Source organism: Rhinoraja longicauda, chromosome 10, assembly GCF_053455715.1.
Source record: "Rhinoraja longicauda isolate Sanriku21f chromosome 10, sRhiLon1.1, whole genome shotgun sequence".
Taxonomy (NCBI): domain Eukaryota; kingdom Metazoa; phylum Chordata; class Chondrichthyes; order Rajiformes; family Arhynchobatidae; genus Rhinoraja; species Rhinoraja longicauda.
Genome location: NC_135962.1, coordinates 42,731,991 through 43,015,014, shown reverse-complemented (window position 1 = coordinate 43,015,014; position 283,024 = coordinate 42,731,991). Strand labels below are relative to the sequence as shown.

General features: G+C 43.0%; 1 protein-coding gene across 1 annotated transcript; it reads right to left on the bottom strand.

The window, feature by feature from the left end:
- Positions 1 to 88,777: 88,777 nt before the first annotated feature.
- On the bottom strand, positions 88,778 to 274,687 carry prkcha (protein kinase C, eta, a). Its single transcript, XM_078406761.1, has 14 exons — positions 273,554 to 274,687; positions 207,776 to 207,839; positions 170,379 to 170,553; positions 169,144 to 169,178; positions 166,210 to 166,292; positions 162,045 to 162,174; positions 159,505 to 159,644; positions 155,768 to 155,914; positions 154,683 to 154,856; positions 129,954 to 130,108; positions 113,177 to 113,315; positions 109,409 to 109,597; positions 90,937 to 91,083; positions 88,778 to 89,568 (listed from the first exon to the last, which is right to left on the bottom strand). The coding sequence occupies exons 1-14, from the start codon at positions 273,896 to 273,898 to the stop codon at positions 89,422 to 89,424; spliced, it is 2,070 nt and encodes a 689-aa protein (XP_078262887.1). The 5' UTR covers positions 273,899 to 274,687; the 3' UTR covers positions 88,778 to 89,421.
- Between the last annotated feature and the right edge of the window lie 8,337 nt (positions 274,688 to 283,024).

Sequence of the window (283,024 nt, the reverse complement as noted above, 5' to 3'; positions counted from 1 at the left end):
CGTTGAAATTACGGAATTGAGAAATGTGAGGCAATGCATTTGGAAAGGCAAACAAGATTAGTGGCCTTGTTGATGGCAAGATGGAAGGAAGTGCAGAGATTCAGAGGGATTTTGGAATGCATATGTGCAATCCTGAAGGTAGTAGGATGTTAGATTTATACTTCATTGACAAGACATGCAAAAGGTAAGGGAGATCATGCGGTTACATCAATCAGGCCATATTTAGCATTCTGGTTGTATCTTCACTAAGGAAGATACAACCAATCTCCCAGATGTTCTAATGGCCAGAGATCCTAGGGTGACGGAGGAACTGAAGGAAATCCACATTAGGCAGGAAATGGTGTTGGGTAGACTGATGGGACTGAAGGCTGATAAATCCCCAGGGCCTGATGGTCTGCATCCCAGAGTACTTAAGGAGGTGGCGCTAGAAATTGTGGACGCATTGGTGATCATTTTCCAATGTTCTATAGATTCAGGATCAGTTCCTGTGGATTGGAAGGTAGCTAATGTTGTCCCACTTTTTAAGAAAGGAGGGAGAGAGAAAACGGGAAATTATAGACCAGTTAGTCTGACATCAGTGGTGGGGAAGATGCTGGAGTCAATTATAAAAGACGAAATTGCGGAGCATTTGGATCGCAGTAACAGGATCGTTCCGAGTCAGCATGGATTTACGAAGGGGAAATCATGCTTGACTAATCTTCTGGAATTCTTTGAGGATGTAACTAGGAAAATTGACAGGGGAGAGCCGGTGGATGTGGTGTACCTTGACTTTCAGAAAGCCTTTGACAAGGTTCCATATAGGAGATTAGTGGGCAAAATTAGAGCACATGGTATTGGAGGTAGGGTACTGACATGGATAGAAAATTGGTTGACAGACAGAAAGCAAAGAGTGGGGATAAATGGGTCCCTTTCAGAATGGCAGGCAGTAACTAGTGGGGTACCGCAAGGCTCGGTGCTGGGACCGCAGCTATTTACAATATACATTAATGACTTGGATGAAGGGATTAAAAGTACCATTAGCAAATTTGCAGATGATACAAAGCTGGGTGGTAGTGTGAACTGTGAGGAAGATGCTATGAGGTTGCAGGGTGACTTGGACAGGTTGTGTGAGTGGGCAGATGCATGGCAGATGCAGTTTAATGTGGATAAGTGTGAGGTTATCCACTTTGGTGGTACGAATAGGAAGGCAGAGTATTATCTGAATGGTGTCAAGTTAGGAACAGGGTACGTACAACGAGATCTGGGTGTCCTAGTGCATCAGCCACTGAAAGGAAGCATGCAGGTACAGCAGGCAGTGAAGAAAGCCAATGGAATGTTGGCCTTCATAACAAGAGGAGTTGAGTATAGGAGCAAAGAGGTCCTTCTGCAGTTGTACAGGGCCCTAGTGAGACCGCACCTGGAGTACTGTGTCCAGTTTTGGTCTCCAAATTTGAGGAAGGATATTCTTGCTATTGAGGGCGTGCAGCGTAGGTTTACTAGGTTAATTCCCGGAATGGCGGGACTATCATATGTTGAAAGACTGGAGCGACTAGGCTTGTATACACTGGAATTTAGAAGGATGAGAGGAGATCTTATCGAAATGTATAAGATTATTAAGGGGTTGGACACGTTAGAGGCAGGAAACATGTTCCCAATGTTGGGGGAGTCCAGAACAAGGGGCCACAGTTTAAGAATAAGGGGTAGGCCATTTAGAACTGAGATGAGGAAAAACTTTTTCAGTCAGAGAGTTGTGAATCTGTGGAATTCTCTGCCTCAGAAGGCAGTGGAGGCCAATTCTCTGAATACATTCAAGAGAGAGCTAGATAGAGCTCTTAAGGATAGCGGAGTCAGGGGGTATGGGGAGAAGGCAGGAACGGGGTACTGATTGAGAATGATCAGCCATGATCACATTGGATGGCGGTGCTGGCTCCATGGGCCGAATGAAAAATACCTTATTCCATAAGATCAAAAGTGATAGGAGCAGAATTAGGCCATTCGGCTCATATAACATAACAACACTTTATTGTCATTCGGCACAACACCGAACGAAATTTCAGCAGTCACAAAACACAGCAAAAAGAAAAAAACACAGGACACCCGACCCCAACACAAACATCCATCACAGTGACTCCAAACACCCCCTCACTGTGATGGAGGCAACAAAACTTCCCCTCTCTTCCCCCCGCACCCACGGACAGGCAGCTCGACCCCTACCGAGGCAACCGACACGCACAGCCCCCGCAAGAGGATGGAAGGCCCCGCGGCCGAGCCGCCCCGGGCACCGAAACGTCCTGCGGCCGCACCGGGCGATGTTAAGTCCAGCGGCCGAGCCGCCCCGGGCACCGAAACGTCCCGCGGCCGAGCCGCACCGGGCGATGTTAAGTCCCGCAGCCGAGCCGCGCCAGGCACTGAAACGTCCCGCAGCCGAGCCGCACCGGGCACTGAAACGTCCCGCGGCCGAGCCGCACCGGGCGATGTTAAGTCCAGCGGCCGAGCCGCACCGGGCACTGAAACGTCCCGCGGCCGAGCCGCGCTGGCGATGTTAAGTCCAGCGGCCAAGCCGCGCCGGGCACCGAAACGTCCCGCGGCCGAGCCGCACCGGGCACTGAAACGTCCCGCGGCCGAGCCGCGCTGGCGATGTTAAGTCCAGCGGCCGAGCCGCGCCGGGCACTGAAACGTCCCGCGGCCGCACCGGGCGATGTTAAGTCCAGCGGCCGAGCCGCACCGGGCACTGAAACGTCCCGCGGCCGAGCCGCGCCGGCGATGTTAAGTCCCGCAGCCGAGCCGCGCCGGCGATGGAAGGCCCCGCGGGCGAGCTGCGCCCCGGGGAAGAGACCTAATAAAAGAAAGGTTTCCCCCGCCCCACCCCACTCCCACACCCCACCCCCCCCTACCACACATACACAGCCAAAAACAGAAACAAAAACCATCCCAACACCGACACAAACAAAAAAAAAGAAAAAAGACAAACAGACTGCCAGAGAGCCGCAGCCGTTAGGCGCAGCCAACTCCTCATCAAATCTACTCTGCCATTCAATCATGGCAGATCTATCTCTCCCTCCTATCCCCATTCTCCTGCCTTCTCCCCATAACCTCTGACACCTGTACTAATCAAGAATCTATCTATCTCTGCCTTAAATATATCCACTGACTAGGCCTCCACAGCCTTCTGTGGCAAAACATTCCACAGATTCACCACCCTCTGGCCAAATAAATTCCTCCTCATCTTCCTAAAAGACCATCCTTTAATTCTGTGGCTATTACCTCTAGTCCTAGACTCTCCACTAGTGGAAACATCCTCTCTACATCCACTCTATTCAAGCCTTTCACTATTCTGTACGTTTCAATGAGGTGCCCCCTCATTCTTCTAAACTCCAGCCAGTATTGGCCCAGTGCCGTCAAACACTCATCATATGTTAACCTACTCATTCCTGGGATCATTCTTGTAAACCTCCTCTGGAACCTCTCCAGAGCCAGCACATCCTTCCTCAGATATGGTGCCCAAAATTGCTCAAAATATTCCAAATGTGACCTGACTAGCACCTTACAGAGCCTCAGCATTTCATCCCTGTTTTTGTATACAAGCCCTCTCGAAATAAATGCTAGCATTGCGTTTGCTTTCTTTACCAGTGATTCGACTTGCAGATTAACTTCCAAGTCCCTTTGCACCTCCGATTTCTGGATTCTCTCCCCATTTAGAAAATAATCTACGCCTTTATTCCTACTACTAAAATGCATGATTCCACACTTTGCTACACTATATTCCATCTGCCACTTCTCTGCCCACTTTCCCAACTTATCCAAGTCTTCTACAGAATCCCTGCTTTCTTTACACTACCTGCCCCTTCACCTAGTTTCCTAGCAGAGATGTCAGTAAATGAGGGACATAAGTGTAATAAATTAATTGATAGACAAATTAAAGGAGTGCTGAGGAAAAATATTTTGCTCAGTGACTGGTGGGACACAGACAGATTTCATTGTGCTAAACAGCGGTTGAAACAGAAACCCTTGCCATATTTTAACAATCCTTAACCTGTGATCAAGGTGATCAAACTGTGGGATTAACCTGGAGTCCATTTTAATTTATGTATAATTTATGTTTTTACTGTTGTCTGAATAGGTGTGCCCGTGATGCTGCTTGCATCTTGCTGCAAGCAAGATTTTCATTGTACCTGTACCTCACTTGTTTATTATGCATATGACAATAAACTCAACTTGACATGTTTCTGTGATCATATAGGATGGCATGGTTAGCACCGTTCAAAAAGGTTTAAGAGGTAATCTGAGTCTTTTTAAGAACCTGAAGCCAGCTGTGCAGAGGTATAGAAACACCTTGAGTATAGAAGTTGGGAGGTCATGTTGTAGTTGTATAAAACGTTGTTGAGACCACATTAAGAGTACTGTGTTCAGTTCTGGGCATCATGTTTTCGGAATTTTTTTGTCAATCTTGAAAGGGTTCAGAGAAGATTTACGAGGATGTTGCCAGGACTAGAGGGTCTGAGCTATAGGGAGAGTTTGAGTAGGTTGGGTCTCTATTCCTTGGAGCACAGGAGGTGCTCAGGGGGTGTATAAAATCATGAGGAACAAATCAGGTAGATGCATAGAATCTCATGCCTAGAGTAGGGGAATCGAGGACCAGAGGACATAGATTCAAGGTGAAGGGGAAAGATTTAATAGGAATCTGAAGGGTAACCTTTTCACACAAAGGGTGGTAGGTGTATGGAACAAGCTGCCAAAGGAAGCAGTTGAGGTGAGACTATCCCAATGTTTAAGAAACAGTTAGTCAGGTACATGAATAGGACAAGTTTGGAGGGATATGGACCAAACGCAGGCAGATGGGACTAGTGTAGCTGGGACATGTTGGCTGGTGTGGGTAAGTTGGGCCGAAGGGCCTGTTTCCACACTGTGTCACTATGACTCTCTGACCTTTCAAGTCAGTGCAGATAAAAAATGAACATGGCATTCTTATTTTGTGACTTCCAATCACTCTTATTTCCTATTTTTCCTTTTGGATTTGTCTGATGGTTTAAATACTGAATGCACATTCATGGTGCTTGAAGACGAGAAGTTAAAGACACACTGGACAAGCCAAGACGAGTATTCTGATCTTCCAAGTGCAGCATGTCAGGAGTTAGTACAAGCCCAGGCCAGTGGCAGGCCAACCTGTAAATTTGAAATCACGTAACAAGCTGATTACAATTGAATGATATAATGTTTGAAGTTAAAGAAACTCTGGCACAGGCCACAAACCGTGTGTCCTGTTTAATTCAGCATGCACAATAATGAAATGTAGGAGGACAGGGGATTAAAAATGAATAATTTTAAAAGCAGTTTTATTTACCTGCACTATGCCAATATTCTGAACATCTGTCAGTGATGGCAGCTTTGCCTCACTTTCCATGAAATCCTGTGCTGTCTATACACTCCCATTTTCAACCAGATCTAGTGGCCATTGACACCATCTCCCCAACATCAACAAAAAGTTAACTATTTAAGCAAGAAACATAAGTTGAAAGGGGAAATGGTGCAACAGCCTAATTGGCTTCCATGGCCATTCATTTAAAATTATGGACGATCCAGTGCCTTGAAATCTCCTTCTCAATCAGTATTTATCAATTACTTACTTATTTTAACAATGTAGAATCTGTCAAGTCCCTGGCAATCTGAGTAGAGGTATCCTATCAATCCCATTCTGATTTTCTTGTGACCCTTTTCTCCTCTCGCATGCCCATCTATTCCCCATTGATTCCTTTTACCATTTACCTGAACGACTATAATTTACAGTGGCCAGTTAATCTAACTGCACATCTCTGAGATGCGGGAAGAAACCAGAGCCTGGAGAAATGTAGGCTCCACATGCACACCTCTAGGTCAGGATAAAATCTTGGTCCCTGGAGATGTGAAGCCCAGGGTCCAAAAACTGTTTTGATCTTAGTTTTGGATCAAAACAACAACCTCAGCATTGAGGATTTCAAAGATTTACAGCTCTCTGTACAGAGAGGTTCCTCCTCAACTCAGCTCAAATGGCTACCATCTTAGCCTCAGACAATGACCCTAGTTCCATAGTCCCCAGAGGGAGGAATAAACCATTCGACATTGGCCTCTGCTAATTTCTCTTAGAATCAAAATAATCACTTTTTATTGTTTTAAACTGCAATCAGTTAATATCAAACTTCCTGTCTTTTCCCCCCATCATAACAATCAATCTTGCTGCATTCACATTGAAGACACACGTCATTCCTCAAGTTCAGAGACCAAAAACTACACACAGTATTCCAAATGTACTCACCCAAGGCCTACACAATCTCAGCAAGATTGTTAAAACATTTTCCACTCCATTTCCTTTACGTTGGAGAGTGACAAAGGATTTAAAATAAGATTAATGACTTGACTTGCTAAACTCTTTTGAAATTTCAAAGATGGACAAAAAATGGAGTAACTCAGCAGGACACTAGCATCTCTGGAGAGTAGGAATAGGTGACGTTTCAGGTTGAGACCCTTCTTCGGACCCGAGATTCACCCATTCCTTCTCTCCAAAGATGCTGCCTGTCCTGCTGAGTTGCTCCAGCATTCTGTGTCTATCTTCAGTTTAAACGAGCATGTGCAATTCCTTCCTTCACATTTATTGAAAGCTCTTTTTCCTAATGATTTGTAACCAACTTTGAACAAATTGTAGCCCATACAAAATAAAGGACATGCGATGGTGCATGAAAATCTAAAAACTGCAGATGCTGGAAATATGAAATAAAAATTAAAAATACTGGAAACTCTCAGTATCTTCAACTTCAACTATTTTTCTCTTTTCACGGATACTGTCTGATTTACTGGATTTTTCCAGCATTTTCTGTTTTATAACCATCGAGGAACTCGCACTCAGGTAGAGACTGATGTCGGGAAGTTCCAAAGTCGCAGGAGGTTTGACTAGCCCCGAACTGGGGTCAGATCGCCCGGCGCGGGGAACTGAGATCCCCCCGATGCAGGAGCTTGATCGCCCCGATGTGTGGGCCCCAACCGCTGGCTGCGGTAGCCAAGATTGCCCTAACAACGGAAGGCTCGAGGCCCCGACCGCGGGAGAACAAAAAAGGGTTAAGATTAATTTTTTTCTTCGCCTTCCATCACAGTGGGGGATGTGGAGGAGTCACTGTGGTGGATATTTATGTTAAAATGTATTTTGTGTGTTTTGTTGCTTTTTATTGGTATAACTGTATGGCAAATCAAATTCCATACAGAACATACTTGGCTAATAAAGTATGATTATGATAGCATGAAATGGTACCATCTTGAAAATTGTAAAACTGGACTTAGATTTCTGTTTAAAACTGTCTGGTGCCTTTGGCCATTATTCATGGTGCTGGTACTTCATTTAATTGAAGGAATGATCAATAATCTTTGCATGTGACAAGATAGTTAGATTGACGAGTATATTGATATTTCGCTATCCTGAGGTTCATTAGATTAATTCAATAACCAAGGATTTTCAACTGCAATCATGATCTGTGGTTCTTGCTTCACTGGTTCATATCCTTCAGGCTCGTTCAATGAAAACCATGGAACAGATTGATTTCAGTGCGCAGAATGATGGAAACAACCCAAGGTCCTTCTCTCAGTCAAGTCGAGGTTGCTACCATATGCACAAGTATGGCGAGATACAGGTACAATGAAAAGCTTGCTTGCGTAGCATCACAGGTATACTCAGACAAAACACTAAACAAATTCTACATAACACAGTGACAAGAAAAAAAGACAATATGAAAACAAGACATTATTGCAACAACACAATCAGAAACAAGTTCATGGCAATGTAACAGGTGGTTTGTTGAGGAGATAGGATTAAGATAGGATCAAGAATCTCTTCCCAATGATTCATTTGGCAGATAATAGTGTCTAATGGGAACAACACAAGTCATATTTTAGGGTATGAATTTTTGAGCAATAATCTATTGTGGTTTTAATGGATTTTGCTACATTCCATTTTTTTCCCCCTAGGAGTTTGGAGAAGTCCCTGTACACATGATTACCAGAAGATGATGAAACCCAGTTTTTAGATAATTATATAATTTTGTCCATGCAGTGTGCTTGGCAAGCGGTATTGCTTTTGGGACTAAATTTTTTGTTTTAATTTATGGGTTTGTCAGTCAGGATTACCCTACATGTTTTATAATTATCCTGTGGCGGCTCCCGAGGGTCGGGCCATACCACTCACGACCCCTCGGCACGGGAATGGGTCGAGCCAAGGAGGCGGACTTCGGCCGGGAGTATAAAGGTCAAGGACCGCATGACTCTCATTCCCTTTTGGAGTTCCAGAGATACAGTAAACACGCTTTTGTTAACCTTGCCTACTTGTCGTTCTTTTGGCCTACTTGGCCCACTACACTGGTGACCCCAATTTCATGACCAATAGGGAATTAATTTGCATTTGGTTTTGAATGTTTGAGCTTTTAGAATTATTGTGAACCAGTTAAAAATAAGTAGTTTGTATTGGAACTGAAATGCAAAAATTCATTCATCTTCAGTCAAATTAAAAACATTGCGACATATACACTGGAATTTAGAAGGATGAGGGAGGATCTTATTGAAACAAAGAAGATAATTAGGGGATTGGACACATTAGAGGCAGGAAACATGTTCCCAATGTTGGGGGAGTCCAGAACAAGGGGCCACAGTTTAAGAATAAGGGGTAGGCCATTTATCATATCATATCATATCATATATATACAGCCGGAAACAGGCCTTTTCGGCCCTCCAAGTCCGTGCCGCCCAGCGATCCCCGTACATTAACACTATCCTACACCCACTAGGGACAATTTTTTACATTTACCCAGCCAGAACGGAGATGTGGAAGCACTTTTTCAGTCAGAGAGTGGTGAAGGTGTGGAATTCTCTGCCTCAGAAGGCAGTGGAGGTCAGTTCGTTGGATGCTTTCAAGAGAGAGCTGGATAGAGCTCTTAAGGATAGCGGAGTGAGGGGGTATGGGGAGAAGGCAGGAACGGGGTACTGATTGAGAGTGATCAGCCATGATCGCATTGAATGGCGGTGCTGGCTCGAAGGGCTGAATGGCCTACTCCTGCACCTATTGTCTATTGTCTATACCAGGAAGACATCAAATAGGTTGGTCCCACCCTGCCCACAAGGTTCTGAGATAGAGTGTAACTAAATACTGATCAAGAAATTAAAGGTTTAATCTTAGTAAGTGTGTGCCAGTGACAAAGACACCCTGAATATACTTGAACTGGGCCTGGGTGGGGAAATTTGTAATAAAAAAATCATTTCCGTAAGTGATTAATATCCTGATTTTCTAACAGGAATTGGCAAGAAATGTTTGCCCAAGGCTTACTGCTCTAGTTTACACTTCAACAATGGCAATATCAAACACAGCTGTACTCTAGCAAATATACATTGAACATGTTTTTTTTTAAATGCATAGTGGACCACTTTCAGGTATCTTATTGGTAAATTTCAACAATAAAACAGTCCCATTCATATAGAGACTAATGTAGAAAAAGCATCTTAAAGTGCCTTAGAATATTGTTTTTAAACAAGAAGCTAAACAGCATATGGACATATTAGCCCTTCCTGACCAGTACCCAGTTACTCTCTATTTCTGAAGCTTGTTGAAATGGCAACCTATTTGATGTCTTCCCTTTGCATTCTTTTTCATTTTTAGAAGATGAAGAATTTTTGCATTTCAATTCCGATAAAAGCTATTTATTTTTAACTGGTTCACAATAACACAGATAGCTGAAAAGTTCATATTAGGGTGGAGAATCAAAAGATTAGGCAAAGCACAGACTGCTGGAGGAACTCAGTGGGTCAGGCAACATATGTGGAGGAAATTGGCAGGTGACCTTTCAGGTTGTTACTCTTTTTTTAGACTAGGACATAAGGGTACCTACCTGTTAATTCCATTCACAGATGTTGCCTGATCCAAGTTCCTCCAGTGCATTGTGTTTTGGTCTAGATTGCAACATCTGCAATTCCTTGTGAGTCAATGAAAAACATGGATAGGTTTTAAGGTGTTTCTTAAAGGAATGATTAGAGATAGGGAGGGTGAAGACTTTTAGGAGGGAATTCCAGAGCATACGACATGAGGAAAGTGTCTCAGTTTGAAATAGATAAAGTATAGAACCAGTGTGGGATAATATCACAGCTTCATTTGAAAACCAGAATGGACATTTTAAAATTCAGCAATTGTTCAATGGTATACGTTAACAAGCTCAGAAATGACGGAGACTTCATACAATAAGATGCAGGCAGTAGAACTTTGGGTGGCCTCAAGATTATGTTAATTAAAATGGGGAAGTCAAGAGCTAATGAAGGCATGAGGGTGGATTTCGGTGACAGGGTGGGTTGTAGTGCCAAAGGACAACTAAGAGAGGTGGAGGAACAGCCAGTCTAACCGAGTTGGTAATAATAGGACAATAATATATTCAAGCTTCAAGATGTAGAAAAATATTCGGTAGTATGCTTCATGTTTGAATACGTTGTGTTAATTTGTTCATCTGACCCTCCTTGTATAAAAGCTTGCATCAAGTTACTGAGTCATCGGACCCAGTAAAACCATATGTGATGCAAGAACATTTCAGGGAAGTCACAACTGCAGAAAGTTACTTGACGTATGTGAAGGAAAAGAGAATGTTGTTAAAGACACATTATCCGTTTATTGTCTTTTTGCCAAAAGAATTGCTCAATCCAGTTACTGCCTGTTGATATATTACGCAATGGTATCTTTATCCTCAATTGGCTCTCTGAACTAACTCATAATTACAAAACCCAGATTTTTGAAATGCTTTTGAAGAAGTTTTCAACATTGGGGGATCGAGGTATCTAAAACAAGAGGACATTTATTTAAGGTGAGAGGAGCAAGTTTTAATATGAACCTAAAGCAACTATTTCACTCAGAAGGTGGTTGGTAAATGGAATGAGCCTCCAGAGAACGTAGTTGTGGCAGATACTGTAACAGCATTTAAAAGACATAGGGACAGATACATGGCTCATATCTTCTCACCAGCTCGGTAAGAAAATCTATATCCAAACTACTTCTTGAGTGCAAATACTTGTCAGAAGGTTTAACACAATGCTAAAGAAGAGCACTATCAGATCTACAAAATCTTCAATGAAATTTTGGGCCGGACTGCTTCATGGACTCGTGGCCTACCAGGAATTGCTGTCTCTGGACGTGGGAGGAGGGACCAAACATGGAAAATAGGTGCAGAGGTAGGCCAGTTGGCCCTTCCAGCCAGCACCGCCATTGAATATAACCATGGCTGATCATCCAAAATCAGTACCCCATTCCTGCTTTACCTCCATATCCCTTGATTATGTTAGCCCTAAGAGCTAAATCTAACTCTTGAAAACATCCAGTGAATTGGCCTCCACTGCCTTCTATGGCAGAGAATTCCACAGATTCACAACTCTGGGTGAAAACGTTTTTTCTCATCTCAGTCCTAAATGGCCTACCACTTATTCTTAAACTGTAACCCCTGGTTGTGGACTCCCCCAACATCGGGAATATTTTTCCTGCATCTAGCCTGTCCAAACCCTCAAGAATTTTATATGTTTCTATAAATCCCGTCTCATCCTTCTAAATTCCAGTGCTCCTTTACTCAAATCCTCGCACTATGAACTGGCCCACCACACTATAGAGTAGTCATGACTTGGCATTTCACAAGAGACTCCAACCCCTCAATGGCTTGAGACTCTTTGTCGGCTGGCCAGCTGTATTTGAAACTCTAATAGTTATGGATCTTTAAAGAATATTTAAATAGTTCTAAGTAACTAGAAAAGGGCTGGAAAAATACATTAAAATAATAATTAAATGCTTTAAAAGAAAATAAAAGTAAACCAAGAGCTTACCAGCACTTATGCTTCTCCATGGGGTTACCCAATCCATTGAAATGAATGGAGTCAGTGTTTATTACCAAGCTGAGAGGCTGATGCCATGTGACCCAGCCCCTCTCTCTTCAGCACATCACTGCTGTACTAGTGTGATCATTCATGCCTCAAACAGCAGAGGGAATTCCCAGTTCCTACCCCCCACCCCCACACCACAATGGAATTGTGCAGCTCAATACAGGCCATCAAACTGAGCCTGCTCTTTCAGGTGTATTCCACAGCCAGGTTTTACGAGAGTTAACTGGTATCGTCTGAATTTCTTCCCCTACACCCCTCACCTCTCCATATTAGCTATCTCGCCTCCACTCTACTACACCATCCTCAACTATGACCTTTTATGGACTGCGTTTGTTTGTACAAAGGACTATTGGATTTTTTACACAAGTCTTGTGGTTTTCATGGTTTCTTTTGTTTATTATATGTCATCCATGTGTGTTGTGTTTAGATACAGATGTGTGTTATGCTGCTATGCTGTTGCAAGTGGGAATTGTTCCATTGTCAGTACATATGACACTTAACATTCTTGACACTTTCTCAGTCCTGATGAAGGGTCTTGATCCAAAGTATTGACTGTCCATTTTCCTCCACAGATGCTGCCTGACTACAGAGTTCCTCCAGCAGTTTATTTTATGCACCCAATTCCAGCATCTGCAGCCTTTTGTGCATCTGATATTCTAGCTATTATTTATCTCACAATGACAAAAAAACAGATGATTTAATCATTATCAGATTAGTATATGTGCTGGCTTCCCGTGCATAAATTGATTCCCATGTTTCCCACTTCGCAAGAGTGACTGTACTTCAATATTATCTGACGATATAATTAAATAATAAAAATGAAATGCAGTTGCTGGTTTATGCCAAAGATAGACACAAAGTGCTGGAGTAATTCAGCGGGTCAGACAGCATCTCTGTAGAGCATGGATAGGTGACGTTTCGAGTTGGGACCTTACTACAATCTGAAGCGTCACGATCTGAAAAGTCACTAACTATGTTCTCCAAAGGTATTGCCTGACCCGCTGAGTTACTCCAGCATTTTGTGTCTATCTTTGTCTGATGATAGTTTGATTTAAAAAAACTCTTACTTTGCTGCAACTTTCACTGGTCAACATTAGAGTTTGGTTTCCTGTGGCCTGCTGCTAGCGAGCACAAACTTGAAAATTGTGTTCCTCTTTGAGCTGTTTTGAACTACTTGACATCAGCTGGGTGGTACAGTGTCGCAGCGGTAGAATTGCTGCCTTACAGCGCCAGAGACCTGGGTTCGATCCCGACTACAAGTGCTGTCTGCACGGAGTTTGTACGTTCTCCCTGTGAACTGTGTGGGTTTTCTCTGGTTTTGTAGGTTAATAGGCTTTGGTAAATTGTCCCTAGTTTGTAGGATTGTGTGAGGGTACGGGGATCGCTGGTCAGCGCGGACTCGGTGGGCCGAAGAGCATGTTTCCACGCTGTATGTCTAAACTAAAAAAAAAAACTAAAATCAGGCAACATTGGAAAAAGAATGTGTAGGAAAAAGACACAAAAAGCTGGAGTAACTCAGCAGGCCAGACAGCATGTCTGGAGAAAAGGAATAGGTGATGTTTCAGGTTGGGCACGTTTTCAGACTGAGAGTCAGGGGAGAGGGAACCAAGAGATATGAAAAGGTATATAGAACAAATTAATGAAAAATATACAAAAATACAAAAAGTGAAACTCAGCAGGATGACAGTGAAACTAGTACTGCGACTAGGGTGGGGGAAGGACGGAGAGAGAGGGGAATGCAAGGGTTACTTGATTTTAGAGGAATCAATACTCATACCTCTGGGTTGTAAGCTGCCCAAGCAAAATACGAGGTGCTGTTCCTCCACTTTACGTTTGGCCTCACACTGACAGTGGAGGAGAAAAAGAAAAAGAGAATAAGGCAGTCTGAAGAAGGGTTCGACCTGAAATGTCAGCCATTCCTTCCCTCCAGAGATGCTGCCTGTCCCATTGAGTTACACCAGCTTTTTGTGTCTATCTTAGGAGAAAAAGAATAACAGACTTATGGGAAAATTAATTAGAATCTGCCTAAGCTTTGTACATACAAATCCTCAAAAAGAATGGCTTGGAATTTTATGCTGTTAGCACGGAATGTAGAAAACGTGACTAAATTCTGACGTCAATGTTATTTTGTTTAGAAAGATATTTTATCTCTGAGGAATTTGCAAATGCAGCTGTCGTTTTTAGCATATATCAAAGGAGGTTTTATGGTCAACAGCACTTGCCGTTTGGCTAGTAATAAAATCAGCCCATGCCCATGATGATTTTGCTAAAAATACGTGTTGCTCTTATCCAGTTTCTGATCCTGAGTGGCAGATTTCACGGAGCTTCTATTGGTGTGCGAGCAAAACAGTAAACATTGAACCTCTGCAATTAATCAGATTAAAGACCTTCGCTGTCGTGCAGAACCCAAATAAAAAAATAAAAAATCGGAAATAGAAACTATATTTCAATGATGCACTAGAAGTAAGACTGAGATTAGGAAATTTGGATAGGGTTTATGAAAGATAAAAGGCCAATAGTAAAAGTAATGAAAACCTACAAAAACTGTCATCTATTTGAATTGATTAATTGAAAAATGCAGCATGGAAAGAGACCCTTTCGCCCAAGGAGTGGACAATGACCCATTCACAGTAGTTCCATGTTATCCCAACTTTGCATCCACTCCCTACACACTTGGGGCGATTCACATAGCCCAATTAATCTACAAACCCACACGTCTTTGGGATGTGGTAGGAAGCTGGAGCACCTGAAGGAAACTCGCGTGGTCACAGGGAGAACATGCAAAGCCCTCAAAGACAGCAGCAGTACAGGATCAAACCCAGGTTTCTAGCTATGTAGGCCGCAGCTCTACCAGCTGCACCACCGTGCCCCTCCCCACCTCCCCAGCTGAAGGATTAACAGTCTACATTTGTAACTCTTAAAATCAGAAATGATGATTGAGATCACTGTTAAAAACTCACTTCCACTAGCCCTGAATTGTCTGTATTTAGTTTCATAATTAATGTTAAAATAGGTCATGTATACTGTGATTTCACCACCAGCAACCCAACACCATTACTTGCCAGCCTGCAATGGTTCAATAGTGCTTTTATTGTCACATGTGCAAAGTGCTGACACAGTGAAAATCTTTTTCTTGTAAACAGTCCAGTAGAGTAGTGCTATTCCCCCGATCCTCGATTTAGCAAGTGTACCAAAGTAGTGTACCAAGTCCGCATGCAAGAGGCACCATTTTCAAAGTTAATGCTCAAGTTCTTCTGAGTGATGCCTGCTCCAGGCAAGTCCCAGGCCTCAAACCATCTCCTTCCTTGGATATCGCGTCCCTCTCCTCGACGATCCACTTTTGTTTCCTGGGGATACCTTCCGCAGCCTACAGGTGGGCGTGGTAGGCCAGACCTTGCCTCCCGCTCCTCTCCTACCAGTCTCGCTCCTGGCCTGTCGTCTTCATCACCAGCTCCCTCCTCCCAGTCTCTGGTCTTTGGGGGAAGAGCAGGGGCTGGGCTCGGCGGATTCCATCTTCCAGGCAGGGTCCAACGAGAAGGGACCGGCTCAGTGGGCTCCTCCCAAAGCTCCAATCGGCCAGTTCAGCAGCGGGGTCGGGCTCGGCTGACTCCCCCTGTAGCTGGGATCCGTCAGTCCGGGTCTTGAGATCAGCCGCTCAAGGGCCGCGGCCTCCTGGGAGCCTTCAGCCACGCCCAACAATTAGTACTGCATGCTGCATGTCCAACATCTAATACTGGATGAGTATTAATTTCCAGCAACCGTACATGGCAAGACCAAAAGCATTGCAAAATACTATTCTGCAGGCATCTCCCCAACAACTATCTGACACAAAAACAAACTCTTTTCAAACTTGATGTCACATTTGTTCCCAAGATAAGCATCAGACCTCATATCTAACAATCTTTCAGGCTGTTTATATTCAGCTTAGTAACATTGCTGTTTCCTCCCACACTCATCTTCCACATTACCATCATTGATGCACGTGCAGCTTTTATTTCACAGCATTGTTTGGTTGTCTTGGGGAAAGTGGGCAAAGTGCAAAGTGATGCTCTTTGGGAAGTTAAATCAGGACACGATACGCACAGTGAATGAAAGGCTACGGGGAGTTTTGTAGAACATAAGAGATCTAGGTGTACAAGTACAGTGTTTCCTGAAATCAGTCACACAGGTAGACAGGGTGATGAAGAAGTGGTGTGACATAATTGCTTTCACTGGCACGACATGGAGTACAAGAGCCAGGACATAATGTTACAGATGTACAGACTGCACTGGGAACATGGTGTGCATTTCAAGATGCCATACTTTAGGAAGTATGTGATTAAACTAGAGAAGGTGCAGGAAAGATTCACAGGAATGTTACAAAGATTGTAGGGCTTAAGTTATAAGGAGAAACTAGATAGGCTCCGACTGTTTTCCCTGGAGTAAAGGAGGCTAAGGGTTGACCTTTGTTAAATAAGAGATTTATAAAATAATGAGTGCGTACTTGAGATGGTCTTAGTCTTTTCCCCAGGGTAGCAGAGTCTAAAAGGGTTAGAGTGATATGGGTCAATACAGTCAAATGGAACAAGCTGATGAAGGCACTTTGTTCAGCATGGATGGGTTGGGCTGAAAGGCCTGTTTCAATGATGGATAACTTTATGACTCCCTCATTCTGCCTTTTATAACTTGATGTGACCACAAACATTTTGCTGGGGTTCCGACTCATACCAACTCCAAAGATGTGCAGGTTTGTAGGTTAATTGGCCGAGTTATCCCTAGTGCGTGGGATAGAACTAGGGTACGAGGTGATCGTTGGTCAGCGCAGACTCAGTGAGCTTGTTTTCATATTGTATCTCTAAGCTAAACCAAACCAAACGAAGACATGTTCACCTATCATTCATTTCCCCGTCAGCCTATTTGGTTCCCGGTTAATCAACTCTAATTTTAAAATTTCCATCCTTGTTTCCAGATCTTTCCATTGCCTCATCCTCCCTCTCTCTACACATATACCAAACCTGACATATATACATTTTCACAATCTCCTGCTTTCTCAAATTTAATTGTACAACACTGGTAGCTTTGCCATCAGTTGCCAAAGCTCTGGAATTCCTTCCTTAAATCTCTTTTCCTCGCTACCTTTCTTTCCTGCGACACATTACTCCTCAAAGCATTTGGATTTCTGCCTCAGTATCTCCATATATGGCTCCATTTAAAATTTTGTTTGTTAACTCTCACTCACTTCCGAGACTCCTTATGACATTTTACAATGAACCAAATAACTCCAAGCCTCTGCTGCTGTTTATGATGAAAAGGCAACCTTCTCTCCGAGATGTCCCCCTTCCTTGGAAAACATGGATCCCCACTGCTGTTGTAGATGGATTTCTCATCCGAGTGTATTCTATGTCCTGAAGTTCTGCTCTCGCTCCCCCTCCCTCCAGATGGAACAAGGATAGAGATACCCTACTCCTCACCTTTCACCCAACCAGCCTCTGTATCTATCATATCATTCTCCGACATTGCTGCCACCTCCAATGTGATCCCACCACCAGTCATATCTTCCCATCCTTACCCCTTTCCACCTCCCACAAAGACCGCTAACTCAGCAACTCCGTGGCTCCCTCACCCCTTCTCACCCAAACCACCCCTTCATCAGCTATTTTTCCCTGCATCACAGAAGATGTAACAACTGTTCCTATACCTCCTCCCTCACATCCATCCAGGGACACCATCAGTCCTTTCAGGTGGAGGACAGAGGTTCACGTACACCTCCTCGAATCTCATCTACTGCATACAGTATTCCCGATGTGGCCTCCTTTACATCGGCGAGATCAAGAGTAGACTTGCCGACTGTTTTGCCGAAGATTTGCGCTCAGTCCGCCAAGGCCAACTGGATCTCGTGATTGCCAACCATTGTAACTCCTCGTTCCATTTTTATACTCGTCTTTCAGTCCTGGGCCTCCTCCATTGCCAGAGTGAGACCACACACAAACTGGAGGAACATCTCCTCATATTCCACTTGGGTAGCTTATGACCCAACAGTATGAACATCGAATTCTCCAATGTTAGTTTGCCCCCCTCTCTTCCCTGTGCCCCATTTGGACTCCCACCCATTTCTCCCCTCCCCGTCCCCCTACATTCCTTCCTCTTGCTTCATAATTCACAACTCTTTTATCCTTATCTCACATCTTTTGTCCTTTCACCTCTGACCTTTGTCTAACCATCTGCCTATCAAACCACCCCCCTCACCTGTATCTATTTATCATTGGCGGGCTTTGTCCTGTCCCACTTCTCTTCCAGCTTTCTTTTGTCCTCCCACCACAATCAGTCTGACAAAAGGTCCAAATCTAAAACATCAACTATACATGTTCTCCAGAGGTACTGTCTGACCCGTTGAGTTACTCTGGCATTTTGTAAACCAGCATCTACAGTTCCTTGTTTCAACCTTCCATTTATTCTTGGTTGCGTCCTTCCATTTAGTCTGGCTTCTTGTTTCAGCATACAAACAAATCTGCTATCTTCTTTAGTTTTACCAACCCAAAACTTGCATGGACCTTGAACCACAGTCTACCTTGAATTATCAGTTGCACATCAGTTTTACCCCAGTTGAGGAGACGATGCAAAGGGTGCACCATCTAGTGGGCCACCTTGAAGTTGCAATTCCACCATTTACATTTGGGACTCGGGTCTATGATTGGGTTTGAGAAAAGCGAAAAGGAATGACCTGCTCTTTGCCAATATTTAAAAATATTTTACCTAGAGTAGGGGAATCAAGAACCAGGGGACATTGGATGAAGGTAAGAAAGGAAAGATTTAAAAGGAACATGAGGTAACCATTTTCACACATAGGGTTGTGGGTAGATGGAACAAGCCGCCAGAGGAGGTAGTTGAGACTGGTACCATAACAACTTTTAAAAGACATTTGGATAGCTACATGGATGGGAAAGGTTTTGCAGGATATGGGTTAAGTGTGGGCAAGTGGACTAATGTAGATAGAGCATTTTGGTCAGCATGCGCAAGTTGGGCCGAAGGACCTACTTCTGCAATGTTTGACTCTAAGACTGCTTGATTTGTATATCTTCCTTCTTGTGAATTGAACTAAGCAAGTGAACTAAGCAAATTGGAATTAAAAATTGGCAGACAAATGTTTAATTGCGCAATGGGAGGTAGTACAGGGACTTGAACAATGGGAAGCATTTCAGGTGTGGTCTATGCACTTTGGGACAGATGATAAATGGAAAACAATTAAAGCTTGTGCTCCCCAGATGGGCAAAGATGTAGCAAGCAGATTCTAAGGATTACTCTAGTTCGAATCAAGTTACGCTTCTTTCCTTGTTTAACACAATATTTTGTTGAGAATGTTTCTGAATGTATAAAGATGTAACATTAAGAAAGGATTCTAGGGTGAAAACATATTAAAATTGATAGAGGATTGGTTAAAGGACAGAAAAATGAGAAATGGACCATTTTTCTCACTGGGAGACAGTTCCGAATGAAGTGCCAAAAGGCTTAAGTCATGAGCTATTCAATTTATATATTCCGATTAAAAGTTTTTATCACTCAAAACATTAACTATGTCTCTCCCTCCACACATGTTCTCTGACTTAATGAATATTGCCATCATTTTCTATTTAATTTCAATTTTCTGACATCTGCAGCATTTTATTTTTACACCGTTTATATTAATGGTGGAGGTGAAAAGACAATGTACATCATACCCAAGCTTGGGATGCTAACTGAACTAAAGGATAAGAGGGTTCAGATGGTGTGGGACAGAGTTGGGTAATTCATTGTATTTGTCTACGGTGGTTATGGGAGATTTGAATATGCAGGTAGACTGGGAAAATCCGGTTGGTATTGGACCCCAAGAAAGGCTGTTTGTGGAGTGCCTCCAAGATGGATTCTTAGAGCAGCTTGTACTGGAGCCTACCATGGAGAAGGTAATTCTGGATTTAGTGTTGTGTAATGAACCGCATTTGATAAGGGAACTCAAGGTCAAGGAACCATTAGGAGGTGGTGACCATAATATGTTTTAATCTGCAATTTGAGAGGGAGAAGGTAAAATCAGAAGTGTCAGTATTGCAGTTGAACAAAGGGGACTATGGAGGCATGAGGGAGGAGCTGGCCAAAGTTGACTGGAAAGGGACCCTAGCAGGGATGATGGTGGAACAGCAATGGCAGGAGTTTCTGGGAATAATCCAGAAGATGCAGGATCATTTCATTCCAAAGAGGAAGAAAGATTCTAAAGGGAGTAAGAGGTGACTGTGGCTGACGAGGGAAGTCAAGGATAGTATAAAACTAAAAGAGAAGACGTATAACATTGCAAAGATGAATGGGAAGCCAGAGGATTGGGAAACTTTTAAAGAACAACAGAAGGTAACTAAAAAGGCAATATGGGGAGAAAAGATGAAGTACGAAGGTAAGCTTGCCAAAAATATGGAGGATAGTAAATGTTTCTTTAGGTATGTGGAGGAAAAGATTAGTTGACAAATGTGAGTCCCTTGAAGACAGAAACAGGTGAATGTATTATGGGGAACAAGGAAATGGCAAATGAGTTGAACAGGTACTTTGGTTCTGTCTTCACTAAGGAAGACACAACAATCTCCCAGATGTACCAGGGGACAGTGGATCTAGGATGACAGAGGAACTTAAGGAAATTCACATTAGTTAAGAAATGGGGTTGGGTAGACCGATGGAACCGAAGGCTGATAAATCCCCAGGGCCTGATGGTCTGCATCCCAGGATACTCAAGGAGGTGGCTCTAGAAGTCATGGATGCATTGATGATCATTTTCCAATGTTCTATAGATTCTGGATCAGTTCCTGTGGATTGGAGGGTAGCTAATGTTATCCCACTTTTTAAGAAAGGAGGGAGAGAGAAATCAGGGGATTATAGACCAGTTAGCCTGACATCAGTGTTGGGGAAGATGCTGGAGTCAATCATTAAAGATGTAATAGCAGCGCATTTGGATAGCAGTAACAGGATAGCAGTAACAAGTCAGCATGGATTTACGAAGGGGAAATCTTGCTTGACTAATCTCCTGGAATTTTTTGAGGATGTAAAAGGGATAAGGGAGAGCCAGTGGATGTAGTTTATCTGGACTTTCAGAAAGCTTTTGATAAGGTCCCACACAGGAGATTAGTGGGCAAAATTAGAGCACATGATATTGGGGGTAGGGTATTGACATGGATAGAAAATTGGTTGGCAGACAGGGAGCAAAGAGTGGGAATTAACGGGTCTCTTTCAGAATGGCTGGCAGTGAATGACTAGTGGGGTAACGCAAGCCTCGGTGCTGGAACCGCAGCTATTTACAGTATATATTAAAAGTAACATTAGCAAATTTGCAGAAGAGACAAAGCTGGGTGGCAGTGTGAACTGTGAAGAGGATGCTATGAGAATGCAAGGTGACTTGGATAGGTTAGGCGAGTGGGCAGATGCAGTAGAATGTGGATAAATGTGAGGTTATCCACGTGGCAAGAACAAGGTGGCAGATTATTATCTGAATGGTGTCAGATTAGGAAAAGGGGAAGTGCAACGAGACCTGGGTGTCCTTGTACATCAGTCACTGAAAGTAAGCATGCAGTTATAGCAGACAGTGAAGAAAGCTAATGGCATGTTGGCCTTCATAATGAGAGGATTTGAGTACAGGAGCAAAGAGGTCCTTCTGCAGTTGTACAGGGCCCTGGTGAGACCACACCTGAAGTATTGTGTGCAGTTTTGGTCTCCTAATTTGAGGAATTCTCTGCCTCAGAAGGCAGTGGAGGTCGATTCATTGGATGCATTCAAAAGAGAGTTAGATAGAGCTCTTAGGGCTAGCGGAATCAAGGGATATGGGGAGAAGGCAGGAACGGGGTACTGATTGTGGATGATCAGCCATGATCACATTGAATGGTGGTGCTGGCTCGAAGGGCCAAATGACCTACTCCTGCACCCATTTTCTGTTTCTATGTTTCTGCTGTGGACTGTTGGAGTGCTAATTTACCAGCAGTTAGCCCGCAGAGAGAGTCAGAAGGGGAGATGGCTACACATAGTTAAACAACACATGTCAAGTCAAGTCAAGTCAATTTTATTTGTATAGCACATTTAAAAACAACCCACGTTGACCAAAGTGCTGTACATCTGATTAGGTACTAAGGAAAAAAATGAAACATACAGTAGCACGCAAACAGTTTACAGCGCCTCCTCAATGAGCCTCAAACGCTAGGGAGTAGAAATAGGTTTTGAGCCTGGACTTAAAGGAGTCGATGGAGGGGGCAGTTCTGATGGGGTGAGGGATGCTGTTCCACAGTCTAGGAGCTGCAACCGCAAAAGCGCGGTCACCCCTGAGCTTAAGCCTAGACCGCGGGATAGTGAGTAGCCCCAAGTCGGCCGACCTGAGGGACCTGGAGTTAGAGAGGGGGGTTAGAAGATTTTTGATGTAGGGGGGGGAATGTCCATTTAAGGCTTTATACGTGAATAGGAGGAGCTTGAAGTTGATTCTGTACCGTACAGGGAGCCAGTGGAAAGAGGCCAGAATCGGGGTGATGTGGTCCCTTTTACGGGTACCCGTCAGGAGTCTCGCTGCGGCGTTTTGGACCAGTTGCAGGCGGGACAGGGAAGATTGGCTGATCCCAGTGTATAGGGAGTTGCAGTAGTCTAGGCGGGAGGAAATGAAAGCATGAATGATTTTTTCTGTGTCGTCGAATTGGAGGAAAGGTTTGATTTTAGCTATGGTTCGAAGTTGGAAGAAGCTGGCTTTTACCACAGCGTTGACTTGCTTATCAAATTTTAATGCAGAGTCAAATATCATGCCGAGGTTTTTGACATGCAGTTTGACTAGGCAGGATAGACTTCCAAGACTGCCTGTTATCGATTTGATGGAGTCGGGGGGGCCGAATAGGATGACCTCAGACTTGCTCTCATTTAATTGGAGGAAGTTCTGTGCCATCCAACATTTTATGTCCTCATGGCAGTGTAAGAGGCTGTTTAAATTTGACTGGTTGTTGGGTTTCAGGGGGAGGTAAAGCTGAGTGTCATCGGCATAGCAGTGGAAAGAAATGCCGTGCCTTTGAATGATTTGGCCAAGGGGGAGCATGTATAGAGAGAAGAGAATGGGGCCTAGGATGGAGCCTTGTGGAACTCCGCAGGAGAGGCTAGCTGGAGCAGAGGAATAACTGCCTATGTTGATGGCGAAACTCCTATCTTTGAGGTACAAAGCGAACCAGCTCAGGGCAGTGCCATCAATGCCAACCGCGTACCGGAGACGGTCACATACTGCTGTCTTCCTCCCCATGTTACTCTAACAATAGTTTGAAACATTGGTGGAGGTAAAATTTACCATAATTGGATATCACAAACATGTTTTATTACAATTTAAATGTTTGCAGTTGGATAAAACCGCAGAGTAATCAAATGGAAATGATTGAGCTTGTGCCACATGTTGAAGGGTCAAAAAATGAGTTTGGTTCTCATATGAAAAAATGTGTGCAGTCGTTTGTGGCAAATTATATCGAAGATAACAAAAAGGTGAATATATTATTTGCCTCTTTGGGCTCTACAGATTTTGGACTTTTTAAAAACACAGAAGCACCAAAAAGATTGGTGGCTTTATCCTACGTGTCCGAGAGGAGACACTGTCAAACTCCAACTAATTCACATTACAGAATATTTCAGACGGCATTGTCCACACCCAGATGAAGGGGAGGCTGTGCCGGTGTCAATATTACAATAAAGTGTCAGGCATGCTGATCTTCATTCGTTCCCAGATGATCGGGTCCCAGATGATCGTCCGTGATCTCCAATGAGTATCTTATTACAGACAGCTGTTGTCAAAAGAGGATTTGGCTTTGAGTGGAGATGGAATTTATCCCCAGATGGTAGAAAATTCAGCGAACGCAAACTGAGTTTCTATGTCACTTATGCCGGAGCACACATACAAGGAGGTCATGATATGCCTCTCACAGCATGTACACACCTCTTCTCATGTTCTGGTTGTGAGAGAGATTAGAGTTTCCCAAGGAACAGAGACATCAGTTAGATCCTGCCTCTGGTGGAAATAGTGGGAAATAGCCCTGCACTATCAGGGAGAAGTTAATGAAACTGATGAAAAGTATTCATTCTGTCATGCCTTGAAATAATTCATTGTTAATCCTGATGGAACATTCATGGTTCCAGTTCCATTGTTAGTTATCAACATTAAAATTTCATAAGGATTCTGTTTTTTTGAACCCTGTGCTTTGATACATAATATAATTCTACAGATATAGATAGCCCAGAAATGTATTTCCAAAAAATTGCTTTTTCAAAATTTCAGATAATTTAAATCTTGTATTTTATTGCAAAACCCAAAAGGAACTGTTCATATTCTCTCTTGTCAAGTTATATTCTAAAGGTTAGCACAGTGACCCAGCAGGTAGTGCTGCTGCCTCACAGCGGCAGAGACCAGGGTCCTGACTTCAGATGCTTTCTGTGTGGGATTTCCACATTCTCTGAGTGACTGCATGGGTTTCCTCAGGGTCTGCCAGTTTCCTCCCACATTCGAAACATATGCAGGTTGGAAGGTTAATTGTCCTCACTAAAATTGCCCCTGGAGTATAGGGAGTGTATGTGAAAGTTGGATAAGATAGAACAGGTGTGAATGGCTAATCAATGGTCAGCACGGACTTGGTGGGCTGAAGGTTCTGTTTCCATGCTACATCTTTCAAACAATCAATCGACTTTAGTTTTTAGTTTAGTTGAGTTTAGAGTTACAGCCGGGAAACAGGTGTGGCCCACTGAGTCCACACCAACCATCGATCCTCACACACTAACACTATCCTACACGCACTAGGGACAATTTTCAGATATACCAAGCCAATTAACCTACAAACCTATACGTCTTTGGAGTGCGGGAGGAAACCAAAGTTCTCGGAGAAAACCCATGCGGTCACGGGGAGAACGTACGAGCTCCGTACAGACAGCACCCGTAGCCAGGATCGAACCCGGGTCTCTGGCACTGTAGCTCAGCGTTGCAAGGAACAACATTAACGATCCACTTGAGAAAAAAATAATTGCAAACAAATACATCAAGTTTGAGTCGGGTCTAAGTGAAAGGTTATAATACAGTTATTTGGCCCTTGCTCCCTTCTCCCTTCATGTGCTTACTCTTAAGACTATACAAAATGAGGAGAAAGACACAAAGCTGGAGTAACTCAGCGGGACAGGCAGCATCTCTGGAGAGAAGGAATGGGTGACATTTCGGGTCGAGACCCTTTTTAGTCTGAAGAAGGGTCTCGACCCAAAACGTCACCCATTCCCTCTCTCCAGAGATGTTCACTTAGACTCGACTCACAACTTGATGTATTTGTTTGCAATTATTTTTTCTCAAGTGGATCGTTAATGTTGTTCCTTGCAATGCTACGTGGATGTTTCCTAATTCAATAGGATCGCCAGGGCTGTGTGTCTTGTTTTGAAGAACAAAAGGGAACTCCATCACTAACATCTGCTTGCCAAGTCATCAAATACTGATGTATGTTGCAAGCCCCCTGCAATTCTGCCAACCATCCACAGCATTGACCAGTCTCAGAGTGTGGGGTAAATCAGTTAGTTCTGAGATTAGAAGAAACGTCTTCATGTTGTGGGTGAACTATCTACAATGAACCCATGCGAAGAGAGAAGATTGAACTTTATTGCCTTCCATCACAGTGAGGAATCCACTGTGGTGGATGTTTATGTTAACTTTTATATTGTGTGTCTTGTTGCTTTTAAAAAAAAGTATGGTAAATCGAATATCACTGTACCTTAATTGATACATGTGACAATAAAAGACCTTGAATGTTAACCCTATAACATTAAATCCTGCATATTTACCCATCAGAATGTGACAACATTAAATCTAGATTTTGGATATTTCTATTTGAAATGTAATGGTGGGTGCAGGAGTGGTGGGGGTAGCTGCTGCTGGTGGGATAGGTGACTATGTATTGCCGATGGGACAATAGCACAGATGGCTCGAGCAGCTTAGCATTCATCCCATTCATTAAATTGATCTATTTCTGGGACCGGTCACTTAATTTAGAAACATCAGCAGATTAAAAAGAGAGGCTTTAAAGAGTATTCGATAATGTTTATGTTCCTTTACATCTCAGCTAGTGTTACAGATCTCAATGACCAAACAGAGGTGAAGGTAAAGTTTAGAGTAGACAATCTTTCATTATAAATTAAGAGGGTGCTGTAGAAATGTGTACTCTGTTGCAATGTCAGCAATACAGTACGGTGTGCAAACATTTTATGACTGCTAGGCGACACAGTTCCAGTTAGAATTTTTATGGTGTGAGCAAGTTTTCCTACATTATTGCTCATTGTGAGTCATAGCTTTTATTATAGCAAGCTGACGTGTCTAAGCCATGTGTCAATAAAACGTACTGATATGTTTGAACGATGTTTATGGTCTTTCTCACGTGTTGTAAAATACTGAAGATAAATCTGCCCCCACATCTCTTCCAGTGCCCGATATTCATGGGCAGATTTAGATGTGTTGTTATGGAACCTGTCTTGTTCCAGATTCGAACCAGGCCAAATGTTATTTGGTTTTGGACTTGCTTTTGGAATCGTCTATTAAATTTCACCAATGATACATGCCTTCCAGACCCCATCATTCTTTCTACAACAGATTTGGACTCATTTCTGAGCAACAAATAAATAAGCAAGGTCATGTTGATCTGTCCATTTAATTTAATGTTTTATGTAGGAACATAGAACAATACATCACAGGAATGGACTCTTCAGCCCACGATGTCTGTGCTGAATGTAATGCCTGGACTAACTCTTACCTGCCTGCACATTATCCATTTCCCTCCATTCCATGCACAACCACATATCTATCAATTATCTCTTAAATCCCACTATCTCTTAAACTCCACCTCCACCCCTTCTGCACATTCCAGATGCTCAGCACATCCTGTGTTTAAAAACTTGTCCTGGTCATCTTTTAAAAATGTTTCACTCTTATTTTAAGCCAAGCCCTCTAGTATTTGATACTTTCACCCTGGGGAATAAGGTTCTGACCATCTACCCTATCGATTCCTCGCAAAAAAATGTATATGCTTCTATCAGATTTCTCTTCAACCTCCAGAAAAAAGAATCCATCTATTCGGCCTCTCGCTACAGCTAATACCTCCTAATCAAAGTATAATTCGGGTAAAACTCCTCTACACCCTTTCCAAAGCTTCAACATCCTGTAATTGAGCAACCAGAACTACATGCAATACTTCAAACATAGCCAAACCAAAGTTATATCATTATTTCTTGACTCTTATACACAATGGCCTGAACAATGAATACAAGGATACCATGTGCCTTCTTTACCACTTTGTCTACGTGAATTCAACTATTTCAAAAGTCAGTGTTTAGGATCAGGGCTACACTTTTAGCACATGAGAGGACCGTACAGTAGTTCACCAGTGGAATAACATCCATCATTATACCACTGGTCCCTAATGTGGAAATTGCATCAGAATTACAAGAGTGATCCATCATCAGCAATGCTCTGTCCTAATTAGTACATTTGGCATAGAAATAGATGCAGGCACAATTTACTCTGGGTTAAATCAATTATTAATTGCAGATATCAGCACAATGTGATCAAATTCCTAAGAAAGAGTGTTAACTGACAATGTTATGTCAGCCAATGAAGTGGCAAAGTGGAGAGTCTGGGGCTCACAGTAATCAGTCCAATATACAGTCACTTTAGTCAGTCTGGTGAAAAAGGAGGCAGACAAAATATTACAATAACTTTTTCCAATAGAAGCAGTGTAATTTCTCCACAATATTTAAGTATGGAAAATAATGACATAAATTATATGAAAGAGTTAATGATGGTCATTTATAGCTCAGAAGTCCTCATTGATAACTCACTCTGGTGGCGAGACCACTGTCATTATATGCAGCTATTCTGTGGTCAGAAGAAACATCCAGGTCTTTACTGGAAACTGCTATTAATAATTTCCATCTACACCAACTCCTTTGACATACTCCAAAGACGTACAGGTATGTAGGTTAATTGGCTGGGTAAATGTAAAAATTGTCCCTAGTGGGTGTAGGATAGTGTTAATGTACGGGGATCGCTGGGCGGCACGGACTTGGTGGGCCGAAAAGGCCTGTTTCCGGCTGTATATATATGATGATGATGATGATGATGACATTGCTCAGCAGCTTCGTAACTGGTTGTTTGAAAACTCCACAGCAGAGAAAGCAACTTTGCCTTTAAGGATTAATTCCTCCAGGGACCTCCCAGATATGTGCAGAGAATGTGGATGAACTGTTCTTTTCCTACCATAATTGGCTCACCAATCCAATCCAAAAGAGAACCAGGACTTGGCACGGATTGTAGAAGGGTTTCGACCCGAAATGTCACCTATTCCTTTTCCCCAGGGACACTGAGTCACTCCAGCACTTTGTGTCTATCACGGGACATGTCATGGTCCATATTAGGCTTCCCTTCATCCAAGGGAATGGGAAGCAAGCTCACAGACACTGATCTTCTCTTCCGTCCTCCATCATCGCCATCTTGGCCAACATAATTGATGAAGCACTTTGTATTGCAACTATACTATGTCTTAAACTTTGGAACATCATTTCTCCCACACAAACCTCTCGAACTCTGGCTTCCTTTTAAAACTGTCTGTAAAACCTCCTCTGATAATCAACTAAACAAAAATCTCTAGTACTATATACATGGAACCAGTGATGGAAATGGGGGGGGGGGGGGGGGGGGTACGCAGGGGGATGGCGTTCCCCTAGCTTTCAATTTCCAGCTCGGGTTTAATGAGTACTGCAGAAAGATTCGAGTCGTTTATCACTTTATTCAACTCAGAAGAAAACGATTTGTTAACTGCCACTGTTAGCACTTGTTAACAGCCAGTAGTTAACAGGTAGTAGTTATACAATGTGTCATCAATACATCGATCCACATTCCTCAGTAAATGTAATTGTGTTTTGACCATGTATTAATGACACCGCATTCCTTTGAATAAAATTCAAGGGAAAATTTCTTAAACTCGCTGTCAGGGCTACCGGACCGCGAGCACGGGCTCAAGTAAAGTCATATTATTTTATTATTCCACATTATTTTATTTGCCGCTCTGCCACTGTGCCTCTCTGCCGCTGTGCCTCAATTGTTTCAGTTAAATTAGAATGGATGGAGAGAAAATTAAATAAGTAGTACCAATAGTTTTTTCCAGCCTATGTGGTGAATATTTTATTGTGGGTGGTTTTATTTAGCAAAACAATAGTGCAAGCGGAAATATTTTATTATATATCACTATCAAATTTTATTATATATCACTATCAAATCACTATCAAATCAAATATCTATAAATTTCAGACTTGTGTACCCCCGTGAAAATGAGCATACTGAGATACTTTGAAAGACAGCGTCTTCAGATCGATGAAGAAATAAATGATAATGAAAACACTCAGCCAGAAAAGAAGGCAAAATTACTTGAAAATGATAATGTAACAGATGCAGCTGTTTCGCCTGATGCTGCATGAGAAGACATTTCAAAAGATATTGAAAAATGTGATCTTCCAGACTGTTGGACACAAGAAATGTACTTAAACAAAAAGAAAGAATATCCCTGGCTAATTGTTAAAAACAGAAAACTAGGATGTAGTGTATGCAGCAAGTGTCATCTTGGACTTGAACGAACACAAGGAATTCATTTGTCTCATGAGTGGTGCAGTGTTAATGTAGTAGGAGTGAGTGATGACAAAGCAAAACAGTTAATGAGTTTAAGAAAACGATTTTTAAGCACAAAAATAGTGAAGCTCATATCAGATGCCAAAAAATCAATAAAACAGCTGAAAAAAAGCAATCGAAAATGTAGTGTATATGTCACTGAAAAAGGATGAAGCAAAAACAGGTTGAGTTTTTAGAACTGTATATAATATTGTACACAAAGGTAAGCCCTACACAGATATGTCTTCTGATATTGAACTGCAAGAAAGAAACGGCATTAACTTAAGGTACATTCTACACTCTCGTAAGTCATGTGCAGATGTTTCTCACCACATAGGGAACCAGATGCGAAAGACAGTGGTGGGAAATATAATTTCAAAACAATCTAAAATGTCTATTATGATTGATGAATCTACTACTATTAATGGGAAAACTGTTCTAGTAGTCTGCTTGAGAGCAGCAGTCGGTGAATCTTCCCAACCTATATCATTCTATTTTGACTAAGAACATATGAAACGGTGCAAATGCAAAATCTATATATGATGGGCTTCTAAGTTGCTTACAAAGAGGTGGTTTTTCACTACAGTACCTAAAAGAAAATGTGATATCACTTGTAACTGATGGTGCATCAGTAATGTTAAGACGAAATGCGACTTCCGGTGGCGTTATGGACTGAACAAGTCGCACGTCAACTAGCTCCGTGAACATTTCGATTTAGGAAGAGAGGAACGGGACGGGCCCGTTGCAACTTACCGGCAATTTTCAACGAAGGGTGGGGGACGTCATCAGATCGCGACTTTTAAAAGTAAATGTCGACAAGTCGCACCCCCCCGTTAAAAACCGTTAAAAAAGGAACGGGTAAAACAAGACCCGTGGAAGAAGAAGAACCAAGCCAGATGGAAGCCTCTGCTACAGCTCAAACCTCAGCATCGGGTCAGGAAGAAACTGCCAAACGAACAACCCGGAATCCACAGCCTAAAATAAATTGGATTGGAAGAATTTCGCAGCGTTGTGGGTGAGGAGCTTTCAGATATGAAGTCTCAAGTGGTAAATATGACAGTTGAATTACAAGAGATGAAAGCTGAATTAGTTTCCCTTAAAGGAATGAAGGGGGAAATACTATCTACTATTAAGGATCAGTTGGATAAATCAAAGGCTGAAATGTGTGTAATTATGAATGAACACATGGAGGAAGTAACCTCCAAGTTACAAAAGTTGGACTCTGATTTTTCTGGTAAGCTGAACCACATCACGGCGTCAATAGAACAACATGATGAGGCTTTAGGTGAGTTGGAAACTTTAGCCGAGACGAGTGCTGAAACTACAAAAGTAGTATTGTCGGAGACTCAGCGTCTTTCTGATTTATTGATGAGATTAACCGAAAAATGGACTGACTTAGAGGGTCATTCAAAACGACAAAATTTAAGAATCCTTGGAGTTAAAGAAGGCAAAGAAAAAGATAAAAACCTTCGTGATTTTACTGCTGAGTTATTACAAGAAGTTTTGAAAATGGATTCAAAGCCCTTGCTGGATCGAGCCCATAGAGCACTGAGAGCACGGCCAGGTGCTAATGCGCCTCCAAGACATTTGATTCTGAGGGTGCATAATGCTCACGTTTTAGAAGATATGCTGTCAAGAATTGCTAGTAACAGAGCTTTATCATTCCGAGGCGATGAGATTCGCATCTTCAGAGATTACCCCTTTGAGGTGGTTAAGAAAAGAGCACTGTTTAATGAGACAAGATCTATTCTCAAGAAGATCCCAGCGCTCAGATTTGGTATGTTGTATCCAGCAAAACTCCGAGTGACCTACAATCAAAATGAATCCTTTTTTACTGACCATAATAAAGCACTGGAATTTGCTCGGGAGATCGAAAGGTCGCTGAAGGCTTGATTATGATTTCACGGCTATCTTAATTGGCAGACATCTAATTGGACTTTAAAAATATTAAAATTCAAAGATTTAAGTTTAGTGTATATACTATACGTATATTAACCGTAACTAATAATTATTAATTAAAAAACATATATATTCTTATTAATCATTACTAATAAGAAGTATAAGTAATATTTGATTTATCTAAACCTTACTTTGAATACTTAATTAATACACTTTAGATAGAAAAATCGATTTATTATAGACTAATTAGTTTCGGGCCTGCCCCGTTTATCTCTCTTTTTAAAAAAAACAACAAAAAAAAACAATAACTGTGTTAAAAAACGGAGCTAGTATCAATTTTTTTTTTACATCTCACGGAAGTCCTTAGATTTTTTCCCACCTTAGGGTGGCTAACACTAACTGCACTAATTGTAGTTGTAGTTTTAGTTGTCTCTTCTTTTTTCCTGCACTCTTTTAACCTTTTATATATTGATTTTTTTTTTAGATTTAACTTTTATTATCATGTCATTTTTCAGAAATTATATACTTTTGGGAGATATTTCCGGGAGACACTCTACGCTGTACAAAAGATCATCCACCCCTCATTCAAGAAAAATGTTGTAGCCCGGGTGCCAGACCATTTGCTTTATTATAGACCATTTATCGGTTAAGATGCAAGATTCTATTAGGAAAACAGGGGTTAAAGGTATTACATTTTGTAGTTGGAATGTCAAGGGTGTTAATGAACCAATTAAAAGAGGTAAAGTACTTTCACATTTAAAATCTATTGATGCAGACATAATGTTCCTTCAGGAAACTCATCTAAAAAATGTAGCACATAATAGACTGAAAGGCAAATGGATTGATAAAGTATTTCACTCATCGTTTCCCTTTAAATCAAGAGGTGTTGCTATTTTAATTCGTAAGGGTATACCATTTATAAATACTTCCTCTATAGTCGACACTGAAGGTAGATATGTTATATTAGTGGGAGAACTATATTCTACAAAATTGATATTGGTGAATGTCTACGCACCAAATTTTGATAATCCGTTATTTTTAAAAAATATATTTAATACCATTCCAGAATTTGGACAATATAACTTGATAATTGGAGGAGATTTAAATTGTACATTAGATCCTTATTTGGATAGATCTTCAACTCAAAGGAAAACAAAATCCAAGTCGTGTGAATTATTAAACTCTTATATAAATAGTGCAAATATAAAAGATGTTTGGAGGATTGATAATCCTTCAGGCCGAGAGTATTCATTTTATTCACCTGTGCATAAAACTTATTCAAGAATTGATTATTTCTTGGTGGACTCCAAACTTATTCCTCATACGTATAATTCAAAATATCATAATATTATTATATCCGATCATGCCCCTTTAACATTTAGGGTAAAACTCCAAGGAGTAACGGGGAAACAGACTAATTGGAGATTTAATCCGCAAATCTTAAATGAAAAAGCATGTTATGACTATCTTAAATCGCAATTTGAGATTTTTTTAAATGCAAATGACCTTCCTGAAACACCTGCGTCCCTGCTTTGGGAAACATTTAAAGCGTTTGTGAGAGGATGTATTATTGCTTTTCAAGCGTCTCAAAACAAGAAGAACCGAGCTGAACAGAATGACCTGGAAAGTCAGATAAGACAGTTAGACATAACAAATGCCATCGCTCCCTCTATTGAAATACATAATAAAATTGCAGTTCTCAAATATAAGTTAAATTATATCCTTTCAGCTCATATTTTAAGGCTTTTTCAATATACTAAACAAAAACATTTTGAATTTGGAGATAAACCACAGAAATTGCTAGCACGTCAACTCCGTAAATTAGAAGATGATTCTACAATTCATAAAATTAGATCAGAAAATGGAGATTTGCTTAAACTACCTAAGGATATTAATCAGAGATTTTTGCAATTTTATCAGTCATTATATTCATCAAAAATAACAGATACTTCTGCGCAGATGCAAAAGTTTTTGCAGGAATGTAACCTTCCTGGTTTGAATGTGAGTGATAGAAATTTACTGGGCGCAGAAATAACTATGAAAGACGTTGAAGAGACTATTAAATCCATTAAAAATGGGAAGACTCCTGGCCCTGATGGCTTAAATAATGAATTTTATAAAAAATTCAGTGGTTTGATCTCTCCACGTTTGCAAACTGTATATAGTCACGCCTTTAAACAACAGAGATTGCCACAAACTCTGACTGAATCAACAATAATCCTCATTCCTAAAAAAGATAAGGATTCTGAAGACCCTGGTTCGTATAGGGCGATAGCTCTTTTAAATACTGATCAGAAGATATTAGCGAAAATCTTAGCTCAGAGATTAAGTCTAGTTATAGACAAATTGATACACCCCGATCAATCAGGCTTTATAGCCAAACGATATTCATTTTTCAACTTGAGACGTTTGTTTAATATAATTTATTCAAATAGACTATTAAATGAAGATTTAGCAATCATCTCGCTAGATGCTGGAAAAGCATTTGATCAAGTAGAATGGCCCTATCTTTTCTCAGTGATGGAAAAATTTCAACTAGGTGAAAATTTTTGTGCATGGGTGAAACTTTTATATACATCCCCAACAGCTAGAATATTAACTAATCAAATGCTGTCATCTAAATTTCATTTAGCTAGGGGTTGTAGACAAGGATGTCCACTATCACCACTTTTATTTGCCCTTATTATAGAACCACTTGCTGAGAGTATTAGATCAAATTCAGATATTTATGGCTACAACACTAAACATACAACCAATAAAATTTATTTATATGCGGATGATGTATTAATATATATTACAAAGCCAGAAATTAGCATTCCGAATTTATTAAATCTCATAACTCAATTTGGTTCATTTTCAGGTTATAGAATTAACTGGTATAAAAGTGAAATTATGCCAATAATGGAGCATAATCCGGCCATACTTCAACAATTTCCTTTTAAAATTGCCTATGAAAAGTTTAAATATCTTGGAATTTACGTGACTAGGAAATATACTTCTTTATTTAAATCAAATTTTCCTCCTTTACTTGCTAAATTACACAGAAATATCCAATTTTGGAAAACACTTCCTATATCATTAGTTGGTCGTAGTAATGCTATAAAGATGATCTTTCTTCCACAGCTACTATACTTATTTCAAGCAATTCCGATCTACCTTCCAAAAAAGTTTTTTTTTTAAATTGATTCAATTGTTACTAATTTTATTTGGGACTACAAGACTCATAGAATAAATAAAAGACACTTATGTAAGTCTAAAATTAATGGAGGAATTGCTTTACCTAACTTTTTATTTTATTATTGGGCGGTTAATATTAAAAATATAACCTGCTGGTTGGATGATTCTGATCAACAACCGGATTGGTTAAAGATGGAGAAAGAGGATTGTTTACCATTCGATATTGGTGCGATCCTCTTAGCTCCAATAAATTTAAATAAAAAAACATATGGAGGTAATCCCATTATACATAGTGTTATCCGTACCTGGAAACAATTAAAGCTTACGTTAAAATTGAGTAAATTATCTGTTTTCCTTCCTATTGCGAATAATCCTTCTTTTAAACCGTCTGTCTTAGATAGAGGCTTTGCTCAATGGAAAAGTTATGGAATCAAAAGGGTGGGAGATCTTTATCATAAGGGAACTTTTCTTTCGTTTCAGGAGTTACAGCAGAAGTACGGATTACATGTTAATAATTATTTTAGATATTTACAACTTAGAGATTATGTAAAATCACACATGCAAGAATATAAGTTTAGAGGTCCAGAAACACTTGATGTATGCCTGAATCGACATTATAACTCAAATAAATTAATATCTTTTATTTACAATATTCTCCTTGACATTGACATTCCGTCATCAGAATCTTATAGACGAGCATGGGAGGACGAATTGAATCAATTTATAATGCAAGATATATGGGATGAAAGTTTACAACATATACATCAATGTTCATTGAATACTAGACATTCCTTAATACAATTTAAAATAATACATAGATTACATTATTCGAAGACGAAATTAAATAGGATTTTTCCTAGTATCTCTCCTATGTGTGATAAATGTCAATTTCAAGAAGCTAATTTAACTCATATTTTCGTAACTTGTATAAAAATGCAAAACTTCTGGTTGGAGATTTTTAAAATAGTTTCTAAAGTCATTAATAAAAAATTAGATATGGACCCAAAATTAATTATATTAGGATTATCAGAACATACTACAAATTTTACAGTAAGTCAGGTACATTTTCTTGATTACAGTCTAATAACTGCGAAAAAACTAATACTTAAATTTTGGAAAAAACCAATAACCCCCACAATTAAAATGTGGACTATGGAAATGACAGAGACCCTGCATTTGGAAAAAATAAGGTTTGCCTTAATCGACAAACCTGAGTTATTTTTAAAAATATGGTCTCCATTTATTGAATTTTTAGAAAAGTAAATGGGTTTGGCACAGGACTAAAATTAAAAAAAATTAAATAAAAAGTTGAAACTTGAGTTGGGGGTTGGATGTACAGCTGTGGTTTTTGTCTCCCGGATCTACTCCCGTTAATTTTTATTGTTAGATCCTTTTTTTTTTTTAACCCTCTTACTCTCTCTCCCCAAGTTTATAGTTTTATATTTTTATTTTTACTTTCTCTCTTCAAAAATTTAAAAATTGAAGCTATGTAAGAACTTTGTAACAAATGTGTTTTTTCTTATTTCGATTTGTACATATGCTTTTCAAAAATAAAATATTTTTAAAAAAAATTAAAAAAAAAAAAAAATGTTAAGACGAAACGCAGGGGTTGCAAAACTACTTCTTGATGATTTCCCTAATGCAACTGTTTGGCACTGTGCCAGTCACAGGCTTGAACTCAGTGTAGGTGATGCTATAAATGAAGTTGCAGGTTTAAATCATTTTCAGATATTTTGTGATAAATTGTATTCCTTATATCATAGGTCTCCTAAGAATCAGGATGAGTTAACTGCATGTGCTGAGGCTCTTCACTGTCAACTGTTGAAAATTGGTCGTGTTTTCAGTGCGAGATGGTTGCTTCATCTTACCGAACTACAAAGGCAATGTGGCAGTCTTATAAAGCTATTTGGGAGCATTTTGGAAAAGCACACTGTGATGCTTCAAGATCTAGCGCAGAGAGAGCAAAGTACGAGGGGCTGAAAAAAGTATTAGAGTCATCAGCTTTCGTAAATAATTTGGGCTTGTTGATGGACAGTTTGCTAGAGTTGTCTGAACTGTCACTTGAAATGCAGAACCGAAATTGTAAAGCACATGAGGAAATTAAACGAACTATCAAGGTTCTTGAATGTCAAATAGAGAAGCCAGGAAAATTTTATACTCAAGTGGAGAAAGCAACAAGCCAGATGATATTTAATGGAATAATTTTGAGAGCTGGCAAAGTACCTACTATCCATAGACAACAGTTTTTGAGGAGTTTGGTCAATAATATGAAATCCAGGCTGCTTGGATCTACAACAGCTTCCAATGATAAATGTAAAAAGTTAATTAACAAGTCAACGTGCAAGACTTCAAACTGATCATCTCTCAACTCTTCTATTTATTAAGTTGGTGGGACCTCCTCTATCAAAATTCAACCCCGAAGAATATGTGAGGACATGGCTTCTTAGTGGCAGAAGGCTTGCTGAAGAAACGGCATGCAGAAAGAAAGAGGAGGTGACAGAAAAAAATGGAGATTATATACCATTATGGAACATTTTGTAATGTAAACAGAGAGAGAGAGAGATGCCAGAAAGCAGCTATGACATATAATACACAACAAACTATATTATAAATACACAATAAACAAGTTATGCATTCTTGTACTCTTACATGGGTATGACCGCACATAAAAAAATCCCCTTCCCCACTCCTTCCTTCCCAACCTCAGCCTCATAGACCTTAGAGTACCCCTAGTTCCTAAAACCCATTTCCATGACTACATGGAACATCAATTCTCTCTTTTGACCCTGCAAAGTATTTTCAGCATTAATAAGCATTACTATGAATACACAGTAATATCAATGCCAATACCATGTCCAGCACAGGTTTTTTTTAAGTGGATGCAGGAAATATAATGAAACATTAAACTTATTGACAGAAAGATTTGGCTTCATGCCATACGAGGGTGGGTAGAAGGGGCATTTCAGTGGAATAACCACACAAGAGTTTCGTTCAAAAGTTGTCTGCAAGTTAAGTAACCTCAGATGACTCACATGGGTTTACATCAGGTCAGAGTCCCAATGCGCTTCCCCAGCTGTGGAAGTGTTTTTGCCAAAAGCTTCAGTAACATATTTTGAGATGAATAAAATGGTCTCAACAAATTCAGGCAAATCTGAACTACCAAAGAGTAATGTCTCTGCAATCTCAAAAGACAAAGTAAGTATTTGCATTTTTCATTTCCATTCTGTCAAGGAGTGTTAAACCGCTCTCATATCTGTGAACTGTTTGCGTGCTACTGTATGTTTCATTTTTTTTCCATTGGAACCTAATCAGATGTACAGTACTTTGGTCAACGTGGGTTGTTTTTAAATGTGCTATACAAATAAAATTGACTTGACTTGACTTGATATCTGGCACAACCCAGTTTTGACTCAAGATTAAGCAAATATGGAGGTGGTTTAGATTTACATGACTTTTCTGGTAACTTGACTGTGAGCCCAACTTACTGACATTACATCAGCGCTCTTTCATTGCCAGCTAACAGAAGAAGTGTTATTAATTTGGGACTTGTATTTCGCCAATCTCATTTTGATGTTGCATAAGATCCTATTATTATGAGGCCTCAACTCTTGCTTCAGACCCCAGCAAATACACACCATTTAGATAACGTGCTTTTTCAATTTTTCCACCACAAAATGGATGATTTCACATTTCCCCATTTACAAGATCTTCTCCAATTCACTTTTAGTTTAGTTTAGAGATACAGCTCGGAAACAGGCCCTTCGCTCTACCAAGTCCGTGCTGACTAGCGATCGCTGTACACTAGCACAAGAACTACACAGAACTAGGGACAATTCAAAATCTTTACTTAAGCTAATTAACCTACAAATCTGTAAGTCTTTGGAGTGCGGAAGGAAACTAGAGCACCTGGGAAAACTCACGCAGTAACCTGGAGAACGATCAAGTCCCATACAGAAAGCAGAATCGAACCCGGGTCTCTGGCACTGTAAGGCAGCAACTCTACCGCTGCGCCACCGTTGCGCCTTAACCTATGTTGCCTTCACAGCTTACTCAATATGGTCATATTGTCAATTTGATTGATAAGGTAAGATTGTGGGGCATTTTGACAGGATGGATGTGAAGGGAATATTTTCTCTTATGGTCAGGAGAAAGTTAAAATCCGCTACTATGATAATCCTATTAGTCTTGTAGCTGTCCGCAATCTCCCTTCCTCCAATTCCCATTGACTCTTTGGGGGCCTTTGGGACAATCCAAAAAGGTGATCATCCTTTGTAAACATTTCTTAGCTCCACCCACATAGCCTTGCTGGAGGATCCTACAGTAATGTCATCTCAGACTGCTACCATGACATTTTCCTTCAACAGGGCAAGACCTTCGGAGTGAAAGTTATCTGGGGAAGGGTTGTAGACTAGAAGGATCGAGGAGTACAAGTACATAGTTCCCTGAAAGTGGTATCGCAAGTAGATAGGATCTTGGAGAGGCTTTGTTACACTGGCCTTCATCAGTCTGGTTATAGAATATAGACGTTGGAAGGTTATATTACAGATGTACAAGAATTTGGTGAAAGTTCACTTGGAGAACTGTAACTGTTCACACTGTAATAAGAAAGATCCCATTGAGCTGAAAATAGAGCAGAAAAGATTTACAGCAATGTTCCTCTACCGCCACCCCTCCTCCTCCAGGGCAGAAGAACCAAAGATTTTAGATTTAAGCTAAGAGGGGAAATATTTATTGGGAGCCCAAGACAACTTTTTCCACACAGAGGGTGATGAATGAATGGAATGATCTGCCAGATGTAGTTGAAGCACGTACAATAACAACATTTAAAAGACATTTGGATAGGTACATGGATAGGATTGTTTCAGAGGGGTATGGGCCAGACCCAAGCAAATGGGACAAGCATCTTGGTCAGCAAAGTTGAATTGGGCTGAAGGGCCTGCTCTGTGCTGTGTGACTATGACTCAATGACTCTGTAGTCACACAATATTCTGGATTCTGTTTTCTTTCTCCTTTGCATTAACTGTTAGACTCGTGTACAGTACAATTTGTCTGGATAGAATGGAAATGAACGTTTTTCATTGGAGCTTGTCGCACAGGACATTAATAAACCAATACCAATAGGAAGAATGTGGAGGCATTGGGGAAGACGCACAAGAGATTTATCAAGTTGTTGCCTGGATTGATGTATATTAGCTGATGGAGAAGTCGTACAAGTTGAATTGAATCTGAAGCTTCGGAGACTGAAGAAACAACCTGAGAGAAGTGTATGCCTTTCATAATTTTATAGTCAGAGTAAGGTAGTCCATCTTTTGTTGAAATGTCAAATATTGGAGGGAGTAGGTTTAAGGTGAGGGTGTGAAAGTCTAAAGGAGATATGCAAGGCAAGTTTTTTTTTAAAGAGAGAGTGATAGATGCCTGGAACGTGGTGCCAGAGGAGGTGATAGAAGCAAATATAATAGCAATTTAGACAGAACGGGCAGGGAAGATAAGGATAAGGATCATGTGCAGGTAGATGAGATTAGTTCAGGGTGGGTGTAGACATGTTGGGCCAAAGGTGTTCTTTCCTCTGCTGTACTATTCATAGGTCTATGACTTTGTTCCAGGACTGGCCAACTTCCAGATATATGGTTTTGAGACAAAAGGCACTCCCCGGGTGAATATCCATGTCTGTTAATATTTAATAACTGAACACATGGTAATTGCTGCCAAGGAACTGCTCAAGCACAGAGGGATTAATTTTGCCAGGGTGAGATCTCAATTCCTCAGAAGAGAATTAATATTGTGGATTGTTTTATAAAAAGGATTATCAAGTTAAAATGTAAATAACCATAGAAATAATGGATTCCAAAATAATTGCGGCTTAAAAATCACACAGCTCAACAATAAAAGATCAACAGTAGTTTATAAGACATTTTGCCTTTAAATTTAGATTAAATCTGGAAAAAGATTTCTGATGACATAATTGCAAATTCTTTTTTGAGTGCATGACATTTTTAAAAACTAATTATGCAATTAGGATACATTAAGAGTTTACACACCTGTTGGAAGTTATGAAAGACAAAATGCTGGAGGTAGCATCTCTGGAGAGAAGGAATGGGTGGCGTTTCAGGTCGAGACTCTTCTCCTGCTGAGTTCCTCCAGCATTTTGTGTCTATCTTCCGTTTAAACCAACATCTGCAGTTCCTTCCTACACATTTCATCTGCTGGATATTATGAATACATATAGACATGTTTGATATTTAGAGATATTTTTTTCATGAATCTTGTGGCCATTCTCTATATGTTTATAAACTATAGCCATTGTCATCTAAACCTACAGTTTAGCTCCACCAATGCTTGACCCGTAAAATTAACTCTTCTGGTTTTCTTGTATACAAGCTTATATCATAGTGAAATAATTACTTTCTTTCCCCTGTTGTTATTTAGGCCAATGAGCCTTAATGTTGTCTTTTATAAAATGTTGCCTCGTCATTGATGTTCGGTCCAAGTGGCTGAATACAGGTGCTATGGATGTTCCACAAAAATGCATCATCAGCCCCTTACTATACTCCCTATACATTCACAACTATGCAGCAAAATTCTACTCTAACTCCATTTATAAATTTGCAGATGACACCACTGCAGTGGGTCAGATCTTGAACAACAATGAGACAGAGTATAGAAAGGAGATAGAGCGCTTAGCAACATGGTTTCAAGATAACAACCTCTTCCTCAACGTCAGCAAGATGAAGGAGCTGATCATTGACTTCTGGGAACACGGACTGGTTTGACGACTGCTTTGCCTAAGATCACAAGAAATTAGAGAGAGCTGTGGATGCAGCCCAGTCGATCACACAAACACGCTTCCCTACCCCAATCACTTTCAGGAATGCAGTCAACATAATCAAGGACCACATATAACCCTTTTCTCCCTTCAAGCAGAGGATACAAAAGCTGGAAACCACCTACCGCTAGATTCAGGAGCAGCATCTTCCCTGCAGTTATCAGCTACTTAACCACCCTCCCATGAGCCAAGGGTATAATCCTGATCTCCCAACCTCTCTCATTCTGGCTATGTTAAAAACAAAAACAGATTCCAGCAACTGCAGTTTTTTGTGTCTCCATAAAAGAGAGGGGGAGAGCTTTTTGAAGAGAAAAAAATTACTAAATTGAGAGATAAAAGAGAAATGCTGGAGAAAGCATAAATAGGCTTTTAAAGTGTCAGCTTTGGTGCAATGGACTGCATTGCCACTTTGCTTGAGTTTTCTATGATATATGTCACATGTTAAGAGGCCTGTTCCCATACAAACAGCAAGAAGCACCCCATGGCCTGAGCTGAGAACCAAAATAAGAAACTAATATGATCTTTATCAGGTAACATGGGAAAAGCTCCTGTTTGCTATGTAACTAACATTATAGTTTAGAAGCCCTTCAGCCCAATTTGTCAATGTTGACCAAGATGCCCCATCTACATTAGTCCCATCTGCCCCCGAATGAATCTGAATCTGAATGACCTTTATTGTCATTCAAAATGAATTGAACGAAAATCATTTGTCACGCAACCACAACAGTACAGAGTAAAAGACACAAGACACACAATTTTAACACAAACATCCATCACAGTGACTCCTCCAGACACCCCTTCACTGTGATGGAAGGAAAGAAAATTTCTTCTCTCCTCCCCCATCCTTCTCCCACGGACAGATAGTTCGACTTCTGCCGAGGCGACAGAGGCTCCCGACTCGTGCAGCCCCCGCAAGGCGATGGAAGGTTCCGCGAAATGGCACAAAACCTTCCAAACCTTTCCTATTCCTTTTAAATCTTTCACCTGTCCAGATGTCTGTTAAATGCTATAAAAATACCTGTCTCAACTACCGCCTCTGGCAACCAATTCCATATACCCACCACCCTCTGTGTGAATAGGTTACCCGTTAGGTTCCTATTAAATCATTCCCCTTTCATCTTCGACCCATGTCCTCTGGTTCTTGATTCCCCTAATCTGGGTAAAAGGCTCTGCATTCACCCTAACTATTAAAAATAAAAATAAAAATGCTATAATTTAAAGTGCTTGTGAATTCTAATGTGTAGTAAACAGAGTACACTGGTGGAAGAATTATGATTCAATGTGGCTGAAACTATCTATAGCAACTCAGAATTTTGCCATTAAACCTAATAGCGGCTGCAATTAAATTGATATATTTGAGATTAAATAGTCTCACATAAAGTATTTCCTTTATACTGTTAATGAAACATAAATGAAGGTCGTCACTTTAGCAAGTGATACAAGGGAGTTTTTAAATGACAGGGAAAGATTCTGTGAGCAAAAAAGTTGAAATATCAGGCAAAAAGAAAGAGGAAGTGAGTAATATTCTGAGAATGGGAACAGCAGAGACGAGGTTAATGACGACATAGCATTTGTTCAGCGTCTAAGCATTGTGGTGAGCTGATTTAGAAACTTTATACGTGCAACATATTGTTGTTAGCAAATTGGCTAATGAGAAAATGCAAGTGAACAGCTATCCAATTGCTAACTTATTTAACATGTGAAACACTATCTGCTCCTCACAACTAGTCTCATGTCTCTTATAGTTTACAGTCTTGTTGATTTATTCATGCGAGTCCTATTGAATATTTTGAACTGATTACTGATGCATGTTTATCATGTTTATTGCAATCTATGACGCAATTTCAAAATTTTGAGTTTATTTGTGAGGTTACAGTGAGAGGGACTTAACACCTAGATGACAGTAGCCAAGTAAAAATGCTTATTTAAAAAATATTTACTGTTTCGATCTGGTGCAACTAACTAACCTTCCAAAATCTGAGACATAGGAGTTGATTGCACCACATGGTGAATTGCAGATGGAGGATTGCATATGGATTGGAATGGGATGCAATGACCTGGATAACCAATTCACCAATGTCTGATTTAGCTTAGTTTAGAGATGCAGTGCGGAAGCAGGCCCTTCGGCCCGCCCGCTGTGTCCATGCCAACCAGCAATCCTCGCACACCAACACTATCATACACACACTAGGGACAATTTACCATTTTATCAAAGCCAATTAACCTACAAACCTGTACGTCTTTTGAGCATGGGCGAAAAACAGACCACCTAGAGAAAACCCATGCAGGTCACGGGGAGAATGTACAAACTTTGTACAGACAGCGCCCACAGTCTGGATCAAACCCAGGTCTCTGGCTCTGTAAGGCAGGAACTCTACCGCTATGCCACCCTGATATTTGGCAATTAAAATGAACCACACAAGAAAACATAATCAGCCCTCAGGACTAACTTGTGTTGAGTTCATAAATAGCCCTAAGGTTTACCTCTGCCGATGGAGACTCAGTAAGAACAACGTAACATTTAAATGGAAGTATATTGCTAATTTTAATGCTATTGGATGTGATTGGGCTTTGATCAAGGAACCATTTGACTCACTCCATGAGGAGGCAAGGAATAGGAGCAAGAACAGGCCATATAACAGCATGTCTGCTCTTGATAAAATCATGATGATCCAATAGCTCAGCTTAACTTTTCTCTCTAAACCCTGATCCCTCTTTAGTACAAAAATCTATTCCAACTTTGAATACATTTAATGATCCAGGTAATTAATGACAGAATTAATGGGATGTGGAATAACATAGAACTAGTTGAATGAGTGATCAATTGTCACCATGGACTTGGTGGGCCAAAGGGGCTGTTTCTATGCTGTATCTTTCAATCAATTTCCACTTAAATAAATTTTTGGAGGCTTTACTTCAGAGGCAGTGTGCCTTCAGAGGCAGCTTTACTTCAGAGGCAGTGTGCCTTCAGAGGCAGCTTTACTTCAGAGGCAGTGTGCCTTCAGAGGCAGCTTTACTTCAGAGGCAGTGTGCCTTCAGAGGCAGCTTTACTTCAGAGGCAGTGTGCCTTCAGAGGCAGTGTGCCTTCAGAGGCACTTCACTAGCAGTATATTTTAACACAAGGGTTAGAGTAACCCAATTATGATGAATGCCCTTCGACTCAAAGTTAACTCTTGTTTATCTTCCCACAGATGAAGTCTGACCCACTGAGCATTTCCAGAGTTTTCTGTTTTTATTTTAGGTCGATCGAAGTCTGGTATCAGTTGGCAGCATTGATGATTCACTGCAAACCAAGAGTTGATCTTTGCCATCTTATTTTGTTTTAGTATTTAGGAAGTATTTCTACATAAAACATGATTCTTATAATACAACACAAGATGAACTTAACCCCGAGTGGAAAATCAAAAACCTGCAGCCTCTGAAAATCTACATTTAAAAAGGTAAAAAATGCTGAAAAAACTCAGTAGGGCAGGCAGGATGTATAGAAAGCAAAGAGAAAAGAAAGCTGGGTTACATTTCAGGTTTCAGTCCTTATTAAAAAAAAAAATGTCTTTGATCAGAAATGTTAAATATTTATTTTTCCACAGATTCTGCCCGGTCTGCTGAGTGTTAGAAATGTTAGCAACAAGGAGGAACTCAGAATGCATTTGAATTAGCTTCCAAAAGCAAATATTATGGAGGCAAGTAGGAAACTAGTTATTCTGGATCAGATACTGGGCAATGAGTCAAGTTTACTAAATGATCTCCTGGGAAGTTGTAATTATGGCCTGATTGAAAATTGGCACTCAGTTTAACGGCGAGAACTGGATCTGAAACAGTAGTGTTAAATTAAAATAAGGAGAATTATTGGGGACCGAGGATTGAGTTGGATAGAGTGGACTAAGCAAATAGGTGGGCATTTAATACTGTAGACAAGAGAGTGGCAGACATTTAGGAAATGAACATGGAGTGAAAATTATGCACAGTTCTCTTCTCCTGCTATTGGAAGGATGTCATTAATGGAAAGGATGCAAAAAAAAAAAAAAGATGGTACTGGTCTGTAAGGAATGAGTTGAAAGGAGAGGCTGGATAGGTTAGGACTTCTTTTTCCTAGAGTGTAGGATGCTGAGGGGTGACCTTAAAGGTTTATAAAAATAGATAAGATGAACAGCGACACTATTTTCCTCAGGGTAGGGGCGTTTCAAACTGGAGGACATAGGTTTAAGGTGAGAGGGGAAGATTTAGAAGAAGAGTCTCGACTCGAAACATCACCCATTCCTTCCATCCAGAGATGCTGCCTGTCCCGCTGAGTTACTCCAGTACTTTGTCTATCCTCAATGGACCCAAGTGGCAGCATCTTCTCACTGAAAGAGGCTTGTATATGGAACGAGCTGCACAGGAAATGGTAAAGACAGATACAATTACGAGATTTAAAACACTTGAACAGGTATATGGATAGGGAAGGTTTGGAGGGATATGGGACAGGCACAGGCATGTGGAACTATTTTGGTTAAGCAACTCAGTGGCATGGGTCAAATTGGGCCAAAGGCCCTATTCTCTATGAAGGAGGAAGAGGTTAAAAAGGAAGAGGTTAAAATTAATATAGGCCCCTTTTGAGAAGGGGTTGGAGGAAATAGCTACGGGTAACAAGGAAAGAGCAATTGAGTTAAACCGATCAGACTTTATGATGGAAGAGTCTCAGTGATATCAAAAATATGGAATCACTATCACCATGGCATTAGTCAAGTCAAATTTATTTGTCACATACACATACACGATGTGCAGTGAAATGAAAGTGACAATGCCTGCAGGTTGTGCACAAAAAGAATTACAGTTACAGCATATAAATAAAGTTAATAAGTTACTATTAGTGTCGACAAAAATTTAGTCTCTGGGGTTATAAAAGTTGACAGTCCTGATGGCCTGTGGGAAGAAGCTCCGTCTCATCCTCTCCGTTTTCACAGCGTGACAGCGGAGGCGTTTGCCTGATCGTAGCATCTGGAACAGTCCGTTACTGGGGTGGCAGGGGTCCCTCATGATCTTGCTTGCTCTGGATCTGCACCTCCTGATGTATAGGTCCTGCAGGGGGACGAGTGTAGTTCCCATGGTGCGTTCTGCCGAACGCACTACTCTCTGCAGGGCCATCCTGCCCTGGGCAGAGCTGTTCCCAAACCAGACTGTAATGTTGCCGGACAGGATGCTCTCTACAGCCCCAGAGTAGAAGCAATGAAGGATCCTCAGAGACACTCTGAATTTCCTCAGTTGTCTAAGGTGGTAAAGGCGCTGCTTAGCCTTACCCACCAGTGTGGCAATGTGCGTTGCCCACGTCAGATCCTCTGCGATGCGGACTCCCAAGTATTTAAAACTGCTCACCCTATCCACAATAGACCCATTTATCTCCAGTGGCGTGTACGTCCTTGGATGTTTAGTATCAGGCAAACAATGAGGAGAAAAGCTGTTAAGTCCTCTGGTCCCAAAACATCCTAGAATCTTAAAAGTAGTTGAGACAGTGGTAACATTGGTTGTTATGTTCCACAAATCCTTAGGTGAGCGGTACTGAGGAATTGGAGAATTGTCTCTATGATACGAGTATTCAGAGTGTGGGAGGGAAGGGAAAAAAACACCAAAAAAACTGGTAACCATTGACCAGTTAGCTCAACATCTATTATTGGACAAATGTTAGAATCAATCATGGAGGAACATTTAGAAGATCATGGTAGACACATCCTCCAAATGCTGGAGTAACTCAGCGGGACAGAAGATCATAATCTGATCAAGCAGAATCAGGAAGGCTTCAAGAAGGGGAAATTATATCTTGCACTTAAAGTTCTTTGAGGAAGTATTGGTCAGAGTGGATAGAGGTGAAGTGTTTCTTGCAAGATATTTTGATTTTCAAAAAGTGATCAGCAAGATGCAACACCAATGGTTGCTTCACAAGATGAAGCGGCACGGGCGGCACGGTAGCGCAGCGGTAGAGTTGCTGCTTTACAGCGAGTGCAGCGCCGGAGACTCAGGTTCAATCCTGACTACGGGTGCTGCACTGTAAGGATTTTGTACGTTCTCCCCGTGACCTGCGTGGATTTTCTCCGAGATCTTCGGTTTCCTCCCACACTCCAAAGACGTACAGGTATGTAGGTTAATTGGCTGGGTAAATGTAAAAATTGTCCCTAGTGGTGTAGGATAGTGTTAATGTGCGGGGATCGCTGGGCAGCACGGACTTGGTGGGCCGAAAAGGCCTGTTTCCGGCTGTATATATATGATATGATATGATAAGATGGGAGCTAAATAGTAATATATTAACGTGGATAGAGAGTTGGCCAAGGAGCAGGAAGCAGTGAGTGAGGTTAAGGAGGTTATTTCCAGGTTGGTATCTGTAACCAGGCTGGGTGCTGCAAGTGAAGCTGCTTACAATATATACAAACAACTTAAAGGAAGGAAACCAATATTATGCTGCCAGTTTTGAGCATTCTTATTCTTCTAAAAGGGCACGGCTGTGGAAGCAGCTGGGAATTGTTACGAAAGTGAGCTAAAAACAAATGGCTAGAAATTTGCGTGAGAGTGAGGAAGTGCTGTAGGGGAAAACCCTCAACACCATATCTGCCATATATTTTATCAGATTGAAACACATAATAATGAATCATTATAGTCACACGCGCTGAGATGCATTGAAAAACTTTGTACAAATCGTACCATGCATTAGTACAATCAAACCATACACTAGTGCAAAAGAGAAAGGAAACAGTAAAGAATTTTGTGTTATTTGTTATAGAGAAAGTGCAGATTTTAAAAATGGGCCGCAGCAATGTAGATTGGGAATCTATCCTTGCACAATTATTTTTTACTGTATAGGAAAGAGTCATCGTAATTCTGCAATAAATCATCTCATACAGAGTACACATGACATTTTGCATTTTGAACAATGGATAGCGTGCATTTCTTTTGTAATCTGAACCCAAAGGGGGAAGAAATCTCAATTTGTCCTGTTGATCAATATTGTGGAGACAAGACTTTTTATTGAGGTCTTCCCTGAACCACCCTTCTGCCGTTATGAATATTTTAAGTTCTAATCCTCTTCAAAGCATGGTTAGCCTCAAATGTTCATAGCAACAAGACTATAATTGGCTGATGCTGAATCAATGGCTCTGCACAAGATTCTCATCCCCCCCCCAGTCAATTTCACCATAATCACTGTTTACCAGAATACTTTAATTTTTATTTCAATTTAATGATATAATTCAAATAAAAAATAACTATTTTGAGTTATATTTGAGACAAGAGCTAAATATTTCACATAATGCAAGTCTAATTCTTCCAGACATGTAAATAATCCATCTCTTCATACTTTAGGGCAAAGGGCCATGTACCCCCAGACTCCACAGACACCCAGCCAAGGAGGTTTGTGCTGTTTTATTCGATCATTCATTACATTGCCTCCAAGAATTATCAACAGCTTCCTAACAACTTACAGAACTGGACTTGGCAATTCCGAGCAGGATGCATGCAAGTCATGTGTCAACTTTTATCCTGAACTGTGGAAGGAAATGTGTGTGGCCTGGGGAATGCAGATAGTCCTCAATCACCAATTCAATTTATTTTTAATCCAGTCCTTTGTAAAATGTCTGGTTTGAGCAAATAACAACCATCAAATGAAATAGAGCTGTTGGTAATGCTAAATGTTGACAACACAATTAGTTAATAATGAGAAATGGCCAACAGGCAATTCCAAGAAAACAAAATTCTATTTAACTTTACTGCAGATATGCAAGTTTTATTTCATGACGTGCCTGGGTTGTGACTGCTTGCTAAAATGTTAATAATCCCAACATCAAGTCTCCCACTTTCAGGTCCAAAATATTTGTACCAAGAGGGGTAGCCAACCTTCTCCAGGAAGGTGGGACGTCAAGTTATATATTTGATAATATTGGCACATTCCAACTTAGCAATATCTTTTTTTAATTTTTTTTAAAAAAAGAGAGCTGCTGGAGGAACTCAATAGTCAGACAGCTTCTGTGGATGGAAATGGACTGACATCATTGTGGGTCAGGACTCTTCATGTGGACCCAAAACCTTGAGCGTCCTTTTCCCTCTGCTGATGCTGCTTGGCCCGTCGAGTTCCTCCAGCAGCTCATTATGCACCAGACTCCAACATCTGCATTCTCTTTTCTCTCCATTAGCAACTTTTATTGTGAGTAACTGGGTTTCTCAGGCCTCAAAATCCCAACAACAGAAGAGTCAGGGACATCTTCAGATAGAAGGCCAACGGCATCACAGCATGGCCTCTGTCGCAGAAAGTTTAGATATACTTCCCCAGCTCCAAAACACCCTGCAATCTGAATCCACCACACAGCTCCCATCCTACAAAGGCTCCCAACATCACTGGCTGAAATTCACATCTCCCCAGTCTGGTGGTTATGGTTTGAATCTACCCAGTGCATAGACTACTTGTTTGGCTGGAAGTCATAGAAACATAGAAACATAGAAAATAGGTGCAGGAGTAGGCCATTCGGCCCTTCGAGCCTGCACCGCCATTCAATATGATCATGGCTGATCATCCAGCTCAGTAACCTGTACCTGCCTTCTCTCCATACCTCCTGATCCCTTTAGCAAAAAGGGCCAAATCTAACTCCCTCTTAAATATAGCCAATGAACTGGCCTCAACTACCTTCTGTGGCAGAGAATTCCACAGACTCACTACTCTCTGTGTGAAGAAATGTTTTCTCATCTCGATCCTAAAAGACTTCCTCCTTATCCTTAAGCTGTGACCCCTGGTTCTGGACTCCCCCAACATCGGGAACAATCTTCCCGCATCTAGCCTCTCCAACTCCTTAAGAATTTTATATGTTTCTATAAGATCCCCCCTCAGTCTTCTAAATTCCAGCGAGTACAAGCCTAGTCTATCCAGTCTTTCTTCATATGAAAGTCCCGCCATCCCAGGGATCAATCTAGTGAACCTTCTCTGTACTCCCTCTAAGGCAAGAACGTCTTTCCTCAGAAAGTCCAGTCTTTCAGTCAAGCAGGTTGTTGGGAAGGAAATCTTTCAGGGAATACTCCACTCTAGACTAGCACGATGGCACAGCTGGTAGAGCAGCTGCCTCACACTGCCAGAGACTCTGAGTTAATCCTGACCTCGGGTGCTGCCTGTGTGGAGTTTACACGTTCTCTCTGTGACTGCATGGGTTTTCTCCAAGTACTCTGGCTTCTTCCCACATCCCAAAGACAAGCAGGTTAATTGGCCTCTGTAAATTGCCCCTAATGTTTAGAGAGTGGATGGGATAACATAGAACTAGTGTGAATGATGATTAATGGTCGGCATGGTTTCAGTGCACCAACATGCCATATTGGCACCAACACCAACATTCAGTTTACATGCCATATCTCTAAACTAAACACTAACCCTCACCAATATTTCAATGGTGCATCACATACTATTATCCTCTATACACTGTGGTTTATGTTCTCGAAGTATAGATTGTTTATGCCCATCTCAACAACTTCCCTAACCAATTGCCACAGCATTACCTTACTGCCAAAATTACAAGCAATTTTCTTCTGTACCACTGCAAATGACAGGTTGCTACAGTTCTGCCTTGCTTCCTGTGTGTAAATGATAGATCTCTTCCTGATTGCATGGGTTGTGGCTGCAACACGTTATATCTTGATGATGTGGCCATCATCATCGACTTTCAACGCGAAGAATGGCAGATGCCATTCAACATCTTGCAAATTTGAGCAGCAACATTGGAACCTTTCTTTCTACCCATCCTGCTGTGTGGCTGGTGTCATCCCCAGTCACCAATGTTTTACAGTGGGGCCAATAATTGACTTACTCTCAGCCATGTTTAGTTTAGTGATACAGATTGGAAACAGGCTCTTCAGCCCACCAAGTCCGTGCTAACCTGGGATCACCCATACACTAGTTTGATCCTACACATTGGCAACAATCACAAAAGGCAATTAACCTACAAACCTGCATGTCTTTGTAATGTGGGAAGAAACTGAAGCACCTGGAGTAAACCCACACGCAGTCACAGGGAGAACATACAATAGGAACCAGAGTCAGGAGCGAACCCGGGTCTCTGGCACTGTAAAGCAGCAACTCGACCGCTGTGCCACTGTGCAGCACTTGTAGAAGCCCTGACTCACAAATTCCAAAAATAAACAGAATTCCTTATTCTGCGAGGAAATACTTTCACAGAGGTTTGAGAGATTACAGCAATCTGAATGTAACAGTTGTTGCCAGCATAACCGTCCCTCCTCACTTTACCCCTCCTGATACAAGCCAAGCCTGTACATGTTCAAACCCATCCCACAAGTCAATACACCAAGAGTCCACAGGACACGAGGTCAGGTGACTGACCAAGACCCCCTTTTCTTGACTGCAGTATTTTTGTGGCTGCAAGATCATACACCTTGAAGATAAAACACCACTGCCCAAAAGAACAGGAACCAGTTTCTGCTTTTGATCCAAAATGAAGTTGTGTACTGCTTACGCAAACGGTACTTTAGCTATATTCCCCTTTTTAAAGAGTTCAAGATTGTTTAATTTGTTATGTATTGGAACTAGAACAATGACATTCTAACTTGCTGCAGCTTCACAGGGATATTAAAGCACAACAAGTAAATATACATTAACTTATCTGATATTCCAGGTAAACAAGACCATGATAGTGCAAGCCAAAGTACTTAGTGCAACCTTGGTCATGCAAAATCCATAGTAGTTCAGTGCTGGGGAAGGCTTGTGGTTAGAGTAATGCAGGGTGGTACAAGAGCCTGATGGTTAATGAAAAGAAGCTGTTATTGAACCTGAGGCACTGATTCAGCCTCCTGTTCCTTCTTCTGACGGCAACAGTGAGATGAAAGAGCGGCCAGGGTAGTGTTCCTGACAGTTAGCGGTTTGATATCACCTTAAATTTCCATTGTAATAATTTGAAATTACATTACAGGTGATTGAACAATTTCAGTTCTTGGTCAGCGGTGGAGAGCATTAGCAACTTCACGTTCTTGGGTGTTAACATCTTGAATCGTCTGTCCTGGGTCCAACACTTTTGATGGAATTGTGAAGGCGGCATACCAGTGCTCCTACATTCTTATAAATTTAAAAAGCACGTAACCAAACTTAGAAACATAGAAAATAGGTGCAGGAGAAGGCCATTCGAACCAGCATCGCCAATCAATATGATCATGGCTGATCATCCAGAATCAGTACCCCGCTCCTGCTTTTCCCCCCATATCCCTTGATTCTGTTAGCCCTTAGAGCTATATCTAACTCTCTCTTGAATACATCCAGTGAATTGGCCTCCACCGCCTTCTGTGGCAGAGAATTCCACAGGTTCACAACTCTCTGGCTGAAAAAGGTTTTTCCTCATCGCAGTCCTTATTCTTAAACTGTGACCCTTTTTTCTGGACTCCCTCAACATGGGGAACATTTTTCCTACATCTAGCCTGTCCAATCCCTTAAGAATTTTATGTTTCTAAGCTCCCCTCTCATCCTTCTAAATTCCAGTGAATATAAGCCCAGTTGATCCATTCTTTTATCGTATGTCAGTCCCGCCTTCCCAGGAATTAACCTGGTGAACCTACGCTGCACTCCCTCAATAGCAAGAATGTCCTTCCTCAAATTAGGAGACCAAAATTGCACACAATACTCCTGGTGCGGTCTCCTTGTTCATATACTCAAATCCTCTCGCTATGAAGGCCAACATGCCATTAGCTTTCTTCACTGCCTGATGTACCTGCATGCTTACTTTGTGACTGATGTACAAGCACAACCAGGTCTTGTTGCACCTCCCATTTTTCTCATCCAACACCATTTAGATAATAACGATGCATTGTAGAAAGTAGCCAGACTGGTTGACCTGGTATGCAACTTCAACACAAAGGAATGCAAGAGGCTACAGAGAGTAGTGTTCTCAGCCCAATCCATCACAGACATAGCCATCCCCACCATCAAAACCGTTTATACGAGGTGCTGTCTTAAGAGACTCTTAGGAAGGCGGCATCCATTATTAAAGATGCCACTATCAGAACCATGCCCTCTTCTTGCTGCTATCAACCAGACAGGAGGTATGAGGTTTAAGGTCTCAATCACCAGATATAGGAACAGCCATTTTCCTGCAACCATTACATTCTTGAACCAACCTGAACAACCCTAAGGAAGATACAAAATGCTGGAGTAACTCGGCAGGGCAGGCAACATCCCTGGAGAGAAGGAATGGGTGACGTTTTGGGTCGAGACCCTTCTTCAGACACTAATCCTACCTCAGCAACAGACCACCTCTTTCACCACCGTGGATTGTTTACCAATTGTGTTTTGCACTAATGTCTTTTTTGGCACATGGTCTTTTTCTTTTCACTGTCTTGTAGCATTTGTGTAAATTGGTATATGTTTTTCTTTGTTGTCCGAGTCTACGTGCCTGTGCTGCTGCTGTGGACAAGCCTTCCATTTTAGCTTAACTTAGCTTGGGGAAAAAAGACTCAGCGGGTCAGGCAGCATCTCTGGAGAAAATGGATAGATGATGTTTCGGGTCAGGACCCTTCTTCAGACTCAAGAATTCAGCTAAGTTAATTTAGCTTGACTTACTTCAATAAAATTTCAGGCAACATGACAATTCAATTCTCCCAACACCTGCAGTTTTAATTTAGTTTAGAGATAAAGAGCGGAATCAGGGCCTTCGGCCCACCGAGTCCGCACCTACCAGCAATCCCCGCACATTAACCCATCCTACACGCACTACCTACCAAGCCAATTAACCTACAAACCTGTACATCTTGAGTGTGGGAGGAAACCGAAGATCTCGGAGAAAACACACACGGTCACAGGGAGAACATACAAATTCCGTACAGACAGCAACTGTAGTCGGGATAGAAACTGGGTCTCTGGCGCTGTAAGCAGTGCAAAGGCAGCAACTCTATTGCTGAGTCATTGTGCCGCACTTCTGTTGTTGAGCTGACCCCATATTGATACGAAATACTCTGCAATTTTATGTCAGTGCAGTTGTATTGCAAAGACAGTGCCAGCTCCTTTATCAGTAAGTAATATTGACCCATGCCAACTGCAGGGCTGAGAAGCCAGTGTGAAAATGAGCTGCCATCTTGCTGCATCATTGTGGGGCTATGCCTCAATTTTGAGCGGGGAGGAGAAAAAGACCACCCGGTTTCTCTGCCTCAAGTCAAACCTGAAGTGCAGTTTCCTTGTACAAAGCAAGTGTTAAATTGTTGCACTCACTCTGTTTGCACGAGGGAATAAAATGAAGTGAGCTCCCTTTAAATAAAATAAAAAATCATGTAATCTTCCTTGTGCAATAACCCGAGAGATGTTTCTGATATTTCCAGTGCCAGCCTGGAAGCAGCCAGTTCTATACAACTTAATAGTCACTGGCCATGCCGTCCAGTGCCTGCTTTGAGACAGCACTGGCTGGCAAATCTCATCGAAGAACCTTGTTGCAACAAACAAAAAAAATTAGTGAGCCTTTCAAGCAATGGTGGAAAGCATGAACAACTTCTAAGTTGAAGCAAGTGTCAGAGGAAATCAACCAGTAGCTAACTGCAAGCAGTTTTTGATCTTTTTAAATAACTAGACCAAGTGGACCTGTTGGGCCCAAACCTCTCCTGCATTGGTGCAGCACCCTCTCCTCCCTGTCCTCCCTACTCCTCTCCCCCTCCACCCCCCTTATCCTCCCTCCTCCCTCCCTCCCTCCCTAGGAGATAGATTTAAACTTTAAAATGTGAATAACTTAAAAAATATAACACCGATTTCAATGAAACCTCTTCCATTAGCACCAAAGGGTCGACGGTGAGCAAGGTGGGCCTAAACTTGTCATGCTATTGTGTACCGTTTTGGCTGTAGTTCAGGACCAAACAAACAAACAAGAGTTTTAGTATATAAATGGGAGTGGTGATGGATTAGGGGCAAGGGCCCTGTGTGCTGATTAGTGCCAGTTCAGCTGTACATGGTTAAAGGAAGTATTGACTGAAGTGTTCAGTTCCAAAATTATAGCAATGGCTTTAAATTACCATCGACTTTCTAAACTGCCTGGTCTTTGGACTTTTGGGGATTTGAGCCCTTCATTTAGATAGCACCTGGTGCACTTCTAAACAGAATCGCGCACCACTAATATACTTTCATACGCTTGTTGAACCCAACAATGGGAAGATACAGCATCCAATTTTTGACCTCCCTACTCTCAGTAAAAATGCAATGCAGGGAAATTAAGGGATAAATCAATTGATGATCTACAGTAAACCACTAAAAATGTAGCAGTTTTAACAGAGTACCAGATTGGCTAACTGCCTGGAATGACTATATAAAATCTATGATGGATCTGGGTGGGTTAGTGCCCTATGAAATAGAAGCATACATTGTGGAAACAGGAGCTTCACCCTACCATGTCTACACTAGCCATAAAACATCCCATTTGCACTAATTCACTACATTAATCCCCACATCCCAGGTCAAAATTAAACCAGGGTCTCTGGTCATGAAGCACCACTCGACCTGCTTTGCCACTGCGCTGCCTTATAATCACGAGTTTGATTACAGTTTAATTCTTTGCTCTTAGCTCTGGAAAGAAGGCATCCTGAAAATAGGTCAGCCCCAACAGCAGATGGGCACAGCCTGGAGCAGCCAGAAGCAAGGCACAGCTCTAAACAAAGACTTCATTATCCGGCAGCCAAAACGACAGCAGACTGAAAAGCAACAGAACAGATGAGAGAATGTGCTCTTGTAGGCAGTGGAGCAGGGTTTCGGGCCAAGCATGCACCAGGTCAGCTTCCAAACTGACACAATCATGGTTATGCTTGCGGGAAGTTTGCCCTTTCTCAGTAAAAACTTTTTCCCAGTACACACAAAAATGTGTATTATCAGTCAATGCACTCCAGTCAATTGCTCCCTTGACTCATAGAGAAGAGTGAAGAGTAGTGGGGTGTACATAGACCTAACAAATTCAAAGGGAACTTGGCACGATGATTGATTTTTGGCTTGTTCAACAAGCTGTTTGACTCCTGGAGCCAATAAAAATCTCAACTTCAGCCAAAGATCAGCTTCCCCAGCTTCCTTACCACATATGGTTCCATCTGAGCAATATTGTCACAGGCAAGATTTTTTTTGCATTGGACACACTTTACACTTCATTTTGTAATGCATTGCTTACTCCCAAAGCTATGATATTAATATTTTTTAAATTTTGCTTGGGTTGGGGATATTATTGGAGTTTAAATTTTTTAAGAGTTTCTCACTTGCACATAGTCATTTTAACTGGAGAGATTGTGGGCTGGTATACATTAATACCACAAACATGAAGAACGTTGATAAAAACAGCTTGGGTTCATCTAAATCTTGCTCTGTGGACTCCTGCACCTGATTACCGAGGTATCATGTGGAAATAACCAAGTAGTAGGAAGATGTTCAGGAAGGAACTGCAGATGCTGGCTGAAACTGACGATCATCACCCATTCCTTTTCCGCAGAGATGCTGTCTGGCCCGCTGAGTTACTCCAGCTTTGTGTGTCTTTTTCCTACACATTTTTCTGGGTGTTGGAAAAGCTTTAAAATGTCATCCCTGACTTTAGCGGGAGCACATTTTTCACATTTGTTTCACACGTTCACAGATGTGGTGGAATGGGTGCGGAAAAACATTTTGCCAGCTGCCAGGGGTCATCATTTAGTGAGATTTTCCACCTGCCCCAGCCTCAGAGCTGGGTTTGAGCTGCGCTGCCACAGTTATGAAAGCAAAATTGGTTGTTTCGTTACCTTCCGACTTGCACATCACCGTATTCATTTCCTTCTTTTGGTCAAGTAACATTTCTAGCCGGGTTTTACACGCTTGCATGCACTTCCACAGAGATAACGGAGCCATTCAGTAGTGTTACCTCAGACTACATTCTCAGATTGCACAAACAATCTTATCTCTATTGAGGGAGTGCTTCAACTCAATAAAACTGCAATTATCTGGTAACTGCCTTAACTCTGCTAAGGATGAATGAATGAATAAGTTGATTGGCCAAGTATGTGCATATACAAGGAATGTGCCTTGGTGCTCCATTCACAAATGACAACACAAACATAGTTAACAATTAAGAATAAAACATAAACACATCAAAACAATAAGGATACAAAGGATACACAAGCCAATGATTCACCCTCCACTCAATTACAGGTCTGTTAACAGTTGGCCATTTCATTACCAGGTGGGTTCTGATTTTTTTACTGTGCATCTGGTGAACACTTTTGCATTTCATTTGAGGACTTCCTGATGTGCTACAAATATCTGCCCACGTGTCCAGACAAACATAACAAACATACAGTAGAATCTTAGCTGCTCCAGTTAATCTTGCACAATCAGTTCTTTATATCGTGTAACATCCCCATTCTTTACGTATGGTATTTGACTGGGTAGGGTGTCAGTGTTTGTTTCATGGTGTGTTTTCTCACTTAGAATCCTGGTCACACAGTGGAAGAACAAGCTCCCCCACCCACTATATTCATGTCAACCTTCGAGTACACATCAACATTACTTTATTTTCCAGAACTGTGCCTTCAGTGCTGTGGCATTTCAAGAGCTCATCTAAATGCTTAGTAATTATGAGAATACCTGACTCAGGCGGTGCATTCCGGTTTTCAACTATCCTCTGGCAGTCTCTCATTACCAAGGTATTCAGGGCAATATTCTGGTGCATTTCCTGCACACACACACACTCTAGTATAAGCGTATCCTTGCTGCATCCAGCAATTAGGACATTACATAGTTCACCAGCTGCAGCCCAAGCAATGTTTCACATCGTTGCATCATAGCTTTCCTGTTCTTGTATTGCATGTTAATGAGGGCAATCAGGACTTTCATCGCCCTGCGTGGCTCGGCCGCAGCACTTTCCATCGCCCGGTGGGGGCTCAGGACTTTCATCGGCCTGCTCGGCTCGGCCCTGGGACTTACCATCGCCCGGTGGGGGCTCAGGACCTTCATCGGCCTGCTCGGCTCAGCCCTGGGACTTTCCATCGCCCGGTGGGGGCTCAGGACTTTCATCGGCCTGCTCGGCTCGGCCCTGGGACTTACCATCGCCCGGTGGGGGCTCAGGACCTTCATTGGCCTGCTCGGCTCGGCCCTGGGACTTTCCGTCGCCCGGTGGGGGCTTCAAAAAGTTGGGAGCCTCGATCACCTCGTGGCACCACGGGAGAAGAATGAGGAGGAGATAAGACTTTGCCTTCCATCACAGTGAGGGTATGCCTAGAGCAATCACTGTGATGGCTGTTTTGTGTAAAAAATTGTATCTGTGTGTCTTGTGCTTTTTAATGTCTGCTGCCGGACCCTGACGTGAGAGGACGCTGGCGTTGAGTATTCGCCGCTTTTCCGTCAGGATAGTTTGTCTGTTTGTTTCTATGTTAATTGTATTTGTAAAGCGCTTTGAGCATGTGATAAGGCGCTATATAAAATAAATGGATTATTATTATTATTATTAATTATGTCCCAGGCTTTATCTAACTGTGCTGCTTCAGGGATCCAAAGGCATGTGCACCAAGATCCCTCTACTTCCCATTTCTTCCCAGGATCTTGTGTATATCCTAGTCTTATTAGCAATTCCAAAATATATCACTTCATATTTTTCAGGACTAATCTGCCCACTATTGCAATTCATGAAGCTCATACCACAACCAAAGTTGAGATTTTAGATTTAGATTTAGAGATACAGCGCGGAAACAGGCCCTTCGACCCACCGAGTCCGCGCCGCCCAGCGATCCCCGCACACTAACACTATCCTACACACACTAGGGACAATTTTTACATTTACCCAGTCAATTAACCTACATACCTGTACGTCTTTGGAGTGTGGGAGGAAACCGAAGATCTCGGAGAAAACTCACGCAGGTCACGGGGGGAACATACAAACTCCGTACTGACGGCGCCCGTAGTCAGGATCGAACCCGAGTCTCCGGCGCTGCATTTGCTGTAAGGCAGCAACTCTACCGCTGCGCCACCGTGCCGCCCTAGTTCTCACTATAAATAACTCTGACTTCCATGCCATATAATCAACCCACGAATCGAACTTCTTCCATTATGTGCTGCTTGACAAACAGCAAAGGCCGCAGCTCTGACCCCATAGCACACCACTCACAGGCTCACAACAGGAAAAAGAACAATTAGCGTCATTGGAGACCCTCGGGCTATCCTTGATCGGACTTTACCTTACACTAACCGTTATTAAGGTTATTCCCTTTATCATGTATCTGTACACTGTGGATGGCTCTATTGTAATCATGCATTGTCTTTCTGTTGACTGGTTAGCATGCAAAAGCTTTTCACTGTACATGCGACAATAAACTAAACTCAGTCACCAAGCAAATCTCAGATCCAATTTACCAAATTGCTCTGCATTCCATGGGGTCTTATTTTTGGACCACTCTTCGAAGTGGGATATTGTCAGTCCTTGAACTCGGTCAACCACACTGCTCTCTGTCACATGCTCAATCACCTCCATGAAACACTAATCAGACAAGACCTCCCCCTATATAGTCTTGCTGACTATTCTTGATTACTCTTCAGTTGAAGCAACAGGGATTGATCCTGTTCCCTCAAACTTTTCCAATAATTTCCCTTGCTGTTGCAATCAACCAGCTTGCTCTTTCTCAGCCCACATCCATGTCTTATCTTTGTTTTTCTGGCATGTGCGTATACATTCAGTTTCATTTACCGTCACTTCTGACACCATGCCTCAGAGTCTTTCTCTAATATATTGAAGAACAGCTGACGTCAAGCTATTTTAAATGCAACAACTTAGAGACACAGAAAAGAGTCACATAGCAGAGTCTAGGACCAGAAGGCCTAGCCTCAGAATAAAGGGACACACCTTAAAAATGAAAGCAAGGAGGAATTTCCTTAGCCAGAGGGTGGCAAATCTGTGGGATTCATTGCCACAGTCAGCTGTGGAAGGCAAGTCATTGGGTATTTTTAAAGCGGAGATTGACAGGTTCTTGATTAGTAAGGACACCAAAGGTTACAGAGAGAAGGCAGGAGCATGGGGTTGAGAGGGTAAAATAGATCAACCATGATCAAATGGCAGAGCAAACTCGATGGGCTGAATGGCCTATTTCTGCTCTCATGTCTTATGATCTTATGAAGCACAGAGCTCAGAATGTTTTTCTTTCCAAAACAATGTTGTATGCCGAAATAAAGCAGTTTGGACACCATGTCTCAGGAGTTTAGAAGAATATGACATGATTGAAGAATTTGTTTCTGAAGTAGTTTCCCCAATGGACAAGATTCAGTTCAGGAGCAGAGTCTCAGGACAAGGGGTCAGCCACCAAAACTGACTTCTTTGCTCAGAGAGCTATTGATACACACAATTAAATATATTCAGCAGCCAAAATAAAACATTGGATTATAGTGGGATCTAGGGTCGTGGAGGTTGGGCAGCAAGGTGGGCAAAAGTCAGATGAGCCATGAACATTGAATGACAGTGCAGGGTCCAGGAGCTGCGATGTCCCCCTCTGCACACATTTCTATGTTCTTATGACTTCACTTCCTGGTGGATTCAGTCCTGTGGAGTGAATCACTTTTTGACGTGGCAAGGAGATTGGAGAGAGGTGTTTTCTTTCATTGCTAGTATGTGGACACCAAGAAATGCCATAAAAGGAAATTATATTGAACTGCCATTCTACAAGGCAATTATGTGGTCCAAACAATATTACATCTTAATTTGATTTTGCTGGAAGCCAGACCGAGTCAATGTTTGAAGAACAAAATAAGTTTGAGCTTTGCACAGGAGTGGCTTTCCTTGGCCATATAAATGTCAAAGATCTTTCTCAGTACAACATCGCCACAAATACCACCCCTCTTAACACAGGAGCACTGGAAAAGGATGAGAAAAGTCTCTCCAGCTCCAAAAGCCACAAAGCCTCCTAGGAGTGGCAGTAGAAACAGGTAGCGCAGCGGTAGAGTTGCTGCTTTACAGCGAATGCAGCGCCGGAGACGCAGGTTCGATCCTGACTACGGGTGCTGCACTGTAAGGAGTTTGTACGTTCTCCCCGTGACCTGCGTGGGTTTTCTCCGAGATCTTCGGTTTCCTCCCACACTCCAAAGACGTACAGGTATGTAGGTTAATTGGCTGGGTAAATGTAAAAATTGTCCCTAGTGGGTGTAGGATAGTGTTAATGTACGGGGATCACTGGGCGGCACGGACTTGGAGGGCCGAAAAGGCCTGTTTCCGGCTGTAGATATATGATATGATATGATATGATAGATTGTAGAACAGCAAAGAATAAACTGTGACTTTTATTGCAAAAAAATGGTCAGAAAAAGCAAACACTAGAAACAAAATTTTAACAATTCAAATAGAAGGTATCACAAAATGCTGGAGTAACTCAGCGGGTCAGGCAACATCTCTGGACAGAAGGAATGGGTGATGTTTTGGGTCGAGACCCTTCTTCAGACTCTGAAGAAGGGTCTCGACCCGAAACATCACCCATTCCTTCTCTCCAGAGATGCTGCCTGACCCGCTGAGTTACTCCAGCATTTTGTGATACCTTCGACTTGTACCAGCATCTGCAGTTATTTTCCTACACAATTCAAATAGAGATTTGAGAACCCGAGATGTTCTCTTTGCTCTAAAACCCTTCAGCGTGTAAAAGGTATAAAGTATGAGCGTTTAAAATGTATAAAGCCGAGTCAGCATGGATTTACGAAGGGGAAATCATGCTTGACTAATCTTCTGGAATTTTTTTTGAGGATGTAACTAGGAAAACAGACAAGGGAGAGCCAGTGGATGTAATGTACCTTGACTTTCAGAAAGCCTTTGATAAGGTCCCACACAGGAGATTAGTGGGCAAAATTAGAGCACATGGTATTGGGGGTACGGTACTGACATGGATAGAAAATTGGTTGGCTGACAGGAAACAAAGAGTAGGGATTAACGGGTCCCTTTCAGAATGGCAGGCAGTGACTAGTGGGGTACCGCAAAGCTCGGTGCTGGGACCTCAGCTATTTACAATATACATTAATGATCTAGATGAAGGGATTAAAAGTAACATTAGCAAATTTGCAGATGACACAAAGCTGGGTGGCAGTGTGAACTGTGAGGAAGATGCTATGAGGATGCAGGGTGACTTGGACAGGTTGGGTGAGTGGGCAGATGCAGTTTCATTTGGATAAATGTGAGGTTATCCACTCTGATGGCAAGAACAGAAAGGCAGATTATTATCTGAATTGTGTCAAGTTAGGAAAAGGGGAAGTACAATGAGATCTGGATGTCCTTGTTCATCAATCACTAAAAGTAAGCATGCAGGTACAGCAGGCAGTGAAGAAAGCTAATGGCATGTTGGCCTTCATAACAAGAGTTGAGTATAGGAGCAGAAGTCCTTCTGCAGTTGTATAGGGTGCTGGTGAGACCACACCTGGAGTATTGTGTGCAGTTTGTGTGCAGCGTAGGTTCACGAGGTCAATTCCCGGGATGTCAGGACTGTCATATGTTGAAAGAATGGAGCGACTGGGCTTGTACACGCTGGAATTTAGAAGGATGAGAGGGGATCTTACTGAAACATAAGATTAAGGGATTGGACATGCTAGAAGCAGGAAACAAGTTTCCGATGTTGGGGGAGTCCAGAATCGGGGGCCACAGTTTAAGAATAAGGGATACGCCATTTAAAACGGAGATGAGGAAAAGCTTTTTCACCCAGAGAGTTGTGAATCTGTGGAATTCTCTGCCTCAGAAGGCTGTGGAGGCCAATTCTCCGGATGCTTTCAAGAGAGAGTTAGATAGAGCTCTGAAAGATAGCGGAGTCAAGGGATATGGGGCAAAGGTAGGAACGGGGTACTGATTGTGGATGATCGGCCATGATCACATTGAATGGGACGCTGGCTCGAATGGCCTACTCCTGCACCTATTGTCTATAGATCAGAAGACAAGGAACCGCAGATGCTGGGGTTTGGTACAAAAAACCCACAAAATGGTGCAGAGGAACTCAGTGGGTTAGGAAGCATCTGTGGAGGGAACAGAGTAGTTGACATTGCGATAGAAAAAATTGTCAACTCCCCTTTGCCTCCAGAGTTTGCCTGACCCACAGTTCATCTCGCACTCATTTTAGCAAGTGAAATGTTTCCAAAAATAACAGAATATAAAATATATACAAATCAAAAATTGTGCAAAAACTCTTCATACATTTTCAGTGTCTGCACATTAAATTAGGTTATGCTCAGTAGTGTTCATAGTTCATAAGTTATAGCGACAGAATTAGGCCATTAAGACTAAAGACTATAGGCCATTAAGACTTAAGACTACTCCACCATTCAATCATGGCTGATCTACCTTTCCCTCTCAACCCTATTCAAGCCTTCTCCCCATAACCCCTGACACCTGTACTAATCAAGAATCTATCAATCTCTGCCTTAAAAATATTCATTAACGACAGGCTTGTGTGGCAATGAATTCCACAGATTCACCCACACTCTGACTAAAGAAATTCCTCTTTATCTCCTTTCTAAATGCAAGTTCTTTTATTCTGAGGCAATGGCCTCTGGACCTAGACCATTCACACTTGTGGAAACATCCTCTCCACATCCACTCTATCCAGGCTTTCTCTATTTGTTATGTTTCATACTCAACTTTAAACAAAACAGCCTCTAAATCAGAACAGGGAAAGGCACAAAACGCTGGAATAAATAAGCAGACCTTGCAGCAACCTTGGAGAACATGGATAGGTGAAGTTTCAAGTTGGGACCCTTCTTCAGAACGCTGGCTTGGCCTTGGACAAGCAGGGTGGAGATAATGACACCCACCTTCTCTTCACCCGAGAACTCTGGTGACTTTATCTCCAAAGATGTACACATCTTAACCCAGTCATCTGCCAGCCTACCTGCAGGAGGTGGCAGGTTGATGCTGGACAAGGGCAGAAGAATGGCAGATGTCACCACTACAGCGAGCAGTACAATGGCACGGATCCTGTTTTAGATGATCTAGGCCAGGCATTTAAACTAATGGGAATCAGCCTGACAGCATGTGAAGGCCACATTCACAGATTTGAGCCCATGCGGTTTGCACAACAAACCTCGTTGGTTCCTGTCAGCAAAAATGTGCTTCACTTCCCACAGTCTGGAACCAAGAGGCTTGAGGTAGAGCAGCATTTTCCAGATTACCTGCTGCCTCTCATCTCATCACACAAAGCATTACCAAGTCCAGACGACACCTACATCACCAATCCAGTGCCACAAGAGGACAACGGGCCTTTAAGACCAAGGCAAGACTCAGTATTTCTAAGAATTGGTACTTGAAACCTACAAGATAGGGCCAGAAACAGGGTGACTGTGTACTGCCTCAGAAGAAAACTATTCAATCATTCCACTCTTATGTGTGCTGGCACTTCTGTATAGTGTGACTTTATGGGATTTAATGCAAAACAAAGCATTTCGATGTATCTAGGTTCATGTGACAATAAAGCTGCTAAAATAAACCAAACAATAAAACTGCTGGTGCTGGAAATCTGCAATAACATAAAAGCTGGAAATATTCAGCTCATGCAGCATTTACAGAGCAACAGAGTTACTGTTTCAGGGTAATGACTTTCCATCAGACTTTTCTAAAAACAGCTGCTCAAACTGAAAGGTTAACCTTTTCATCCTCCACCAGGTGCTGTCCGACCAGATGAGTAGTTTCACAATTTCCTCCATGACACTTCCTGTCCTCAGATGGTGCTCAGGTCTGTGAAACCCCCCCTTTGGATCTCCTCCATGGCTTTCCCTGCAATCGGCCTCCCGGCTCCAGCTTAATGATTGCCGAAACGATGAGCTACAGATACTGACTGCCTCACATTCTCTGCTGTATGCCATTTACTGCAGCCTTCCAAACTGTAAACCAAGCAAGTAGTGTTGCAATCCCAACCAGGAAACTTATCAGATTCTGCACTACCTTCCTCTCTTATCCCACTCCTCGTCAAGTCAAGTCAAGTCAAGTTTATTGGTCACATACACATAAATGGGCAGTGAAATGAAAGATTACCCACTGTTCAACAACAAGAGCAATAAAAATAAGCAATAACACACACAATCAAACAAAAAGAAAGTTCCATCACAGTGAGTCTCCTCCAGTCACCTCCTCACTGTGATGGAAGGCCAGAATGTATTTTCTCTTCCCCTGCCGTCTTCTACCGCGGTCAGGCTGTTGTAGTTGCCACGTTCCAGGCCGCGCCGGACGGTGAAAAGTCCGCGGCGGGCCGACCCAAGCCCCGCGACACGGGGCGGGCGAAGACACTGCCGCTGCCGGAGCTCCCGGTGTCGGCCTCCACCCAGGGCAGGGGCTGCGAGCTTCCGACGTCCACGCGGCCGGAGCCTCCACAGGCGAGTCCCAGGTGGAGGCCGCCAGCTCCAGGTGCATGGCCGGTGGTAGGCCGCAGCAGGAACGGAGACACCACCCAGAACAAAAGGTTGCGTCTCCGTTTGGAAGAGACAACTTTACATTTACAGTTCCCCCCCCCCCATAAACCCCCCAAAAACTACATCACATTTACAGTACAATCAAGACAAAAAATCAACATAAAAACACAAAGACAGACAGACTGCAGGTACTCCGCAACTGCTAGGGCTGATCCCCAACCAACACTCTTCCTGCTGACTTTGATCCTCCAGGTTGTTCTTTCCTTCACCTTTATCCCATTCCACTCCACAATCTTATGAACCGTCTTTCCCTCTTCCTCCCACCACAGTTAAAACCATAAGCTCTCCTCCTCCCTCACCCAGTGTCACTGACATGATTAAATCCTCCCCATTTCATGACAAATGAACCTTCTAGATATTGTATCTCAGTACTGGAGCAAGACCACCTCCAGTGAGTATTATCAATGTACCTACTTCATAATCCTGCCACAAAACATCAATGAAATGTTTATAGACAAATGCTGGAGTAACTTAGTGGGACTGGCAGCACCTCTGGAGAGAAGGAATGGAGAGAGAAGGAATGGAGAGAGAGAAAGAAGAAATTTCTTCTTCTGAAATGCTTATGTTACACCCTCAAACCTTTCTTCCCTCGGCCTCTTCCTTCACTCTCGAGTGGAGAGGTTGGATAAATGCAAATTGTTTTCTTTGGAGTGTCAGAGGCACCCTGAAAGTATGTAAAATTAGGAGAGGCATAGACAGAGGAGAAAGCCACAGCATTTATCCCAAGGTGGAAATTGTAAATACCAGTGGGCATGAGGTTTAAGTGGGTGGTGAGGGGCAGGGAGTTTAAAGGAGTTTTTGATAGAAAGTTTTTCTATTTAAATATCAAGCATGGTAGTTGCCTGGAATACTCTGCCAGTGGAAGTAGTGGAAGCAGATACGATAGGATTTTTAAAGAGACCATTAGATTGGCACCAGAACAAACAAACAACTACATGCAGGAAGACAGGTTAGTTTAATTGCGTGCTATGATCAACACAGACATTTTGGGTTGTTTTTGTGCATTACTCTATGGTTTACATTCCTACCTCGTTTAAACACTTTTTAACAGATGCCCATATATTTGTCTCTCTTTTGATTGTAGTTTTATTTCTCTCCAAGATCCCTTCAGAATTACACAGGACGAGAAAACCCTCATTATCCCATAAGTTACTCAGAGCATTCATTGTTTCCCAGTCCATTTGGCCAAGCTAGTCTGGACCAAGACTAAAGCAAACACCTCTGATTAAAAACAAAGTTCAGCTCAACACTGTTTTAACCAGCCGACAGTGGGGGAAGAGGTGTCAATTTTAAGGGAAATTACAATCATAAAGTTAACATTCAAAAGTTAGACACAGTGAATTTTTATTTTGACAAATGTATCAAAATATTTCAAATAATATCAATCAAGGGATTTAAGTATTTCAAGACATTATATTAGGACATTATAAATACTTATCAGCTCACACCAAGATTATTACCTCAAACGTGAGCAGCCACAGGGTTTTCAATGACCTGCGGAGAGATCTGACCAGAACAAGCTACCTCTCACACAGTTCCTTCAGCAACAGATTTGGTGCAAATTAGTAACAAGGCTGGTGTTACTGATCCCTGATCAGAACTTAATTGGTTACAATTGTTCATGATGGGGAATAAAAAAAAAAATTGGCAATCTCCTTCCTGATTTTCACTGAGCAAAATGTCGACTATAGGTGTCTGTGTGTTGATATGTAAGAGCATGATTAATGTCTACTACAAAGCCCCATGACTGGTATTATTCATCAGTGGTCATGTTTTATATTGGCCCTTCCAGTCAAGGTATAAAAATACCTCATAAAAGCAAAAGTCAGGAAGACACACCTTTCACACCCTCAAGACATGGCAAATTGCTTTACAGCCAATTAAGTTCCCTTTGAAGTGTAGGCACTGTCACAATCAACAGTTTCAGGAGACGAGGTGTAAAATTCAGGGGCTTCAAGAATAATTTGAGTGATAGCCTGTGGATTGTCTCACGTGAATGTGTTAAAGTAAATCGGTTACTGCGATAAGGCCACTATAAGCACAGCTGGTTTGTGTACTTTTTCTACTCCTGTTGATAAAACTTCAAAAGACATGTTGATAACTCCCCTTATCTCTCTATTCTCCTGAAAAGCAGAACAAATCAGGATGAGAATTTGATTCAGATGAATTTATAGTCATATTCATCAGGTTGCAATTAAATTCCTTGTTCGCAGACGGCTCCGAGAGAAAACTATACACATGGCAATGATATAGATTCAGCAATAAATACAATGATATATGCCAAAACTGATGCAAAAATGATGCAAAACAGCAGAATGGTGCAAAGATAGTAGTGCAACCTGAATCTGAGTTATTTGTTACTCTAACTACCTGCCAATCAAGAAACAAAGAGCTGCAGATGCTGGTTAATACACAACAGGAGACCCAAAAAGCTGGAGTAACTCAGCGGGACATGCAGCATCTCTGGAGAGAGGTAGTGGGTGATGTTTCGGGTCAAGACCAAAGATATTAGAGGAGCAAGATGAAACACCGTCAAAATCGCTTATACTGAAGTGTAGTAACCAATGGAGCGGGACGTCCGCCATTTTAGTTCGCTATGCCTCTCGCAGTGTAATCAGTTTTGGGGGAAACAGTATGTGTGATGATACCATAAAAATGCAGAATATATCTCATCTATCAACTCACAGATTTTTGTTATTTTTCTTTTTAAATGTTTCTACAAGTTTCTACCTACTAAAATGGCACCATGACGTACTACGGTGTTTAGGGTCGAGTGGTCTTGTTCTGCTCCATTAGCTTTGGTCAAGACCCTTCTTCAGCCTGTCAAAAATCACCCTCATCTCTGTCAACCTGCCACGCTTTGTCCTGCATCCCGCCTTTTCCAGCTGTCTTCCCCCATCCCCCGACAATCAGTCTGAAGAAGGGTCTCGACCCGAAATGTCACCTATCCGTATTCTCCAGATATGCTGCCTGGCCTGCTAAGTTACCCCAACACTTTGTGTCCTTTGGTAGACACAAAAAGCTGGAGTAACTCAACAGGACAGGCAGCATCTCTGGAGAGAAGGAATGGGTGACGTTTGGGGTCGAGACCCTTCTTCAGACTAGTCAGGGGAGAGGAAAACCAGAGATATAGACAATGAAGTAGAAAGATACAGAACAAACAAATGAATGAAAGATATGCAAAAAAGTAATGATGATAAATGAAACAGGCCATTGTTAACTGTTTGCTAGGTGAGAATGGGAACCTGGTGTGACTTGGGTGGGGGAGGGATGGAGAGAGAGGGAATACAGGGGTTACATGAGGTTAGTGAAATCAATATTCATACTTGTCATTTTAACTTCCAATATTAACATGTACATTACTCCTGATGTACAGATCCTATTGTTCCCTGAGAGATTACTGGGCAATAGGTAAAGTGGTGAATGCCTCAATCGATTGCTGAAATGCCCTTAACTTAATGCCCTTACCTTAGAGAGATACCTGATGGGATCTTCTTATCGAGTCCACATCACAAGATTAGATATTGTTGAGCCAGAGTTGAACACACTTCTCGGCATCTTCATTGTAGGCAGTGAGATCAGCAGCTGTGCATTGGTTTTCCAGTTGAGGGCATTTCAGCAGGTGTTCCATTGTTTGTGGTTCAATACCACATTCGCAGGTGACATCATTGGAGTTACATCCCCACTTGTTTCGAGGCACCTTGGTCTGCCAACACCAGTTCTCAATCGATTGAGGCATTTCCATCTGGCCCAACTTGTGTCTGCACCAGGAGGGAGTTGGTCACTTGCCGTTAGTCCCATGTTAGTTGAGGGAGGTGGAGTGGATATTCTATCGTCCCATGTGGAGACCCATTGCTTCACTTGTTGTAATGCCAGCCTCAGGAGGAGTCACACAGTTACGAAAACTTTTCCTCGACTTTAGACTGCTCGGAAATGGTGTCTGCCGAACATTGGATGTGGTTCATCAGTTATCTGCCGCTGGTGCTCCTTCGTGCTGGCTCCTGCTCTTCTGATGTCTGGCGGGGCTATACCTGCGAGGAGGTAGAGGCTGTCAGTACCTGTTGGGTTGGGACAACCTGGAACAAGTCTATAGGAAGCATTGAGAGCTGGGTCCAGCTTCTTGGCATGGGTGGATCTTTCCCATACTGGGCATGCATACTCAGCAGTAGAATAGCAGAGGCCTAAGGTGGTGGAACGTAGGCTCTGTGGGCTAGCAACCCATCTTGTGTTGGTCAGCTTACTAACAACATTGTTGCGTGTGCTCACTTTCGCCTTTGTCTTCTCAATATGGGTCTTGAAGGTAAGACATCGGACAAGTGTTACACCAAAGTAAACTGGATGCTCACAGTATCATATCATATCATATCATATATATACAGCCGGAAACAGGCCTTTTCGGCCCACCAAGTCCGTGCCGCCCAGTGATCCCCGTACATTAACACTATCCTACACCCACTAGGGACAATTTTTTACATTTACCCAGCCAATTAACCTACAAACCTGTACGTCTTTGGAGTGTGGGAGGAAACCGAAGATCTCGGAGAAAACCCACGCAGGTCACGGGGAGAACATACAAACTCCTTACAGTACAGCACCCGTAGTCAGGATCGAACCTGAGTCTCCGGCGCTGCATTCGCTGTAAAGCAGCAACTCTACCGCTGCGCTACCCAGTACTCCAATGTTGTTTCAGACCAGGAGTTGTTCCATCCCTTGATGGGGTGATGAGGTATGATTCTTTGACTCTGTGGCTCTGCTGAAGTAATGCATTCATAACTTGATGGCTCAGCCCTAGAAGTTTCTTTCATTCACTAATGAATCTGGGTTCGAGGCCAATTCTCACCAAACATTGACCTACAAAATTTTCAGTCTTTTATCGCAGCTGTCAAAATTACAAAGATGAATTTATCCTCACGAGTCCACACCTTCATACGTGAAATGAGATAGCGAATTAGAAGCAAACTTCAAAAATCTATACATTACTTGCACTGAAAGGTAGCCTATCAAATAACTACTCTGAGAATTTGTCAGGCATTAATACCTTCAATATCCTGGGAGATTTTTTTGTGCAGTCTGTAATCCATTATGAGATTTGCAGGAAGATGATTTAATAAACCAGTAACTCTCTTTGATTACACAAAGGAGTGTGTTTTTTTCCGCTGCACTAATATTGATGTCATTAATTTATTGAATTTTTGTTTATAATATCTTATCTATTTGAAAAAAACACACAAAGCGCTGGTACAGCTCAGCGGGTCAGGCAGCATCTCCGCAGAGCATAGATAGGTGATATGTGTAGGAAGGAACTGCAGATGCCGGTTTACATTGAAGATAGACACAAAATGCTCAGGCAGCATTTCTGGAGAAACATAAGTGATGTTTCGAGTTGGGGCCCTTCTTCACACTGATTGTGGTGGGGGAGGGACAAAGCTGGAAGAGGGGAGGGGCAGAAGAAAGCCTAGCAAGAACGCCAGTCTGAAGAAAGGTCATGACTCGAAACATCACCCATTCCTTCTCTCCTGACATGCTGTCTGACCCGCTGAGTTACTCCAGCATTATGTGATCCTAGCAGAACATTAGGTGGATATAGGTGAGGGGGGCAGTTTGATAGGCAGATGGTTGGACAAAGGCCTGAGATGATAAGATAAAATGTGTGAGCTAAGGACAGAAGAGCTATGAATTGTGAAGCCAGAAAAAGGAATAGAGCTGGAAGGGCTAAGGAAGGGGAGAAATGGGTGTGACTAAGGTGGGGCACAGGAAATGGGTGGGGAAGGAAAAAAAATAAATTGTGAATTGAGTCAAGAGTTAATATACCAATTAACTCTTGACTTAACTCTTCATCTGTGTTTAAACCTATTTGTTACTCATCTCAGTTTTCAGTGCACTTCAATGACCACCAGAAGATGCACATCAGAGCTGTAAATATTTACTGGTAACATATGAACACAAAGGACATTGATAGTGGAATTAATAGGAGACTTTAGGAGAGATCCCCCTCCCCTCCCCCCATTCACCATCAACAACACCACAGTCACATCTGTGGAGTCATTTAAGTTCCTTGGAACCATGATCTCCAAGGACCATAAATGGGAGGCCAACATCGACTCCACAGTCAAAAAGGCCCAACAGAGGATGTACTTCCTGCGGCAGCTGAGGAAACACAATCTGCCACAGGTAATGATGGTCCAATTCTATACTGCCATCATAGAGTCTGTCCTCATCTTCTCCATCATGGTCTGGGTTAGCTCAGCCACCATGCACGATATCTGGAGGCTGCAGCGAATTGTTCGATCAGCCAAGAAGGTTGTTGGCTGCAACCTTCCCCCCATCGATGAACTGTACACTGCAAGGGCCAGGAAGCGAGCGGGCAAGATCATCTCTGACCCCTCTCACCCTGGCCACAAACTCTTTGAAGCACTTCCCTCTGGAAGGCAACTCCAGACTGTCAAAGCCACCACAGCTAGGCATAAAAACAACTTTTTTTCCGTGAGCATTAGCTCTACTCAATAACCAAAAGTCTGTGGTCTCTTTTTGCTCTAGTATTTTATTTCATTCACATGTTTAAACTATAATGTTTTATTCTTAACGTTTTAATGTTTTATGTTTTATTCTTAATTGTTTACTGTATGTCATGTTGTTACTTGTGAGCAGAGCACCAAGGCAAATTTCCTTGTATGTGTACATACTTGGCCAATAAACTTATTCAATTTCCAGCAGGAGATTGTTGCCAACAGGGATGATTGGATCAGTCAGGAGGGCTTGATCTTGTTAATCACCTTCACAGGGCTCATGGGACTGTAGGGTGTACTCCTATCCTTGCCACCCCTGAGATAGCTAGATCTGAGGTTGGGAAAGAAGTTGGGTCAGGTGGATTAAAGGTCTGTGAGAGAACTCAAACGTAAGAGTGATCATCATTTCATAAATGTAGATTAGCAATGGAGAAGGACAAGGAAAAATATGAGGTAGACATTCTAAACTTGAAGAAAGCTAACTTCAATGGAATGAGAGGGAATTCTTCAAAGGAGGACCAGGCTAAACGTAATATACTGAGGGGCAAGGTGAAGAAGATAAGAATAGGACTGAGAGAATATGAGACTGTGGGAATACAATGAAAGTTTACAAAAAATTGACGTCAAAAATCTTCTAATGTTCTGTGAGCAGTAAGTACTTCATCGTAGGGTGGATGGGACTAAGCTTGGCAGGTAAGCTGATACAGGTGAGTTTGGACAATGGCTGGAGATAAAAAGATAGAAGGTGTGAGACAAAGGGTTGAAGAGTTGCCAATTATGAATCTGGGGAAAGGAATGTAGTTGGAAAGGGAGGGGAAGGAAGAAATAGGGGTGTCCAGGTGGGGCACAGAGGAGAGGGGTAGAAAAGTAGGGGGCAGGATTATATGGGGGAAGGAGGGAGAGGGTTATGTATTTACCTAAAATTGGAACGTTCAATGTTTCTTACCATTGGGTTGTAAGCTACCCAACCAGAATATGAGGTGTCATTTCTCCTGTTCGAGTGTGGCCTCACTCTGGCAATGGAGGAGGCCCGGGACAGAAAGGTCAATGTGAGAATTGGAAGTGGAGTTGAAATGGATAACAACCAGGAGATCCAGCAGGCCTTGGCAGACTGAACATGTGTTCAGCAAAACGGTCGATTTTGCAGTCGTATTTGTCTTTTTCAAACAATAAAAACAGAATACTGCAGAGGAGTATTGAACTTTTTTTAAGGTTTTGGATTCAGCCAAATCCAAATGTTTACAAGTATGTCAAGTGTCGAGTGTTTTGTTTTATTGTCAGATGTTCAAAAATGGAACAATAAAATTCTTACTTGCAAACTGAAGAGTGTAATTATTGTGGGAACAATGTTCCTTCTGTGAACTACATTAAGACACCCACCACATTTGTCTTTGCATTTTGCAATCAATCCGGGCAAATGACTTGTCCACAGAAGCGTATGGTAGGGATAGTTAAGCAGGTTGTTTTGGCTTGACCTTGCCCCACTTGTCTGGTCACATTTCATGCGTCAAACTAGCTCACGTTATCTTGTTTGCCTCGGTGCATTTACACCTAATATTGGAATCCAAGCTCCAAAGGAATGCATTTACGATGCAGCCAGCACCATTCCCTGCGTGCCTGCCAGTCACACACAGTCCCGTGGCTGTTCTCGCCCTGTTGAAATCAAGGCTGGGTACTTTTTTAACTCTCAGTTTAACTCTCAAGATCTCAAAGCTCTGACGTTTATTATCTCAACAACAAGTTCGTAAAAACAATACAATACTGGACACGGCAATCCACAAATAATCGTAGTTACCAGAAAAATAAAGACCAGGCATTATCTCTGGAGAAGCAACAGATACAATTTCAGATTGAAGACTTTGCAATAATTCTCTCGGTGCAGACACTGCCTGATTTGGGGAATATTTCCAACATGCTCTTATTACAAATCTATACACTGTAAATGGCTCGACTGTAATCATGTATTGTCTTTCTGCTGACTGGATAGAACGCAACAAAAGCTTTTCACTGTACCTAACCCTGTACACGTGACATTAAACTAAACCAAACTGAACTGAAGGTAAATAACCTGTTGGTCCTCTCAGAGGACAAAGCAATACATTCGGGAGCTTTGACAAGTGTAATAAAACTTTTACAGCACCAGGGATTAGAGATCATCCCAAAGAAGGCACATTATATCTGTAGCTCTGGTCTTTGAATGTCTTTTCAGCCATCATACAGATATTTTATAGTCTGATGCATGATTGGAAATAGCAGACAAAAATAGAGTGGTGTAGCTGAAAATGTCAGCGTCACCTGTACAAGGTCAAAGGGTGCAAAATGAAGTGTGCAGATTGAAGAAGTGGCCTTGGCCTTGTGAAATGTAACCAGTCCGGTTTTATAGTCAAAACAATAATAGATTTATTCACACCAAAGCCTTCCAGTCATCAGTGAAGTGATGAGTCAGGAACATGTTTACGATGGAGCTGATTGAAGGATATGTGCTGATTAGGGCACTGAGAGAATTCATTCATCTTCTTTGAACAGCACTGCAGTACTTTTATGCATACTGGGTGACTGACAAATTTTAACATTGGACCAGTAAGATTGTACCTTTGAGAGCATCGTGGAGGCTCAGCATGACTAGGCATGTAGAGGGGGTATATACAGTGCACTCCATAATGTTTGGGACAAAGACTAATCATATATTTATTTGCCTCTGTACTCCACAATTTGAGATTTGTAATAGAAAAAAAAATCACATGTAGTTAAAGTACACATTGTCAGAGTGTTTCTGATCTGTCGGGCAGGTGTTTGTGGATTTTTCTTTATTATAGAGAGTATTCTTCTATCATCAGCTGTGGAGGTCTTCCTTGGCCTGCCAGTCCCTTTGCGATTAGTAAGCTCACCAGTGCTCTCTTTCTTGTTAATGATGTTCCAAACAGTTGATTTTGGTAAGCCAAAAGTTTGGCTGATGTCTCTAACAGTTTTATTCTTGTTTCTCAGTCTCATAATGGCTTCTTTGACTTTCATTGGCACAACTTTGGTCCTCATGTTGCTGTACCGCAATAAAAGTTTCCAAAGGGGGGGGGGGTTGAGGGGGGGGGGCAGAGAGAGAGAGGGGGAGAGAGAGAGAGAGGGGAGAGAGAGAGAGAGAGAGAGAGAGAGAGAGAGAGAGAGAGAGAGAGAGAGAGAGAGAGAGAGAGAGAGAGAGAGAGAGAGAGAGAGAGAGAGAGAGAGAGAGAGAGAGAGAGAGAGAGAGAGAGAGAGAGAGAGAGAGAGAGAGAGAGAGAGAGAGAGAGAGAGAGTCTAATACTATGTTCTTCTCCATTAGACGAGCGATCTGTTCACCCGTGGCTTCTCGTGCCCATGCAAGAGAGCAGATGCAGCTGTTTGGAGAGGTCAGCTCTTCCTATGCCCATTGAGAGCCGTAAGCATCTCACAAATGGCTTCATCAAGGTTCTAAGTAATAGGAGTAGACTTAGTCCATACGGCCCATTAAGTCCACTCCGCCATTCAATCATGGCTGATCTATCTCTCCCTCCTAACCCCATTCTCCTATCTTCTCCCACATAACTCTTGACACCTTGTTGTTGAATGAGGGCTGTGATCAGTTCATGTGCGACTTGACTTCTATCAAGTGTGAGTTGAGCATCCCTCAGCTCTAGGTGGATGTCAAGTGCTCCATGGTGGCATATTGCTGTTCTCCGAGAGCTTCAGGCTGCTCCTGTGTGGGAGATGTAGGGACATAGGGATTGGCCAGGTAATAGAACCCTCGGATTGGATTACGGTCATGGGTTAAGGAAGCGCGGGGTATTTAAATGCTTGGCGCCAAACCAGATTAGAGATTAGATTATTAAGTAAAGTAGTGTTTGTCCAGGAAGAAGTCAGTCGCGTTTGTTACGGGTTTTGATACTAATAAAGGATTCCAATAAAACCACTCGTCTGGACTCACTACATTGGTGACCTCGAACGTAGGAAGAAAGCAGCAGCATGTCGCAGGCGGGAGCGAGCGCGGGCGAAGTCCATCTACCGCCGTTCTGGGCCCATCAGCCGCACCTGTGGTTTGTGCAGGCAGAGTCACAGTTCCATCTCAAGAAGGTGGAGGAAGACCAGGAGAAGTACCATCATGTGGTGAGCTGTCTGCAGGCGGAGGTGGCTGCGCGGGTCAGCCGATACCTGACCAGTCCACCCCAAACGGAGCAGTACGTGGGGCTTAAGAAGCTCCTGCTGCGGACCTTCGGCTGGGCCCAGAGCCAGCGGGCTCTGAAGCTCCTCCATTTGCCAGACCTGGGGCAGCGGCTGCCGTCGGAGCTGATGTCCGAGATGCTGGCGTTGGCGGGCGACCATCAGCCATGTATGATGTTTGAGGCGGCCTTCCGGGAGAAGCTACCTGGGGACGTCAGGTTGGTGTTGGCGGACGTCCCTTTTGCAGAGCCGGTAGCGTTCGCCGAGAAGGCAGACACGCTGGTGAGGGAACGCAACGCCCGAGACGGCTCCGTTAACCGGGTCTCGAGGCCAAGCGGCAGTCGGGAGTGCGGCCGGGAGAGCGACGCATCGGCCGCTATTGCGCAGCCGGCCCGCCAAGAGAGGGCGGCGGCGCCTGTTCATTGGCAGCGGGCTCGACCAACAGAGCCGGATAGGCGTCGCTGGTGCTCTTTCCATCGGCGGTGGGGCAGCGACGCCCGAAGCTGTAGATCCCCGTGTTCGTTTCCGGGAAACGCCGGGGCCGATCGACTGTAGAGGCAGTCTCGGTTGGCCGTAACCACCGCCTCTACGCTACGGATCAGACTACCGGGATCGTTTTCCTGGTGGATACGGGAGCGGTTGTAAGTATTGTGCCCCCCTATGACTGTGAAGTTCGAGTGGGGGAAAAGGGCCCGCCCCTAATTGCAGTGAATGGTAGCACCATCCGTACGTACGGTAAAAGGACCATGTCCTTGTCCTTCGAGTCCAGGACTTACCGTTGGGAATTCATCGTTGCGGATGTGGGCCAGGCCATATTGGGGGCAGATTTCCTATGGGCGTTTTCCTTGGTCGCAGACGTCCGAGGGAGGGGCCTACAACCCTTGGCTGATGTACGGCCTCGGGATACTGGGCCAGAGGCTTCTACAAGCGCCGCCCCACCCAGCCTAGTCATCCAGTCCATCACCACGGCTCCCGGTCAGTTCGATGCGGTCCTGGCCGACTTCCCGCAGCTTCTCGTCCAGCGTTTTGATTCACCTTCGGAGAAGCACGGGGTCGTCCATTTCATTCCAACCGAAGGGCCGCCGGTTTTTGCCCGGGCACGGCGCCTTCCACCCGACAAGCTGGCCAGGGCGCGAGAGGAGTTCCTAAACTTGGAGAGGTTGGGAATCATTCGGCCTTCAAGTAGTCCGTGGGCATCCCCTTTGCACATGGTTTCCAAAGCATCTGGGGGGTGGAGACCATGTGGTGACTTCCGTCGACTCAACGCGGCAACACGGCCGGACCGCTACCCGATTCCACACATTCAGGACTTTTCAGCTAGCCTGGAGGGGGCTACAATATTTTCAAAAATTGATTTGGTGCGGGGATACCATCAGATCCCGGTCCACCCGCCGGATATTCCGAAAACAGCGACCATCACCCCGTTCGGACTGTTTGAGTGGTTGCGAATGCCTTTCGGCCTTAAAAATGCAGCTCAGGCATTCCAGCGTCTGATGGACCGGGTGGGTCAAGGGTTGCCGTTCGTCTTTATTTATTTAGACGATATATTGATTGCCAGCCGTTCGGACCAGGAGCACTTGGTCCACCTCCGCACCGTGTTCCAGAGGCTGCAAGACCATGGCCTGATTCTCCATCCGGACAAGTGCCAATTCGGCCTGTCCGCGGTGGATTTTTTGGGTCATCGGGTTACTCCGGCCGGTGCCACTCCCTTACCAGCTAAGGTGGACGCGGTCCGCTCTTTCCCCCGCCCGACTACCATCAAGGGCTTGCAGGAATTTGTGGGCATGGTCAATTTTTATCATCGGTTCGTGCCTGCAGCAGCTCGGGTTATGCGTCCCCTTTTTCAGTGTCTCGCAGGTAACCCCGCGGAGTTGGTATGGTCCGTAGCTGCGGAGACGGCTTTTGTTGCGGTCAAACAGGCCCTCGCCAATGCCACCATGCTGGTGCACCCGCGCTCCTCCGCCCCCACAGCTCTGACGGTGGACGCCTCAGACGTGGCAGTGGGTGGGGTTTTGGAGCAGCAGGTTGACGGTGAGTGGCAGCCTCTTGCGTTTTTCAGCAGGCAGCTCTCTCGGGCGGAGCTCAAGTACAGTGCGTTCGATAGGGAGCTCCTGGCCCTGTATTTAGCAGTCCGGCACTTCCGCTACTTTTTAGAAGGCCGTTCTTTCGTGGCCTACACGGATCACAAACCTTTGACATTCGCTTTTGCTAAGGTTTCTGATCCGTGGTCGGCTCGCCAGCAGCGGCACCTAACCCTCATTTCGGAGTTCACGACCGATGTCCGTCATATTGCGGGTAGGTTGAATGCCGTTGCTGATGCCCTGTCCCGGCCGGCCATTCCCTCCGTAGCCGTGGTTGGTGACCATGTGGATTTCCAGGAGCTAGCGGAGGCTCAGCGCCTGGAAGGAACTGCCGCGGTGTACGCCTCCACAACCTCGGGACTGCGTTTAGAACAGGTGGCGTGTGGCCCCACAGGTATCAAGTTGTGGTGCGATGTTACTCTCCCACGTCCTCGCCCGGTGGTGCCGGCCGCTCTGCGGCGTAAGGTTTTTGAGGCAATTCATGGCCTGGCACATCCGTCCATCAGGGCGACTTCAGCCATGGTGGCCGACCGGTTTGTCTGGCATGGCCTGCGGAAGCAGGTGGCAGCCTGGGCACGCGCCTGCATTCCGTGCCAGACCTCCAAAGTCCATCGTCATGTCCAGCCCCCGCACCAGACATTTGAGGTTCCCCCCGCCCGTTTTTTCCACATCCATGTGGATTTGGTGGGTCCATTGCCCTATTCTAGGGGTTACACTCATCTACTGACGGTGGTTGATCGGTTCACTCGTTGGCCGGAGGCGCTCCCGTTGTCGGACACCTCGGCGGCCTCCTGTGCACGGGCCCTGGCGTTGCATTGGGTGGCTCGTTTCGGAGTCCCGGCTATTATTACCACAGATCGGGGAGCCCAGTTCACCTCGTGTCTCTGGGCCGCGCTGGCGCAGCTGTATGGTGCTCGATTACAGCAGACCACCGCCTATCATCCCCAAGCCAACGGGATGGTTGAGCGTTTCCATCGGCAGCTGAAGGCGTCCCTCTGTGCTCGCCTGACTGGCTACGATTGGGCTGACCAGCTGCCTTGGGTCCTCCTCGGCATCCGTACGGCCCCGCGGGCGGAACTGGGCACATCTTCGGCCGAGCTCGTCTACGGTTCGCCCCTGCGGGTGCCGGGCGATATTCTCCCTTCCATTCCCGCCTTGCCGCCATCCGTCACGTCAGTCTTGGGCTCCCTCCGGGAACGGGTGGGTTCTCTGGCTCCAGTCCCCACCTCTAGTCACGGAAGCACAGCAGTTCACGTTCCTTCGGAATTGCGGAGCTGTGATTTCGTGTTTCTTCGGAAAGATTGCCACCGTCCCCCTCTGCAGCCGGTTTACCAGGGCCCGTTCCAGGTGCTCAAAAGAGGGACTGTAACCTTCACCTTGCAGGTAGGAAATCGTCAGGAGCTGGTTTCAGTGTCCCGTCTCAAGCCGGCCCATTTAGACCAGGACCTCCCCGTGTCGGTGGCTCAGCCGCCGCGCCGGGGCCGGCCTGTGGCTGCTCGACTGGTCCCGTCAGCGGCGCCCAGTTTACCACCTTTTGGGCCTCCGCCGCCTATGGTTGGTCCCGGGCTGCCATTGTTTATCAAGTGCCCCACGTCACCGGCACCCGCCGCTCCGGTGAACCTCCCATCGCCTCCAGCGGCGGCGTCCCCCCCGCCTCCTGTCACACTGGGGGTATCGGTTTCCCCTATCCGTACACGTTCTGGGCGGGAGGTTCGACCGCCCGTGAGGTATGGTTTCGAGGGTTCTGGGGGGGGTCATGTAGGGACATAGGGATTGGCCAGGTAATAGAACCCTCGGATTGGATTACGGTCATGGGTTAAGGAAGCGCGGGGTATTTAAATGCTTGGCGCCAAACCAGATTAGAGATTAGATTATTAAGTAAAGTAGTGTTTGTCCAGGAAGAAGTCAGTCGCGTTTGTTACGGGTTTTGATACTAATAAAGGATTCCAATAAAACCACTCGTCTGGACTCACTACAGAGAAACCAAACGTCTTGCAGGATCAGCAGTGCAGCTGGCAGAGTTGCTGCCTCACAGAGCCAAAGACCCGGGTTTGACCCTGACCCTGACCCTGACCCTGACCTCGGGTGCTGTCTGTGTTGAGTTTGCAACTTCTCCCTATGACTGGACGGGCTTCCTCAAGGGGTTCGGTTTCCTCCCACATCCCACATTGTGGATTAATTGGCCTCTGTAAAATTGTCCCTAATGTGCAGGGAGTCGAAGAGAGAGTGGGATAACACAGAACTAGTGTGAACAGGTGATCGATCGATGGTCAGCGTGGGCTCGGGGGGCCAAAGGTTAGGAAGGAACTGCAGATGCTGGTTTACGCTGAAGATGAACACAAAATGCTAGAGCAACTCAGCAGGACAGGCGGCATCTCTGGACAGAAGGAATGGGTAACGTTTCGGGTCGAGACCCTTCTTCAGACTCGCTGAGTTACTCCATCATTTTGTGTCTATCTGTCCATTTAGTTTCTATCTTCAGTGGGCCTCGGGCCAGTTTTCATGCTGTGTCTTTCAATCAATCAGGGTGTAACTGCATAGTTATTACACAATTTCAAGTAGCTTCTACCTGTGCACCCTTCACCTGAACCAGTGAGGTGTGAATGGATTTTCAATGAGATCTTGCAAAGAAGTGGACATGGTTTTCGGGAGGAGGTCTCCTAGTTGTTCACAGCTTTACATGAGAGCATTCATGTCCTTCCTATAGTGGTGGCCAGAATGGCACACATCACTCCAAAGCAGTCAAAGGAATGTTGTTTTGGCTAAACAGTGTGGAATGTGAGAACTGGGAAGTTTTAAATTCAAGGCCTCAAACAATATTAGTAAAGCAGGAAACTAAAGTTGTTCAGCAGAAGACTTATTGCCTCAAGGATATCATGAAAAGTAGTGCAGTCATGATAAGGTATTTGAAGGAAGCACTTATCATCATCATCATATCATATATATACAGCGCACTTAGACCCATTTACGGGGGATGGTAAACATACAATAAAATCAGAGGGGTAGAAGTGTAAGAGTAATAAAAGAGTAACTAAGAGTAATAAAAAGATACATTCAAATGTGAGTTCACAGGACCTCATAGATTGGGAATGAATGTTCAAAACTATTTCACTCTAAGCCAAGGGGACATTTTTAGAAGAGTAACGAGGAACCTGAGAAATAAAAGCTTCTCCAAACTAGTAAACTCAAAATAAGCGAATGTGGCTGCAAATGGATTAACAAACAAATCCAGAGTGTGATTAAAAAAGAAGCTAAAAGAATCTTGCTGTGTTGTAGACTACAGTGTAACTTGAGATATACACAAGGTGCTGGAGTAACACAGTGGGTTGGGACTCTTCCTCAGATGGGAGAAGGCATTGCTTGATCAAGTCTTAGGAAACTGGGAAGGGCAAGTGGCTGAAGTGTTTATGGATGAGCCTTTTGCAACCAGTGACCACTGTTCTATTCGCTTTAAGAACATAGAAACATGGAAAATAGTTGCAGAAGGAGGCCATTTGGCCCTTCGAGCCAGCACCACCATTCATTGTGATCATGGCTGATCATCTACAATCAGTAACCTGTGCCTGCCTTCTCCCCATACCCCTTGATTCCGCTAGCCCCTAGAGCTTTATCTAACTCTCTTTTAAATTCATCCAGTGAATTGGCCTCTACTGCCTTCTGTGGCAGAGAATTCCACAAATTCACAACTCTGGGTGAAAAAGTTTTTTCTTATCTTAGTTTTAAATGGCTTCCCCTTTATTCTTAGACTGTGGCCCCTGGTTCTGGAACATTATGGACAAAGATGGGGCAGGCCCTACGAGTTAATATTCTTGTTTTTCTTTACTTTCATTCATTTGTTCTTTCTACCTTTTTATACCTCTAGTTTCCCTATCCTCTGATTCTCAGAGACACTGAAGAAGGGTCTTGACTCGAAACATCACCTATTCCTTTTCTCCCGAGATGTTCCCTGACCCACTGAGTTATTCCTGCACTTTGTGTCGATCTTCAGTTGAAATTCTAAATTGGGGCAAAGCCAACTTTGATGGTATTAGACAGGAACACACTCAAATCGATTGGAGCAGATTGATTGCAGGAAAAAGAACATCCAGAATGTAGGATGCTTTTAAAAGTGTGGTGACTAGAGTTTAGGGTATGCATGTTCATGTTGGAGTGAAAGGCAAGACAGGTGGCATAAAGAAGCTTGGAGGGTGTGACATCAAGGCTCTAGTCAAGGAAAATGAGAAATGGGACAGGTATAGGCAGCTGGAATCAAGTGCATCCTTGGAGGAGTTTTGGCAACTGAAGTTAATGCTAAAGAAGGAAATCAGGAAGGCAAAATGGGGGAAAGGGAATAGCTTTGGCAGACAATATTACAGAAAATTCAAAGATTTTATTGTACAGGGGAAAAGGGTAACTAGAGAAGGAATAAAAGTGGTCAGCAATCATCCCTGTGGAGCCGCAGCAGATAGGCAAGGTCCTCCATGAGTATTTCTCGGGTTTTACTGTGGAGAAAGGCATGAAGACTAGGGAACTGGGGGCATTTAATGGAAGTGTCTTGATGGCAATCAGGTCGAGGAGGTGCTGAATGTCCTAATATGTCTGAAGGTAGACAAATCTCCCAGGCCTGAGCAGATATATCTGAAGACACTGTGGGAAGCTGGAGGATAAATTGCAGGTGCCCTGGCTGAGATATATGAGTCATCATTAAGTATAGGTGAGGCATCATAAGACTGGAAGGTGACAAATGTAGTGCCTCTATTTAAGAAGGACTGCAAAGAGAAGCCTGGAAATTATCGGCCAGTGAACCTATCATCTGGGTCTAATAGATGATGATGAATTCGAGTATAGGAGAGAAATCGATTGACTGACCAAATGGTTCCGGAACAATAACCTTTCTCTCAACGTCAGTAAAACCAAGGAACTAATTGTTGACGATGGAAGAGGAAGGTAGAGGAATCACACACCTGTCTTCATCGACAGGACCGATGGTGGAGAGAGTCAAAAACTTCAAATTCCAGGCCGTGCATATCTCTGAAGATCTGTCCTGGCCCCTCTACTTCCTTAGAAGACTGAGGATGTTTGGTATGTCAACGAATACTTTCTCGGACCTCTACGGGTGTAGAGAGCATATTGACTGGTTACATCATGGCCTGGTTCGTCAACTCGAATACTCAGGAACAGAGAAGATTGCAAAAAGTGGTGAACACTGCCCAGTGCATCATGGGTACTGACCCTCCCCCCACCATCGAAGGGAACTCCAGGAGACGCTGCCTCAAAAAGGCAACCAGCATCATTAGAGACCCACACCACCCTGGCCACACACTCATTTCACCCCTGCCACCGGGAAGAAGGTATAGGAGCCTGAAAACGGTAACATCCAGGTTTAGGAGCAGCATCTTCCCTACAACCATCAAGCTATTAAACACTGCCAGAGAAGGTAGCTGAGGCAGAAACCATAACATTTAAAGAACATTTGGACAAGTACATGGATAGAAAAGATTTAGAGGAATTTGGGCCAAACATGGGCAGGTGGGACTAATGTATATGAGGCACCTTGTTTGGCATGGGTAAGCTGAGCCAAAGGGCCTGTTTCCATGCTGTAAGACTCTATGACTCTAGGGCCTCTTATTCAATCATGGAAGCAAAGACCCTGGAACCATCCAATAAATAGTTGAATGTGGCAGATTGGAGGGAGGGATATTAGATCAAACTGGAGAGATGAAACAAATTAGGTCAAATGGCTAATTATATGTGTTATTATTTAGTGATCTTGGCAAGTCTGCTTTGATACCCTCATAAACCACTTTATAAATTTAATCACTTAATTCTCCAATAATCCTCCAAGAATATTATTTAAAGCATGTGTTTTCCAGTTTCTTCATTTCAGTCCAAAACCCTAACTGTAGTAAAATTCCCCACTTGCAAGGCAAATAGAAGAGAGACAATTACACTCCTGTCTCATAGTCATTTCTTAAAACAAGGTTGATGTATTTCCCACACTAAGATCTCCTCCCTCTTGGTCGTCTATTCCCAGCTCCAGCCCCTTCCATCCCCTCCATCCAGACTTCTATCTGTAAACCAGTTTTGAATCCATATCATCAAGTCACTGTTAATCCCGCACTGTTAATCTTCTGGAGCAGCCTACTATGGGAGAGTTTATCAAATGCCTAACTAAAATTCGTGTAGACAATCGCCACTGCCCTACTCTCATTGATCACTTTCATCACGCCCTCAAAAGACTCAATCAAATTAGTAAACTGCTCCAGCAGTTTGTAGCCTCTTGTGTCTCTGTTTCCCACAGCGTGTTCAGTGATTTCTCATCAGAAGAATTGTTAGAAATTGAAGCCAAAATCTTCACTGCATTTGAATTCATAACCAACAAATAAAGTTACCTTTCTCCCTCCCAACTATCTTATTGGTGTAAATAAAGAACCAATTTACTTTTGAGATTTTCATGGTAAACAATTTCAACATTTTTGTGCGATGCAAAGAATATTGGCCAAAATTGTGCGTCTCTTGATCTTCACACACGTACAAAAATGACAGGGTGAACTGTGGTTTATCTAAGAACTTAGAACATAGAAAAATCCTAGCAAAGAAGTTGGCCCAGAAAGTCTGTGCCGAACAAGATAAACTAATTTTGCCTGCACATGATCCATATCTCTCCATTCCCTGCACATCCATGTGCCTATCATAAAAGCCTATTAAACGCCACTATTGTATCTGACCACCATCTCTGGCAGTGTGTTCCAGGCACCCATCACCTCTGTGTGAAAAACCTGCCTGCACATCTCCTTTAAACTTTGCCCCTCTCACCTTAAAGCTATTACCTCTAGTCCTTGATCCTGAGAAAAAGGTTCTGACTGTCAATAAAATGCCTCTTATAATTTTACATAAATATTTCTATCAGGTCTCCCTTCGACTTTCAGTGTTCCCCAAGAGAAAACAGTTCAAGTTTTGTCCAACCTCTCAGAAATTCAAAATCACACAAATCCATATTGGCCACCTGTTCTGAGTGCCATAATCTACTTGCCCTATGCTGATTCGACATGCCAAAACATGGGTAAAAATGTAGTAATGAAAAGGATTAAAATCAACTTTTCTTTAAATACATGATTGAGTAAAAGTAAAAGTAACTAGGAACTACTGACTAAAATGATGGTTGGCATCACCTTATTAGAATGACATTAAAAAATGCAGATGGTTATTTAAGCAGGTTTATTAATATAGTTTAATGCTTTGGTCTTACATTAGGATTAACGGGATTTAAAATATTTGTTTTCCATCTGAGCATTTGTTACTGGCAAAGCTGTCACCCTGGAAGCTTGGAAATAGGAACTTTATTTTACCAATTAATTCCTGTAATTGCTCAATACTGACTAATTGTATTTGTTTTTATATGTTTCATAATACTTTCAAAATTCTCAAATGAGGGACATGTACGATATTGATTGATGACATTGGATCAATATTATGTCTCAACACCATTTTAATGAAGGAATTAACCTGGTTATTTTAATTGTGTTAACGATGATGCTAAAATAGCTAACAGATAAATATTGGATTCATCTGCTTCTGTTTGCAGAAGGTTAATTCTTCATATCAGTTTTCAGATAGGGGTGGATGTAGATAAGATAACATTTTTACTTTAATGATACATTTGCATTTTAGAGTTCTACTGGAAAATACAGCTAATATTTGAGTAATGTGAGACATGACTTGCGTCAGCTTTAGCATGAATGGAAAGCGAAAGGCAACCTGGTTTGAAACTTACCTTTTCCCTCAATAGTGTTCCTCCATTTCCCGCATGGGTTGGTTGTAGTTTCACTAACGAGAGATTGATTGCAAGAGGGAATCAACAACTCGATCAGCATTGTACCCACCATGATGGTGGCAGATAACCTCCTGGGAACTTGGTCATTATTTATCTTACAATTCCAGTTCACTAAATGGGAAGGTGAACAATCAAAAGCTACAATTAATGTTATATGTTGTTACTGGTTTATAAATCTTTGAGTGCTTCTCACTCTTGGATGTTTTTGAATCTGTCAAGGTACCACACTCAAATCTTTTAGACCACTTTTGACTTACCAGCAACTTCTTTGTAACCACATTGATAGCAATGAACTGATGATTCATTTCCAATGAATTATACGTGTCAGTAACTATGGTTTCATTTTTCAAAGTTGACTACACTTTTATTATACTTAAGGTGGACTATACTTTAATATATTTTGTGGATGAGGAAAAACATTTCTTCCTCCGGTATTACTTCATGGGTGACTTGTATGGTGAAATAGCAAACTTAAGTGCTGCCTACCAGCCAAGATGAAAATGAAGTACGAGGGGAAGCTGGCCAAGAATATAAAGAAGGACAGTAAAAGCTTCTTTAGGGATGTTAAGAGAAAAAGATTAGTAAAGACAAATGTTGGTCCCTTGTAGGCAGAAACGGGTGAAATTATTATGGGGAACAAGGAAATGGCAGAAGGGTTGAACAGGTACTTTGGATCAGTCTTCACTAAGGAAGACACAAACAATCTACCAGAGGACAGAGGATCTAGCAAGACAGAGGAACTGAAAGAAATTTGCATTAGGTGAGAAATAGTATTGGGTGGACTGATGGAACTGAAAGCTGATAAATCCCCAGGGCCTGATGGTCTGCATCCCAGGGTACTCAAGGAGGTGGCTCTAGAAATTGTGGACGCATTGGTGATCATTTTCCAATGTTTAACAGATTTAGGATCAGTTCCTGTGGATTGGAGGGTAGCTAATGTTATCCCTCTTTTCAAGAAAGGAGCGAGAGAGAAAACGGGGAATTATAGATCAGTTAGTCTGACATCAGTGGTGAGGAAGGTGCTGGAGTCAATTATTAAAGAGGTAATAACGGCACCTTTGGATAGCAGTAAAATGATTGATTTATGAAGGAGAAATCCTGCTTGACTAATCTTCTGGAATTTTTTGAGGATGTGACAAGTAAAATGGATGAAGGAGAGCCAGTGGATGTAGTGTATCTAGACTTTCAGAAAGCATTTGATAAGGTACCACATGGGAGGTTGGTGAGCAAGATTAGAGCACAGGGTATTGGGGGTAGGATATTGACATGGATAGAGAATTGGTTGGCAGACAGGAAGCAAAGAGTAGGAATAAACGGGTCCTTTTCAGATTGGCAGGCATTGGCGAGTGGAGTGCTGCAAGGCTTGGGTCTGGGGCCGCAACAATTTACAATATATATTAATGATTTGGATGATGGAATTAGAAGTAACACTAGCAAGTTTGCAGATGACACAATGCTGGGTGGCAGTGTGAACTGCAAAGAGGATGTTAGGAGGTTGCAGGGTGACTTGGACAGGTTGAGTGAGTGGGTAAATGCATGGCAGATGCAGTATAATGTAGATAAATGTGAGGTTATCCACTTTGGCGGCAAAAACAAGGAAGCAGATTATTATTTCAATGGTGTCAGATTAGGTAAAGGGGAAGTGTAACGAGACCTGGGTGTCCTTGTACAGCAGTCACTGAAAGTAAGCGTGCAGGTACAGCAGGCAGTGATTAGTGTGGATGGCCATACGGATTGGCATGGATGTGATGAGCCAAAGGGCTTGTTTGCGTGCTGTACAACTCTATGAATCTCTGATAATGAGATCTGCTGTTTTTTGCTATGGTTTCTTAAAGTCTCAATATTTTATTATATGTTCCAAGCAGCTCAAGGGCATAGCTAGAAGAACTGTCAGAGACTCGGTCTGAAGAAGTGTCTCGACCCGAAACCTCACCCATTCCTTCTCTCCTGAGATGCTGCCTGATCTGCTGAGTTACTCCAGCATTTTGTGAAATAAATACCTTCGATTTGTACCAGCATCTGCAGTTATTTTCTTACACAGAGAGACTCAGGATCAATCCTGACTTAGTGTGCAATCTATGTGGAGTTTACGTACTTTCTCTATGACTGGGTAGATTTCCCCCATGTTTTTCATCCCAAAGCTCTCCGGGTTGATGGGTTGATTGTTGCTCCTAGTGGGGAGTTGATGAGAATATGTGGAGAATAATAAAGTGGGATATGTGTTGGAATAGTATAAATGGGTAGATGATGGTTGGTGTAAACTTGGTAGGCTGAAAGGCCCATTTCTGTCCTCCTATCTGAATCATATAACTTCAAGATCTGTCGCATTTTACCCTTTATAAACACAATATATGCATTCCTTTTAACATTTATTTGCCAACAGCTATAACTTACATACACAAAAAAGTTCATACTCTTCATTCCACAGCTAAATTCCTCCACAGTGCATCAAAATCTTATGTCTACTTCAAGCAGTCAGCAGAATACAATGCAGGATGTACCTCCCCACCCATGCATGACCCCAGTAAATGAACATGACCCCATTAACTGAAGATATCCTTCTATGTCATAAGGAAATATGAGACAAAGAATCAAATATATTTTATGGAGTGTAGAACTGCTTACTATTAACAAATGTCAGATTCTGTTGATAGGTTTACGGCTAAATACCTAAACAGCTAAGTGCAAACGAAGGATGCATAAATTAATGATCCATTGTAACAATACTTATTTGTAAATGATTGCTTCATGATGACCCTCAGTTCCGTTATTCAAAAGACTGGTTGGTAGAAAGATAATGGAGAATGAGTCAAAAGCCACTCAGTTTCACAAAGTTGCACAAACAAAAAATTAATATAAACAGCATGCCAGTTCTCATTTCAGTAACAATAATTGATACTGTCTGTATAATCTTCCTGTCCCACCAATCCATTTGCTTGGGGTGGACTTTGTGATACTGGTACTTGTCAGGTCTCTAGAACTGTCCCCTGACTGATGAATTCATATTTCATGCACATGCATCTTCAGCAACAAAAGAAAATCCTTTGAATTCATCTTGATTGATCATACGGACAAGAGCCTCATCAATTGGTGTCAGTACAGGACTCTCTGCAGTGAAGTCTCGATCAAAGTTGTTTACATCCCTGTTTGTTTTCTGAAGGGAAAGAAAAATATGATATAAGGCAACTGATCATCTGTGCTGTCCGTAACCTTTTTTTAAGATGGAGATTGGAAGTCTCCAGTGATTCTTACAAATTTCTACAGGTGCACCTTAGAAAGCTTCTCATTCTCACCGATCAAACAGCTAACAATGGGCTGTTTCCTTTATCGTCGTTACTTTTTTGCATATCTTTCATTCATTTGTTCTATACTGTATCTCTCTACATCACCGTCTATATCTCTCGTTTCCTTTTCCCCTGACTCTCTGTCTGAAGAAAGGTCTCGACCCGAAACATCATGCATTCCTTCTCTCCAGAGATGCTGCTTGTCCTGCTGAGTTACTCCAGCATTTTGTGTCTACCTTCAATAAGACATATTTTAGTCTATGCTAGGCGAACATGTCCTTAACTCCTTTCATTCGTTTTCTTTTCATTGAGTAAAACCTTCAGGAAAGCTGCATAGAAATGGTCAATAAACATATAATCTTGTTCAGAATTAGTGTTGAATGAGAACTGAGGATGCTTTATTTAACTTACAGTGCTTACAGTGATGAAAGTTCTGGCTTCAACGTGGGTGAAATGGGATGGCTCTGCTGACAGAGGTGAAATAATCACCTACAGATAGCTCTCATTCCTTTTCCGAGTGGCAGAGGTGGAGAAGCAGCATTAGTAGCTCCTACTATGCGTGTCTGAGACAGCCAGGCACACAAGCTCAGTCTTTCATAGCTGGTGGCTTTAGTTAACATGGTTATAGGCTGTTCAGATTTTCCCAGATCTGAAACTTTGAAATCTCCATGCATCGTAATATAAACTAGACACATTCCACAGCACGAAGTGCCAAACCAAACAAAACTGGTTCTATCTGTAGTGGATCAGAGAAAAATAATGGCAGAGTGATGGTCTGTGGTATAATACAGAAATTCAGACATCCATTTATGGGGAAGCAATACACTGTATGTGCATCTGTCCTACATCTTGGCCAGGCAACGTTCCAAAAGCAGAAGTTTTACTGCCTGGAAACACCTTGGCATTTTAAGAAATCCTGCCAATGTCCTTGTGTAGACGCAAAATAGATAAAATGAAGTAGGACAGGATTGTATCATTTTTAAATTCACTCCAGTAAGATTTATACTGTTGCCTCAACAGAGAAAGTACACACTGCAAATTTTCTGAGCCTTCTGGCAAAACGTATCAAGTGCAGTTATGCTCACTTCAGTACAAAATGTGTACCCTGTCAGATGCAGGAGGTAGGAGAGAAGTATTGTGAAGGATCTGTGTGTTATTGTTCTCCCACAACCAAAAGTTGCAGCATTTTGATGGTAATCTTAAAGGACAAACTTCCTAATTTCAGTATGAAAACTTACAATCCTGGGTTTGAAAGGCGGCTCGACTTTTCGTTGTTCAAGCAGTTCCCAATCGATTCCTTGAAAGAAGGGGTGGTCCAAAATCGCCTGCTCCCCACCTTGTGCTGAGACACATCCCAGCCGCTTGCTTGGATTTTTTATCATGAACTGGTGAAGAAAGAATAAAACTGTTACACTTTGATCTTATAAAGTTCATAAGTTTATGGAGCAGAATTAGGCCATGCGGTCCATCAAGTCTACTCCGCTATTCAATCATGGCTGATCTATCTTTCCCTCTCAACCCCATTCTTCTGCCTTATCCCCATAACACCTGACACCCATACTAATCAAGAACGTATCGATTTCCACCTTAACAATATTCATATACTTGGCTTCCACAGCCTTCTGTGGCAATGAACTCCACACAAACAAAGTGGCACAATTAGCGCTCAGGCTAATTTGCCTGATTCTTGCTGTGACACAGTTTTCCTCTTTGACTGACAACTGCTTTTCAATGTCTCGCCCAATTGAAAAGTATGGCACAGCAAACACATTCAATCCATTCCCAGATTTTAATTGGAGAGATGTAATTGTGGGCCAAAGGGCCTATTCCTGTGCTGTACTGTTCGAAGTCTTAGATAATTGGGAAGGAATCTACATCTTGTGATGCAAGACCCGGGGACGGCCGTGAAGAACAATGGGGACCGCTGTGAGGGACGGTGGGAGAACAAAGGGAGATCCGGTGTGGGAGAGTGGGGGGCATTCTAGTGTAGAATCCTCTGCCCAGGGGACAAGTCTGTGTTTGGTTGTTTGTTTGTTCATTTGTTCCGGTGAAGGCGCTGTGCACACAGCAGCCAGCCAACAGTCGCTTGTCTTTTTCTTTCTGTTTTCACTTTTAATTTCAAGTTTGTGTGCACCTTGTGTGTTGCGACTGTCGGCAGACCAATTTCCCTCCGGGGATGAATAAAGTTTTATCGTATTGTGTCGTATCGTATTGTTTCGTTTAGTTTAGTTTTCAGATACAGCATGGAAACAGGCCCTTCGGCCCACTGTGTCTGCACCGAAGAGCGATCGCCGCACATTAACACTGCCCTACACACACCAGGGAAAATTTACATTCATACCAAGCCTATTAACCTACAAACTTGTGCTTCTTTGGAGTATGGGAAGAAACCAAAGATCTCATAGAAAACCCACCCAGTTACAAGGAGAACCCAGTGCAGGCAGCACCCGTAGTCGGGATCCTACTCTGGCGCTGAAAGTGCTGTAAGGCAGCAACTCTACCGCTGTGCCATCGTGCCTCCCATGTGCTGCTCACCATGCGTCAGAAGGCCCTAATGTTATGCCTTCTCCATGAGGTGAGCCATTGTAAGTGGCGTCAGCGTCTTGCACTGCGAACAAGGGGAAATCAATCTGGGGCTGCTCTCAGTGCAGTGCACGAAAGCACAGTGCAACCAAAGACAGTCAGCAGTAGCGCAGAATGTTGAGAGTGAATGGAAAGAGTTTCACTAATATTAAAATGGGTGATCTGCCATTACTAGCAGTTGAAATCAGCTGCTGGTCAGTTTGTGGGTGCTCCACCTTCTGCCTCACATGATGTGGGGCAGATTCCCAGCCACGTGGAGCTAACTGTTAAATAGGATTCGATGGTCCAATGTGCTACTGTAGCATTCCACCTTATCCAAAGCCAAAAGTACATGATCCCAACTTTAGTTTCCAGCGGTAATGGCAAGTAGTCCCATGAAGTGAGTTGTACAAGTCTATTGAAGGAAGACACTGCCATCATTGCTAAAATATTTCTGTAAAAGTACAAAATTAAGTGGATTTTAACCCAGAAATACTGACGATAGAGTGATTAGAGTGTTCATCACTATGGTCTACAAATAGTTAGTTCATTTGTTTACAGAAAGAGTGTCAGCAATAGAATGAAAGGAGTGTGAATTGCAGCCTGATCTTGAACCAATTGGTATGCTACCTATGTTCTAGTTTAAAGGCACACCGTAAATAGTAACTTGAGCATTTGGACTTGACTTACTTGTCAAACATTTCTTTTACGAACAATATCATACCCACATAAAGTAGAAACCAGCTCCAACCTGTTTGTCCAAGATCCCTGAAATCTGCCAACAAAACTTATTGCCAAGTGCTTTTACAAACTGTGCTGTCAGCCAAATGCATGAAGATTGGTCAACAACTGATAAGAAGTACCCTTTGAAATCAAGTGAGAATAATCAGGGAAGTGATATTACACTGAACAAGGGTCTCGACCCGAAACGTCACCCATTCATTCCTTCTCTCCCGAGATGCTGCCTGACCTGCTGAGTTACTCCAGCATTTTGTGAATAAATCGATTTGTACCAGCATCTGCAGTTATTTTCTTATAATACAAGTGATATTACAGTTTTGCTGAACTTAATCCCAATGTTGCAACTCAGGAGTTAACTGCCAGAACCAAATACACAGACTGCAATAAACACAGCATCCCCTCTGTAAAACAAATAGGCACTCAGGAGCAATGAAAATGGAGCTCTCCAAGGCTTCTGAAGCCTTATATCTGTGATGGGCAATGTTATTGAGTTTCAGGTAATAACATTCCTTTAATACAAATCTATGCCCAGTCCTTCACTTATTCAACAAATTAATGGTGCTTGTGACTATTTCCTTATCCTTGTACAGCTATGCATTCTAATGTTACACAAAGTGCTTTTGGTGGGTGTAATTAAATACTGAAGGGAAAGGGCTGGTGGGGCATATCCAAATTGTTGACATTAAAGGAAGTATTAAAAGGTGAAATACACCAAGGACAGTGGATCACTAAAATGGTCTCGATATTTATCCTCTGTTGTTAGCACTAAAAAGTCAAAATAATAAAGTGGATTTGTTAATCTTGGCTGATGAAATTCTGTAATTAAATTCAATGACACCCAGCATTAGAGCAGAAATGGCCAGACCTGTTGCTGCTTTGCATGATTAGCACGCACGACGACAGAAGATGTTTTACTCCAACGTGTATACATTTAACACCTATTTTGTAAAGTCAGTGGATAGACAAGCAAATGCACATATGCATTCACACACGCATGCATGTACAGTGCCCTCCATGATGTTTGGGACAAAGACCCATCATCTATTTATTTGCCTGTGTACTCCACAATTTGAGATTTGTAACAGTAAAAAATCACATGTGCTTGAAGTGCACATTGTCAGACTTTAATAAAGGGTATTTTTATACATTTTGCTTTCACCATGTAGAAATTACTGCAATGTTTATACATAGTCCTCTCATTTCAGGGCACCATCATGTTTGGGACACATGGCTTCACAGGTGTTTGTAATTGCTCAGATGTGTCGAAATGCCACCTTATGCAGGTATAGGAGAGCTCTCAGCACCCAGTCTTTCCTCCAGTCTTTCCATCACCTTAGGAAACTTTTATTGCTGTTTATCAACATGGGGACCAAAGATGTGCCAATGAAAGTCAAAGAAGCCATTATGATACTCAGAAACAAGAATAAAACTGTTAGAGACATCAGCCAAACATTAGGCTTACCAAAATCAACTGTTTGGAACATCATTAAGATGAAAGAGAGCACTGGTGAGCTTACTCATCATAAAGGGACTGGCAGGCCAAGGAAGACCTCCACAGCTGATGACAGAAGAATTCTCTAAAAAATAAGGAAAAATCCCCAAACACCTGTTTGACAGATCAGGACCACTCTTCGGGAGTTAGGTGTGGATTTGTCAATGACCACTATCCGCAGAAGACTTCATGAACAGAAATACAAGAGGCTACACTGCAAGATGCAAACCACTGATTTACTGCAAAAACAGGATGGCCAGGTTCCAGTTTTGCCACGAAGTACTTAAAAGAGCAACCACAGTTCTGGATAAAGGTCTTGTGGACAGATGAGACAAAGATTAACTTATATCAGATTGATGGCAAGAGCAAAGTATGGAGGAGAGAAGGAACTACCCAAGATCCAAAGCATACCACTTCATCTGTGAAACACGGTGGTGGGGGTGTTATGGCCTGGGCATGTATGGCTGCTGAAGGTACTGGCTCACTTATCTTCATTGATGACACCACTGCTGATGGTAGTAACATAATGAATTCTGAAGTGTATAGTCACATCCAATCTGCTCAAGTTCAAACAAATGCCTCAAAACTCATTGGCTGGCGGTTCATTCTACAGCAAGGCAATGATCCCAAACATACTGCTAAAGCACCAAAGGAGTTTTTCAAAGCTAAACAAATGGTCAATTCTTGAGTGGCCAAGTCAATCACCCGATCTGAATCGAATTGAGCATGCCTTTTATATGCTGAAGAGAAAACTGAAGGGGACTAACGCCCAAAACAAGCATAAGCTAAAGATGGCTGCAATACAGGCCTGGCAGAGCATCACCAGAGAAGACACCCAGCAACTGGTGATGTCCATGAATCGCAGACTTCAAGCAGTCATTGCATGCAAAGGGTATGCAACAGAATACTAAACATGACTACTTTCATTTATATGACATTGCTGTGTCCGAAACATTATGGAGCCTCGAAATGGGGGGGACTATGTATAAACACTGCTGTAATTTCTACATGGTGAAACCAAAATGTATAAAAATGGCCTTTATTAAAGTCTGACAATGTGCACTTTAACCACATGTAATTTTTTTCTATTACAAATCTCAAAGTGTGGAGTACAGAGGCAAATAAATACATGATGGGTCTTTGTCCCAAACATTATGGAGGGCACTGTATGTGTGTGCACAAACACTCACAGATATGAACACATTTGCAAGCATGTGCATATACGTATGCACACACTCACAAGCACGCATGCACGATTACACACACATTTTATACAGATCCCGTATAATCCACTCCAGTTGGTCTTTAATTTGTTATGTACAAATTTATTTTTTAAAGTTCATGTACAAAAAAAGCTGTCACTGGCAAGGCCAATGTACATTCCCCATCTTTAACAGGCCTTGAATCGAAAGGACAGGCTATTTGCTATGCCAAATAGGGGTGAACCATGTTGTTGTGGGTTTGGAGTTAAGTGCCGGACAGAACAGGTAAAGGCACCAGATTTTGATCCCAAAAATGACCATATGATTTTTCTTATGGTGATATGGTTTGTTGCTAGCGTTACTGCACCTGAACTAAAAGTGAATCACTTACCATCAGAACAGAAGGAGGCAATTTAGTCCAGCCTGCTAATGCCAGTTTTTAAAAGGAGATATTCAATTAGTTCTAATCTTCCCCTCTTTGAACTGTTATAAAGTTAAGAAAAAAATTGCTAAACAATATTTTGCTGAAAGTAGATTCCAAGGAAACTATGGAGTCCATTGATATCCATATCCTAAAAAGTAGGAAAAAAGTGGTGTATATCTCACATATGATGGCTAAAAATGTCCACTGTTAATGGAACCAGCTTTGAAGTTTAAGTATTGGATGATTCACATGAAGTGGCTGATTGCTTTTTTATGCCAAAATAACTAATTTGAAATTCTATTTGTAATGACTGAATTCCTGCCTCACGTCAAACTATGTCTGAAGAAGGGTCTCGACCCAACTCATCACCTATTCCTTCTCTCCAGAGATGCTGCCTGTCCCGTTGAGTTACTCCAGCATTTTGTGTCTATCTTCGGTTTAAACCAGCATCTGCAGTTCCTTTTGTCAAACTATGTCTGAAGAAGGGTCTCGACCCAAAACGTCACCCATTCCTTCTCTCCAGAGATGCTGCCTGTCCCATTGATTTACTCCAGCTTTTTGTGTCTATCTGCAGTTCCTTCCCACACAAACTATTTCTAATGGAAAGTGCATCCATTTTTACATATTAGGGTAACTTTCCTGGCAAAATTTTCCCCACAGATTTGAGGTGCATTTGGAGAATGAGGGAAGTGTTCATCGTCATTGTTTGCAAACGTATAATCTAATTTGTGAAGATGGTGTTGTGGGGATTCTAGGGTGACTACTGATGGGGAATGGGAATGTGTGAACACCTGACAGAGCCACCTGGTCATGGTGCTACCCAAGGTAGGATCACCTGCTCAGATTTACACCCAACAACAAAACTGTACTTTAACTGTACTGTCTGAAGAAGGGTCTCGACCCAAAACGTCACCCATTCCTTCTCTCCTGAGATGCTGCCTGACCTGCTGAGTTACTCCAGCATTTTGTGATACCTTTGATTTGTACCAGCATCTGCAGTTATTTTCCTACACATATATACATTAACAATGTTCAGTGCCTCGCAGGGCTAGATGGAGAAAAAATTGTCATTTTATAATGTACTAGACCAAGTGGATCCGTTGGGCCTAAACCTCTCCTGCATTGGTGCAGCACCCTGTCTTCCCCCCCTCCCCTCAACCACCCCCTCCCCACTCCCTTCTCCCCCACTCCCCCCTCCCTTCCTCCTCCCCTCCCCCTCCTCTCCTTTCAAACTTAAAAATGTGAATAACTTAAAAAATATAACACCGATTTCAATAAAACTACTTGCATTATCACTAAAGTGACAATGGTGAGTAAGGTGGGCCTAAAATTGTCGCGCTATCATGTACCGTTTTGGCTGAAGTTCAGTCACAAACAAGATAACAAACGAGTTTTAGTATATAGATATCATTGTACAGCTCTCTTTAATTTGTTAGGTTAGGTATTCTTGGGTAGTTTATGGCTCAGACCAGCTTTAAATGATTATAAATAATGCTCTAATCCAACTTAGTTTGTGTCGTGTCACTGTCTTGTTTGCAACTGCTGGTAAGGAAATACTATTCAGTGGCAGTCAAATTGCTCAGCAAACTCACTGAGGAGAAGGAAAAGCATCCAGGATATCAAACACTAGCTAAGTTTGTGCTAGTAAATTAATTAAAGGAAGGCTTCCTGCACAAGCTCTGAAAATGAAAGAATTAGACAACATTCCTGGAATCATTTCCTGTAGGCAGGGCACCATTGTTCAGGTTATGTATGTTTTATTTGTTTGTGGCCAATTACTCACTCCGGGACTTTAGTCCTTACAGGGCAAACAGAGTGCAGCCAAATGAATGCTCCACACTTATTTGCGTAAAGACATAGAAAATATCAAAGCTAACATGGTACACAACTTCCGACAAATAAGAAGTCAATCCCTCTCCTGTTCGGTTGGGTGGTTTCAGTGTCATGCTGAGAAACAATAAGGCTGCAGAGTTGCTGACGACACCAAGCTTCCTGTAAACTGAAGGGGAAATAATGTTTAACAAAGGTGCTGTGGGTGTGACACACTGCACAATAACCCAAGGTTCACACCTCGCTGTGAATTAACGCATGTAGGAAGGTCATCATTCTCGCATGTACAAATAAGGCCAGACTTCATAAAGTAAAAGAATCAGATTAGAATAGAGAAAGCTCGAAGCTTAAACTGTAATGCAACATTGCGGCTCAGGAATTAACTCCCTTCATCTGAACTCCCTCAGTTTGAAGAAATGGCTCGACCCAAAACATCAACTATTCCTTTTCTCCAGAGATGCTGCCTGAGCCACTGAGTTACTCCAGCATTTTGTGTCTATCCCCCTTAATCTCTGCCTGTCGAGCCCAATTTGTGCTCTTTAAAACCCATCTCTTTAACCAAACTTCTGATGTAATTCATATACCATGAGCCAGCGCTAATTGTTGCTTGGTATTACAAAATGCTGGAGTAACTCAGCAGGTCAGGCAGCATCTCTGGAGAGAAGGAATGTGTAACATTTTGGGTCAAGACCCTTCTTCAGACTGTTAGGGGGGGCGGGACAAAGAAAGGATATAGGTGGAGACAGGAAGACTGGGAGAACTGGGAAAGGGGAAGGGATGAGAGGGACAGAGGAGCTATCTAAAGTTAGAGAAGTCACTGTTCATACCGCTGGGCTGTAAGCTGCCCAAGCGAAATATGAGGTGCTGCTCCTCCAATTTGTGGTGGGCCTCACTATGACACTGGAGGAGGCCCAGGACAGATAGGTCAGACTGGGAGTGGGAGGGGGAGTTGAAGTGCTCAGCCACCGGGAGATCAGGTTGGTTAAGGTGGCTGAGCGAAGGTGTTGAGCAAAATGATCGCCTAGCCTGCGTTTGGTCTCGCCGATGTAGAGAAGTTGACATCTGGAACAGCGGATACAATAGATGAGGTTGGAGGAGGTGCAGGTGAACCTCTGCCTTACCTGGAAAGACTGTTTGGGTCCTTGGATGGAGTCGAGGGGGGAGGTAAAGGGACAGGTATTGCATCTCCTGCGGTTGCAGGGGAAAGTGCCTGGGGAGTGGGTGGTTTGGGTAGGAATGGACGAGTGGACCAGGGAGTTACGGAGGGAACCATCTCTGCGGAAAGCAGAAAGGGGAGGAGATGGGAAGATGTGGCCAGGAGTGGGATCACGTTGGAGGTGACGGAAATGTTGGAGGATAATTTGTTGGATACGCTGGCTGATGGGGTGGAAGGTGAGGACAAGGGGAACTCTGTCCTTGTTACGAATGGGGGAGGGGGAGCAAGAGCGGAGCTGCGGGATATAGAGGAGGCCCTAGTGAGAGCCTCATCTGTAATGGAGGAGGGGAAGCCACGTTTCGTAAAGAATGAGGACATCTCTGATGCTCTAGTGTGAAACACCTCATCCTAGGCGCAGATGCGGCGTAGACGGAGGAATTGGGAGTAGGGGATAGACTTTTTGCAGGAGACAGGGTGGGAAAAAATGTAGTCCAGATAGCTATGGGAGTCAGTGGGTTTGTAGTAGATGTCGGTCACCAGTCTGTCTCCTGTGATGGAGATGGTGAGATCCAGAAACGGTAGGGAGATGTTGGAGATGGTCCAAGTATATTTAAGAGCAGGATGGAAATTAGTGGTGAAATGTATGAAGTCAGTGAGTTCTGCATGGGTACAAGAGGTAGCACCAATGCAGTCGTCAATGTAGTGGAGGTAGAGTTCGGGGATGGGGCCATTGTACGTCTGGAACAGGGATTGTTCGAGGAAGAAACGGTTGAGGAAGAAGAGGAGGGCTTCAAGACCATCCTTGTGGGGGATGGAGGTGTAGAATGACTGGACATCCATGGTAAAGATGAGGGAGTGGGGGCCTGGAAACCGAAAGTTATTGAGGAGTGCATGTGAGGTGTCTTGGGCATAGGTGGGGAGGGATTTGACCAGGGGGATAGGATGGTGTCGAGATAGGTGGAAATTAATTTGGTGGGACATGAACAGGCAGAAACAATGGGTCTGCCAGGACAGTTCTGTGCTTGGTATTCTTCTGACAAAGCAGCTTGAAGTGTTTTTGCTTCAGTACCAGTGTGATATAAATGGAAGTTGTTATTGTTTTTTGCTATGACATGTTTGACATCTTCCCTTAATGACCTGCACCTATTCTTGCAGCTCTTTAGCTCTTTAAATAAGAATGATACAAAGAATAATAAAGGAAAAAAAGTAGCTGACAATACCCATCGATATCACAATTCTTCAATCTGATATATATATTTAAGGCTGTAAGATCTGCTGGTACCATTGAATCAAGTTCCAGTTTTGAAGTTTTTTGAAAGATAATTAAGAATTCCCATGATGATTAGTTCGAAAAGGCAATATCAGGTACAGAGAGTCCTAGATTCTCTAGATGCCCCTCTAGATGCCCCCAACTCTCGGTCTGAAGAAGGGTCTCGACCCGAAACACCTATTCCTTTTCTCCAGAGATGCTGTCTGACCCGCTGAGTTACTCCAGCATTTTGGGTCCTAGATTCAAATCCTGGTCTCCACCTAGTTACTGAACTTTGCTATGGCAACCAGTGTTACTGCACCTGGCCTATGGAAACATAGAAACATAGCAACATAGAGAAGCATAGAAAATAGGTGCAGGATGAGGCCATTTGGCCCTTCGAGCCAGCACTGCCATTCATTGTGGTCATGGCTGATTATCTACAATCAGTAACCTGTGCCTGCCTTCTCCCCATATCCCTTGATTCCACCAGCCCCTAAAGCTCTATCTAACTCTCTTTTAAATTAATCCAGCGAATTGGCCTCCACTGCCTTCTGTGGGTGAAAAGGTTTCTTCTCAACTCAGTTTTAAATGGCCTCCCCTTTCTTCTTATTCTTAGACTGTGTCACCTGGTTCTGGACTCCTCCAACATTGGGAAATTTTTCCCTGCATGTAGCTTGTCTAGTCCTTTTATAATTTTATACATCTCTATAAGAACCCCTCTGATCCTTCTAAACTCCAGTGAATACAAGCCCAGTCTTTCCAATCTTTCATCATATGACAGTCCATCCATCTCAGGGATTAACTTCGTGAACCTATGCTGCACTGCCCCAATAGCAAGGATGTCCTTCCTCGAATTAGGAGACCAAAACTGCACACAATACTCCAGATGTGGTCTCACCAGAGCCCTATACAACTGCTCCTGAACACAAATCCTCTCGTTATGAAGGCCAACATGCCATTAGCTTTCTTCACTGCCTGCTGCACCTGCACGCTTATTTTCAGTGACTGGTGTACAAGGACACCAAGGTTTCATTCCACTTCCCCTTTACCTAATCTGACACTATTGAGACAATAATCTGCCTCCTTATTTTTGCTGCCAAAGTGGATAACCTCACATTTATCTACATTATACTGCATCTGCCACGCATCTGCCCACTCACTCAACCTGTCCAAGTCACCCTGCAACCTCCTAACATCCTGTTCACAGTTCACACTGCCACCCAGCTTTGTGTCATCCGTAAACCTGCTCGTGTTACTTCTAATTCCATCATCCAAATCATTAATATATATTGTAAATAGTTGCGGCCCCAGCACCGAGCCTTGCGTCCACTCGCCACAGCCTGCCATTCTGAGAAGGACCCATTTATTCCTACTCTTTGCTTCTTGTCTGCCAACCAATTCACTGTCCATGTCAATACCCTACCTCCAATGCCATGTGCTCTAATCTTGCTCACCAACCACCCGTGTGGGACTTTATCAAAGGCTTTCTGAAAGTCTAGATACACTACATCCACCGGCTCTCATTCATCCACTTTACTTGTCACAGCCTCAAAAAATTCTAGAAGATTAGTCAAGCAGGATTTCCCTTTCATAAATCCATGCTGACTTGGACCAATCCTTTTACCTCTGTCCAAATGCGCCGTTATTACCTCTTTAATAATTGACTCCAGCATCTTCCCCACCACCGATGTCAGGCTAACTGGTCTATAATTCCCCTTTTTCTCTCTGGCTCCTTTCTTAAAAAGTGGGATAACATTAGCTACCCTCCAATCCACAGGAACTGATCCTGAATCTATTGAACATTGGAAAATGATCACCAATGTGTCCACAATTTCTTGAGCCACCTCCTTGAGTACCCTGGGATGCAGACCATCAGGCCCTGGGGGTTTATCAGCCTTCAGTCCCATCAATCTACCCAATACTATTTCTCGCCTAATGCAAATTTCTTTCAGTTCCTCCGTCTCCCTTGATCCTCTGTCCACTAGTACATCTGGGAGATTGTTTGTGTCTTCCTTAGTGAAGACAGATCCGAAATACCTGTTCAACTCTTCTGCCATTTCCTTGTTACCCATAATAATTTCACCCATTTCTGTTTTCAAGGGACCCACATTTGTCTTTACTAATCTTTTCCTCTTAACATACCTAAAAAAGCTTTTACTGTCCTTTATATTCTTGGCCAGCTTCGCTTCGTACCTTATCTTTTCAGCCCGTATTGCCCTTTTTGCTATCTTCTGTTGTCCTTTGAAAGTTTCCCACTCCTCTGGCTTCCTGCTACTCGTTGCTACCTTATACATCTTTTCTTTTAGTTTTATTCCATCTCTACCTTCCCTTGTCAGCCACGGTTGCCTCTTACTCCCCTTAGAATCTTTCTTCCTCTTTGGAATGAAATGATCCTGCATCTTCTGGATTATGCCCAGAAATTCCTGCCATTGATGTTCCACCGTCATTCCTGCTAGGATCCTTTTCCATTTGACCTTGGCCAGCTTCTCTCTCATGCCTTCATAGTCCTCTTTGTTCAACTGCAACACTGACATTCCTGGTTTAACCTTCTCCCTCTCAAATTGCAGATTAAAACTAATCATATTATGGTCACTATGGTAACTAATCATAGAAACATAGAAACATAGAAAATAGGTGCAGGAGTAGGCCATTCGGCCCTTCGAGCCTGCACCGCCATTCAATATGATCATGGCTGATCATCCAGCTCAGTAGCCTGTACCTGCCTTCTCTCCATACCCCCTGATCCCTTTAGCAAAAAGGGCCACATCTAACTCCCTCTTAAATATAGCCAATGAACTGGCCTCAACTACCTTCTGTGGCAGAGAATTCCACAGACTCACCACTCTCTGTGTGAAGAAATGTTTTCTCATCTCGGTCCTAAAAGACTTCCCCCTTATCCTTAAGCTGTGACCCCTGGTTCTGGACTCCCCCAACATCGGGAACAATCTTCCCGCATCTAGCCTCTCCAACCCCTTAAGAATTTTATATGTTTCTATAAGATCCCCCCTCAGTCTTCTAAATTCCAGCGAGTACAAGCCCAGTCTATCCAGTCTTTCCTCATATGCAAGTCCCGCCATCCCAGGGATTAATCTGGTGAACCTTCTCTGTACTCCCTCTAAGACAGGAACGTCTTTCCTCAGGTTAGGAGACCAAAACTGCACACAATACTCCAGGTGCGGTCTCACCAAGGCCCTGTACAACTGCAGCAGAACCTCCCTGCTCCTAAACTCAAATCCTCTTGCTATGAATGCCAACATACCATTCGCTTTCTTCACTGCTTGCTGCACCTGCATGCTTGCTTTCAATGACTGGTGCACCATGACACCCAGGTCACGTTGCATCTCCCCTTCCCCCAATCGGCCACCATTCAGGTAATACTCTGCTTTCCTGTTCTTGCCGCCAAAGTGGATAACCTCACATTTATCCACATTATATTGCATCTGCCATGCATTTGCCCACTCGCCTAATCTATCCAAGTCACTCTGCAGCCTCCTAGCATCCTCCTCGCAGCTAACACTGCCACCCAGCTTCGTGTCATCCGCAAACTTAGAGATGTTGCATTCAATTCCCTCGTCCAAATCATTAATATACACTGTAAATAACTGGGGTCCCAGCACTGAGCCTTGCGGTACCCCACTAGTCACTGCCTGCCATTCCGAAAAGGATCATATTATGGTCACTATGGAACAGAAGAAGCCGTGAGTGCTTCAACTCCTGTCTGCTATTGAGGATGCTCTGTGGAATGGTGGACTTTAACTGGCACAGGCCAGGGCCCATCAACTTGATCCTCAATTGATAAATTAATCTGAGCTTTCCCATGAAGAATAAGCACCTTCATGAGGTATCAGAAGGCATCCTTCACCACTGGGTTTCCCCAATGGCAGTCTCAGCACAAGGGCGAAGAAAAATGGTCAGGGTTCTGTTTTTCATTTAAATGGTATATATGTTGGCAGTTATTGTCTATTACATTAGTTCCCCTCATACGACAGTCGAGGGCCAATGTCATTGCATGGTCTGAAGTGTCATATGAACCTCATCTGGTAATGATGGCAGATTTCCTTCTTTGAAGAACATCAGTGGACCAGATTGAGTTTTATGACATGCAATAATTTTGTGATGATTAATAGCAGATACAAACCTTTTATCTGAGATTAATTTAATTAATTGAAATTAACTATTCCACTAACCTGGTGGAATTTGAAGCCATGTCTCCATATCAATAGCCAATGCCTTTCAATACCAGTCCAATAACTTAACATGTAGTATAAGAAAATAACTGCAGATGCTGGTACAAATCGATTTATTCACAAAATGCTGGAGTAACTCAGCAGGTCAGGCAGCATCTCGGGAGAGAAGGAATGGGTGACGTTTCGGGTCGAGACCCTTCTTCAGACTGTCTGAAGAAGGGTCTCGACCCAAAACGTCACCCTTTCCTTCTCTCCCGAGATGCTGCCTGACCTGCTGAGTTACTCCGGCATTTTGTGAATAAATCAATAACTTAACAACTATGCTACCATCATTAGTATGTTGAGCATTTGAATATACAGTTGGTTTAGCAATGGAAAGCAGGAAGCAGGGTGTAACAGGTTGGTGGTCATTCTAATCTATAACTGAGTTAGCTCGTAAATATCAAAACGAATATTTCTTATTAAGAATTTGTTGATATTGCAAAATATCCCTTGGACATCTTTCTTGTGAATTGACACTCATCTCACCTTTCCCTTCCATACTAAAATTCTTGAATGTGTTGTTGCCTCCAAAATACATGCCCACCTACCTCTGAACTCTTTCCCTTAGGTTTCTGTGCACATCATCAAACCTGTGCTGTCATGTCCGTTGCCACCGCCTTTGGCTCCTGTCCCAAACTCCTCTGTTCCCTCGCACTGACTTTGTTCCTTTCCTAGGAAACAACCTAAGGCTGAATCAGACTGCTTGCAACATCACAATAGTTGTCATTTGATCTTGTAACTTCAGTTTGAGACATCAACTCCACAACATCACCACCTTAAGCCTTATAATATCTCCTGACCTGCATTGCTCTCAGATTGTCTGTTTCTGAAACCATCCACCTTGCCTCTGCTACTGGAAAACATGGTAGGTCCATCAGACTGAAGAAGGGTCTCGAAACAAAATGTCACCTATCTATATCCTCCAGAGATGCTAGCTGACCCGTTGAGTTATTCGAGCATTTTGTGTTCTATGCAAGATTCCAGCATCTGCAGTTCCTTGTGTCTACACCTGATCATTTGCCCCTCTGTAAAGTTAAACAAATATCCAAATTCACCAAGCAAAATGCAAAACCAGGCCAAGAAATGTGAATACAATAAGGAGAATATTCTTGTGCATTTTGGATAATGAACTTAAATACAGCGAACATTACTCCTTCACACTGGTGGTAAAAGGGAAATTAATTTCAGTATGATCATTAATCATTCACTGACTCATGACTCAAAAGTCAAGAATGTTTAAATGTCAGATATATGGGGAACAGAACAATGAAATTATTGCAGTAGCTCGACAGACATATTAACGCAGCAGATAAATATGCAATAAACAATTAATTATCAGCTATATGAGGTAACCAAACCATAAAAGTACACGGTGCACCTTTACAAAGTCCATAGTTTTTCGATGCTGAGGTAGGACTGTGCAGTGTGGTTCAAGAGGCTAATGGCTGATGGGAACAAGCTGTTCTTGAATCTGGTGGTAATAGATTTCAGGCTCCACTACCTTTTCCTCGATGGTAGCAGTAATATGAGAGTGTACCCAGGATGATGTGGGCCTTTGATGATATTAGCTGCCATCTTGATATAGCGCTTCCTGTAGATACCTGAGGGGGGGAGTGGAGGTGGTGGGGGGGGGGGGGGGGTGGGGGGTTGATACCTATGATGGACTAGGCAATGACTACCACTTTCTGCAGCCTCCTTTAATCTTGGGTGCTCGAGCTACCTAACCAGGCCATGATACAACCAAGTCAGCATGCTCTTTATTGTACACCTGTAGAAGCTCAATAGAATATTCGGTGACAGACCATATCTCCTCAGTCTTCCAAGAAAGAGGAGAAGTTGATAAGCTTTCGTTGTGATTGCTTCAATGCGGTAGACTCAGGACTTGCCCTTGAGATGCCCCTGGACTGATGGTTATCGGAAAGGAAGTGTTTTTGCCAATTCGTATTGAAATCTGTTGATAAGGAAGTCGATGATCCAGTACCTTTGGGACAAGTAGAGACCCATTTCTTTGAATCATAAGTATAAAGAGGCTGACGGTGTTGAATATCGAGCTGAAGTCGATGAACAACAGCCTGACGTACAGGCTGATCAAGAGTAGAGTCATATTTAGCATAATTCTGGCATCAGCTTCAAAGGAATATTGGCAAAATGGCTCCAGAAGGAGTTCCAGGATGATTTGGGGGCTTGGGTAACAAAGAGATTTGGACAACTTAAATTTGGAAATAAAAACTGAGCAGTGATATGATCCAGGCCTCCATAATATTTACTTGTGCCAATGGTGCTGTTTCCATGCTGTATGACTCTGAGACTCTAATATTGTGACGCTATTAGCAAAAACACCATCAAATCTAATTAATTAATTTTTTGTCCTTCTCTCTCCAACTTCAAAATAAGAAAACACTGACATTTTAAATGAAATACATCAGGTTTCTCTTGTTTAGCAATTTTCTCTTTGTAACATTTGTCCTGTTGCATGGACAGGTTTACATTCTGACATGTGAAGACAGGTTTTGTAATGTTGTTTGTTGATATCATGGGATTCTGTAGGAAATATGTTGTAACATGGTAATTCACAGACCAGTTTGATCAAGTGATAAAATAGATGAATCATGATGGAAGGCTAAGCTCTATGAACACACCATTGTCTTTTCATTGAGTGAAAGGTTATATGTGGTAACATTGCATACAAGCACAGGATCTGACTAGTGCTCTAGTAATTTATCTGCAGCATTATCATCAAAACTTGCACAACCAAGTTTCCGTGACGAGGTCATTTTGACCTTACTTCCCATGTCTTGAGATGTTATAGATGCAACATATTAACAGCACCAGCAATAATGGTAATGAAGGCTGGAATCTGTGTGATATAAAATATCTAGCATAAAACTGAGCACAATCGGCTTGAATTGTAAGGTGCTTCTAATTGTTAATTTAGAGACTTTAGCGATACAGCACGAAAACAGGCCCTTTGGCCCATCGAGTCTGCACCGACCAGTAATCACCCCGTACACTAGCACTATCCTGCACACTAGGGAGAATTTACAATTTTACCGAAGCCAATTAACCTGCAAACTAGTACGTCATTGGAGTATGGGAGGAAACCGGAGCACCCAGAGAAAACCCACGTAGTCATAGGGAGAATGTATAAACTCCGAACAGACAGCACCCTTAGTCAGGATCAAACCCGGGTCTGAAGTGTTGTAAGGCAGCAACTCTACCATTGTGCCATTATACCACCCTAATTCGAGGGAAGCATGGGAATAAGCTTGATACAGCCGCAAGTTGTGTGAAAACGCAAACTGAAGCGAAAGGTTTGGTATTTAGAATGGAGTTAACACATTTATTTTCCTCTTATGATGTAATGATATTAGGATTTCAGTGAATTTTCATTAGCAATTGTGTAAAAACCTAAGTCTCTTCCACCAGAGAATAAGCCTAAACTAAATTTGAAGACAAATTGTTGCAGCACCATATTATTATTCTGTATATTGGATGTTTTTTAATTTATTAATAATAACAGAGAGATTGGAAAAGGGCATTTAAACCCTTCAGGCAGAATTGCCGTTTCAAAATGTCATGGCTGATCAGTGATCTCACTCCAGAAACTCATCCATATACCATATTCTTCAAGGACTACTTAACGAAACAGAACTATCAATCTCAAATCACCATTAACAATTCACTGTGCATCAATTGACATTTGCTGAAGTGAGATCCACACTTGTACTTCTTTCTGCATACAGAAATGTTTTCTAATTTCACTCTTACAGGGCAAAGCTGAAATGTTTAGTCTGGCCCTCTAGCGCTGCACTCCCTACTCAATGGAAATGACTATTCTTTCCACCATATCATCGCCCATTGGAACTGACAGTGCCTTGGGAGGACCGTCTGGAGGCCCACAAGAGAAAGAAGACCAAATACGAAGAGCTGTTCATCGACTGCCGTAAGCAGGGCTGGAAGGCAAGGTGTAAGCCCATCGAGGTTGGCTGTAAAGGTTTTGCAGGGCAATCACTCTACAAGGCCTTGAGTGCACTGGGCATCACCGGAATGGAGAGGAGACGAGCCATCAAGAACACCACAGAGGCAGTGGAGAAAACCTCGAGATGGCTCTGGATCAGGAGAGGAGATTCATGGGGAGGAGCAAATGCCATCTGAACACAAGTCGTGGTCTGATCAACCACGGCTGGGTCGCCCAGGCGAGGGTGTCTGATGTTGAAAGACCCGAAATGCCCAATGACCCCAGGTTACATCACTGATGATGTGTTCAGGAGCATCAAGAGATGTATTTATCAATCTACTCAATGGAAAAGACTATTCTTTCCAACATATCTGCGCCCATTAAAATCACTAGAACTTCAATCTGATCACGCCTTAACTTTCTACATTAAGTTTCAATGCCAAAGACAATGCATATTAACAAATCCATCAGTGGGAGCCTAAATATTTAGTTTAGTTTAGGTTTTAGTTTAGAGACACAGCGCAGAAATAACCCTCTCGACGCACCAGCCGACCAGCGATCTCCGTACACTAGCACCATCTTTGGAACCATGTACAATTTTTACCGAAACCAAACCTATACATCTTTGGAGTGTGGGAGGAAACCAGATCACCCAGAGAAAACCTACAGGGAGAGCATGCAAACTCTGTACAGACAATGCCCGTAGTCAGAATTGAACCCGGGTCGCTGACGCTATAAGTAAGCAACTCTATCGCTGCGCCATTGTGCCCCCCTCAATTAAGACAATTTCAAGATCTTGCATGGACTAGCACATGAACAAATCAAAGCTGTGCATCGAGAGTTTGAGGATGGATTTTAACTTACTGCCTTCAGGATGGCCATTGCTCGCTCGCTCAGCCAGGCTGGATAAAGGACCTCATCATTCAGTATCGATTCAAACAGATCGTCTTCATTTTCGGCTTCAAATGGGGGCTGACCACACATCATCTCATAGAGCAGAACCCCGAGTGCCCACCAGTCCACAGAAGAGCTGTACTGCAACTCCTGTAAAATCTGCCCAAAGACATATTTCTTGTCAACCCGTTGACTTTTCTCACAAAGTAACTGCAAAACTTTAATACAACTGAAGCATTACAGAAACATTACAATTGTAATTCTTTAACGAGGAAACAGAGAATGTCGAAACAAGGAACTGCAAAATGCTGGTTTACAAAAAAGAACACAAAGTGCTGGAGTAACTCAGCGGGTCAGGCAGCATCTCTGTAGAACATGGATTGGTAACGTTTCTGGTCGGGACAGTGGTCTCGACCCAAAACGTCACCTTCCATATTCTTTCGAGATGCTGCCTGTCTCTCTGCAATACTCTAGCGTTTTGTGTCCTAAAGCATTAATGAGGATTCCAAAAACGAGTACGTTGGTTATTTGTTCCATAAAGTTCCTCGTAGCTCACCTGGTACATGGATAGTCGTAGAGTCATAAAGCATAGAAACCGACCTATTGGCCCAACTTGTCAACCTGAAGAGGATCTGTGTTTGCCATTCGTAACATGGATAAAAGCCCCCTTGTCCTCACCTTCCACCCCATCAGCTAACATATACAACAAATTATCCTCCAACATTTCTGCCACCTCCAATGGGATCCCACTACTGGTCACATGTTCCCATCTCCTCCCCTTTTTGCTTTCCGCAGAGACCGTTCCCTCCGTAACTCCTTTCTTTCAGCCAACGGTCGTCCGTAAGTAAATATTTGATCAAATGATCAAAAGGTTGGTAAAAAAAAGCTTTCAAGAGTATCAGACAATAAGCAGGAAGAATGGAAAGGGTTTAGGGAGGGTATTCCAGAGTTTAGGTCTTTGGCAAATGGCGGCACAACCACCAGTGGTGGAGTGATTGATACTGGGAAATTTCACAGAAGGTCCAGAATTGGGTAGCCTGTGAGGAAATGGTATGGAGATATGGGGACGAGGTTGAAGAGAGGGGACAGTGGGATCTGAAAAAACAAGGGTGAGAAGTCTGAAGTTCAAGCATTGCTCAATGATGAGTCAACAGTGGTCAATCTGTAAACATGCCATTTCACAGGATGATGCAAGTTGGGATACCATCAGCAGAACTTTGCTTGAGCTGGTTTATGGTGGGTGGGAGTTCCTATGAGGATATATTTAAGGATATATATTGATATACTGAAGGATATATATATTTTTGTTTATTATAGCGCCTACTATAAGTTTAACATATTGTTGTGCTGCTTCAATTTCATCATTCCATTTTGGGGCACATGACAATAAAACTCTTGACAATTGACTCTTTACTGATTGGGTCAAGTCAAGATGTAACAAAGTTGACCATTCCAGCAACGTATGAGATGAGCTAAGAGAATCAGATGGTGTTGCAGAGGTGAAACTACGCTGCCTTAGTAATGGTGCAGGTAAGTGTTGAAAGCCCACTTATGGTTCAATATGACACTAGTTTGTGAACAGTTTGGTTCAATTTCAAATAAAACTTGAAAATGCTGGAAACACTCAGCAGGTCAGGCAGAATCTGTGGAAAGAAAAACAATTAAAATTTCAGGTTCAGGAAGGATCCAAAACTTGAAACATTAACTGTTTCTCTTTCCACTGATGTTGCCCATCTGCACGTTTAAAAAAAAATCAATTTACTTGTTTAATTTCAGACAGGTGTCAAGGAAAAGTTTGAAATCAGTGGCAGGGGACTGTAATGTGCAGCTGAGCAACTGAGGGCTACTGGAGTAAATTACACTTTGAAAAGCCAAGTCAAGTCATGGCTCTTCTCCAAATGCCATCGCATTGGGCCACAGAAACAGGCAGCAAATGGTGTTCTTTCATCTTGGGAACCTGGAAACTTATTCAGTGAAGGAGAAAAAAAAATCTCTTTTCAAAAACTTAGTAAGGTCTGATCTGAAAAATATCATTTGAATCAGTTCAACTGAGTTTCTAAATAGAACATGTTCAGAAATATATATCTTTAAATATAGGACACAGAAAGCCACACACTGGCACTAATGGGAAAGCACTCTTCTGGTGCAGGGGTAAAGGTACATTTTTTTGGGCAAAGTAAATAAATATGCTGACGATAACACTGAATACGAAAGTGTATAAAGTATTCCACTAGCCAAATCCGATCATCTCATTTTATGTCAATACTATCAGGAGCGGGACAAGGCCTGGCAAGTGATAGATGTATCCACCTATCAATTGCAGGCTTTGCACCACCCACAGAGATAAACACAAAGTGCTGGAGTAACTCAGCGGGCCAGGCAGCAACTCCGGAGAAAAAAAGAAAGGTGACATTTCGGGTCAGAACCCATCTTCACATGAGACACTTTGTTATGAAGTGGTATGAACCAGCATCTGCAGTTCTTTATTTCTACATTTTGTCTTGCTCCCATCTTGTTTCCAGCTTCCCCCCCCCCCCCCCCCCCCCACCCGCCCTCCACTACAATCAGACTGAAGAAGGATTCTGACCTGAAAGGTCATCTATCCATTCTTTCCACAGATGCTGCCTAACCCACTGAATTACTCCAGTACTTTGTCTTTTATGTAAGATTCCAGCATCTGCAGTTCTGTGTGTCTCCACTTGAAAATATGTACTTTGTTTCTGAGCTCACCTCAAACAGATGGTTTGAAAAATTGTAAAACATTAAAACTAACACAAACAAGTGAAAAAATAGATAATATTCAGCTTATTCTTTTCTTCATTGTGGCTGTACAATCCCCTGGCGGAGTGCAACTGGAAAATCACTGGCAGAACTTGGCCAACAAGGTTTGGACCTTTGATTTTTGGATGGAGATTTGAACTTACTGGCACTACTGTGAGAAATGCCACGAGTTCTGCAAAATCTCAGCCATTATCATTGTGTACCATGGAAATCAACCACAGTCGGAACACATTGCTCATGCCATTACAGATCTATTTATTTCTGGGCCATGATTGACTTACTGGTTTTCATACTTTCCATAGTTACCAGGGACATTGTTGAAATGTGAAACTGATCACGTAGTAGTTCTGGAAAACAGTGTGGAGCTCAAGAGTCCTCAAACAGGTCAGTCTTCAGCCAGGTCAGTAGCAGAGTTGCTGAATGGACCTGTGAGGTCATTATAATTGAAAATGCATACCATTGATTATTATTATGTGGAGCTTTGCAGTTAAATTGAATATACTAAGAAGCCTAAATGTTGGCTACTTCCAAAGTAAATCACAATGTTGGGATCAGTAGAATTCATTGCCACAGAAGGCTGTGGAGGCCAAGTCAATTGATATTTTAAAGGCAGAGATAGATAGATTCTTGATTAGTATGGATGTCAGGGGTTATGGGGAGAAGGCAGGAAAATGGGATTAAGAGGGAAAGATAGATCATCCGTGATTGAATGGCAGAGTAGACTTGATGGGCCAAATGGCCTAATTCTGCTCCTTTCACTTATGACCTAATGACCATAATAGTCCAGACAAAATCATGTGCAAAGCTTCAGAGCTAGCAATAAAGGTCTGCACAAGGAGTTCCCTCATTATGGTGAAGGCCCATGAGTTGATGAATCCAATCTCAGTGGAGAACTCATGCTCATTCCATTCACAAAGCTTTCTACTAAGAAGGACCTTGGTCCACCTCTTTACCTACCTCTGGTGCAATGTAGTCAGGTGTGCCGCAGAAGGTACAAGTTGTGTAATTACTATAGATTCCCTCCTTGCACATTCCAAAATCAGCCAGCTTACAGTGACCCTCAGAATCTAACAGGACATTATCCAGTTTCAAATCCCTGGAGGAGAAAAAAAACCATTAAAGTCATTTTGTTTGCAATTTTTTAATTGTCCTCACATTTAATTTTATTTCCCAGATGACGATTTATGTTGGTTGGCAAATATAAGGAAAAGACAGACACAGACACTTCAACTAATAAAACGCAGCAAAAAAACCACAGTAATTAGTTAAACTTGGTAAGTGTTCCACAGTAGCTTCAAAGAGAGAAATAAAGGGATAATGAGCGAGGTTTACAGTTCTTGACTAGTGCAGTATCAAGAGTGGTTATTTGTCAATTGAATTGGAATAATGGAATTCTTAGTGCACATTAGATGCAACAACAATAAAAATAAATGTACAATAAATTATCAGTTATTCTAAAGTAAACCAGATCCTGATAGTGCAAGAACCAAAATACCAAGAGCAACCATAGTAATGCAAAGTCCATAGTGGTTCAGTGCTGTGGGATGGTAATGGTTGGGGTTGTTCAGGGCAGTTCAAGAGCCTGTTGCTGGTGAAAAGTAGCCTGGAGGTAATGGTTTGCATGCTCTGTAGTTTCTTCCTGATGATAGCAGTGAGGAGAGATTGTGGCCAGGATGGGTCTGATGATATTAGCTGCCTTCGTGAGGCTTCGCTTCCAGGAGATCCATTCGATGGAGGGAGGTCAATACCCGTGATGGACTGGGCAATGTCCACTACTTTCCAAGGCTCCTTCATTTTTGAGCATTCAAACTACTGAACCAGACAGTGATGCAACTAGTCAGTCTGCTTTCCATTATACTTGCAGCAGCTTGATAGATTATTCAGTGACATGCTGAATCTCTTAAAACCTCTGAGGATGTAGGGGCGTTAGTGAGCTCTCTTTGAGATTACATCAATGTGCTGGGCATCAGAGAGATCATCAAAGATGTGTCCACCCAGGAGCCTGAAACTCATGACGTTCTCCACAACTGCCCCAACAATGAAGTCAGGTGCATGGTTGCTTGGTTTCCTTTCTGGAAATCAATAATCAGCTCCTTGGTCCTGTTAACATTGACAGGAAGGTTATTTCTCTCGTTCAACTAGCTTATCAATCTTTCTCCTTTTTTTCTGACTCATAGTTACCTGTTATTCATCCAACGACGGTGGTATCATTGGCAAATTTAAAGATTGCATTGGACCTATGTCTGGCAACACAGTTGTAGGCATAGAGAAAGTCAAGCTAGGGGACAGCTCTGCTGTGTGTTGTTGCCAATCCGTACTGATTGGGGTCACCAACTCGGAAACAATCCTGAGCTACTAGCTACCATCTACCTCATTGGAGACCCTCGGACTATCAGACTTTACCTTGCAATAAATGTTATTCCCTTTATCCTGAATCGATGCACTGTGGACGGCTTGATTGAAATCATGCACCATCATTCCACTGACTGGATAGCACGCCACAAAAAAGCTTTTCACTGTACCTCAGTACATGTGACAATCAATTAAATTGACTCATTAATGAAGGAGTTGAGGATACAGTTGCATGCAGAAGAGTAGAGATGTGGTTCCCTGAGTTTGAAGATGAGTTTGGAAGGGATGACTGTGTTGTACACCAAACTGCAATTGATGAACAACAGCCTGACAGATGTGTGCCTGTTGTTTAAATGGTCAAACACAGATCTCATCCGCTGTCCATCTGTTGTGGAGGTAGGCAAACTAAAGTGGGTCCTCCGACCCTCCCAACAGTTATTCTACAGGTTGGTGTTTGATCTGTTCAGAAAAGAATTTATTCCTGTTGAGGAAATATCTGTGGATGTGGGAGAGGAAATACTTTGGAGTTAAAAGTTTAGTACCAGGCATTACAACATTTGATGTGATCAGCTTCACGCTTCACATGGCTGCTGTATTTCTTGGCTTTCCCCTCCAGCACTTAGACTTAGAATTTTTATGAATACTTTCTTTGCTTTACTGGTATGTTGGAAATTTGGCGGCAGAACACACATTTACAGTTAAAGCTCCCGGATGCTAGATCATGGAAACCAACGAGCCAGTGTTCCTGCCGGTCTTGGCTGGAAGCAAAACCAAGATTGAAATGACAGCAACTTTCCAGTAAAGACTACAAGTCTGACTTTATTTTTGGGTTGATCCAGTTAAAGGCCCATTCATGGACCAGATAGATTTTATTTTTGAAAGAAAGAAAGCAAGATGCATTTATATCGTGGTTTTCTCATCCTCAAGATTCATAAAGCATTTTGCCACCAGCAGATTATTTGCAAAATCTGGCTATTATTGTGACATGGATAACTGTGATAGTTTGCAGATAATGAATTAACTGAATGATCACAGGCCTAGAAATTGTGGCGTTAGGTTTATGTGGTTATGCAATATAATTCGAGTGAAAATGAGTCACAAATACTTAATCTCTGCCTTTTTCTTACAGCACCTCTTCATATGATGTGTGTGTCCATTGAGTGGTGCACACTTCCACGAGCAGCTCTTCATGGCGCTTAGGAGTCTGGCTGTGGAGTCTCGGACAGGTCCCTTTAAGTAAAAACCTTTTGCAGCAGCTTCTCGTTGGGGGCTCCCAGTCCTAAGCACCCCCTTTACCTCAGTCGACAAAGAGAAACTGTTTCCACTAGCTGAAGTATCAATAACCAGAGTGAACAGATGTCCGGTGATTGGCAAAAAATCTGGGCAATATGAGGAGAACTCTATTCATTAAGTTTAGAGATACAACATGGAAACAGGCCCTTCAGCCCAATGAGTCCACCATCAATCACCCTTTCTCACTAGTTCTTTGTTATCCCACATCGTCATCTACTCTCTACACACCAAGGACAATTTTACAGAGGCCATTTAACCTACAAGCCTGCATGTCTTTGGGATGCGGGCGGAAACCCGAACACCCGAAGGAAACCCATGCGGTTAAAGGGAGAATGAGCAAACTCCACACAGATGGTATCCGAGGTTAGGATCGAACCCGGGTCTCTGGCACTGTGAGGCAGCAGCTCTGCTGGCTGCACCACTGTGCCACCCTAAAGGTAAGTGTTTAGGATTTGGAATGCATTGCCCGACAAAATGATTGATACATTCAAAAGCGGCTTTTGAAAATAAATTTGATAAACGCTTGCAGAAAAAATAAGGATTTCCCACAGCAGTGCTATAAGGAAAGAGCTATAGACAGGGGCCAAGAGAATTGGTCCTGAAAGATCTGATAGGCTGAATGACCTCTCATTGTTCTACAACTGCATCACTGAAATAAAATCTTGGCTTCAATCAAATTTCCTCAAACTCAACTGCAACAAATCTGAAATCATCATCATTGGTCCAAAAACGCTCACCAAATCCACCCAAAACTTCATCCTCAATATTGATGGTCTCCCAGTATCCACCTCCCCTCACATCCGGAATCTTGGAATCATCTTTGATCAAACCCTCTCCTTCGACAAACACATCAAACACATCACAAAGACAGCCTTCTTCCACCTCAAAAACATCGCCCGTCTCCGTCCATCCCTCTCCTCCACAGCTGCAGAAACCCTCATCCACGCCTTCATCACCTCCCGTCTGGACTACTGCAACAGCCTCCTCTATGGCTCACCTTCAAAAATCATCAGTAAACTTCAATACATTCAAAACTCCGCTGCCCGTCTACTCACCCACTCCCCGATCCGTGACCATATCACCCCTGTCCTTTACAAGCTCCCCATCCCCCAGAGAATCCAGTACAAAATCCTCCTCATGACCTACAAAGCCCTCCATAACCTGGCCCCATCCTACCTGACTGACCTCCTCCACAGGCACACTCCCACCTGCACCCTCCGCTCTGCTGCTGCCAACCTCCTGTCCCCCCTCATCCGGACCAAACTCAGATCCTGGAGGGACAGGGCTTTCTCCATCGCTGCTCCCACCCTCTGGAATTCACTACCCCAAACTGTCAGAGACTCCTCCTCACTCACCACATTCAAAACATCACTGAAGTCTCACCTGTTCAGCACTGCCTTCAACCACTGACCGTCACCTCACCTTCTGTCTCCTTTTTCTGTTCGTTTACTTATTTATCTATTTATTTTCTTCTCTATGTTCTAGTAATCCCTGTAAAGCGTCTTTGAGTGTTTGAAAAGTGCTATATAAATGTAATGCATTATTATTATTATTATTAACTAAAGACAGACACAAAAAAGCTGGAGTAACTCAGCAGGTCAGGCAGCATCGCTGGAGCCTCTTCTCTGGAGATGCTGCCTGACACGTTGAGTTATTCCAGCTTCTTGTGTCTGTCTTTTGTTCTATAACTACTTGAGAATCTGAATAGGTGTTGACAATGACCCTCTCCCAAGAATGAATTTTATCAAGGACAATAAATAAGAGCAAGGAAGGAGATTCCTGATATAAACATTTCAGAGATAAGGCAGATTATGGTCAAGTGTGCTCAAAAATATTATGATTGTCGCACATTTGCCCTTGTGATAAACAAATCAACTATTTTACTCAAGATCTATCGAAGTGTCTTCCAAAAGCACTAAAGTACAACTTTACGCATCTGAAGCAAAACTAGATATTATAGTTTTAAAATGGCAGATTGGCTCTCATAGTGGATCCTGCTGTAATCTGTTGCAACTGGGGAGGTGGAATACGGTGAGAAGGAATCACGCCACTAGTGACAAAGTGGTGCTCTGCCAATCTGGAGTGCTAAATTCCCAGCCTAAGTGTTACAGGAGAGGCTTGGATCAGATGTTTAATGGTTCTGTGATTCTTGGCAAGGTTTCCACCTTGTTGCTACCTCAATGGAATTCTAAAATACAAATTCTACATATTTTAAGTAAGCTTAAACAAATGTATTCTGGTTCTACCTGAAATAATTCTTTGACAGAGTGAAACCTTAATTACCATATAGAGAACATCAGTTTCTGTGAAGAATTCAGATACTTGGGATTCAGCCTGTTTTCTTTATTAATTCATCTTATCTTTGACAGGAGAATGCAAAATATAGCATTCAGGTCACAATTATTAAAAATGTAGCATTTTGCAACTTAATTGACTACTTTCATTTCCCCATTTATCTGTCAATGTTTATCAGCAGGAAAAGACAAACTTCTGCCTTCTGGATAGTCATTTCGAGGCAGAGTGAGTGCTATTTTTCACAATAACTGTTTGCTAAAGCTTTGCTGTTGCTGCTTGAACGGTGAATCATTTCTACAGCTGTATGTCAGGAGAGCTCACTCTAAAAATGAATACACATGCAATTTGCCTCAACTGAACCCATTTATTAACTGATGGAAGCTCAGACAGAATTTGAAACTAACCTTGTGAATTATTAACAAGCTTTATATAGCTGAAATGAAGGGCTAGAAATTTATAAACACTGAAAAACATGGACAAAAGTGACAATGCGAGGGACAAGGTACTGGCTGATTCACCTCTACCCCATTTTGGACCTTGGACTTTATCTAAGGAATCAGTGCTAAGAAACATATTCTGCACTCTGTATCTTTCCCTTTACATATTGCACCTGCGTTTGGCCTGATTGTATTGATGTACAGTATTCTCTGAACTGATTAAATAGCTTTCAAAATAAAGTGTTTTACTGCACATCCATACACGTGACAATAATAAACCCAAACCTAAAGAATGGTGAGGTTTGCCCTATTGCATCCAATGATTTTCCTACCTGTTCCTAATGCATGTGCTCCTGTCTTCTGCTGGCACCAAGTATTTAGTGCCAGGATTTTCAGGTGACTTGCCTCTCTGCTGGACTGACCACCAGTACCTGAACCCTCTTGAAGGGAGGTCACCATTGAATTCTATTATAACATGATGTGTCTGCACTATTATAACATGATATCATTGTGCGGTTTGTGGATTACTAGGTGCAGCCCTGATCAATGAATAAGCACACTGATTCACCCACACTAACCTTGGTGGAAGAGGTTGACACCACAGACAGGTCCTGAAGTCAACATAGTGGGGCTATTACTTGAAATTTGAGTTTTCATTGCTCATACCATTGGATTGTAAGCCAATCAAATGGAATACGAGATATTATTGCTCCAGTTTTTTGTCTGGCAATGGGGGAGACCAAGGACGGAAAGGTCAGAATGGGAATAGGAATGGGATTAGAATGGTTATCCAGGATTTGGGTTATTCATCCCAGTTCCTAAAGCATCTGGAAGATCCAGCGGACCTTGGCGGACAAGGAGCAAATGTTCGGTGAAACGGTCACCTACTCTATGCTTGGTCTTGCCTATGAAATGGATCCCGCATCGGGAATAACAAATGCAGTAGACAAGGTTTGAAGAGGTGCCTGTGAACCTCTGGCTCACCTGGAAGGAAGTGAGAGAGGAGGTATAAGGACAGGTGTTACATCTCCTGCAGTTGCAAGTGAAAGTACCTAGGAAGGGGGTTGAGTTAAAAAGGATGAACAAATCAAGGAGTAGTTTTCTCTACAGAAAATGGTAAGGGGTGGGACAAGAAGATGTGACCGGGTGGGATTATGTTGAAGGTGTTTGAAGTGGGATTATGTTGAAATGTTGGAACATGATGTATTGGATGCAGAGGCTGGCGAAGTGAAAAGTGAGTACTAGGTGAACTCTATCCTTGTTCCATCTGGGGGAAGGGAGAGTGAGATCAGAACTGCAAGACAAAATGGAGACATGGATGAGGGTTCCATCCTTAACAGCAGGGCTCCATCCACAGAAACACCAGGATATGCAGATGCTGCAATTTTGAGCAAACACCCAAGTGTTGGAGAAACTTAGCAGATCAGGCCGATCTGTGGAATGCATGGATAGGCAATGTTACAGGTCGGACTGAAGAAAGATGTCCTCGGGTGGAAAGCCTCATCGTTGGAACAGATGCAGTGGAGACAGAAATTGAGATTAAAGGACGGCATCCTTGCAAGAGTATGGTGTGGGAGGAAGTATAGTCAAGGTTACTGGGAGTCAGTGATTCTATCGCAGATGTCAGTACATATTCTGTACCCTGTGATGTTCACAAAGATCAGGAAAGGAGAGAGAGGTGTGAGAGGTAGTCCAAGTGAATCTGAGGACAGGGTGCAAGTTAGTAGTAAAGTTAATGAAATCAACGAGTCCTGCATGGGTACAGGAGGCATGCCCGATGCATCTGTCGATGATCACAAAAGTACTTTGTGTAATATAATGTGCAGATCACACTTCTGTGTTAGGTTTGTATTAAAAATCAATGACATACACTTTAAAAAAAAACAAGAATGTGATTGGTATTCTTTCAAAATATTCCATGTGCTCTGGGTTTGATATTAATATTATCCTGGATTTAAAATGCTTACTCCACAAAATGCCATGTTTGGATAAACAAAGACAATAAATTGTATTAAGTTTGATAAGTGTGTAGTGGGTCTGGACGCAGTAGGAATCAGGCAAGACGCCAGGTAGGTATTAACAGTAATTTTCATGCAGCAACAGAACATCCACACTCTCTTCAGTCTCAAGCACGTGTTATCTCTCTAGCCCCTTCAGGCAAACCCCGTAGCACTAGTCCCTTCCCCAGCCCTGTCCAACCTGTGCCGAGCGGGATGATCCAGGGAGTGGCCTAATCCCCGGGTACCGCCACAAGTGCTTATAAAAAAATCACCTTTAATGCTTCACTGAAATCGATGGGATAACATTGAATTGAACTGAATGTGAACCATGGATGAGGTAACTATATCGTGTGGGATATGATGGTTCGAGCACTACTTTGGACATTTATGTTTGTAGTACAAATGAATACATGGATCATGCTGTGTCAACTGAGATTCAGGGCTACTGCTTGACTTACCTTTGGGGACAGGTTTATCTCTTGGATAACCTTTTCTCAGCAGATTGGAATGAAAGGGGTAAAGCTGGAGTTGTCTGTAACCTTGGTGGACCTTTCCTCAATCTCATCTTCTATTGTGGCCTTACTGTGAATAATTCAGGGAGATACAACTTTGTGATGTGAGGGTGATTAAGTAACATTAGATAAAGTATACAGATGATGAAGGGGCGATGGAAAATAACTCCGAAATGTCTAATCACGCAATGTTCCCGAGGCAGCAGCCTACTTTAGAAATGTCATTGCCAATAAGCCCATGGCAAAGTCACAGTTTTAATTATGTCTATTGGGTGATAATTGCCGGGAGACGTCTTTGAATGATGCAATAGTTTTATTTGAGTACATGAGACTAGATGGTTTTATATCCAATACAAAATGTGTGGTCATTAATCTAGAGTACCTCATTGTATTTCATTATTATTTTCTAGCCAGTATTGACCAGTCGGTCCTAAATTCAGATTAAAGAAAAACTTGTTACTTTGTTCATTGACTGCTATCATTGATTCTCAATAGTATGTCCTATATACCTTTCAAAAGGGAGCATATAATTTTACTCCAGTTTACTCCTTCACTTTTACTCCTCCTTTTTTCATTGTGATGTTTAAAGTTTTAATCAACCAAAGCTATTAAAAGTCCTTTGTTGGGAGCTTTATGAGTTTCCCTCTGAACTGTCACATCGGAGTATTCATTTTAAATGACAGCTGCAAGGCCTGACACAAGATATAGAGTGACCTAATTCCCCCTCTGGTTTGTTATCCAGACTCACCAAGCTGCTCCGTGCCTGCTCAGGCTCAGATCACGGGGCCTTACATGTGCATTCTGTAACTCACAAATCACATTACTGCAACGCTAACCATCACACTGCAAAGAAGATTACTGTTGCACAAGGGCTGTCCAACTTCACCAAGGTTAAACTAAAGCTAGTGACATTAGAATTCAGATTTCTATATATGTACATGCAAATACCAAATTGGAAACTCACATTTCACCATACTCCAATAAGATAAAATCAGCTAATGCAAAGAAAGCAATATAAATGGCTTATATTGCCACATAGCAGTATAAAAGAAAACAATATAAATGGCTTACATTGCCATTATATAGAGTCCCAACCCAAGATGTCACGTATCCATTTTTTTCCAGAGATGCTGTCTGACCTGCTGAGTTACTCCAGCACTTTGTGCCCTGTTGTGTGAACTAGCATCTGCAATTCCTTGTTTCCATAATATAAATGGCTTTTTTCGTAATGACAGACTGCTGATTATGTTGAATTTTCTTACTGCAAAAAAGGTGGCCATTCAGCCCATGGAGGTTATGCTGCCTCTCAATACATTTCCATTGATCGCATTCTCACACTATTTCTCAGTCACGTTCTCATGTGCGTATCAACTCTAATGTCAATCCCCAAACACGGGGTGATTTATAGTAATTAGTTATACCACTGATCAGCATTCTTTAACAGAGGCACAGCTGTAGTGCTTCTGCCTCACACCGCCAGAGACCTTGGTTCGATCTTGACCTTGGATGCCGTTCCGTGCAAAGCTTGTGTACGTTCTCCCTGTGACTGTGTGGGTTTCCTCCGGGTGCTCCACTTTCCTCCCACGTTCTAAAGACGTGCAGTTTTGTCAGGTTAATTGGCCTCAGTAAATTGCGCCTAATGTGTAGGATGCAAAAGTGGGATAACAGAACTAATGCATGGGTGATCGATGGCTGGCATGGACTCAGGGCTTGTTTCTACGTTGAATCTCTAAACTAAGCACTGACTGGAATGTGGAAGAAAACACATATGGCCACAAGGAGAACATGCAAACATCTGCAGTCTCTTGAAACTCTATTTTATTGCTCCACTGTAAAGTCTCTTCCAGATATGTCTTCATTTAAGAAGTTTTCCTCCTCTCTTCAAAGGGGATTCTATGAGACCCTTTCTCACAGCTTTCCTCTTCTGCTCTGCCACTTCTCTTATCTAACAGATCCTAAAATATGCCACCCTTCACTGTCTGCACTTATCACCTGCCAGCATCTGACTCTTCATCCACCCTCTACTCTCCCTACCTTGTTCCATCTGAATAGCATTCCCTTCCTCACCTAGCTCCATTTATTGCCTGCCACTTCTTTATACTGGCTAACTCCCCTCGACACTCTCAGCCCTCATGCAGTGTCCCGATCTGATACATTATCTATCCCTTTGCCTCCACAGATGCTGCCTGACCTGCTGCTTCAGATTATGGCAGTCCCTTGGTCAGCGTTGAATCTGATTGCAGGAGCTGTGCAGCATGAGCTCCTGTTATCACCACTGAGTCACTCTTGTACAAGAGCTAAGTCCACTGAAAAGTGTCACATCATGCATTTACCATGGCTCCTGTGCATATTTTCGTTACACGCAGCAGTTAAAGCTTCTATCATTGTTATAAATTGCAATATCTGAATGCATTATTAAATTGACACCAAAGACTTTCAAGAATTTGGCAACAGAATAGAACAGCAGCCTATTACATAAAATTGCATTTGAATCAATAATCGGACCGGGCCTGACAATGTCCAATTAAAATGTCTGAAGTGATATAACTTAGATTGTGGATAGACACAAAATGCTGGAGTAACTCAGTGGGACAGGCAGCATTTCTGGAGAGAAAGAATAGGTGACGTTTCGTTGACCCTTCTTCAGATGGGTGACCCTTCTTCAGACCTTCAGGTTTTTTTCCATAGTTTTGACATTTCAGTGATCAGTCTGCATGGCCAGCAGATTGTGTTGATGGTTCTTTCCACCCATTCCTTCTCTCCAGAGATGCTGCCTGTCTGGCTGGGTTAGTCCAGCATTTTGTGTCTACCTTCTATTTAAACCGGTATCCGCAGTCTTTCCGACATTGGTTAGATTGTGACGGTATTAACTCCATTCCACTCTCTATCCTAATTTAACCTCAATGAATAGGAACTAAAATAGGATTGACTTTCAGTTTTTCTATGCATTCTTGTTAACAAATTCCCAAAGCTAACAGTAATGATTAGGGCCGGATTAACATAGTAGTAAAAGTAGCATTTGGTTCGGGCCCCACGCTTTCGAGGGCCCCGCGCTAAATGCTTGAAATCGGTATCCCACGGAGGGGCGCTGTGTTGCGCTGTGTCACCGCCCTGCTCTGCCGGTGGCGGCAGCCTGGGCCAGGAGGTGGGTTGCCGCGCGGCCTCCATTGGGGGCTCCTGGAGGTCGCAACAAGGTGTGGTGGTGCCCAGTGAGGTCTTGAAATCCCGGGTTTGGAGGTGCGGGTTTAGGCTGACTTGCTGTGGAGTTTGGCAGAAATGCCGCGGGGAAAAGCTCAGCGCGTCAGAAAGAGAAAGAGAGTTAATGTTTCGAGTTGGCAACCGGTCGTCATTCGCAAATCGCTTTAAGTCGGTCGGTGGAGCATTGTGACTCCTTGTGTAAAGGTCGGAAGGTGGTTTCTAAAGTGCAAGTGTGGATCTCTGCAGAGTATGGGAAGGAAATACATCGCGCCCTTGCAGTGGGTGGCGATTGCAGTGAGGGCGAATGTGGCCAGCGCCTGCTCCATGGGTACGGTGACGCTGGAGACATCAAGGGCAGCTCTCTCGGTGTTGGTGGCACTGGAGACATCAAGGGCAGCTCTCTCGGTGTTGGTGGTGCCGGCTGCACACCATGTTCCCAGTGGGGCGGCTCGGCCCAATATTGTGATGTGGACTCGATAAGAAGAACTGGCACCAGTGGCTCATAATCATTAATTAAACAATTAATGAAATAAAATAGTTTACAAGGTGCTGTGACAAAGGACATTTGTGGAAGGTGTCAGAAGTAAGGAATGGAGATGGTGGGAGTGAGGGTGGGGAGGAGTGTTGACCAAGAGGAGTTGGGAGAGATTTGCCATTTCGTTTTTGGGGTCAAAGTTATTGTATAATTTGAAGGAAAGGATTGGGGAAAAATGTATACCATCAAAATTATTATACCCTTGTTATAAGCATGCAGTTATAACTCTTCAGTGCTTTCATTTCTTGGGTATGAACAGTGAGTGAGTTCATCCAATATTGCATCTTGCAAAAAATAGATCTCAAGTAACTCCTGACACAAAAGGGGGAAAATCTGATCTTTTTCTCCTTTCTAATCTTGGGTCAGGAAGTTCAGTGATGTGGACAGGAGTTGAGTAAATACTGTGATGTGCTGTTACGATCCCATTGCCAAATAGTTTGTCATCCTTCACCATCTAAACTCTCTCAAGGCAAAATGGGCTTTGTCAGAATTGGTGAAATGGCCAAAGGAATGAATCTCTGATTAAAGAGAAAAAGAGAATTGTGGAGCAAATGAGAACATAAGGAGTTGCTCTTCACCACACAACCTATATCCTTCATTCACTTAACGTAGAAACATTAATTGATCTCAGTCGATGATACTCAGTAACTGAGCCCCCAGACACCCTTTTAAAAGACTTTTGAACATACATAAATGGGAAAAGTATAGAGGGAAAGAGGCCAAATATGGGCAAATTGGATTAGGTTAAATGGGGCATTTTGGTCAGCATGGACAAGTTGGCCTGAAGGGCCTGTTTCCATGATGTAACACAGTATGACTCGATTACTCTTGAATAGACAACCTCAGGCAATTGCAACATAGCTGTCAAACATGATTTCCATTTCATAAACCTATGTTGATTTTACCCAATCCTGTTCTTATTTTAGAAGCACCATGTTATCACATTCTTGATAAAAGCTTTAGCATTTTCTTCAACACTGATGTTAGGCTAACTTGTCTATAGTTCCACATTTAACTCCCTCTGCCTTTTGTAAACAGTGGGGCGAGATTTTCAACTTTCTAATTTATGCAACTTTCAACTTTCTAGAATCAATGCAGCCACCATTGCCATATCCAACTCATTTAACATCTAAGGATGTAGAATGCAGTTCCTGAGCATTCATCTTGGAATCACCTTCCAATCATATTATTTTCTACAATCCATTTAATTTTGACAAATGCTGTCATTTGCTTAGCTGCTTCGGCTTCTCCTACAACTCTTCACACGCTTTTCTTTAAAAATGTTTTTAACCAATTCTGATCAAACTTTTAGTCATCTATCATAATATTACTTGACGTGGCCCAGAGTGAAGTTTTGTTCAATTATATTCCTACAATTTGGTATATCTTTACAAAGTTAAGATGCTAGACAAATTGCTTGAGAAAACCACAGCACCCAAAGATATGACCAGACAAAAAAAATGTTGATCCAGGAAAAGGAGATTGAAAGAGGTGATGAGGAGTCTTTTTAAAGGAGTAGTCATCTCGGACTACTATCTTTTATAAAGAATTGGAAGGGGTCGATTGTAATCATGTATTGTCTTTCTGCTGACTGGTTAGCACGCAACAAAAACTTTTCACTGTACCTCGGTATATGTGACAATAAACTAAACTAAACTAAACTAAACCCAGGAGGAAAGAAAAGTTGTCACAAAACATTACAAGTGGAATAAATCACAGCAGGGAAACAGTTTACTGTCTTCATCATTTGTGTACGTTGCATCTGGAAATCACTCCAAGGGGAACCAGAACTTTCTGCCTGGAGATTGGAATTATTCCAAGGTATTTGTTCAGAAAGCCAGAAACAATAAATGTCTTACAAGCTTTTTATAGAAAGCAACTTCAGTCAGGGAACTTGTGACAGAGAGCATTCATTTGATAAAGCTATTACATAAACTCATGAATTAATTCGCACAACTGTAAAAAGTGTGTAGTTTTTTTTTATCATCCTTCCCTTGAATTCATGGATAAAGACATGCTACCTCAAAAATCCAAACTCAGCAATTGTGATGATGACCATTGGAGAGAATTAAAAATCTCACCACAAAGTGCATCTGAAAAGAATCAGAGCTCTCACTGGGCAGATTGAGGTTCTGCATCAAATCTTTAACAATTGCTTTAAGGTTTAGTCACTTTTCAGAACGTGCTCCTCAAGATTTGATAGTCACGCAGCTGACATCCAAAATGGCCACGTTTCCAGAAAGCGCGAGGGAGCCAGGACATATTTTTTCTGTTTAGGGTTTTCCAAGTTAGAAAAATGTTTATCTGACTGGAAAATTACATTTTATTTCATTGCCATTGGTGTGGAAAACATCTGCATTATTGTTTCTTTTGCATTATTTGCGAAACAGACCAATCGCATCAGGTCAATGAGTTGAGTTACTACCCTGCTAAGTTACTCCAGCATTTTGTGTCTATCCAGCATCAGGTCAATGATTCAGTTCTGGATAAATGAGAAACCAAGAAAATTCTAAGATGCACAGGAGGAGTTGGAAGAACAGATGGAGTCCATAAATTAAGGTTGTCTGAGTACTGGCCTAGATTGAGAAATATAAAACTCAAGTTGCAAATGTGAGATGTAATTGGCGAGAGAGAAAAACTGAGTTTATATTATGGGTTGATGAAATTGTTTCAGAACTGACCTGTGTAAAATGTAAAATCCCAACTCAATATTGAATTTAAGCAAGAAGCTTTTTCTGTTTCTATCAGAACTGGTCCTTTCTGACACTTGAACTCTCACTTTTCCATTTCTGTTAAAGGAACATAAAATCTGTTTCTCTTTCCACAGATGGTGTCTGATCTGCTGATTGACTTTGTTTCAGATTCCCATTCCTTGCTGTTTTTGCCTTTGAGCCTTTATTTCTGTCTACACCCATCCTCATATGCCGAACTTTACTTTTAATAGTACGAAGTATAAAGTAAATGATTAGTCACTGCATGTTAAATATTGCTGGAGAGTGCTGTTTGTTTCTTTGAATTTTATGTGAATAATATCTACTTTTCCTCAATAGGACCCCAGGGTCTCAACCCAAAACGTCACCTATCCATGTTCTCCAGAGATGCTGCCTGACCTGCCATTACCCCAGCTCTTTGTGTCCATTTATGTATTAACCAGCATCTGCAGTTCCTTGTTTTACATTTTAATTTTTTAAAAATCCCTTCTTACTGGGATTGTACCCTACTGACCCCATTAACATGCCACCCTGTGCTCTCCATACCCCAATCAACTGCAGACAAACCAGTGATAATACTGCAAGGTGATATCAGGTAACTGCACAGATCATGCAGTCTTTATTTCATTATGACAGCTGATGTTGATACCAACCTACAGAAAGCTACATTAATGTAAAGTACTTTTTTTCCACAGGAAATTAGAAATACTTGACAAAATCACCTGATTTTTCTGTGCTCGCACATAATTATTTTCAGTTCAAATCATCGAGGCCAGTTTTATCGGGATCAGAACCAAAAGCAGAAGGTAGCAAATGCCTCTGTTTACGTGTTGCTCTTTTGTTTGGAGCTGGCCAGTCAACTTCAGCATCCAATACATTCTCAGGTGGTTTCCGGTTTTGTTGTCGAGAGCACATTCATAGGACCTCTCCTGTATCCGGTAGATTTATTGATAGATTCTGGTGCAATATGTTCCTAGTGGTTTCAATGGCTGACAAATTTACAGGAAACCTCTGGGTTCTGTCAGTGACCATTATATTTGGAGAATGCAATTCTGTGTACAGTGCTGAAAATCAGTCAATTTGTTGCTGCACTGAAAATAGTATACTGTATATTCAACATGTTTACAGAAAAATCCCACTAGGCATAATATTACCTATTTCCATTCAGAACAGTCAAACCTTTAGCAATTGAGCAACATTCACAAAGGTACTCATTCACCGTATTCAAATGTTTTAACTAGCATTCCAAATTATTGAAGATAATTTGGATTTGATTCTGTTTAGTTTTGTATTTTTGAGTATGAATATGCATTGAAGACTTTGTTGCATAATTTGTTTGTGTATTTTGAGCATCGCATAGATTTATCTGTTGAACTCATTTATCATTTCCAATGCAAATATTTAGACTATAGCTGTCATACCACAGTGTACTATGTGTTTACAAGCTAGCAATCAGGTTACTGCAATCCACGTGGTATTTTCTCAAAGTTGTAATTTTTAGAACAAGCTCCAACTGGCTCCAAAGATCTTCCTTTTTCAGTAAATCATGAGTACGTTACTGATTTATCAAAGCACAAACATGTTGCAACATATCTCATGACTTTAACCTGCTTCTGAAACTCCCTATCAGTTTACAATCGTAGAATTGTTGCAGGGCAGAGGATAGCCATTCGGCCCATTTAGGCTATGTTAGTGCACAACATCTCCTCTCCCATTCGGCATATCCTTCACTGAAAGAAGCTTCAAGCTGATTACTGTCAGGATCAACTGACAGTCATCAGTGTTTGGCTCTTGCCAACTCTGCGATACTGTTCAAATCTAGATTGTGGACAGGTAATGTACAGGAGAATAACAATTGGAAGAACAGCTTACTGTTTAGAATCTTGAAAGTCCCTTCGCCAATTGGATGATGGGAAAAGTTAAATTGCAGTGAATAAAGGAAGTGAAAATCTGTTTGTAGGTTAATTGGCTTCTGTAAATTGCCCCTAATATATTGGAAGTGGATGAGAAAGGATATAAGACAGCTAGTGTGAGCAGGTGATTGCTGGTCGGCATAGACTGAAGGGTCTGTTTCCATGCTGCATCTTTCAATCAATCAATTCAATCAATCAATTCAATCAATTAAGTCTGTTATAGTAATCAACCTCTTTCACACTTTGCAAACATTCAGTGCACTAAGTTGAATGTTTTTAATATGGGTGATAAAGAGCTACCAGACTTTTTTCAAACAGAAAGCAGAACAGAAGAGGTTGCATTCCTTTAGAAAATAACTGACACAATAGAGACGGGCTCTCTTGCCCATGGAAAACGTTATGCTTCCAAGTGATTCACTGCTGACAATAAAATGATGCAGGCCATCTCCTTCATCTCCCAATGGTGGTGAAACAGATTTCAGCCTTACCTGTATATAACTTTCTTATTGTGCAGAAAAATGAGTGCTGAGGTAATTTCGGCAGCGTAGAACTGGGCGCGCATTTCATCGAATTTCCGCACTTGTTGAATCTGGAACATTAAATCTCCCCCGTTTACATACTCCATCACAAAAAATAGCCGGTCCTGCAAGAGATAACACAAATAGTTCAAATAGTTTCGCTGAACTGTGACAGTTGTGGCCCACTATTGAGCTCATGACTTTCAAGCCATTGTCTCAAAACTTATGATACAAAAACCTAGGTAGTCTCGCCACTGTGGAATTGCTCTACCAAAAAGAACCCATCTTTTGGATGAGACACTAAACTGAGATGCCACTGCCGTCTGAGTAGATAAGGAGGCAAGGGTGGTACTATTTTTGCCACTATGTTTGAGGCTAACACTGATGCAGCTAGTAGAGCCACTGCCTCACGGATCAAGCGATGACCAGATGCCTGGTCTGTGAGGTGGAAAGATAAAGCAGAGAGGCCGCAGTGTTGGTACAAGGGGCATTTTGCAGAGGGATTCGAGACCCAGGATCAGGTCAGGTGTTCGTGACAGTCAGAGAACTGGTTATATAGTGAATGTGGTGGACATCTTAGAACATAGGAAGATAGGAGCAGAAGTAGACCACTCAGCCCTCAAACCTGTCCTGTCATTCAACACGATCTCCCCCAAGCGTCATCTCCTTTTCTCTTCCCATAATCCGCAATTCTTTTTCTTGTCAAAAACACATCTGTTTCCTCTTTAATTGACACTGGAGGCCTTGCCCTCAGAACCCTCCAGGGTCGGCAATTCTACAGAATCACGACACTCATCGAGAAGTTCCTACGTAACTGCTTGAAATGCGCATCCCCATAACCTTGTAACTACATCCCCTCGTTCAAGATTTGCCCACTTGTGGGAACATCTCCCTTTACCATCACCCTTCTTTCCCCTCCTAGATTCCCCCCTAAATAATTGAAGGATCTTTTACTTCAATAAGATCACCTTACAAAGGTTGCTGAGAGTCAACCTGCCCACCAGTGAGTAGCCAGTGGTACCTATCTCGAGGGCTCGATCAGGCCATGTGATGAACGTTCGATCAGACTCGGTGACCGTGTCGCTGAACACTGACGCTCAGACTGCCGAGGTCTGCGGGATCTCCCGGTTGCAAACCATTTCAACTCCCCTTCCCATTCTGACCTGGGCCTCCTCCATTGACAGAGTGAGATCACACGGAAATTGGAAGATAATTTTGATTGAGTAACTTACAACCCAGCAGTCTGAACGTTCAAATCATTTATTTTAATTAACTTCTCCCACTTTCCTCCCCTCCCCCCTTCCTCCACCCTTGTTGTTTAACCAATTCCACAGTTCGCCACAATATATTCCTCTTGAGATCACACCTTCCCCAGCCAACAATTGGGCTACATGGGCACCACTCTGCTGCCGACCCTGATTTGTCCTGGTCTTTTCTTGTCTCCAGCTCTGCTGTCCCCCTCACCCCCCACTTTCAGTCTGAAGAAGGGTCCTGACCTGCCACTGTATGTTTCTTTTTTTTTTCCTAATCAGATGTGCAGCACTTTGGTCAACGTGGGTTGTTTTTAAATGTGCTATACAAATAAAATTGACTTGACTTGACTTGACTTGAAACGTTACCTATCCTTTTTCTTCAGAGATACTGCCTGACCCACTGAGTTATTTAAGCACTTTGTGTCTATCTTTGTTATAAACCAGCATCTACAGTTCTTTATTCAAGTGATGAGGTCACTTCTCCCACACCCTCGTGACAGAAACAGCCCCAGTTCACCTGGATTGCACCCTGTTCATTGAAAAACAATGCCGAAGAAGAATAGCTGGTTCCAGCAGTAGTCATGCAACATTTTTTTTAGAGGTATGTGAGGAGTTTATTTAATTAAGCTGCTTTTCTCCCTGAAACAGATGTGCCTATTGACTATTAGAATTCACCATTACTAACAAAACGACAATAGTTTTCCTCAAATCTGCCTGCATTCATCTTCAATCCTTTGAAGTTCACCCTGTAATTTTACACAGGGTCTTACACATAATACATCATCATTTTCATGACCTGCAGCTCTCCAAAAGATAATAGGCACATTCAACAGTCGCTTGGCAGTGGGCCAACGAACATTTTGCCTGCGAATGGGAAGTTCAGTAGCAGGTCAAGTTGTGTTTATTGTCCTATGCATAAGTACGGTGAGGTGCAGGTACAATGAAAATCTTGCTTGCAGCAACATCACATGCATATAGCCTCAAACAACACACAAAATATAAATCATACATGAATTACACATGCATTCTGCAAGACAATGAAAGAAAAACTGCGTGAAAAAAACAAGACATTATTGCAAAAGAATTGGACAACAAGTCAAAGATAGTGCAAGAGATGATCCATCGTCTTCTGTTTTCAAGGTAGGATTAGGGTAAGCAGGTGAACTCTTTCTGAACGTGGTGGTGTGGGATTTCAGGCTTCTGTATCTCCTGCTCGATGGTGTCAGCAGGATGTGGGCATGGCCCGGATGGTGGGGTGATGATGGACGATGTGTTCTTGAGTCAACGCCTCATGTAGATGCTTTAGATGGTGACGAGGGCCATTCCCCTGATGGACCGAGCTGAGTCCACCACTCACACGATTCTTGTGTTTCTGTATATTGGAATCACTGGCTGTGATGCCTCTTGTGAGGCCCAAGACATTGGTACTAACTAGGACATGAATGAACAAATCTTTTCATACATATGCTTTGACACCGTGGATGGACGAAGGACATGAGAAATCCAAGACTGGGCTCAAGACTGGATGTAGATGTGCTGGGGAGGGAGGTTTAGTTTAGTTTAATTTCGTTTATTGTCACGTGTATGGATGCAGTGAAAAGCTTTTTTGGTTGCATGCTATGCAGTCAGCTGAACGATAAGATTCATTAAAGATAAAGATAAATTCCAGTAAAGTCTGATTAAAGTTAGTCCAAAGGTCTCCAATGAGGTAGATGGTAGGTCAGGACACCTCTCTAGTTGGTAATAGAATGGTTCAGTTGGCTGATAACAGCTGGGAGGAAACTGTCCCTGAATCTGGAGGTGTGCATTTTCACACTTCTGTACCTCTTGCCTGATGGGAGAAGGGAGAAGAGGGAATGCATGTAGCATATGGAAAAAAATAGGGAAATGAAGGGGGGAAATGTTGACACAGTTAAGAAGCTGTATTTTATTTTGTCCACTCATCCACCGGGGGGCACCACAGTGGCACCGCTTGTCGAGCCGCTGCTGCACAATGCCAGAGAGCCAGGTTGATTCATGACATTGTGTGCTCACTATGTGGAGTTTGCACATTTTCCTTGTAAGTACACCACTGCCGTCAGAGACTTCATCAGGAGGTTTACAGAGGACTGCATGCCAAAATGTCGGTCCAAGTAGAACCAAATCGGAAACCATGGATAAACTGGAAAATCCTCTCTTTACTGAAGACCAAGTCTGAGGAGTTCTTTGGATGACCTTGACCTGCGCTGGAATTTCAGGTGTGACCTTTGCAAAGCCATGAGGGATGTCAAGAGACAATACCAATCGGAGCTAACCACATAATCACCCATGGATTGCGGCAAGGCTTGCATGCTATAACAGGCTATAACGTGAACGCAAGCAGAATTGTTGACAACGAGGGTGGCGCAGCGGTAGAGTTGCTGCCTTACAGTGCATGCAGCGCCGGAGACCCGGGTTTGATCCCGTCTACAGATGCTGTCTGTACGGAGTTTGCACAGTCTCCCCATGACCACATGGGTTTTCTCCGAGATCTCCAGTTTCCTCCCACGTTCCAAAGACGTACAGGTTTGTAGGTTAATTGGCTTGGTGTAAGTTTAAATTGTCCCTAGTGTGTGTAGGATAGTGTTCATGTGCGAGGATCGCTAGTCGGTACGGACTCGGTGGGCCGAAGGGCCTGTTTCCGCGCTGTATCGCTAAACTAAACTAAACTAAACAACAGATCCTTCCCCAATGAGCTTAATGCTCATTGTGATGAGGGGGGGGGGTTAGTGAAATGGCGTAACCTGCCCAAATTACCTTGGGTACATCTTCATCTACGGTCATCATTGCAGATATCGAATTGGGTTAATCTAAGAGTGAATCCGCAGAAAGCAACTGCCCTGATGTAGTATAAGGAGTAACTCAGCAGGTCAGGCAGCATCTCGGGAGAGAAGGAATGGGTGACGTTTCGGGTCGAGACCCTTCTTCAGACTGATGTCAGGGGGGCGGGACAAAGGAAGGATATAGGTGGAGACAGGAAGATAGAGGGAGATCTGGGAAGGAGGAGGGGAAGGGAGGGACAGAGGAGCTATCTAAAGTTGGAGAAGTCGACGTTCATACCACCGGGCTGCAAACTGCCCAGGCGAAATATGAGGTGCTGTTCCTCCAATTTCCGGTGGGCCTCACTATGGCACTGGAGGAGGCCCATGACAGAAAGGTCGGACTGGGAATGGGAGGGGGAGTTAAAGTGCTCGGCCACCGGGAGATCAGTTTTGTTAATGCGGACCGAGCGCAGGTGTTCAGCGAAGCGATCGCCGAGCCTGCGCTTGGTTTCGCCGATGTAAATAAGTTGGCATCTAGAGCAGCGGATGCAATAGATGAGGTTGGAGGAGGTGCAGGTGAACCTTTGTCTCACCTGGAAAGACTGTTTGGGTCCTTGGATGGAGTTGAGGGGGGAGGTAAAGGGACAGGTGTTGCATCTCGTGCGGTTGCAGGCGAAAGTGCCAGGGGTTGGGGTGGTTTGGGTAGGAAGGGACGAGTGGACCAGGGAGTTGCGGAGGGAACGGTCTCTGCGGAACGCAGAGAGAGGAGGGGATGGGAAGATATGGCCAGTGGTGGGGTCCCGTTGTAGGTGACGGAAATGTTGGTGGATGATATGTTGGATCCGCTGAGTGGTGGGGTGGAATGTGAGAACGAGGGGGATTCTGTCCTTGTTGCGAGTGGGGGGAGGGGGAGCAAGAGCGGAGCTGCGGGATGTAGAAGAGACCCTAGTGAGAGCCTCATCTATAATGGAGGAGGGGAAGCCCCGTTTTCTGAAGAACGAGGACATCTCAGAAGCCCTAGTGTGAAACACGTCATCCCGGGCGCAGATGCGGCGTAGACGGAGGAATTGGGAGTAGGGGATAGACTTTTTGCAGGGGACCGGGTGGGAAGAAGTGTAGTCCAGATAGCTGTGCGAGTCAGTGGGTTTATAGTAAATGTCCGTCACTAGTCTGTCTCCTTTGATGGAGATGGTGAGGTCCAGAAATGGGAGGGAGATGTCAGAGATAGTCCAGGTATACTTCAGGGCAGGATGGAAATTGGAGGTGAAGTGTATGAAGTCAGTGAGTTCTGCATGGGTGCAAGAGGTAGCACCAATGCAGTCGTCGATTTTGCGGAGGGAGAGTTCGGGGATGGGGCCAGTGTACGTCTGGAACAGGGATTGTTCGACGTATCCGACAAAGAGGCAGGCGTAGCTAGGGCCCATGCGAGTGCCCATAGCTACGCCTCTGGTTTGGAGGAAGTGGGAGGAGTCAAAGGAGAAGTTGTTGAGGGTAAGAACCAGCTCTGCTAGGCGGAGGAGAGTGTTGGTCGATGGGGATTGGCTGGTTCTACGGTCGAGGAAGAAACGGAGGGCTTCGAGACCATCCTTGTGGGGGATGGAAGTGTAGAGTGACTGGACATCCATGGTGAAGATGAGGGAGTGGGGGCCTGGGAACCGGAAGTTATCAAGAAGATGGAGAGCGTGTGAGGTGTCTTGGACGTAGGTGGGGAGGGATTTAACCAGGGGGGATAGGATGGAGTCGAGGTAGGTAGAGATAAGTTCGGTGGGGCATGAGCAGGCAGAGACAATGGGTCTGCCGGGACAGTTCTGTTTGTGGATTTTGGGTAGGAGGTAGAATCGGGCTGTGCGGGGCTGGGGAACTATGAGATTGGAGGCACTGGGGGGTAGATCGCCGGAGATGATGAGGTCAGTGATGGTGCTGCTGATAAAGGTCTGGTGTTTATCGGTGGAGTCATGGTCCAGATGATAGGTTTCAGATGATTATGCAATAGCAGGCTGGATCACAAACATCAAGACAGAGCACAGAAAGGAGATGGCTGACATGATATTAGGGAATCAAATGCTCCGTCAATGTTAGCAACATGACGGAGCTGGTCATTGACTTCAGGAAACGAGGTGGAGTATGTGACTGTGCGTGTATCAGTGGTACTAAGATGGAGAGGGTCAAATGCTTTAAATCCCTGGGTATAAATGTCACCCAACAATTTGGCTGTTCCAATCACATTGTCATTGTGGTCAAGAAAGTAAGACAAGGCTTCAATGTTCGCAGAAGGATGAGGAAATTCTGCATATCCCCAATAACTCTTACTAACTTTTACCAATGTACCATGGAAAATGCTGTGCTCAAGACCACAAGAAATTGCAAAGTTGTGAACGCATCCTCCAGACCAACCTCTCCTCTGTTGACTCCATCTACAATTCCAGCTGGCTCAGGAAAGCAGCAACATAATTAATAACCACTCACAGACCGTTCATTCTCTCTTCTCCCCTCTCCTGGCAGGCAGAAGATACAAATGCTTGAAAGCATGTACAACTGGACTCAAGAACAGCTTCTTTCCCACTGTTATCAAACTCTTGAACATTCTTCTCATTCGCAATGTTGAATTCATGATCTCGCAACTCTCATTGCACTTTTCAATCTGTACCTTCTGCAGACATAACACTACATATTACATTGTTTTTCTTTCATTTTTTGCACAATCTTGATGTATGTATATAATTATGTATGATATGATTTGCCTGTATGGAATACAAGACAAAGTTTTCTTTGTATCTCAGTAAATGTGACAATAATAATAAACCTAAACCTATGAAATATAAATTTCCTCCCACATCTTAAAAAACTGTGGATTGGTTGGTTACATGGCCATTATAAATTGCCCTTTGATTTGTTGGTGACTGATAAAATATGGAAGGTGTTGATGAGATTATGAGGAGAATAAAATACACGGATTAATGTGGGATTAGTGCAAATGGAGATTGATGGTCAACAGAGGCCACAGTAAGCCAAAATTCCTGTATCCATGCTGTGTCTTTGCAGCCAGCAAAGTTTTATTATTTTTTCTGTCTCAGCAACCGTAGATGCAAGCAAAATGAACTTGTAGTCTTCATTAACATCGTTTGCAGTTAAAAAAACCCATTTTTTCCTGCATATTCAATCCAGGGCTCAAATGAACTCATGAAAGGGTCTAAAGCACCAATTGTACTCATCTCAGCATGAATATGCTATGACGTTGATGTAACCACAAATTTGGAGACTGAAACCCAACATAATCTCGTTGAACTACAGTACTTCACCACATCCAGAGAACGTGGCCCAAAGTTTTATGAAAGCCACGCAACAATTATTCCTAAACATAGAAACATAGAAACATAGAAAATAGGTGCAGGAGTAGGCCATTCGGCCCTTCGAGCCTGCACCGCTATTCAATATGATCATGGCTGATCATCCAGCTCAGTAGCCTGTACCTGCCTTCTCTCCATACCCCCTGATCCCTTTAGCAAAAGGGGCCACATCTAACTCCCTCTTAAATATAGCCAATGAACTGGCCTCAACTACCTTCTGTGGCAGAGAATTCCACAGACTCACCACTCTCTGTGTGAAGAAATGTTTTCTCATCTCGGTCCTAAAAGACTTCCCCCTTATCCTTAAGCTGTGACCCCTGGTTCTGGACTCCCCCAACATCGGGAACAATCTTCCCGCATCTAGCCTCTCCAACCCCTTAAGAATTTTATATGTTTCTATCAGATCCCCCCTCAGTCTTCTAAATTCCAGCGAGTACAAGCCCAGTCTATCCAGTCTTTCCTCATATGAAAGTCCCGCCATCCCAGGGACAAAATTATCATTTATCCCTAGGATAAAATTATCCTAGTTAGTATTTAACCTGACATAATTGGACCATTCAACATGGAGTAAAAGCAGCACTTGTGATTAAGCCATATAAACATGTACTGCACTCTGCAAGAAGATACATTTATTTTGTACACTGTTGGGGTTGGATCACAATAAGATCATAAAAACAAGATTCTAACCGGTTCTAAAGCCCATGCACAGATTATCATTGGCAGGAATAAGAGTTCGCTGTCAGAGGATTAGTGTGAATGCTGTTAAGGTTAAACACTCAACATGGTTTATTTTCTGGTTTCAGTTAGCACTGGTGACATATGCATCGGTGACCTTTCACTTTCCTGCAATGATGGTGATGAATCTTCTATTAAACCCATTTAAATCTTTATCCAGTGGTAATCCCATAATAGTACCAGGCCACTTCTTCTAGGATATTGTCCAGCAATGAACATCTAAACCATAGACCATTATGTGCAATTACAGGCTTTCAGGATTCTCAGCAGGATGGAGAAAAGTATTTTTGGTAAACTAACAACACTGGATGGACTGTATGGAGTGGTATTCAGTGTGAAAGTATTTCAGAAATGTAGACGGAAGGGAACCATAATCAAAACTAATGGTTACTCTTAGAGGAGTTCGAGCGAGTGAAAGGATATTGTCATTGCCAACTGAGAGGCAGCCACTGGCCTTCCGTGAACGCTGGTCACTGCAAGGGCACGAGAGCATTGTGGATACAGCTGACAATGTTGTAATATGATGGTTGATGTTTGCAAACTTCATGAATAGCAGTATTTTTAATGCAGTATTTTGTAAACTCTGAATTTGTAATAAAAGCCCTATGTTAAGAAAAAAAGAGACAGCCACTGTCAGACCCAGCTCATTACCGGTTTCCATCCCTTGGCTTAAAATGAACTAAAAGGTAGATACAAAAAGCTGGAGTAACTCAGCAGGACAGGCAGTATCTCTGGAGAGAAGGAATGGGTGATGTTTCGGGTTGAGACACTTGAACTAAATGAAAACAGATGCCCTGGTCAAAATTTTCCAAAACTTGACTGTGGAAGCATTTGTTTAGGTTGAATATTGGTTCTGATACTCTACAGTTAAGGAAGGTGACAGAGGAAATCGACTCTGGTCTGTGCAGTGAAAATTCTTCAAGATTCAAGATTCAAGATTCAAGATAGCTTTATTGTCATCCAAATTGGACGAAATTCAGTCACCCACAGTCCAACAACAAAAGCATCAAAATAGGCATTAAAATTACACAACCCCCAAAACACACAAAAAAAACATCCATCAAGAAAACATCCATCACAGTGAGTCTCCTCCAGTCCTCTCCTCACTGTGATGGAAGGCCACAATGTATTTTCCCTTCTCCTGCTGTCCTCTCCCGCAGTCAGGTTGTTGTGGTTGCAGGCCGCGCCGGACGGTCCACAGCGGGCCGAGCCTAAGGCGAGTCACAGCCGCTCCCGCAGCCTCCGAAGACGGCCGCCTCCGCCGATGATAAGTCCGATCCGGGGCGGGCGAACACGCTGCCGCTGTTGCTGCACGTCGGGGCGGTCGTGGCTCCCGACATTGAAGCCCCCGCCCAGCAGAGAAATATCCCGCGGCCTATCTTAGGCCGCGCCGGACGGTGAAATGTCCGCGACCCAAGCCCCGCGATCCGGGGCGGGCGAACACGCTGCCGCTGCCGGAGCTCCCGATGTCGGCATCCATGCGGCCCGAGCCTAAGGCGAGTTGCAGCCGCTCCCGCAGCCTCCGAAGACGGCCGGCTCCGGTGATGGTAAGTCCGGTCCGCGGGCTCTGCGAACCGGAGCCCTGGAGGCCGACAGCTCCAGGAGTTGGACCGATGGTAGGCCGCAGCGGGAACGGAGACAACACCCAGAAAACAAAGGTCGGGTCTCCGTTCGGAAGGGACACCTATTTACAATTTTACAGTTCCCCCCTCCCCCCCCCACATACACACATAGTACACAAACACAAAAACACGACATCACAACTACAATTAAGACAAAAAACCAACAAAAACACAAAGACAAATGGACCGCAGGTAAGCTGCAGCTGCTATGGCAGCGCCGCCATCTTCCACAGAGTTACTCTGTTGAGACTGTCAGTTGAAAGAAACCCATCTGAAGAAGGGTCTCAACCTGAAACGTCACCTATCCATATTGTCCAGAGATGCTGTCTGATCTGCTGAATTACTTCAGCACTTTATATCTTTTTGTGCCAGGAGTTTGACTCAGTGACAAAGAAACGAGGGCAATATACCTCGCATTGAGGATACTGAAAAACAGCAACAAAAAGAAACGCTGAGATTCCATAGTCTCAATGCAACCAAGTGGTAGAGGTCATGATTTTAATTGATGCTGTTGAGGAGGGTTTGGCATGTAAATGCAGTACACCTGTGGTGGCACACACTTACAGCAGTTCACCCAGCAGGTTGTATGTTGCTCCAGATTCCAGCATCTGCAGTCTCTTGTGCCTCCAGTGAAAATAACCAAATTTACTGAGGATGAAGGGCTGGTTTCCCCCATCAAAAACCTTGGATTGTCCTCAACCCTTAACCTATCCTGCTCAGAAGTGTAAGCAATGCACTAAAAAAACAATGTGGCACTAAAACACACAACCAGTTGTTAAAAATGAAGGTCAGCCATTTTTGCAAATTTTGTAACAGAAAGGTCCAGGACAGGATTACGAATGTTATCCCAAGGCCTTGTTTAATGCTGATGATTTCACATTCTCCACAGACTATGACCTGACCAGCCTCTCCACTGATGCACTAAATAATGCAAAGTACACATTCAGGCACTGTTCCTGGCTGGCAGCCAAGGGAACTTGATCTCAGTAATGAACAAATAATGTCAGTGCCTTACTGCTGGCAAACAGCCCAATGGTCTGGGGAGAAAAACAAAAGGGCATAGTTCTTCCTTATTTACACAGAGGGACTAATGAGTACAGAATGAGCCATGGTCCAGACAGTTCCAATGGTGTATGCAGGCAACAAGAATAGAACCAGTCTAATCTGTTTACCCCCTTAATTATGTGCCTTTCCCCTTCTGAAAAGATGCAGTTTCCCATAACCCTGCAGTGGGAATGATATAAATGTAACTGTCAGCAGATAGTTCCTCATCATTCAGGACAATGAAAGGAGCTGAGTTATTAACAAGAATAATTGTTTATTTAGTGCACATCATTCAGCTTTTGAGGTATGAGCACTAACTAGATTTAAAATGAAATAGAAATCATTTGATATGATTAAAATCAAACTTTAGTTTGAAAGGCAAACCAAGGTGCTTCAATGTGACTCGTACCTTTGACTTTAATTGAATTTGACAATGGAATCAAATCAGTTTGTCTGCTTCACTGCCCTAGCGTCTCACTTGGCCTCTTTGTTAATGTAATCCATTACAATGCTCTCTATGTCTGCAGTAATATATTAATAAGGCAAGCACAGTAGCCAAATTGCAGTGCATGTAAAGATACGTTGCGTCCATTCAAGCAGTTTGAAACATGGTTCATCAAGACTTATTGATCAAATTACGGACTATTTGATCCTTACATTCCTCGTCGAGCCAGCACCACCATTCAATACAATCATGGCTGATCATCCAAAACCAGTAGCTCGTTCCGGCTTTATCCCCATATCCCTTGATTCCCCATAGTCCAAAGAGCTAAATCTCACCCTCTCTTTAAAACATCCAGTGAATTGGCCTCCACTGCCTTTTGAGGCAGAGAATTCCACAGATTCACAACTCTCTGGGTGAAAAAGCTTTTGCTCATCTCAGTCCTAATTTGCTTACCACTTATTCTTAAACTGTGACCCCTGGTTCTGGACTCCCCCAACATCGGGAACATTTTTCCTGCATCTACCCTGTCCAATCCTCTAAGAATTGTATATGTTTCTATAAGATACCCTCTCATCCTTCTAAATTCCAGTGAATACAAGCCCAGTCGACCCATTCCTTCATCATATGTCAGTCCTGCCATCCGGGGAATTAACCTGGTAAACCAACGGTGCACTCCCTCAATAGCAATAATGTTCTTCCTCAAATTAGGAGACCAACTCCAGGTGCGGTCTCACCACGGCCCTGTACAACTGCAGTAGGACCTCCTTGCTCCTAAACTCAAATCCTCTCACAATGAAGGCCAACATGCCATTAGCTTTCTTCACCGCCTGCTGTAGCTGCATGCTTACTTTCAGTGACTGATGTACAAGCACACCCAGGTCTCATTGTACCTCCCCTTTTCCTAATCTGACACCATTCAGATAACAATCTGCCTTCCTGTTCTTGCCACCAAAGTGGATAACCTCACATTTATCCACATTATATTACATCTGCCATTCATCTGCCCACTCACCCAACCTCCCCAAGTCACCCTGCAACCTCATAGCATCCTCCTCGCAGCTCACACTGCCACCCAGCTTTGTGTCATCTGTAAACTTAGAGATGTTACATTTAATTCCCTCGACTAAATTGTTAATATATATTGTAAACAACTGGGGTCTCAGCACCGAGTCTTGCGGCAACCCACTAGTCACTGCCTGCCATTCTGACAAGGACCTGTTAATTACTACTCTTTGCTTCCGGTCTGCCAACCAGTTCTCTATCCATGTCAATACCCTACCCCCAATACCATGTGCTCTAATTTTGCACACTAATCTCTTGTGTGGGACCTTGTCAAATGCTTTTTGAAAGTCCAGATACATCACATCCACTGGGTCTCCCTTATCCATTCTACTTGTTACATCCTCAAAAAATTCCAAAAGATTAGTCAAAGAAGGTTTCCCCTTCATAAATCCATGCTGACTTTGATCGATCCCACCACTGCTTCCCAAATGTGCTGCTATAACATCTTTAATAATCAACTCCAGCATTTCCCCCACAACAGATGCAAGGCTAACTGGTTTATAATTCCCCATTTTCTCTCTCCCTCCTTTCTTAACCTTATCCACCAGTCCTAGCAGTCACTAGGAGGGCAGTTCACTGCACTGAAGTGTCACACAGCAGCCGACAGTCATCATGGGTGAGAGCAGGGTGGGCTGATGTGGCAGCACCCAGTCATTGAATGGCTACTGATTGTGTTGATGTGTGGCATGGGCCTTTGGATGCAGCAACAAAGTCGGGTTCACAAGTGAGCACATTAATGGTCCACCATCAGCAAATTCTACATAGCTCTGCATCAAGTTAATGTTTAGTGACAGTGCATATAGACTTTTTGGAAAACCCCAAATTACAATCCCCCCTTCCACCCCATCTCAGCAACAAGCATTCTCTCTTCACCTCTTTCCAACAAACATTCACTCCTCTCCCCTCTGCCCCAAGTGTTCACACCTGACCCCCCCACCACAAGCATTCACTCCTCACCTCCCCACCACACGTATTCACTCTTCACCCGCCTGCAGCAAGCATTGTTTCTTCACCTCTCCGCAACACATACTCACTCCTCACCTCACTACAAGAAAGATGTTAAGCTGGAAAAAATGTACAGAGAAGATTTACGAGGATGTTGCCAGGCCTGCGGTATAGGGAGCGGTTGAGCAGGCTGGGACTCTATTCCTTGGAGCGCAGGACGATGAAGGGTGATCTTGTAGAGATGTACAGTGCATTCACAAAGTATTCAGACCCCTTCACTTTTTCCACATTTTGTTACGTTACAGTTTTATTTTTAAAATCAATTAAAAAAAAATCAATCTACACACAATACCCCATAATAAAAAAGCGAAAACAGGTGTTTAGAAACTTTTGCAAAGTAATTAAAAAGAAATAACTGAAATGTCACATTTACATAAGTATTCAGAGCCTTTACTCAGTACTTTGTTGAGGCACCTTTGGCAGCGATTACAGCCTCAAGTCTTCTTGGGTATGACGCTACAAGCTTGGCACACCTGTATTTGGGTAATTTCTCCCATTCCTCTGCAGATCCTCTCAAGCTCGGTCAGGTTGGATGGGGAACGTCGATGCACAGCTATTTTCAGGTCCCTCCAGAGATGTTCGATCGGATTCAAGTCCGGGCTCTGGCTGGGCCACTCAAGGACATTCACAGACTTGTCATGAAGCCACTCCTGCATTGTCTTGGCTGTGTGCTTAGGGTCGATGTCCTGTTGGAAGGTGAACCTCCGCCCAGTCTGAGGTCCAGAACGCTCTGGAGCAGGTTTCCATCAAGGAACTCTCTGTACTTTGCTCCGTTCATCTTTCCCTCGATCCTGACTAATCACCCAGTTCCTGACACTGAAAAACATCCCCACAGCATGATGCTGCCACCACCATGCTTCACCGTAGGTATGGTATTGGCCAGGTGATGAGTTGTGCCTGGTTTCTCCAGACGTGACTCTTGGCATTCAGGCCAAAGAGTTTAATCTTGGTTTCATCAGACCAGAGAATCTTGTATCTCATGGTCTGAGAGTCCTTTAGGTGCTTTTGGCAAACTCCAAGTGGGCTGTCATGTGCCTTTTACTGAGGAGTGGCTTCCGTCTGGCCACTCTACCATAAAGGCCTGATTGGTGGAGTGCTGCAGATATTGTTGTCCTTCTGAAAGGTTCTTCCATCTTCACAGAGGAACTCTGGAGCTCTGTCAGAGTGACCATCGGGTTCTTGGTCATCTCTCGGTCTCGGAGGTCTACGGACAATTCCTTCTTCTTCATGGCTTGGTTTTTGCTCTGACATGCACTGTCAACTGTGGGACCTTAAATAGACAGGTATGTGCTTTTCCAAATCATGTTCAATCAATTTAATTTACCACTGGTGGACTCCAATCAAGTTGTAGAAACATCTCAAGGATAATCAATGGAAACAGGATGAACCTAAGCTCAATTTTGAGTGTCATAGCAAAGGGTCTGAATACTTATGTAAATGTGACATTTCAGTTATTTCTTTTTAATTACTTTGCAGAAAATTCTAAACACCTGCTTTTACTTCTTCATTCAGGGGTATTGTGTGTAGATTGATGATAAAAAAAAAGAATTTAATCCATTTTAAAATAAGGCTGTAACGTACCAAAATGTGGAAAAAGTGAAGGGGTCTGAATACTTTCTGAATGCACTGTATAAAATCATGAGAAAAATAGATCAGGTAAATGCACAAAGTCTCTTGCCCAGAGTAATTGAATCGTGGACCAGAGGACATAGTTTTAAGGTGAAGGGGAAAAGATTTAATCGGAATCTGAGTGGTAACTTTTTCACATAAGGTTAGTGGGTGTATGGAACGAGCTGGTAGTTGAGGCAGGGACTATCGCAACGTTTAAGAAACAGTTTGACAGGTACAAGGATAGGACAGGTTTGGAAGGATATGGGCCAAATGCAGGCAGGTGGGACTAGTGTAGCTGGGACATCTTGGCCAATGTGGGCAAGTTGAACTGAAGGGCCTGTTTCCATGCTGTAAGGCTCTATGACTCTCCACAACACAACAAAAACCCTCACCAAATCCACCCACTTCACACTCAATATTGATGGTTTCCCAGTATCCACCTCCCCTCACATCCGGAATCTTGGAATCATCCTTGATCAAACCCTCTCCTTCGACAAACACATCAAACACATCACCAAGACAGCCTTCTTCCACCTCAAAAACATCGCCCGTCTCCGTCCATCCCTCTCCTCCACAGCTGCTGAAACCCTCATCCACGCCTTCATCACCTCCCGTCTGGACTACTGCAACAGCCTCCTCTATGGTTCACCCTCAAAAATCATCAACAAACTCCAACACATCCAGAACTCCGCTGCCCGTCTACTCACCCACTCCCCGATCCGTGACCATATCACCCCCGTCCTTTACAAGCTCCACTGGCTCCCCATCCCCCAGAGAATCCAGTACAAAATCCTCCTCATGACATACAAAGCCCTCCATAACCTGGCCCCATCCTACCTGACTGACCTCCTCCACAGACACACTCCCACCCGTACCCTCCGCTCTGCTGCTGCTAACTTCCTGTCCCCCCCCATCCGGACCAAACTCAGATCCTGGGGGGACAGGGCTTTCTCCATCGCTGCTCCCACACTCTGGAACTCACTACCCCAAACCGTCAGAGACTCCTCCTCACTCACCACATTCAAAACATCACTGAAGTCTCATCTGTTCAGCATTGCCTTCAATCACTGACCGTTACCTCACCTTCTTTTTCCTTTTCTCTTCGTTTACTCATTTATCTATTTATTTTCTTTTATGTTTTAGTAAACCTTGTAAAGCGTCTTTGAGTGTTAGAAAAGCGCTATATAAATGTAATGCATTATTATTATTATTATTATACTAACTCTTCACCCCTTTCCAACAAGCATTGACTCTTCACCCTTCCATAATAACTATCCACACCTCACCCCACTCCAGCAAGCATTCATTCTTCACCCCTCCACAACAATCATACACTCTTCACCCAACAGGTACATGGATAGGACATGTTTGGAGGGATATGGAACAAATGCAGGCAGGTGGGACTAGTGCAGCTGGGACATGTTGGCCGGTGTGGGCAAGTTGGGACGAAGGGCCTGTTTCCACACTGTAGCATTCTATGAAAACAAACATTCATTTGTCTCCCCTCTGCAATAAGCATTCACTCCTCTCCCCTCTGCACTGCATTCCACAGTCATTTCCTGCAGGCTGCACCGTCAATACCCTGATAAGAGTCCCACGCGGAAGTGATACTGTCTTTCATTGCCTTCCGGAAAGCTGGCACTGTTTTTATCTTTACCACCAGCTCTGATTCTGAGTCAAATGTCTCTAAAGTACAGATCACACTGCTATCCTGACCTCTCAATTACACACAATGTCAGAGTTTGAGCTGTTAGCTGTGAGATTGAAACCCACTGGCAGCTTATGTTCACTGTCACTGCTGTCTTGTTATTTCTGCACAAGTTGGCCAATCTGACGCCTTGGAATCTAAAAGGGTAACGCAGTGGCATGGAGATGGTCGGCTGTAGTGGCTTGGGTGAAGGTGTGGGGGTTGGGAAAATGAATGGAGGAAACAAGAGGTGGATCCTTATACCACTGCAATTTGTAAACTAGAAAAGAACATGGACTGAAGGAGATCTTGGATGGGTGAAGGAGGATTAAGATACTAATGCCACTAATTTCAGTTCCGCCATGTGCAGCAGCCTCTGCAATGACCTCCCTTGAGGTTGGAATGTGTCAGCATACCTGTCCTGTCCTTCTCTGGTCACTTTTTTGCTGTTTTGTGGTCATGCACCAACTTGTCTTACAATAGAGATAAGGCTGTCATCAGCCTTTTGTAAGATGTTGTAGGCTATGGGGGACCCTTCTCCTGCCCTTTTTGGTTTGGACCCTTCATCGTTCTGAACAAGGCCCCGAGCCGAACTGTCCTCTGCCCATTTCCCTCGAGATGCTGCCTGGCCTGCTGTGTTCCTCCATCACTTTGTGTTTTGTCCAGACTAGCCACTGTGATACTGCTCTCTGCTGATGCACCCAGTCTCTCAATGGCACTGTGAATATATATGTTGAATGAGCAGACAGCATCCTTTTGGCATGCAAATCAATAGGCCAGGATTGTTTATCTACCTTCAAAATGATGTGCCACAAAACAGCAAATGCTTTTAAAAAACCACTCAAAATGTTTTTGTTTTTTTACACACACAGCATTAACATCAATCTGAGTACGAATTGATCATTCACAACTTGGACACACATTAACTGCCAAAAATAATTATTTTAACACTTTATCACATTTGCTTGCTGTGACTTTAAAATCTAGCCCTCTCTATCTCTGCTCTTCCACTTTCTCCACCTCTTTCTGTATGTTTCGAGAAAGGCAAAAAAATCGGATTTTTTTTTTCAAAATCGATCATTTAAAAAGAACCTCAGTAAAATTTGTGAACTGCCTTTAATATCTTTAACTAGCTTCAGCAGCTCTTTGACTGTCATTCTGAAAATCCCCGTGGGAGCAAGGCAAGAATTAAAAATAGAATACAGTGTAGTATTTAGATTCCCTGAGGTCTGCTTATAATGTGCTTGAGTGCACACACATACACACTATAGTTTGAACTAGTTGCAGGGTACATGTTTTAGTTGTGATCAAGTAATTAAACCCAAAATTACATTCTTGTGTGCAAGTACATATAGAATCTAACTGACATTATATCTGCCTCTGCCCACATGTCAAACGATCCTCAGTCTTTCACTTCCGTTTGGAATATGGTCCTTTTTTCAATGACTTTTCCACTAATGATTGTTTGAATTTCTTTCCAATTTGCAACAACATGGGGGGAAGAGAGAGGGGGGGGGGGGTGGAGAGAGGATGGTTGGTATATGGAAGGAGAGGGAGAGGGAGAGGGAGAGGGAGAGGGAGAGGGAGAGGGAGAGGGAGAGGGAGAGGGAGAGGGAGAGGGAGAGGGAGAGGGAGAGGGAGAGGGAGAGGGAGAGGGAGAGGGAGAGGGAGAGGGAGAGGGAGAGGGAGAGGGAGAGGGAGAGGGAGAGGGAGAGGGAGAGGGAGAGGGAGAGGGAGAGGGAGAGGGAGAGGGAGAGGGAGAGGGAGAGGGAGAGGGAGAGGGAGAGGGAGAGGGAGAGGGAGAGGGAGAGGGAGAGGGAGAGGGAGAGGGAGAGGGAGAGGGAGAGGGAGAGGGAGAGGGAGAGGGAGAGGGAGAGGGAGAGGGAGAGGGAGAGGGAGAGGGAGAGGGAGAGGGAGAGGGAGAGGGAGAGGGAGAGGGAGAGGGAGAGGGAGAGGGAGAGGGAGAGGGAGAGGGAGAGGGAGAGGGAGAGGGAGAGGGAGAGGGAGAGGGAGAGGGAGAGGGAGAGGGAGAGGGAGAGGGAGAGGGAGAGGGAGAGGGAGAGGGAGAGGGAGAGGGAGAGGGAGAGGGAGAGGGAGAGGGAGAGGGAGAGGGAGAGGGAGAGGGAGAGGGAGAGGGAGAGGGAGAGGGAGAGGGAGAGGGAGAGGGAGAGGGAGAGGGAGAGGGAGAGGGAGAGGGAGAGGGAGAGGGAGAGGGAGAGGGAGAGGGAGAGGGAGAGGGAGAGGGAGAGGGAGAGGGAGAGGGAGAGGGAGAGGGAGAGGGAGAGGGAGAGGGAGAGGGAGAGGGAGAGGGAGAGGGAGAGGGAGAGGGAGAGGGAGAGGGAGAGGGAGAGGGAGAGGGAGAGGGAGAGGGAGAGGGAGAGGGAGAGGGAGAGGGAGAGGGAGAGGGAGAGGGAGAATTGGAATATGAATAATAGAAAATGTCCACATATTGGTATTTTTCCAATTTACCTTGTGGTAATTCAGAGGTGAAAATAAGATGGGATAAAATGTTACTGGCTGGCATGGTAAGAAATAGCCGATGCACTCACGACAAATGGGTTAAATCAGTAATATTTACGACAATTGTACTAACAAGAAATTTAAGTTACTTTCACCACTGCAGAAATTATTCATTTTCAAATTTCTGTATAAGAGGCAAGTGGCAAGTGTGGACAAAATTTAGACATTGCAATTTGTGGACATTTCTCACTGCTCGAAGGACCCTTTTGGTCATTTGGACTGGAACTTTCCTCATTAAACACTGAGCATTAACTCATTGTCACTTATTCCACCAAAACAGGAAGTGAGAGTGTTGGAGAGAGCACCATAAGGTGAGAATGTACTGAACTGGGATATCGCAGTAAGAGTAACCCTTACTCCATTATTTTATGAATAAAGTAGACATTAATTGGCAAGTTAAAGGTGTTAATTGGGAGTCTGGCGAACGAGTCTTCTGACAGTTCTGGGGACTTTTAACATGTTCCAGACACAGGAGGTGATAGAAACATAGAAAATAGGTGCTAGTGTCAGCCATTCGAGCCAGCACCGCCATTCAATATGATTATGGCTGATCATCCTAAATCAGTACCCCATTCTTTCTCCCCATATCCCTTGATTCCATTAGTCCTAAGAGCGATATCTGACTCTCTCTTGAAAACATCCAGTGAATTGGCCTCCACTGCCTTTTGTGGCAGATAATTCCACAGATTCACAACTCTCTGAGTGAAAATGTCTTTACTCATCTCAGTCCTAAATGGCCTTCCCCTTATTCTTAAACTGTAACCCTTGGTTCTGGCGTCCCCCAACATCGGAAACATTTTTCCTGCATCTAGTCTAGGGCGGCACAGCGGTGCAGCGGTAGAGTTGCTACCTTACAGCGAATGCAGCGCCAGAGACTTGGGTTCGATCCCGACTACGGGTGCTGCCTGTACGGAGTTTGTACGTTCTCCCCGTGACGGGTGTGGGTTTTCTCCGAGAACTTCGGTTTCCTCCTACACTCCAAATATGTACAGGTTTGTAGGTAAATTGGCTTGGTAAATGTAAAAATTGTCCCTACTGGATATAGGATAGTGCTAATGTGCGGGGATGCTGGTTGGCGTGGACCTGATGGGCCGAGAGGGCCTGTTTCTGCGCTGTATCTCTAACCTAAAGTCTGTCCAATCCCTTAAGAATCTTATGTTTCGATGAGATCCCCTGATCTTATAGATAATGATAGTGAAGTCTATGAGAATGCTGCAGTCCCCCCCTGGGGAACCATTAAACCCAATAGAAAATGTCAAGGCTAATTCATTCTGGTGTCCAGGATTTTAAAATGTGAGACTAGTCTTAATTAATTACTAATAACATTTTATTGACACTCCTTCAGTACCTTTGCAAATGTGTAGTCAGATCATTCTTGGGGGTTAAAAGTAATGTAAACCTTTCTTTTTCTGTTGGCTATTTACTTCTCTGTCTTAAATCGAGACATAGCATTACATTCCATATTCCACTTTGCATTACCTGGTCTGGATTGTGCTGCTTATTAACAGTTCTGTAACTAAATTGGTTAAGGTCACAGTTGTTTGTCCTGTTTGACATGTACCTAACAGAGCTTGGGTACTTAACACAACAACCTCAGTCAGACCTTGCCATATACAGGGTTTGGTTTCGGTTGGGTCCACATCCTAATAAAGTATACAGGCTCGAGTCCTTCTGTGCCAGCCCAGCCCAATCTGGTATTCAGGTCGGGATGACTTCCTCTATATTGGATTCAGAACGGGATTATTGATAGAGGACAGAGGATTGTGGTGTACGGTAGATATTCTGGCCAAAGGTCTGTGGCCAGTGGAGTTTGGCAGGGATCTGTGCTCAGACCTCTGCAGTTTGACATATATAAAAATGACTTAGATATAAATGCATTTATTCACAAAATGCTGGAGTAACTCGGCAGGTCAGGCAGCATCTCAGGAGAGAAGGAATGGGTGACGTTTCGGGTCGAGACCCTTCTTCAGACTGATGTCAGGGGGGCGGGACAAAGGAAGGATATATTTTCTTATACTAGATGTAAATGCAAATGGGTTGGTGAGTAAGTTTGCTGACGACACCAAAATTGGAGGAGCTGCAGATAGTGAGGAATGCTGTCAGAAGATGCAGCAGGATATAGATCAGCTGCAGAAATGGGCGGAGAAATGGCAGATTGAGTTTAAGATGAGCAAGTGTGAAGTGATGCACTTTGGGAAGTTGAATATAAGGCGGGAGTAGGTAGTTAATGGTAACTACATTAACTACAACACCGATGTGCAGAGGGATCTTGGAGTCCAAGTCCTTAGTTCACTGAAGGTGGCAGCACAAATGGATAGAAACATAGAAACATAGAAACATAGAAAATAGGTGCAGGAGTAGGCCATTCGGCCCTTCGAGCCTGCACCGCCATTCAATATGATCATGGCTGATCATCCAGCTCAGTAGCCTGTACCTGCCTTCTCTCCATACCCCCTGATCCCTTTAGCAAAAAGGGCCACATCTAACTCCCTCTTAAATATAGCCAATGAACTGGTCTCAACTACCTTCTGTGGCAGAGAATTCCACAGACTCACCACTCTCTGTGTGAAGAAATGTTTTCTCATCTCGGTCCTAAAAGACTTCCCCCTTATCCTTAAGCTGTGACCCCTGGTTCTGGACTCCCCCAACATCGGGAACAATCTTCCCGCATCTAGCCTCTCCAACCCCTTAAGAATTTTATATGTTTCTATAAGATCCCCCCTCAGTCTTCTAAATTCCAGCGAGTACAAGCCCAGTCTATCCAGTCTTTCCTCATATGCAAGTCCCGCCATCCCAGGGATTAATCTGGTGAACCTTCTCTGTAATCCCTCTAAGGCAAGAACGTCTTTCCTCAGGTTAGGAGACCAAAACTGCACACAATACTCCAGGTGCGGTCTCACCAAGGCCCTGTACAACTGCAGCAGAACCTCCCTGCTCCTAAACTCAAATCCTCTTGCTATGAATGCCAACATACCATTCGCTTTCTTCACTGCCTGCTGCACCTGCATGCTTGCTTTCAATGACTGGTGCACCATGACACCCAGGTCACGTTGCATCTCCCCTTCTCCCAATCGGTCACCATTCAGGTAATACTCTGCTTTCCTGTTCTTGCCGCCAAAGTGGATAACCTCACATTTATCCACATTATATTGCATCTGCCATGCATTTGCCCACTCGCCTAATCTATCCAAGTCACTCTGCAGCCTCCTAGCATCCTCCTCGCAGCTAACACTGCCACCCAGCTTCGTGTCATCCGCAAACTTAGAGATGTTGCATTCAATTCCCTCGTCCAAATCATTAATATACACTGTAAATAACTGGGGTCCCAGCACTGAGCCTTGCGGTACCCCACTAGTCACTGCCTGCCATTCCGAAAAAGACCCGTTTATTCCTACTCTTTGCTTCCTGTCCACCAACCAATTTTCTATCCACCTCAAAACTGAACCCTCAATACCGTGTGCTTTAAGTTTGTACACCAATCTCCTATGTGGGACCTTGTCGAAGGCCTTCTGAAAGTCCAGATATAACACAGATAGGGTGATTAAGAAAGGTATGGTATGGTATGCTTGCCTTCATTGCTAGGGGATTTGAATATAAGAGTCAGGAAGTCATGATACATTTCTATAGGACTTTGATTAGGCTGCATTTGGAGTATCACATGCATTTCTGTTCATCCCATTACAGGAAAGATGTGGAGGCTTTAGAGAGGGGCAGAGGAGGTTTATCAGAATGCTGCCTGGATTACAGGGTTTCAGCTATAGGGAGAGGTTGGATGGACTTAGATTGTTTTCTCTAAGAACATTGTGGGTTGAGGGGAGACTTGATAGAAGTATATAAAATGGTCACTCCAGTTACTCCAGTATTTTGTGAATAAATTGATTTGTACCAGCATCTGCAGTTATTTTCTTATAAAATGGTCAATGCAGTTTTTTTACTTAATCCACTCAAAGCCAAGTTGTGATATTGGATGCCATCTGCTGTTGGATTGTTGGTATTGCAAAGCAAAAATCGCAGCACGTAATTCAAACAAGACCAATGATATAAAGAGTGAAAATACTGCAGTTAAGGGAAGCTAAAAAAGTGGAAAGGTTTCAGCTACAGGGAGAGGTTGGATCGACTTGAATTGTTTTCACTAAGAACGCTGTAGGTTGAGGAGAGACTTGATAGAAGTATATAAAATTATGAGAGGCTTAGATGGGATAGACAGTCAGAACCTGTTTTGTCAGAGAGTCAGAACAGTCAGAAAGCTTTTTTTCCCCCAGGACTTCTAGTTCTCTCCAGGGCAGTAACATCTTGAACATGCATGGGGGATCGGAAAGGCAATGCCAGAAAATGGAATTTGCCTCTGGAAATGACAATTAATGGCAGGTTAATTGCAGAAGGGTCTCGACCCAAAATGTTACTCATTCCTTCTCTCCAAGATGCTGCCTGACCTGCTGAGTTACTCAGCATTTTGTGATACCTTCGATTTGTACCAGCATCTGCAGTTATTTTCCTACAGGTTAATTGATGATTTTTAAACTACAGACAGACAAATTTCTCTTAATCAAAGGTATTATGGGATATGAGGTTTGGCAGATAAATAGACTTTAGTCACAGGTCAGCCAGGAATTCACTGAATGACAGAGCAGGCTGTAGAGACTGCATAGCTCATACTTGTTTCTTAGTTCCCCATGAATAATGATGAGGAAAATTTCTTCAACAACACCAAATCTTTCCTTTCACCTCAAAGTTCAGGAAGGGCAGGGGAGGGTGGTTATAATCACGACCAGGTTTTAATGGCTTCCAATGTAAGACATGGGCAGCACAGTGGGGCAATGGTAGAGTAGCTGCCTTACAGCACCAGAGACCCAGGTTTGATCCTGACCATGGGTGCTTTCTGTATGGAGTTTGTATGTTCTGCTTGTGACTGCATAGGTTTCCTTCAGGTGCTCTTGTTTCCTCCCACAAAGCAAAGACATGCAAGTTTGTAGGTTAATTAGCATCTGTAACTTGTTCCTAGTGGGTAGGATACAACTAGTGTATGGATGATTGCTGGTTGGCACAGACTCGGTGGGCTGAAGGGCCTGTTTCCAGGCTGCATCTCTCAACTAAACTAAACTAAACTAAACTAAACTAAACTAAACTAAACTAAACTAAACTAAACATGGGCAACATTCTGCAGTGGCTGAGCACGTTGGATATTAAACAGAATGTTTCCCCTTGTGGGGGAACTAAGAAACTAGAAATGAGGAGACAACCACTTCAGAGAGAGGTGAGGACGAACAATTTCTAACAGTCACATGATTATGTATTTTCAGACTTCTCGGCACCAGCAAATGGTGGAGGTATGGTCACGGTGTATGCTCAAAGGACAGGTAGAGTTTTGAAGTGTAGAAAAGTAAAGTCGAGGGCAGGAATTCTTTAACCATGAACTCACTGAACAACGGCTGGGGATGTGGGAGAAAGACTCCCCCTGGTTAAGCCTTCAAGATACAAAAATATTTAAATGGAGTTGAATTTTATGACATCCTGAAATGCAAATTCAGATGGTCCACTCTTTCCCACACTGCTTTCGCTTGAATGTAATTGACAAAGACTTTGCTCACCGGAGTTTGGAAACAGCAGAAGATCTGTGTGAGGTACGGATGGTTTTTGGCCAGCGACAGGATCCGTTTCTCGATCATCGTGCACTCCACGTCATCGTCCTGGAGGATCATGTCTTTCTTCAGTATTTTCACAGCGTACACGTCTTCTGTGCCTTTGAACTCTGCCAGCATTACCTGTAGTCAGAGAGCAGATGCATGGAATAACACAGAACTAGGAAGCAAGTGCATAATTTGGGAATTGGGAGGGAACAAAGCACCCAGTGAAGATTTGCGAGATCGCAGAGAGAACATGCGGCCTCACACAGTGACAGCAACCGGGTTCAGGAATAAGAGGTGTGAGGTAGCAACAGGAACTGTTGCACCACCGTGCCACTGTAAATACAGTGCAGTGTAGATCAGGGAGGACTACAGCACTGGTTTGCTATTTAGCATAACACAACCAGCAAATATACCCTAACACTGGCTGCCATCACCTCCACACTTATTCTCAGTGCATGAGAGCGTGTGATACCCAGCTGGAGGTGGGAAGGGGAATGACAAAGAGTCACTCAGTTAGACAACTTGGTTAGCATGATACAGCTGGGACGAAGGGCCTGTGTCGATGTTTAAAAGCTCTATGAATCCATGACACGTGAAAACTAACTCCGCAGAAAGACATTATAAAACTTGCCACTGTTGCAACAAATCTCCATGGTCCAATCCTTAGAAATGCATCTATTTCCTCTTCCCACTGCCAAAAGTGAGTCAATTTAGGAATTTTGCACATAATTCCTGAATGATTTGTAGCAGAAGAGAGTGTTTGACCTTTATTAATCCCAGCTTTAAAATATATTATTTTGTTTGAGGAGAAAAGGTCGGATACACTGGGGATTTGCATGCTGCTCTCACATTATTGCAAGTAATAAATCTGAATGGCTTTATGTATAATAGACGTGTCCATAAATTATAGAGAATCGGCAACCAGGATTGCAGTCAGTCCGTCTTTACAAATCTGACAGTTATATGCTGTGGTGCACTACACAATGGGACTACATGTATCACATCTTAAGCTTCCTACTGGTTCTTCCAAGTACAGTGTGACTTACCTTCCCAAAGCTGCCTTTCCCGAGGACACTGATGAAGATAAAATCGTCGATAGTTAATTTGCGTTCCATTTGCTGGCTCTCCTTGTCATCGCTGTCAGGTGTCTCATCTGGCGTCTCATCTTCTTTGTGGTTTATGTAACTTTGCCCCTTTTTCAAGTAAAAGGATATGCAAATAATTGATACAGAGTACAGGGAACTGAACAATTAACACTGGCCAATAAATAAACCTGGAGTTGTATGGTTAAAAGGGTAGCCATGACATTTGCTGTAATGCAAAGATTTTGTACACCACACTACCAAATGTTACCTATCACCCAAACGCCTGTGCATACATAGCCCATAACCTCAAAATCAACCCTCCAACTCAATGCCATCGAACAAAGCTCATCAAAAGATTCTACTTGCATAAATATTTTAACAGTACGAGTTTCAGTTTGCCTGACCTGAAGGTTGGTACAGGAATGAGAAAATATTTAGATGTTGCCAGGACTCGAGGGCCTAAGCTATGGGGAGATGTTGAACAAGTTAGGACTCGAGTCCTTGGAGCGCAGGAGCATGAGGAGTCATCTTATAGAGGCGTATAAAATCACGAGGGGTGTATAAAATCATGAGAGGAATAGATCGGGTAGACGCGCAGAGTCTCTTGCCCAGAGTAGGGGAATCGAGAAGCAGAGGACGTAGTGGGTGAGGGGGGAAAGATTTAATAAGCATCTGAGGGGGTAACCTTTTCACACATAGGGCGGTAGGTGTGCGGAACGAGCTATCAGAGGAGATAGTTAGGCAGGTACTATTGCAATGTTTAAGAAAAGTTTAGACAGGTACATGAATAGGACAGGTGTACAGGGATATGGGCCAAACGCAGGTAGGTCTGACAGGTAGATGGAACATGTTGGCCGTTGTGGGCAAATTGGGCCGAAGGGCCTGTTTCCACGCTGTAAGATTCTATGACTCTATAACTGAGACATGGAGACTAGCAAAAAAAATGCATTGGTTGCCATAGGAAGGACACTTTACCTATACTTTGTAGAATTGGATTTTCCCATGTCACGATGGGAACCCAACGAGGAATGGGCCCAATGGGTCCACTTGGTCTAGTAGAGTTATAAAATTATGAAACTCTGGAATGTTTTTATGGGGGAATGTAAGGAATGGATTTATTTTGTGCAATACAGGAGGATATTTGACAGTTTGGTGTTGCCATTGTCTACAGTGGAGGCCTAATTCCCGCAGCAGATAGGACTGGCTAACAGCATGCTTTTCCCCTAGCCTGCCTGACTGGTCCCCTTGGGGAGATAAATTAACAACAAGGATTGAACCCAAACAAACTGATGGAAGTAGGGATCAACAAGAAAAAACCCAATGTGTACGAAGGAACTGCAGATGCTGGTTTAAATCGAAGATAGACACAAAAGGCTGGAGCAACTCAGCCGGACAGGCAGCATCTCTGGAGAGAAGGGATGGGTGACATTTCGGGTCGAGAACCAAAACATCACCCATTCCTTCTCTCCAGAGATGCTGCCTGTTCAGCTGAGTTGCTCCAGCATTTTGTGTTTATCTTCAGAAAAAAACCCCAATGTTCATCTTAACATGAGTGGTGCTTCAGTTGTGATCTAGTACGCATGGAAATAACTGTAGGATCGTCTTGGTTCGACAGCCATATTTAAGAGAGAAAGGAGGAAGGCATTTTTCTCTGAGAGGGTCGTGAATTTATTGAAATCCTTCAACACAGAGTCTAATGGAGGTTTAGTTTTACTTTAGTTTGTTATTGTCACATGTACAGAGGTACAGTGAAAAGCTTTTTTGTTGAGTGCTATCCAGTCAGCGGAAAGACTACACTTGATTACAATTAAGCCGTCCACAGGATTAAGGGAATATTGTTTAGAGCAAGATGAAGCCCAGTAAAGCCTAAATAAAGATCCGAGGGTCTCCAATGAGGGAGATGGCAAATCAGGTCTGCTCCTCAGTTGGTGATAGGATGGTTCAGTTGCCTGAGAACAGCTGGTAAGAAACTGTCCCTGAATCTGGAGGTATGCATTTTCACACTTCTGTACCTCTTGCTTGATGGGAAAGGGGAGAAGAGGGTGTGACTGGGGTGAGACTCGTCCTTGATTGAGCTGTTGGCCTTGCTGATGCAGCATAGATGGAGTCAATGGAAAGGACCTTGATTTGCATGATGGTCTGGGCAGCATCCACAATTCCCTGCAATTTCTTGTGGTCTTGGACGGAGCTGCTCCCAAACCATGCTGTAATGCATACCAATAAAATGCATTCTGCAAGGCATCTGTAGAAGCTGGTGAGTAGTTGGGGACAGGGAGACTAACAGACATTTTAACTACCAGGGAGTCAGGGGATTTGGGGAGAGAGCAGGAAAGTGATGGCGAAGTCTTGACTGAATCTACTATGGTCTTATGAAATGTGTAGGAAAATAACTGCAGATGCTGGTTCAAATTGAAGGTAAACACAAAATGCTGGAGTAACTCAGCGGGTCAGGCACCATCTCAGGAGAGAAGAAATGGGTGACGTTTTGGGTCGAGACCCTTTTTCAGATTGAAGGAGGGTCTTGACCCGAAACGTCACCCATTCCTTCTCTCCTGAGACGCTGCCTGACCCGCTGAGTTACTCCAGCATTTTGTGTCTATGGTTTTATTAAATGGCCAACCTGGCTTGAGGGACCAATTGACCTGCTCCTGTTACTCTTTCTTTTCCAAGACTTGATGTAAATGGAATTGCTATTCTTTGTTTGGTGATCCAGGCACAGTTAAATACTAGAGAAGCATTGTCCTCTGTAAACACAAAGCAACATTTTCTGTCACCAATGATATGCTATTTGGGGAAATGGTATTAAAATGGTACGAACAAAACATATTACATGTGTATTTCCATTGCATATTATTTAACAGTGAAAATCTTCCCGGTGAAAATATTAAGTGAGGTATTAAATAGATTTCATTTCTGCAGCAGATTTCACAGCTGATGGATGATCGCTTGGGAGGAAAAATTACAAATTAAATTCAGTCAAGATAGGCTCAAGGCAATACATTTCGGGAAAATAAACGATGCAAGAGAAAAGATAATAAATGGGAGAAAACTGAGAAACACAGAAGAACCTTGGATGCATGGCCACTGTACCCTGAAGGTGGAGAAAATCATTAAGAAACTAGATAGGAAAATACCATTTATTGACTATGACATAAAATATAAGGGCACAAGGTAATAAAATGGAATTATGAAATCATAGAATCATTATGCCAGATGTTTGGAACACTAATTAAAGTATAGTTTGAATACCATGCACTGCTCTGTCCACCACCATGTAAAAGAGACAGGATTACAATGGAGAGATTGCGCAGAAAATACTTGCGGCCACAGGTTCAAGGTCAGAGGGGCAAAGTTTAAAGGAGATGTGTGGGGTATGTTTTTTTTATGCAGAGGGTGGTGAATGGTTGGAACGTGCTGCTGGGCGTGGTGGTGGAGGCAGATACAATAGTGGCATTTAAGATACATTTAGATAGGCGCATGGATATGGAGGGATATGGATTATGTGCGGGCAGGTAAGAGTTGGTCTTGGCACAGGCATTGTGGGCCGGTGGGCCTGTTCCGGTGTTGTACTGTTCTATGTTCTATTTAGTGTTGTCATGTTGAATGCCTTCCAGCCATGGTAGGGCCTCCAGCACTGGCAATGTCCTCCTTCACTGAGCTCCAGCATTCCACGGTTTAACTAGTGGCAGCATCCTTACCGACTGCCTCCTCTTCAGAGTGGCTATGCTCCCCGCACTGAGTCCCATCTCTGCCAGCTTCCTGGCCAGCTCCACCGAGTTCACTCCGCAGCTTGGAGCCACGTTGTTCTCGCAGCGAATGTGAATGTTCATTTTGCAAACTGTCAAAGGGGGAGAAAATGGATCTGCATCAGTATCTCGTGGTGCACGAAGCCCAGTCAGTGCTGTCAGCAACTTGAGACGGACACAATCGAAAACAAAAACTTCCCCGCAGAATTTTACACGGCCGGCGTGCCATGCAACACATTTACTTCGAGCTCCCGTTGGTAGGTGTGCAAAAATAACACAACCTCTCCCAGTCCTTCTGACTCCTTCAAAGTCTCAGCTGCCATGACAAAACAGCCTGTGTGACCCCGGGATTCCTACACTGACAGAGCATCCATTACAGGACGCCAATTAAAAAGACCACACTGTGCACATCTTTACTTGAGGCAACGGAGGGGGCCCGTGACAATCTTTCTGGAGTTTATGGAATTTGTTGCCTTTTATTGAAGGACTCAAATTTTGAGTTGTATAGCAGTGGATTCCTATGCTCAATCTCTTACTGTCATTCATGTAACTTTAATGATAACAGCCAGCTGACCAAAGGAACTGCATGTCTGTTGGATTTGCGGGTTGTAACTATAAGTGAAAAAGACAAAGAACACCAGAGTATCACAAGCACTTTTGTATAATGAAATACATCAGACTACATCAGATTTCTATTTATTGTCTACAGTTCTGCCTTCAACATCATAATCCAAGCAACCTCATCTCCAAATTTCTGGAATTAAAAGTCTGCCATTGGATCCTTGATTTCCTGACCCATAAACCACAATCAGTGAGGATAGGCAACAAGGGGCAACACAATGGGTCAGCACCTTACAGCACCAGAGACCAGGGCTCAACCCTGGCTACAGATGCTGACTGAACTGAATTTTGTTCATTTTCCATGTAATTGGGGGTTTTCTTTAGGTGCTCCGGTTTCTTCCCACATCCCCAAAACATGCAAATTTGTAGGTTAATTGCTTTCTGTAAATTTTCCCTAGTGTGCAGGATAGAATTATTGTATGGGTGATCGCTGATCGGCATGGACTCGATGTTTCCATGTTGTATCTTTAAGCTAAACTAAACTAATATCTTCCATGCTAAGTCTCAATATTGGTGCCATGCAAGGATGCATTCTCAACCCCTTATTATACACTCACAAATGTGCAGCCAAATTCTACTCTCACTCCCATATACGAGTTTGCAGATGACACCACTGTAGTGGCCCGATCTCAAACAATAACGACGCGGTATTTAGGAAAACGATAGAGACATTTGTAACATGATGTCATGACAACAACCTCAATGTCAGCAAGTCAAAGGAGCTACTGATTGACTTCAGGATATGAGGTGGTGTACATGCCCCAGTCTGTACCAACGGTCCAGTAGTGGAGAGCTTGGTTCCTAGGTGTAAATATCACCAACAATTTGTCCTGGACAAACCACATTGAAGCCATGGCCAACAAACCACACCAATGCCTCTACTTCCTTAGAAGAAGAGAGACATTCGGCAAGTCCCCAAAGACTCTTACCAGCTTCTGATTGCATGGTGGAAAGCATCCTATCTGGATGCCACACAACTCAGTTTGATAATAGCTCTGCCCAAAACCACAAGAGATTGCGGAGAGTTGGGGATGCAGTGCAGTCAATCACATAAAGCAGCCACCTCCTACATTGATTCCATCGACACTTCGCACTGCCGTGGGAAAGCAGCAACATAATCAAGAGCCATTTGCACCTTAGTCACCCTATTCAAGAACAGCATCTGTCCTATGGTTATCAGACTACCGAATAACCCTCTCATAAACTAAAGGTAGAGTCCCAACCTTCCAACCTCCATCATTGCTGCCCTTTCAATCTTTTTACCTGCACATTCTCTGTGGCAATAATGCTATAACACTGTAACACTATTTTCTGCACTTTGGTATTTTCCTCTTTTCAATACCTGCTATACTTGTCTTTACTTGATTGCACTCATGCATAGTATGATTTGACTAGATAGCCAGCAAACAAAGCTTTACATTGTATCTCAGTATCACCAACAATAATAAGCCAATACTATCAATATTCTTTTGATCAGCAAAACCAATATCAAACTAAGATTTTAGTCAATTACATTTGCTTTTGTGCATTATTGAAACATTATGTGTAAATAATTGAGTGTGAATGCCGTGGATGTTCTTGGGCTGATTTCACATAATTATGGTCAAGTTAGTTGTCTCACCTAATCCTAAACACAAATTGCAAACTATTCTGCACTATATTCCTCCCATCCCCAATCATCCATGCTACATCCCCCTTACCTACCACATGGTATTCAAATGCATTACACAGTCACCTGCTGTTAATGTAATTCATTGCTCTGCTGACCTGAGCTCATGGAGGAGTGCATTTTAATGGCCTTCTGCTCACTTTCTGTGCAAAGTCAACCGAGTTTCCTTTACCACAGGAACTAAAGAAAGGGAGTCATTTACCTTTACATTGTTTTCCTTGCCCCATTAGTCCATAGAGCAGAGAGCCACAATGGTCACAGAAAGTTGGCTTCTTGTAGTTGTGCACATGGAACTGGTGACGCACATTGATGCTGAATCTTTGTTCGCATACCTGCATGATTAAAATCATCAATTACTTAAGATGGGCATATGCAGAGATATACAAAGAGGCAGTTGTTCTGGTTTGGTATCATTTGTAACTCTGGATTTTATTATCTCTTTTTCACTTTATGATGCAGCTTTGTAGGACTTTGGTTAGGACACATCTGGTGTGTTGCGTGTATTTCTGGTCTCCCCAACACAGGAAGGATGTGGAAGCTTTGGAGAAGGCACAGAGGAGGTTTTACCAGAATGATGCCTCGATTAGGAGGTATGAGCTACAAGGAGATTGTTAGACAGATTGTTTTCTCTGGAATGCAACCCAGAGACCTAATAATAGTATATAAAGTTATGAGAAGCATATATAGGGCAGGCAATCAGAATCTTTCCCAGATTGGAAATATCAAATACCAGAGGGCATTGCTTTAAGGTGAGAAGGGAAAAGTTTAAAGGAGATGTGCGGGGCAATGTTTTTAATATAAAGAGGGTAATGAATGCCTAGAACATGCTGCCGGGGGTTGTATTTCAGGGACCTTTGGATTTGCAGATGGATATGCAGGGAATGGAGGGATATGGATTGTGTGCAGGCAGCTAAGAGTTGGTCTTGACATCATGTTCAGCACATACATTTGTCTGTTCCTGGGCTATACTGTCCAATGTTCTAATCTTCTAACCATTGCAATCACTCATTTGTGGTGGGAAGCCTCTGGTTCAGCATGAAACAGGCTATATCATGCCAGCCCCTTTTCACACACAATGCAGGCGTGTGCTCCAGCCAAAGCTATAGCCTCTCTTGGTCATATTAACACATTATATAGTACAGTGGGAGGCCATTCAGCCCTGATCAACCCCTTTAATCATCTTATGCAAAAAGGAAAGCCAGTCATGAGTTTTGATCTTGAGTGACTTGGGTCCCATGATGCCAAGTACATTCTCGGTTCATCCCTTGAGTTTGTAAACGCATGACTCAAGGGAACTCAAGTAAATGAAGATAGACACAAAAAGCTGGAGTTACTCCTTTTGTCAGGGAGCATCTCTGGGGAAAAGGAATAGATGACGTTTTGGGTCGAGGCCTTTCTTCAGACTGACAGACTGGGGAAATGGATATAGATGATGATATAGAGCGAGAAATGGAACAAATGAATGAAAGGTAAGAGTTCTGCAACATCCTCTTTCGCTGCGAAATCCCCTCAAATAAATGAAAGTGTTTGGATACGGATGCTCATATTTTCTAACACCAGGGGGCACTTTTGTTTTACTTAGCAGACTGTGATCCAACAGCTATAAAACTGGAAGTCAAACAGTGGGGTAAGCAGAGCAATGATTGAGGATCTGAAAACTGTCAGCTCCTCAACCAAAAATAAAGTTACAACTACTGGAAAGAATCCAGTTTTGTCAAGTGTAATTTCAGATGGGGAGAAAAGGTGCCTTCTGTGAGTCTGGCGTGGGTTCCTATCTGGTACAGAACATCTGGGACAGCTACATTGTGTGGCATGTCAGAGAGTGTATTTTTAGCTTTCAAATATTTCTGGGCATGAGTTGAACACGCAGTCAGTTTCAGATGTATGGCCACTGATGCACGAACCCCATTTTTCCCAATGCACGTTGATATGTTCAATTGAAATCCATGCCTGCCTTCTCCACTCAACCATTCCTTTAGGTTCAAACCAGTCTGTGTTGATCTGCAAAGGTTGTGACAGGCTGAACAAACACAGGAAGACAAGCAGCAGGAGAATACATTGTGTTGGGTACACATTAGGAAAAAGACCTTTCTGTAGAGCTCACACTCTATATATCTTCATGCTCAAAAGAAAGAACTCCCTTTTCCCTAACACCTATCATCATCTCAGGATATTCCAAAAGAAAACAGGCAAAATGTAGAAAAAAAGAACTGCAAATGCTGGTTTGCAAAAAATGATGCAAAGTGCGAGAGTAACTCAGCAGGGGGTCAGGCAGCATCCTTGGAGAACATAGATAGGTGACGTTTTGGGTTGGGACCCTTTCATGTGATGAAAGGAACATGGCACAAACTTGCGCATGACAAGTTAGTATAGTTGCTGCCTGTCAGCACCAGAGACACAAGTTCCTGACCTCCTGTGCTGACTGTGAGGATCTCTCCCTGTGATCATGTTGGTTTACTCCGGTTTCAGATCGATAGATTAATTAGCCATTCTAAATCTCCCCGTGTGTAGGTGAGTGTTACAATCTGTTGTGAGGAATATGGGGAGAATAGATTTCAGGGAAAATTAGGAGGGGAAAGGGACCAGCATTGTTTCGATGGAGTGAAATTACCTCCTTTATGTTGCACAGCAATACTGTAATAAATATGTTACTATGGTAGGTAATTCTCTGATGCAGAGAGAATGTTAAATATTATCTCGGATGTTGGGCAAAACGTTCTCATTTTTCTTCAAAAGAGTGCACAGGAATCCATCATCTAAGGGATGACATTCCCTAGAGGACATATTTGAGGCAGGTACGGTAACAACTTTTAAAGACATTTGGACAGGTATATGGATCGGAAAGATGCACAGAATCTCTTGCCCAGAGTAGAGGAATCGAGAACCAGAGGAAATAGGTTCAAGGTAAAGGGGAAAAGATTTAATAGGAATCTGAGGGGTAACTTTTTCACACAAGGGGTGGTGGATGTATGGAACAAGCTGCCAGAGGAGGTAGTTGAGGCTGGGACTATCCCAACATTTAAGAAACAGTTAGACAGGTACATGGATAGGACAGGTTTGGAGGGATATGGACCAAACGCAGGCAGGTGGGACTAGTGTAGCTGGGACATGTTGGACGATGTGGGCAAGTTGGGCCGAAGGGCTTGTTTCCACACTGTATCACTCTATGACTCTATGAAAGGTTCAGAGGAATATGGTTCAAACACTGGCAAAAGCAAGCTTAGATGGGGTATCATGGTCAGTTGGGCTGAGAGGGCCTGGTTCTGTGCTGTAATACTTTATGACTCAAAGTACACCATTGGGCTTTTGGAGTTGTATATCCAAGAGTCTGACTGGAATCTCCCAAGTTCAAAGACAAGGGTGCAATCAACTGAGTTGCAGTTACAATTAGTGAAGATCCTTGACCTTACACACTAGTATGTTTCCCATTGCGACAGCACATTTCAATTTATCCCACAAAGAAATTGCCCACTAGAGGTGAAATCCTTTCATTTTGAGCTTCTGAGTAATGAGCTTCTGAGTCCAATGTTTCCAATGTAGTGGATTGTAGGGAAATGTACCTCAGGCACAGGGTTAGCCCTGATATTAGGGAATAGCAGTTAAAACTCCAGGACTCAGTGGCCTACCTCTACTATGTTTTCTATTCATCAGAAAATTCCACAGGTTCATTATCCCTTGGGGAAGAACTTTCACTTTAGCTCCTTGCTGAATGGCCCTATTTTAAGACTGGGACCCTGGTACTAGATACCTAACATCTTTCTTATCAAGTTCCCTCAGAACGTGGCAGGTTTCAATGAAGAAATGGCAAAGCTAGTATGAACTGTCCACCTCCTGAACTGAGCAATAGTTAAGATTTAAGCATATTTGTGGAACTGTAGTCATACGTAGGCCAGACCAAGTACAATAAACAGATGTTGTCCTCTGGAGTATCTCAGCAGGTTAGGTGGCATCCGTGGTAGTAAATGGATAGTTGACATTTTGAGTTGGGATTCTGCATCAGGCAAGACACCCTCAGTACCACTGCCTGGACCAAAATTATCCCCAGATCCTGCTTGACATGCTGAGTTCCCCCAGCAGTTTGTTTTTTGCACCAGATTTCATCTTGTGTTTCCAGATTTCTTCCCCTATAGGATATTTGTGAACCAGTTTGGATTTTAAACAGCAAACTAATCATTGGTTTTCTTTACTTACCTTAACTTCTTCATACGACAACTTTATTTACTTATTGAAATTTAACTTTTCCTTTTTGTGTGGACCAGTGAGAGAACTACATAGATATATACTACTACCAGTGAGAGAACTACACATATATAGTCACTCAGCCACAACTGACCAAATTTCACTGAACACTTGGACTCAGCCCTTACCTCTGCTTTCTTGTTCTTCTTTATTCTGGGGCATGCTGTGACAATTAGCTGGTGGCAGCGTTTGTGAACCACACATGTACAAACTGTGAAGGAAACAGGAGCCAGGATGAATAAAGCACACTGCCCATTCTATCCACAGTGTTGTGGAGCAAAACTCTGTGAACACATCATATTTCTTCCTCATTTTTGTGGCTTTTATTAAGCAAAACAAATGGAAATGGTTAAGCTCACAGAGCACCTTGGTTTGCGGAGCAGTAATGTTTTCGAAGAATCACATCTCAGCCCAGCGATTCAGGAATAGGCATGAAATGAGTTTGTTTGTTCCTCGTATTTGGCTTTTGTGGTCAGCAACAAGCCTACCTTCAAACACTTGAGGAAATACTGTCAGCAAAAAAAACTGCAGGCTCGGAATTTAAAAAGCAAATGGTTTCAGATGAAAAAAAAATTTCATTGAATCAATTGACTTTGTTCAAATGTAATGCAGATGTCTCTTAACTCCCATGTGACTCTTCACAAAGATTTGTCCCAGTCAGCAGAGTTCATTAAATTGCACCTAATGAAAGTTCTTTAGACCAGCTGCTGGAGTTCGAGACAAAGGGTCCAACCAGTAAAAATGGATGAGAATCCAAATTCCAAATCCGATAATCCGATTGGGATGAATACAGGGTTAGTTGATTCTCAGATTTGGCAGTAAAGTTGAAAATCTGCTTAGATGCAGGTTAACACAGATGTTTTTCCCCACTGCCTGCCCCTATTACCCCTGTGATGTACTTTCTTGATTGGTACGGGTGGCAGAGGTTATGGGGAGAAGGCAGAAGAATGGGGTAGGAGGGAGAGATAGATTAGCCATGATTGAATGGCGGAGTAGATTCAATGGGTCGAATGGCCTAATTCTACTCCTATTTCTTATGACCCCCCCCCTCCCCAGTGTGCCTCTGCATAGTTATATGGGAAATATTTCTAACCCATTAATTACAACTTTTGTCAGTGTCTTCCATCAGACACATCTGAGCTGATCAATCTCTTCTTAGGTGGTCCCTAGGGATGGCGGATTAGCTGCTTCCATAGGTGGTCCCATGGTGATTGAGATAGCTGACGTCAACATGGGAATGGAGGATTCCACCACAGTTGAGACAAGAAATACTGTTTCTGCTGTTCGTGTTGAGCTTCTCTGTATCATGGATGATGAACTCAAGGTTTGCGGTGCCATTCTGAATGCTCCCTCTCTGTAACGAGTAGTTATGGGCTAAGGATTCCTGCGAACGTTACTGTTTCCCAAAGAATGTTTGAGGGCATCTTAATGTCCACTTAATATACCCTTTCAGTTACAGACTGAGTTAGTTCACATCATGGTGGTCCGCAGGAAGGTGTGGATCACTGGGGTCTGGTGTACCATAGGTTTATATGACGGGGTTTAGGTACAGCAGTGGGGGAAGGGGGTGGTGTGGTGCTGTGTACTGTACTTGGGAAACCATGGTTTATGGTGGGTGGCCATGTAATGATGTTATATGGCAGTGTATCGTGGTCAGAAAGCTATGTGCTGTGGGTGGGAAGATAGCCTATGTAACATAGCTGGAGGAATGGTATCGCCATTGTCGGGAGGGGGGGGGGGGGGGGGGGCAGTATATAACTGTGGAGAGTACTATTACTGGTACTTTCACTGAGCTATGTACAATGTTTGAGTATGCTAGGCTGTGTATTGTGACTGAGTGGGCTGCATAGCACATTTCCAGGACTATTCATTGAGGCTTAGAGAGTTCTTTTTCTTTTCAATTGAAAGATACAGCATGGAAACAGGCTTTTCAGCCCACAAGTCCACGCCAACCGTCGATTACCCCGCTCACACGTTCTAATCCACTCCCTACACATTAGCCGCAATTCACAGAGGCCAATGAATACACAAAACCACACGTCTATGGAATGTGGAAGGAGACCGGATCGCATGGAAGAAACCCACAGTCACAGTGAAAACGTGTAAACTCCACACCCACACACAGCAGCCGAGGACAGGATTGAACTCAGGTGGCCGGTGATGTGAGGATGCTGCTCTACCAGCCAGAACCACTGCGCTGCTCTTAGTCGTGTTCCATAGTATGGGGCTGTGCAGTGCATTCAGGTGAGTTGCATGGTGGGGTCAGGTGAGCTGCATGGTGGGGTCAGGTGAGCTGCATGGTGGGGTCAGGTGAGCTGCATGGTGGGGTCAGGTGAGCTGCATGGTGGGGTCCGTTGAGCTGCATGGTGAGGTCGTGAGAGCTGTGCAGTGCAGTCAGGTGAGTTGCATGGTGGGTCGTGTGAGCTGTGCAGTGTAGTCAGGTGAGCTGCATGGTGGGGTCAGGTGAGCTGCATGGTGGGGTCAGGTGAGCTGTGAGGTGCAGTCAGGTGAGCTGCATGGTGGGGTCCGGTGAGCTGCATGGTGGGGTCGTGTGAGCTGTGAGGTGCAGTCAGGTGAGCTGCATGGTGGGGTCAGGTAGCTGTACAGTGCAGTCAGGTGAGCTGCATGGTGGGGTCGTGTGAGCTGCAGGGTGGGGTCAGGTGAGCTGTGAGGTGCAGTCAGGTGAGCTGCACGGTGGGGTCGGGTGAGCTGCATGGTGGGGGTCAGGTGAGCTGTACAGTGCAGTCAGGTGAGCTGCATGGTGGGGTCGTGTGAGCTGCAGGGTGGGGTCAGGTGAGCTGCATGGTGGGGTCAGGTAAGCTGCATGGTGGGGTCGTGTGAGCTGTGAGGTGCAGTCAGGTGAGCTGCACGGTGGGGTCGGGTAAGCTGTGTAGTGCAGTTGGATGCAGTTGTGTGGTTTGTGCGGTGGGTTCGGGAGGGCTGCAGTCCATGGCGCTGTGTGGTAGCTCTATATCAACATTCGGAGGCCATTTTTGACAAATTCAGTTCCAGATCCAATGCAATTTAGTACAATTTATGCAGATTGAAGAATGATTGATTACCTTGACATTGGTATCCTTGTTTGCCAAAGATTCCCCTGTGGAGTATACAGAAATAGAAATCACTGGTTAGATTGGGACGGAGACCAGTTGTCAGTCCATTTCCCCTCATCTCTCTACTTCCCTCACATGATCACACAGCTCTATCGGCATCTAGCTCCCTCCTGTCAACCACCCTGCCTGCCAGTCTGCTCATACATTGATTATACACCATACAAAGAAATAACTCCTAATGTCTGTTATCTCTTGTCTGCCACATTACCTTGGCAACATGGTAATCTGGGGATCGCCTTCCTGCAGCACACTACCCAGCTGATATTTCAGCTTAGTTCTCAGAATAAGTGAATAAATAGAGGCAATACATTTATTTTAAGTAAGCTTCATTCTTAAGTACTCTGATGCCCAAGACAAACTCCTTTTGCTATCCAAAGAAATTCAGCAGCGAAAGCGTTTCAACAACAGGGCTCATTTGCAAAGTCTTTACATGAACAAGAACCTGAATTTTTTTTTTTTTAGAGATGCAGCATGGAAACGGGACCTTCAACCAACAAAGTCCACACTGACCACTGATCACCCACACACTAGTTCTATGTTATCCCAGTTTCACATCCTACATACTGGAGGCAATTTAAAGAAGCCAATTAACCTACAAACATGCATGTCACCAGGGTTAGGGAGGACACCTGAGCATCTGGAGAAAACCCACAGGGAGAACATGCAAACCCCATACAGACAGCACCCTCAGTCAAGATTGAACCCAGGTCTCTGGCACTGTAAGGCAGCCACTCTACCGCTGTGCCACTGCGCCAAGTGGTGGAACACAGTTGTACATTACTATAAAAGCAACTTTTTATTTTTAGACATGTCCCAGATATAGAGGGATCCTGGTAGATGTGGAAATTATAACTTCTAAACAAAAGCAAGTGACATCTTTAACACCATAGGTTTAAGGTGAAGGGGAAAAGTTTTAATAGGAATCTGAGGGATAACTTTTTCACACTAAGGGCAGTGGATGTACGGAACAAGCTGCCAATGGAGGTAGTTGAGGCAAGGACTATCCAAACATTTAAGAAACAGTTAGACAGGTACATGGATGGGACAGGTTTGGAGGGATATGGGCCAAACTCAGACATGTAGCTGGGACACGTTGTGTGGAAAAAATTGGGCCAATGGGCCTGTTTCCATGCTGTATGACTCTATGGCTCTCTGACCAATAGCTCAACACAGAAGCTTCCTACCAGATGAATTCCCTGCAGTGGGAGCAGTATGTGGGCTGTCGCAGGTAGGTGGCCATGAACTTGTGGTTGTTGACCTGGTGAATCTTTCGCCGCATCGCACCTTGCCGTTTCCTGGAAATGATGCGTTCCTTGAATGCCCTTTCAGGTGGACTGTGCTTCACTTGTTCTTCAGGGTCTACGAAACAGAAAGTACAAGATCAAAGCATCACCGAATCCCCCAAATTAAGAGCAACATTATGCTTGCTTGTATCCAGCACAGAAGGGGCTTTAAATCAGACTCGCTGAACCATCACTGCTACTGAGTATAAAGGTCACCCTGCAGACCTTGGAATTAAATAAAACACACACAAAAAGTTCTGGGGTAACTCAGCGAGTCAGGCAGCATCACTGGTAGACTTGGATAGGTGATGTTTTGGGTGAGGACCCTTCTTCAAATCGTGGAATTATTTGCCTTTAATACTCCCAAACATGCCATTTCTGCCACCAAGGACAAGAGCTACTTCTCCTCCAAATTTCATAACATGCCTTGGAAAATATTGCTCTATCTTCAGCTTTGCTGGGTCTAAATCCTGGAATTCCCTCCCCAAAACACTATGGGAGAACTTCTATTAGAAGACTGACGCTCTCCAAGAAGATGGCTCACTACCTTCTTGTGGCCTGTACCCACTGGGATTTGGAAGGATTGGGGTGTATCTCATTGAAACCTATCAGATAACAACAGGCCTAGATGGCGTATACGTTGAAAGGATGATTCCAGTAATGGTAGAGTCAATAACCAGAGGGCAAAGCCTCAGAATAAAAGGACATACCTTCAGAATGGAGACGAGGGGGAATTTCTTTAGGCAGAGGGTGGCGATTCTGTGGAATTCTTTGCCACAGACCGCTGTGGCGGGTATTTGGGTATTTTTAAGATGGAAATTCATAGGTTCGTGATTAGGAGGGGCGTCAATGGTTATGGGGAGAAGGCAGCAGAATGTCATTGAGAGGGAAAAATTGATCAGCCACGATTGAATGGCAGAGTAGACTTGATGGACTGAATGGCTTAATTCTGCTCCTATGCCTATGGTCTTACCACCACTCAAGGGCAATTAGGGATGAGCAATAAATTCTGGCCTGGGATACCAATGATACCACCTCTTGATCAGCATTGAGCATTCTTCCTCAGGTATATACAAAATTACACCTTATTCATTTCTCTGATTGTAATAGAGTACCCTTTATAAAGCATGGCTCAGGCGATCTTAATTAATGATCAATGAGCAGTATTTCAAATGCTGGGGAAGAAAGTTCCAAGTTTCGGATGCTTGGGAGGATTTCAGTCTTCATGGAAATATATTTACCCCAAAAAAAAAAGTTTGCGAACCCATAGTAATGTGCACATAGTTTTCCTAGTCTCCAAGCTCTCACTAATTAGAAAAGTATTATGTAAGGAAATTTTGTTTAAAAATGGCCTTGATCTTTGCTGGCTTAAAGAATATTTACCAATATAGTTCCTACAGCCCCCCGACTCTCTAGTTCGGCGACCTTCTGTTCATAAATTCATAAATTCAAAGATTTGAGGAGCAGAATTAGGCCATTCAGCCTATCAAGTCTACTCCGCCATTCAATCATGGCTGATCTATCTTTCCCTCTCATCCCATTCTCCTGCCTTCTCCCCATAAACCCTGACACCCATACTAATCAAGAATCTGTCAATCTCCACCTTAAAAATATTAATTGACGGCCTCCACAGCCGGCAATGAATTCCACAGATTCACCACCCTTTGACTGAAGAAATTCCTTCTCATCTTTCTAAAGGTATGTCCTTTTATTCTGAGACTATGGCCTCTGGTCCTAGACTCTCCGACTTGTGGAAATTTACTAGTTGTAACTTTGTCGGCGCCAGGAACGTGGCGCCTCTTGTGAACTGCGTAGGTGAGGACTGCTCTATGATTTTACCGAGTTGTATGCAAAATAAAGCATTTCACTGTACCTAGGTGTTTGTGAAAATAAAGTATAATTGAATCATTGAGACAGCAGCCTAAGTCCTGTTTTGTACAGAAGAAATGGGAGCATCAAAGGGAATAGAAAATTTGGCTTTGAGTTTGCTGGTGCATCTCAGCATTTCTTTGAATGGATAGAATGTTAAAGGAAGCAATTGCCATGACAACGGGGCTATCCCAGCATTCAAGCTGGCTGTTGAATCGATCCACTAAAATTAGTGGAAGAATTTTAACATCACCCGGTGGCATTGCCATCAGCCCTGCCAACTACACAGCAAGGAAAAGCTGAAGAGCAGTATAAACTTGACAAACCCTGAAATCTCAAAGAAAAATAACAGAAATACAGCTCTGAATAAAAGTATTCATCACAAGGACTGAACAAATTAAACCCCATTCCTTTGCTCGAAATCAAGAAATTTGAATTGATATTTAAACATCACTTTCCAAATTCCGTCAATTTATGTGAAAACCAAGAATTTCAGATGTGATCCACCACAAGAAATGAACTGGGGGAAAAAATGTCATGACATAAATCTGTAGTCATGTGTGAACTGTATGAAATTATGAAGACTTTGTTAAGGTGTACTGACAAATTTCTGAAGGGAATAAGTGGACACTCAACAAAAATGATCTACTTTCTCAGAATTCAAAAGCATGATCACGTTGGGAAAATTTGCCCTTTCATATTTTATGATTTGCTCCAATTATTTTCCCCATCTGCCTTTGCTGTTCCACATCTGTGAGCTGATAACACAATTTTAAAAATAAAGGTGGATTGACACATTATCAACTGAGATTAAAAACTCACAGTAAATGTTGCAAAGTTTTTTTGATGCTACACCATGTTACCTATAAATAACCCATATTCTATAAAAAATTGTTAATAAAAGAAGTGCAATAGAAGCAAGGCTTCCTGCATTCCATTAAATGGAACTCTGCGAGAAGCTTCCCAATTTCCTACTTGCGGCATAACCTTTACTAAAAAAATTATCATTTGATCAACTGACTATAAAATGTGCTAAATACATAAGAACTGGATTATTCCTGTTAAATAAAGTGCTGCTCAGAGAAGCAATAACATAAAGTGAACTAATATAACACTAATCCTGAATGTCAGAACGCAGGAGAAAATTATCTACATAACCATGACCATGAAAGCAAATGCTGAAATCCAGGACCAATAAAACAAACATACTCCAGAATGTTTTCCACTTCACATAGATAATCCACACTACACTGGCAAATTATGGCCTGTTTAAGCACAGGTTTAGCACACAAGCACCCCAGAATCACCTCCCTACTGGGTGGTCATGCTCTTTTTGAAGGGCGGCACGGTGGCACAGTGGTAGAGTTGCTGTCTTACAGCACCAGAGACCCAGCTTCGATCCTGATTATGGATGCTGTCTGCACGGAGTTTGTACATTCTCCTCATGACCGCGTCGGTTTTCCCCAGGTGCTCTGGTTCCCTCCCACACTCCAAAGACGTACAGGTTTGTAGGTTGATTGGCTTTGTTAAAAATTGTACATTGTCCCTAGTGTGTAGGATAGCGCTAATTTACGGGGACCGCTGGTCGGCATGGATTCGGTGCTGAAAGGCCTATTTCCATGCTGTATCTATAAACTAAACTAAACTAAGCTAAGCTAAACTAAACTAAGTCATCCAAATATCAAGGTTGAAATGCAAAATACAGAAATTAATGAGAAAGGCAGCAGTTTATGAATAGATCAGCCGTGGTTTCAGTGATAAAAAGTAGCCACACCTAGTTTCAAATTGCCTTCAGTTTGGTAACAATTACAATATGTGTGCGTGTGCCTGCAAACCTCAATATATAGAAATAAGCCATTAGGTGGATAAAAGAACCATCTCCACCACTTGTTCTGCATAATAGAGCAGCAAAGCATATTTAAAACAGGGTGCAATAGGGACGGGGACTCTTACAAGATTAATACAAGTGAGGTTGAGATTTTCTTATCTCAGATCATTTGGCCAGAACATAGTTCCACAACATCTCATCCAAATGGATGCTAAAAATGCTTGTGTATTTGGAAACTATTTTAAGCATTGATCACAACTTTGCAATTTTAATGGGACTTAAGTTGGTTTTCAACCATTTTTAGTTTTTCTCCCTTGTTCTCCAGCTTTGAATTAGTGCTGTGCATCTATTAGTTCTGTCTGTATATCATTCTTCAGCACCTTCAAGATTTCACTCAACAATCCCCTCTGGCAACTAATGGATCTAGTTTTTCCAGTCTTTCCTCATAGTTCAATCCTTGAACACTGCAAATAAATATCATAGTTATAGAGTCATAGAATCAGAAATGTGTAATCAGGCCCTTCAGCACAACTTGCCAATGCTGACCAAGTTGCCCCATTTATACAAGTTGTCCATGTACCTGCCCAAATGTCTTTTAAATATTCTTATAGTATCTGCCTCTACCACCTCCTCTGGCAGCTCATTCCATATGTCCACCCTCCATGTGAAATATTTGCCCCTCTTTCCCCTCTCACCTTACTGATTTAAAAGCAACATGCCGATCCCCTGAATCAGGTGCTTATGGATTGGAAGGGAAAGAAGTGCATGTGAACACTGCCTCACCATTTAACAGTAACTGATCATTCTCCTTGAGAATGTGAGGATGATTTGCCTCTCGACCTGCCGTAGTACATCTCGAACATGTACAGAGTTTGTACATCCTCCCTGTGACAGAATGGGTTTTCTCTGGGTGCTCTGGTTTCCTCGCACACTCTGGACATACAGGTTTGTAGGTTAATTGGCTTTGGTAAAAAATAGTAAATTGAGGGCCGAAGGGCATGCTTCCACGCTGTATTTCTAAAGTCTAAAGTAAAAGTCTAAATCGTGAAATGAACACAGCCCACCCCAAAGTGTAGCCCCGAGGCCAGTCTGAAGCTATATCCCTGGCCTCATTACCACTCACTGTGTGAGCAGTTGATAATTGTCATGTCTCCACATGCAGGATTTGTAGAAGATTCATAATTAGGTTTGTTTCCTAGACACCAGCAAAGGTATATTCCGAGTGTTGTATTGCTTGGCTACATCATCCTTACAGGACCCAACATCAATCTGAAGAAGAATCCTGATCTGAAACGTTGTCTGTCCATTTCCCTCCTCAGGTGACCCACTGAGTTTCTCCAGCAGTTTGTTTTAATTCCCAAACAAGTTTCTGAGAAAGATCTTCATTCAAATTTGCAAGGCCTATACTTTTATTCACTGCCAGAAAATCTTGGGAATGCTATGGTTTGCAAGTTGCACAGCATCTGATTTGTAAAATGGAAACATGTCATGGTTGCCTCTTCATTTATGTCACAATTTACAAGGCAGATGCTGATCCACATTTGAGATATTGGGTTGTTTTTCCATTTCCATTAGTTACTAAATATGCATTTGTTGAATAAACTTGGTTTTGTGCTGTGGGAAACAATAGCAAGACCACATTTGTGGACCTGACACCTTAGCTATAGCCATTTGAGTGATGGTGGTTTCACAAGGGCTTATTGACTCAGGGATAAGGAAGGAATGCGAGGATGGGTAGGATTGTCAGGAGGATATGTAAAATGAAGTGGAATTGGGAATGAAAGTATCTTCACAAGAATTCTGTCAGTTTTAACAAGAGAGAAGTAAATTGCTGCAGGGTACACATACTAGTTACACAGTGCTAATAGTAAGGGTACTAGCTCAAATGTAAAGAGCACCGGAATGGTAATGAATAGTGTTGGTGCTGAGTCCCTTGAGCATTGATTCATCTGGGCCAATCCAGGCAAGTTACGTGCATCACATTACAATGTTGCCTGGAGCACTGTCTATGGTGGAGGGGTGTTTGTGAAATTCCACGCTTTGTTAGGGCAGAAGCTTGGAACTTCACAAAGCCCTTCCACCATAGACAGTGCTCCAGGCAAAGTTGTAATGCAATGCACAAACTCACCTGGATTAGCACAGCCTCTGCCCTTGTCTTGCATCCATTACAAGTAGCGCAGCTAATAACAACTTTTTTTTCTCCGGTAAATTTCTAGGTCAGTGCTGACTCCCATCCATCATGTTGATTCCTGGCATCTTGATAACAGCAGTGAAATGAAGATCACAGGAATTGATAGGTTCTCTTTTGTTCACGATGGATACTGCCATACATTCAGGTGGAGCAAAAGATGCCTGTTGGATGCCAGATCAAATCTTTATGTCATAGAGATCCTATCACAAGCTGACATAACTACTTCATTATTACAGGAGTTGTGAATATACAGTTGATCACTGTTAGCAAACTGCCCATTTGTGAAAAAAGCTCAATAGTAAAGCAATTGTAAGTGGCTGGGTTGAAGACACAACCACAAGTGGCTTGGATGGCACGGTGGCGCAGCGGTAGAGTTGCTGCCTTACAGTGCTTGCAGCACCAGAGACCCGGGTTCGATCCCGACTACGGGTGCTGTCTGTACGGAGTTTGTACGTTCTCTCCATGACCTGCGTGGGTTTTCTCCGAGATCTTCGGTTTCCTCCCACACTTCAAAGATGTACAAGTTTGTAGGTTAATTGGCTTGGGTTTGTATACTTGGTATAAGTGTAAAAAGAATTGTTCCTAGTGTATGCAGGGTAGTGTTAATGCGTGGGGATTGCTGGTCGATGTGGACTCGGTGGGCCAGTTTCTGCACTGTATCTCAAAACTAAACTAAAGACCTGGGATAATTGGCCTCCCGATAACCACCTGGTATTTGATTTCTACTGACCTCAGATTCTTCAGGTTTTGTTTACACACCATTTGGTCAAGTACTCTTATGATCTCAAGAAAAAATTCTCTTAAATCTGCTCTTGCGCTCAGCCCATGTGTCATGTCTTTGTCAAGCCTGTGATAAGATCTGGAGCTGAAATATTCTGGAAGAAATTTAGGATTACCAAACATACCTTTGGTGAGGGAAAGATATAATGATTCAATGATACTTTATTGACACATGTACCTATGTACAGTGCAATTCTTTGTTTTTGCATACAATCCGGTAAAATCATACAACAGACTTCATCTAGGTAGTACGCAAAGAGTAGCCGTGTTTCTGTCGCCAACAAGTTTCAAAGGTTCTCAGTACAGTCTTAGCTTCTCACAGTGGTGAACTAGGCCTGCTGCTGCATGTGGCCACGCCACCGGGTCCCTCTTGGTTCTTGGAGGCCCCTCTGCCAGGTTGCTCTTAGTTCTCAGTGGCTCCTTGCCAGGTCCCTCTTAGTGCCTGGCGGTGTGATATGTCAGGTCCCTCTTAGTTCTCAGATGCTGATTTACAAAAAAAAGATGACTCAAAGTGCTGGAGTAACTCTGCGGGCCAGGCAGCATGTCTTGAGGACATGGATAGGTGACACTTCAGGTGAGGACCCTTCTACAGAATGATTGTAATAAGTGGGAGAAAACAGGAAGAGATGGGGAGGGGGGGGGGGGGGAATGGGATGGGGGGGGGGGTAGGACAAAGTCTGGCAAATAATAGGTGGATATAGGTGAGGGGGTGGGTGGCTAATTGGCAAATGGTTGGACAAAGGCCAGAGATGAAAAGACAAAAAAGCATGACGTAATGATTGATGAAGTGCAAAATGTGATGCCAGAGCAAGGACTATATGTGGAAGAGGATGGAAGTGGTGGTGGGGGGAAGGGGAAATGGTAAAATATCCGTACAACTACATGGGGCGCAGAGAGGAGAGGGGGAAAAAAGCAGGGGGAGGGGGGCAAAATGGGGTAGATACTTGTTAGTTACTTACGTAAAATTGGAGAATTCATTGTTCATAACGTTAGGTTGTCAGCTACCCAATTAGAATACAAGGTGCTGTTCCACTAGCTTGCAACTTCCCTTCCCATTTCCATACCCCGAACACTCTGTCCTGAACCTTCTCCATTGCCAGAGTGAGGGCATGTGCAAACTGGAGGAACAGCAGCTCATATTCTGTTTGGGTAGCTGACAACCCAATAGTTTGAAAACTAAATTCTCCAATTTCATTAACCAAGCTATAAACACCACTGTCCCGTTTTTTACCCTCTCTTCCCTGACCCCCACCAGGATACGCACCCAAATATCCCTTTCCGCTTCCTCCTAGATTCTTTCCTCTGGTTCACTTTTGTGCCTCTTCTATCCTTATCTTCTTATCTCACAATTGTCCTTGAATCTCTGGCCTTTGTCCAAGCATCTGCCAATTATGAGCCCCTCTCACCTGAATCCACCTATCACTTCCCAGACAGTCTCACCCCACCTCTCTTCCAGCTTTCTTTTCCTCCCCCCCCCCCACCCCATGATCAATCTGAAGAAGGGTCCTGACCCGAAATGTCACCTATCCATGTTCTCCAGAGATGCTTCCTGATCCGCTGACTTACTCCAGCACTTTGTGTCTCATTTTGGTGAAGTGACATTGTTTAATGACTCTATTAATCACCCAGTCCTTCAGTTAACTGATAATTAAATGAAAACTGAAGAGTAGTAATTTAGCAGGTTACAGTTACCTACTTATCTGAGGCAGCTTTTAAATTGTTGAATAAATTCCTGTGCCAATATGATACTACCACTTGGCCAGGTAGTATAGGATTTAAGTATGTGCAATCAAAATGTTCTGGTCCATTTCTCAGCTGGTGGACTATCACATGGAGTGCATCAAATTAGCTGCGCAATGGTTTCTCTGAAAGTTGATCCTTTGCAAAAAAAAACAAGTAGAGTGATCTGACGTGTCCTTTGAATTGAAGACTTAGAAATAATTCAGTCTTATTTCTTACATTCACAGTTGGGTTCAACAATGTTTGAGGGTGAGCATTTTCATGGAGACTTCTTTTCTTGGTTTGTGCAGCACATACTAATGTAAAGTAAACTGAATTTACAAAACCAGAGGCATCCTGTGTGCTCATTAATGTATAGCGACCAATTCTGATACAGACACACCACAATTGCACTGCAACAGTTATTTACTGATGCATCACACTTGCAAACCAAAACTGCAAAGAATTTACAAATACAACACTGCATTTGTTTTGATATTTAAATATTACTCCTTCACTGAAATAGCCATTGTATTTTCCTGATTACTCTTTGCCATCTGCTGATAATTTGGTTTCAAAATAAATTTTCTCCCAAAAATTTAACGATTCCATTAAATGAATCTTACTCCCGTTCTGGTCCAAAACGCCGCAGCGAGACTCCTGACTGGTACCCGTAAAAGGGACCACATCACCCCGATTCTGGCCTCTCTCCACTGGCTCCCTGTATGGTACAGAATCAACTTCAAGCTCCTCCTATTCACGTATAAGGCCCTAAATGGACATTCCCCCCCCCTACATCAAAAATCTTCTAACCCACCTCTCTAACTCCAGGTCCCTCAGGTCGGCCGACTTGGGGCTACTCACTATCCCGCGGTCTAGGCTTAAGCTCAGGGGTGACCACGCTTTTGCGGTTGCAGCTCCTAGACTGTGGAACAGCATCCCTCTCCCCATCAGAACTGCCCCCTCCATCGACTCCTTTAAGTCCAGGCTCAAAACCTATTTCTACTCCCTAGCGTTTGAGGCTCATTGAGGAGGCGCTGTGAACTGTTTGCGTGCTACTGTATGTTTCATTTTTTTTCCTTAGTACCTAATCAGATGTACAGCACTTTGGTCAACGTGGGTTGTTTTTAAATGTGCTATACAAATAAAATTGACTTGACTTGACTTGACTTGACATTATGAGAGTTCAATTTTTCTAACAAAAACATGGACGTTCGATCCAGCTAGTTACTACCATATCAGTCAACCTCCAAACAAGTGCAAAGTGATGGAACCTGTTGTCAAAAATGCCAACAAGCAGCACTTATTCATCAATGACCTTCTCACCAATACTCAGTTTGGGTTTGGAGAGCATTCGGCTGCAGACTCCATCATGGCCTGGGTCCAAGCATGGAACAAAGAGCTGAATTCAACAGGTGAGATGAGAGTGAGTGGCTTTGACATCAAGCCAGCAGTTGACTAAGTGTTACATCAAGGTGCCCAGGGAAAATTGAACTCAGTCGCCATCAAAGGAAAGATATCTCAAAAGGTGGCTGTGATTATTGGAAGTCAATGATCACAGTGGAAGGGCAACATTGTGGGATGTCACCAGGGCAGTCCTAACTCCAGCATCTTCAGGCTGTATCAGTACTGACCGAGACACAAAAATGCTGGAGTAACTCAGTGGGCCAGCCAGCATCTCTGAAGAGAAGGAATGGGTGACGTTTCGGATCAAGACCCTTCTTCAGACTGAGGGTCATGGGAAAGGGAAATGAAAGATATAAACGTTGATGTAGAGATATAAAACAAATGAACGAAAGACATGCAAAAAAGTAACGATGATAAAGGCCGTTGTTAGCTGTTTGCTAGGTGAGAACGAGAAGCTGGTGTGACTTGGGTGGAGGAGGGATGGAGAGAGAGGGAATGCAAGGGTTACTTGAAATTAGAGCAATCAATATTCGTACCACGGGGTTGTAAGCTGTCCAAGCGAAATATGAAATGCTGTTCCTCCAATTTGTGTTTAGTCCCACTGACAACGGAGGAGGCCTAGGACAGAAAGGTCAGTGTCAGGGGAATTAAAGTGTTTGGCAACCGGGAGGTCAGGTTAGTCCAGGAGTTCCTTCCATCATAAGGAGAAAAGTGGGGATGCTTGGTGATGATGACATATGTTCAATATCATTTGCATATTTTCAGCAAATGAAGCAGTCCATGCCTGGGTGCAGACATCATCCACACATGGGAGTAACATTTGAATCATAAGATTGGTAACCTATTACCATCTGCAGCACATGGCAATCCACCCATCCACTGTTATGTTCAACAGTGTTCCATCACAAATGTCAACATCATCAATAGTTTGGTGGGCATCACTGAGCAGAAACTTAAATGGATCAGCTATATAAACACAATAGTTACAAAGGCAGGTCAAAGGCAGTGGGTATCATGTAGATACTCTACCTAGCACAAGTGAGAGGTATAATGGAATACTCTCCACTAAACTGCATATGGAAAGTATTCTATTGTATTCTAGCACCCAACAACTCTCATTCGCTTAACACCATCCAGGACAAAGTGACCTGAAGAAGGCTGAAGAAGGGTCTCAACCCAAAGCATCACCCATTTCTTTTCTCCAGAGATGTTATCTGTTCCACTGAGTTACTCCAGTATTTTGTGTCTATCTTCAGTTTAAACGAGCATCTGCAGTTCCTCCCTACACAAAGCAATCCACTTGATTATCATCATATCATCACTCTAGACATTCATTCCATCCACAACATTTTAGAAAGGTGAAGAGCCTGATTTACCTTAACAATGCACACAAAGAAAGTCCAAATTACACTTTGCATTTTGAAAAATACAACATTCTTCGGTTCTTGGAATAAGAGAGCACATGAACGTTTATTATGTTCTTGTTAGAGAAGAGGCTTATAGATTGATTGATGTTACTCTTAGAGAATTATTGGTGGGAGCCCACAAAAGACAATAGCACATGCCCCACTTCCCAAAATGTGTGACTTTGTTGACAGAATCTTTGGAATCTTTCACCCTGTAAACACATTTTCTTTTCAACACTGGGTTAAGTATCCTGATTTTAAGCATCATTTACAGCAGGGCTGGAGGAGTAATTGGCAGCACAGATTCAGCAGAAGAATAAATAATGAAAAGAAAATGGCCAACTGATTCCCTCTCTCCTGTTTAAACACATCTCCCAACTCCCCTGATCCTGGGATCTTATCAAAACATATAAGATTATTAAGGGGTTGGACACGTTAGAGCAGGAAACATGTTCCCAATATTGGGGGAGTCCAGAACAAGGGGCCACAGTTTAAGAATAAGGGGTAGGCCATTTAGAACTGAGATGAGGAAAAACTTTTTCAGTCAGAGAGTTGTGAATCTGTGGAATTCTCTGCCTCAGAAGGCAGTGGAGGCCAATTCTCTGAATGCATTCAAGAGAGAGCTAGATAGTGCTCTTAAAGATAGCGGAGTCAGGGAGTATGGAGAGAAGGCAGGAACGGGGCACTGATTGAGAATGATCAGCCATGATCACATTGAATGGCGGTGCTGGCTCGAAGGGCCAAATGGCCTCCTCCTGCACCTATTGTCTATTGTCTATTGCTCCAGTGCAATATCCTGTCTAATTCATAAAGACCATGACAAAAGCCTAACGCATGATGAATAAGATCTCCAATTTACAGAGTTATTGCATTCATTCCCTAAATATTTGTATGCATAATTTGTACATTTTGTTGAGAGGATTCTTGCTTAGTGGTGAAAATGAAAAGATTTTTTGCTAATCAGCTTTCATGGAAGAAAAGGCATTCACAAACAATGGATTTCTCCTCATTCTTGTACGATCTGCAAATAAAACTTCAACTCTTGGCTAAACGTTCAACATTTTCAGTTTCTTGAAAGAACCAAACATATGTAACCAAGCCAATCCCCATTAAGTCCTCAGTAATGGGAAACCGAAGAGAAATGAACTCCACAGCTGAGTAAGAGGGAACCTTAAACTAACACGTGGGATAGCAATGTGTACCACAGATGCTGCCTAACCCACTGAGTTCCTCCGGCTGTTTGATTTTTGCTCAACGTGGATCAACCACATTTAGTCAAATTACTAAGGATCCCTCTCGGAGGATTAGTATAGCTAATACATTTGTTTTTGTTCATTCAAGGGATGCAAGCTTCGCAGACTGCACCAATACTTAATAGACATCCCTAACTATCCTTGAGAAGATGGCGGGGCGGTGCGCTACCTTCTTGAACTGCTGCAGTTCTTCAGGTACAACTGTCTACAGCATTAAAGTGCGATTGGTCTGCCAATACCTTACAAATATTTGGCCACCGACAGCACCAGGAAAACTACCTGGAGTAAAGCTGGAGCTCCTTATTAATATTGGAACCACCAGAACGATATCAAAATAAAAAGCCTACGCACCATCAGTGTGAATCTTCACATGCTGCAAATCCTATATTGAGATCTTTCATTCAGATAATGTCATCGTTCGCACTTCAGTTGCCCTTTTAAATACAATGCTAACAACCACTCATTCAACAGGGGAATTGATGAGCATGTAACAAAGTGAGACCTGAGGTTTTGTGTCCTTGCTCCTTTACTCTACCATTTCTTTGCAAACTCTTAGCAACCACTTGGATCAATTCTGAAAATTCTGTTCCAGTTGATGCGCTAAAAGGGTTTCATGTACCATGTGAAACCTATACATTTGATCAGCGAGGATAGGTGACAACATATCCTCCTCAATAAATCTCAACACCTGTGCTCTATAATGATAAATTCTCAGTCCCTTACTCTGCTCCCTACACACTCATGACTGCATGGCCAAATTCAGCTCTAACTCCATCTATATGTTTGCAGATGGCACCACTATGGTGGGCCGGAAAAGGAATAATGATGAGACGGAGTACACAAAAGAGATAGTGAATTTAGTAACATGGTGTCAGGACAACAATCTCTCCCTCATTGTCTGCAAGAGGAAGGTGCTAGTTATCGACTTCAGGAAGCATGGTAGAGTATATGTTCCAATTAGCATCAATGGTGCCGAGATGGAAATGGTTATGAGCTTCAAGTTCCTTGGTGTAAATATTACCAACAATCTACCATAGACCAACCATATTAATGGGACAACCAAGAGGATACACCACTGCCTCTACCTCCTCAGCAGACTGAGGAGGAGATTCGACATGTCCCTGATGACTCTTACAAACTTCTACACATGCACAATAGAAAGCCTACTGTTGTGATGCATCACAGCTTGCTTTGGGAACAGCTCTGTCCAAGACCACAAGAAATGGCGGAGAATTGTGGATGTAGCCTAGGCCATCACACAGACCAGATGCCCCACTATTAATGCCCTACTTCATGCTGCCTCAGAAAAGCCACCAACATAATCAAAGACTTATCCCACCTCAGTCATTCTTTCTTCTCCCCACTCCCGTCAGGCAGCAGATACAGAAGCTTCAAAGCATGAACCACCATACTCTTAAACAGTTCTTCCCCTCTGTTGTCAGGCTTCTTACAGATCCTTCCATAACCTAGGGTACGGTCCAATTCACCTCTACCTCATTGTGGACATTGGACTGTGTCTCTGGAAAAAATCTGAGGACTATATTCTGTATCTTTTCTGTATCTTTTCCTTATGTATCTTTTCCTTTGCTCTACCTGTTGTACTTGACTTTGGCCAGATTGGATTTATATGGTATTATCTGATTTGATTGGATAGTAGGCAAATCAAAACTTTTCAATGTACCCTCAGTACATGTGACAAAAATAAACCTAGAACGAAAATAGACACAAAGTGCTAGAGTAACTCAGCTGATCAGTCAGCATCTCTGGATAAAAAAGATCCTTTTTCTTTTTTCCATCCTTTTTCTCCAGAGATGCTGCCTGACCAGCTGAGTTACTCCAGTACTTTGTGTCTATCTTCGGTATATACCAGCATCTGCAGTTCCTTTTTACACATTAAACCTAAAACCTTTGTTTGACGTTTACAAGGAGGAGAAAAATAAACAATGCTTGCTTGGATTATTTCCTCATTAGGGCAGCTGACATTGTTTAAATCACCGATCAGGTTAGAAAGATAACGAAGGAGGACCAAAAAGGGCAAGATTTGGGAAAAATCTCCACCCATGACGACAAGAAATTACAGAGGGTTGTGGATGTAGCCCGATACATATTCATTAACCCTTACCCTTAATTATTCAATTTTCAAAACCACAGGATAACAATTAGACAAACCTTCAAGGGCATAAAAGACAACAATACATCATTAGATAAACCAACACAGATTGAGATTGTTAATCTCGTGTTTTGAAGATGGTATTCTGGTTATTTTTAAATGAAAGTTACTGTGGAACTATCCCTTGGTTACATTTTGAAGGCTTATACCTGGAGAAAGCCAGCCCACAGGAGTGAGCGGTGTAAGGCCTAGGAATCCTTCATGCCAAACAATAATATATATATTTTTAATATTATGGATTCCTTTTTTGCCCAGATATATATGTGAGGAGATGCAACGTCTCAGTTACTTCTGGTGCCTATTGAGTAGCAAGGTAAAGTACATGGAAAATTCCAACATTTAAATTATAAAAGGATATAAAAATGGCAGGCTCACATTACAACACCGGGATGATTGTCAAATGGATTAAATTTAAGATTCATTCATTAGAGTGGAACTCGAGCAATGATTAAACAAACATTGCCTTGTTAAGTGGCTGTTTACTGTATTGGATTTAAACCCTTTGCTGCATTGTGCTTCAGATCGTAGAGTTGAATGCATGTATAGCATTACGCTTTGTTGGGATATTAAGATATCCACCCAGTTCAAAATGGAAACAAGGATTATGTAGAGAACTCAAAAGCACCTATAGTAATCAGTGGAACAATGTCTCCAAAGCTGTGTGAAAAGTCAGTGTGTGTTTTCTTGCTTAGCAGATTGACAATCAGTGCCTGCAGAGATGAGAAAAAGCTGCAATCCTCAAATTGTATCATTTACAAGCCTATTTTGCAATTCACTGTAAAAATTCAAATTAAAGGCCCAGAATCCCAGAGAAAGGCTTACTTCCCGTTTAATGGCAGCCAGCAGGTGACATGTAATTAAAATGACTTGGAGGCAAAATCTTGTCAGTGTCAGCATCAGCCTAAAGAAAAGCAATTCATTTTCCTGGGGCTCACTCACCTGTTAAATGAGCTTAACAGACAGCCTGTGTAGGAAAATAACAGACAGCCAGCAGCTCAAGTGACATCTGCTGACTTACCCCCTTTCCTTTGACCAAAGCTGGAGAGGCTAGGCTTGTATACACTGGAATTTAGAAGGATGAGAGGGGATCTTATCGAAACATATAAGATTATTAAGGGGTTGGACACGTTAGAGGCAGGAAACATGTTCCCAATGTTGGGGGAGTCCAGAACCAGGGGCCACAGTTTAAGAATAAGGGGTAGGCCATTTAGAACGGAGACGAGGAAAAACGTTTTCAGTCAGAGAGTTGTAAATCTGTGGAATTCACTGCCTCAGAAGGCAGTGGAGGCCAAGTCTCTGAATGCATTCAAGAGAGAACAAGATAGAGCTCTTAAGGATAGCGGAGGCAGGGGGTATGGAGAGAAGGCAGGAACGGGGTACTGATTGAGAATGATCAGCCATGATCACATTGAATGGTGGTGCTGGCTCGAAGGGCCGAATGGCCTACTCCTGCACCTATTGTCTATTGTCTATTGTCTATAAAGCAGAAAAATGTTACTCTGCATTAGAACGCCTGCATTGGAACGCCTACGAAGCATCTCTTTTGGTACTTTCATTCAATGTGCCATGGGATTTATAGATCTTGTCAACAGCTCAACACCTTAAAAATGGAACAACCACTCAAAGCAACAAACCAATGAATCTTCTGTAACCCAAAATTGCTGGGTTTCCGATTCTTGCATTTAAGTGTTCAAGAATTCAATCGCCACAGAATAAGACTGTCACACGGTGGAATCAGTAGATAGTGGGATCTGGAGTATGGTACTTCAGCCTCTGTGGAATTTTGTGCACAATCACTGGGATAGAGACCAGAAATAATTTAGTTCAGAGATACAGTGTGGAAACAGGCCCTTCAGCACACCTAGTCGGCACCAATCAGTGATCACCCATACACTACACAAATCCTCTACACAAATAGGGACAATTTTACAAAAGCCAATTAACCTACAAACCCGCACATCTTCGGGATGCGAGAGGAAACCGGAACCACTGGAGAAAACCTACAGGGAGAACCTCCAACTCTGTGCAGACACCACCTGTAGTCAGGTCAAACCCGGGTCTCTGGTACTGTAAAGCAGCAGCTCTAACGCTGTGCCACTGTGGTGCAATTTGTGAAGGAACATATGTATTTAATTAATTTTAATAAATCTCTCTAGAGTATAAAATATATCTTGAGTTAAATTATTTCAATCAATTCTAATCCAATCAACGCATCTTAATTACTGAAGTCAATTATGAGGATATGCATGCTCATTCACAGCATGGGATAATTCACCAATGCACCCTTTAAATGAGAATTCACTTCCACGAACGTATTTACTGCAACTTACATGCAAAGCAGGTGCACAATACGATGCGATAATACTTTATTGTCAGATCAAGTCTAAAATTGAACAATAGTTGAAGAAGTGATAGCAACACCAGAAACATGAAAAGCAAGAGCTTAGCTTTACATCAGGAATAAACTGAACTGGACAGATGATGCTTAAAATGGATTGATGATTCAGAAGACTCAATCAGGTCAGCTCAGTATGACAATGCTGATCAACTTTCACTGTAAAAAGCTGAGGTTTATTACAAATTTTACTCCATCATTTATATACAAAAAAAACCTTAGATCAGTAAAAGTAATAATGGCCACAGCAGAAGCATGCAGATAACCATGCCACCACCTTCCTTCTAACTAGCGTATAGCTTGATCTAGATTAGCCTCCATTTTGCTCAGCTGATACAATGGTGACTAACCTCTCCAAGTTAGATCCTGGTTCTTTTTCAGTTTTTGTTTAGTGCTAATTCTAACATATGTAACTTATTTCTAAAAAGTACATGTAGTCTTCACATTTAATGTTGAATTGGTCTGGTATCATGTAAATGAACACTGCAAAGCAAGAATTGTAAATTGGCTCACTCATCTAGCTAATATATTGTCAAATAGTGCATCAAAATGGTGAAATGAGATCAGGATTAAACCCGAGTCTCTGGTACTGGGAGGAATGGTTCTACGAGGTGCAAAACTTTGCCTCGGTCGCCTCGGCAGAAGTCAAACTATTTGTCCGTGGGAGAAGCATGGGGGAAGAGAGAAGCCTTCCATCACAGTGAAGGGGTGTCTGGAGGAGTCACTGTGATGGGTGTTTGTGTTAAAATTGTGTGTCTTGTGTCTTTTACTCTGTACTGTTGTGGCTGCATGGCAAATGATTTTCGTTCAATTCATTTTGAATGACAATAAAGGTAATTCAGATTCAGATTCAGGTTATCATTATAACAACCAGCAGGATGACTGGAATAAATGGATCAATACCTGTATTTTTACATCTTGGAAATCCTATGTTCCTAAAAACAAGTTCTAAATAGGCAAAACAAAATGATGTTCCTTTTGTTTTGGGAGCTTGGGACTCAATGGTTTTTGAAGCCATCATTACTGAAACTAGTAGTTGTCTTCCAAATTCCAGATAATTGACTGAATGTAAATTCCTTGATTGTCATGTAAGCCCGCAGCTCTGGATTACGAGAACCATAATTGCACCAGCACCACATCCAGTAATCACAATTTTAACTCTTACAGTCATGTGCAATGCCATAGGAAATTTACTAACTGCACACAGACTATAATGAGACAATGGAGTGATCGTTTGGAAAATAACCTGTTGGAAATTGGTTTGGTAAGATTGCTTGATCAATTATACTTCTGTTTTAAAACAAAGCCATTCGTTTCCAGGAATGAGTAGGTTAACCTATGATGAGCGTTTGTCGGCACTGGGCCTGTACTCGCTGAAGTTTAGAAAAATGAGGGGGGACCTAATTGAAACATAAAGAATAGTGAAAGACTTGGATGGAGTGGATGTGGAGAGGGTGTTTCCACTAGTAGGAGAGTCTAGGACGAGAGGTCATAGCCTCAGAATTAAAGGACGTTCTTTTAGGAAGGAGAAGAGGAGAAATTTCTTTAGTCAGAGGGTGGTGAATCTGTGGAATTCTTTGCCACAGACGGCTGTGGAGGCCGTCAGTGGATATTTTTAAGGTATAGGTAGTTCCTTGATTAGTACAGGTGTCAGAGGTTATGGGGAGAAGGCAGGAGAATGGGGTTAGGAGGGAGAGATAGATCAGCCATGATTGAATGGCAGAGTATACTTGATGGACCAAATGGCCTAATTCCACTCATATTCCTTATGACCTTGTGTTTCCAAGGCAATTCGTTTGCAATGAAGCAAAAATAGTTTTTACTTACAGTGCAGTTTAAGATTGTTCAGTTTGTGTTTTGTGATGATGGGGTTAAGTGAAAGTTACTCTAATTTCAGGAAGTACTAAAGACAGCACCACGATACCATGAATTTCACCTCAATATAGGAACCGTAACTTTTCATCTTACTCATTAGTCAAGGGAAGAGCGGCTCTGATCAAAAATTCGAGACCAGCCAATTAGCCATTATATTGGCAACACCAAATGGCTTTGGAGGGCTAAACATGGGAATAGGTATTGCACTACCATAAGCTAGTTGTGATGGGAGTATGTGGGAGGGCAGGCATAGTCAGGGAGTCTGGGGCCAGTGAGAACGTAGTTTATTCAGGGGTCAATGTTAGTTACATTCATCAGTGATGAGGATGTGAATGTATGATGTGTGGTTTGTAGGTTCACAGTAACACAAACATTGGAGCTGTTATTGATACAAGGAGGGTAGTCTTTGGGAACAGAATGACACAGCTCAGTTAGAAAGATGGGCAGAAAAATGATGGCTAGAATTCAATGCTGAGATGTGTGAGGTGATACATTTTGGGGGATACATAATGAATCAATAAACAAGCTGCTTGCAGAATGTAGTGGGTCAGACAACATCAATGTGGTAAAGGAACAGTGAACTTTGGGTCAAGACTCTGCATCAGCCCTGCTAAAAATACATGTACTATTTAATGAAAGATGATTAAAGCAATGGGTGGAATTTGTTGGGAAATGCCACTGCATGCAGCTCCCTCTGAAAAAATCAGAACGTTTTGGACTCCCACACAAAGACAGTTCCAGTTTTGCAATGGTTTTGCTTATTGTCTTCTTCAGAGCCCAATGGACGTCAGCCTTACTGCAATGCTCCCACACTTGCGATGTACAATCTGCCTGCTCAACCTGGCTGGGATGGTCCTGGCACTGAAACACTGTGTAAATTTATTTCAAAGGAGAGAACCATCTGCAAAGGACAGGGCCAAGTGTTGTAATTATAATGCTAATTAACCAAATATAATTAACGGTATTTACTTAAATATTGGTTACCAGCTCATTCGCCATCAAATTATTCCAAAAATTGTTTAAAGGTGAACTCATAATGTCTACAATTTGTTTATCTCCATCTCCCTAATTGGCCCTGTGTAGCAGGGTCAGTTTGTATCAAATAAAGACCAGATAGTGCACCCAATTCCTGGACATCTTTGGTCAGTTTTATTGCTTTGGCGGATTGGCAGAGTCCACTCAGCGACCTGGTTGAAATTAGGCACTGGTTTGCACAGCTCCCAGAGTAACACATCATATTTTATGAAAGTCCTGATGCCAAATCTGCTGAAGAAGCTTCACAATCTGTGTCACTAAACTGTAAAGTTACTCTTGCTGGGTACTTCGGTGATCAGATATTATATTTAATTATTTTTATTGCATCATTCGTATGAAATTGCAAAGAAAATGTATTTGATGCGGTTTCACTACAGTTACCTCATTTAATTCACCAACCTTAACTTTTTCATGTTAATTAATATGCTGGTACTTCAATAAGCTGACTGATTATTAAAGAGTTGAATAGAAACAGAACATAGAAACATAGAAAATAAGTGCAGGAGTAGGCCATTCGGCCCTTCGAGCTGGCTGGCTCGAAGGGCCGAATGGCCTACTCCTGCACCTATTGTCTATTGAGCCAGCACCACCATTCAATATGATCATGGCTGCAGTAAGCAGGATGAGATGATCAAACAGCATTTGTTTTGTTTATCTGTGACATTGATACAATGACATCTGGCTGCCTATATCTTCACCTTTATCTGGAGGCAAATATGCTGTTCAAAATGGGAATCCAATGCTATTGTAATTAATTGATAATTATATGAATTATTTTAATACACGTGGGAACTTACATCAGCTTGAATCAGATTTATGGGCATATAGTCCTGACTACTTCAAAAACGTCTCAACCATTTTAAAGCCGAATAAACCAATAAATCCACTTAAACTTACTGTTGCTTGTTACTTGAAAAATTCCTCTTTTGCCACTCTGCTCCATTCTCATAGTAATTTTTGGCATTTATCATTGCAAATATTACATCTAGACTGCTTAACTGAAAGAGTGACTGGAGGGACAATATTGTCTTATTCTGCTTGAGTCACAGCATTAAACACATCTCAATTTAAAAAACCTCTCTTCAATTTCCACATTTCCTTTTCTGTTTCCAATAAAGGGTAGATCCAAAACTTCCTTCAAGTAGACGACAGTAGATAAAAGAATAGTCAAGTAGCATTGGAGTATGACAAATCATTCACTTACTGGAAACAATAATGTATGGATGTGAAGAGAAGGAAAGACCAAGTCTATCGTGCAGCATGAAACACAGGTTAACTATTTTAGAAATTCTTCTGTGGCTTTGGTGGCACTTCAACCACACAATGCATTGAGGGCTTATGCTTGTCCTGTGCATAGATATCAATATTCAAATATGCACAAGATCTAAGACATCATTGGAGTAGGACAGCCAGTTAATAGCCAAATACACAAAATCTGGGGTTGAAAATATATTTGATCTTTTGGGAAGTGGGGGGAGGGGGGAGGGCAGTGGTGTGAGGAGGACTGAGCACACATCTTCAAGGTTGATGGTCATCGCGTGTTGTTGTCAATTCACACTGACTAGATAGCACACAACAAAAGCTTTTCACTGTACACGTGACAATCAACTAAACTAAACTAAGCTGATTGTGGTCTACCAATGAGGAAGTCAAACACCCAGCTGCATGGGGATGAGCAGAGACCCAGTTCCCCGAGTTTGATCGTAGGTTTAGAGGAGATAATGGAATTGAATGGCAAGCTGAATTTGTTTCCACTGATATTCCAACTGTTCATCTCTATAAAGACTTGGCGGTGCCCTCCTGTGTAGGTGCACAACTTGATTTACTGTGCCTCAATGAAATGCTTTGAGGCGTTTCCAATAAACATTATTGCCTAAAACAGACTAATGTATAGGCGAAGGCAATGCCCATACTTTGCATAATGTTATAAGGTCATAAGGAATAGGAGTAGAATTAGGCCAGGCGGCCCATCAAGTCTACTCCGCCATTCAATCATGGCTGATCTATCTCTCTATCCTAACCCCATTCTCTTGCCTTCCTCCCATAACCTCTGACACCTGTACTAATCAAGAATCTATCTATCTTTGCCTTAAACATATCCACTGACTTGACCTCCACAACCTTCTGTGGCAAAGAATTCCACGGATTCACCGCCCTCTGACTAAAGAAATTTCTCCTCATCACCTTGCTAAAAGAACGTCCTTTAATTCTGAGGCTATGACCTCTAGTCCTAGACTCTCCCACTAGTGGAAACATCGTCTCCACATCCACTCTATCCAAGCCTTTCACTATTCTATGTTCTCATTTAATGTACTGTCATTATCCTTTTCACAAAACTCCATTCAACATATTAATTTCCATCTCTTCATTATCCCGATGATGAAGAGTGAGAGAGAGATAGAAACAAATGACCAAACATATATTTTTATGATCAGAGAGCAGAAAGATAGCGCTATCGAGATAGTGCTATCAAGAGAGCTCACGGATAGGAACTGATTTGTTCCATTTACACCACAGATTCCCTTGTCAGATATATTTGTACTCACAGGACAACAAAATAAAAACATTTTGCTCCTGAGTTTCCCACGTGTTCCTCCAACAAATCAGGGCTATTCTCCATTGGAAAATTTAAAGTTAGCAATTTGGGGATATTCAGCCTGGGTCATAAAATAACAAGTGTCCAGTGATTTTGGAAGGAAAATGCTCATTTTCAATGAAAATAGTAACAACAGATGCTGGATATCTGAAATTAAAACAGAAATGTTGGAAACACCCAGCATGTCAGGCAGCATCTGTGGAAAGAGAACCTGAATTAATGTCTCAGGTCATCAGAACGAGAAAAACAAGTCCGTTTCTAAAAGATAGAAAGCTGAGATCTGGAGGACAGGTTTCCAAACCTGAATTCCATAGAAAAATAGGTGGAGTAGGCTATTCGACCCTTTGACCCAGCACCACCATTCAATATCCACTTTGGCGGCAAGAACAAGGAGGCAGATTATTATCTCAATGGTGTTAGATTAGGAAAAAGGGAAGTGCAACAAGACCTGGGTGTTCTTGTACACCAGTCACTGAAAGTAAACATGCAGGTAAAGCAGGCAGTGAAGAAAGCTACTGGCATGTTGGCCTTCATAACGAGAGGATTTGAGTATAGGAGTAAAGAGGTCCTTCTGCAGTTGTACAGGGCCCTGGTGAGACCACATCTGGAGTATTGTGTGCAGTTTTGATCACCTACTTTGAAGAAGGACATCCTTGCTATTGAGGCAGTGCAGTGTAGGTTCACGAGGTTCATCCCCGGGATGGCGGTTCATCCCCGGGATATGAGGAAAGAGTGGAAAGACTGGGCTTGTATTCACTGGAATTTAGAAGAATGAGAGGGGATCTTATAGAAATGTATAACATTATAAAAGGACTGGACAAGCTAGATGTAGGAAAAATGTTCTAATGTTGGGGGAGTCCAGAACCAGGGGCCACAGTCTAAGAAGAAAGGGGAGACCATTTAAAACTGAGATGAGAAAGAACTTTTTCACCCAGAGAGTTGTGAATTTGTGGAATTCTCTGCCACAGAAGGCAGTAGATGCCAATTAACCGGATGAATTTAAAAGAGTTAGATAGAGCTCTAGCGGCTAGCGGAATCAAGGGATATGGGGAAAAGGCAGGCATGGGTTACTGATTGTGGATGATCAGCCTTGATCACAATGAATGGTGGTGTTGGCTCGAAGGGCCAAATGGCCTCCTCCTGCACTTATTTTCTATGTTTCTGTTTCTAATATGATCATGGCTGATCATCTAAAATCTGTACTCCAACTTTTTCCCTATATCCCTTGATTCCTTTAGCCCTCAGAGCTAAATCTAACTCTCTCTTGAAAACATCCAGTGAATTGACCGCCACTGCCTTCTGTGGCAGATAATTCTACAGATTCACAACTCTCTATGTGAAATTGTTTTTCCTCATCTCAGTCCTAAATGGACCACCATAGACCATTCCAGCCATAATGACTTGGTTAATTTAGATAGTAATGGTCAAGACACCTGGGCTTCCTGTTTCCAAATCCCATCAAGGAATAGTGGGGGCTAGGGGATATCTGGTGCTGTCAGTAGAGGCTTGCAGAGCTTCCAAAACTAGTATATCACGACATTCATGTTAAACTTATTCAGTCTCTGGATAGATTAAGAAATGTGCAAATGCAACCTGGCCATGGATCTGCAGGATTCTGGCAGCTCACTCAGTGCACCGTAATTTAGTCAGCGCAAGAACATTTTCATTGCTGCTCTGGCATTTTCTCCCACACTCCAAAGATGAACAGGTTCGTAGGTTAATTGGCTTGATGTAAATGTAAAATTGTCCCTAGTGTGTATAGGAAAGTGTTAATGTGCAGGAATCGCTGGTCAGCATGGACTCGGTGGGTCGAAGGGCCTGTTTCCGGGCTGTATCTCTAAACTAAACTAAACTAAACTGGTTTCTGTAACATGAGCAAAACATGATTGTGCAGCAAAAACATGATTGTGCGGAGGTTGGGGTGGATGTAGAATGAGAGGGAGTTTATAAGACGTACAGGTATGTAGGTTAATTGGCTGGGTAAAATGTAAAAATTGTCCCTAGTGGGTGTAGGATAGTGTTAATGTACGAGGATCGCTGGGCGGCACGGACTTGGAGGGCCGAAAAGGCCTGTTTCCGGCTGTATATATATGATGATGTAGCGACCATAGAGAATGGTCCGGGTCGTCGAACCCTCAGATTGGCCAGCGAGGTCACGTGTGAGCGCGACCGTGGGGATTGGTCCAGAGAGCGACATCGCTGATTGGCCAGCGTGGTCATGTGCGCTTTTGGCGCCCGAAATGTTCAGTTCGGCGAAGTCTTCGAAGAAGACAGTAAGTTTTTGATGGTTGTCCTTTATCTTGTTGTTTAACTTTGTATTCGAATATTGCGGCTGCAATAAACTTCTTCTACAACCAACAAGTTTTCGGACTCGCCATATTGGTGACCCCGACGTGATCTGGACGATCACCGACTATGCAGGAACACGACGCCTCGTTGTTGATTGCTGCGCCTGGCACACCGGAGTTAAGCGCGGTAAGCGTTCACCTTCCGTTGTTTTGGACACATTCACCGCAATCTTGGTTTGTCCACACCGAAGCTCAATTTCATATAAAGAACATATCGGACGACTCGACGAAGTATTACTACCTCGTCAGCGCTCTATCACCGGAGACGACCACACGCGTGATGCGGTTCATCGTTAATCCGCCTGCGGAAAGCAAGTATGAGGCAATGAAGAAAGTGTTACTGCGAACCTTCGGGTTTAATAGGCATGATTGCGCTGCAAGACTTCTGCACCTACCGGACCTCGGAGATCGACGGCCGTCCGTTCTCATGGCCGAAATGATGATGCTAGCCGGTAAACATACGGATTGCCTTATGTTCGAACAGGCATTCCGAGAGAAGCTTCCTGAGGATGTCCGACTGCTGCTCACGGATTGTTCTTTTAAGGACCCCGAAGCATATGCAGCGAAAGCGGACGCGCTCATAGCGGCTAAAAACAAGGCAAGCGGTTCGATCAACAAGGTCTCGACATCAGTGACCACGCCACAGCGACATCAAGATGGCGCCGCGTCTCCCGCCAGTTCTCCGAAAGCCCGCCAAAAAGATCCGCACAAGCGCGGCTGGTGCTATTATCACCTACGATGGGGTAGAGAATCCCGCAACTGCCGCTCACCTTGTACCTTCGCGGGAAATGCCTCGGCCGATCGTACATAGGGGCAGTTACGATTGGCCAGAACCGACGCCTCTACGTCCACGATCGATTCACGGACACAGAATTTTTGGTGGACACGGGAGCCATCGTCAGTATAGTGCCGCCGACCGACCTCGAAACCAGAACGGGTAAGACAGGTCCCACCCTCATCGCGTTTAATGGCAGCCCCATTCGCACTTTCGGTATACGGAAACAGGTAGCGGGTTGGGCGCGTTCCTGCGTTCCCTGTCAGACCGCTAAAGTCCAGCGCCATGTCCAGCCCCCCGTACAGGAGTTCGAAGTCCCAGCAGTTCGTTTTTTCCACATCCACGTGGATTTAGTAGGGCCTTTGCCTTCCTCCCGGGGCTACACCCACCTCCCGGGGCTACACCTATGTTGAAAGGCTGGAGCGATTGGGCTTGTATACACTGGAATTTAGAAGGATGAGGGGAGATCTTATTGAAACATATAAGATAATTAGGGGATTGGACACATTAGAGGCAGATAACATGTTCCCAATGTTGGGGGAGTCCAGAACAAGGGGCCACAGTTTGAGAATAAGGGGTAGGCCATTTAGAACGGAGATGAGGAAGAACTTTTTCAGTCAGAGGGTGGTGAAGGTGTGGAATTCTCTGCCTCAGAAGGCAGTGGAGGCCAGTTCGTTGGATGCTTTCAAGAGAGAGCTGGATAGAGCTCTTAAGGATAGCGGAGTGAGGGGGTATGGGGAGAAGGCAGGAACGGGGTACTGATTGAGAGTGATCAGCCATGATCGCATTGAATGGCGGTGCTGGCTCGAAGGGCTGAATGGCCTACTCCTGCACCTATTGCCTATTGTCTATTGTCTATTGTCCTCACGGTGGTGGATCGGTTCACCCGGTTGGCGGAGGCTTTCCCATTGTCTGATATTTCGTCAGCGTCTTGTGCCAGGACTTTGGCCCTCCATTGGGTAGCTCGTTTCGGGGTCCCGGCAGTTATTACCACTGACAGGGGGCCGCAGTTCACTTCGTCCCTCTGGGCCGCGCTCGCAGAACTGTATGGTTCCAAGTTACAACCCACTACTGCATATCACCCCCAGGCAAATGGACTTGTGGAAAGGTTCCACCGTCAACTTAAGGCGTCCCTCAGTGCAAGGCTTGAAGGCCCGGACTGGGTAGACCAACTCCCCTGGGTTCTTCTGGGCATCCGGACTGCTCCTAAGCTAGATCTCGGTGCGTCGTCCGCGGAGCTAGTATATGGCTCGACACTTCGAGTACCCGGAGATTTGTTTCCGGACCCCTCAGACCAGCTGCCTACAGTTCCATCAGTATTAGCATCTCTCCGGGCACGGGTGGGTTCCCTGGCTCCAGTTCCGACTTCACGTCATGGGTGTCCCATGGTACATGAACCGCCTTCCCTGAAGGACTGTGAGTTTGTGTTTCTGCGAAAAGATTCCCATCGTGCCCCGTTGCAGAGGGTCTATCAAGGGCCGTTCCGGGTTTTGCGTAAGGGAACGGCTACCTTCACCTTAGACATGTGCGGCAGGAGTGAGCTCGTCTCGGTGTCCCGGCTCAAACCTGCACACTTGGATCCGGATCAACCAGTCCTGGTCGGCCAAACCCCTAGGAGAGGCCGACCTCCGTTAGTTCCGCTCAGTCCAGGACCCCCCGTTCCGGCAGTTCCTCCAGGACCCCCCGTTCCGGCAGTCCCTCCAGGACCCCCCGTTCCGGCTGTTCCTCCAAGTCCGGAACCCCCGGCTCCTGTGGTTCAGGCTGCCCCTCTCCGTACTCGTTATGGTCGCGAAATCCGGCTCCCTGCTAGGTTCCGTACCTCGGGTTCTGGGGGGGGTCATGTAGCGACCATAGAGAATGGTCCGGGTCGTCGAACCCTCAGATTGGCCAGCGAGGTCACGTGTGAGCGCGACCGTGGGGATTGGTCCAGAGAGCGACATCGCTGATTGGCCAGCGTGGTCATGTGCGCTTTTGGCGCCCGAAATGTTCAGTTCGGCGAAGTCTTCGAAGAAGACAGTAAGTTTTTGATGGTTGTCCTTTACCTTGTTGTTTAACTTTGTATTCGAATATTGCGGCTGCAATAAACTTCTTCTACAACCAACAAGTTTTCGGACTCGCCATAATGATATGATATGATATAAAGGAAACTGTGCAACATCTTTCCACTTCGTCAAGGACGGAGCAAGGTTACTCTGTGCAGAAGCAATGTTGTAATTGCACGGTGTGCTCTTATTTACAAGTGGAGTGAAAGAATTTGAAAATACTTGTCTATAATGAACAAGTATAAAACCAAACAGTAAAAGAGTGTGGTCATCTTGTTAACATTTTTCTGACAGACATAAAGGCTCATAGTGTTTCCATGCTTCCTCAGCCAGAGCTTTTCATTCATTTAGTATTAGCCAGGAAGTTTTGAACAATTGCAGTGACTTTCCTATGATTTTAAGATGGCTAATTCTAAAGAACCAATGGCATACCATATGATTATTGCATAGCATTCATATTGTAATCAAACCATTTGCTCACATTACAGAAGCCTGCTAATTATGTCAATGGCATACCATATGATTATTGCATAGCATTCATATTGTAATCAAACCATGTGCTCACATTACAGAAGCCTGCTAATTTTGCCTGTAAACAGCAATCAAGTTGCGGAAACTTTCCTGGGCCATGCACCTGCTGAGGTTCTTCACAATATAACAGGGCAAACAAGAAAAAAATGCTACTTCACTCTTATGTATATTCTAAAGCACTGTGGGACTCCATCTTTGTACAGTGTGTCTTTCAATGAGAGAGCAGTTCATTGAACACTGTGAACAATAACCTCGGTGTCCAAATCATTCATAGGACTGTTAATTTCCAGCTATTGATTTTTAATGATCTGAAAGTCATGAGTGTTGCACCACAGAATACTGATCTCAATGCTATGTTTTTTTCTACATTACGTAGAACATAGAAAAGTACAGCACTGGAACAGGCCCTTTGGCCCACTATGTCACTGCTGAACATGATGCCAAGATAAACTAATCTCCTCTGCCTGCACATAATTCACACCTCTCCATTTCCTACATATCCCTATTTGAAAGCCTCTTAAATGCGACTATTATATTTACCCCCACCAACACCACCCCAAGCAGTGTGTCCCAAGGCTCCACCACCATCTATGTAAAAAACATGCACTGCAAATCTCCATTAAACATTGTCCCTCCCGCCTTAACATGCATCTCCAACTTGGAAGCTCACAGTTTTGGGAAAGTCATATATTTCAAAAGACCAAAAGATATTTAAGCCAGGACCTGAAATATGCCCTGATGATTTATTTGCTTCAAATAAGGCACAGGTGACAGGAGGTGAGTTTGTGGTTTCCATGGTGACATTTTTGCTGGACAGAACCAATTATAATCAACACTGAATCCTGCCTGCAGCATTCCATTAAAAAATTGAAATAGGGAATTCAGATGATACCTCTTCACTCAGACAATAATTAGGATTTGCACTGACTGCCCCGTTGATATGTTGAGGGAGTAGCACAGATGTGCGTAAGAGGAAGTACGGGAGGAAGACAAGTACAAAGTACAACACAAAGTGCCTGATGTGTTGATTAGCATGAAAAGGCTCAGGTGAAGCATAATTAGATGATCATTGATTAGATGGGCCATGGGGCTGTTTCTGTGCAGTCATTGTCTGCACTGAAAGATGTTTGAAACAAACAGCAGCTTATGTAAGAATGCATCAATAAAATATATTTCTTACAGTGAGCTTTGTAATAAAATCCATGGTACTCACAGTGTGAGGTGACAGCAAAAACAGGATACTGAACTAAAGAAAAAAAATAATGTTCCAACCATAATATTTTTACTTAATTCTGGATTATTAATCCAGAGAATAACTTTATGTTAATGGTTATGTTTCTATTAAATTTAAACACAAATTTGACCTAATTTCTTGATCGTCAATCTGCCTTTATCAACTCTGAAATCAGGAAGAAAAGTACCAGACTGGGCTCCCAGTCACGATTGATAGTGACCACTTTAATTCAGTCTGCGCACATAGGCACACATTTACACAGCAAATCTTGACCCATGGCAGGATCAGGCTTCAGAATAGAACATTCCACCATCTTTAGTTATTAGTTCATGAGATGCAACAGAGACAGTTGGACTTCGACAAGGTAGTGGTCAGGCACTGAGGAATATTGATGAAGAGAGGGATCACAGGTTCAAGTCCATAGTTGCCAGAAAATAGCAGTACACTTAGATAGGGTGGTGAACCCTATCATAGGATGGTATATGGTATGCTAGCCTTCATTGATCAGGCATAGGATATAAAAGTTGTGATGTTAAATTGCAACTTTACAAAACACTGGTTGGAGCCATACGGTTACAAAATACAAGGGTGTGGTTGTGCTGGAGAGTGTGTGAGGAGATTCACCAGAACGTTGCCTGGTTTAGAGGGCATTAATTATAGAGAGAGGTTGGATAGGTTGGGCTTGTTTTCCCTGGAGCAAAGAAGACTGAGTGGTGACCAGATAGAGGTATATACAATTCTAAAAGGCATAGGAGGATAGATATTCAGAATGTTTTTTCCCCACGGCAAGAGTATCAACAACAAGAGGGAACATATGGTGAGAGAAATGAGATTTGAGGGTATTTTTTTTACTGATAGTGGTTAATATTTGGAAGTTGCTACCGGAGTTCTGGTACAAACTCCGGAAGTTACTTCGGACTTTACTGGACTTTATCCTGCACTAAACACTATCATGTATCTGTTCATTGTTGATGGCTCGATTGTAATCATGTGTGGTCTTTCTGCTGACCACTTAGCACACAACAAAAGCTTTTCATTGTTCCTCGGTACACGTGACAATAAACTAAACTAATCTAATTATTGGTGTAAAATATTTAGTTTCCACTAAATTAACCAAAGAGGTGAAACAATTCTGGGATATTACAGCTATCACAGAAACATGGCTGAGGAATGGGCAGGACTGGCAACTTGATGTTCTGGGGTAGAAATACTACATGTGTGATTGAGGTTGAGGTAAGAAAGGAGGGGGAATTGCTTTATCCATTAAGGAGAATATCATAGCAGTAAGTAGTGGCGATATTCCTGAGGATTTGTCCAGAGGCCATGTGGGTGGAACTCGGAAATACAAAGCAGGTGATTATTTTGATGTGGTTGTACTATAGGCACCCCCAATAATCAGTGTGAATTAGTGGATCAAAGGTGTGGGGAGATTGCAGATAGCTGTAAGAATAATAGGGATATCGTAGGCAATTTTAATTTCCCTAATATTGTCAATGACTACCATAATGCCAAGGGCTTGAATGGGGTGCAATTTATTAAATGTGTAAATACACATGTAGATGGTCCCTCTGGAGAAGGAGTGATATTGAATCTCCTATTGCAAAATGAGGCAGGGCAAGTGATTGCAGTGTCAGTGGCGAAGCACTTTGGGACCATTTGTTTTAATTAGTAATGGAAAAGGATAGGACTAGTCCACAAGTTAAACTCCCAAATTGGTTAAGCTGATTTTGATGGCATTAGACAGGAACTTGCAAAAGTTCAACAAATATATTTTTATTCAGCCCATTAATTTGGAACATTTTGTACTTCAACAGGTATTTTGGAAGGATGTTGGTCAGATGCATTGTGTGGCATTTCATGGCTTAAGGTGACAGAGTCAGACAGTGTGTAAGAAGGAACTGCAGATGCTGGTTTACAGAGAGTGGTTTGTTTCAATGTGAGAAGACGTTTACAGCAGTCACTTGGTTATAAGCTGTCCTTTCTGAGGCCTGTGGTCAGTGGATACAGCACAAATGCTATTTCTTTTCTTGAAGTGGTTCTGTGACAGGAAATTGAAACTTAAATATTTCAAGTGCTACAATCAAAATGCCAAAGGTAGTGCATGTAAAACATTTCAATTTGTCGCACCAAGCCCTTAATCTGCAGCATTGCCAGTGCAGAAACCATTCTAACCCACATTTGTGTCACTGGTGTTGCACATATTCAGCTGGTCACAGCTTTATTAACCTCTGCTCTTTCCAATTGCAATAAACTAAGATCTGTTTTTTCCTGTTGTCCTTTGCAGACATTAATGACATCCGTGCCGGTCTTACTTTCTGTCCCGACGTGGTAACAGATTGAGTTGACAAGGGTAATGCAATTTATAAGGTAGTGTTTATGGCTTTTGAAAAAAGTGCCACATTACAGGCTTATCAACATAGTTCAGACACATGACACAAAAGAAACATTAACACCCCGGATAGAAAGTTGACCAACTAACTGACAACTCAGGGACATAGTGAATGGTTGTTTCTCGGATTGGAGAAAGGTGAATAGGTGTGTTTCTCAGGATCAATGTTGGGAATGTTGCTTTATTGATGACCAAGACCGGGGAGGGGTGGAGGCGTTGAAAGTCATTTTTCTAAATTTGGGGATGACACAAAGTTTGACAGTATTGTGATTTGCAAAGAAGATGGTGATATTTTGCTACAAGAGGTAAACAGACTATGGAACTGAAAGAGAAAACATTTCAGGGAAATGTAGGGGAATGGGATTGATGGAAATGCTATAAGAGCTATCATTGACACGGTGGGTCAAATAGCTTCTTGTATATTGTGAGAAAAATTCACGTCTTGTGTGTCTTGGTATCATATTTTGGTGCCGTGGGACATTCTCTTGCTTCAAAGCATGTTGTTGAAGTTCTGAGATGTTTCTGAGTAATTGGAGAAGGCATTAAATAAATTTGATCATATGATATATGTTTAATTAATGCCATTAGTAATTCCACTCTGCCGTTGAGAAAAGAATATATGCTTTCCAAAGCATTTGGCCAGGTTGCCAAATAAGGCATTTTTAAATTAATGTCCCACAAACCCCACCATAATTGCAGCTGCCTTTTCTTACAACATCTGGACAGTCAGATTAAATGAAAAATAATCTCTCCTCTGAACAAAGGGAATTAAATAAATCCTGCCAGCAACAATTCACGAGCATTCACAGTCCAAACAGAGGATTTTGTGGTTTGTCCACCCGTGGTTAAAAATATGTGTTTTACATGAGGCCGGTCAAAACAAAGTTCTGAGTATCCATGATTGTGTGTATTTAATGCTTTTTTTTTAAAGCATTCAGAATAGCCTGCTCCAGATGGCCACTGAGTTCTTGACTTTACAAGTACCATTTAAATCGGTCAAAACTGCTCAATCTACTCTAAAACAGGAGCATGCAACATAAAGCAGCAGTGTGGAGGGTGGTGCTGCCTAGTCAAGAACTTTCAAGTTAAATCATAGGTTGTCAATCATATTGACATATTTAAAGGAATGAGCAGTATTTAATGAGCAAGATATCACAGGCAGTACAATATTTCCAACTACAAAAATTTTAGGTGCAGAAAAAGTTATTAAAATATTATTAAAATATTAAAAGCCATCATGCTTTATAGAGGTTACATAGGGCAAATATCAGTGATGACTATGCCCTTGCTGTTCCCATCTGACCAGCAGTTGTCATGATCCCTCTAATTGTTCCAGATCCTGCTCTGTGTTCCAATAGACAATAGACAATAGGTGCAGGAGTAGGCCATTCAGCCCTTCGAGCCAGCACCGCCATTCAATGCGATCATGGCTGATCACTCTCAATCAGTACCCCGTTCCTGCCTTCTCCCCATACCCCCTCACTCCGCTATCCTTAAGAGCTCTATCCAGCTCTCTCTTGAAAGCATCCAACGAACTGGCCTCCACTGCTTTCTGAGGCAGAGAATTCCACACCTTCACCACTCTCTGACTGAAAAAGTTCTTCCTCATCTCCGTTCTAAATGGCCTACCCCTTATTCTTAAACTGTGGCCCCTTGTTCTGGACTCCCCCAACATTGGGAACATGTTTTCTGCCTCTAATGTGTCCAATCCCCTAATTATCTTATATGTTTCAATAAGATCCCCCCTCATCCTTCTAAATTCCAGTGTATACAAGCCTAATTGCTCCAGCCTTTCAACATACAACAGTTCCATTCCGTGTTCTGTGTGTTGTGGCACGATGCTTCATTAATGTGCCCGATTCAGTGTTCCTGAATCTTAACTAACTGAGACATAAGCTTTTGCTGTTCAAAAAAATCCCCACAGCATGAAACCACAGCAATGTTGTAGTATGGTGGTAATAAATCTCAACTGAAATGGAATGAAAATTTCATCCCATGGAAGTCTGAATTAAAAAAATCTCTGAAATGTTGCCTGTATCTTCTTTTCAAATACTGCTCTGTATTTGTGTAGGAAGGAACTGTAGATGCTGGTTTACACCGAAGATAGGCACAAAATGCTGGAGTAAATGGGTAGGTCACATTTCACGTCGGATCTGAAGAAGGATCCCGGCCCGAAACGTCAACTTTTTATTTTCTCCCGAAATGCTGCTGAATTGCTGAGTTACTACAGCATTTTGTGTCTATCACTAATACGCATTTCCTGGATAAAACATGCACCTACACTATTTAATTAATTAGTTATTTAATCAATCAATCAATTAATTAATTAAAATAATTGAAATCATTTGCGACACAGTGGTGCTGGTTTCCAACGGGCATGGTGACGGACACACCACACATCTCTGTCCTCCATATAGCTGGCAAGCTCCTCTTTTGTCTCTACATATGCATCTTCCATCAACGAATTCAGCATCGTCTTGTTTGGTCGTCCCGTGTTCCGTCTTCCATGGGTGGGTTCCCACAGCACAGCCTTGTTTGCTGGTATTTCTGGATGGCAATAACCAGCAAGTCTCATCCCTCTCGACCTGATCTTCTTGGGCAGAGGTGGAATCTCCCCTTGGAGCTGGGTATTTAGATTTCTAGATTTAGAGATACAGCGCGGAAACAGGCCCTTTGGCCCACCGAGTCCGCGCCGCACATTAACACTATCCTACACAAACTAGGGACAATTTTTACATTTACCCAGTCAATTAACCTACATACCTGTACGTCTTCAAGCCAGCACCGCCATTCATTGTGATCATGGCTGATCTGGCTCGAAGGGCCGAATGGCCTCCTGCTGCACCTATTTTGTATGTTTCTATGGTGCTAGCATGTCTCCCTGTAAGACCCACGCGAGGATTTTGAACACTTTGCTCTCGCCATCCGGGGGGACATCCTTGGCCGTGGTGCCCAAGTGCCCAAATATTATTGTACTGGTGTGAGGCATGGACTCTCACTAGAGCACTGTTCAAGTCTCTCAATGGTATCTACACCTGAATGCTCAGAAAAGTTCAAAATGTCAGTTGGAGGGACCACACCACCAACACCCAGCTCCATGGGGAGATTCCACCCTTTCGCTTTGTCATTGTCCTTGATTATGCAATGAGGCAGGCGCTCAAGGAACACAAGGACCTCAGCTTCACAATCACTCCAAGGAATTCGAGAAGAATCGGGTCAGTCAACTTGTCAGACCTTGACTTCGCTGATGACATCGTCCTGCTGTCAGTCCAAATTGGGGAGACACAAGGGCTGCTCGGCAGGGTCGAGATGGAGTGCGAGAAAATGGGCCTCCACCTCAATGCCAAGAAGACAGAGTACAATGGTGGTGACCATGAGCCTCTTAAGACTAGTGGCAGTGCATCTCTCAAGAAAGTGGAAGACTTCGAGTACCTGGGAGCGAGGATGCAGAGCTCGGAGAATGACATCAAGGTCCGGAAAGCGCTCGCATGGAAAGCCCTCAATAACATGGGGAAAATCTGGACGTCTCGGATGTCTAACGGTCTCAAACTGAGATTCTTCCATGCAACTGTAGAGACCTACACTGTACTGTTATGTAAACTACGAGTGCCCATGCCTGCTGATGCATAGCATGAAAGTATTAGTGGTGTTGAGCTGGGAAGAAGTACAGGTGGCTGATGTAAATGGTGAAGGAAGAATGGTGTCAACATTATTGTTTGAGGTGATTGCATTTCCAGAACCAAGTAACAGTTAATATAACATGCCTTGGTGCACTTACTAATGACTGTTGTGTATCTCACCAGACATAGCATTAGTCGAAGGAGGTAACAACAGATGGCCAATAATAAAGTCAATAAAACATTTTCCTAATAAGCTAAAATGAACGGAAAGGATCTAATGTTTTTCAATGTAATGCTGTTTATTTACAGGGTTCCAAATATGTCTGTGGAATTCTCTGCCTCAGAAGGCAGTGGAGGCCAATTCTCTGAATGCATTCAAGAGAGAGCTAGATAGAGCTCTTAAGGATAGCGGAGTCAGGGGGTATGGGGAGAAGGCAGGAACGGGATACTGATTGAGAATGATCAGCCATGATCACATTGAATGGCGGTGCTGGCTCGAAGGGCCGAATGGCATCCTCCTGCATCTATTGTCTATTGTCTATATTTTCTTAAAAACTTTAATCCATGGACTGAAAGCTAGGGGAAGTGGCTGCAGGTCCTGGTCCACAGGGGGATGAAAAATCAATCCTTGACACCTTTGGCAGCAATTATTCCTTGCTTGACTCTCTCTTGGAGAGCTGATACCATTACTCAATACCTGCAGTTAGCTTAAACAATCAAGGCACAATTACGTTCATAATGGCCTCAGCTGGTTCCAGAAACATGCATGAATAAGGACTAAAGATAATTGCCTTCATTATTGGATTAGGTGGTTAAGAGCATGCCTATTTAAAAGATCTAGATTTAATAGACAGACATCTTGCACCCACTGATCATGGTCTGCAACAATACTATGGCACTATACCTGTATTAGCCAAGTTGTATCCGGTGAAACAGGAAGCAATGAACTCAAGGTGCAATCAGGAGCTTACACCACTTGGGGTTTATGAAGATTTTATTTGCCGGCAGTACAGGTTTATCATAATTATTTTAAAATTATTTTTAAGATGTTTGGTTTATACATCTTAAAAGTTATTTTTTGAATGTGTAAAGCAGATACAATTGGGAACCACTAGCAATCATTGTTGTGCATCTCCACTGCATCGTATCCAGTTAGCACTGCTGATGAAGAACTCAGATCACACAGAAGTCTGTGATACTATTTATATTTTTGGTAAATCAACACAAGAAAGCAATTTCAGTGCTGCAATACCTTTTAACCAATTTCTTCATTATTTTATATCAGTGAGATTTCAGAGCAAACAGAAGAGGCCTCTTATATTGATAATGCTTTCACATGCTCTTGCTAAAATAATCTCAAAAGAATTCCACACACAAATTTACCTCCTTTTCTGAATTTTATTCTATACTAAACACATTTCTTGTAATTTAAAAAAATCTTCTTTAGATACTGTATCATCTTTACCAAAAGATCTTGGAGAGAATAAAGATAAATATTTTAAGTTTTCACTGAATTAATTGTGACGGAAAATTAACAAGGAAATATTTTTTACTTCACATGAGATTGTCTGAGGTTAATGGGTTAACAAACTCTATGGTTGTCATTTCTGATAATCACTGACACTTTCAAATTATCTGCAAAAGACATCATCTTTAAAACACCAATACATTTAATAATTTTCCTATTAACAAACAAAAAAATGCAATCTCCATGGCAGTGAATGACCATATACATATAATGTAACATGCCAAAGTTTTTTTTAAATTGCCAATATAAAAATGAACTGCTGGGCTTCCTAAATAATCACTGGTAGAACAAGAGATGGGGGTCTTACCTTCACAAGTCACTTCCTTCATGTCTATCATGATATAAATTTTGCCCTCAGGCTCCAAATCAACCTGCCAAAAGGAACATATGAAGTATGAGGACATGCATGTAGCAAAACATGTTATGTCAAACATTACCACCCCACAACCACAGTAGCCAAGTAAATATAATAATCGTGGCAAAATACTGCAGCTGCTGGGAATCTGAAATAATGACAGAAAATCCTGGATAACTCAGCGTTGGCAGTTTGTATTTTAGATTCTAAGCACCTGTGGGTCAGGCAGCATCAGCGGAGAGAAAAACAGTGTTACTGGTTCAAGTGAATGATCTTTCATCGAGGGGGGTGGGGGGGGTGGGAGGGTCAGGATGGTCAGGATTGAACCACGGTTCCCCAATCTAAGAGGCAGCAACCCTACTTGCTGTGTCACTTTCATGCTGTGAAGCAACCAGCCTTGATGTTCCATCTCACATGGTGACTGACATCCAGTGCTACCAATTCACCAGAAGCAACACAGCTTTCTTTTTTTTTTAGTGAATTGAAGTTGGACACCTACAGCATGCAAGCTAATATGCTGAGAAGCTGACAAATCAATCTTTTTCTGTATCTCTGTCTGCTTAGATATATGTGTTTACACTGCAGGGCAGATTCATCCATCATATTTGTGTAAACATTTGTTTTGCTGAAAACCTCTGCTTGGTTTTGGCTGTAGATTTTCTGGAATCATTATCCTTGGATTCAACAATGCATTTATTAAATCTGAAATCATATCTAGTTTAAATAATATGATAATAATCTGAAAAGTATAGTTGAACTGGCTTTTCATTGACCAGAATATAAAAAATATATATATTTGCACTCACTGATGGACTCAATAATAGTCCCAAAAGCTGAGAGGTGTACTATTGGGACCTGTGTTTGGCCCCATAGCAGAAGCGTCCACGTCGCGGGGCTGGAAACTGGAAGTGTCCTGAGCTAATTCTGCCACCACCATCATCGACTGTACAAGTGATGGCTCCCACTGATTGTCGCCGGAAGCTTGCGTCCTTTTCAGGACGGACAATGACAGTGATGTAACATTTGAAACATGGATGATGGACACGAAAGAAGAGGAAGGGATCTGTGTTTGGTCAATAACATTGATGTAACAGTGGTAGCATTGTTGCCTTACAGCCCTTGCAGTGCCAGACACCCAGGTTCGATCCCGCCACGGGTGCTGTCTGTATGGAGTTTGTACGTTCTCCCTGTGACCACGTGGGATTTCTCCGAGATCTTCGGTTTCTTCCCACACTCCAAAGACATACAGGTATGTAGGTTAATTGGGTTGGTGTATGTGTAAATTGTCCTTAGTGTGTGTAGGATAGTGTTAATGTGCGGGGATTGTTGGCCTGTTCGGACTCGGTGGGCAAAGGGCCAGTTTCTGCACTGTATATCTAAACTAAACTAAACTAAACATCACAATAGGTGATAAATTTGCTGATCTCAATCCATGAAGCATAGGCCATTGAATGCCTGAAGTGCCAATGCATTTGGGTCTTGCTCCTTAACAATACCACAGAAAGCATTAGGTTATAGTCACACACAGTCACTAGAAACAGGCCCGTTGCTCCAACTTGTCCATATCGAACAAGATGCCCCTTTAAGCTGGCCCCATTTGCCTGCATTTGGCCCATATCCCTCCATACCTTTCCTATCTATGTACTGTACAAGTGTCTTTTAAATGCTGTTATAGTATCTGGCTCAACTACCTCAACTGCAACACATTCCATATAACCACCACCCTCCGAGTGAAAAAGTTGTCCCTCAGGTTCGTATTAAAGTTTGCCCTTCTGAACTTCTCTATTTTTTGTTTCTCCTACCCTGGGTAAAATATTCTGTGTGTTCATCCTATCTATTCGCCTCATTATTTTGTACAACTATACAATCTCACATCTCAGCAGTCTGCTCTCCAAGGAATAAACTAACCTGCCCAACCTCTCTCTATAGCTCAGCCCCTCAAGTCCTGGCAACATCCTCATAAATCTTCTCTGCACTCTTTCCAGCTAAATGACTTTCTTCACATAGTGCGGTAACCAAAACTGAACGCGACATTCCAAATATGGCCTCACCAATTTCTTGTACAACTGTACCATAACTTACCAACTTCTACATTCAATACCGCAACCGATGAAGGCCACCATAGCAAAAGCCTTCTTGACCACAGACCTCCACAACCTTCTGTGGCAATGAATTCCACAGATTTACCACCCTCTGACTAAAGAAATTCCTCCTTCCTAAAAGAATGTCCTTTAATTCTGAGGCTATGACCTCTAATCCTAGACTCTTCCATTAGTGGAAACATCCACTATCCACATCCACTCTATCCAAGCCTTTCATTATTTTGTACGTTTCAATGAGTTCCCCCCGCATTCTTCTAAACTCCAGCGAGTATAGGCCCAGTGCTGACAAATGCTCATATAGGCTAACCTACTCATTCCTGGGATCATTTTTGTAAACCTCCTCTGGACCCTCTCCAGAGCCAGCACATCCTTCCTCAGATATGGTGCCCACAATATTGCAAATGCGGCCTGGCCAGTGCCTTATAGAGCCTCAGCATTACATCCCTGTATTGTATACAAGCCCTCTCAAAATAAATGCTAGCATTGCATTTGCTTTCTTTACTGCCAATTTGACTTGCAGATTACCTTTTTGGGAATCTTGCACCAGCACTCCCAAGGTCCCTTTGCACCTCTGATTTCTGGATTCTCTCCCCATTTAGAAAATAATCTATGCCTTTATTCCTATTACCAAAATGCACGACTCAACACTTTGTTACACTATATTCCATTTGCCACTTCTCTGCCCACTCTCCCAACCCATCCAAGTCCTTCTGCAAAGTCCCTCCTTTTGCTACACTACTTGCCCATCACCACAAAGCCACTTCCCTCCTTATCCATTTCTTCAGCCTGACTACACTGTTCAAAACCTCAACAGAGCTGTTGAGACGTTGCACTTGCCAACACAAGAATTTCAAACATGTCAGAAGCACTCCACTCAGCCCATCTGCTGCTGAAATAGTCATTCACGTCTTTTTCACCTACCGACATAGCTGTTCTCAACTCACTTAATGCATGGCAATACATCAAAACCTCTGCTGCCTATGTCCTATTCCAGTACAAGAACTGTTGGAACATCATCTATATCTCATGAACTTACAATGCCCCGAGACCACCAATATTACAACAATCAACCCCATTCGTGCCTTTGGGAATGTCAAGCAGAATAATTGAAAGATACAAACTTGGAAGTGATGCAGCCCACTAGGCTGTGCCTGCCAAGGGATTTTTCAACAGAAGGGAGGGGCACCAAGTAGGAAAACATTTTTCAGCCATGCTAAAAGACCCAGCCAGCTTTAAAGCAACATTGACAAAAGAAGTCCAAAGCCTACTGATTAAATGTCCACAAGATCCATCAGAAAAGAAATAGCTTCATTTTAAATTGTCCTTTAAATAGGGACACAATTAGAGGACACAATTGTCCCTTAAATAGCTGGACATGCGACCACGTAACTTGTTGATACTGTTTTAAAAATAGGCTGCAGTAATGATTGGCAAGATGGCTCTGAATTCAGTGTAGGTAAACACCCTGCTTTCAATGGCAATTTATTTTAAAGAATACAATGGAGATTAGGAATTCCAAAAGGATTCAAGTGTATTCTGCACAAACTTTCATTACATAATAAACATTTTGGCTTTGACTTATGGTCAATCCCACACATTGATTAATGCTTTTATGTATTAATTTTAAACATATCCCCCAAATATCTGAAACAGTCTGAAAAATATTATTTCTTCAACCTTCAGGAAAAACAACAACAAAAACACACTAGGTCTACAATTAATACTAGAATCATAGAGCAACGCTGAAAATTGTGCTAGGTTAGTCCACATCCTGCCTGCTCTCAGCTATTAAGCACAATACTGCACTGTTGTCAGTACGCATCTGCAGATGGCAATAGAGGGGGTTGATGTGAAACAGATCCTCAGCAGTTGTTTCCTTAAGTACCCAACTCCCCATTCTCTCCTGTCCATGTTGAGACTATGCTGGGTGTGAAAACAAAACTTTGAACTTCAATCACCATGCAGTTAAAAGCTTGTTCCTCCCTGTCTTTTTATTGCTCCTACAAATGCCGATGAGCAATGCAGATACTAGAAACAGGTCAGAAGGCAGTAGTTTCAAGTGTAACCAAGGTCCCAATTTCTAAGAGAGTAAATCATGTGGACTTTTCTTGAGGTGAAATAAAATGCACATTAAAAAGACATTCTAAAAGTTGTTAATTTTATGTTTCAGGTTCTGATTCACAGTGTTTCCTCTTGATCTAAACTTCAATTTCAAGTGATGCAGCTAAGACTGAGAGCTCAATTAACCAGAAAATCAACCCACCCTTGTGAATGTGAATTAATAATCCTGTCACACCTGTTACAATGTGTTACACCTTACATGTTCTGTTTTACCTCAGGAGCATCAAGAAAAACAAGGAATAGGCTTCGGACGAGCTGTCTGTCCGTGGGCATGGGGAAGAGAGTGGAAGTTTTGTTGCCTCCATCACAGTGAGGGGGTGTTTGGAGTCACTGTGATGGACGTTATGTGTTGGGGTCATGTGTCTTGTGTTCTTTTTTATGTGTGACTGCTATGTAGTTTCGTTCGGTACCTTGGTACCGAATGACAAATAAAGCTCTGTTGAACTGTTGAACTGTTGAACTGTTGATTAGGTTAAGAGAAATAGCTAGAAGCCTGAGAGTTGGGAGCATTTTAAAACTCAAGAAAAGGAGGAATAATCTTTTACAAGGATGGACGAATATATAATGGAGAATAAGGAAATAGCAGAGGAGTTAAATAATTACTTTGTAGCATTCTTCATGGAAGCAGACAAGAAACTATCAGAAATACCAGAGAAGAAAGAGTCTTGCAAGAATGAGGAACTGAAGGAAATAAATATACGTTAAAGAAAAATGTGTTGAAGAGATTGGTGAGAATAAGCAAGCAGTTTGGTAACATGAAGTACCAATGACTCATGTTATTTCCCATCCCTATAAACAAGTTCTCAGTATTGGCCACATACCTTAAAATTATAAATACCATTTAACTAAACAATGGCAAAATTTGAGACCAAATAACCATTGATGTGTTGTTTCTGCATGCTTCCAATTGGACTGATGAACAAAGTTTCAATGAAGTGTCAACTCAAGAGTTTTGAAAGAGGTGGGAATAATAATAGTGGATATCATTTTCCAAAGTTCTATGCATAATCCGTATCAGCAATTTGACAAAGGCGGACACCTGCATTATTTCCAAGTTTGCTACTGACACTCAGCTAGATGGGATTGTGAATAGGAGAAAGGACAGAAAGAGGGGATTCGAAAGAAGTTGAGTGGGTGGCAATAACGAGACGGATAAAATATAAAGTGGAAAAATGTGAAGTTATTCACTTTGCTGCATAAAACAGAAGAGCTGAGTATTTTTTAAATTATGAGAGATTGTGTAGTGTCAATGTTCAAAGTCAGTGGTGGACACGATGATATTGGTTAACCTGGCACAAAGACTTCCAGAGACAATGCGGCAAATCAACACTCCCACATTACTCCATGAAGACTCCAATATTGGAATAGATTCAGAATTACAGTGGCTGAATTTTCAAGAATTTTAGAAACATAGAAACATAGAAAATAGGTGCAGGAGTAGGCCATTCAGCCCTTTGACCCAGCACCACCATTCAATATGATCATGGCTAATCATCCTAAATCTGTACCCCGTCCCTGCTTTCTACCCATATCCCTTGGTAGCAGATATGTTCTTACGAGTGGTCTTGTACCATGTCTTGGTTGTTCACCACTATCCTAGCCTGACATTTATACCCTCAGTGAACCAGAGGAGAGCACACAGCAGGAATGATAACCAATAAAATGTGTCATCTCCCCTCCTTGGAGTGCCATTCTGCGTGAAGGGAACAATTCTGAGGAGAGAGTATCAACTGGATTAGATCTGAACTTGAACTTCAGACATTGAATATTAGGCTCCGCAGCAGAGCTGGATGAAATCAAAGAGAACACACAAAGATTACATATATTGTTTTCTCTAGAGCTTCGGAGATTGAGGGTAGTTGATTGTAATCATCTATTGTCTTTCCGCTGACTGGACAGCATGCAACAAAAGCTTTTCACTGTACCTCGGTGCACGAGACAATAAACTAAATTAAACTAAACTAAACTAATGTTATGAGAGGCATAGATACGATAGTCAGAACCTTTTTCCCCAGGGTGGAAATGTTAAAGACTAGAGGGCATAGCTTCAATGTGAGAGAGACAAAGTTTAAAGGAGATGTTCAGGGCAAGCTTCTTTATAACGAGAGTGGTGGGTGCCTGGCTTGCGTTGCTGAGTGGAGTAGTGGAGGCAGACACAATTGTGGCATTTAAGAGGCTTTTAGAATGGAAGGATGTGGGTCATGTGCAGGCAGAGGAGATTAGTTGGTTTCATGTTCAGCAAGGACATTGTGAGTCGAATGGCCTGTTCCTGTGCTGTATTATTCTATGTTCTAAAGACTGCAGGGTCAGACCTGGGGAATTTATCTCAGGGCACCATCATTTAACTCAACTTAGTTTACATCACTTCATTGGTATGGAATAAGTAAAGTGTGCACAAAATAACAGATAATAATGTAGCAAAGGAGGTCATTCAGGCTGTGTTATGATAGAGTACACTCCAGTCACCCTTTTATTCCAATAGTCTGCTCTCCAGTAACCATGATCTCCTAATCTTTTTATAATACTTTTCAAATATTTAGCCTATATTTTATTAGATGATAATATTCACCACTTCAATCACTAATTGTGGTGATGTATTCCATTGTCTAATAGCCTTTCACACAAAGAAATGCCTCTCAACTATTCCTTCAATCAACATTATTAAGATAGATTATCTGGTCCTTGTCATATTTTTGCTTTAGGTCATAAGTTCATAAGTCATAGGAGCAGAATTAGACCATTCGGCGCATCGAGTCTATTCCCCCTTTCAATCATGGCTGATTTATCTTTCCCTCTTAACCCCATTCTCTAGCCTCCTACCCATAACCCTTGACTGACTATCTACACCTTAAAAATACCCAATGACCTGGCCTCCACAGCTGTCTGTCATTGTTGCATTGGTGTCTGCGAGCAAATTGATTGTAGCACCTCCTACATTATAATAATACCCACACTTCAAGAGTTCTTCATTGGCTACAGAGCACGTTGGAAAGTACGTAAGTTGTAAATACACGTGCCGTTCACAATAATTCCATGCATTCTAACCTGCATCATGTCTTCGATGTCGTACTTTATCTTAACTTTATCTAATTAAAAATATATTACATCCATCATATTATCCTTGCCTGTTCTTCCTGTCACTTTTTCATTACCCCACAACCAAATTGAAATATTTAAATCCAAGCATCATTTTTAGGAAGGCTTTGTTATGAAAACTGGGAGATTTTCACAATGTTGAAACACTGCATAAATACAAGTTAGTGTTGATTCAGTATTATTAAAATAAAGCCAGTGCTGATAATTAGACATTTTTGTTAACACATTTTTAATGTGATCAACTTGTGTATCTTAAGCATTCTTTCACAAAGGAAAAGACTGGTAATAATAAAAAATAAATGGTTTGCATACTTATATATACTTCTGTCCATTATCCTGGCTTTGCTAAAAAATATATAATGCCTTCTATTGCAGAAAAATAATTTAGATAGGATAGTTTAGTGTTGACTAATTTAAAAAACCTTCAAAAATTGCTTTTATATTCTATATAACTCTTATATCTCATATAACTTATATTCAAAAATATACCTGTTGATATACTTGATTTTCTTGTACTGTGCATAAATGTACATACCACAATTATTTTAAAAATTAAAATGTACTTTAATGTGAAAGCTAAGAGGAATAGACTTCAGAGAAAAAGGTAGCGCAGCGGTAGAGTTGCTGCTTTACAGCGAATGCAGCGCCGGAGACTCAGGTTCGATCCTGACTACGGGTGCTGCACTGTAAGGAGTTTGTACGTTCTCCCCGTGACCTGCGTGGGTTTTCTCCGAGATCTTCGGTTTCCTCCCACACTCCAAAGACGTACAGGTGTATAGGTTAATTGGCTGGGTAAATGTAAAAATTGTCCCTAGTGGGTGTAGGATAGTGTTAATGTACGGGGATCGCTGGGCGGCACGGACTTGGAGGGCCGAAAAGGCCTGTTTCCGGCTGTATATATATATGATAAGCCAGGGAAGGCATGAAAATGTTTAAATTAATATAGATGAATGAGCACAGGGTTGAAAGGGGATCAGGACGGTGTGAGTTAGGATATAACCAGTTGAAATCTGGAGAAGCTTAATTTAATGTAGTGTGGAAGATGGGAGAAGGCTGGGCCGATCCCAGGCCGGGGAAGCTACTGTGGAAGGTGGAAGGTCCAACCAGAAATTATTCAGAAGTCTCGAACAACAAATGGATGAGTATTACAGCAACAGATCAGCCAAGAGAGAGCTAGATAGAGCTCTTAAGGATAGTGGAGTCGGGGGGTATGGCGAGAAGGCAGGAAAGGGGTACTGATTGAGAATGATCATCCACGATTACATTGAATGGTGGTGCTGGCTCGAAGGGCCGAATGGCCTACTCCTGCACCTATTGTCTATTGTCTATTGTCAAAGTGGGAGTGGAATGGGACAATGTTATTGATGTGAATCGAGCATGATTTAGTAATGGTGCCTGTATGTGATTGAAAGCTCTGCCTGTGGATGAATATGGCCAAGTTTCAAGGCAGTCTGATTCTGTTTGATTGTATTTGCCAGGGGATGGAGATCCTAGTTTGCGACAGGGATTAAGTTCATCACTCGCAATTGTGTCGTTTGTTTTTTCCCTCATCTTCTATCTTTTCGCTGCATGCTGCTACAGATTCCAGTGCCCTTCACGACAGACGGACAGAGGATCTGAAGAACGGTCCCGACCCGAAACAACACTCATCCTTTTTCTCCAGATTTGTTGCCTGACCCGCTGAGTTATTCCAAAACTTGAGTCTATCTTCGGTATATACCAGCATCTGCAGTTCCTTTCTGCACAAATGTGTTCCTCTTTAACTGGCTAATTGGAAGCATGTATTTTAAACATATAAAATTATAAAAGGACTAGACAAGCTAGATGCAGGAAAAATGCAGGAGTCCAGAACCAGGGGCCACAGTCTAAGAATAAAGGGGAGGCCATTTAAGACTGAGATGAGAAAAAAAAAAATCACCCAGAGAGTTGTGAATTTGTGGAATTCTCTGCCACTGAAGGCAGTGGAGGCCAATTCACTGGATAAATTTAAAAGAGAGTTAGATAGAGCTGTTGGGACTAGCGGAATCAAGGGGTATGGGTAGAAGGCAGGCACAGGTCACTGATTGTGGATGATTAGCCATGATCACAATGAATGGCGGTGCTGGCTCGAAGGGCTGAATGGCCTCCTCCTGCACCTATTTTTTATGTTTCTATCATCAATGGTGATTTGGTCTCCAATTTTGTCATTGTTTAGTTAAATGGTATTTATAATCTTAAAACATGTGGCCAAGACTGGGAACTCGTCGGGATGAGAAATAACATGCACCATTGGCACCTTGTGTTACCAAACTGCTTGTGAGCAGCTCAATGAAGGCCCGATCCTCATGAATTTTGCTTATGGCTACAGATACCTGCAATTCATCCTGCAGCGGACTACAGCATATTCAGCTTGGGGAAACCTCCCTTTATTGTAAAACGTGCTTTACTTCTGCCATTTCCTGCTCTAGCAGTTTACAATACTATTAGATCTTCTTCTCCTGGCTAACAGAATTAACTTGCTTTAAGATTAGATTTTTTTGTTGTTTCCCTGAACATTGACATATGTGAAATTTCGTTTCGGGGATGACTAATTCCAGACACGCAATCCTTGATATTGAATTGAATTAGATGCATCACGGTGTAAAATATGTGAATGTGTAAATTGTTTTATCTGGTAAAATGTTTCAATGTGAAGCAATCCCCAATGCATCCACAGTCGGAAAATATGCCTCCACTGTGTATGCATTACTTGGATCAGGTGGGACTTCATCTGAGGAAACACAGATGTAATCCTTGGCAGATATCTTTGTCTATCTGGTCTACAGTCAGTTCCTTTGACCAATTAAAATATTACGTTGGACATCTGAATCGGGAAGTAGATTCCTCAGTATATAAATCACAAAGTAATGAGTATTCACAGTTCAATTTATGTTCTATGTTTAGTTTAGTTTAGAGATACAGCGCAGAAATGGGACCTTTGGCCCACCGAGTCCGTGCCAACCAACGATCCCCATACACTAGCACTATGCTACACACCAGGGATAATATTTCCATTTTAACTAAAGTCAATGAACCTACAAACCTGTACATCTTTGGAGTGTGGGAGGAAACCAGAGCACCCGGAGAAAACCCACACGGTCATGGGGAGAATGTACAAACTCCATACAGACAGCACCCTTAGTCAGGATCAAACCCAGGTCTCTGTCACTGTAAGGCAGCAACTCTACTGTTGCACTACTGCTCCGTCCCACATGATTCCAAATGATCTTTCACTTCAATTAATTTATCTCTTTGGATAGTGTAGGCATTTTGTAAATTGCTTTCTAATTTACGATCAATCCCTAAACATATTAAACATTTATCCGTGATTGGATGCACTCTAATGTGGCATTTGGAGTCAGTTCAACAGGATTAGCATCACGGGTTTTAGTTCCAGGAAATTATGCTTATTGGAGATTTAAGCCAATGTAATGTTTACTTGAAAAGGTAGAAAGCTTAAACAACAGCACTGCGAAAGTGTAGCCCACCCCTCTGTAGATATTTAGATATTGCTTCACCAGAGTTTAGTTCGGATATTTCAGTTTTTCAGTTATTTCTTGCCCGATTTCTTAATGCCTTCAGCAGTGACTAGCCATTTGGTTGCAGCTTTCATTCAATCAATGTAGGGTTTTTTTCTGCACTTCCCACCGTTTGATTGAAGACATGATCATCCTCATTCAATTATTTTTGGATTTCGTTGGTTTTTGTTTCAATTGCCCCCTTTTTGTTGTCTGTATCTTGACCCGGCATCTTCCTGCAGACTGGCACTCCCATGATATTGGTTTTCTAATTTAACACCTACATTCTTCCAACCCTGTTGTTCCCTCCTTTTTCCAGTTGCTTTTGATTAAACAAGTCACCAAAGGACTGAAGAGAGTGCAGTTCCTTGTTGGAGTGTGACTTCCTTTACAGGTCCAACCCCTGATGCTGCTCTCTCAATCTGTCTTTAAGTTACAGATGACACCAATGATGATCATTAGCAGGACCTGCACTTCATTTCCTGTCCTGACACTATTGAGTCCATCAAATAGGACAAAGAAAAGATAATTCTCATAAAAGATTTTCATCCCCACAACTCGAATTATCTGCCATTTTGCCTATATCTTCAATTTCCAGCCAAATCTGAAAAAAAATATCAGCTTATTTTGGATATAGAAACATAGAAACATAGAAAATAGGTGCAGGAGTAGGCCATTCGGCCCTTCGAGCCTGCACCGCCATTCAATATGATCATGGCTGATCATTCAGCTCAGTAGCCTGTACCTGCCTTCTCTCCATACCCCCTGATCCCTTTAGCAAAAAGGGCCACATCTAACTCCCTCTTAAATATAGCCAATGAACTGGCCTCAACTACCTTCTGTGGCAGAGAATTCCACAGACTCACCACTCTCTGTGTGAAGAAATGTTTTCTCATCTCGGTCCTAAAAGACTTCCCCCTTATCCTTAAGCTGTGACCCTTGGTTCTGGGCTCCCCCAACATCGGGAACAATTTTCCCGCATCTAGCCTCTCCAACCCCTTAAGAATTTTATATGTTTCTATAAGATCCCCCCTCAGTCTTCTAAATTCCAGCGAGTACAAGCCCAGTCTATCTAGTCTTTCCTCATATGTAAGTCCCGCCATCCCAGGGATCAATCTGGTGAACCTTCTCTGTACTCCCTCTAAGGCAAGAACGTCTTTCCTCAGGTTAGGAGACCAAAACTGCACACAATACTCCAGGTGCGGTCTCACCAAGGCCCTGTACAACTGCAGCAGAACCTCCCTGCTCCTAAACTCAAATCCTCTTGCTATGAATGCCAACATACCATTCGCTTTCTTCACTGCCTGCTGCACCTGCATGCTTGCTTTCAATGACTGGTGCACCATGACACCCAGGTCACGTTGCATCTCCCCTTCTCCCAATCGGTTACCATTCAGGTAATACTCTGCTTTCCTGTTCTTGCTGCCAAAGTGGATAACCTCACATTTATCCACATTATATTGCATCTGCCATGCATTTGCCCACTCGCCTAATCTATCCAAGTCACTCTGCAGCCTCCTAGCATCCTCCTCGCAGCTAACACTGCCACCCAGCTTCGTGTCATCCGCAAACTTAGAGATGTTGCATTCAATTCCCTCGTCCAAATCATTAATATACACTGTAAATAACTGGGGTCCCAGCACTGAGCCTTGCGGTACCCCACTAGTCACTGCCTGCCATTCCGAAAAGGACCCGTTTATTCCTACTCTTTGCTTCCTGTCCGCCAACCAATTTTCTATCCACCTCAACACTGAACCCTCAATACCGTGTGCTTTAACTTTGTACACCAATCTCCTATGTGGGACCTTGTCGAAGGCCTTCTGAAACTCCAGATATAACACATCGACTGGTTCTCCCTTATCCACTCTACTAGTTACATCCTCGAAAAATTCTATAAGATTCGTCAGACATGATTTGCCTTTGGTAAATCCATGCTGACTTTGTCCGATGATTTCTCCACTTTCCAAATGTAATGCTATCACATCTTTAATAACTGATTTTTGCAATTTTGATTAATTTCCACCCTGCCAAGATATTTAAAATTATTGCTGGAAACACCCAACGAATCTCCCACATTCCTTACTATTAACTAATGTCTCTGGGCTTTGTCTCAGTTAGTGCACAGAGCACACCGACCACAGCACCCAACCAGCTTGAATTTATAATACGCAAAAGGGAAAGATACAGTGAGAAGGAGATAGGGAGCAAGGATATAAAGGGAGATAATGAAGGGGCAGAGGAGAGGGAGAAAGGAATAAAGACAGACTACTTTTGAAATGGAGAAAGGATTCAGAAATCAGAGGTGCAAAGAGACGGATGTGCAGGTGCAGGATTCCCAAATGGTTGAGTCGGCAGTAAGGAAGGCAAATGCCATGCTAGCATTCATTTCCAGGGGACTAAGAAGCAAAAGCAAGGATGTAATGTTGAGGCTTTATCGGGTGTTGGTGAGGCCACATTTGGAATAGCAGAGTAGCTGGATTGGAGTAGCGTACAGCACCCATTTGTTACCATGCGATTAAACAAACAATCAGATGCTCACCTTAACATGCACAAGTAAGCCAGCACATGGATACCAAAGACTGAAACATATACCAATTGGTTGAAAGATGCAGCATGGAAACAGACCCCTCAGTCCAGCGTCCATACTGACCCTTGATCACTTGATCACAAATTCTACGTAATCCCTCTCTCATCCACTCCCTGCACACTAGGAACAATTTGCAGAGGCCAATTAACCTACAAATCCGCACATCTTTGGGTTGTGGGAGGAAACCTGAACACCCAGAGGAAATCCACTGGGAGAATGTGCAAACTTCACACAGACAGCACCCGAGGTCAGAATTGAATCTGGGTCGCTGCCACTGTGAGCGACATAATGCTTCAGCTAGAAGGGCCAGAGTGGATAGTCAATGACAATCAGTTTTCAATCAGTTCAATTTATTCCACATATTAGGAAGCAGGTGAGAGCAGGGATAAGGACAGTGCGAGCCAACAAGTTAATGTTCTGAATGTGGGAAAGGCCAACTTTGATCATATTGGACAGGAATTTGCAAAGCCGTAGATGTTTGGCTATTAGGATTTCAGCAAGGCATTTGATAAGGTTCCACATGGTAGACTACTCTGGAAGGCTAGATTGCATGGGATCCAGGGAGAGCTAACCAACTGGATAGAGATTTGGCATCATGGTGTTATCACAAGTGCTGTTTTTGTAGACCTTTCAGCCGTTTATGCTACAGTAAACCATCGTTGACTGCCACACAAAGTACCTAATTTGACACACAACTTGCACTTAACCAACCTGGTGAAGACTCTGGTCGAAAACAGACGCTTCTTTGTCGAGCTTTCAGGAAAGAAAAATCGCTGGTGCAGGCAGAAAAATGGCCTCCCTCAAGGAAGTGTCCTGGCACCCACCTTGTTCAATATCTATGTTAACGACCAGCCTATCCATCCCAACACCAGGAGTTTCATTTATGCAGATGACCTGTGCATTACAACCCAAAGTGCTGACTTCCTTGATGCAGAAGCTACTCTGTGTAAGGCTTTAGTCAACCTGTCCTCAAACTACAAAGAGAATCACCTGAGAGCCAATCCATCTAAAACCCAAGTCTGTGCCTTCCACTTGAAGATCAAGTATGCAAATCAAAGGTTAAAGATCATATGGTCAGATTGGAGCACTGTGACAGTCCAGTCTACCTCGGTGTGACTCTTGATCGATCTCTGACCTACAAAGCACATATCACCAAGCTTAAAGGAAAAGTCAGTTCCAGGAAATGCTCCTCTTAGCAAGCTGAGCACCTCAAAATGGGGAGGAAATTCTAAAACCATTCGATCAACACCTCTGGCTCTCTGCTTCTCCACTGCCAAGTACGCCTGCGCAGTATGGGAGCACTCAGCTCATGCAAGGAAGATTAATCCTGTGCTAAACACAAGCTGTTGCTGCATCAGTGGATGTATGAAACCTACCAAGACTGACAACATCTACCCACTCTCTGGCATTGCACCTCCTGGAATCAGTAGAGCTGCAGCCAGTCAAACAGAGTGCCTCAGACAATAAGAGGATGAAAGACGCACCCTGCATGACCACCCTTTGCTACCTCAGCGTTTGAAATCACGCAGAGGTTTCTTCGCTTCTGTCCATCCCCAGGACTGCAGTGCATCGTCCAGAAGGCACAAACTCTGGGAAGAGAGACTAGAGAAATCTCTGGAAGACATTCACTTGGCAATTGATCCCTCTGAGAAACTCCCACCAAGTTCTGGCCAAACATGAATAACCTGGCGCAGTCTCAACGGACTGCGGACAGGCATGGGGAGGAGCAAATCGAAAATGCTGAAGTGGGGATATACGGAAGATGCGGCAGACTGCGAGTGCGAATGGGGCCTCCAGACTATGGAACATCTCCTGAGCTGTGACATGCTGCATGACACATGCACTGTAAAGGATCTTGCAGAGGCCAACGACGTGGCACTAAAATTTGCTCGCTATTGGCAAACAGTTGTATGATGACACGAATAAAAAAATCATGGAAGGAAGCAGATGGTGGAAGATTGTTTTGCAGACTGGATGCCAGTGACTAGTGGTGTGCCTCAGGGATCAGTGCTGAGTCCATTACCCTTTGTGGTTTATATCAATGATGTGGATGAAAAAGTAGAAGGCATGATTAGTATGTTTGTAGATTACACTAAAGTGGATGGCATTGTAGATAGCGAGGATGGCTATCAAAAATTACAGCAGAATCTTGATAAACTGGGTAAGTGGACTGAGAAATGGTTAATGGAGTTTAATGCAGACAAGTGTGAGGTGTTGCATTTTGGGAAGTCAAACCAGAGCAGGACTTTAACAGTGAATGGCAGGAACGAGGGGACTATTGGGGAGTGTGGCAGTGGGCAGGTTTCATAGACCTGCACGGGAAGGTAGACGCTCCCACCCCCATGAGTCTCGGGCAGATGACTCAGGCAGAGTCTCGGGCGGCACGGTAGCGCAGCGGTAGAGTTGCTGCTTTACAGCGAATGCAGCGCCGGAGACACAGGTTCGATCCTGACTACGGGTGCTGCACTGTAAGGAGTTTGTACGTTCTCCCCGTGACCTGCGTGGGTTTTCTCCGAGATCTTCGGTTTCCTCCCACACTCCAAAGACGTACAGGTATGTAGGTTAATTGGCTGGGTAAATGTAAAAATTGTCCCTAGTGGGTGTAGGATAGTGTTAATGTATGGGGATCACTGGGCGGCACGGACTTGGTGGGCTGAAAAGGCCTGTTTCCGGCTGTAGATATATGATATGATGATATGAGGCTCATCAGCCTGGGAAGGCAGTCCATTTCGGAGAGGGAAAACTCTGATCTAAAACTTCCGCTGCCTTGTGGCCATATCCAGTCACGGAAAAGGCTCCAGGAGTAAACCACAAGAAAATCCGGAGTCGGAGCCCCGAAGGCAGTTTGTCGTTGTCTACAACCTCGTTCTGGCAGCTCCTGCGAAGGCGCTGGTGCTAAACTGTAACGGCTCTGCTGTTCCTTGGGATCAATCAGTGACGTGGAGAGGGAGGACGTGCTGCATGGGCAACAGCCTGTCCTTCATATGACATCGCCCAGGCTTGCATCCGAGCTTCTGAGTATGTACACTCTACTCAGGCAGCGTAGGCTGCGGTGACTGGGCCATGTCTACTGCATGGAGGATGGTCGTATCCCAAAAGACAGTGGAGGCCAATTCTCTGAATGCATTCAAGAGAGAGCTAGATAGAGCTCTTAAGGATAGTGGAGTCAGGGGGTATGGGGAGAAGACAGGAACGGGGTACTGATTGAGAATGATCAGCCATGATCACATTGAATGGTGGTGCTGGCTCGAAGGGCCGAATGGCCTACTCCTGCACCGATTGTCTATTGTCTAAAAGACATCCTCTATGGAGAGCTAACATCTGGGAGGAGAACCATCGGCCGCCCCCACGACAAGGATGTCTGCAAGAGAGATTTGAAGGTGCTCAACATCGATGTGGAGTTCTGGGAGAGCCTTGCAGCTGACCGTACAAGGTGGAGAGGTACCTTGAACCAACATCCCAAAACGGGGGAAGAGAAACTGATCAACGCAGCGGCAGCAAAGCGGGCACGCAGAAAGGAGCGCAGCTACTTCAACAGACCCGAGTCCACACACAAATGTGACCTTTGCGACAGAGACTGTCACTCCCGCATTGGTCTCTTCAGCCACAAGCGACGCTGCTCTAGCCGAAGTGTAGAGCAAGCAGCCAACTAGGATGCATCACCCACGGTCAGCCATGACCGAGGGGGCCTGAGAAGGGGAGTATTGTAGAAGAGGGTTCCATGAGTGCAGGTACATAGTTTCCTCTATCTTTGGTATAAACCAGCATCTGCAGTTCCTTTTTATTTCATTATTATAATAGAAGGTGGGCTGTTTTGTTACAATTGTACAAGATGTTGGTGAGGCTGCATTTGGAGTATTATGTACAGTTTTGGCATGATACAATAGAACTTTGTTTATCCCAGGAGGGAAATTGATCTGCCAACAGCCATAAAACACAAAATACACGAGGCATGAAATTAAAGTGACGAGTGAAAAGGATTCGGGATGTGCAAAGATTGTGGAGGGGGGAGTCAGTCTACCCCACGGCAGAAGGGGGAGGAGTTGCACTGTTTGATAGCCACAGGGAAGAAGGATCTCCTGTGGCGTTCTGTCCTGCATCTTGGTGGAACCAGTCTGTTGCTGAAGGTACTCCTCAGGTTGACCAGTGGAGGGGGTTTCTCAGGTTCATATTTATTCTGTCGATGATTCCTTCCATAACTGTGCTTCTGATATTTTGCATTCGTCATTGTATTTATTGCTGCATGCTTCGTTGGATGTACACTGTTTACTCTATGAAGTTTACGTGAACAAGGAATTCCATTGCACCTGAGAAACAATAAACTAATCAGAATCTTCCTTAATCCACAAACGTATTTAATTTAGTCTTCCTTAGTCCGCAAACATATTTAACAAAGCTTCCAACGGTGTCTATTTCATATCCTGCTCACTCCCCACCTCCTTCCACCCAGAGCAAGGATAGGATTCTCCTTGTCCTTGCCTTCCCCCAGGCGGCTTCCGCATCTACTCGATCATCCTCCATCATTTCGGCCACCGTCAATATGATGCTACTAACAGACATCTTCCCCTCTCCTCTCCTACTGGCATTCCAAAGGAACCGTTTCTTCTTTCATCTCAATAACAACAACATAACAGCTTTCCATGCAACCGCAGGAGATGCAGTACCTACTCATTTACCATTCCATTTTTCACCATGTATGGAGCCAGGCACTCTCTCACGGGAAGGGGTACAAGTTTTAGTGCAAGCTTTTGATGTTCACCAACGTCTTCTCAACATTGGGGAATCTAAATGCAGATGGATGACAGCTCTGCAGAGCAGCTCCATTTAGTCTGCAATGGTGACTAAATGGAGTCACTAAATGCCACTAAATCTTCACCTCACTCTGATCTTGACCCCCTCGGTCTTTGACCTCCTAAACTATTCCACTTATCCTCAAGGCAAACTCGAGCGACAGTATCTCACTTTTCAACTGGCCACGTCGAGCCTCTGTGAACAACATGGAATTCAACTATTTCAGATAACCGGCCTTTCCATCCTGTGCCAGAGCTATCCAGTCTTCATGAATGATCAGCAATCTGTAACATTAACTCAATTTTTGCCAGACACACTGAACATTTCCAACCATTAACTAATTTCGGACTTAAAGCAACTGCAGCGTTTTCTGTCTCACATTTCGAGAATATTTTCTCCTGTCCTTTGTTTTCATTCATCTTCTACTTATACCTCCTCCACACAGATTAGCTGTAACAAGCCATAACCACCTTCTCTCAGATGGCACTTCCCCCATATGCGCCATTCAGTCTTTATTGTCTCGATCTTCTCTACGATATGATACCTTTGACTTTTACTTTTTCCTCTTTTTGATGAAAGGACATTGAGTTGTAAAATGAACTTGTATCTTCCTTGTTCCCTGAAGATGCTGCGTAGCGGTAGAGCTACTGCCTTACAGCGCCAGAGATCCGGGTTCAATCCGGACTACGGGTGCTTGTCTGTATGGAGTTTGTACGTTCTCCCCGTGACCTGCCTGGGTTTTCTCAGATCTTCGGTTTCCTCCCACACTGCAAAGACGTACAGGTTTGGAGGTTAATTGGCTTGGTGTAAATGTAAAATTGACCCTAGTGTGTAGGATAGTGTTAGTGTGCGGGGATCACTGGTTGGTCTGGACTCAGTGGGCCAAAAGGCAGTTTTCGTACTCTATCTTTTTTTTAAAAGTCCTATTCCATCATTAGCAGTTTTTGCTTTGCAATATAAACATGCTGTTGGTTTGAACATTTCTCTTCACTCCAACTAATAAAATATATTCCAAATAATTTGGGTATAAAATTGCATTTGAGCTAGTCTTTTGACCTTTTGCAAGTTTTGCTTCTCCCAGCATCTCTTTAGTAATCCATGTCCTTGATTTCTCTCCAACAGGTTCTGAATCACACAGAATTATTTTTGAACACCTCCCACTGCCTTACTGACATTTTGTGAATCAGGCCTTTGAAGCATTGAATTTAAAAATGAAATTTTCATCTCCCTCTATCCTTGTCTTGTTTACAAATATGTCTAAAACACACGGTAACTAGAGGAAATCTGCCAATTGAGAGCAATTTCTGAACCATTATTTCAGCTTCTCAATTTAAATCTGATTTCACCTTTGAAAAATACATTTACTGTCTGATATTACATATATAGTGGGTACCAGTAATATTCTCCATGCTGTCAGTTTGTGCAAGCACTATTTCTCCCTGGATCAGTGGTAAAATGAGGGAAACTTGAAGGTTTTAAACACTCGTGACTGCAAGGTCGTAGCACTTTGAGATACGAAGAACACGTGCCGAAACTCTACTCAAACATGCGTGCATAAGTTCATAAGTTCTAGGAGCAGAATAAGGCCATTCGACCCATCAAGTCTACTCCGCCACCAATCAAGACTGATCTATCTTTCCCTCTCAACCTCATTCTCCTGCCTTCTTCCCATAACCTTTGACACCCCTCACTAATCAAGAATCTGTCAATCTCCACCTTAAAAATATACATTGACAGCCTACCCAACCTTCTGTGCATTGAATTCCACAGATTCACCACCCTCTGACAAAAGAAACTCCTCCTCATCTCCTTTCTAAAGGTACATCCTTTAATTCTGAGGCTATGGCCTCTTGTCCCAGTCTCTCCCACTAGTGGAAACACCCTCTCCAAATTGACCCTATCCAGTGCAAAATTTACCCCAGCCAATTCCACCAGCAGGTTCCACTACTGGCTTAATAAACTGTGTCCTTCCTTACAGCTCACATCTCAGTGCTGCTGTAAAGAGTAGACTTCAGATTGATGAAGCTGACTCCTCTTCCTCAGCCCCAAGTCTAACTGAACGTTCTTGAAACAAGTTATTTTTGACTGAGCTAGAGCAACCCAAATGTTGACTGATTCTTTATATATATACTCCAACAACTTTAAAGTGGACCATTTTCAGGCTTGCAATCTCTCAATACAGCCAAAGCTTTCCTAAGGCATTCAGCATTCAAAAGAGATTACCAGCATGACCAATATTGGACATGTGGCATCGCAGGGTGTATTTTACTCAAAATGTCTGTCAATTTTCTTGCTCCCTGCCTGTTGATATAAAAAGAAAGCCCTTCATATAAGGACTTTCATATGCCTCTGAACGGCCCAATACATTTTACATTTTGAAGTGTAATGAGGTTAGTAACATGGGAACCATTGCATGTAACAAAAACCAATGATAGACTGTCAGCAGAGAACCTGGTCTTCCTTTTTAAAACTGTTGCATTAGGGATAAATGTTGGCCAACAACACACTGCATCTATTGTGTGCAATTGCAAATTTAAATCAACCTGAGAAACCAATGAAAACAGCGATTTAACATCTCATCAAACAAACTCCCGTGTTGCAGAAGGGGAGGGTCATCCTCGATCTTTGTGCTGAAGTCTCTGCAGAGGGAAACCAGAACCTTTTGAACTTCAGAGGCAGAGGCGTTGAGTTCTTTTTACTGAAGCTGAAGATCAGGCACATTCACAGCAAGCATGGAGTATCACAGCTGTAAATGCACAGCTGCCTTACTCTGTTAAATTCATCATTCGCAAGCCTGTTGCTGTCGGAAGGGAGAGTCAGAATAAAGCAATGGCAGGGGTCTAACATTTGTAATCTCAAAGCTGAATCACAACCAAACCTTGATCCTGACCTCGGGTGCTGTCTGTATGGAGTTTGTACATTCTCCCAGTGACCGTGTGGGTTTTCTGCAGGTGTTCCAGTTTCCTCCCACACTCCAAAGACCTTCGGGTTTGTTGGTTAATTGGCTTCTGCAAATTGCTGCTAGTGTGCAGGACACAACTAGTGTATGGGTGGTTATTGGTCGGTGTGGGCTCAGTGGTTGAAGAACCTGTTTCCATGCTGTATCTCTAAACAAAATTACATTTTGTGCAGGCTATTTGCCTGTAGCCTCTGTGGGAAGGGAAGGTGAAGACTTCCTGATCCCATTTCTCAGACTCTATATCCAGATTTCTGAACTCTGCACTGGTGGTTCAGAAAGTGTCTTCAATGAGAAACTACGCAATGCAGAACTCAGGTTTAATGGAGAATTTATGCTGTTAGTTATCGAGACATTGGTCAGCTGTCTATAGTTTTTCTGCTTTCTACTTAAAGACAAAAAGGGGACAAGGAATTTACAACTTCAAAAAGTTTATATCATTAAAAGAGACATATTTAAGAACCACACATCAACGACTGCCTCCATTGTTGATGTTCTAGTGGGGATTCAGTATTTAAATTACTAATTGGAGAATAGAAATTACTTTGACCAACTTGAACAGCATTTGACATCTCAAACACAATAAAACCATCCTCAGTTTTAAAGAAAGTTTTAAAGAAATTTTAAAACTGAGGCAGCACAGTGGTGCCGCAGGAGAGTTGCTGCCTTACAGCACCAGAGATCTGGGTTCGATCCTGACCACAGGTGCTGTAAATGTTTGGTGTGTTCTCTTTGTGACCACTTGGGTTTTCTCCGGGTGCTCTAGTTTCCTCCCACACTCCAAAGAGTACAGGTTTGTAGGTTAATTAGCCGCTGTAAATTGTCTCTAGTGTGTAGGATAGTGCTAATATATGGGGTGATTATTGGTTGGTGCAGACTCGATGGGCCAAAAGGCCAGTTTCCGCGCTGTATCTCTAAAGTCCAAACGACTTTCCATTGACAGACCTTATGCAGGCCATGGAATAGTTTTACACCAGTGTAGCAAAGGGCACACATTGCAACACTCTCACACTCACTCTTTATTGCACATAGGGGCGGCACGGTAGCGCAGCGGTAGAGTTGCTGCTTTACAGCGAATGCAGCGCCGGAGACTCAGGTTCGATCCTGACTACGGGTGCTGCACTGTAAGGAGTTTGTACGTTCTCCCCGTGACCTGCGTGGGTTTATTCCGAGATCTTCGGTTTCCTCCCACACTCCAAAGACGTACAGGTATGTAGGTTAATTGGCTGGGTAAATGTAAAAATTGTCCCTAGTGGGTGTAGGATAGTGTTAATGTACGGGGATCACTGGGCGGCACGGACTTGGAGGGCCGAAAAGGCCTGTTTCCGGCTGTATGTATATGATATGATATATGATGTGTTCAGCTAGAATGACTAGACCTGAAAATATTTGGTGCCATTAACCAAGATAAAGGGTTGGCATTGGACCAATAGAAATAGTGAGAAAATACTTAAATGTTGCATCTAACCCAGTCCTGCAACTATTTCAGATTAAAAGATTAACTTTCACTCATTTGCTCAGGCGAGCCTGAGAGCTTTGATCAATTCTGCCGATACGGTCAGGCAAACGCCTCCGCTGTCACGCTGTGAAAACAGAGAGGATGAGACGGAGTTTCTTCCCACAGGCCATCAGGACTGTTAACTCTCATATCACCAGGGACTAATTTAATTTACTGTATTAATTTATTTTTTGTGTTAATTTTTTTTTTCTATTCTGTTTTGTGGTTTTAGCACAATCCGCAGGCGTTGCCACTCTCATTTCACTGCACATCTTGTATATGTATGTGACAAATAAAGTTGACTTGACTTGAAGGACAGGAAACCCATTTCTTTCTAAAAGCCCACACAGCATCCCCCTTTGTTATAATCTACTCACAATCAGTCTAAATATCTGCAGCAATCTGCTATGTGGAGGAGCATTTGGCTGCTTACATCTACGTACCAGTTGTGAGAATGCAAAGCATTGTGCAAAGTCTGCAACAGAAAGAAAGTTTCAATAATGGCACCATTTGGATGAAGCATACACAAGGGACTCAGTCAAAGATCTCTTGCTGGAATTACAACACTGGTCACAGGTCACAGCTTAGCTACTGAAGGCATTGCCAGACACATTGGTTGAGACATCTTAAATGAGACAGGACTGCGTAATTAAGACCAGGAACCCAATCTGTGTAGACTTCTGCTGAGAATAAGAAGATACAAAAATCAACGACTTTAAATGTTCCTGAATAACGTCTTCTGAGCTCTACAAAAATCTCTTTCAGATAAATCATCACTGTACACTTCTAGGGAAATTAACCCTTTATAAAAATGGATTATCGATAGCCTGTGTCTACACACCCAATAACATTAATGCATAAAACCAACGGAGCCACAGGAAGCTCAAGACAAGAACAGATATTAAAGAGAGAAAATAAATGAATGAATGAATGAATGAATGAATGAATGAATAAGTTTATTGGCCAAGTATGCAGATACAAGGAATGTGCCTTGGTGCTCCGCTCACAAATGACAACACAAACATACAGTTAACAATTAAGAATAAAGCATAAACACATCAAAACAATAAGGATACAACATTACGGTCTAAACATGTGGGTAAAAATAAACCAGAGCAAAAAAGAGACAACAGACTTTGGTTATTGAGTAGAACTATCACTCATGGAAAAAAGCTGTTTTTATGTCTGGCTGTGGCTGCTTTGACAGTCCGGAGTCGCCTTCCAGAGGGAAGTGCTTCGAAGAGTTTGTGGCCAGGGTGAGAGGGGTCAGAGATGATCTTGTCCGCTCACTTCCTGGCCCCTGCAGTGTACAGTTCGTCAATGGGGGGAAGGTTGCAGCCAACAACCTTCTCAGCTGTGCAAACGATCCGTTGCAGCCTCCGGATGTCGTGCTTGGTAGCTGAGCCAAACCAGACCATGATGGAGAAGGCGAGGACGGACTCAATGAGAGCAGTATAGAATTGGACCATCATTGCCTGTGGCAGATTGTGTTTCTTCAGTTGTCGCAGGAAGTACATCCTCTGTTGGGCCTTTTTGACTGTGGAGTCGATGGTGGCCCCCCATTTAAGGTCCCTGGAGATGATGGTTCCAAGTAACTTAAATGACTCCACAGATGTGACTATGGTGTTGTTGATGGTGAGTGGGGGGAGGGGGATCTCTTCGAAAATCTACAATTAGTTCCACTGTCTTGAGAGCATTGAGCTCCAGGTTGTTGCGATGGCACCAGGATGCCAGCTGTGTCACTTCCCATCTGTAGGCGGATTCCTCCCCATCCTGGATCAGTCCAATCAGGGTTGTGTCATCCGCAAACTTGTGAAGCTTGACAGAGGAGTCTGTGGAGGTGCAGTCGTTGGTGTAGAGAGAGTAAAGGAAAGGGGAGAGTACACAGCCTTGCGGTGCTCCTATGCTGAGGGTCTGCGGGTCCGAGATGTGCTTTCCCAGCCTCACAACTGCTTCCTGTCCGTCAGGAAGTTGATGATCCACTGACAGAGGGGTTCAGGCACAGTCAACTGGGAGAGTTTGTAGTATAGTAGCTCTGACACAATGGTGTTAAATGCAGAGCTAAAGACAAACTAATTACAATCTTGCCTTACCTTTCCATAACATTGTTGATTTCTGTTTATTCATATTCAATCCTCCATGCCTCCAGTTCTAAAAACCCTCCCACCATATTCCTCCTTCCTTGGGTATCTCATCCTCTTGCTTCTTTACTTCTAAAACTCACATTCTGAAATTCCTGGCACATCTCCACATTCTCCTTCCTATGCCTCTCTTCACCATCCCCAAAATCCTCACCCAGAGGATTTATTCTCATCCTCTTTATTTTTCCACCCCATTCTGCCACTTGGCACCATCACCTGAAGGCTTGCCATCAGATTCCACAAATAAAGGGCAGTTGCAATCATTCAGTAGTCACACAAGGAGAAGGGATCACGCTGAAAGTCATGTGGTGAGGGTCTTTACAGGAAGGAGAGGAGTGGGTGTGCAGGACGCTGTGTGTGTGTGGGTGTTCTGGCTCCGACCAAATATCAGCACCTAAATATAAACAGCACTTTTAGCATGATTACATTGAGGCATTCCGAGAAGAATGGACAAGATAAATGCCACAAGACCATTTCCTTTGGCAGGAGAGTCTAGAATAGCAAGCCTCATCTCAGAATAAGAGATGAGCCTTCGAGCTCTTCGAGGAGAGCCAAAACAAAGTGCTGGAGAAACTCAGCAGACCTGCTAACATTAGTGGAGGGAAATGGACAGACAACGTTTCAAGTCCAGAGCCTTCTACACACCCAACCCATATTGTTGCCTGTCCGTTTCCCTCCACAGATGGTGCCTGGACTGCTGAGTTCCTCCAGCATTTTTTTTGTTTTTATCAAAATTCCAGCATCTGCAGTCTCTTGTATCTCAAGGTCTAAGGACAAATGTATGTACTCCAAAAACTTCGGAATGCCCTACCTCGGAGTGTAGAGAATGCTTCGTTATTGAGTATGTGCATGACTCAAATCAATAGGTTTGTTGACACTCAGAGACTCAAGGTATCTGGTAAAATGTGAACGAGGTACAGGATGAGGCTTCATCTCAAAGACTGACAAACCAGGGAGCCTGGTTTCTTTTTGTCCTGTTCTCTGCTTCTCTTCCCACAGATGCTGTCTGACCTACTACTGAATGTTTCCAGCATTTTGCATTTAAATGTCAGATTTTTAACACTTGCAGTATTTTGCTGTCGCTCTGAAGGTTAGTGATGAGTCATACACAAAGCATACAAAAATGTTTCCTTTAGTTTCAGAGGCCTGCCCACACTTGTCCTTTTAAATTTACTGCATGAGCTCTAGATCCTGGGTGGGACAAGCTAGCAGTGAACAGATGGCAGAAGAATGAATCAAGGTGAGACACGATTCTCATCCTTTAAAGATCTTTCTTTAATTGCATCAATCATACCGCAGATCTTGTGACAAAACTGCAATAAAGTTGCAGCAATCTCAAGTCAATTCAGCAAATGACGAGCTTATAGTTATAAAGCATGTTTACAATGGCAGGTTGTAGGACAATATTTAAATTGGCAATACTTAGAGCCAGACGGAGGACATTGTGGGACCCTGAGATTGTGATCTACAAGCTTTGTTAATGGCCCAAAGTTAAAGAGAGGTCTTAAAGGGAGACTAAGTGTCAGGACAGGTCAGCGAGAGAATCCTAGAGTTCCTGCCAGGACAGATTGGACAATGGTGGAGCAAAGCAAGACTGGAGAGGGGTGCGCAAGAGGCCATGGATATAGATATTGGAGGAGTTTAAAGGCTGTGGAGAAATCCAACTACAGGGAAGATTATAACAGAGGCATTGATGAACCAGGTTCAGAGCCAGGTGATGGCTGGTATGACGTGGGTTAGAAAACAGCCCACAGTGCTTGGGATCTTTTTAAGATTACGGCTGATGGGAGTTGGGAGGGGAAGGGAAGGCATAGCTGATCATGTCAGCAACAGATGGCCTGAGGCACAGAGGGAGACAGGCGGTCCAGTAAATAGAAGTGGTGTGAAACCACCTGCAAGGAGGTGCAAATGCTGGGCAAGAAATAAACTTAAGCATTTCTGTAACTTCACATTGGCTTTCGTGGGAGCCTGTGGCAAGACTCGTCAATTTAAGAAGAGAGAGGTTCTCCCGAAAAAATGTTTTGCTCACAAGAGAAAAGCCAAGATATTAAAAAGTGTATCTTACTTTAAATAATCCTCAATCGGATAATCACTTACATTTTAGCCACAAAATGCTGAAATAACTCAGCGTTCAGGCAGCATCTCTGGAGAATAGGAATAGGTGACGTCACGACCCGAAACATCACATATTGCTTTTCTCCAGAGATGCTGCTTGCTCCAGCATTCTGAGTTACTCCAGCATTCTGTGTCTATCTTCAGTGTAAACCAGCATCTGCAGTTCCTTCCTACACTTTCATTTTAGGTTTAGGTTCAGGTTTATTATTGTCGCATGCACCATGCGACTCCATGAAAAGCTTTGTTGAGCACACTATCCAAATAGATCAGATATACTATGCGTAAATACAATCGAGTAAAATAGATAGAGCAAAGGAGAAGATGCAGAGAGCAGATTATAGTCCTCAGCATTGTAATGCACCAGTTCATTAGACAAAGTCCAATGTTCACAATGGGGTAGAGGAGAATCGGACAATATTGTTGCTGAATGATTTCATTACCTCAGAATTATTGGGGTTCAACTTTGGGGTTATGAATGAAATGCTAGATGAGGACAGGAGGGAAAGATGACAGAGGACTGGGGGCAAAGAATCGCAATGGAGACAATGGTGGCAGGCATATGGAGCTCAAAGTCTCAGATGCAGGCCTCAAAAATTAGATGAACCTGACCAGAGGAACCTCAGGTGATCATGGCCGGGGTTAGGAGATGAGAGGGTTTGGGGGTAGTTGAGGCAGGGGATAATGGTCAGTGGTGGTCTGAAGGATTGGAAAGGTTTTGGGCTCACGAAAGTAATATACTCTGGTAATTGAGTGGTGAGGTGCGGTGCAGAGTGAAAGGTGGGGCACAGGACAAGTTATGAACTTGCTTTAAAGAGAACGCGATCCAGTGTGGTGCTATGAACACCACTCATCTCAAGAGCGACCATCAGTAGTTGCTCCTTGGTTGATATGTTCTCAGCTTCCTGAGATACTCCAAAACAAGAGGACCAAGAGATGCTCCAAAACAAGAGAAACAAGAGGAATATCCATATGAATTTCTCTAGCATGGGGACTCTGCCTAGAAACGAGTGCATTCCAGGGGAAAAGAAAATGACTTTTCAGTCATGTAGCAATGCAAAACATAATCATGACAGTGTTTAAGAGTGAGAAAATTCAGGAAGTACCCAATAAAACATCAGAAGTGTCTCTGAACAACCTAAAAATGGTTATCGTATTTCAATCTGGGAAAACAATGATTTGCAATTGCGTAATTTGAAACAAAAACAACTTTGAGCTGTTGAATTTCTAGACAACTATCTGGCGTGCACTCATCCTCCTCTTCCAGAATGGAGATTGCAGAGGTTCCACAAATTACTGTCAGTAACCTAGGATTGTTCATAAGTACTTCTGATTAACCTGTCTTTATTCCGAGAGAGCAGAACATGCAACAGGCGTTTGACTTCTGATTTGACAGATATGAAAGATTTTCTTCAGCAAAGAGATTTTTCTTGCTTTACAGAACGTGTTGTGTGGGGCTGGTTGTTGTATCTTGTTATATCTTGTCAGAGCATGTTCAACATTGTAAAGCTTTCACATAATCAGATAATGGTTCCACTTGTCAGAAGCGTAGTGCCTTCACGTTCACCCCTGTTGCAACTGGCCACATCGTGCTAATCAGAGCAACGTGTGAACGGAAAGAAGTTTATTTCCAGAATGTTCTGACCTAAAAACAGTTCTGCACCTATAAAATCACAGGCGTTACTGAAGTGCCATCATATACCCGAGTGCAAAAGAAAGTCCGGTGTTTGGGTCTTGGGCCAGATCTGTCAGGGTGTGAGCAAGGGTTGTGGGTCTGAAACCCAATAGGGTCCTCAGGTAGCGCGGGAGTGATGGGTGATCAGTGAATGCAGGTTCCCAATGGGGACCAGGGAGTGAAGAGTGGGGGTAATTGGAACTGTGGAGGAGGGAAGGCAAATAAAGAGACTTGACCAAGTGCAGTCTCAACCTAGCGTGACGGTAATTCAACTCACCAGCAATGATGCAGAGGCCATATTGTTTGGGGCACTTTGGCACTTAATGTGCTCACAATGCTGCAGTCGATGTGCCAGGATGAATTCTGAGCAGAAATATCTATATGAATTTCTCTCGCTTGGGGACTCTGCCTAGAAATGAGTGCATTCCAGGGGGAAAGAAAATCACTTTTCAGTCACAGAGCCATGAAAAACATTGCGTATGGGTCCAAATTTTTGTTAAAATATTCTTCCTGAGGTTGTAGCAGTTCCTAGAAATTCAAAATTATTACTTTTCCTTGGGAAATTTTATTTTTTAAATCAACAAACTCCAGTAATTTTTTTTTCTCAAAAAAGTGAAAATAAACCTGCAAAAAATCAGGCCGAATGGTTATTAATAAGGGGCCAAAGTTGGGGAGGTGTGCAGCTAGAATTCTGAGGTTATTTTTTCTCATCAGAAATAAACATTCAATTCACAGCAAAATCAACAAGACAAGCTGTTATTTGACCAAGCATAGTAAAACATGGATAAATCAAAGGTAATTGGCACCTTGCTCGCCACTCCCACTCTTTTTCCATTGTCAACAATAGTGATCATATAAAAATGAGAAAATAAAAATGCACTCTATCAGTCAAGAAAAAAAGGGGAAGATAATGATCCAATGTAATTGGATGAGCAGGGGAAATTTTTATCCTATCAACCAAATTACAATTACCTTGTAGAAACAAGGAACTGCGGATGCTGGTTTACATGCCTTTCGTGACCTACCGAGTTGAATTCAGTTCAGATGCACGCACATAATTCTTTTCCAACATCTCCTTTTTGGATGGAGGGAGCATTAGCTGCCACGACCTTGCCTCATTCTTTCACCAGCAGTCCGACCCCCACAATACACGCCTGTCGAGGTGGTATTTGATAGAAAAACCTTTACACATTTGCAGAAGAAAATTCTGGGAGAAACTGGGTTCCTTGGGAAATTTCAAGGTATCAGCAGGCACCGAGCTTTAGATGTTATTCCTTTCTTCCATCCATTTTAAATTAAATCTTCAATAAATATCCTTCTTCTTTAATGACAAAAGCTTGGTAGACCCGTTGGATCCTTCAACTCCATTTGATTGATGAGGACCTTTTAGAAGCTGTTCTGGGATCCGTTGCATCCTCAACTCCTTTTCAGGACTTTTGTCAAATTAGAAATAACTGAGGCAGGCAATAGCACAGGCATAGCCCAAATGTTCATGTTCAGATTAGTTTATTATTACATGTACCGAGGTACAGTGAAAAGCTTTTGTTGTGTGCTAGCCAGTCAGTGAAAAGACAATACATGATTACAATCTCGCCACCCAGTCTACAGATACATGGTAAAGGGATTAACGTTTAGTGCAAGATAAAATCCATTAAAGTCCGATTAAAGATAGTCCAATGAGGTAGATAGTAGCTCCGGACTGCTCTCTAGTTGTTGATAAAATGGTTCAGTTGCCCGATAGCAACTGGGAAGAAATTGAATCTGAAGGTGTGCTTTTTCACACTTCTATACCTCTTGCCGGATCGGAGAGGGGAGAAGCGGGAGTGGCCAGGGGCAACTCACCCTTCATTATGCTGCTGGCCTTGCCGAGGCAGCACGAGGTACAAAATTGAGTCAATAGAAGGGAGATTGGTTTGTGTGTTGATCTGGGCTGCACCCACAATTCTCTGCAGTTTTTTGCGGTCTTGGATGGAGCTGTTCCCAAACCATGCTGTGACACATCCTGATGAAATGCTTTCTACATCACATCTGTAGAAGTTGGTGAGAGTTGTTGGGGACAGGCCAAACTTCCTAGTTGGTGTTGTTCAGCAAGTGGAGCATGCTATTAATAATCTTATCCACTGGCTGACCATTAGGCATAGGTGCAGATTAGACCATTTGGCTCATCAAATCTGTTCTGCTGATCAATCATGGCTGATCTATTTTTTCCCCTCTCAACCCCATTCTCCTGCCTTCTTCACATAATCCTTGACACCATTACTAATCAAGAACCTGTCAATCTCTGCTTTAAAAGTATCCAATGACTTGGCCTCCATCGCCATCTGTGGCAATGAATTCCACAGCTTCACCACACTCTGGCCAAAGAAATTCCCCCTCATCTCCATTCTAAAGGTACGTCCTTTTATTTTGAGGCTGTGCCCTCTGGTTTTGTGTGTAACATCAAAATGAACAGCAAGACAGTTAAGGAAAATGTGGAACCTTGAGAATACAAGATTAATGAATTTATAACGAGAAACAGAAATGGCAGATAGGTTAAATCAAATTATTTGCATCAATCTTCATCCCAGAGGACACTACAACCATCCCAAAGATAACAGATGGGCCAATTGTAAATAACAGGGAGGAACTTGCAAAAATTCCAATCACAAGGGATTTGTGAACTCACAAGGGTAAAGGAGGACAGTTCTCTGGGACCCGATGTTCAGCATTCAAGTCGCTACACAGAGGGTGAACCAGAAATTGAAATCTTTCAAAGCTCATTAAATTCTAAGAGTGTACCAGAAGATTGGAAAGCAGCCATGTGACTGACTCTCTTGTTCAAAAGGGAAGCAAGACAGAATGCGGGGAACTACAAGCTGGTTAGTTTAACAGCTAGCAAAAATAGTTGGCAAAAATGCTAGTCAATCACCAAAGAGGAATTAAGAAATCATTTTGAAAACTAAATATAATCAAATCTAGTCATCATTTGATGAGAAACAATTCATTTTGACAAATTTGCTTGGATTCTTTGAGGTTGTGAACAAGGAGAGTTTATAAAGGGGATTGTGTACATGGCATGTTTTAAATCTCTAAAAAGCATTTAACAAAGTTCCACATAAGAGACTGGCTCATACATTAAAAGCCCGTGTTATTGGAGGAAGTGTGTTAGCATGGACTGAAGACAGGCTGCCATGTGGATAACAAAGAGAGTTAGATAGAGTTCTAGGGGCTAGCGGAATCAAGGGATATGGGGAGAAGGCAGGCACAGGTTAGTGATTGTAGATGACCAGCCATGATCACAATGAATGGCGGTGCTGGCTCGAAGGGCCAAATGGCCTCCTCCTGCACCTATTTTCTATGTTTCTATGGAATAACTAGGACCATTCCAAACTGGAAGTATGTAGAAGCATTGAGACATACAGCACTGAAACAAGGTATTTGGCTTAACTCATCCATGCCATCAGGTTCTGTAACTGAACGAGTCCCTTTGCTTGCATTTAGTCCATGTTCCTATCAACCTTTCGTATCCATGTACCTGTCTGTCTTGCCAGTGTACCCACTTCTTTAGCTTCCTCCGGCTACACGTTCCCTATACGCATCACCCTCTGCGTGAGAAAATTGCCCCTCAGGATACTTTCAAATCTTTCCTTTCCCACCTTAAAAAGTAATAGTGGGGCTCTCCAGGGATTGGTTCCTGGTCCTCAATTGATAATTATTTATATGAATGACCTTCAGGAGGGAATGAAATGCAAGATTTCCAAGTTTGCTGAAGAAACAAAAATAGGTGGCAGAGCATTCTGTGATGAGGACATTGTGATTCTACAATGGGATTTAGATAGATTGAGTGATGAGGTGAAAATTTAGGTGCAAATTGAGTTTAATGTGGGGATTTGCGAAGGCATGCAGCTCAGTAAAAAGAATCAATAGGCGGATTATTATCTGAATGGAGAGAGACTGCAAATTAATGACATTCATACAGTCTAGGTGTTCTCGAGTGGAAGAATCACAGTAAATTAGCATGCAGGTCCAATGGGTAGTATAGAAGGCAATGGCATTTTGACCTTTATTGATAAGGCTGGGGAAGAACTAATTTCACTGTTTGCATCCTTGTATCCCCGTCATTAGCACATCTTCACCAGACAACCATGGACCATTATGGACTCCACCCTTCCTAAGGTCATCTGTTCCTGGCCCGGTTTTGTTCTGGCCTTCTCTACCTTTCAGTTTGAAGAAAGGCTCCGACCTGAAACATCACCTATTCCTTTTCTCCAGAGATGGTGCTTGACCCGTTTTGTGGCTGTCAATGGAAGGAGAAATTGAGGTTTCATGAGTCTGGGTGGTTGGTGATGAGTGGGGGTGGTGGGGTTGATGATGTGAAGGGGATAGTGACAAGTGGTTGGGTGGGGGTGGGTGGTGGGGGGGTGTTGGAGTTGAGACAAGTCTAATTTATAGCAAAACTGATGAAGGCCAGGGATTGGGAACAGATTTAAAATGTAATATTGCTCCTAATTCCTGGCGTGCAAGTGATAGATGCAACAGATGTTGCATTTGTGAATATTAATTTTAACATTAAATTCCATGTAATTTAAATCAAATAAATAAGTTTATTGGCCAAGTATGCAGATACAAGGAATGTGCCTTGGTGCTCCGCTCACAAATGACAACACAAACATACAGTTAACAATTAAGAATAAAGCATAACCACATCAAAACATTAAGGATACAACATTACGGTCTAAACATGTGGGTGAAAATAAACCAGAGCGAAAAGCAGACTACAGACTTTGGTTATTGAGTAGAACTATCACTCGTGGGGAAAAAAAAGCTGTTTTTATGTCTGGCTGTGGCTGCTTTGACAGTCCGGAGTCGCCTTCCAGAGGGAAGTGCTTCGAAGAGTTTATGGCCAGGGTGAGAGGGGTCAGAGATGATCTTGCCCGCTCGCTTCCTGGCCCTTGCAGTGTACAGTTCGTCAATGGGGGGAAGGTTGCAGCCAACAACCTTCTCAGCTGTGCAAACGATCCGTTGCAGCCTCCGGATGTCGTGCATGGTGGCTGAGCCAAACCAGACCATGATGGAGAAGGTGAGGATGGACTCAATGAGAGCAGTATAGAATTGGACTATCATTGCCTGTGGCAGATTGTGCTTCTTCCGTTGCCGCAGGAAGTACATCCTCTGTTGGGCCTTTTTCAACAGTTCAACAGTTGAACAGAGCTTTATTTGTCATTCGGTACCAAGGTACCGAACGAAACTACATAGCAGTCACACAAAAAAGAACACAAGACACATAACCCCAACACAAACGTCCATCACAGTGACTCCAAACACCCCCTCACTGTGATGGAGGCAACAAAACTTCCACTCTCTTCCCCACGCCCACGGACAGACAGCTCGTCCCCGACCGACCCGCACAGTCCCCGCAAGGGGATGGAAATCCCCGCGGCCGAGCCGCACCGGGCGCTGAAACGTCTCGCGGCCAAGCCGGGCGATGGAAGGCCCCGCGGCCGAGCCGCACCGGGCGATGGAAGGCCCCACGGCCAAGCGCACCGGGCGATGTTAAGTCCAGCGGCCGAGCCGCACCAGCGATGAAAAGTCCGTGGCCGAGCCGCACCGGGCGATGTAAAGTCCCGCGGCCGAGCCGCGCCGGGCGATGTAAAGTCCCGCGGCCGAGCCGCACCGGGCAATGTTAAGTCCAGCGGCCGAGCCGCACCGGGTGATGTTAGGCCCCGCGGCCGAGCTGCACCGGGCGATGGATGGCCCCGCGGCCAAGCCACACCGGGCACTGTTAAGTCCAGCGGCCGAGCCGCACCGGGCGATGTTAAGTCCAGCGGCCGAGCCGCACCCCGCGCCGTGAGGAAGAGACCTAAAAGAGAAAGGTTTCCCCCCCTCCCACCACACCCACACCCACACCACCACCCCCACACATACACAACCAAAAAAAAACAAAAACCATCCCAACACCGACACACAACAAAAAAAAAGGAAAAAAGACGAACAGACTGCTAGCGAGCCGCAGCCGTTAGGCGCCGCCACTTCCGCTTGGCTGACTGCGGAGTCGATGGTGGCCTCATCCGCAAACTTGAGGAGCTTGACAGAGGAGTCTGTGGAGGTGCAGTCGTTGGTGTAGTCGTTGCTTTCCCAGCCTCACATGCAGCTTCCTGTCCGTCAGGAAGTTGATGATCCACTGACAGAGGGGTTCAGGCACAATCAGCTGGGAGAGTTTGTAGCTCTGGCACAATGGTGTTAAAAGCAGAGCTAAAGTCCACAAACAGAATCCTGGCATTGGTCGCCTTGCGGTCTAGGTGCTGGAGGATGAAGTGCAGGCCTAGATTGACTGCGTCGTCCACCGATCTATTGGCCCTATATGCAAACTGCAGGGGGTCCAGCAGGGGGTTTGTGATGTTTTTCAGCTGGGCCAGCACAAGTCTTTCAAAGGTCTTCATGACTACAGAGGTATGTGCGACAGGCCTGTAGTCATTAAGACCAGTGATCCTTGTCTTTTTGGCTACAGGGACAACAGTGGAGACTTTGAATCAGGCAGGGACAGTGCAAGTTTGCAGGGACTGGTTGAAAATGTCTGTGTAGATCAGTGCCAGTTGTTTGGCACAGAGCTTGAGGTTGAATGCATGAGTTGATGTGCACTGAGAGAAGGGCCAACCCTGCACCACACATCACTGGCCGACAGCACTCAGTTTAAATCAGATTACAATTTAAATTGCCATCGAGTTGAGAAGGGAAGAACATCCCGCGTTGTATACCACATCCCTCTGCAACCATATTTTCTTTCACCTTTGTGTGAGATCTGGCTCCACACAATCACCTGGCTTCACAACTGCCTGGTGTAAATGCCCAAATGCCAGTGTGGGATTTGGGCACACCCTGAAGTTCAACTGCTCACTACTATGACCAGTGAAACACCTCACATTTTTCAATAAAATTTGAAGCTGGCAGGTGCAGTGAGGAAGACATTAATGTGATGGTGTTGACCCTCTTAATTACAGTTTCTTTCACAAATCTTTGTATTTCTAGAAATGAAAGGTGAATGCCCTTGCCTTCTCCCAAACACCCCAATTACGCCAACTGGAATGGAAGTATGTGCTGAGCAGCCCATGATGCCATTTGGTGCCTGACTGATGCTGGGCAAACATTACCCACACCCAGGGTAATTGTGTGGGTGTCCGTGGCCAGGACAATTTGCTGATGGACAGTTTCACCTGAAAAGTTACCACTGCGATAGGCTTCCCCAAATGAAACCTGTCTTTACATTAATTTATTCTTTAGAGACTTTAGAGATACAGCGTGGAAACAGGCCCATCAGCCCACAAAGTCCGCGCCGACCAGCTATCATGATACGATAGAACTTCATTTACCCCAGGAAGGAAATTGGTCTGCCAACAGTCATAAAACAGTAAGATACATGAAATTAAAGTGCCAAGCAGAAAGTCCAGGATCGAGGATGTGCAAAAATTGGGGAGGGGGATGGGAGGGTGGGGGGGGAAGAGGAATCAGTCCACCCCTTGACAGAAGGGGGAGGGGTTCTACAGTTTGATAGCCGCAGGGAAAAGGGATCTCCTGTGGTATTCCGTGCTGGATCTTGGTGGAACCAGTCTGTTTGCCGAGAGTGCTCCTTAGGTTGACCAGTGTGCCATGGAGGGGGTGAGCTGTATTGTCCAAGATGCTCTGCAGTTTGAGGAGCATCCTCTCCTCCAAGACCACCTCCAATGAATCCAACTCCACTCCCAGGACGGAGCCAGTCTTCCTGATGAGCTTGTTGATTCTGGTGGCACCCGCGGCCTTCACCCTAGCACACGACAGCAGGATCTCCTCCATACATTAGCACTATCCCACACATTGGGGACAATTTACAATTTAAAGAAGCCTAATAACCTACAAACCTCTACGTCTATGGAGTGTGGGAGGAAACCAGAGCACCTGGAGAAAACCCATGTGGGCACAGGGAGAACGTACAGACTCTGTACAGACTGCACCCATAGTCAGGATCGAACCCGGGTCTCTGGCGCTGTAAGGCAGCAGCTCTACCGCTGTGCCACTGTGCTGCCCCATCATGCACAGGTTTCACGTTACAAAAAAGGGGGAAAGGTTTTCTCACGAATGTTTCACTTTGAGGGCCAGGATGCCAGCTGTGTCACTTCCCCTCTGTAGGCAGATTTCTCCCCATCCTGGATCAGTCCAATCAGGGTAGTGTCATCCGCAAACTTGAGGAGCTTGACGGAGGAGTCTGTGGAGGTGCAGTCGTTGCTTTCCCAGCCTCACATGCTGCTGCTTCATGCAGAGAAAGGTTTTCTCACGAATGTTTCACTTTGAGGGCCAATACGTAGGAATAACATTCATGTTAGCCTACAAAATTATTTATACCATACATTATATAGTGAAATATGCAGCTTAAAATAGTGGCACAACTCTTCCTCCCCATGCCAGGCCTTGCACAGGGACTTTGCAAGTCATCTCCACAAAGTCTCCACTTCCAATCGATAGGCAGCAGCAGGGGCTCAGTCTGCCCTTGGCTGCTCCTGTGGATTCTTCATGAATCCAACAACATGACCTGACCCTGCTCTTGGTATGAAAATGCTTCCCCTGAAGCAGGGCTTGGTTTAACCGTGTGCAAGTGCAGCCAGCCCATTTAAAGTAATGGCAGAGAATGCCAACTGGAAGAAAACAAGTTACTTTTATTAATCACCCACGTTTGTTTCAATTTATGAGTTGACCTTTAGTACGCGAATGTGTTTATTTTGAGTTTTAGATGTCAAAAATAAATGTCAATCTTTTTTGAACAATATTTTTAATTTTTAAATGTCCTCAATGTTAATGCTACTCAGTATTACTAGATGTTGAAAGATACAAAAGACTCCATGTCTCCCCTGCGTTGACAGCCCTGACAGCTCGTACACCTAAAGAGTGGAGCCTCATCAGCTATCAAAGCCACCCTGTGTGTGTGGTTCACTGGAACCGATGCTGCACCTCTTAACACCAAAAGACTGAAGACAGACTTCCAATAGGAGATAGTATCAAGGACCACACTGAAGAAAAAAATCTTGGCACAAGGGTAAGCAACCAGCAACATAAGATCTGTCATACAGTCAGAGTCAATCAGCACGGAAACAGGCCCTTCAGCCCAACTTGTCCATGCCAACCAACATGCCCTATCTACACTAGTCCCATCTGCCCACATTTGGCCCATATATCCCTCTAAACCTTTCTTATCCATGTACCTCTCCAAATGTCTTTTAAATGTTGTTCATTCCAAATACCCACTGCCTTTTATGAGAAAAGGTTGCCCCTTTGATTCCTATTAAATATTTCCCCTCTCACCTTGCACCTATGCTCACAGGCGCTCTTCCTCTACTATGGGTAAAAAAAACTGTGCATCTACTCTATCTATTCCCCTCATGATCTTAAACGCCTTTATTAGATCACCGCTCATCCCCCTGCACTCCAAGGAATAAGGTCCTAGGCTGCCCAACCTTACCATATAGCTCAGACCCTCGTCCTGGCAACATCCTCGTAAATCTTCTCTGCACTCTTTCCAGCTTTAACAGCCTATTTCCCATAGCAAGATGACCAAAGCTGAACACAATACTCAAAATGTGGCCTCACCAACGTCTTGTACAAAGATGTGCACCAATGTCTATCTCATAGAAGATTGCAACGCAACAGGATATTTGATTGATCATGTTTATGCCAGCTAATTAGTCCCAAGGCTTATTCTTTCCTTATATGCCAGCTAATTAGTCCCAAGGCTTATTCTTTCCTTATATCCTTCTTGCATTAAAAAAAAACCCCATCCAATAGTCAATTTATTTGTCACATACACGTAAATGTGCAGTGAAATGAAAGATTACCCGCAGTTCAACAATAAGACCAATAAAAATAAGCAATAACACATACAATCATAGACCAACACCAAACAAAAGAAACATCCGTCACAGTGAGTCTCCTCCAGTCACCTCCTCACTGTGATGGAAGGCCAGAATGTCTTTTCTCTTCCCCTGCTGTCTTCTCCCGCGGTCAGGCTGTTGAAGTCCCTTTTACAAGCCAACCCCTTTTACAAGCCAATGATGATTCTACTTGCATTACTATTTCAGACATTCTCCACTTTAGATATCAAAAGAATAAATAGTTCTGATTTTTGTTCTTTTGATGTCCTCGCCGTCACACCTTTTATAACTTTGAACATCTCGTTCAGATCCTGCGTTCCACTTCACTGCTGCAATGAAGAGCACACTCATTTATCTAATTCTTTCCCATTATTAAATTAATTCACTCCTGATAACATCACCCTAACCCCCCCCTCCCCCGCCCCCTTTTCCTTGACTTTGACATTCAACCTAAACTAAAGACTCCACATGCATCGAATCAGTGGCCCAAACAATATTTTCTTCAACTCTTATTTAAGATCCTATACACTTTACTTTTGCAGCTTCTACCAACTTGTCCTCCCACTGTCATCTGAAAATCGACACCCACAAGTGCAGAGAATTTAATGCATTATACATATAAAATAAACAAATATGTAAGTGTGAGATAACACATGTTAGGATTTGAATTTAATTATTTCAAGTGTGGAAAGAAATGCATATTTTACAAAAGTATATTGGATTTTTCTAGTTCCTGGAGGACATTAGTAAAACTGGTGGGTTGGCACGAGTTCACAAGATTTCTCTGCCATCATGATACTGGTGGGGTGGGACCATCTGCAGAAGGGGGAGCAGGAGGTGGCTGCAGCGGCCAGTAGAATGGGAAGCAGCAGGAGGCCATGGGGAGCTTGGAGAAAGCAGGAATGTCAGACAGGAGGCCAGACCGAACAACCTGCTGCCTCGAAATGAAGGCAGTGAAAGTGACAGCCAAGAGGCCTTAAGAAATAGGTGGGGTTTGATACTAATTGATCTGGAGACTTTAGTTTGCTTTAGAGATAGAGTGCAGAAACAGGCTCTTTGGCCCACCGAATCCTCACCAATCAGAGATCCCCTTACACTAGCACTAGGGACAATTACAATCTTTACCAAAACCAATTAACCTCCAAACCTGTACGTCTTTGGAGTGTGGGAGGAAACCGGAGCACCCCGGGAAAGCCCAAGCAGTAACAGGGAGAACGTACAAGCTCTGTATGGACAGCACCCATCGTCAGAATCAAACAAAGGCCTCTGACGCTGTAAGGCAGCAACTCTATTGCTGTACCACCAATGTGGCCCCTTATGCCCAGAGACATCTGAAGATCTTTAACAGAGTTATTATTTCTTCAGAGTGGATTTCCAGGTGTTAGTAAACCACTAATTCTTCCCCAAAGTTAAGAGACAAGTTCAGGATTTTCTTTTAACTTGGTTGTTTGAAGGATAGAAGGGAAATTTACAGATATGGGCAATGTGATGATGTACGTCTGCAAAAATCTATACACTTTACGTTTTAAATTTAATTTAAATTAAATTTCACAATTTAATTTCTACCTCGCCGCTTCTGACATGCCTGGTGGTTGCATTCACGAATGAGACATTACACTTGCATCAGATTGGATCCTGGCTGTTGTCTTTGACAGGGTGGCTACTGTGAGCACAGTTCTTCATGCTGCTGCCAGCCATGCTGAACCTCCCGACTGACACTTCACGCTCGGCTGCTGGCTTCACGCTCGGCTGCTGCCTCTCTCACACCACGCAAAGCCACATTGTTCTCTCTGTTCTTTCAATAGACAATAGACAATAGGTGCAGGAGTAGGCCATTCAGCCCTTCGAGCCAGCACCGCCATTCAATGCGATCATGGCTGATCACTCTCAATCAGTACCCCGTTCCTGCCTTCTCCCCATACCCCCTCACTCCGCTATCCTTAAGAGCTCTATCCAGCTCTCTCTTGAAAGCATCCAACGAACTGGCCTCCACTGCCTTCTGAGGCAGAGAATTCCACACCTTCACCACTCTCTGACTGAAAAAGTTCTTCCTCATCTCCGTTCTAAATGGCCTACCCCTTATTCTTAAACTGTGGCCCCTTGTTCTGGACTCCCCCAACATTGGGAACATGTTTCCTGCCTCTAATGTGTCCAATCCCCTAATTATCTTATATGTTTCAATAAGATCCCCCCTCATCCTTCTAAATTCCAGTGTATACAAGCCTAATTGCTCCAGCCTTTCAACATACGACAGTCCCGCCATTCCGGGAATCAACCTAGTGAATCTACGCTGCACGCCCTCAATAGCAAGAATATCCTTCCTCAAATTTGGAGACCAAAACTGCACACAGTACTCCAGGTGCGGTCTCACCAGGGCTGTGTCATCACCACTGGGCACCCTGTACCAACTTTCTTATGATTAAAAGGTTCTGAAGTCATGTTCACTTCCATGCACAAAAGGAACAGGCTTCAACCTTGTTTTGAAAAAAAAAATCATCAGGTTGGCTTTTACCTGGTATAACCAATAGAACCTGGATTAATGTTTAAACTGATTCCCTGATCACAATAAAAAAATCCATCACAGTGCTTTCCTCAACATTGGAGGTGGAGATCTGTGAATTTTTTTTCCCATAAAGACACAAAATATGCAAATGATGATAATATTTCAATTAGGCTGTCTTGGGAGATCAGTGGCAAATTCCTCCAGTCTTTAAAAAAAACAGCCTCCTTTGAAAACCTCCATCTTGATAACTACACTTTGATCTTCTCAGTGGGAGCTTTGGCCAAGAATTGTGGGTAGAGGTCTCTTAACCACATTTCCCATTTCCCTTGCAGGTGGCTTGGTTAAGAATGGTAAACTCACCTCTACAGGAAGTTATCAAATGTCAGTCAACTGACGGATTCAAGCATCCTTAGTGTTGAGAATCCAATGTTCCAAACATCTACTAATAGCGAAGCTAATGGCATTGAGCACGCTCCCTACCCACCATCCTTACTGGCTCACCGTCTTTTCCACCATTGAATATAATCACGGTCAATCCCGTGTCACAAGTCCACTTTCCCACCTGATCCTTACATTCCCTCATTCCTATGGTGTCCGAATAGCTATCCATATTAGCCTTGAGAAATAGAGCATCCGTTGAATGTCTGACAATCCTCAATGATAAGAAATTTCTTCCCAGCCCAAAACTAAACCCCTAACTGTGCTCCCACATTCTAGATTGTCCACTTGTGGAAAGTGAATTTCAAACTCTCCCCTTCCACTCTTTCTCAGATGAACAATCCGAGATTAGTGTTGGTGAGAAGCCTGGAAGCTTTGGACTTGCCCAATAGGACTTTCTCCTCTCTCCCACAGACACAGACACACCCCCATTCTGAATATACCCTATCAGTGTTCTCCAGAGATGCTGCCTGACCTGCTGAGCTATTCTAGGACTTTGTGTCCTTTATAATTCAATGGAGTGTCTGCCTATATTTTTGTACTTAAATCGCTCAAATTGTAAACACACCCTTCTGACAGGGCTGAATACATGACCAACTGAGCCACATCTGGCGTCCGTGTGTAAAATAATGCATGGCTGTGCCATTATAGTAGTGAGGAAGACCAAGGATGTGAAAATTTAAACTAGGTCTAAGTAGAATAGACAAGATATCAGATCAAGGCCCTTCCTTTCCAAAGGGAGTAGTTAGTCCAGGGAATTGACTGTTGGCAGATATGATTTGGACGAGGGAATTGAATGCAACATCTCTAAGTTTGCGGATGACACGAAGCTGGGTGGCAGTGTTAGCTGCGAGGAGGATGCTAGGAGGCTGCAGAGTGACTTGGATAGATTAGGCGAGTGGGCAAATGCATGGCAGATGCAATATAATGTGGATAAATGTGAGGTTATCCACTTTGGCGGCAAGAACAGGAAAGCAGAGTATTACCTGAATGGTGACCGATTGGGAGAAGGGGAGATGCAACGTGACCTGGGTGTCATGGTGCACCAGTCATTGAAAGCAAGCATGCAGGTGCAGCAGGCAGTGAAGAAAGCGAATGGTATGTTGGCATTCATAGCAAGAGGATTTGAGTTTAGGAGCAGGGAGGTTCTGCTGCAGTTGTACAGGGCCTTGGTGAGACCGCACCTGGAGTATTGTGTGCAGTTTTGGTCTCCTAACCTGAGGAAAGACATTCTTGCCTTAGAGGGAGTACAGAGAAGGTTCACCAGATTGATCCCTGGGATGGCGGGACTTACATATGAGGAAAGACTGGATAGACTGGGCTTGTACTCGCTGGAATTTAGAAGACTGAGGGGGGATCTTATAGAAACATATAAAATTCTTAAGGGGTTGGAGAGGCTAGATGCGGGAAGATTGTTCCCGATGTTGGGGGAGTCCAGAACCAGGGGTCACAGCTTAAGGATAAGGGGGAAGTCTTTTAGGACCGAGATGAGAAAACATTTCTTCACACAGAGAGTGGTGAGTCTGTGGAATTCTCTGCCACAGAAGGTAGTTGAGGCCAGTTCATTGGCTATATTTAAGAGGGAGTTAGATGTGGCCCTTTTTGCTAAAGGGATCAGGGGGTATGGAGAGAAGGCAGGTACAGGCTACTGAGCTGGATGATCAGCCATGATCATATTGAATGGCGGTGCAGGCTCGAAGGGCCGAATGGCCTACTCCTGCACCTATTTTCTATGTTTCTATGTTTCTATGATGGATGCAGGCCTCAGAAAGATGTGGTATAGTTGGTTATTGGGACAAAGAGTACATTGCATTGAGGGCAGATTAACAAGGAGCACCTAGTACTTCTAACTTCTTGGTATGGTTTCACTCGCTAGAAAGGTTGAATAGAGGATGTCACTAGTCTGAAGAAGGGTCTCGACCCGAAACGTCACCCATTCCTTCTCTCCAGAGATGTTACCTGTCCCGCTGAGTTTCTCCAGCTTTTTGTGTCTATCACCAGATTATTGTTTTTCTCCTTACTGGCCCGGGAGAGATCAATGTTTTTTTTGTAGATATCACAGAAGCAATATGGAGTTTAGTGTAGGAAAGTATGATCTTACTGAATGGTACAGCAGAGCATGGAACCCATGGCTTCTGTTTCTATTGTTTTTAATTCCCACCTCTCCCAGGATTTGGGAGTAGGTTGTATCTAATGGTGTAGTTCTTCCATCATGAGTATGAGATAAGTTGTGCCTGTGAGAGTTAAAACACAAACATGTAAAATAGGCAAGAGAAGACAAGCTTCCCTTGCTTGTTAGTTTTACATATCTGCATTTTAACTGAGATAAGCACAACATTACACAGAGAAATTACTTATTTACAAAAATGGCACCAATAATAACATTCAATCCATAGTCAAACAAAGAAAGTTAAGAAAACAAACATAGTTAGAACACATACTAGACACAAAAAGGCTTTGTGCAAAAAGTACATGTTAAGTTTATAAATGGAAAAAAGTTAATCGTACTTGCACCCACACAATTATTCCACCCACACATCTCTGTGGCAGGCTGAATCGCTGAATGCTATCAATGGGGCTGACATTTTAGCATTGCACGTTTGGCCAAATCAATCTTTGCCTACAAAACAATGTAAGGAAGTTGAAGAAACATATCAAATCTGCCATACATGATGCCATCACACACAATAAATGCCAGTTGGCAATTATCCAAAATAAAACCTCATTTTGATTGTTTATCATTTAGCTAATGGAAACAGACAAAGAACCAAGAAGTGGAAATAAATTGTTAAAAGTTGCAAGAATGAGCAAGTGTTTCCCCAGAGGGTTCAATGGCCAAACACTAACGTCACAAAAGTTATTATTAATGAGGAAGTGTACGACAAACAGGCGATATTATCTCAAGTCACACAAATGGAAAACTGAGTGCTGTTTTAGTTTAGTTTAAAGATACAGCATGGAAACAGACCCTTCAGCCTACCGAGTCGATGCTAACCATTGATCACCTGTTCACACAAGTTCTGTGTTATTCCAATTACTCACAAACATGGGGCAATTTACAGAGGCCAATTAACCTACAAACCCATAAGTCTTTGGGATGTGGGAGAACATGTGGGAGAATGTGCAAACTCCACATAGACAACACCCGAGGTCAGGATCAAACCCGGGTCTCTGGCGTTGTGTAGCAGCAGCTTCTGCACCACAGTGCCCCACTCAATTAATATTTTATTTTTTATTTTTCATTTAATAAACCCATATGTGGGTCCAGTCTTACACCAGAATCCTTAGAGAGCATGGGATAACTCTCGACTGAACATCTGTGAAATTATAGATCTTGAAATGTATCCTATACCATATATTGTTTAATATTTATTCTCAGCATGGATTTAATTGCACCCCAATTGCAGATATTAGTTCTATATATAGCACTTGCATCTTGAATATTGAAATTAAATAATATTTCTCATCAATTCACAAAATGTTCAGTTAAAATGAATTACAGCTGTGCAGTATAAAATAATTTGATTGTTTGTTTAACACAGAAACTCTCAAAGTGATGGACTCACAACAGAGAGATCTGAATGGTACTCCAAGCAGTGGCAGGCAATTCAGCTTTACTGAATAGTAAGTTCAGCCCTTCTTGGAGAAACTGTTGGTTAAAGCTCTTTGTGGAAGCAGCAAGGCAGCCACCTAGTCTCAAAATTGCACTGCGACTGCACAGACTCAAAAAAGAGTGCATAAGGGTTTTCATTAGTGTGTCTGCTCAACACTGAAGCAGCAGTGACAAGCATTCACAAATGTTGCTTCAATGAAAGCAGATATGGACCAAAGAATAAAATCATGTGACATAAACATGAAATGATATTCATCGGAAGAGAGGCAAGGAATGTCACCAAAATGAATGGAGAGACTCTTACCAAAAACATGTGGTCAGAAGAAGAAAGGAAAACTGTACAGCATTGGACCTCTAGAGGCCAAATATATAGCAAGAAATCTTTTGATATTAGCAAGAAGCGTTGATACATCAAAAGGACCAAATTGAATTATAAAAACTATTTACTGAAATTAATCTTGAAAGGCAGAATGCAGCTTCTTGCGAGTTAAGATATAATAAGCATCACACCAAATTTTATTTGTTCTTTCGCTAAAGAGCAAATGACTTGGAATGGTGTTCAAGGGGCCATGGTTTTTACTGAGCTTTTGTAATGCAGAATATATGAATATCTAGAGAATGTAGTTCAAATCTCACTAAGCCATATGCAAGAAACAGAAATTGCCAGTTGGCACCGGGAGAAAGTGAAACTGTGTTGGCTCATCAGCTCAATGACCCAGGATTGATGAATTGAATACATTTTATTAACCAAGTATGTATACATACAAGGAATTTGCCATGGTGCTTTGCTCGCAAGTAACAACATGATATACAGTAAACAATTAAGAATAAAACATTATAATTTAAACATGTGAAGGATGAAATAAAATACCAGAGCAAAAGGAGGCTACAGACTTTTGGTTGTTGAGTAGAGCTACTGCTCATGGAATAAAGCTGCTTTTAAGTCTGGCTGTGGGTGCTTTGGCAGTCCGGAGATGCCTTGCAGAGGGAAGTGCTCCAAAGAGTTTGTGGCCAGGGTGAGAGGGGTCAGAGATGATCTTACCCACTCGCTTCCTGGCCCTTGTAGTGTACAGTTCGTGGATGGGGGGGTGGGGGGGGGGGGGAAGATTCCTCCCCATCCTGGATCAGTCCAATCAGGTTGTGTCATCCGCAAACTTGAGAAACTTGACAGAGGAGTCTGTGGAGGTGCAGTCGTTGGTGTAGAGAGAGTAAAGGAGAGGGGAGAGTACACAGCCTTGCGGTGTTCCTATGCTGAGGGTCAGCGGGTCTGAGATGTGCTTTCCCAGCCTCACATTCTGCTTCCTGTCTGTCAGGAATTTGGTGATCCACTGACAGAGGGGTTCAGGCACAGTCAGCTGGGAGAGTTTGGAGTGTAGTAGCTCTGGCACAATGGTGTTGAATGCAGAGCTAAAATCCACAAACACAATCCTTGCATAGATCCCCTGGCAGTCTAGGTGCTGGAGGATGAAGTGCAGGCCTAGGTTGACTGCGTCATCCACTGATCTATTGGCCCAGTATCCAAACTGCAGGGGGTCCAGCAGGGGGTTTGTGATACTTTTCAGGTGGACCAGCACTAGTCTTTCAAGGGTCTTCATGATTAGAGGTCAGTGCGACAGGCCTGTAGACATTAAGACCAGAAATCCTTGGCTTTTTGGGTACACGAACAATAGTGGAGACTTTGAAGCAGGCAGGGAGAGTGCAGGCTTGCAGGGACTGGTTGAAAATGTCTGTGTAGACTGGTGCAAGTTGTTGGGCACAGAGCTTGATGGTAGAGGGGGAAACATTGTCTGGTCCTGGAGATTTCCGGCTTTTCTGTCTCCTGAATAGCTTCTCCACCTCCTCAATTTATATTGTTAGTGATGAAGAAGTGGCCAGACTGATGTTGGGCAGCTAGGAGGGGGTGGGTGGGGATGGGTCCAGCCTTTGCAGACTGGAGTCAGGCTGTAAGTGGGTGTGAAGTGGAAATTGGGGAGGGGTGGGTGGGGAAGGGTCCAGTCGTTGCAGAGTGGAGTCAGACTGTAAGTGGGTGTGAAGTGGTGATTGGGGAGGAGTGGGCGAGGAAGGGTCCAGTCTTTGTAGACTGGAGTCAGGCTGTGAGTTGGTGTGAAGTAGTGATTGGGGAGGAGTGGGAGGGGGCTATGTTTCTGTCTATCAAACGAGTAGAACTCATTTAGGTCGTTGATCAGCTGACGATTGTCCAAAGAGCGGGAGGTTTTCCTCTTGTAGCTTGTGATTTCTTGCAAGCCCTTCCACACTGAAGTTGAGTCATTAGCCAAGAACTTGCTCCTCAACTTCTCAGAGTACCTTTCCTTGGTAGTTCTGATTCCTCTTCTCAGCTTGTACTTGGCCTGCCTGTAGAGGTCTGCATCCCCATTCCTGTAGGCCTCATCTTTTGACTGGCGGAGCTGTCCGAGTTCTGCTGTGAACCAAGGCTTGTCGTTGTTGAACCTAATCTGGGTCCTAGTGGGAATGCAACTGCCCTCACAAAAGCTGACATGTGATGTCATTGATGTCAGTGTTGACCTCAACTTCCCCTATAACGATCTGGCCTAAAGCAGCATTTAACTTTTTCTAATGGCAGTTTTATAAATTCAATCCTGGCTTGTACCCAGCTCAAGGGCCAGTTGTCTTTTAGAAGCCTTCTGGGTTATATCAAAATATTGTCTTTGTCTATTGTCTATTATAAGTCATTCACAATTCTTTGCAGGGCAAACATACTTTCTTGACTGAAGAAATGACATGAGCATTTATTGGTGATCCTTTAGTTTCACCACATGAGCCAAATTCCCAAACACAGGTTGGTCCCAACACCAGATAACTGTAACAGGTCAAAGTGAAGCCCTCATCTCATCTACTCAGACCAAAGAGGAATGGATTAATTGTTCTTAAATTTAAGACCAATAGATTTTGGCTTGTAAAAAAAAACCCTATCGGTCTAAGATACAGCAGCATGGAAACTTGGCGAGAAATTGAACTGGGATACAGATTAGTGTTACATTTGTTGCTGGGTATTATTTGTTCCCAGTATTACAGGAATAGGGATAAATTATGAAAATATTTGTACCTTGCCAGAAGGTAGAGGAAGAATTCACATTAATATTCAATCTTCTATGACCTCAGGATGTCCCATTGCTTCTCCCAGCCCATGAAACAAGTCAACATTGAAGTGCAATGTTGGCAAACATTAATCCAATTTATGCACAGCCTCAATCATATAGACCATTAGTGAGATAAATAAACAGGTAATCTGCTATTGATAGTGTTTGTTAAAGGTTAAAGATTGGCAGTGCATTGGAAGAACCCTAATCCTCTTGGATGAACAAAATAAGGGAATCTCTGAAACCTACCCAAGGGGATTATTTGATGGTTTGACAACTAATCTTAAACTGTCTGCTGATAACATTCAGATCCAAACTGGAGCCCGAACTTAAAACGTTCCAACTCGGATGCCAAGGATACCATTGATCCAAGCTGACACGCAGGTTGCCAGGTTAAAGTTAATCAATATTTTAAGTGAAAGCCTGCAGGAACAGTTCAGGAAGCACCACTTCACACAAAGAATGAGTGACACTTAGCATAATCACATAATTGATTTAAGAATGTTAACTGAATTTAAGAAATAAGTACTGTGCAATATATGGAGTCTTAAGGAGAGCTCGGTAAATTTTTGTGGAAGGTCGTGTAGCAAGAGCAAAACATTTTATACCTTTATCTTAATTACAAACATTGACTTGCCTGAAGTCTAGAGCTGTAGCAGTTCATAGCCTCAAAAGGTTAATTATCAACCCATGTTTCGCTGCATTATGGAATGCATTACAATTGACATGTCAAAGAATAAACCTATTGCTTGTTGTCACTTTGCAACTGGAGACCAATAATTTGTCACATGGACCATGGAACATGAAACCTAGCAGTTTAAAACAGCAGCTCACCACAACCCTCTGAAGTATCTGGGCGTAGACATTAAAAAAGCCATGTGAGGCGGGTAAAAAAGGCCTTTAGCCCCATTTATGTATAAAATGATCCTTGAAACCATTTGAGGTTTCCATGCCTGTGCTTTTGTCCCAGTCATGCCTATGTGGGCGACAGCATGGTAGAAGGAAAGTATTCAGTCGCTGATGCCTGTGTTTCTATTTACCTCTGGCCCAACAAGCTATTCCTTTCAAGTATTTATCCAACTCCAAAATTATCAAATTGCAGAGGACATTTAATGACCAATACTAAAAACCATTGTCATTTGCCTTCTGGAATGCAGCAGAGGCTTGGCCAATGCTTGTATATCCTGCCCAACATCACAAATTCCAACGGAGAGTGAAATCACACAACCTATATGACTGCAGCTATCTGTCACTACCTACATTCTACCCTCATTGAAGCTGCAAGCTCTGCCTAGGGCCCTGCCTTCAATGCAAAATTGAAAAGGGTGGGGTAAAATGAAACAATGTCCTGGCAATTTATCTACATTGACGGATGCCAACACTAATCCTCTGGATCCAGCAGATGTTTAGAGTTGTAACCTCTATATATTTGCTCACCTTAGAGTAGGCAGAACTATTTAACTGAAGGTCACTCAGTATCTAGGTCAGTGAAACAATAATCTTTCTAATTACAGAGTGTTATAAAAAATGATTCCGAGGATGTGGGCTGATGAAAGCAGCTCCAACTACGTTCTCAAAGCTCAGCGTCATCTGGGTCAAAGAAACACACAGCCACCCACCATCCTAAACATTCACTCCCCTCCCCCCAAATATTATCCCCACAAGATGAAGGGTCCCTACCCAAAATGTCAGCTGTCTATTTCCTTCAACTGATGCTGTCCAACCTGCGGACCCCCTCCAGCTGCTCTCCTTTTTTATTTGCAGATTCCAGCATCTGCAGCCTCTTTAGCTTCTAATATTTCCTCTCCAGCTCCAAGATACCTGCAGCACGTTGCCAAGATTTCTTTGATAATTCCTTCCAACCCAGCTTCCTTGACAGTCTCGGATGGCAAAGCCAGCAGGTAAATTTGAACACTATAATCTTCACATTTCTCTTCCGGACAATATTCTGTCACTACCAGGTCAATATCATAGAAACATAGAAAATAGGTGCAGGAGGAGGCCATTTGGCCCTTCGAGCCAGCACCGCCATTCATTGTGACCATTGTGGCTGATCATCCACAATCAGTAACCTGTGCCTGCCTTCTGCCCGTATCCCTTGATTCCACCAGCCCCTAGAGCTCTATCTAACTCTCTTTTAAATATCCTGAGTCTTTAACACTGTTGCAGCACCTTACCACACAGACTGCAAAGTTCAAGGCATCAACCCATCGTCACCTTCTCAAAGACACCCACATCCCATAGAAGGATTTATATATTTTTTAACAGTTTGCCCGCCCACCTAACATAGATAGTTCAGAACTAATTCCCTCACTTATTCATGCATCTTTCTGCCAATACCCGATATATTTTTTCTCTACACTGTCCAATTTACCCTCCCTCAGGGACAAAAATGTCTGTCAGGTGCAAATACAGCCTCTTTCTCTTACAAGACTTTTTGTTCACCCCAAGTTGCTGTGAAGAGCGCAGAGCAGGGAAAAGGGAGAGGAGTGGAGGAGGATCATTAAAATGACATCTCTCAGAGCAGCTTGAAGGAGACAATGAAGATAATTCATACATCTGTTGTACTCAAAGGAGTGACTAACAACTCGCCTGGGTGATAGAATTAAATCCGCACACACACATTTATCATTTTAACAATGACCGAACGATGAGAAAGTAAAATACGTTGACTGTTACTTCACCAAGACCAATTGAAAGTCCTTTCCCTTCTCTTCCCGGGTCTGTAGGAGCAGAGCTTGAGCCTGTGGGTTTGCAGGATTCTTCAGAAGACCTTATTTCTTCAGAAGCTGCACGCACACAAGACTGAGAGACACACACTCTTATATGCACGTACACTTCAGTGGTTCAGTGAGAAAATTAGCTGGGAGATCTGCAAATGCACATGCAGGCACCAGCATCAAAGTCTGCTCAGCTGGGCATGGTTGAGAAAGATAAAGTTTAGAAGCGGAATACACAATTTGTGAATAAGATTTGCCTTCTACATACATACACTGATGGGGAGGATGGAGGGTGTTGTGAGAGGTAACCACCCAATGACAATGGCCATGGACCCCTATGGCTTCAAGCATGGTTTTCAAATAAGTTGAGGATTTTGATTGAATGCACTAAATCACTGGCTGAACATTGAGTTATTAAATCCACTCTGGCATCCAAACAGCAGTGCTGGCAGCCAGTCAGGTTGCAGATACCCATTATTTACAAGGTAGACACAAAAAGCTGGAGTAACTCAGTGGGACAGGCAGCATCTCTGGAGAGAAGGAACAGGTGACATTTCGGGTCGAGACCCTTCTTTAGACTGATGTCAGGGAAGGGGGCGGGCAAAGATAGGATGTAGTCAGAGACAGGAAGACTAGTGGGAGAACTGGGAAGGGGAGGGGATAGAGAGGGAACATTAGACTTCTCTAACTTCAGGTAGTCCCTGCTTTCCCTCTCTATCTTCTACCCAACGTACAGCTGCATGATTAATGTCATTGAACAACAACTGCATGTTGAAAATGAAATCAGGTGTGGTTTAGAAAACATCCTGGTAGATGTGGTAACCCTCACAATACTGGACGTGCAACGAACAGCAACCTCAGGAAGGTCAGCCAAATTCAGTCCCAGTAATTGGCCTCCTGCTCATTCTCAGTCATTGTCAATACAAGGGAACCGGGCACAATTTGACTCCACGACAAACAATCCATCTGTGATGTACTGAAAGGACACACAAAATAGGAGCAGGAGTGAATAATAGAGACATGAAACTCCAGGTGATGGTTTACAAAAGACACAGAGTGCTGACACAAAATGCTGGAGTAACTCAGTGGGTCAGGCAGCATCCCAGGAGAGAAGGAATGGGTGACGCATCGGGTCGAGGCACTTCTTCAGACTGTCTGAAGAAAGGTCTCAACCCGAAACATCACCTATTCCTTCTCTCCCGAGATGCTGCCTGACCCGCTGAGTTACTCCAGCATTTTGTGTCTACCTTCGATTTGAACCAGCATCTGCAGTTTTTTTCCTACACAGAGTGCTGAAGTAGCTCAGTGGGTCAGGTAGCATCTCAGGAGAACATGGATAGTCGATAGGGACCCTATTTCAGTCCAAAGAAGGGATCGGATCCAAAAAGTCACCAATCCATGTTCTCCTGAGATAGTACCTGACCTGCAGAGCTATTCCATCATTCTGTGTCTGCAGAATGAGTCATTTAGCCGCAGTAGCCTGATTCATCTTTCAATGTCATGGGTGATCTAACCTATCAACTCAATATGCCTTTACTTCTTGATCCCCATAACCTGATCCCCTGATTTTCAGACAGGGGAAAATCTCTCTGTTGATTCTGCATAAATAGATTTTTTTGCTAGAAATTCACACAATGTTCAGAGAAGAAATCTTCCCTAGATGCATCCCTGCACCTAATCTTGAAACTAATTCCTCTCCTCCCTGCCCCGCTAGCAAACCTCCCCACCCAGGTTAGAACAAGAAAGTGGTATTGAGATAAAAAGAAAAATCAATCGTAATATTATGGACTGGTGGAACAGGTATAAGGGACCAAATGGCCTGTCTCTGCTTCTATTCTTTTCACTCAACTAAATCACCACACATTTCTACAAAAATAATCCTCTTTAAGCTTAAATTCTCCCTCGAGAGAAGCAGCTCATGCAACGCGAGCTTTTGACTTATATTTCCGAGGAATTCCTGACTTTACTGGATCTGCAATGGGCATCTCCCCCATGCATTTCTAAAAACTCCCATATTCCACGAATGGCAAATGTTCAGTTTGTCTGGTCCTTTTGAAAATATTGCCACCCGATCCTGATCATCCAATTTTATTACATCCGTTTGAGACCCTCTTTGCTTTGAAAACACAATCTACAGTCACAAGGACCAAGCAAATATTTGCTGGAGGAAACTCAGAAAGCAGTTGGAGGTACCAAATCTTTATTTATAATTAGACAGTCAGATGTTTGAATGCCTCCATGAAGTGTCACTCAGTCCTACCTCCGTTTCACTGGCAAGTTTCCCAAATCCTGGAACACCAATGCTGGAGGCGTTAACTTCAAATCCCCGCTGAAATCATCTTAAGAAACATTTCCTCAGGTTGTGATAATGAGCATCCCACCTCCACTGACATGCAGAGAATCATTGTTAAATCCAGAAGTACCCAGACACAACTAAACCATAAGTAAATGGCGGGAGAGAGTTAAATTTCCCCTCAACCGATTGCTGTGGAGAAAATTGGTTTTAACGATTAGCAAAAGAAGTAAGCAAAAGGATCAGTGGGTGATTAAACACATGTTCTCCATCAATCCAATTTGTTAGAGGCAATGGATTATTACATAAATTATCCCTCGTATTTCTCATATCAGTAAATTACCACATTGATGTTTTCAGCAAATATCTTCACAGTTGTAGTGGAAAAACAAAACTCATCTCATTAATCACATTGCCATATGCAGAAGAATATAAATCAACAACAAACGAGAACACAGAAAAAGTACACAGTAAAAATAACACTGTTACTTTGTTCTGTGTGGATGGAGCAATCCAAAGTGGTACCCTGAGCTCCGAAAGCCACAATAATTCACCAACTAAATTTAGCTAAAGGGTATATAAATGAACAAGGCCCCATTTATTTGAGGATGCAGCTTATTTAACATTGCAAGTCACAATTAGAGTAAACTGGAAAAACTAATGCTTTGTAATTGAAATTTCATTCTTTCTTTACAGTGATATTTATTTTGCCATCCTCATGCAGTCATCATGTACAGTTAGGTTCCCTGCAAATGCTGGTTTAAACAGAAAATGTGGAGTTGGTTCATATACAATGTTGGGGAGGAGGGGAGGGGGGGGGGCTTGCATCCAAAGCCAGGCATTAAAAAATAACCTGCATTGTTCCCAATGAGGTACAGATTCTAATAAAATGCAACACAGCAGATTGAGGCGGGTATCAGTCCACAAAGCCACAGCCCATGGCAGACCAGGCTCTGGGAGACCAATAAGGAGCCATCTTCTACAGCATAGAAGTAGCTCCAAATCCTCCCCCAGGTGTAAGTGTCTCCACTCAATAAATTAACATCCTCACGCGATAGGTCAGGTGAGCCAAAGACGTACAGGTATGTAGGTTAATTGGCTGGGTAAATGTAAAAATTGTCCCTAGTGGGTGTAGGATAGTGTTAATGTACGGGGATCACTGGGCGGCACGGACTTGGAGGGCCGAAAAGGCCTGTTTCCGGCTGTATATATATGATATGATATGAGCCCCACACACTGATAGCAATTACAACAGGTCGTTTTAGTAAATGGAACAGGGATTTACTCATTCATTTATTATGGTTAGTGAGAGTGGTCCTGCCAAGGTTCATGTGAAGAATAAGCCTAATATACCTGGGCTTGCTCATGTGAACCATGGTGGAGGATGAAGAAAGTTACTTTCCTTTAGGACAATTAGCAAGTTCAAATGAAACTGACTCTTAGTCTGGCCATCACATATCCTGAACAGTCGATGCCTCCCTCCAACATTCTGCTGGAAGATTGGCAATGTTCACCCTGGGGTTCCCACTAGATAGCTCTCTGATCTTCCTCTGGCTCCTGCTGTTTAGTTTAATTTAGAGATACAGCATGGAAACAGGCCCTTCAGCCCACCGAATCCACGCTGACCAATGATCACCCATACACTGGTGATATTCAACATTCTTGGGACAATTTGCAGAAGCCAATTAACCTACAAAACTGTACATCTTTGGAGTGAGGGAGGAAACCAGGGCAGCCAGAGAAAATGCATGGGGTCACAGGGAGAATGAACAAACTCTGTGCAGGCAGCACCCTTAGTCGGGATCGAACCCGGGTCTCTGGCACTGTAAGGCGGCAACTCTACTGCTGTTCTTCAGCTTGTGTCGTGTCCCTCAGTTTCTGCGTCTCCAAGCCACTCTTGCTCTGCCACCAGCTGCTTTCTGATCATTGGGTTTTATAGGAGGCAGCACACAAGGATGATGTCTCCACACCTGCTGGGAATGCGCTGCAGAGCACTGATACAGGCACCAGGAACAATGGCTCTCAGCTACTGTGGTAGGACTGCGAACAGGTATCAGAAGCTCTTTCCCCAGATCTGTTCCTCCTGGAAGCGCAAGAACATGACGAGCAACACAGTCTTCCTGAGGATGATTTTTTAATGCTTCCTGGAAACATGGCAATGACTATCGTGAAATCTTCTGATGATCCACTACTACGTGAATATTGAGTGCAGAGGATTCCTTTCTCTTGAGGAAAAGGTTAGAGTTATAAGTGGACAGCAGTCTGTGTTTGTGGAAAACCAGTTATATTGGCAGAGCTCATTGCCCGAGATGCCATCTGTTCCTCACCGAAATGGAAGAAAATCAACTTGTTTCTTCCTGAACATGGCGCTGGGTGACCTCTCCGATGTGAAGGTGAGGAGCAAACTATGAACGATGGTGGAGATCTACTGCAGTCACTCGATAGATCTCGAGTGACTGTTCATTACTGTATCGGGACCTCAAATTTTAGAGTGCTGGCAACACTGAAGCACCTATTGGATGAATACCTCAGCAGCTAAATGCTGAAGAAAATGCTTCCAGTTAGCCAAGAGCAAGCTGAGGAGTTTGGAAGGTTCAACATCTCCATATTCAAACATCTCCATATCAGCAATGTCCCTTTGAATAGACACAAATTCAAAGGAGCATAATTTACTCTTAATTGTACTGTGAATATTCAACCAAGATTATAACATGTAAAATAAACATTCCATTAATGCCAGAAAGAGACAAAATGAGGTGCATAACTGCAAGACTGCGTATGAATAGGTGATTCAGCCTTGAGTTTGGTCCACCACATAACAACTTTGTGGGTGATCCTGCATTCATCCTGTCCATTTTCTTGACCACCCCCAATAATTCTTGATTACCTTAGTGATAATTATTAGTCACACTTCTGATGCCAGAATAAATGACAGACACATTATATTGAACTATGCGCCAGGTGCCTAGTTCAATTTACAAATAGAGCCCGACAGAAGGGAACAGGCCCTTCCACCCACAACATGCATGCAACCTTTTTGAACATTTACATCAATCCCACTTGGTTGTGCCAAGATTGTGCCCTAATAAATTTAATTTCACCAAAAAATGAGCACAAGCACAATATAATTCTAGTTAAAACTAAATTCATACATAAAATAGTTTCCATTTTTAGGCAAAAGAATTTATGTTATAAGAGTTTAAGATGTGATAAAGAGGAATAAAACAGAAAGACCTAATATTTATTGGAGAGGGTTTTCCATATCACATTGAGAATGGAGTTTGGAAGGGGAAGATTGCATTTATTCTGGTCACAGAATACAATTTGAGTTTGTCTCTGCATTGCATTTGTGTTTATTTAAATAGACAATAGACAATAGGCGCAGGAGTAGGCCATTCGGCCCTTCGAGCCAGCACCACCATTCAATGTGATCATGGCTGATCAATCTCAATCAGTACCCCGTTCCTGCCTTCTCCCCATACCCCGTGACTCCGCTACCCTTAAGAAATAAGTTCCCTATGAAAAAGATTAATGGGCTTGTCAACCTGTTAGGAACCTCACAGCACAGATCACATCCACAGGTTGGTAAGTTTATGCTGCCATAAAAATTATTGCAAGGTTGAGGGAGATGGGGGGTAGGGGTGGGAGAGAGGTGTTGAGTAAAGTATGGTTTGCAGAGTCAGGATATGATTGGTTGAACAGGGAACATGTCATGTCAAGTGGTTTATTGTCATATGTACAAGTACAGTGAGATACAGGTACAATGGAAATTTTGTTTGCAGCCGTATCATAAGCACATAGACTAGACCAACTGACAACATAAATTATACAAAGAAAAGAGTGTGCCAAAACAATACACTAGTGTGAAAATACAATTAGTAAACATGTCCATGCTAGTTCAAAAGGTAGTCCATAGATTTCCACTGCTGAAGTAGGATTAAGGTTGTGCAGGTTGTTTCAAGAACCTGCTGGTTATAGGAAAGCAGCTGTTCCTGAACCTGATGGTGTGGGACCAAGTTTCTGAACCTCTCACCTGCTAGTGAGCAGTGAGAAGAGGGCATAGCTTGGATGGTGGAGACCCATGATGATGGATGCTTGAGGCAGCACGTTGATGTAGGGAAGGCAGTGTCCCTGATGGACTGGGCCGAGGCCACTACTCTACAGCCTCTTGAGTTCCTGTGTGTTGCAATAGCTGTACCAGGTCATGCTACACTTAATCAGGATCACTTTCTACAGTATATCTGTCGAAGTTTGTTAGAAAGTTCAGTGAAATGCAAAATCTCCTTAAACCTCCTTCAAGAAAGCGGAAGCACTGGCGCACATTCTCAGTCCAGGCCCAAGACAAACCATCCAAAATGTTAACAACTAGGAATTTTAAGCTGCCAATTCTCTCCATCGCCACTCCACCAATGAAAACTGGCACTTAGTCTCCCAATTCTGCTGAGGGGAAATAAGCTTGCTTGGGAGCTGGAAGCAATCTAACTTTGCTTCCTTGGAAGGCAGGATTGGATAATGATTTACCCTGTGCACATGGTAGTCCTCATCTCTTTAACCAGTCAGATGTCTGCAGAATGGAAAACCAAAGTCTGCCAAAGTTAGACCTAAAATGAAATACAATCCGAGACAAGTAACAGTACTAAAATAGCCAACATTTATCAATGCTTATTTTCTATAAGTAGATTAGTTGTCCACCCCCTTTCAAACTAAAGATATGAACATTATGTATAGATTTGAGATCTTTATTTTTATTTATATCCCACCCAAACATACTGAATTTTAAGTAAAATTTGTGCTGTTACTGTTTGACCTGCATATGGCCGAGCTATCTTAGATTATATCTGAAGAAATGCAAGTAATGGTCAAAAAGGAAAAAAAAACTATTTAAATACAAACTCTAGAATCACCTCAGTAATGACGGTGACAAGAAATGGGACCAAGGGAATGCACTTGGAGCCTTCCTGATCTACACAGCTTGGCCACTCACAGCTTCAACAAACTCACCAAAAGCAGCCATAAATGGTACCTATTAATAAATACATAGGAATTATAGATACCCACGTATATTGCACTGATTCAAGGTATTAGCAATATTTGCTGATCTAACTACACTTAATCACATATGCTGGAAAACCAAGTGGATTCAGAACATTGTTTGAAACAAGGTTCTCTTTCCATTCTGTACACTTTGCAGCCAAAAAGAATACTGTTTTTTGCTAAAGATTGTATTCTGGGCTTGCATATTATTTTTGCAGCGAATGATTAAGTGTTCTGAGCTAAGTTTCTGAAAAAAGACACTGACTGCATCATCCTCCGTTAACACCCACCCACCCACACGACTCAAGCATATTAGTGCCGCAAAACAACATGTGGATCCAGGGATTTGTATTCAAGACAGATCCGAACTCCTAAACTCCATGAATATTAATACATACAGAGCCTTTCAGATGTTCACACTGGTGAAACTAGCTCTGTTTCAATCTGTAGCTATTTTGGGAGTCAGAAGAAGCCCCAGAACATTCTTAATCCAAATGGTGTTTAACTCATAATGGTGCTGTCGTTTGTTCTGCTGCATCACAGTCCCTGCAACCCGGTTTCAATCCACACCTCGGGTGATGAATGTGTGGAGTTTGCATGTCATGCTTGTGCCGCTGCAGACTTCCTCCAGGTGGTCTGGTTTCTTCCCATGGCCAAAGGATGTGGCTAATAGGTTAATTAAGCAGTGTAAATCAACCAAAGAGGTGGCAAATGGCATGAGAATCAGAAAAAAGATGATGGATATGCAGGAGAGAATAGGTCACAGGGAAATGAGAGGGAGAATGGGACTTGCTGTGCCATGAGCCTGCATGGATATGAAGGACCAAATATAATAATAATAATAGTCTATTGAGGTTGTGGTGTTTAATAGCCTGATGGCTATAGGGAAGGAGCTGTTCCTGAACCTGGACGTTACAGTTTTCAGGCTCCTGTACCTTCTTCCTGATGGCAGTGGTGAAATGAGTGTGTGGCCAGGATGGTGTGGGTCTCTGATGACGCTGGCTGCCTTTTTGAGGCCGCGACTCCAATAAATCTTTTCGATGGTGGGGAGGTCAGAGCCGGTGATGGACTGGGCGGTGTTCACAACTTTTTGCAGTCTTTTCCGCTCCTGAACGTTCAAGTTGCCGAACCAGGCCGTGATGCAACCAGTCAATATGCTCTCTACTGTACACCTGTAGAAGTTCAAGAGAATCCTCTTTGACATACCGAATCTTCTTAATCTTCTCAGGAAGTAGATGATGTGCTTTATTTATAATTGCATCAGTGTGTTGGGTCCAGGAAAGATCTTCGGAAATATGCACGCCCAGGAATTTGAAGTTTTTGACTCTCTCCACCATCGTCCCGGCTAAGTAAGCAATGCTGTTTGAAGTATAATTCTTAAAAGAAATTATGTGTGGATTTTTCTTTATCCTCAGTATGTTGGTAAATACACTTCCACATAATTTTATAATACAGGTGACGAGAAGCTCACTCATTGCCTCTGACATTTCCCAGCTCTATTCCCTTCCAGCTATTCTCAGCCCAATTTATATTGCATTAGACTCCAGATTCTCCACCCAGTTATTGAACTTTTCATTCTTTTGATCAGAGCACCAAAAGAGCACTAATTCACCAAAGCAAAAACTTAATGCCCTCGCTACATTTTCTTTCGTAAATATAAAAGAAACCGCAGTCCAACCCAACTACAACCTTGGGGGGAGCTTCAAACTCCAGACTAGATTTATCAGGCTGCCCCCAGTTCAATCTCACATGTTGGTCAATCTCACATATTGCCATTTTTCAGCTCTTGTTTCATCAACTTTAATTAACAACTTCACAAGTCTCCTCTCATCCTCCCTCCACTTTACACCTGCTCCCCCCCCCCTTCCCACAGACACCATTTGTCCGGCATCCATCCCTTATCTGGTTCTATTCATCACCTTCCGTTCTTATCAAATTACATAATCTGAAGTCCTTTAAAGTCTGCACTAATCACCTCCCAGCTTCGGTTAGTATCTCCACCCTGCCCTCTTCCTCATATAGTTCCATCTGTCCATCAACCCTCCCTCAGTTGGAACTACCCTTCACTTGGCAGTTCCTGCCTCACCTCTCCTCCTCGCCACTTTATACTGGTTATCTCTCCTTTATATTTTGTCCTGATGCAAGATCTTGGCCTGAAATATTGAACATCTCTTTGCCGCCACTGAAGCACTGAATTCCTCTAGCAGTGTTCTTTTCCCTCCAGATCCCAGCATCTGTATTCTCTTCTGTTTCCCAAGAATAGATTTATTTCCACTTTCACGTTATATTAAATTCACCTCGTGTAATTAAATTGTGCTAAATGGAAACTGGTGCTCACCTGCTACCCCAGGTCCCTGTTGGCTTCCACTAGCTCTCGGTCTACTTATGTATAGTGATCAAACAGAGTATTTACATTGCGGATTCCACACTGCAATTATATTTGGGCCCTAGAAGACCACATTTGGGCAATTATTGTCAAACTGGTCTCCCTGCCTCCTTCCCTTCCATTTGAGTGAGTAAGTGGTTTAGAAAGGATACGAGGAAGAACTTTTTCACCCAAATGGTGGCTGGGATCCGGAACACACTGTTTGAGTCATGGTTGAGGCAGGAACTCTCATAACGCATTTAAGAAGTACATGAATTGGCGAGGCATAGAAGGTTACAGACCGAATGCCGGTAAATGGAATTAGTATCGATAGATTTTTGACAGCTGGCATGGGCAAAGTTGGCTGAATAATTTAATTCCGTGCTGTATAACTCAATGATTGTATAACCCCGTGTCTCAATCAACAGCATCTTTTGACACTATTTTTGGATCTACATTATCTTATGAAGGATATTTCACCATAAAAAGAAAATAAAGGAATTAAATATGAGCTGTTGTGTGCAGATGAACATTCACCCACTGCTATCAGACTTTTGAACCAATCACCATTTTCACCCCCTCCTTCCCGGAGATGCTGATAAAACTCTAACAGAATTGAACAGTAGATACAATGAGCCATGTGATCCATGCCTGTTTCGATGTTGTTGTATACTCAGTTCCATCTATTATTTCACTTTCTCATCAAAATTTTTACAATGAATTGACTATTCAAGCAGACATTTCTTAGTTTTCAACTCTGTTTGTTTCAAAAAGAAGTCTTCAATCCAATCAGTAAATGATGCATATTGTCACTAGCCCAGTCTCCGCCAGCTCTGGATCACCCGGTGAAATGACCACACTGTACTAGACACTCAATAGTGGCATATAGCCACAGACAACCCTATGCAAAGTATGTAGGTCTATTGCACGGGTGATTAGCGGCTTGAGCCATGCATTATCCCAACCACAAAATTTGGGCCAACATGTTCAAATTTTTGGATAGGGACAAAGCCTCACTGAAAAATCCAGGTTAAGCGTTAAATAGCGCAAAGCTGGAATACCATACCTTATGCTTCAGAAGGGCGAGCAAAATGACATTTATAAGAAACAGGAATAGCAAATGACTCCTGCTGTGTACATTTTTTAAAGATACTTATAGGTGAATGAATCTCCATGTTAGATTATATTGACTCATGCCATCTGCTGCATAACTATTAAATAACCAATTCAAACTCCATGGTATGAAACTTCTCGAAACTGTTTGATTACAGATTACCTTTAACACCAAAAACCCACAAAACACACAAATTCATAAAAATCAAAGGTTTATCAAAAAGTCTATTTATATTTCCACATCGCAGACCTTAAGTAAAGAATTCAAGTTTCCAAAATGCATCTTTTCTTATCATAAGAAGTTTGGTGCAAATTTTTGTGCTTTTCAGCTGGAAATAGTTTTCTCATAATCACTACAATTGTTTTTCGGCCCCTATCACACATTTGCTCACAACGTTGTGGTTTTCCTGCCATTTTCTCACACCAATCCATTTTCCCCACCTCAACAACTGCCCTTGTCTCGACAAAACAATCATTCTCACACTTTGGGCAGCATGTGAGTGCAGACAATGCGACTCTGGGGAAATGAATCATCACACTCAAAATCAGTCTTGTGCTGGAGCAATCTTTCCTCATAAGCATCTTCCGGCTATGGTAGCATCTTTGTAAAATCTTTGGAAACTTTCTTAGACAAGCATATTTTTCCTGTAATGTGGCTACTAGAGGTCTGCACAATTTTGTTCTGCAAGCTTTGGACTAACTAATGTTGTTAGTCTTGTACAGCCACCCTGCTCCTCTACTCCAGGGGCAAGAATTAATTGCTGAAATACTGTCCCGCTGAGTTACTTCAGCATTTTGTGTCTATCTATGCTGAAATACTCACTTTGATTAAAAAGAAACACGGGAAATGCACAGCAAGAAACCTTGCAGTAATGTAGTTAAATGTAGTTTTATGTAGTTAAATAATCATATTATTTTTAAAGTACCCCCGAGTTCATAGAACAATATAGCACAGGAACAGGCCCTTTGGCCCACCATGTCTTCCCCCACCATGATGCCAATCCAACATAAACCAACTTTCTACACAGCATCTCTGTCTCTCTATTCCCAATCTAAATGACTCTTAATCAATGTTATTATATCTGTTTCTATCATCTTTGCTGGCAGATTGATACAGGCACCTGCCACCATGTAAAGATTCATGCCTGGCAAACTTGCCTTAAACTTTCCATCTCTCACTGTAAACCCATACTCTCTCGTATTTTGACACAGGGAAAAAGCTTTTGATTGTCTACGCTATCAATGTCCTTTCATAATTTTATTTACATTTACCTGGTCTCCCTTCAGCATCCAACATTCCAGCAAAAACAATCCAAGTTTGTCCAACCTCTTCTGAGAGCCAACACACTCCAATCCAGGCAACATCCATCACACAGTCCAAATTTCTGCATTTTTCCTCCAAAGCCTTCACATTCTTCCTATAGTGTGCGAGAAGCACATGCGATTTTCCAAATGCAGCTTCATCAAAGTTTTCGACCTTCCCTTAAAATTCTTTAGGCACCTCCAGAGTCAAATTTTCTTTTGTGATGAAGTACCTTGCAATATTTCACTCTGTTAGAACTAAAATATGTTGTTTTTGATCATGTATTATATGCACCATGCTGGATAAAACTATGTGATAGCTAGCTCATAGACGTTCTTTTAGGAGGGAGACGAGGAGGAATTTCTTTAGTCAGAGGGTGGTGAATCTGTGGAATTCATTGTGGAGGCCTAGTCAGTGGATATATTTAAGGCAGAGATTGATTCTTGATTAGTACAGGTGTCAGAGTTTATGGGGAGAAGGCAAGAGAATGGGGTTAGGAGGGAGAGATAGATCAGCCATAATTGAATGGTGAAGTAGACTTCATGGGCCGAATGGCCTAATTGTGCTCCTATCACTTATGATCTCAATTTCTGAAACCAAACATACCATGGAAGGGCAACACATTTTATTCTTTGATGGCATGAATAGAGGACACGACAAAGAGGACTAGCATATTCCTATTCACATTAGAAACGCACTTCAAACCCTGGCATTTGGGTTGTATTTAGTGATCCACACATATTTGCACTCCTGCGCATTGCATCTGTTCTCAGTGACTGAGGGTTATTTGAGATTACCAGTCTATCCGACTTTTATCTCTGGGTGGACAGAAATATACATGTTTGATGCCATTAAGAGACTTTTCTGGCATCCATAAAACAAAAGTGAGGAGTGCAATCAAATTCTCTATTTGCCTGGATGAGCAGTGTTTCAACTTCACCGATAAAGCTCATCGACATCCAGGATAAAGCCACCATAAGTGCCCCATTCACCACACTAAATGTTAACTGCATCCACCACCAGTGCATCGTGGTTGTAGTTTGCAACATCTTAGGCACACTCCTTGTATATGCATACTTAGCCAATAAACTTATTCATTCATTCATTCATCTACATTGCACCGCAGCAATTTACAAAGTTGTGGTCAACAGCAGCTCCTATGCCTCTGACTATTGTTTAAAAATAAAAAGATGCTTTTATTTTGGTGGTACACCACCACTCGCAGATTCCCCTCCAGTGCAAATATCATCATGGGCAGCGCAGCGACGCAGTGGTAGAGCTGCTGCCTCACCATGCCAGAGACCCGGGTTCAATCCTGACCTCGGATGTTGTTTGTGCAGAGTTTATATGTTCTCCCTGTGACTACACGGGTATTCTCCAGGTTCTCTGGTTTCCTCCCATATCCCAAAGACGTGCAGGTTAGTAGGTTAATTGGCCCTTTGTAAATTGACCCTAGTGTATAGAATAGAACAAGTGTATGGGTGATCATTGGGCACCACAAGCTCAGTGGGCCAAAGGCCCCGTATCCACATTGTATCTCTAAACTAAATCTCGACTTTAAAATACAACGCCACGGCTTCAACATTGTTCAGACAAAATCCTTGAACTCCATTACCTAAACAAGAATATCATCACCATGACGTTCACGCATCGCAACCTTCAAGGCACGAAAACCAGCATTATACGCTCGCCATTCCAGTGATACCCATACTCCAGGAGATCATTAACTAAAGACCTCTGGTCTCTGATAATAACTAAAGATAATTTTGTCATGTTACTCTGGCCAAGAGTTAAACCTGTACAGGCAGCTCAAACCATGTTGGGCCTGCATCCCAAAACGTTGGGCCTGCATCCCAAAACGTTGGTCACCTCACCTTCTGTCTCCTTTCTCTGTTCGTTTACATATTTACTTATTTGTCTATTTATTCATTTCCCTATGTTCTCCAAATCTCTGTAAAGCGTCTTTGAGTATATGAAAAGCGCTATATAAATAAAATGCATTATTATTATTATTATTATTATCATTTAAGAGCCTCATCAAATAGCTTTTTTTTTCCAGTCAAAAGCCAAATGTGATCAATACGAATCCAAACACGAGACAGGAGTGGAAAGAGAGGAGAAATTAATACTGTCCAAACATGGGTCAAGAGGAGAAAATCTTTTTTTCCCCAAATTTCTCTTGAACCTAGCCAACTAATAAGTTTATAGGTTGTGGAAACTTTCTGTTTTCTACATTTAAGCGACCAACACTGGACAAAGCAATGTGGTTTGGAGGCTCCGGATTTTATAAATTTGGTCAACCAATATCAGAACATTAAATGTCTGCAACTTTGATGTGAGAATATTGATTAAACTGGTACAGTTTGTAATAATGCTCAGAACTATCTGGCTTAGGTAGATTAATTTAATAAACTTTTCTTTTCTTGACACGGATTTATTTGATCCGATTGTATTTTTAAAAGACTGTTTATGTGCAGCAATAGTGCACTGAAGGTATGATATTTTGAGGTCATGGACAATGTTGGCTTCTGCGCATTAGTCAGTAAACGGGCATCCAGGAACAGCTGGTAAAGGGTTCTGGCATTTTAAACCTCGCTGTTCCGGGTTGAACATTATTTTATATATAAAGGAAACTCGCCGTGGAGTCATGGTAACTTATATTCTCAAGCCCTGCATGTAAGTTTCCATAAAGCCTTTCCGAACTGCAAGAGCAATATTCAAGTGAATGTCAGTCTGGGAATGTCACATATATCAACAACTTACCCAGCCCTCGAAGGTTTTCGTGCCATTTTTCAGTAACTCCTCGAACTGTAAGGTGCAGTTGGCCACGAAGTCATCGTACCCGATGGGGGTGTCGTGGAAGACGGTCAGCTCGATCTCGCTGCTTCTCCAGATCCGAGTGCTGAAGTCCTCGTTGAACGTGGGCCGGCTGGTTTTCTGCTTGGTGGCCGTCTGCCCGACCCTCCGATTGTCAACCTTCACCATGACATACGGATCCAACAACTGGTAATTCTTGCTGGAGATCGAGTGCCGGAGAGCGCAGCGGGTGGGTTTCAGATCCACAGCCTCTCCGATCTTCACCTTCAGCGACCCGCTGAAAAGCACCATCCTTGCCCGGCTTGGGGAAAGGTGCGGGCTGCGGGGACTGGAACTAGGTCTGGGACTGGGACTGGGTCTGGGACTGGGTCTGGGACTGGGACTGGGACTGGGACTGGGTCTGAGACTGGGACTGGGACTGGGACTGGGTCTGGGTCTGGGACTGGGACTGGGTCTGGGTCTGGGACTGGGACTGGGAATAGGAGGACTGTCAGAGATACAAGAGGCCACTTGAAAGTGGAAACTAAATTAAAAAACTACCAGAAACAAAGCCTCCCTCCACCCCAAAATATAATAAAGTTGAACGTTGCAGGGATGACAAGAATTAGAATGGTACTTTCATTCGCCCTTCTTCCTCCTCGACAAAGCGAGTTGACCACGAGTAAACATCACAGGTGTGTTGGGGAATGTCCTCGGACGAGCCTAGAGCCCCCTTTATCTCGCTGGGGGGGGGGGGGGGGGGGAGAGAGAGATCTCCTCCCGCACTTGTTAGCGCTTCTCCCGGTCACTCTGCCCCACCTGGCTCGGTGTCCCGCTCTTCAATCAGTCGCCCCGTTCAACGTGAGCGCCTGCGAACCAAGTGTTATTTTCCTGTCACTCGAGCACAGTGATGCAGGAAGCAATCACACATCAAATTTCCGTGTGTCAATACAATAGGCGAGGTGTGTGGGGCTTTAAAGAAAGCAACACATTCCGACAAAGCGCGTCCTCCCTTCTGACAAAGGGTGTTTAGCATTGAGAAGTCGATCTCAAGCCACAAACTTATTTAATTTTAAAAAAAAATTTTTTTTTTAATCACCAGAAATATTTATCTTATTTTAAGAGTCAATGTTGCAAGGGAATTGTGGTGGTTGTAGTCCACGTTCCTCTTGCTACAGGCAATTTGAACTTGAGGAACTACGATTCCCAGAAGACAGAGCGAGTGCTTTTATTCCGCGTTTCTAATCCACCCTTGCTCTGGTTGTGATTGGCCTTCAAGGTGCAACAGTTGGCGAATGACTGCCGAAGAACCAATGCTCTCGACCAATCGATGGCTGGCAACTATTTCCCCCCACCTGTTGTAGGAACAAAGAACTGCAGATGCTGGTTAACACACAAAAGGACACAAAGTGCTGGAGTAACTCAGCAGGTCAGACAGCATCTCTGGAGAACATGGATAGGCAACGTTTCCGGTCAAGACCCTGCTTCAGACTGAACATGGATAGGCACTGTTTCGGGTTGAGACCCTTCTTCAGACTGAACGTGGATAGGTAACGTTTTGGATCGAGACCCTTCTTCAGTCTGAGGAAGGATCTCGACCCGAAACATTGTCTATCTGTGTTCTGAAGAGATGCTGCCTGACCTGCTGGGTTACTCCAACATTTTGTGTCCTTTAAACCTGTTGGGCGGGCTGTACGATCAAGGTTCCAGCATTTATAGTCTTTTGTGTCTCCATCCTGATTTATGTACAATCAGGCAAATGTTTTGTTCACTTAGTTTACGAACAATAGATGACATGATTCTGCAATCCCAAACGTACTTTGTTTTCCTTAAATATCTTTACAATATAAGGGTGTGGCCACAGTCTTTTTCCAGAATGCAACAACCCTCTGGGTGAAAATATTTTCCTCATGTCCCCTCTAAATCTCTTACTCCTCATTTAAAATCTAAGTCTTCTAGTTTTGCACATCTCCCCCTGCGGTACTCATCTTAAGATCCACCCTATCTACACTTCTCATTTTTGAATACCTCTATTACAACCTTCTCTGCACCAAAGAAATCCAGCCGATTCAGCCTCTCCTTACAAGTAAAACACATTCCCACAGCTCTTCCTTTCCTTCTTCCCCATCCTTCTCCCTCTCCCTCATTTCCCCCTCTCCTTATCCATCCTCTTCCTTCCCACTTCCCCTTTTTCTCCTCTTCTTGCTCTTATCCTTCCTGTCTCCCTCTCCATCTTACCTTTCCCCCTCTCCCACAACTTCCCTTACTTCCCTTCTCCTTTCTTCCATTTATCATTTCTTCCTTTCATTGTCCCCTTTGGTTTCTCTCCCTTCTACCTCTCCTACCTTTCCCTCATCCTTTTCTCCCTTACCCTTCTCCATTATCTCCCAGACCCATTTCCTCTCCTGCCTTTCATTTGGCTTCATCACCCTCCTCCATGTCCCTTTGCCTGCCCCCTTTCTCTGCTGAGAAAGTTCAGTCACTTTCTCTCCTCTGTGCCCTCTCTCTTTTTTCTCCGTTTTCCTTCTCCCTTGTTTCTTTTGTGTTTGCTTTCTCTTCAACTTCATCTTCCTCTCCACTTGTCCCCTGCTGCACTTCCCATTTTTATCTTCCTCCTTCTTTCTCTCCAACTCCCTCCTTGTCCTCTTCCCTTCAACACCAAAAAGCACACCAACGCCTCAACTTCCTTAGAACGCTTAGGAAGTTTGGCATGTCCCCTACAACTCTCACCAACTTCTACAGATACACCATAGAAAGCATTTTATCAGGATGCATCACAGTGTGGTTTGGGAAGAGCTCCGTCCAGGACTGCAAGAAATTGCAGTGAATTGTGGATGTAACCTGGACTATCCAACCACCTTTCCATTAACTCCATTTATACCTCACGCTGCCTTGGCAAGGCCAGCAGCATAATCAAGGATGAGTCGCACCCTGGCCACTCCCTCTTCTCCCCTCATCCTTCAGGCAAAAGGTATAGAAGGCTCCTCCCCTCCAAACGATCTCCTCCCAGCTAACGTTCTCTTCTACCTCCCTCCTTCATATATCCCCCACTTCTCTTCCTTTCCTCCCACCATGCTTTTCTTCCTTCCCAGTCTCTCTCACTTTCTTCTCACCTTCCCCTCCTCTGCCCTTTTTATTCACCTACACATTTTTCCTCCCCCAACCATTTCCTGTCCCCTTTCCTGCTCTCTTTCTCCCCTCCCCTTCTCTCCTTCCACTTCTCCCATTTCTCCCTCCCTTCTTTTCCCATTCCTCTTCATTCCTTGCTCCCCTCTTCCTTCTTTTTCATGCAAGCTTTGCTCCTTCCTCGCTCCCTTTTTGTTCCTTCCTGATCCCTCCTCGCTTGTGCCACCTTTGCACCATCCTCCAAGATGCAGGTTTCGCTTGCCTCCATGTATGGAGTCCCTTTGTTCAAATGTATGGCCTTGCAAGTTAATTTTTGCCACGTTGTGCTGGTGGCAATGTAAATTCTTTATAAGACCATTTCAAATGGTGTGTGTGCATATATTATAAAACAAGCAACATCAAATGTAACACGAGAAAGTAATGAACAAAAGTCCCACATTAATGTATGATATTTAAAGGACAATATACAACTTAATTTGACAAGTACTGTTAGCGTCATCAGAGACACGGATCTGGCCAGTGAATGCCCCAATTGTGTGGGTGTGGACTGGCACATGGATTCTAAACCCAGCCTCCCGCATTGATGTCATCTGCAATACAATTATTTAGCTGCCTCTTAAAAAAGGCTCATTAACTTCCCCAAGGTATTTTCATTTGTTATAATTTTACCTGCAACTCTCCAACAATACATATTATACAAATATAAAGACACATAACAATTATTTCCAATTATTTAATTTTTCAAATGAATCCTGAATCCTTGATTTAACATTGACAGATGGATGCCAAGGGATATTTTAGGAAATTATGTGGAGTAATTAAATTTGCTTTTGTAATAAATGTTAATAGTCAATCAAGAAGATGGAGGCAATCCAATTATTTGGGGAATTTCAAAATCTCAACCAATTTTCAGGGCTTTTAGATTTAATGCTTTGCTTGGTTGTGTTCCATATGCATCATGGAGTGAATGTCTGGCATTGAATTGCTAATACACCATCTGCTGGTTTTGGATGTCACTGCACAGTTATCACAGGTTCTCATCATCTTCTTGATGCACATGGCTTGTTTCCAAAGGTTTAAAAAAATATGTATGTACATTTTTCACCTGTCCAGTTTCAATAATGTTAATGCAAAGAGAACAAAAGTATTTAAGGCTACAAAATTATTTGCTCTTTGGATTTTCTTATGGGGAAAAGGGAGTGAAGGGATACAAATTGCCATTGTGAAATTGTAAAAGGTGCCAAGTGAACCAATTATTTTCTTTTTTATTTCTGCTTTTCAATGAAAATCATCTAAAGATCAAGTCATGGTATGAACCTAATTTCTTTCTCAACGGATGCTCCCTGAGTGAGTATTTCCAGCATATTCTGTTTCATTTTATCTTATTTCTCAAGTTATAATAAGTGTGTGATTGATTGATTGAAATTCACAGCATGTAAACAGGCTCTTCAGCCTGCTGAGTTTAAACATCGATCACCCGTTCAACTAGTTTTATGTTATCCCACTTTCTCATTCCCCTCCTGCAGACTAGTGGCAATTTACAGAGGCCAATTAACCTACAAACTTGCATACCTTTGGGATATGTAAGGGAATATAGGGCATGTAAGAAACCCATGTGGTCACAGGAAGAACATGCAAATTCCAAACAGAAACACGCGAGGTCAGGATCGAAGCCACGTCTCTGGCACTGTGAGATGGCAGTTCTGTCAGCTTTGCCACTCTGCCACCTGGTCTGTGGGTAGGTTATGTACAGCTCAGTTGAAGGATATGTTTTTCTTCAATTTAATCTCTTCTCGAGGTTCTCATTTATGCTCATAAACACAGCCCTATGACATTGTGTATAGTCATCACATGTTTTATTCTAAGATAGAAACTGGAAATAATGCTGGAAATAATCACAGGCTGCATCTGTGGGTGGAGTTAATATTTCAGGTTGAAGACCCTTCATTGGAACTAGGAAAGAGACAAATTAAGCTTCTTAAATTGCAGGGAGATGGAATGGGGAGAAGAGGGGGGTGGTTCTGATAGGTTAAAACCAGAGTGACCATAAGAAAGGTTATCTGGTCAATATGTGACTGGGAGCAGTGAGAGAAAGGGAATATGAACAGGAGTAGCAAAATGGAGAGCAGGAAGGCATGCCTGGCAAGTCAGACTGAAATGTCTTCCACTCCCAGAGAGAAAACAAAGAAAGAGGGGGAAAACACAGAACAAACTCAGCCAGTATCAAAAGTGGACAACTGATGTACACATAGAACATAGACCTGTACTGCATAGGAACAGGAGCTTTGGACTACAACGTCAATGCTGAACATGATACAAAGTTAGTATTTGCATATATATGATCGATATCCCTCCATATCCTGCATATCCATATGCCTATCTAAAAGCTGCTTTATTTAAATGCATCCTTTATGTTCATTTAGATCCTTCATTGGTTGGGGCATTGAGTATAAGAACCAGGAAGTCATTAAGCAGCTTTATAGAACTTTGCATAGACCACTTTGGAGAATTGCATACAGTTCTGGTCACCCCCATTACAGGAAAAGATGTGCAAGCTTTGGAGAGGTGCAGGAGAAGTTTACCAGAATGCTGCCTGGATTAGAGGGTATTAGCTATAAGGAGAGGACCATATTTTTGGATTGTTTTCTCCAGAGCATCAGAGCCTGAGGGGATATATGATAGAAGTATAGAAAATTATGAGAGGTATTGATAGGGTAGACAATCAGTACCTTCCACTTAGGGTGGAATGTCAAAAACTAGATAGAGAACATAACTTTAGGATGAAACGGGAAAAATCTAAAGAATATGTGCGGGCAAGTTTTTTTTACCCAGAAGGAGGTGGGTGCCACGTACTGCCAGGGATGGTGGTGGAAACAGATATTAAAGTGGCATTTAAGGGGCTTTTAGGTGTGATATGCAGGGAATAAAGGGGTATGGATCATGTACAGGCAGATGAGATTAGTTCATCTTGGCAACATGTTCGGCACAGTCATTGTGGCCCAAAAGGCTTGTTCTACTACTGCACTGTTCTATCTTCCATGTTCATTGTTTCATCCTTTTAGATTCTTGACAAGAAAACACCAATGCCATCTAATACCAAATTTTGTACTACAGGTATTTATTACTATTTTTCTGGCAATATTGTCACTCCCCTCCCCTCCCCCTCCCCCCCTCCCCTCCCCCTCCCTTCCCCTCCCCTCCCCCTCCCCTCCCCTTCCCCTCCCCACTTCTCCTTCCCCCTCTCCAACCCCCTCAACCCCCCTTATCCACCCTCCTCCCCCTCCTTCCCACCCTCCCCCCCACCTCCCTCCTCCTCCTCCCTCCCTCCCTCCCTCCTCCCTCCCTAGGAGATAGATTTAAACTTTAAAATGTGAATAACTTTAAAAATATAAGACCAATTTTAATAAAACTACTTGCATTATCACTAAAGTGACAATGGTGAGTAAGGTGGGCCTAAAATTGTCATGCTATCGTGTACCGCTTTGGCTGAAGTTCAGTCACAAACAAGATAACAAACGAGAGTATATAGATAAAATCAAATTAAAACTCTAAAAATGTGAAAATCTAGTTTTTACCTCTTTGGAGGTGTCTGTACGCCATACTGGATGAGAGTAACAACACAACAGCTACTCAGTTTGAAGAAGGGTCTTGACCCAAAATGACACCCATTCCTTCTCTCAAGAGATGCTGCCTGTCCCGGCTGAGTTATTCCAGCATTTTGTGCCTATCTTTGATTTAAACCAGCATCTGCAGTTCCTTCCTACACAGCTACTCATTTAGAATCTTTAATCCAATAGTTTAGGAAATTAATCTACAATTCACTGTTCATTTTTCTGATGACAATCAGATGGTTGCCAATGGGTGTAGGATGTTTTGGACATCAATCTCCAATGATCGGATTGATTTTGAAGATTAGTTGTTTAGGTATTGCAACATATGAACATAGAGATACCATCACATCACGTTCTTCTCATTGAACCATTACCCTGTGGATGATTGTTCCAAAATATTCAAAGCAATCAGCACAACCGTGTAACCCATAGCAAACAACTGCAGATTAATTAGCACTCACTGTGCCCCCTGCTGCATTACAACCATCCCTCTGGGAATTTTACACATCATTAAAACCAACTGTTTCATTTCCTTACCAAATTAATTTACCAAATGTTATAATAAAAGAAATTATGAAAGCCATTGGGATTTAATTAGGTTCACTCATGGGATACCAATGTTACCTGATGGAATTGTTTCCCTTTATGACTTGTATCTTAACATTTATATTTCCATTGTTTTAAAAAGCAATTAATAGATATTAAAATATTAGCTGTTCATTGCGATCAATTTTTTTCTTGATAGTGCCAAAGAAAGTCATCTTTTTTATGAATTAATTTGTAGTTAATAGCAGTAGAAGTCAGTGCAACCAGTCAGAATTTGTGCATATTCAGAGTTCTTCTGATGAAAGCTTTGATGGAAGGTCATTAGCCAGAAATTTTAACTGTACAAATTTTAACTCTGCATATCCTGCCAAGTTTAGTTTGGAGATCCAACATAGAAACAGGCCCTTCGGCCCATTAAGTCCATGGGGACCATCGATCACCTGCACACTAATTCCACGTTATCCCACTTTTACGACCTACACACTCGGGTCAATTTACTAAAGCCAATTAGCCCACAAACCTGGGGCTCATGTTGTCGACCTCCCCGTGGTGAGCCCTGTCAACTGACCTCAGTCAGGCGAACGACAACAAACAGAGGCAGCAGAAGCAGAAGCAGCTTCATAACGTCTGCTGCCTCAAACACAAGAAGAAGAAGACCCACAAACCTGCACGTCTTTGGAATGTGGAAGGAAACCGGAGAAAACACACACAGACACAGGGAGAATGTACAAACTCCGCACAGTCAGTACCCAAAGTCAGTATTGAACCCAGGTCTCTGGCTCTGAGAGGCGGCAGCTCTACTGTTGAGCCACCCTGTCTCCCCTGATGAAGATTTCTGTCACACTCATTTTTTTTTTCCTTTTCAATAAGAGGTTTTCCCAACTGTCTAGTTTTGATACTTGCATGTCACAGGGTCTGCGAAAATGCTGCAGGACATTTTATCAACACTAAATATACTGCTAGTTGCCACAAAATCTGCTTTCAAGACAGCAACAAACGTGATTGGTTGGATTCCAAATATATTTTCTAAATTTGGAGCTTAAAGCAGCAAATACAATCAAGGTTATTTAATTTGAATATAAAATTTAATTTCTTGCTATAATTTGACTAGAAGATGGATGTTATACCAGAGGTCATAAGGTGGTCATGAGGTGCCACATAAAACTGCATTTCAAGTAATTACACTGGAAGTGATTATAATTAACTACAATTATTAATTGTCATGGTGTCCACTTGATTAATCTCTTTCTCAGGTAGCTTGGGCTTACTGATTTCTGTCTGCCCATTCTTTCCCTAGACATGATTTAGTGATTGAATTGCTAAAACATTTAACAATTAAAGTAACCATTGAATTACAAGCTATGTGATTAGAGGAAGATTCACTTACAAAATTGAAGTACATTTTCGTGAAGGGGAGAAGTAGAGCAATTGAGACCAGATATTTCCCCTGATCAATGCAATAGAGAGTGCAATAAAACAATAGAAAATGGTGTATGAGGACAGCATGGCAGATTGATGAGGCAGTCCAATCGAAGGAGTCTACGTGGAATTCAGCAAGGGGCTGTAAGAGGTCGCACATTGGATTCTGTTTCAATTTCCAAAGGCACATGTGATCTAAGAAAAATTGATACTAAAATTAGACCAGTACTGAGCCCTTTTTTTGAATAAAGGAGTAAAATTTGCATATTTTCTGCCCAAATTTGCATTTTTCAGGCACCAAGCTGATGTGGCGTTGATTTAAAGTATTTTGTAGAAGGGGAACAAGGGGAGATGAGGATAAATGTTTTGAACTAGAGCATTGGAGGTTGTTTGGAACTTATGGCTGAAAACAAAGCAGAAACCCACACGGCATATAAAACATCCATGGACATGTACCTGAGGAGCCTTGACCAGCATGGCTATGAGATTGATGCTGGGATTGGGTGAATAGATTCTTCTTAGCCAACACTGCCACTGGCACAAGGGGACAAGTGGCCTCCTTCCCTGTTGTAAATTTTCAAAGAATCCATAATTCTCCAATCTTGCGACAAGTGTCACATAAATATCACAAATTGAGAAGCAGGCTGATTAGAGGAAGCTTAGAGGGGAGGTAAAATGGAAATTGGAGGAAAAATAGTGTAAGAAAATCTGGAGCCAAACACAGAAGGGAATTGGA

What these genes read in the sequence shown, in the direction of transcription:
- prkcha (XM_078406761.1), bottom strand. Translation starts at nt 273,898, where the DNA reads ATGGTGCTTTTCAGCGGGTCGCTGAAGGTGAAGATCGGAGAGGCTGTG. An exon ending in TCTGCTGTTTCCAAACTCCG is followed by an intron (nt 130,109 to 154,682) that starts GTGAGCAAAGTC and finishes TATCTCTTGCAG; the next exon opens with GACCGGCTATTTTTTGTGAT. An exon ending in CTGACTACATTGCACCAGAG is followed by an intron (nt 109,598 to 113,176) that starts GTAGGTAAAGAG and finishes GTCTTTGGGCAG; the next exon opens with ATTTTACAGGAGTTGCAGTA.